The 233,656-nt window shown below is 38.9% G+C and overlaps 13 protein-coding genes, 2 long non-coding RNA genes and 1 other non-coding gene across 20 annotated transcripts; 8 read left to right on the top strand and 8 right to left on the bottom strand.

Moving 5' to 3' along the window:
- The first annotated feature begins 30,400 nt into the window (after positions 1–30,400).
- On the top strand, positions 30,401–99,862 carry LOC135936067 (lachesin-like). Of its 2 annotated transcripts, XM_065478749.1 has the most exons (11): positions 30,401–30,553; positions 60,880–60,945; positions 78,162–78,265; positions 81,781–81,988; positions 82,625–82,780; positions 85,158–85,286; positions 87,851–87,988; positions 93,247–93,396; positions 94,999–95,058; positions 98,562–98,627; positions 98,699–99,862. In XM_065478749.1, the coding sequence occupies exons 1-11, from the start codon at positions 30,493–30,495 to the stop codon at positions 98,830–98,832; spliced, it is 1,272 nt and encodes a 423-aa protein (XP_065334821.1). In that variant the 5' UTR covers positions 30,401–30,492; the 3' UTR covers positions 98,833–99,862. The 2 variants fall into 2 exon arrangements, with proteins under 2 accessions (XP_065334821.1, XP_065334822.1); XM_065478750.1 differs by lacking the exons at positions 30,401–30,553; positions 60,880–60,945 and adding an exon at positions 72,376–72,459.
- Positions 99,863–111,142: 11,280 nt separating this feature from the next.
- LOC135936066 (DNA helicase MCM9-like) lies at positions 111,143–119,376 on the top strand. 2 transcript variants are annotated; one of them, XM_065478747.1, is made up of 15 exons: positions 111,144–111,367; positions 111,431–111,506; positions 113,068–113,088; positions 113,149–113,330; positions 113,385–113,551; positions 114,120–114,257; positions 114,316–114,422; positions 114,668–115,118; positions 116,398–116,547; positions 116,606–116,781; positions 116,830–117,066; positions 117,120–117,292; positions 117,346–117,966; positions 118,405–118,470; positions 118,996–119,376. In XM_065478747.1, the coding sequence occupies exons 1-15, from the start codon at positions 111,346–111,348 to the stop codon at positions 119,349–119,351; spliced, it is 2,943 nt and encodes a 980-aa protein (XP_065334819.1). In that variant the 5' UTR covers positions 111,144–111,345; the 3' UTR covers positions 119,352–119,376. The 2 variants fall into 2 exon arrangements, with proteins under 2 accessions (XP_065334820.1, XP_065334819.1); XM_065478748.1 differs by lacking the exon at positions 118,405–118,470 and having other exon boundaries at positions 111,143–111,367.
- Positions 111,777–113,059, bottom strand: LOC135936068 (uncharacterized). Its single transcript, XR_010574283.1, has 2 exons — positions 112,558–113,059; positions 111,777–112,498 (listed from the first exon to the last, which is right to left on the bottom strand). It is a non-coding gene; the product is annotated as an uncharacterized LOC135936068 (long non-coding RNA).
- A 207-nt stretch (positions 119,377–119,583) lies between the features above and the next one.
- On the bottom strand, positions 119,584–119,654 carry TRNAG-GCC (transfer RNA glycine (anticodon GCC)). Its single transcript has one exon. It is a non-coding gene; the product is annotated as a tRNA-Gly (tRNA).
- A 233-nt stretch (positions 119,655–119,887) lies between these two features.
- Positions 119,888–127,410, top strand: LOC135935501 (zinc finger MYND domain-containing protein 11-like). Of its 2 annotated transcripts, none has more exons than XM_065477890.1 (12): positions 119,888–120,024; positions 120,469–120,682; positions 120,777–120,901; positions 121,472–121,615; positions 121,666–121,755; positions 121,806–122,031; positions 122,380–122,576; positions 122,978–123,256; positions 123,432–123,680; positions 123,736–123,780; positions 124,416–124,604; positions 124,829–127,410. In XM_065477890.1, the coding sequence occupies exons 2-12, from the start codon at positions 120,511–120,513 to the stop codon at positions 124,949–124,951; spliced, it is 1,839 nt and encodes a 612-aa protein (XP_065333962.1). In that variant the 5' UTR covers positions 119,888–120,024; positions 120,469–120,510; the 3' UTR covers positions 124,952–127,410. The 2 variants fall into 2 exon arrangements, with proteins under 2 accessions (XP_065333962.1, XP_065333963.1); XM_065477891.1 differs by having other exon boundaries at positions 119,889–120,024; positions 123,456–123,680.
- On the bottom strand, positions 127,411–182,703 carry dysf (dysfusion). The gene is made up of 12 exons (XM_065477889.1): positions 182,556–182,703; positions 180,208–180,271; positions 154,183–154,364; positions 139,699–139,754; positions 137,123–137,212; positions 132,383–132,562; positions 131,747–131,934; positions 130,894–131,000; positions 130,644–130,821; positions 130,080–130,267; positions 128,444–129,049; positions 127,411–127,850 (listed from the first exon to the last, which is right to left on the bottom strand). Exons 2-12 carry the CDS (start codon positions 180,234–180,236, stop codon positions 127,810–127,812), a joined length of 1,845 nt encoding a protein of 614 aa, XP_065333961.1. The 5' UTR covers positions 180,237–180,271; positions 182,556–182,703; the 3' UTR covers positions 127,411–127,809.
- An 829-nt stretch (positions 182,704–183,532) lies between these two features.
- LOC135936756 (type-1 angiotensin II receptor-associated protein) lies at positions 183,533–186,043 on the top strand. Of its 2 annotated transcripts, none has more exons than XM_065479695.1 (6): positions 183,533–183,744; positions 183,809–183,843; positions 183,893–184,004; positions 184,057–184,135; positions 185,208–185,361; positions 185,426–186,043. In XM_065479695.1, exons 1-6 carry the CDS (start codon positions 183,709–183,711, stop codon positions 185,514–185,516), a joined length of 507 nt encoding a protein of 168 aa, XP_065335767.1. In that variant the 5' UTR covers positions 183,533–183,708; the 3' UTR covers positions 185,517–186,043. The 2 variants fall into 2 exon arrangements, with proteins under 2 accessions (XP_065335767.1, XP_065335766.1); XM_065479694.1 differs by having other exon boundaries at positions 183,540–183,744; positions 185,208–185,366.
- Positions 186,044–186,681: 638 nt separating this feature from the next.
- LOC135935702 (peptidyl-prolyl cis-trans isomerase-like 3) lies at positions 186,682–187,930 on the top strand. The gene is made up of 5 exons (XM_065478226.1): positions 186,682–186,832; positions 187,079–187,153; positions 187,222–187,383; positions 187,580–187,698; positions 187,761–187,930. Exons 1-5 carry the CDS (start codon positions 186,830–186,832, stop codon positions 187,885–187,887), a joined length of 486 nt encoding a protein of 161 aa, XP_065334298.1. The 5' UTR covers positions 186,682–186,829; the 3' UTR covers positions 187,888–187,930.
- Positions 187,931–190,080: 2,150 nt separating this feature from the next.
- On the top strand, positions 190,081–199,093 carry LOC135938172 (uncharacterized). Its single transcript, XM_065481748.1, has 6 exons — positions 190,081–190,296; positions 196,441–196,533; positions 197,246–197,393; positions 197,485–197,618; positions 197,677–197,829; positions 198,541–199,093. Exons 1-6 carry the CDS (start codon positions 190,188–190,190, stop codon positions 198,744–198,746), a joined length of 843 nt encoding a protein of 280 aa, XP_065337820.1. The 5' UTR covers positions 190,081–190,187; the 3' UTR covers positions 198,747–199,093.
- Positions 199,094–199,754: 661 nt separating this feature from the next.
- On the top strand, positions 199,755–204,569 carry LOC135938170 (MFS-type transporter SLC18B1-like). Its single transcript, XM_065481746.1, has 11 exons — positions 199,755–200,089; positions 200,532–200,627; positions 201,195–201,268; positions 201,322–201,469; positions 201,523–201,709; positions 202,036–202,151; positions 202,206–202,396; positions 203,210–203,305; positions 203,357–203,525; positions 203,575–203,804; positions 203,998–204,569. The coding sequence occupies exons 1-11, from the start codon at positions 199,982–199,984 to the stop codon at positions 204,119–204,121; spliced, it is 1,539 nt and encodes a 512-aa protein (XP_065337818.1). The 5' UTR covers positions 199,755–199,981; the 3' UTR covers positions 204,122–204,569.
- Positions 204,570–206,914: 2,345 nt separating this feature from the next.
- Positions 206,915–209,951, bottom strand: LOC135938178 (uncharacterized). The gene is made up of 3 exons (XR_010574613.1): positions 209,892–209,951; positions 207,105–207,178; positions 206,915–206,996 (listed from the first exon to the last, which is right to left on the bottom strand). It is a non-coding gene; the product is annotated as an uncharacterized LOC135938178 (long non-coding RNA).
- Positions 209,952–211,449: 1,498 nt separating this feature from the next.
- On the bottom strand, positions 211,450–212,229 carry LOC135937517 (MFS-type transporter SLC18B1-like; the record flags this gene model as incomplete). Its single annotated transcript, XM_065480668.1, has 4 exons — positions 211,450–211,651; positions 211,707–211,802; positions 211,862–212,052; positions 212,107–212,229. Coding segments are annotated over 4 exons (597 nt in total), but the record flags the coding sequence as incomplete, so codon positions are not given.
- Positions 212,230–212,232: 3 nt separating this feature from the next.
- Positions 212,233–212,625, bottom strand: LOC135938177 (MFS-type transporter SLC18B1-like). The gene is made up of 2 exons (XM_065481752.1): positions 212,515–212,625; positions 212,233–212,462 (listed from the first exon to the last, which is right to left on the bottom strand). Exons 1-2 carry the CDS (start codon positions 212,602–212,604, stop codon positions 212,259–212,261), a joined length of 294 nt encoding a protein of 97 aa, XP_065337824.1. The 5' UTR covers positions 212,605–212,625; the 3' UTR covers positions 212,233–212,258.
- Positions 212,626–215,299: 2,674 nt separating this feature from the next.
- Positions 215,300–216,800, bottom strand: LOC135938175 (protein takeout-like). Its single transcript, XM_065481751.1, has 4 exons — positions 216,665–216,800; positions 216,176–216,550; positions 215,964–216,113; positions 215,300–215,607 (listed from the first exon to the last, which is right to left on the bottom strand). Exons 1-4 carry the CDS (start codon positions 216,729–216,731, stop codon positions 215,447–215,449), a joined length of 753 nt encoding a protein of 250 aa, XP_065337823.1. The 5' UTR covers positions 216,732–216,800; the 3' UTR covers positions 215,300–215,446.
- Positions 216,801–218,605: 1,805 nt separating this feature from the next.
- LOC135938174 (circadian clock-controlled protein daywake-like) lies at positions 218,606–221,074 on the bottom strand. The gene is made up of 6 exons (XM_065481750.1): positions 220,908–221,074; positions 219,825–219,917; positions 219,619–219,766; positions 219,207–219,340; positions 218,987–219,145; positions 218,606–218,884 (listed from the first exon to the last, which is right to left on the bottom strand). The coding sequence occupies exons 1-6, from the start codon at positions 220,975–220,977 to the stop codon at positions 218,733–218,735; spliced, it is 756 nt and encodes a 251-aa protein (XP_065337822.1). The 5' UTR covers positions 220,978–221,074; the 3' UTR covers positions 218,606–218,732.
- Positions 221,075–224,233: 3,159 nt separating this feature from the next.
- Positions 224,234–231,427, top strand: Jhbp16 (Juvenile hormone binding protein 16). Its single transcript, XM_065481747.1, has 7 exons — positions 224,234–224,461; positions 225,485–225,557; positions 225,686–225,778; positions 229,673–229,820; positions 229,893–230,029; positions 230,895–231,044; positions 231,102–231,427. Exons 1-7 carry the CDS (start codon positions 224,324–224,326, stop codon positions 231,251–231,253), a joined length of 891 nt encoding a protein of 296 aa, XP_065337819.1. The 5' UTR covers positions 224,234–224,323; the 3' UTR covers positions 231,254–231,427.
- The last annotated feature ends 2,229 nt before the right edge of the window (positions 231,428–233,656 follow it).

Here is a 233,656-nt window from a genome sequence, read left to right as displayed (position 1 = left end):
TAAGGGCTTTCTTATCCATTTTTAATTTTACGATTTTTAATTCAAATTTATCCCCTTTATTTCTTCTTCTAAATTGATATTTAAAATTTAACTCTTTTTCGTTTTAAATTTATCATGATACAGCTATTTTTAAAATTTCCAAAAAAATATGTAATTGATTTCTTATTTAATGGAAAATGTCTGACGGCTTTGTTATATAAATTTCTTGTTAGGATTATTATTTCTTTCCTACATAGAATCAAATTAATACAACTTTCTAATGGCTGGTTATTTTGTCCTGAAAAACATTTTAAACTTAAAAATAATCCGAATCTCATGCACGAAAAGAAAATTTTTATGATGTTATATAACATTAAAAATGAACAAAATAGGGTTGAAAAATTTCAACTCTTGCCTGCATTTTAATATTACAACACAAGCATGTTTATCTATTTTGCCAAAATAAAAATAAAAAAATCTTCGTTGTATGAGAGAAAAGAACGGTCCCTGGTGTGAGAGTTTCTATTTGATTAGGTCTCGGCATCTGGAGCAAGATTTATGGTTATCACACAGGTCGCGCGGCGCGTCAACAATAACGAGGTCACATCTCATCCCCCTGGTTGCTGAGCCATTATTGTTTTTTATTGTCTCACTCTGCCGTACTTAACACGGGAGCTGCGAAAATTGCAATCACTTCTGAGCAAACAGCGCGCGGTATTAAAAATAAATTCTCGGCGGCCGCCTCTCTGCTCAGAGCTTTTTATATTGTTTGCCTTTTGCTTGCCTCCCGTCCCGTCGCCGTCGTCAGAGCAACTTTTTTCGCCTCACCGCCACCGCATAGAAAATGAAAGCACACTTCTCTCGGCAATCTTTTCACCTGGAGTGTAATTAATTTCACTTTTTTCTTCCTTTACTGAAAGTTAATTTACTGACGTGACGCCCAAGAACGTACATTGAAAAGGTTGAATAATTTGTGTATTTTCTGCTTGATTTAGCGTGAAAACTTATTTATGGAAAAGAGCAAAAGTTTTGGAATTTAGACTGCTAAATACTTTTTCTGATCAAATGAACATGAAAACCCATAGTTAAAAGTATAAAAAACTATCTGTCTAGACTAAAAATTCTTACTATTCACAGCTCGCGAAATCCCTTTTTGTTTAAATCATCTAAAAGTGCTAAATGTTTACTATGCCTTTGCCTACTCTCATATGCAATATGCCATCGTGTTCTGGGCATCCTGTGATAAAGTTCGAGACGAAGTATTCACGGTACAAAAACGACTAATAAGAGCAATGGCAGGAATTCGCTACTGGAGATCGCAGACCCCACTAGAATCCGCAAGACCATGGTTTGAAAAATTCAACCTTCTTCCTCTCTTCTCCCTATATTTGATGGAGAGCTGCAAATTCGTTCGACGCCACCCTCATTACTTCCAGCAAGTCAAAGAGATACACAACTATAATACCCGCTCCAGAAATTTGTACTACGTTCCCGCACAAGTATCATCAGCGGCGGAGCGAAATCCTGAAGTGTATATGCTAAACTTGTATAATCGGATTCCGGTGGCGATTCGTAATGTGGAACAGCAAGAAGAGTTCGTAAAAAAGCTCAAATCATTTGTGTACCGGAACAAATTTTACAATATGAATGAATTTCAAAACTTTAAATGTGATGATATTTAGTGTTATATGATCTATATGTTTGTACTTGTTTTGACATGTTTGCAAATGTTCGAACAGCAATAGAGATAACTACAACGTTGTATCGAAAATATACGCAAATAAATACAATTCCAATTCCAATTCCAATCCAATAAAAGGTGCCACCGTATAACGTATAATTACGATATTAAGGCACTAATTACTTATTTTTACAAAAACTGACGTTTCTACGGCGCTTGGCTGTACTGATTTTTGTTTTCAGTACATTTAATAAAGCACAGTGGCAGGATTGAATCTGAAATGAAAGCAAAATTTCCTTTAAAATAGTATATAAACGGTGGGGCCATCTATTGGCGGCTTTGAACACTAATAGGGCTTACTCAAAGGTTGAATAAGTGCAATTTTTGGATCATGAGATCAGTCTTTCTAAATAAATTTAACGTCGCAGTGTGAGATAATTTTTTGTGCCTGGTTTGGTATTTCCGTGTTTGGGGGGGGGGTAAATGGGGTGGTTGTGGAGGTGTTACGACCGGAATAAGAACAATCCCTGATGAAAAATAATAATTTCATGTTTCTCCAGTATAGTTGAAACGTCGAAAATTGATATTTAAGGAGATGGACGCCTTTAAAGACATAAAAGATTTAATTTTGACTAAAATAGGGCTTCTTTTTACTCTAAAACCCAAGCGTATGTGAACAATGGTTACGGTTATTTAATATGTCGCCTTTCTCTCGATCGAGTGGAGTTGCAAAGCAAATTCGCGTGTTGCAAAATTCGATCATCAGATTTGGAGCAATTGCAGAAAATGCGGCTTGTGAGGCCGCGAATTTGGCCCTGTTCAAACAATTTGAGGCAATCGAGCACGTTCGGACATGGTTATTTCGAGTGGCTCGCCGGCCATTCTTGTTTTCGCATAATATCGAGATGTACGCGTATGCAATAATTGCTGGAACTAACATTTATTTATCTGCTGGAAACGGGGATGTTGCTCTTTAATTATTATCTCCTCCGTTGGCTGGATTATGCACGTAATTGTGTATAGTATTTTCCCGGCTGGCCCAACGAGCGGAATGCCAATCACCTGATGCTGCGAAATTAGCTCCAACGGATTTTACATCACACACGGTTTGTGCTTAATTGGTTGATTGAATAAAACACGGTGATTCGATCATCACGCTGTGGCTTATTTTCACAGCGGAATTTAAGCGAGCAGCTTGCTATGCATGTTATGAATTTCAATTTGCGAATAAAATAAAAACAACATTAGAATACAAATAAAAACTGTTTCAGAGCAAGCCGTGATTTTAATTTGGTTTACGAGAATTGATTGCGGAGAGAAACAGGCCTTTTCAGCATACTCATTTAGGGGCAAACAACTTAAGAAGCTTTTAAAGTATTCACGAGTGGTTTTAAATAATTCTCCGGGAGACAGGCTTAGTGCCAGACTTAAATTAAAAACAAACAGGAAAAAATCTTGTATTTTAAAAGCTTTTAAATGGCAAAGTTCTCTCAGACGGAAAGACATGATAAAGCCGCACTGGATGAAACGTAGAATCTCGAAATGTTGAATTTTAGGGAGTTTATTGTGTCAGCAAGGGAGCAAAAGCAGCAAAATGACATTGGCTCTAAAATGTCCATTTCCACCACTTCAAGCGCAACTTGCACTAAAGGCAGCAGTGATTTGGATATTTCATAGATTCGAATTGACAACACGCTCTTTGTTTAATTATTGCTTTGGCTTAGACGGGGCTTTCAACAACAAGACGGCACATTTTAGACGTAGAGGGCTTCAAGACCAAGTCAAACTTATTATCCTACCATTAAGGGACTGAAGAAAAATATTGAATTAAATATAGATTGTTTTCCTGATAGATTCCGATTTTCCTGGATTCCCCATAAAAAATAAAACTCAGAAATCTTAATTTTTTAGATTTTCCCGGCATGCAAAAAAACTTTGCAGCAAACGATTTAACGTCTCAAATATGCATAATTTGTGCTGATTAGGATCCAAAGTAATCAAGACGTATACATGACAAATTTTTAACCGTCTATCCCAACCCAAATAATTGCATTTTGACCAAGTTGAGGCATGAAAGACCGACTGTGACAGTCTATCCTGTCCCGAGGTTGGATCATTTAAGATTGTTTGAGTTGATAACACCAACAGGTTATCATCTGGCGTCTTTTCAGTGCATGCGAGACGGTAGCAGGCGCAAAAGAATTGAAAAAAAATGAAAGTACACAAACGTGGAGCGAGTTGCGACGGCGTGCGGGTGTTGGCCGCGATCACCATAAATTCGGGCCAAATGGCTCGTTTTCGCTCCGTCAAGACTTAATAAACAGTCGGCCGGCCGGCAGGGCGATAAGTGCCGGCGAGAAAGAGGCAGCCAATATGAGAGTGAGCCCCGCAATAAAGCCGCACTCGGCATTCTTGCGGCTCTTGGCACCCACTCCTTAGCCCCTTTTCCTTCCTGCCAGTGGCGGCGGCAAACACACACACACACACGCCGAGGACCAGGTAGAGGTGACTTTGCCTGCCTCCGCACCGCCGCCGCCGCCGGGCCGCAATCAAAGCGCCATTGCACGGCTGCTTAAGTGGACGCACTCTGCCAAATGCACTTTCGAGCTACTGAATTTCATTTCAAACCTCTATACTAAATTTCTTCCTTGCTTTCAAGTTCTTCGTCATCAAAAACGTTTTCAAACTGTTTCATTTTGATATGTTCTTTAAGAAATTGTGTGACCAATTCAGGAGAAAATATGTTTTTTTCTCATTTTAAAAGTGGATCATATCTCATATCTAAAAGATAAAAAACCGGTAATTAAACCAAGATCTTAGCTGAAAATCTCTGTAAACACGTCAAATCTTACGATTTTCTTGCACTTTATAATTTTCTGGGGAACTACTAGCCTCCATTTCAAAATCCCCCGCGAGTTAAGCCCTCATCCAGTGGCCACAATTCATAGACGTGTTTTTCGATCCGAAATATTGCAAAATTATAAAAAATAATTTATTTTTCAATTGGTTACCTCGTGGTCATCGATTATTTGTTGTTTTATGAGAAAATGAAACGAGCGAATTTTTTACTCATAGCAATCGGCAAATAAGATGACATTTTTAACGTTTAAAAGCCCGTTTATTCGATTAGTATCTTAAAAATCGCTTATCTATTTTGAGCAGAGAAACGCCTGTTAAAACAATTGACTGTTTTTATAAGGATTTATTATTTTTTACATTATTTCTATACTGAAATTTCCAGTTTTTGTTCATGAAAAAAAAGGAAAGGAATATGGGCTAGTTTCACAATTTCAAAAGCTCTTGTTAATAAATGTACTTTATCAGACGTTTTGGCAAGGGGTTGGAAGGGGTGGCAATTGTTTTTGAACTTATTTTTGTACGTGTTATTTAATAACTTTCTAGGTTTATTTCCTTACATTTTCACTAGAACTTGAATGGCCTCTAAAACTCTTCAGAGCAATAGGGGAGGTCAAGACAAGTCGAATGTTGTGCAATATTTATTTTTTGCATTTTCGATTGTATAAGAAGCCAAGATTTTAGAATTGATCATTGCAAACATTGAGACCGTTAAACCTTGTCTCTTATAGTGCTAAACTAAGCAAAAATTATCTCTAAGAAAAACTTGTTGGTGGTTAAAAATCGATTGCCATAATTAATTTTCGTTTCTATTTTTACTGGGCACAAAGCAGTTTCTGATGCTTATTGTTTTATGAAATATTGATCAAAATTATTTTAGTCAAGTTAATCAAGCCACGTACATTTGGTCTTGGGGAGCAAAAAAATAAAGTGCTCGATGGGGTGGTGGAGAGGCAACCCGAAAAATGCATTAAAGAGACCGGTAATTGGCAAGTCAGGGCTGGACGGGCGGAATTGAAACAAAAAGCAGCTTTGCGGGTCAATCGAGCGCCGTGCTGCGTGCGTCGGGCGGCCGCGGCAGGCTGTCAGGAAACAATGCAGAGGCTGTGTCATGTGTCACTTCACTTGCGTCGCCCACAAGACTGTCACCGCGCGCCAGAGTACACAAGAATTATCCACATCCATCATTTATCAGGATCGATATTGAATGAGCCGGCTGTTACAATCCAAAGAGAGAGTGACGCGTGCCTTGTCACGACCCTGTTAGACCGGAACAACGAAACAACATACACGCAACTTCGCAAAATCTGATAGAGGACCGGCTGGTAATTTATTAAGAACGGGTTCTGGATAATGCAAGGCGGAAAATACATGCACTCGATTCACTTTCAATCAGCAAGACGAGTTTTAAAGTCATGGTTGACATTTATTCGGTTCTCTAGTAAAGCCAAGGGGCATAATTGACATTCAAAAGATAGAAACTCAAAATTTGTCCATAAAATGGCAGATTAAAGCATTAAAATAATAATTTTAAACTCGTTGGAACATTTATGAGTATTACTATTTATTAATTCATTGTTCCTGAGTTGAAAAAATACCATACCAATTTTAAAAATCATATTGGTAATTTTGAATAATTTTCGAATTTTTGATAAACATTAACAATAAACAACGCTCTGAAGTAAATTAATATTATATCAGGGTGTTGAAAGGGGTAGGGGTAACATCATTAAACCCTCCAGTTTGTCAGGGGATATAGAGAAGAGTCCAAACGGTTTGCAGTTTTGGCTATTCTGATGGTTTGAACCCATCAAGATTTGGCGGTGAAACTTTTCAAAAATAGAATAATTTTATTAATATTTTTGTTTCAAAGTAGAGTTTCTCAAAAAAATAAAAAAATCTAAGTCTTACACAACACAAGCTCACACACGTGCCCTGCGACTAATTTTACGTGGGTTTTCAAATTTAAACTAAATTATATGGCACTGTTTAAATAGAATAAAATGCATTCAATTATGTATTACAAAGTTTCTTGCCCTTGGCAAGGATGGCAGCCCTCATTTAGTTTCATACAAATTTCAGAAACAGATGAAGTGATATATTATGTGATGCTTATATCCATATTGAGTTTTTTTATCGTGCTGGACGTGCTTGACAAGCAAAATCTAATTTATTTATTCATTATTTTAATTCTGGCAGTTCCAAATTTCAGTTGCTTATGTATCCTTGAGAAAATTGTTCATTGGCATTTTTAGAGACATCTGTTTATTTCCTCAAAATGAAAGGCGAACTAGTTGGTCTGTCCTAAATTCGTTTTCCTTTTCGTCGCACGTTTGGCTCGCAAGATTCGCACCAAGGCAGATGCGGCGGCGAACGCAGCTGGAGGCTTTTTAATCCGAGTTTGGCGAAAATTTTAATGCGGCCGCTCATCTCCTTATTAACACACGAAGAATCAGCGACGAAACGAGCCCGGGAGAGTGCGCGCCGAGGGAGCCGGTCCGGCGCCACTGGCTGCAGCTACATTTTATATTGCCCGGCGATGAAAATACAGAATGTATAACAGTCTGCAGCTCCATTTCCCTCTCTCCCGTCCGTCCGACTGTTCGTTCGTTCTGCCTTTTGTTTTGTGCTATGCGCGCTAATCGGCTACGACAAGCCTGAATAGCATCCCCCTATACATACATACATACACACACTGCGTCTGCTATCGTGGGGATGCCGCTGCGTACGGCGTGAGGCGGGGTGCTGGCCGCACCAACACTCGGATGTGTCTTACTTAGTCACCACGATGGGAATATCTCTATTTTCTACAGGGGGTGAAATGTCTCAATTCACAAGCGAAGACTTGGACGGCTTGCCTGTTTTATCGGATGTCAAGTAAAAATTAGGGGATGGAAATTATGCTTATCGTGTTGTTGTAAATTGCAGAGATGTTTCAAATTTTTAAAATATTCCACAGAATGAGAAAATAAAGTTTTTTAAAGATGCTTTTCAATTGTACATGTAATAAACACTCTCTAAAACATTCAGATAATCAGGGAAGGTTGAGACGAGTCTAACGGTGGGTAGTTTTTGCAATTCTGGTGGTTAGAACTTGAGATTTGAAGTTTACAATATTTGCAAAAAAACAAAAAAAAATCGTGTTTTTCGACTTTTGAAGTGGAATTTCTCCAATTACAAAAATTTAACTCCACTTTGAAATTTTCACGCAAGTTCACACACGTCATAGGAAATTTTTAAGCACATTTTAATAATTTCTAAATCCTGAATTCATTTCCAAAATTAACAGTAATGATCTTTGACCTTGACCTAGCAAATAGAATTTGTTGCTAGTTACATTACCTGGAAATCTGCTAATTTTAAACATTGGCTTATCCATTTTTCTAAAAATTTAAATCATGACACACCAATAATTGATTTGTCTTATTATTAAAATTCTACTAAACAAAATACATAAACCACATATTAAATATTGGTGAGCTTACAATTTTAATATCTTAAATTATCATATATCAAACAATTACGACCACTTATCTTGATTCACAACCGGTCGAACTACATAAATAAACTTAAATGCAGAATTCACATTGTAAAATTTTCATTGTGAGTGTGGTATCTGCATTAATATTTCTTCCATGTCCTCTTTATTTTAATAAAAAGTTAACGATTACAGCTGATATTTAACTAACCGTGGCAATGCTGGTGGCGAAATGAGTCAATCCTCACGCGAAAAAGCTGGCTTTGGTCTCGCTTACGCAGAACACACGTTGGGTTTTAATGTAATGAGCGCATTATTCATTGATACAAATCCCGGCTGGCCTGCGTCCAAGGGACGTTCGCGCTAATACTCGCCTGTCACATCTCGGCCTCCGCTGCGGCTTCTGCGGCTCTTTTTTGGGCCCAACAGCCACACATCTGCATTGCAATTTGGCGCGCGCCTGCACTCATACCCACGCCACTTTAAAATCCATTCGCACGCGACGCCCATCTGGCATTCACCAATTTCGAAATAGCAGATTTTTTTATCTGTTTCGATCTTTTTCTTTGCGTAGAATTAAATATGCTGTAAAAACCACTGATTTTTAATACAGTTTAATATTTGAGTTTTATTCACTATAGAAATAATATTATTTAGCTTGTAGACAATATTATTCAATGAGTCAAATCGATTGATGGGTAATTTAAGACGGATTATATTTTTCCCTTGGGGTTTTTACTGGGCAATAGCTTTAAAGTAGCACACTGGAATTTCATTTTTGACAGTGCCAGTTGGTTTCTAAGGGTCGAATTTGGTTAAGGGGGTTAAGGGTAGATGAATCTCCCGGTCAGCAATTCAACACGACCAGCCGAAATCGTTAGGTCAGCGGGTTTTGGTCAAACCCTAGCAAAAAGTGCCAGAAGAACTCAGGCAATCAATCAAAGAAGCGAGAGGTCCTCTGATGTAGCGCAGGCCTCAGATCGAGACAGTTGCGGCACAGGGACAGCTAGCGCAAGTCAGTATAGTTTAACTAAAAGGAGGTCAGCCAACAGCAAGCCTTTTGTCGCTTGCGCTGGCTGTCGCTGTGGCACTGCTGTCTCGGCCTTTTCTTCAAAAATACTATCAGAGAACCTCTCTCTTTTCTAATTGGTCGCCGGTGTCTTTTTTTTTTGCTAGGTTCAGACCAAAAAACGGCAAAGTATCGGTTTACACGTTTCCCCCAATTTTTGGCATGATTATCTCGTCGAATGAGTGATATAGTGATTCAGCTTCCAAACCTAATGTCGAATTAGTACTGTAAAAAATGATATCCTAGTGAAAAAACAGCTCCCTCTCAGAAAATTTGGAGCAAAGCATTTCCTTGTCAGTTAAAAAGAATTTAACATTTGACAAAGAGATTCAATTAGAACCGGAAAAATACCGGAGAATTCGCATCTGGATAAACTCTGGGAGGAAATTCCGAGAAATTTTGACCACGCTTTCACACTCAAACTTTCTTCACCCACAAGTCTCAAGAAACAAATTAATTCTCTTTGTCAAGATGTGCGGCGAGACGCAACAAAAGGCGGCGGCGTCGCCCGGCGCAATATATAATTTGAGAATAATTTCGAGGGTCGGTGGAGGGTGGAATAACTCGCCGACTGAGCAAGAGAATAAGTCTGCATACCTGCTGACGCGATTGTGTGTTTGTTTGGCTAATGGGTCACTGGCTGCTCGACTCATCTCAACTATTTGCCGACAATAAATCCCGACTTCTAGCTTTTGCACTCGCACGCGGCAGCTAAATGAATTAGCGCACGAGAGAGAGAGAGAGAGAGCTGGGGCCTGGCTGGCATTCCATCCTCCAGGAATTCAATTATTATCGCAGCAAGTGTCAGAGCTCAGATTTCCAACAGCCATTTATTTGGTACCATCCCTTGCACAGCCACAGATACGGCTATGTGGCACACAATACATGGCCGTGGGCGCTTAATAATCCTGCCTGCCAACCAAAGTAATTACGCCCAGAACTGTTTACTGTTAATAATATAACCCAACCAACAGGCAATAGAACCAATCATAGCAGTCCAGGGTTGGGTACTAAAGACCTTCGATTTTTTCTGTGCCTATGATCAACTTTTTGAGACCAAATGAGCACGAATCATCGTGCAATTTTAAAGGACACCATGTTGTAAAAATATAATTTGACATCTTCAGCTATAAAATCGTCCACCGCGCGTTAGCTGTCAAGCGCTGGACAACTTTTGTCAACCTGAGCAGTGATGATGTCAGAAAATGTCCAGTGCTTGTTAGTTAACGTAGCGGCTGATCCCAAAAATTCCAAGAACACTTGAACTTTCAAAATTTTAAGCTTCACGTATTTTACTTTAATTTGATGATTGCGTCTCATAATTGTTTTTCGTCACACAAAAGACCAAAATTAATTCCAAACCTGACTTTTCAGCCAAGGCAAATTCAAATGGAAAATTCTTAGAAGCACGTTGCACTGCCACCATAAGTACTCGGAAAATTGACTTAATCTGCTCAGCAGCAGCGCTTTCAACCCCTAATTTCTGTGAAACTCTCTCTGCAGAGCTCCGCAGTGAACTTCTCAATTTGCAGCGACATCCAAACGCAAACATTTGCACATAGAGGATTCTCCCTGCTCATTTTCTTCTTCAGCCTTTTACAACTCTTTAAATTTTCGGTCACATTGACGGATTGGAGGAAAACACACTTTTTGTGTACATTCTGAAAAATCAGCATTGTCGGTGCCAAGAAGAAAGAGTAAAGTGCACGTTGAGATGAGCTAAAAGGCCTTTCAGCAGAATTGAATTGTTCGGAAAGCGATGATTCGCAATCATAAATAAGAGCAATGCGGCCTGGCTTCCCTTCTACGCAGCGATATTTTAAAATAAGTAAGTTGCCATCGCAGTATACGCAAAAATAAACAAGCGCCGCGCCGCTTCTTTTTTGTTGGCACCAGAACTATGGCTGGGGCGCTCGCTTCCTGAACGACACGACTGCGACTCCTCTGCTCTCGTGTGCAAAAAGAGCGACGACTTCATCAATTTTTATTCACCCAGTTGACTCGCGCTCTCGTTATTTTCCGACTCTCAGCGCGTTCGTAATTTGATGAGTGCGCTGGCTGCTGAAAAATAAATCTTTGCGGGGAAGATAAATTTCCCTTTAGCTGTTGCGTAGAAAGTGGGAAGAGGGGACAACGAGGGTAAAAAGTATTTAGTATTTATTATTTTGACTGTAAATTTAATTTCTTATGTTTGTATCACTTGCATAAAATTAAATGACATGTTAGGGCTAATTTGAAGTAAAAACAAATGAAAATAGCAATGAGACCCCTTCTTTTTTAAAACACAAAAGCAACTTGTATATGTAGACAGGAACACATGAAACGATTAAAACGATATTTAGGTACAAATAAACAAATGAACATTCCACCTGAAGTTGCAAAATTTGAAATAATTTTCTAGTGAAGCCCAGCATTGGCTTAATTTTCGATTTAGATATATTTGGCTAATAAAATTGTAGCAGGGGATAAATGGGGGAGGGTTCAAGCACCCCTAATCCCTTCAGCTGGTCAGAAGAAGTCGTGACGAGTCTAACGATTGCTAGTTTTTGCAATTCTTATGGTTAGAACCCAAGATTTGGAGTTGACAAAATTTGCAAACACGGAAAATCGAAATAAATCGGGATTTTTTAGTTTGAAGGGCAAAATTTCTTGTAAACAAAGAAGAACGCCACTCTGAAATTTTCACACAAATTCACATATGTCAAGGGACAACTTTTAAGTAAATTTTTAAAACTAAAAAATTCTGAGCTCATTTCCAAAATTTTTAATACAGCCCAAGTGACCTTTGACCTAGATCTAGGACTTCAAATTGGATGTTAGTTTGATTGGGCTCTGTGAGAGAAATCCAAAGGCCAGCTTATTTTTTAAATTACATTACGGGGAAATGAGATACTGAGGTCTCAAAGTTTTCCAAAATTTTCAGGTAGTGAAACCCGTAAAAAGGATTATTTTGGCGAAAACTCTCTATGACGCCATCTATCATTAAAAAACTGATTTCTTGTGGAATTTACGTCAAGTTCGCCCGATATGTCAATTTAGTCCTCCGACCAGTGATATTTCATTTCTTCAAATAAAAAAATAAATAAATTCCGTGCTACATAATTAAGAGGGACACCCACATTTCCCGTTTTCCTCAATAGATAATTAATTGGACGCCCTTAACCCATCGCAGGGAGGATTGAACTATTCAGACGCGCAGCAACCCGCTGAATGGATTGGCAAACTTTTAACGAGATTGGATGCATTCGCAACTTCATTAATGTGTGTTTCGTAGCTTGTCATTCACAGTGCGTGACCTGTATAGTTGCAGCAGTCGCGATCTCAACTGCAGACACAGCAGCCGTGTGTCGCGCATTTGAATTTGCTTTCGACAAATGCAGTCGGCTGCACCGGCGCTAATAGTGCTCGCTTATGCTACCGCTGCATCGAGAGCTGGAACACGTACGTATCAATTTGATTAATCACGTGCTCGAGCACAAAGTATTTATTTGCTGCGGCTGCCGCACAGGGGAGTGCTACACGCTTACCAACACAATAATGAAATAGTGGCTCTCATCTGCATTTATTAATTCTGTATAACAATTTGCTAACCTTAATGAAGGCACATCATTTATTTTATACGTGAAATTTTAAATAGGAGGTTTCCGATACTACCCAAAAGGGAGCATGCCTTTTAATCCGAAAATTAAGGTGTTTTTCGCTACCATCTGATAGTGTTTGATAGTAAAATTGCCAAAGGAATAATTGCCGTTATTTATAATTCGCTATATCCACGCTTCTGTAATTTTAACGAATTTTTAACTTCCGTAATTTCTTGAAAAGAGGTTGGATGTAAAAAAAGCTAGACGAGCAGTTATTTGCGAGATTGGAGGTCGATTGGACGCGATTTTTCAGCGTGGAAATTTTTAGGTGGCAGTCATATTTGCTTAAAGTACTTGTTAATAGATGGTGAAATTCCAAATTTGAAGCTCGGGAATGGGGGCATTCCCTATTTTTTCGGTATCTAAAAAATACCCAAAAAACGAATTATGTTAATGAATTCTAAACTGCAACTCTTGACTGCGTTAAGTTATCACCTTGAAATTTTCACCGCCTAACCTAGTTTTTAATCCTGAACAACTTTTGCATTTACAAAAAATTCGCAGGTCGAAGGTCAAGGTCACCTTTCGCGACCTTTTTTTGAAAATTCAAAATTAAGGGATGATAGCCCCCTACGATTTTTTTGGGGTTCAGGGCTGAAATGTAGCCCGTGAAATTCTGCACAAGCACACCAAGTTTCATAGGTGCAATCGCGATACTTTTGCTGCAATTCGAATTTGAAGTTTGAAAACCTGCTCGAGGCCGCTTTACCGCGCATGCACTTTGAGCGGCGAGTTCGCCTCTTGTTCGTCAAGTTGATTTTTTTCGCATTTCACTTGCTTAGAAACACCAAGAGGGCCTAGGGTAGACCAAGGAAGGTCGAAATCGACCTTCAGGGTCTGTCCCTGACGTGACCCTGAGATACAAAATTTCTAAAATTTCCAATTTCATCGAACTTGGTGTCTTTTTATAGGTTTTCACCACTGTACAGCTCAAATATACAGCCAAAACTGCCGAATAAAAATCCTGAAACCGGTTCTTGAAGTAATTGTGGTAGACATTCATCCAGACGTGATGTGCAAAATGGTCAAAATTTTAAAATCTTAAACTTATGAAAAGTTGCTTCTATTTTGCACACATGAAGTTCATAATATGTGTTGATAATAAAGGATCTTATGCTTAATACTATGAAAAAATGTTATTAAATGCACTGGCAAATAAGCTACTTTTAAAAACCAAAAATTTTTGTTTCCTTTCTTTTTCAAATAAAAAATTTTAAACATGTAATTTTTTTGTTATTTGCTCAAAATAAATATTTTCACTTTTTTTAAAAAAAAACAATCGTTAATTTTTAACACTCAATATGAACTTTGTGTGTACAAAACAGAAGAATCATATCATAAATTAAAGATTTCAAAATTTGACCATTTTTAACGTCTGGATTTTTGGCTAGTACCCCAATTATTTCAAGAACATGTTTCAGGATTTTCATTCGGCAGTTTTGGCTGTATATTTGAGCTGTACAGTAGTGAAAACCTATAAAAAGACACCAAGTTCGATGAAATTGGAAATTTTAGAAATTTTGTATCTCAGGGTCACGTCAGGGACAGACCCTGAAGGTCGATTTTGACCTTCCTTGGTCTACCCTAGGCCCTCTTGGTGTTTCTAAGCAAGTGAAATGCGAAAAAAATCAACTTGACGAACAAGAGGCGAACTCGCCGCTCAAAGTCCACGCGCGGTAAAGCGGCCTCGAGCAGGTTTTCAAACTTCAAATTCGAATTGCAGCAAAAGTATCGCGATTGCACCTATGAAACTTGGTGTACTTGTGTAGAATTTCACGGGCTACATTTCAGCCCTGAACCCCAAAAAAATCGTAGGGGGCTATCATCCCTTAATTTTGAATTTTCAAAAAAAGGTCGCGAAAGGTGACCTTGACCTTCGACCTGCGAATTTTTTGTAAATGTAAAAGTTGTTCAGGATCAAAAACTAGGTTGGGCAGTGAAAATTTTAAGGTGATACCTCAATGCAGTCAAGAGTTGCAGTTTAGAATTCATTAACACAATTCGTTTTTCGGGTATTTTTGAGATACCGAAAAAATAGGGAACGCCCCCATTCCCGAGCTTCAAATTTGGAATTTCACCATCTATTAAGAAGTACTTTAAGCAAATATGACTGCCACCTAAAAATTTCCACGCTGAAAAATCGCGTCCAATCGACCTCCAATCTCGCAAATAACTGCTCAGACATATTTGGAATCTACTCAGCGAGACGAATAGAATGATGTGCGATGTTCAAACTTTGCAAAAGCTCGAGATTTTACCAAAATTTTCCAACAGAAAAATACTCTGGGAAAATTGCGTGCCGAAATTTAATGTCTTGTTGTAGAGTTCCAATTTTTTCCAAAGTAGTTTTCATCAAATCTTTAGTTTGGCTATTTTAAAAAGTAACTTACAGGAAAATACGACAAATAGAAGTAGAGGTGAGGGAATTTTCTTTACATTTGCATTATATGTCCTGCTTCCAATGTCGTGATCAACGTCTCATAAATACAGTCTCTACATTTGCATGGCCTCATCTGCATTATATATACGTACAAAGTGATTAATTAAGACGAGCAAAATGCTCATTACGAAGAGGAGTAGCACTTAATTACGGAAATAAGGAGCTGCTCTCTCTGGCTTCCCTGCGTTAGCACCTATGAACGTGTAGAGCTCTCGCAAATTACGCCGTGCCGCCCATCGTGGGAGACAATCCAGATGTCGGCTCGTCGTCTCTGTTGTGTGTAATGAATATTTTATTAACGCTCTCGCCCAGAGAAGTGAGTGTGTGTGTGTCTGTGTGCACAACGAGCGTAACCGTATGTGTGTTGGTAGTTAGTATCAGTTTTGCCAGGCCGCAGCCAGTTAAGCGCCGGCTAATTACTGACATTATGTGAACGTGAACAGTGCCTATGTGAGTTATTGACCAATGGATATTTTAATGACAGACGTGACTCGAGAAAAAGGGAAAATTTCCGGCTCTCTGACAAATCACATCATCGTCTATTTAAAATGAATCGATCGTTATTCACGTTTTCCACATGCCGAAGCCAGGTATAAAAGTAAAATTTCAGAATGTGCTCAATTTCTCGGAAAAATTAAATGGCTTGTCGACGATTTTTTTCGTTTAATTTCGATTCCTTTCGATCTATCCAATGGTGTGTAAATTATGAGGTAAATTTTCCTAAATCGTGAAATAAATCGTGATTTTCAACAAAGAGATAGGGTCTGCCACTTTGGAGCAGATTTTATAACAATTTTAAACGAAAAATTAATGCACTTTCCCAATTTTTTGATTATTTTTACAGTGAAGATATTTCTACTTTTTATATGTAAATATATGCACCACATGTCCATTTTGATACACTTCTTCAATAATAAAAATAACACAAAATATCGTACAAATAATTAAAGTTGAAATTAATTTTTTACATAGACAAGTTTTTAAAAGTTTAAAAAATTTAATAATTACCTTGACGTAAAACTAAACATTAAATTAAGGTTGCTGAATTAAACTTTTTTATTAGAAATAATACAAAACCTTCAGTTATTGTTTGAAATTTTGGGAAATGATTGTCTTATTTTAATTTCGATTGGAACGCCTTGCTATGCATGGTGACTGCTGGACTTAGGACCAATATGTTTAAGGATCACGGTCCCAAAAACATATCACTGGGCGATAAATTTATGGTTTTAGACCATCTAAAGCTAAGTACTACAAAAGACTATAGTTTTCCGGACCTCCCGGATCATCACAAAACAATTTCAAGCCTGTTAGTCTTGTTAAATACAGTATATAACATTCTAAATTTGCCAATTTCGTCTCATAGTATCTAATACTGTGTCTAAGTGCCTTATGTGTTTTATTTGAGTTAGTAAGCAATTTCCTTAGAGAAAAACTGCCGTTTAAATCCTCAAGTACAATAACTAATGCACTAAAAAGCCGTGAAAAAACATTCTAAATCTACTATTGAAACCTTCTAAAACCGAGTATTTTGCTCCAGAAACCTTTCCATAAAAATAAAAAGTCAACTCGTTGGAAAAAACTAAATAAATAAAATCAACAACCATATAAATTTTCAACCCTCATATTTATTGACATTAAAAAAGCAGTTAAACTGAATTTTTTAATAACTAGTCCTGCTTCTCCAATTTCTCTATAGTATTTTTAATTTATTCCAATTATATTCAACGTTTTGCACCAATGAAGATGTATGGGAGTAGCCGTAAAAGCGTAAAGACGCCGCATTTCTCAAATCCAAAGTGATGGACGAAACGTGCGGCGTCAGTTTTAGCACCTCAAAAAGTTGCTAAGCACGGAAACCGCGATATGCAGCCACGAGGCCGAAAGTTAAAGACGCACAGGCAAACGGAATGCAAATGACCCGGGCGCTTGCTTTCGAGGGGTGAACGAAAAGTCACCTCTGGCTGCGGGGTTAGATTGCGAGGCGAATGTGATTAGCGGCGAGTGTTGTCGGGCTCAAAGAAGCACGTGCGCCCAGCCTCCCACCCACCCCCTCGAGAGACCCTTTATCCCAAGTTTTAAAAGGCGCGTAACTTTGTCGTGATCTGTGTCGTGCTGTGCGGACAGACAATGCTGTTAAAACTTTGATAGCCGGTCAAACGGCCGCTCACTATCTTTGATCTCCTTTTCACTAATTGACCGAGGCTGTGGATGCGTTTTAATTATACCAGGGCCTGGCCGGTTGGCTCGCAGGTCGGGCATTTGCCAGTCAAAACAAGCACTCGAGAGTCGGCAAAGCAAACAGACACGCGCCAGGATTCGCAATCATTCCATTACGACATTGCTCTGCTCTCTCACTCACTCGACCTGCGGTATGTATTTTATTGTGAAGAAGAGCCTCGGCAAATGAGCTTGTTGCTCGACGGCCTGCGCTCTCTCCCTTAAAAGGCTTCCTCGCTAATTGAAAAACGTTCTGCTCCACTTAATTGACCGCTTAAAGGGAGATAGACGTTATGAGTTAATGAATTGCCTGCTTTTGTCTCTTGTAACTGAGAATTGTCATGTCTCATTGCCTCTCAATAAGCACACGGAGACTCAAGGAAACTGATTTACTATAATGTGCTTCATTGAAAGATTGTTGTGTTGATTGCAGATTAAATTAATTGCTTAATGCTTTGTTTAAATATTAATTAATGTTATCAATTGCAATAAGAATGGAAAGTATATATACAAATCATTGCTACCTCGACACATAAATATTTATTAATAAAAAAGTTAAAATTGCATTACTGGACGTGCCATGTGATCTATCAATTTAAGCGTTTTTTTAAAGATTCAATAGATATTTCATAAAAGATGACAATTATTGCCAGAGAACCATTTCCTGATAATTTTGGCTCGCTTCATCCACCATATTATTTTCTAAAATAAAATCTCAACTTTGTTCAAATTTTTTTATTTTTTTATTGAAAACATCACATTTTTGTTGCTTTCCCATTTATTTAAATTAATAAAATCATTCTTCAAAGTTTAAATTTGTTTTATAATGTATGCAGGCCCGTTTGACATTTGTACAAAGCAGGTTGCATAGTCAATTCAAGAAGTCAAGTCACATTATTTATTGTACATTGCTTCTATACATAACTATTCCAAAAACTCTTTAGAGGAACGTTCTGTGGCAGCATAAACAGATAATGCGTCGGGAGCCACCATAATTAAGTGGAGAGGCGAGTTGATTAACTGGGCCACATTGCTATAGCGCTGCGCGGATCATCGCATTGTTTGTAGTGCTGCTACAGTGTCAGTGTATAACAGAATTAAAAGCAGCAGCACGGCCAGTGCCAGTGTGTGTTGTCGCAAGAGAAGGAAGCGAGCCGGCGAGTAAACACAATCAAATAATGCGCGCACGGATTTAATTATTTATAGAGGACAGAGTGCAACTGACTGCACTCAGCCCACTGAGCAATTATTACTGCTTTTTTCGTGGAACTCAGACAAATAAAAATTTTAAAACAAAGAAAAGAAAAATGTATTTAAATTTATCTGCTTTATATCTGATGAAATTTGGACGAAATATTTGAATTAGAAGATAATTTATATTAAACTCATACTCCACAGCAGCTGTTTCGGCCTCTTAAGCTTCATCAAACTATCTGCAAAAACGTATTACTTACAATTTTGTGAATGAAGTAGCACTGGGATTTCATTTTTGACAGTGCCAATCGATTGCTGATGCTCAAATTAAGTTGAGCAGTGGAAACATTAAGTCGACGATTCGACAAGATTTGCTTCAAAATCGGGGACAATCTAAAAACCGTCAGATTTTTAGTCTCAATAACCTAGCAAAAAGTGTCACAAGAACAATAGCGATCAATCAGAGAAGAAAGCGGTTCTCTCTGATTGGCAATAGAAACCCCAGCCAAGATCGAGACAGCAGCTCCACAGCGTCAGCCAGTGGAAGGAATTCAAGTGAAAATGCAGGTCAGCCAGCAGCCCTGACTTGAGAATCTTATAATATGCAGAATGATTTTTGTTGCATAGGTGAAGTACTGCTGATGTGACCTGATGCTCCAAAACTGCTGTTTTCCTGTGCAAGAACGTATAATGATAGTTTAATTTTCCTCTGTAATTGTTGTTTGGCTGCTCAAAGTCGGTATAGAACATAATTTAAATCAAAATCTTTTATTATTAATTTATTGGATTGGAGTTTTTAAAAAGTTGAAAAGCGACCAAGAACGTTTTTATTTTCGATGGTTGTACTTTTATCGGCCCCAATAAGAAACTGGTGTCTTTCTGCTGCTCTGCATCTTTGACGTTTCTTCTAATCGCCAAGATCCTCTATTCAGTATATATCCAGCAAGTAATTGGATATCCAGGATATCTGCCCTATGACATCGGGCTGTACAGATGTATATCCTCCAGATATCCATGGATATCCCAGGTACCTTTTGGATATCCTTCGGATATCCATTTTCTTGCTGGGTAGTATTCAGGACATTGAAAAGACATCAGACAAAGCGATTGCTCTTTCCTCAGGTCCTTTGAAGTGCTGATATTTAAAAATTCCTGTCTGGCTCTTTATTGGAGAAAACAAGTCGCATATTTTCTCGTTCCAGCACTTGAGCGCAATATCAGTTCTTGTCGAGGCGGGGGGCAAAAAACGAACGAGCGCAGCGGATGGAAAAACACGAGAGTGGCGTGAATAATAAATCAGGATGTACTTACAGGTGGTTCAATCTGTTTTGTTGATATTAAAAGTGTATGACAGTGGCTGGCTCAATTAAGCTGTCAGCACGTACAACGGCGGGCGGCCTTGTTGGTTTCGCGCCAGCCAATCGATGCATGCCGCCCGAGCCGCTCAATTTATCGTTATCGCACACACACTTTGTATAATAAATGGTCATCAATCAATTAGGCGCGTGTGTGCGGCCGGCGCGACGGCTACGAGCGAGCAGAAAACAATCTGCGGCAGGTGGGCTCCGCGAAATCCATCATCGGCCAATTTAAAAATAATGAGCCAACGGCCAAGGAAGGCGCGTTTGATTTATGAAAGTGCTTCTCTTTACTTAATGAACTGGTCGCAGTCGCCGCCGTAATCTGCAACGCGCGGGGTCGACATTAATCTGATTTCGCAGCCTGCCCGCCGATTAATGTAATTGCGCTTTCGCGGAAAATTGAGCTCTCCGCTTGCGATAATCTGGTTGTGACGTGAGATCCGTCTTACACGCAACGTATCAATTGATCATCTTTCTGAAGGACAAAATTAGGATTGGAAGTGAATTACAGCAGGACTTGTTCGTGGAAATACAGCTATTGGCAAAGAGAGCAGGATTGAACTGATTTTCCTAAATAAAAATAGGTCAACCAATTTTCTCGTTTTAGCTTCAGGACTCAGCAGCAATTTAATTGCGAAAATCTACATAATTTACAACAGAGGGTATTGAATGATTGGCCGTTAAAAACGATTTATCCCATCACAGATCATCTGAATAAAAATGAGAACGAGTGATGATAATCTGTTTAGCCCCGTTATTCACTATCCCTGCGAGTCTTGCGACAAATTTTCACTAGCCCAAAATTCCATTATTTGAAGCCTTTTTAAGAGTCGGAATTCTTCTTTTTTCGAGTAACGTAGATTCCTTTCTCTTCAATGAAGGCAGCTATGCCGGTCAATATCAAAAAGGATTCTGTCCTTTAATTTTATATAACTTATTGACATATTTTCCCACTTAAAATTTTTGTTTTGAAAAAATAAAAAACTTCTCACCCATGGAATTTAATTAAAATGATAACTTTACGCCTGTGTACACATATTTCTCGAATGGAAGTTTTTCGTGCATTGAATTCGTGTTGACATTTTCAGTTTGAAAATTTCCAACATATTTAGTGATATATACAGCGTATCGTTGAATAAAAAAAACTACGAGAATTTATTTTAAATATCTGCTCAAAATGTGGGCCATTTTCATCTCTGTGAAAATTAAAGGTTTGTATCTTTATTAAAGCATATTTGCACTGTAGCTGAAAACCACTCATATATCCTGGAAACTGGTGAAATTTTCCTCTAGGAGTTTCCTCCTGAAAAGTGCTGAGAAAGCTCCATCAAGAGGCCGAATTTAATTGTTACCCCAAGGGTATTATTGGTTTACATTCTTGATAAGGCGTAAGAATTCAATAGATCCACCACCAAATAAAACGTAGCCAACATTGAGGAGTTTCCTTGTAGACTCACGAATTTCGGTGGCAAATTTTGCTCCACGCTAGCTTTAGCTACTGTCATTTCTGCATGATAAATTCTCCGTAAACAAGGAATAAGCACCATCCGAGTTCATTTTTTGGTTGCAAATTCAAACAATTCCTCCATATAAGCCTAATTGACATTGTGTGTCAACAAAAAACTCGCAGCATAGGCCGTTAGAAACATTATGTAACTCGGAGCGTTTTTGCTCAGGAGGCAGGGTTTTATAGAAACCCTACTTGTACACCACGTATTCAAGTGCCCGTTCAAAATTGCCGTACCCTAGCCAACGTCATACTCGCGTGAATCTGGCCTTTAGTACAATACAGTACAAAGACTGATTGAATTTATTATTTGCTTCAATTTATAATCACGTTCAACCAAGACTCAAAATTAATGAAACTTTCAGAAACAAAAATAAAGTGAAATGAAATAAAAAAATTAAAAAAGCTTGGGTTAATAATCCATATTTTATTTTGCAATCACATTTTTTTAAGATCGACCAAAGGATATTTTTGTATGTACCATGACAGAGCAAGTACCAGCCGACAATTCCGTCTTCATATGTATGTATATTGTTAAAAAATTTCTTTAAAAAATGGATATGATTTGGCAATATCACGAAAAAAACAGCGAGAGACACGAGGAAATCTTTCTTGCGTCAGAGCAAGAAGCCTAATCTGTCGGGCAATCATCGCGGGTGGTCGGCCGGTCCAGCAGAAGAAGAGGCAAAAAGCGAGATCGAATCTGGCGCCGGGCGACTGGCAGCAATCAAATTTGAATCTTTCTATCGAGAGGGTGCGCATGCAGAGGAGGGCAAGCAAGGTATTGCTTAATAAAGAGAGAAGCCGACGCTGTCAGGGCGAGGGAGGGAGCGAATATTTGAAACAGAGTGCGGCAATATCAATGGAGAAGAGGAAGGAAGGAACGCGTGGAGCAGTCAGTCCATCTTGCAGCAGGTGGCTGGTGTCAGAGGCATCTGCCTCGCGCGCCACCCAGATATTTCCATTCGCAATATATCCGGCCTCGCACACTCTCTCGGAGAGCAGATTTACGCCCCTTACGTGCTGAATAACTAAATGATTGCCGGCAAACTTCTCTTTCTTATTGAAAGTACTGCGAATACACGTTTTTTCCCCGGCAGCAGTGGCAGTAGCAGCAGCCCCGAAACTCGGCGAGGCACTTTTTCATCCGCTGGACGGACGGACCCTCTTTTGTGACTTTTTAATCGCCCCGGGCGCGCATTAGCGCGCGTTGGCTTGGCAGCGAATTTGATCTGGCTGCCTGTGTGCCCCGCACTCGCGGCGCTGCTCAAAATTTCATGTTGCACGTGCGAAAACACACGGCTTTGTTTGCTGTTCGCAGTGTAATTTTCGCTGAAGAGTCGTTTGCCGACTCGCATAGGTATTGATTTACTGCTGCCAAGATATAAATCAAGCAAATGACAGAGCGGCGGGAAAACTTTTAGGCGCGTGAGACGCATTTCAATTCATTTTATCTACATTTGCATTTGCAAGGTGTTACCATATTAATTACCAAACTAATCGTCGGATTCCTTTCAAGATTTCAAAAGGTTCAACACTGTAATAAAAAGATGGAGTGAAAATTTTCATGTTATTTTTACAAAATGAACTACAAGACTTCATCTTATTTGAGTATATTTTTCTCAAATAATTAAATATTGCTCTATTATGTATACATTTGTTATTTCTATGACTCAATTCAAGAAAATTATTTATGGGTATCTATTTCACAGCCCTACAAATTTTTGACGGCCTTATTTTTAGGGATGAATGCAAACAAAACTAACTCTGTTTATTCATCCCACCAATGTATTTTTTTTTACCGTCGGCACAGAAAATTCCCTTTGTTCTCGGCCTCTTCAGCGGCCTTATTAAGCCAGAAAACGAATCGTCTTTAAAGCAGGCAAATAATGAGAGCCGGGGCAGACTCGGAATTAGCCCTTTGAGATTTCCGCTGGCTGGAAATACGATGGCACGACCTCGAGGCGGCGGCGGCGCGAATGTCCGGCCGGCCGAAACAAAAGGCGCTGTTTCGCCGGCTGCATGCAAAGTGCAACAATAAAATTGCAGCTTGGCAGGCGTCCGTCATGTTGGCCTCGTCATTGGAGCTGCTCAATTAATTCTCGGGGCAAATTAGCGCTGGCTGGCTGAGGCGGCCCCGTGTTTTTTGTGCGACTTCCTTTGTTCTTTTGTTGTGTGTGTGCTGCCGAACACACAGACTAGCTCGGGCCGACGGAATTGGAAGAGAAAGAAAGAAGAAAGCCCTCTCTTTCTCGCTCATTGTGCAAAAGTTTGCGACACAAAAGCTGTCGAGAGAAAGAAACAGACCGCATAATAAATTAATAATGAAATGGAAAAGAGAAAGAAATGCGCGCGCGCCGCTTGTTAAATTGTGTGTTGCACTCGACGGCCGAGCAAAACTTTTAGAATCAATTAGAACGCACGCCCGACGAGAATAAGCCTTTCCTCCTCTTTCGCCCATTAAAAACTCAAAAATTCGCCTTTTCAAGTGGAAAACTGCGGGCCAATTATCACTCGGAGTAGGAAGCTTATTCAATTTAAAATTCGCTAATTGTTTCTAAAAAATAAAGGAGCTTGTTAAGAAGATAGAGCAGCTCTTTTTTTGTCAGACTAAAACATTTTATCTCCTTTGGAAAGCATGAATTTTCATCAAGACGGAATTAGTTATTAAGTAATTTATCCATTTTTTCGGGCTCTTCTAGAAACCTAAAGCTATAAATTTTATTGAGATAAGAAATTTTTTATTTTATAACATCAAAAAGTCAAGCCCATTCAGACGAATTATCTGCTGGTACGAAAATAGCATTTTGTCTACACGAGCGCAGAATAAGAAAGAAAATAGATCAATCCAAGGTGAAAAGCAATTTTTATAACTTTTAATTTTATTGTATTTTTTTTTGTCTCGGACTTCCTTTAAATAACTAGGTGGAAGAACATTCAAAAGTTCGAGTAAATAATATTAAAATTATATTCATCTTTGGTGTGTTTTTTAATTTTATCATTATAGTACATGTTTAGCAGTAATTCGATAGGGTTTACCGTAAAAAAATAGAATTATTGGTGGTGAACTTGTTTACTCGAAGCTCTAAAAGGTTGAATGCCAGATTTGGTTGGAGATTGAATAACATCAAGAAGAGTATATTTTTAGCTCTGTTTGCGTCACGCATTTGATAAACGGAGGTCTTTGCTATTCTCTCAATTGTTTTACAGTTCTATTTTTGGCTGAAGCTCTAGATGCAATTTTTGTAGCCTGGAGCAAAATTTGGTAAGTTTGGTCTCTAAATGTCTCTGCTCCAATTAATGAAAAAGCAAAGTAAGATTTTACCAGGTTTATCGTAACCTGCTGAGACTTCTAGTCCGAATAGAAACAATTAACCAGAAAAATTAAGAGAGAGAGGGAGAGAGACCGGCATAGGCCTATAGCTCAAGGAAAATGTTAAGGGGGTAAAGAAAAGTGAACGAAAATTTTTATACAAAATTTGGTAAAATATTGTAGCTTGAAGTAAAGTTGTCAATATTATATTGTGAACATCTGAATTTATTGATCTTTGATTTATGTCTGTTGTACACTCTCGTGATGAATAAACTATTCGTTCAAAATAAGAATAAAACATTTTTTAACATTCCTTTCGTTTAAATGGCCAAATCTATGGTTCATGCATTTCGACTGGACGAGGTGTTTATGGGCAACGTCTGTTAAACAACAAGACAAATATAAGCGGATGAATAATTCAGTCATGGCCGGCCACGCACTAGGAAACAAAAGGCCGGCTGCAAAACGACAGATTTATGCGGAAATGTCGCGAGAACGCGTGCGTGATTAATGCGCTCGGCGGGGAGCGATGAATTTTAATTCCGCGCCTATGCCAGAGCAGCCTCCGCAGAAATGAATCAAACAAAGGGCCAGTCGCATGGTCGGGGCTCATCAGAGAGGATGAGACGCAAAAAAGCGACTGGACGCTGCGCCAAGAAAGAGCCGCGGGGGCTGCGGCAGCACTGGCCGCTAACGCAATTTGCAGGGCCGTTAATTGCCAATTTATGGCGCCGGTTGATCTCAATTAAGCGAATCGCCTCGTGCATAATTGACGATCGGTCGGGCAGCCAGGGCAGGGGGCGAAGGGGCGGCCGGGTGTCGTCCAGGTAGGAGCAAAGGAGAGCGAAATAAATGATGGGCCCCTTGTAATCCGGCCATACTTTTATGCCGCGTGAAGGTTTTATTAGAAAAGGAGGCGAGCAGTGTGCGGCTAAAATATAAATATTACCCTCAGCTAGCAGGGAAATACTGCATCTGCTCCTAGGCAATATTTCTGCCTCGCATCGCTTTCATATTTAAGAATTTCCACACGCTGCAGAGCCGCCGGACAAATTGTGCGAGCGAGCCTGGTAAAGACCTATGCCTGCAGATTTATCGGCGCCCCGCAGCAGGGCAAAAATAAATGTATCTTTCCTCTCTCTTGCTCTTCTGCGGTGCAAAGTGCGACGTTGGTTTTGCCGATGAAATTTGCTGCATCGAGTGATTTGCGGCCAATTCGAATTGAAACTCATAACTGGGGACAAAAAGAGGAAATCGTACGTGCACTGAATCTATTGGTGGCTTTAAACACTTAGGCAGGGCTTAAATAAATGTTGAATTGTCCTGTTCCTGATTAAAAATTAAAACGTTTTGTCCTGAACTTGCTCAAGTATATTAAAAAAAATTTAAGTTGCACAAAGAAAACTTCCAAGAAATTTCAGATTTTTTGCTGCCATTTTGAAAATTATGTAAACAGCAGAAAATAGGATATATGAGACACAGAAGGAACTTAATTAAACAAAGAAAATCACCAATCAACTCCGTCTGGATTGCAAGTCGCTGGCTTTCAATGAGGAATGTCCGACTTTTTCGTTTTCTAATAGTAAGTTTATTGTGTTTTCTCAATTCTAAATTACATTCTAGGATGGAGATAGATGAAATTTTGCAACATATCTTTTTCATAGAGCAGCTATCACAGCTTATATCAAGGTTCAGGGAAATTTTCCGATCTAGATTTATTTTTGTTGTGAAATCTGATAGCCTTTTGTGAAATTTCGAAAAAGAGGTGCATTTTGTCGTAGGAAAAACAAGTTGCACAAGATTCAGTTTCCCCGCCTTTATTATTGTGGTCAGAATGAGGGCAGTTTTAATCGTATTCAACGCCCGGTGATTCATAATCCTATATTCAGTTGAAGAGGCCTAAGGAACTGAAACAGCCACTGTCTGGCACAGGAATATTTTTGTCATCCCAATTTCACTCTCAGAAATTTTCAAAATAGCAAATTTCTTCAATTTTTATTTCCTGCCTGCCTGGTTGAGTGTGATTAATGTTTCTGGGCTGTTTCGCTGATTGAAATCAACAGTTTGGAGTGGACGGTGCAGTCTTCATGCTTCCTGTATTTCGGCCGCGCATGCTAATGGTCCGTGAAAACACGGCCGTGTGCGCGGTGACGCGCCAGCCTTTTGTTTCCCTCGACAGGGGTGGCGCGCTCTCGGCGCCCAAATACCTCATCGCACCGCCGCCTTTTGGCAGATGCGCTCACTCGCGCCCCGCTCCAACCCTCCCGCCCGATTCCACCCTTATTTCGCGCGCACGCATACGCCACAACTCTCCGGCAAACTGCTGCTGCTAGTCGCGAGCTGGCTCGGACGGGATCACCACGTCTGTTCCTTATACCTCCATTTTCCACCAAAAAGAAAAAATGAGGCTGATTTAATTTGATCGATTTACTAAAACCTTCACACAAAAATCCTACTTAACTATGTATGATATAGTAAATAAATATGCCCATCAATTTTATTAATTGGTGTCCTTAAATTCAAGAACAGCAATCTTAGGGTTTTTCAACGAAACAAAAAATTTATTTTGTAATTTGACAAATTTCAGTATTTTGTTGCATTTTTTGTTTCCGTTCTTCAGACCTTTTCAAAATATAAGCAACATATGCTAAAGCTTAAATGAATTTGTAAAGATTCAAGCAGGATAGAAAGGAACAGGATTTAAATTTAGTGCTGAGTAAAATTGTTAATTATTACGAATAGCATTTTTCTGTTATGATATTTCAGCAAATTCTCAAAAGATTTTATTTAATATTTGTCTAGCCACTCCCACTTTCAAACAACATATTTGCTGTTCTTTGCTTTGAGTATGATTTTTTTTTCATGGGCTAGTCAATCATTTGATTAAACCAAACTATAAACTAATTGTTTGTCGACCAAACTAGCAGCGTCCTCGTTGCGTTTGCAAATAAGATTTGAAAGCAGAAGCGTGTGCGCATGTGATCATAATGCAATTTTCATTCCGGCTCACCAGTCAATTAATCCACCACCTGCAAATCATTTTGCATAACTCGTTTGCGTGCGGGGACTCTTGTTAATTGGATGAATTAGCGTGGTTGATCGAGAGGGGTTGGGTTGGAGCTTCGTTCATTTGTTGGGCACAGAGCCTTTTGCGAGCCTTGCAAGCGTTGAAATTATTTCTCATTAATCGAGTTGTTGTAGTTCTCGTAGCAATTGTACCGCGAGAGCAAATTAATTGCATTCTGCGCGCCTCTACACCACATTCTGATATATCTCGCTGTTCATGCTTGCATGAAAATGTTTAATTATTTAAAGCATACATAATGGTATGGAAAAAATTAATAAAAGAATCAGAATGTTTTTTGCTGACCCAAAAACCTGAATTTTTTTCTTGGGGGCCATCTACTGCCTTTTTGGGGTTTTGTGGTTTTGTTTTTTTTTAACATTTCCCCTTTCCAAAATTAAGTGGCAACAGTTGGATTTTTTTCATAATTTCAAGACTTGTAAAATTTGAAAAATTATATCGAAAGCATTTTAACTTGTGTTTTTCAACCTTGCAAATAGCTTGAGAAAATAACTAAAGTGTTTAATTTAAAAATGCCTTTTTTACTCTAGGAAGCTTATTTCAACCTTTTCAATTGCATTATAGAGGCAACAAAGGGCGGCCAAAGAGTGATTCGAAGGTGGTCGATGCGATGCACAGAATTTTTGACAATATATTTCGGAGCAAAATGCTGTGGAAATAAACATACCACCAAATCCAACTCAAAATTGAATGCTGAGCTCGAATCTGTCAATAAAAAATATTTTGAGCATTTTTTTAGTTATTGAATAGGTAATTAAAATAGTAAACTGGAATTTAAATAACACAAACAAATTCAAAGCAAAATTTGCTTTTAATTGAGTAAAAAAATTAATTTGCCGAAATAAATTGGAAAAGCGCTAGCTGTTCAAACAATTGTGCAACTACGTTTCTTGTTGCCGACATTTAATAAAACTTGTATCCGCATAAAGTGGATTTATTTGCGATTACTCTATTCCATTTAGTTTTATTTGACATACAATGATTTTTTAAAAAAAAATCAATTAAGTACACTGATGAGTAATCGGTTTAATAATTCAAGCAATACAAGAAGACATAGTACATGTGTTGTCTTGAGACTGCAGCAGTGCACTCGAGATTGGAAAGGGGCCGCAGCGAAGCAGGCGAGGGCGATGAGCAAAAAGTAATAATTCGACCGCAAAGCCTCGCACCGGCGACGCTCACTTGCGGTCGGCGGTAATTGGAGTAAATCACATTTTTGGCGCTCGGCTAATGAGCAAGGAGGCCGCTCGAGAGTGCAATAAAACGGCCGGTAATTAGATTATCACCTCGAGAGGCGGTGGCTCGTTTGTCTCGCAGACTCGTCGTCGTTCATTTCTGCGAATGGAGGTCGAGCGGCGAGTCCGGCAAGTCGGGGGATTTAATGAGCCGGGGGATGCAGCTGCGTGTTTGCTCTTGGATATTTGCCATTAGCCCGCCGGCGGCTCTCGGCGCCGAATTATTTTGTGCGTGGCCAAATAATGCGCAATAAAACGCCCTCGGCGAGAGTAGTGATAATTTGCAACCCCTGCCCGCCTTCTCCGCGTGCCTGTGTGTCTCAATCGATTTGCACTAAGGAAATCTCGGAGACGAGCTTTGATGAGCCCTTGCATTAAGCAGAGAGAATGTCGAGCACAGCGTGTTTTGCATACCATCTAAAAACTAGGCAAAGATTCTCAAGTTCGTAAATAGCCCAAATTATTAGCTAATCTTGAAATTTTTAATATAAAAGAAGAACGGACAAAACAGCTAATTATCTTGAGATCCCCATCCGACTAAATTTGATCCCACTAAAAGTAAATGTTCAGACTGTGGAAATAAATTGCATATTAATCATTTTACAACATTCTGGGAAAAGTTAATTATTTTGCATTATAAAATGGTAATACAAGGTGATTTTATTTGGTTTCTATGTAGATAGTTGAATATTTTGGGAAAATGTATCACATGAGATGGAAAAATAGTTGATTTTGACATAAAATCCGGAAATAATCCGTCGCATTCTATAGGAAATAAAAAAATTGGAAACAATTAAATATTTAGAACAATTTTATTAAATTTTTGTGCCTGACATTTTTAAAAGAGATGAAACAGAGGTTAGGAAAGGATACGTCGTCAATCTCTTTATCATGTGCTCAGTAAATGAGTTCAGTCGATTGAATTCAACGACTACGCCAGCTCAACATTTCCTGCAGCTAAACTCACTGTTTTTTACACTGCTAAAATGAGGCTCAAAAGGCCGACACAGCTGCTGTCCCGTACAAATACGTGCAACTAAGTTAATTTTCATCCAATCCTGATGAAGAAAATAAATAAAGTAGAATAATAATTAGCAGTTTGAAGGCATATTCTAAAAAAGAGAATTATGCCATGATCTTTAAGACCTCGCATAAAAACCCTCAACTTTGAGCAACACACCTCGCTGCGAGAGGAGGGCGTGTTCGCTATGTGGGCTGCGTTGGGTTGGGGCTGCTCTCACCTGCGGAGGGTCGAAGGTGGGCGCCGAGCGCGCGCGTCCTGCGGTGGCGGCGATCGATGCTTGCGCGGCCGGCACCACTACGGCGATCCACATGCATCGCAACTCGAGCAGTCGTGCTTCGACTTCGGCTGCTCGCGGATCGGCTGCCGCGTTGCCCCTTGCACCTTCCCATAGCACTCGCGCGCTCGCACCATGCCCGCCCTGCTGCCACTGCTGCTGCTCCTCGTGGCCGCCTCCGAGGCCGCCATCCACGGTGAGTACCAATAAGCCCAATTGAATTTTTTCAACGAAATTTACTTTATTCAACGACGGGTATTGTTTTAAAGCATTTATTTTTTAATTCGGAATATACATAATTCTGTCAAATAAATAGTATATTTTAAAACTATGTAATTTGTGGTTTGATGGTTTTTTGTAATCCCTACATATTTTTTTAAATAAAAATAAAACTCCAATTTTTAAATACCTCGTCAGAAGAAAATTCGAAAGTAAAATATTTTAATATTAAAAATTTATTGTTTTATTAAATTAAATAATTTACTATTGACTATTTGCATGCCTAGGTGACCAAAAAGTTAATTATAATTAAAACCCGGACCGCTGAAAGTCGGATGTGGCAATTTTAACTAATACAGTTTTATTGTAGTTTTGATATTCCACTTGGTAAAATAATTTGTATATCTCACCCATAAATTAAAAATTTAATATTCAATTCGTGCTTCTGGTTGAAAAAGAAAAATTATTTTAGCACCGTTAAAAAGAAGTTATCAGGGCTGACAAGTGCAGCTAACAGTAGTAATTCCAACGAACGCGACGCGAGAGAGCGTCTTGCGGGGCCGGAGTTGAGGGCACCAAGCTCTCACCTGCGATGATAAAGTAAATTCGATGCAAACAACAATCCAATATGCCATTCGCAAATTGGAATTTGCATACTAATTGATAATTGCGGGCGGCAGTGTGCGGCGTCGTCGCGTGTTTCGCCGACTTCATTTGCATGGAACACAAATTGAAATGCCCCCGCTTATACACGTGCGATAATTTCGTTTTGACGACAGACATCCGCGCGATTATTGAGAGAGAGCCATATGCTCGCGAGTGGAGCTTACGCTGTCGATTGATGCGTCTCTTGAGCTTTTATAAATGATAAAAATTGCTAATATGTTTTTACTTGGATTTACAGGAGCAACCTTAATAAAAAGGATGGAAATTGATTTAAAATGTTTATCAAAAGTTAGCTGTTGGCTTGAAAAATAATTTAAGAAATGTTCAAATAGTTAAATTAGGACCAAGTAACAGCTAAATTTTAGAATTTTCCAAATTTCTCATAAAATTGAACAGTTGTCAATGATTTTTTCGATCCTCTTCTCGCAATCAATCGAACGGTGTCAGATTTATGAGTCAAATTTCTTACTGGCGAAATAAATCCTGATTTTTCAACTATAAGACAGTGCTTGTCGCTAGATTTGAATGCTAACTTTCGAGCCGGTTTACTCAGAAATTAAATGGCCACCAGGGTAAATTTTGATTTCTTAATATTGAAAGAAAGAAATGGTTTTTAGTTCAGCATGCGTTAATTTCCTAACCTGGAGATTATATAATAAATATTTTCAAAATAAAAATTCACAGGAAAAAATTATGCAAAGGCCACGTTATATGTACATTTTTATCTTTTTTGGAGTAACAGGTATGTAGTAATAATTATTTATTCATTTCATTCGCATTTCTATCAACATTTATTTATTCGTTTTAATTCATGAGACTAACATTTAACTGCATTTTTTTAAACATAACGTTTTTCTCCAACTAAAATGGAACAAAAATAGAACCGCACATATTAAAACTAAGATTAAAATCATTGGAAAGAAAAACATATATCGCATGAATTTGAACAGGTTTTACACCAAGAGAAAGGGCATTTTAAGTGGAATTGAGTTTCTTGTTTACTGTTCGTTAAATTTAAACACAATCTTAGCGATATAAAGTTCTAAATTATTTTATAATTTACAAAATGATCTGCGTTCGTTGCATGTAAATAGGATAAATAGTATATTTTCTACAAGTAAAATAGGCTACACATGGTCGATTATATTTTTTTACATGGAAGAAATATGTATTTGTAAATTAAATTAAATTATCTCAAACTTTCAAATAAAGCCAAAGATTGGTAAAAAAAATTTAGTTTTTGTTTCACAAATCATTTTAAATAAATTCCAAAAATTATAAATGTATCAATTGTTTATTTAGTTCATTATTACAAAATTACGCTCAAAGAATAAAATCAATTAAGGGCAAAATATGACTGGACTAACTGGATCTGCATAAACGCAATAAACAATAAATGAAAAATTTAGTGTTAAGATTAAGTTGAGTGAGTCCAATTTTATTGATTAGGGAATAAATCTTCTGAGGCTATAAAGCAATCTTTGAAATAATTGGAAAATAGCTCTATAGATATATAGCTACAGTAATACAATGACCAGGTCTAAGATTGGTCGTCCTATTTAACATTAAAAAATGCTACTGATTGGATGAAAATAAGCAATGAAGAAAATGTTTTCCTTTCGAATCTCCTCCCTTTTTCCGTCGCACTGGCTCGAGCGTTTCTGAGGCGATTGTCATCGAAATAACATTAAAGAAAATGCAAACGGGCGATGGGAACCGAGAGCGGCGGGTGAGAAAGAACGAGCTCGGACCAGACGAAGGACGGGCGAAAATTGGCTCGAGCACTGCGGCAAATAGCTCTACTGTCGACGGAATCATTTCCTCGGTCCAAAACGCGGCATCTCGGCGGCAGCAAGGCATTAATCTGGAAATGCAGCCGCGTTTCTGGTGCATAATGCGCGGGCATTTGCATACGTTCGCTGCGAGATGTGAATCTGACTGGCTGAGTGTCGCATAATTGAATGGGCAAACAGTGCCCGTGCAGCCACCACCACGGCGATTATTTCATCAAGCAAACAAACAAACAAACAAACAAACGAGACGCTGACGGCGGCACCCGGCTCTCAAAACAATTTATTGTTCGAGGACCCACTCACACCGGTGGAATTATATTTCTCGAGGGCCCTCCTCCGCCTCCGCCAAGCGACTTTCCGAAGCGATTCATTCGTTTGTTGCCGCGCTCGCACTAATTAATTTATTGCCGCTTGTTCAACGCATCTCTTTCTTTTTCATTGCGGACTTCTTCGAGTGCATGGACGCGTTTTAATCACCGAAATGGCCACTTGCCTTGGCATCGCTCACTTTTTTACTCTAAAGCATGACCTCAGACTCTCCAAACCCTTTGTGCGTTTCATCCAATACCAGACGAGACTAATTCATTCCTATATGGAGATCCATAGTTGCAACGAAATGAGAGCATCACAATGAATCATCATAGCAAAGGAAGGCACTAAGAAAATTTTCTCTGTTGGAAAAGGGTCATGCCAAAAATTAAATTCTCTCTGAATTGTTGGAGCAAGTTTATATACAATAATTTTTCCATTTAAATTATGTATCTTGCTGTTATATGAGATGGCTCCGGGGTTTTTGAAACACTAGTAAATTGACAAGTTCAACTCATAAATGTATATTTTGTTCATTTCAAAATTCCATATTTTTCGTTTATTTTATTCTTTGCGTTCAATTTTTATATTTTTGACATAAGCAAGCTCGAAACACGCAATTTTAAAATTTTATGCTACAATGTCTAAAATCTGCAGAAATCAAAACCACAAAAATGCCAGCAAAGCCGTCATAAATATTTAAAGAGCTTTCCAAATTAATACATTTCCGATATTTTGTTAATGAATTTCTTCTAGGATTTAATTTATACTTCTAATCTGTGGCAACTATTGTGTGTGTAGGACGGTATTTTTTAATAGAAAAGTTGTACGCACTGTAATTTGTCAAAGGGTAAGTTAAGGAGTTGATGAGGGAGAATGTGTAAAACCCTTTTAATGTGATATAAAACATTTATGGCCTCATGGGGCGAAAAGTGTTGAAAAATGATTTAATTCTAAGAAGACCATTTCTTTTAGGACTTTTATCTAATTTCTCTTTAAAGAGTTCCGCAGAAAGTCAAGCCATTTGATAGTGGTGCATGTTAACTGTGAAAATACTTTTAATGACTTGCACATTATACCATCATTAACTAATGGTGAAAAATCACAACAGCCACATTTTATTCTTGCGAATCATCGTGTAGAGGAGAAGAAAAACTGCATCATTAGTTTCTTATCGTTTATAATTGCAAAAGTTGAAGAACTCCGCGCAGCATCAAATAGAATTTACAGTGGCCTGTAAAAGAGGAGAAAATGAATGAGTCGCTCTCTTGGAAAGTAAAAGAGCCGCACTGCTTTGCAAATTGCACATAGTGGCAGAAAGAATAACGTCTGCCGGCTAACAAGAGTGGAAATTGAAGCTGCCTCGCTATTAACTATAAAAACAAAATACGCACTGCAAAGTTACCTGCGTTCGCTGCACCTGCCTGGGTTTTGCAACTGTAGCCGCGTTCACTCAAAATATCGATCACAATGCAGCCGGGCGGCGTGGCTGTGCAATTGTCTGATCTCGCGCCTGAAGAGCATCATTACTTGCAGCGCGCGGGGCATAGGTGCATGCAATTGTTCGCGACACGCCGAAGAGAGCCGCGCGCGCGACACACAGCTCGTGTTTCACTAAATGAGGCTGCAGAATGCACAATTCCAGCTGTTACTCCGACATGGCACACACGGGCTGCAGGCAAACGCACACGAGGGACGCGTCGCAATCGAGCCAATTTGCAAATTACATTCACTTTTTGCCGCGGAAAACAATTTGTGTTGCGGAATTGACTGTTTTTGCTCATTGCTAAGTGAAAAAACAACAACTGAGTACACGGCTCGTAAGTTTTAATCGAACTCTTGTGTAGGTTTGAAAGGCATTTTCCATATTTATCGTATCTTGCTCCTCCACGCGTCTAGAGGGTGATCAGGGAACGAGATTTTGGGCAAATCAGAGCGTTGCCTGAGCGCCTTAATTGATGGCTTCAAATGGGTCTCATGACTTAGTCAATCCAACAGTGTGCAGATTTTGCAGTTCGATTCAATACAGATTCCGTCATAGGCATCCGTAAAGTGATTACATATGCAAATTGAATGATATCGATAATTTGACGTCTACCCTAACACCAGGGTTCGATTTCTTGCCTGTTCCTATGGCCCTTTTAACCCAAAGTGAGTTAACAAGTATTTTTAGTGGGCGAATTCTAATGATTATTTAATCCCTATATATTTTCTCATTATTCCCCAGACCTAAAAAAATCCATTTTTCAACCTTTGACACTTTGTGCCTTGTAAACTAGGATCCCTCTTGATATTTTCTAAGCACCTTAGGGCCACATTTAATCTCATTCTTAGAAAAAAATTACAGTGTTCCCATTTAAGACAATATAAAACTTTAAAAAGATACATTCAAATTACAAAATTTCAAAAATGAAATTCAAAAGTTGTTGGCCGTCGTCAAAATAGGTATCTTTTGGCTCAAAGTTTAGTGGTCTTATAGCATCATCAGAATGTGAGATATTCTCATTTTTGTGAACGCAATAGTGCCTTTTTCTCCACATCACACCCGAATTTTTAAGAAAAACTGCATTGTTTTTTTCCGGCAAACCAACACTATTACTTACCAAAATATCAGGATCGTGCTCCAACCAAAATTTAAAATTCACAGACAATAACAAATCGTGGAATCACCAAGCTGCAAACCAAAAACTGGGAATTTCTAAATTATATTTTCCATTTTGATTTGAATTTTGTGCACTCATTTTTAAAACAGAAATAAAAAAAGAGTTTTGACCGCAGTCACGTCTACTTTTGCCGTGAAACCTGATCCTTTTGAAGTTTCAACGGGGGTTGAAATTGTTGTGCGGCAGGACTAGTTTGCCTGATTGGGATCAAGCGCACGCAGCGTGCAACATTCGCAGTCTTGTTTTTTGCGCTCGCAGCAACATCGTGTCCGGCCGGCGGCGGCGGCGTCATTGGCATTCTGCGAGGGCCGGCGTAACTTTTAACGCAATTATTACCTTCCTTAATTTGGCCCGCAGCTGCTGAGGCATGCACAACAGGCTGCTGATGAAAAAAGCATAAAGCCGCCGGCCGGCAGGCCATCCGACAGCCAGCCAGCCGCCTCGCGTGCAAAACAAAATAATTTCATCAACACTCACCTCTTAATGTGCGCGGCGTGAAATTTGAACTCCTCTGCCCCTGCCTTCTGCTTCTGCCGCCTCAAATTCTTAATTCGACATGCCGCTGCTCCATATCGATATAGATATGGCCAAATCAACAATTTTTGAAACGTAGAAACGAACACAATCAAAAGTTATTTAATTACTATATTTATAAATTCACTAGTCAACTTTGCCCGCTTATATTTTTTATAACTTAATATTATTTTATATTAATTAATTAAATTGGGTATTGTTTATTGTAATTGAGTTGTATGGTTTCTCGAATTTTATTAGTTTAAACTTTTACTACATTGGGCTCAATAGAATGGTTATTTGAAACAACATAAATTATTCTAAGGGATGATTGTAAATTTACATTTATTAGTCTAAAAATCCTATTTATAGGATTTTTAGACTAAATAATTATTTTCGAATTCTTCTTCATGTTTGATTTGTAATTTACATAAATTTTGCACTGAAATTCCAATTAAATAAAAAAATCACACATACAACGCAACAATAGATCATCAAATCATAGAAATCATATTATAAAACATACATTTCAAGAGAAACAGGAATTGGATTTTCTTACTCAGTCGTCAAAGTTATGCAACCAGCGCATCGAGCGAGTGCGGCGGAATGCCTACTTTCGCATACACACACATAGCGCAGGTGCGATTTCGTTTGCGGGCATCAACTAAATAAATCACGTGCCATTATGCAAAAGACTATATTTTGCATTAAGCGCGTCGATAAATCTTCGGGGATCGCGTCATGCGACATTATTTCGCGTTGCATGCGCGCCGATTCTTCTCAGCGTATCATGCCATCAAAATATTTCTTACATGCCCCGTCAAATCGGTGGAATTAATAAATGGATGCGCACCATGCATTTATTTCATTCAGGATTGGCAGTTTCAAGTGATGAAATTGAAACACGTGAAATAATTTCAATGGCCTCTTGTGTCGACAACTCAAATAAAATTAAAAGGGCTTTTTATTTGATGGTGTGTTAGCGAGCTATGGAGCTCCAAAGTAAAACTATTACACGAATTTTAACATAAAAGTAATTTAAAATAGATTTTTTTAATAACATATAAGTTTTTTGCATTTTTGATAATCTCTTAAAGTGGTTATTATTTAGATCTTTTTTTAATTTCAGCACAAGGGCCATGCGCAAGAGAAACTTTCCCTCAGACATGGTGTCGATTGGGGAACCGTGAATTATGCAGCCAGTTGATTGTCTCGGAAAATTGGGGAGTGAAGCGGGCAGTGGAGGGGGAGCGAGCGAGTGAGCGAAAGAACATGCTCTCGTCTCCCCTCCACTCGCAGCGACAAAGGCAATCAGCGGCCACTTTCGGTTTTTCATTTTTCATTGTCCCCTTCTTACAATGGAAAATCTCATAAGGATATCGAAGCATCAAACTTATCTGCTTCGAATCAATCTCGAACAAAAACAAGTGCAGTAGCAGAAAGAAATAATGCATTTGCAATCCACTCAACGTTTCGCGTTCGGTGCGGTCCATCTCCAGATTGCGGGGCGCACGCTGACACAATACATGTACAATTCCTCATCTGGCTGCGGCACATTGTCTGTCTGGGTCGCGCTCATCTCGCTAATGCACCTGTCGTGCGCGCACGGTGCAATCGATACATTAAGACGTCGGTCGCTTGGCCAGCCGGCTGGCGATAAATAGGCGCAGGGGGCTGCAATATCCGAAGGGGTTGCAATTAACGTCGGCCCTCTACGTGCCGCTCATCTCAATGGGCCGTAATCGCGCCTGCACTGCCACAGCCACCGCCTCGCCGCCTCTTTATTAACCCTGTCACATTACGACGTGTCTCGCCCTGGAATTACACACACACGCGCCGCATTTTTTAGATTTACGACTTGCCGGCATTAGTCGACCACTCTTGAACAATGCCGCCGTGAAATATTAAGGTGCGCAGCCTTGTCTCTTGCCACCGATTTTATTAAAAACGGCGGAATTCGAGGAAAGACGAGACCAACCTGCTTCTTCGACTTTCACCAACTTTTAAAGAGTGAGTGCTCGTTTATGGTTTTTTGCATTTATTTCTAGTGCAGAAACTTCTTGCCACTAGTAAGTTAAATCCATAAAAGCTGCGAGGAGTGTGGCAGACGATATGGCTAAACTTTTTGATTGAAATTGAAACTGTGCACAGTTTAGACTTCAACAGCATCCCTTGTAATCAGACTCGAACAAATGTAAAAACTCATTTTAAACAGGAAAGTAAATTCTCTTGACAGAATAAAAAATAACTTAGTTTTACGGTCAGTCTTGAGATGATTACAAATTGTACAAAGATCTAGAATTTCAAGAAAATTGATACTGACCTATTCGAGTTTGCTGCTTCCTGTCTCGAAAAAAAAAAATCAAAGTGGAGCTGTAATTTAATTTCGATTCCTAAGGGTCAAATAAGATTTGACAGCTGAATCACGACATGACGCACTGAGTGGAAACGTTGGAAACCGTTACTTTAATTGGTTTTGGTCTGAACCTAGCAAAAAATGCCACAAGATCGTCGGAGACCAATCGATTCTAAGATTGGCACTGGCTTAAGATCGAGACGAGACGGCAGCGCCTCAGCGATTCATTAAGCGACAAGGAAGATCAGCCAGCAGCCAGACCTTTGGTGCTTACATTGTCTGTCACTGTGGCGCTGCCTAGCTACGTTCAAATTTTGACAGCTGAAACACATTTTGTTTCGTTTTGAAATGAAAATAGCAATTTTTCCAGATATTTTTCCCAGATCCAAGTAACACATATATAATGTATAGTGCATAGCTATTCAAGCGCTTATAACAGCAAATTACCTTACGGAGGATTTTTACTCACCAGCCGCGTCGAGCACTGCATTCATATTGCAGAGCAAAGCCAAAAAGAGAATTAAGATGTATGGAACCAGGGGAAAGAAACTTTACCACTTTACGTCCTCACGATTTCACAATTCTCAACCTCTGTCGATCTTTTTTGTTCTGAGCTTCACGAAATAAAAAAATCATTGGGGCTTGAAACTCATGTAAAAATTGATCTTACTTAATCATTAATCATTCATACTTTAAATCCTAACTGAATAAACGTGCACCGATCTGGATAAACTGATTGCTATGATCTCTTTATGCAGAGATCATTAAAATAAATGAAAATGTTCGATGCAAAGTGAGTTTTAGAGCTGCTATGATCGCAGGGTTTGCGACTAACTCGATAGCTTTGAGGCTACAGCGCTTCCTCTAAACTCATTTGACTCGATAAGCAGCAGTGCGAAACAGCAAGACGCCGCGCTTTGATGTCGACGAGCTCTCGACTGCCGATGCAAAAACCCAAGAAATTCCAATGCGGAGCACCAAAGACTTTAACACAATCAGAACTTGGCGTCGAACAAAACTCTGTTCCATGAATAAACGATAAGACCCAGTTTGCGTAAATTTAAAGAGGTGCCGTCAGACGAGGCGTGATTTATTTATTCTTCAGTCGGCCGGCCGGGCGAATAATTAAAATCGAATTCTGCAGCCAGGGACTGAATTATCAGCACTCAGGCGCAAGAGAGAAAATTATGCCGAAGTTTGAAATTAATATATAAGTCGTAGGGGAATAATTAATTGAAAATAAAACAAACTAAACAGAGAAAGACATTTTACGAGGCCATTAATTTATTTTACGGCCCAACTTTGCTCGTGAAAGAGTTGCAGTGCGCGGCAACACACAGAGCGGCCGTCGGCGTCCCTAAAGAGATTTTTCCCAGCTTTTCGTTTCGTTTGTCGTCCGGCCAGCCAACTCACGGCGGACCCGAAAAAAAGCCGCGCCACTTTTTCCACCCGGCTGCCTCGTATTAATAACAGCATCACGCCCGGCCTATAAATATATTTTCAATAAATATTCGCGGCGGACGTGCTGCTGCTGCGACAAAAGCCTCAATTTCAGCACCGCAGCCGCACACATATACATACAAACACATACGCGCCTTTCCGATATTCACTGTAGCACCTGCTGAGAGCATCGTGCCGCACCAAATTTGATTAAACGATTCAACAAGTTAATTTAGGGATAATCAATTTCTAGCTACTCTTGCTTCTAAATGTTTTTGAAACAAAATTGATAGATTAAATGATGCTAAAAATAAAGAGGTTTAAAATGATTGACGTAAGAAAATATTGTATTTTGTTATGACCATCAAATGAGCCCAATTTTTACTGGAAAATTAGGGGAGTGGTTTTTACTCTACAAAATTTACCATCTAAAATGAGAAAATAGCCATAATTTGTCCAAGTTAATGTTTCTGATAAAATCGTCTTCAAAGTTAACATGTTAATCAATAAGTGGCAAGCGCTGTCTCCCTATTGAAAATAACAGTCTTTAAGAGGAATGTCGAATTTTTAATTTTCCCGCTGGTCATTACACCTGCCACGACCCCATTTCCATTATCTGGGAACCACACCCATTTTTACGGCCCCTTTTGGAAGTATCAACATCTTTTCCCACTTCCAGCAGTGTAAGAATGAATCTATTGTAAAAAGCAGACGCAGAAAAACTCTCCATTTTCAACCCCCTTTTTCTATGCAAAGAATTTCCCAGCTCTGAAATCAAAGCTTTGCAATCGCAATTAACGCAGAGAAACTTGATTGTTCGGAAAGCTTGGCTTGTGTTCGGACAGTCGGACAAAAGGCGCGTCCAAGGGTGCCAAACGGGCGGCAATTAAGCGTGGTGGCCAACAATAAAAGCAAAATGGCATCTTTGCCTACTTTGGCACGCGCTCCGCCAGTCTTGCAGCTCTTTTTTATCCTTTCGAGTCGCTCCTTTTCCAGCACTTTCAATGAGAAAGAGCTAACGAGATCGCGAGCGCTCGCGCGCCGCCTTTGTTTTTCCTCCGATAATGAATCATTTAACTTTCCCAATTAAAACGCACGCCGCTAAATCGAGTCGTGCGGCGCGCGGCCGGGATCAATGCGCGCCGCGAAACGCCCGCGGCCGGGATCAATGCGCGCCGCGAAACGCCCGCGGCCCCGCACCCCGAGATTGTGCGTGAGCATGTGTGCTTGTTAGAATAACAAAACGGGACTAATTTATTCGGCTCTTAACGCTCTGCTTTATCTCGAAAGACTCTTTTTGCCCGGCCAGCCAGCCAGCATAACGAGATGCGCGCAACGCGGCATTATCGGCATACACAGAACAATTAGCGCCTCCGAAATAAGCCGAGATGCATGCGCCGAATATGAAGACAACTTACACCTGGAAGTACAAAAATCAGAAACTTGAATATTAAGATCAGTTTTCCTAGCATTACACAATCGTTTTGGGATGAATTATTGGTATTGAAAGGACATGTTCTAAACTAACTAAGTGGAACCCTTTTTGGCAGGGGTACTCGAGATAATTTGATGAAATTTAATGAAGGTGTTATCCTAGTAGACGGTTTTTTTACCTGAATATATCGGGTTGAATTGCCAAGAATTGCATATTTTTCAGGAGTTTAATACCTGCAACTCTTCGGAAAGGTAATTTTATTTAGAAGATTGTATCTTTTGTTTTTCGTGAAGATAATTAAAAATAATTAATAATGCCAAAAAGATTTTAATGTTTATCCCCACCAACTTTCTTATACGCGGTGACTTTTTTCATCAAAGTCATGAAATTTTGAGTGAATATTTTGTAAAAATCTGCATATATTGAAGGACAATTTTTTTAATTTTGAGATAGACCATTATATGTGCTTCATTTAATAGAGATTAATCTCATATAATTAATGAGACAAATTTGGTTGATCTTCTTTTTTAGTTTGTTTTGAGATATTCACGGCCTTAGATCGATAATCGCGAAAACTTTGCCCCCGAGGATGACTGTTTGAGTAAAAGCGCCTAGATTTCGGTCAAACTTAGTCACAACTTGGTTCATCGTAATTATTTTTGGCTTATATTCGAGCTGATAATTGGGGTTGGAGATCCACCCCTTTCTTCTGAAGCTCTCCATAAGGAGCTGGGGTTTTGGGCGAATTAAACTAGAACAAAAATTGTTGCTTTTCAATAGTCGATAAAAAGGTTTTCAATCACCAAAAACTCTAATCTGGGGTCCATTCTTACTAATATTGTTTAGTTCATCTCCTAATTTGGATCAGTGCACTCTCGTATTTCATGCTTTGGGTGTTTTGGTAATATCAAATTCATAATTTTACCGCAACGTGCTTATTTTAACAACATAACAATTCAAAACTGGTTTCTCAAAAACAGTGTTTGTATATTCGGCAATTTACAAATATATGTGTGTCGTCAACTCGAACTTCCTCATTCACTATCGCAAATTGAATTCCGTGTTTGCCGAAAATATCGAGAACAAACCAATTTGTTTGCCCAGCAAGGCCGACAGGCAGTCCAGGCGAAAACCAATTAATTAATTGGTTGAGCAGCCGTGCAAGTGAAAGAGCGCTTTATATAGTCGCGCACATACTGAATTTGGGCACGCCAAATGCAGATCTCGTGCGAGCGAGCAGAGCGATTTTCAGCCCGTGAGGAGCATGCAAGTGGTTTTGCTTGCGAATCCGAGCAAGTGAGCCACCACCACCGTGCTGTTCATTCACTCCTCTCGAGGCGCTCGAACCCTCATCAGCACCCTTGCTAATAACAACAAACAGCAGCAGCAGCTCTCGCGTGCTGTGCGGCTTCGTAGAATACAAGGGACAGCACGCGCGAAACAAAGGCCTCCATCGCACCTCGCCGCGCTCAACACGTCTGATAACCCATCTGACATTCAGATTTTGCTATTGTTTATAAACACAGGCTGCTGCGATCGATTCCAGGTGCACTATGCAATTATTACAGACAGTCAGAAATTGATTTAGTAAATTTTGGTTATTTATGAAAAGGTAGAAGTTTCACTTAATGGTTTTAATTTGAATGCTTTTCTGAATTAGTTCAACTTTATTTTGGAATATTGTGAAGCCCTGGAATATTTCATGAATTAATTGCTAAGAAGTGATGTTAAAAAATAGTAAATACAATAAAAATTGATTAATTTTAAATAATAATTTACAAAGTTAAAAATAATAATAATTGAATTGCTGTTCAAGCGCATATTGAAAACAAATTTTTAAATATTATAACTAATTAATAATTTTATCCACCTTATTTAGTTCTAGATTTTTATTAAATTAAATCCTCGATTGAGTTTGATTCCTGAAAGTACTAATATGCACCATTTATTGCAAACAGATCTTTCATTTCATTACTCAAATAAAGCTACAAATCATTTTGATGTTAATTCTATCCAATTATTTGAAACACTTTTCAAAAGTGTAGGATGTTATATTTCACATAGTCTTTCCAATAACTAAGTGGCTTTTGTCATTCTTGCCGCCTCCAGCTCAATAAAGGGAAATTTGGAATGAAAAGAAAATGGGATCGAAATCGTGAATCGGCGTCTGAAGAGAAAAATAAATGTGCTCCTTCAAATATTGCTCGAGAAGCGATATTTGCTTTCCAGCAGCAGCAGCGCTGAATAATTTCCGTCCGAGGGGTGCGAATGAATGTGCATTGAACAAATTCAGCCGCGAGATGGATGATGCGCCTGGCAAGAGCAAGAGCATCCCTGCTCCATCTTTTATTGTTGCCAATAAAATCGGGGCGTAATGCGACTTTTACAACTGCATGACTCACTTGGCCTGTGCCATGCACTTTTGTCCTGAGCTCCATTAATTCTCATCCCCCGTCCGTCCGCTCACCCCTGCCGGCACGCGCCGCCACCGAGGGTTTGTTTGATGCATGCGGTGGAATTTCTTTCTCCGCTCACTCGCGCTCGCCAAGATTGCTCTTGGGAAATAAGAAAACCGATCTGCTCGCACGCTTGCAACAACTGCAAATGTCCTTTAATATTTTTTAATAGCTGCAACAACACAACGCGGCAATTTTTCCCTCGCCGAGATGAGATTGCCAGCGCTCTAATTGGCTGATGGATAAATCGCCGCTGCCGTCGCCGGGCTGAATTTGCATTCGCAAATGGAGAGAAGCAGCAGGAAAGAAGACATCTAATTTAATTTGCTGGCACTTTTCTGCTCGGGAATCACTGCGGATGTTTCCCGCTCCGCCGCCGCCGCCGAGCACCAACTTTTCTAATTAGATTGCTTTTCAATGCACGAGAGAAAATGGACGGACGAGCCTTTTCACGAGTTGATCGGCCAATTTTTGCCTCATCAGCCCCCGTGAGGAAATTCCAGATCAATTCCTGATTTCATTTACTCTTTCATTTCGAGTGGGCGAGCTGACAGTAAATTTTTAGCAAATTAGGAATAGAGCTACTGCGTTTTATTAATAGTAGGCCTGCTAATTTTACTTGGTTGATTATTTTTTTCTGAGCTTCAAAACTACACGAGGTTATCAAATGAGCTCAAATCATGCGGTTTTAAACTTGAAATCGTAAAAATGTAACCAAAACTATCTAAAAGGAATTGTAAAAACTTTTAAATTTCCTTAGTTTGGCATAAAACTTGACTTCTAGCATGATTTTCTCTTTAAAAATAAATAATAAGTTTTTGGTGTGAATAACTGACCATATATGCGTGACAGTGACGAATCCCAGATCCTAGCAAACTGCCGTGGAAACGAGCGACCAATCCCTGGAAACCAAATACCAGTAACTGCTGTTCGTTTCCTAACATGTTTTCACGCGGAATTTTTCCTTTGAGCCATGGATATCCATGTAGACATAATTTAAGACCAGCTGAATGCCCAGAATGGTTTTTCAAAATTTACAAACGCATTGAATAGGAAAAACCGTTCCATTTTTTCAATATTGGCTCAGCCAAATCTTGGGTTCAATCTCAATCTCCCCTCTACAGCCGAAAGTTTTTGAGGGTGATAAACCCTTATCCCACATCCACTCCATACATTGCAGTAACGATAAAAATAGCTTTTAGAAGCATATTCACAGATCACAACTCTCTTATATTAATATAAAATGTCCCTAACTTGCACCCTGTATCCTTTATACAGAATAAAAAGGTTGAAAATACAAATCTAAAAAATTCAGTTACTTTCTTCTAGGGTGGTAAGGGTGGGAATTAATGTTCTGTATTGCAATCCTTAAAAATACTTTCAAGTCGACCGTGAAGCCATTTAAATTTCATTTAATATAGTCCTCATATAAAAGCTAAAACTATGTAACAGAATCATTTATAGCCCTCTTGAAGAAAAGTTAGTCAAGAACAGTCTATAACGTTTGAAAAGGCTCTAACAATAAGTAAACTCTATAAATAATTGCCTTAAATTCCCTTCCCTATTTGGTTAGCTAGAATTTTAATTTAAAAACATTCTAATTTATTTACAAAGTCAACAGTCAATTTTTATAAATCTGTAATTATAACTGAAAAAACTTGAGCACATTAACTATTAAGCATTTTCGTGGTACTCCACTTAAGCAATGTTTTTGCTCATTAAAGTTACTGCTGGAAAGGACTAACACCGCACGATAAACGCGGAAATAGAGCGTGGCGTGTATGTCGAGGGTAGCGAAAAATTATTGCACGCTGCTTGAATTTCAGCGCAAAAGTCGGTCAGCCGCGAGCAAAAGTTTGAGCTCAAAAGGGAACAAATTTACGGCGTGCATAGCATTACGCGGCGAGAGGAATTAATCGGCAAGGAACATGCAATAATGACGAGACTAGAGACGATCGCGTCTCGGCGGTATGAAGATGGCTTGATCCCCGCGAGTGAATTATTCAAATTGCAATCACCGCTCGGTACTTAACGCCTCATTATACGCGCGAATAGGAACACGCTCTCCAACTTCCGTCCCAAAGTCAATTAGCGCCGAATTTCACTCGAACATTTCGCCGGATGAACACAGCACGACACAGACCGGCAGATAGAAACACATAGCTGCGCGGTGACAGAAACTTGTGATTTCAGGAGAGATATATTAATCATCTCTATGCTTATTTATGTGTTCTTGTATATATTGGAGTTTCAAAAGATAATAGTTTTATACTTCTTGATGTGATAGGCATTTTAAATACGTTTTATTAGTAAAACAAAACATTTTTGAAATTGATTGCTCACAAACAGAACTTTTCTCAAAAGTTGTAATTAGAAATTACTAAAATAACAATGCCAGCTGTGAATCTATAAAGTGTAAAAAAGACATGGCGGCTCCTAGGACCCTTTTACACTTATTACACCTAATTGTAAAGCAAAACACAACATATAGTATAAGCTGGTAAAATATTTCTAATAGTTTCCTATCTTGTTTTAATTAAAAAAATTTATTCCTCCATTTTATATGTCTGGAAGAAGCCCGTTAAAGTAATCAATCACTTTGTAAAGTCAGACTCAAGTGAGTGTGACGTCAGCAATGACGCATTAATTATTCAAACCACGTGATGACTTAAATTGCGATCCGGTTCTTTTCCTTTTATTATTTCCCGGCTTTTCATTTTCTAAAACAGCGGATATAATAGTTTTTAGCCGGCTGTGACACACGAGGCTCGTTTGTTTTTCGCCCGGCGCTCGCGTTGATCCCCGCCGTCTCCTTCTCGCGTCGGGGCGATATCTGTTTTCTTTTCATTTGACGAAAATTGCAGTCTCGCGCGCGCTCGCGACGTTTAGCCATCATCGCAGCAGCCCCTCGGGACGTGCGGTGCGCGCGCGACTCAGCAATTTCTGCAAAGAGCCGCACCTAATCGAGTGACAAAAGGCGATTTGCTTAAAAATCGCGGCCGGGCGGACAGGTGTCATCATTTTGCCGTCGACGACGAGAAAGAAACGAACCAAGCGAACGTGCTTTTTTCCATCGAGCGGCGGCAGCGGCGGATTTGCAGCTCGGCTTGCTCTTATTTTCCGAGCCACTGACTTTCTCATTTATCCCCTCATCGAAATTAGTATTCCATACGAGATCTTTATTAACTTCATGCCCAATAAAATTCACTAGCTGAATTTGTACAAGCAAGACAAACGAAAAATGAGTGTGTGTGCTGTGCATAAGCGCCCGCGGGGGCTTAATTCCAAGCCACCATCGATCCGCAGGTGGAATATCAACCCCCAATGAACCCCAAAATCGTGACCTTACCCAACGATTCCAGGTTGATATGGCGTGTTGAATAAAGAAAACGCTGTGCTACCGTGGTGGAAACCAGGACTTTATTTTTTTCGAAAAAATTGAACAGAAATTATTACCAGCAATTTCGTATAATTAAGTGGTATAAATTTTCTGAGTGTGTTTTCCAAAAGTTGATTTGAACCGATTTAATTGCGAGTGGAATCACCCAAATTGGAGACAGAAGCAAAATGCAGAAACGCTGATTGACTGACGCAACACGCATGTCAGCAACGCGTTTTGAAAATCGTGTGAGCTGTTGCTAGGCAACCAGGGAGCTGCTGACATGCGCGTTGCGTTAGTCAATCAGCGTCAAGGATTTATCGAGCAGAACCTTTGCTGCTATATGATTTTGGTGTTTTCACTCCTAGTTACATTGATTCAAATTAACTTTAAATGTGTTTCTGCGATTGTAAATGGATAGACCAACTCTTTAGCTGCAAGCAGACATCAAACAATCAGTTTCGCGGGCATTGGAATCAGATCAAAGAGAGGCATTATAACATGTTTTAGTTCTTTTGTGAGGAAAAATGCGTTCAGTGACTATTCTGAGAGCGCTTTATCTCTGTATAAGACCTCTAACTAAAAATATTGAAATTATTTAAATACATTTTTTGATGAGGAAGAAAATAGAATAGACACCACTGCGTTAATTTGTAATCAAAGCTATATCTGATAATAAATCAATGTATACCGCTTAACAACACATTAATTAGAAACTATAGTTCATATAGGTGAGAGCAACCTGTCTATTTAAAATAATAACAAATATAATTTTAATAAAATTTGAAAACACTTTTATTTATGAGCAGTTATTTGCGAGATTGGAGGTCGATTGGACGCGATTTTTCAGCGTTGAAATTTTTAGGTGGCAGTCATATTTGCTTAAAGTACTTGTTAATAGATGGTGAAATTCCAAATTTGAAGCTCGGGAATGGGGGCGTTCCCTATTTTTTCGGTATCTAAAAAATACCCAAAAAAGGAATTCTGTTAATGAATTCTAAACTGCAACTCTTGACTGCGTTGAGGTATCACGTTGAAATTTTCACTGCCTAACCTAGTTTTTAATCCTGAACAACTTTTGTATTTACAAAAAATTCGCAGGTCGAAGGTCAAGGTCACCTTTCGCGACCTTTTTTCGAAAATTCAAAATTAAGGGATGATAGCCCCCTACGATTTTTTTGGGGTTCAGGGCTGAAATGTAGCCCGTGAAATTATGCACAAGCACACCAAGTTTCATAGGTGCAATCGCGATACTTTTGCTGCAATTTGAATTTGAAGTTTGAAAACCTGCTCGAGGCCGCTTGACCGCGCATGCACTCAGAGCGGCGAGTTCGCCTCTCTTTCGTAAAGTTGATTTTTTTCACATTTCACTTGCTTAGAAACACCAAGAGGGCCTAGGGTAGACCAAGGAAGGTCGAAATCGACCTTCAGGGTCTGTCCCTGACGTGACCCTGAGATACAAAATTTCGAAAATTTCCAATTTCATCGAACTTGGTGTCTTTTCATAGGTTTTCACCACTGTACAGCTCAAATATAGAGCCAAAATTGCCGAATGAAAATCCTGAAACCGGTTCTTGAAGTAATTGTGGTAGCCATTCATCCAGACGTGATGTGCAAAATGGTCAAATTTTGAAATCTTTAATTTATGATATGATTCTTCTGTTTTGTACACACAAAGTTCATATTGAGTGTTAAAAATTAACGATTGTTTTTAAAAAAGAGTTACAAAATTTATTTAGAGCAAAGAACAATTAAATTACATGTTTAATTTTTTTTATAAAAAGAAAGGATACAAAAATATTTGGTTTTTAAAAGTAGCTTATTTGCCAGTGCATTTAATAACATTTTTTCATAGTATTAAGCATAAGATCCTTTATTATCAACACATATTATGAACTTCATGTGTGCAAAATAGAAGCATCTCATAAATTTAAGAATTTAAAATTTTGACCATTTTGCACATCACGTCTGGATTAATTGCTACCACAATTACTTCAAGAACCGGTTTCAGGATTTTCATTCGGCAATTTTGGCTCTATATTTGAGCTGTACAGTGGTGAAAACCTATGAAAAGACACCAAGTTCGATGAAATTGGAAATTTTCGAAATTTTGTATCTCAGGGTCACGTCAGGGACAGACCCTGAAGGTCGATTTCGACCTTCCTTGGTCTACCCTAGGCCCTCTTGGTGTTTCTAAGCAAGTGAAATGTGAAAAAAATCAACTTTACGAAAGAGAGGCGAACTCGCCGCTCTGAGTGCATGCGCGGTCAAGCGGCCTCGAGCAGGTTTTCAAACTTCAAATTCAAATTGCAGCAAAAGTATCGCGATTGCACCTATGAAACTTGGTGTGCTTGTGCATAATTTCACGGGCTACATTTCAGCCCTGAACCCCAAAAAAATCGTAGGGGGCTATCATCCCTTAATTTTGAATTTTCGAAAAAAGGTCGCGAAAGGTGACCTTGACCTTCGACCTGCGAATTTTTTGTAAATACAAAAGTTGTTCAGGATCAAAAACTAGGTTGGGCAGTGAAAATTTCAAGGTGATACCTCAATGCAGTCAAGAGTTGCAGTTTACAATTCATTAACACAATTCGTTTTTCGGGTATTTTTTAGATACCGAAAAAATAGGGAACGCCCCCATTCCCGAGCTTCAAATTTGGAATTTCACCATCTATTAACAAGTACTTTAAGCAAATATAACTGCCACCTAAAAATTTCAACGCTGAAAAATCGCGTCCAATCGACCTCCAATCTCGCAAATAACTGCTCATATATATTCAAAATATACAAAAATGGTTATAACAATAACTGTAATAATAAATTGTTTTAATTAATATTTAAATTTAATGAAAATTTATTTAAAATAAATTTTGTTATTAAAGTTCTTTAGAATAAAATTTGTTAACAATTTAAATTTACTATTACTCAAAAAAATGATATTTAATTTTTCTCTTTTCTGTGAAGCGCGCAGTGGTTTGATTACTGTACAAAGAGCAGCAATTTTGCAAGCTCAGGCCGAGGACGGCGACCACGGCAGGTGCGCATCCGCTAATTCCAGCAGGGCACTTTGTGCTGCGGATCATTTTCTTAGCCGACTAATTAGATCAGGGCCGAGGCGGCGGCTAATTAATCATGTTTAGGCGGACGGCGCGCGTGCGGTCGCTCAAACAAGACGCGTTTCTCGCCGGCTGCAGGTGCAAATTGCTGCTTGCTCGCTCGCCGGGTCTCTCATTGTGCATGGTGGGTGGATGGGTGGATGGGCAGAGGAAGCACATCAAAGGGGGGATCCCCGCCACCCCCTCTAATCTCAACCACAATGCAGAGCGCGCGTGTACGTCGTGATGAACGGTGACGCCGCTCGTCGCTCGGCCCTTTCCCCGATTTATCGCCGCACCCGACATTTCCGCCGCTCGTGCTTTTGTCATTTTTAGTCCAAATGCGAAAATAGCTATGGCACCAGAGAATCATTTGTTTTTTGGTTTGTTAAGAGTTGTTTCATGTTGCTTTCCACGGTTATTTTGCTCTGTTAAAGGCATGGACTGCGTTCCAAATAAAATTCTGGCTTTTTTTAATTATTGTTTACAATTTCTAATCAAACGATTAATTACAGCAGAATTCTATCTAATCGTTATTAATTTGAATCTGAACTTGATTCCAGCTAATTAATTTAAATAAAAATATTTTTAAATATTTTTTTAATAACAAAAACTAAAAAATCTGGAATGTAGCTGCTTGTATTCTCTGTATTTCGTTGGATACCTTGCATAAAAATAAGGATAGTTCGTTTACAGCCATTTAGGCTCAAATTGTAAATCAGATAGTTCAAATATAACAGATGCAAGTAATTACAATCTGTAACTCTAGCTACATTGATAAAGTCTCTATTTGATGCCAAGTTCATTTTCAAGTGTTAAGAATATTCGCAGAGAACAAGAAAAATCAATATCTTTGTAAATAATTTTATTCAGGAGGCCAGAAAATTAATGGAAAAATTAATTATTATTTATTCAAGCAATTCGCTAACAAACAGTGAAGAGGAAAATAGGATAAAATAGTGATTTTATTTATCACCGGCACATTTTAAAAATGTGACGGTGATAAACCATTTTCTAAGGTCCAGGCTGTACGTAAGTATTTCTGTTATTGCAAGTGATATAAAAGCTGTGCCAAAGATATGAGAGCAATCGCGAGAAACAAATTGGTGTCTCTTTTCTGCCTGCTTTTGCTCTGCAGCGCTGTCATACGGAGAGCAAATGAGCCAAGAGCCAATATCATGCAGCCAGTTTTTGCCCAGAGCACCCCATTGTGGGCTTTCTCCGAGCAGCCAGCCAGACATAATGGTGGCGAGAAGTTGATTTTTCTGCTCAAAGGCCGGCACTGGGTGTATCGGCGATTTTATTTCATAATAAAGTTCTCCAGGGCGGTGGCGGCAGCGAAAAGAGAGAGAAAAAAAGGCCGCATTCTGGCAACAATGATGAGCCGCTAGCATCATCCGCACAAGCAGCAGTTTTTCTATTTTATCGATTTCTCGCGCTTGAATGCCGAGAGGTATTCTGACGTCCTTACTTTCTTCCTCATGGCCTATTACGCCTGCCGCGTGCTAATCAATGCGCTCGTTTTTCTCGCTGACGTTTCACACTAATTTCCTTCCAACGTCTTCGCTGATACTCGGCAAAATGCACATTCCCCCTCGTTGTTAGAGTTAAAGGTTTGCGAGCAGGTGACATGCCGCCAGAAATAAATCGAAATGTGTGTGACCTAGATGCCTCAGATTTACTGCATTTGCAAGTTATTGGAAAAGGGAGGCTGCGCACGTTGAATGTCCTCAGACAATTTTATTCGCGCCGCGTAATTTATGTGTAACTCGCAATCAATTTCTTCAGTTCTCAATATGTTTGGACCAACTAGGATTGAGAAATATTTATAATGGGTCTGATCAAATAATGTGTTTACAAATTAAGATGCGGAGGGGAAAGTTAATGAACTGAAAATAAAAAATTGTCTCGGACTGGATGGTACCAGCCTGTTTGGGCTACTTTTTTAAAGAATATATTTATTTATTGACTAATATAGAATATTCAGAAAACGTCTCCACTAAAAATCACACCATCAAAAATACCATTCTATTTCCATGAATGAATTTTCTGCTTCCTGTATCAGCAGTCGAAAAATTTCAAGAAGAAAATATTTTTTGTCCAGTCCAATCAAAGAGAGTGTAGTAGATTTAGATTGAACGTTTTTGAATTAATTTTTATCTTAAAAATTCAAGTAGCTAGAAAAAAGGTTAGTTTAAAGGCATGCGCTTCTATAGAATCATATTTATTAAATTTGTAAATGTTACAAGTCCAACCACAAATTTAAAAAATCGCTGCAAGCTAATTTTTGCCTCCATCCCACTTAAATTTTAATGGGTAGAAAAACTTAAATATACATCGAAGCAATTCTATGTCCTGACATCTTTAAAATTAAAAAAAAACCAATTAAAACGATTTGACACATTACAAATAAGAAATAAACGACTGTGCTGGTGATTTAGACGCATTGTTTATTGATCCGAAAAATAGTAATTTATTTCAGCTATCCTACAGAGTTAGAAATTAGAAATTAGATTAAAAATTGATTCACTGGCTAATAGGGTAATAAGTAATAAGGAAACTCGTCAAGCTGGTGTATTTTACACAATATGGTAAAAAAATATCCAAAACAAAGTAAATAATATGAATAGTATCTTTGGAATAAAAAAAACTCTGCTTCAAGACGTTTCACTTCTGCACGTGATTTTTCCCAGAACTCTTTTTTGTTGGAAAAGTTTGGAAAAATCCTGAAACATTTGGAAAAGTAGGCATATCTCTGGCATAGTTCAATTAATTTATCTTGCTGATCAGATTAAAAAAAATTGTAAGATTATTGAAATGTGACCGCGTGTTAAAAATTATGGTAGTTTGAAATCTGTTAAAATAGAGATTTTTAAAGTACAGAGTTAAGGATCTAGTGAAACTTAAATTAATTTAGCTAATTGTTATCTTTTTATCAAACATTATCGAATGGTAGCGAAAAAATACCTTAATTTTCGGATTAAAGGGTACGCTTCCTTTGTCAATTTCATGGGTATGAGAACTGTATTTTGAGAACGATTGCAACCCGATTTTCGGGTCGTCTGAGAGGAATTTGGGCCGCGAGCTACAGCAGCAGGGAAGGAGCGGATTTTTATACGCACGCGGCGGCTGATACGGGGCGGTAATCTCGTCGGAAAGTCCTCGGGGACGGCGCTAGTTAGGGCATTCAAAGCAGCACAAGTTTTTAAGTCGTGCGTCCAATCTACTTTGCACGCCATCCTCTCTCTCTCTCGACTCTGCTTTCGAGAGAGCAGAGACAATCTTTACGGCGGTGCGAGAGAAAGAGCATATTTTGCATGCGAGCGCCGTCCCTCCGCCTTTTTTAACCGAGAGCAAAAGCCGAAAAAACATTTTTCGGCTTGGTGGCAACTTTTCTTATAAAATACAATAGCCTGCTTGGGTATTCATTGCGAATTGAAAAGTCTAAAAAACGATTGCGGCGCGTAGTCTAAATAAATAATTCATGCGGCGTGCAGAAGGGGGCGAAATAATCACGATTGCTTTCTGCGCTTTTCATACTTGCAGCCGAAGACTCGCCGGCCGAGTGTATTTGTCAAAATATGCGACGCAGCGATTTGTCAGCAGATTCGCCCGACCATTTTCGGCCTGACTTCTCCTAATGGAACGAATTTATTTTATCGACAGATATAAAGGTTTCCAGATTATCCTCTCTCCCTGCTTGATGATTGAGTTGCCGGCTGATTGATTGCGAAACTCTTCGAAACACTTTATAGCACGATTTTTTGCCACTTCCATAAATCTCGCGGCGCTCTAATCAAATTTCGCGCGGCTGATTTCATTTATCTTTCACCACGCTGAGGCCGGAAATGCCTCGATTTGGACACGCTAGCTCGCGAGAATATCGACGAGCAGCGAATTTGCAGATGAACGCCGCGCCAATTAAAACTGCCGCAAAATCAAACCCCAGCGGAGTGCTCGCCGAATATGATGTATTTCTAGCATTTATCGCTCCGCGTGCGGCGATGGATTCTAAACGCGCAGCTAATTGCCAATTCGAGTAGGTCAATACACGCTTTCAATTTGTATAACAGGAAATATATATCAGCATACAAAGAAGCCAATAACTATTACTAAGAAAAACTCTGACAGTCAGATTTAACATTGAATTATAAAATACCTTACTTGAAAACAGTCTATATAAATGAAATAAAATTCAGTCTTTTGAGAATTCAAATTGGAATGGAATAGATAATTTCGATTAAAAAATTAAATGTTGATTGAAAGAAGGGTTCGCAAGAAGGTTTTGATAAAAGCATCACTTTTGCTATAGAAAGTATTAAAGTGGATTCATTCAGGGAAACTGTTCATAATTTTTATAATTGTTTACTATAATAATCAGTTGATAAAATTATCATACTTCACAGTTTGATCTACAGTGTGGGATAATCAAAATAGGACGTTGCTAAAGTTAAAATGTAAATTTTGTCAATTTCTCCAAACTTTGCAGTGCTTTATCACATTTTCTTGACATAACCTGGTTGAGCTCTATCCAACAGAGCATGAAACTTTTGTTGTGAAATAAATTAAGACTACAAGTCCTCGCCATTTGAAAAGCATGCTAATTTACAGCCACTTTTCTCAAAAAATTAGATAAACTTTGGCTCTAATTGAATCCTTATAAAGGGGTTATTTTATGCATTGGCAAAAAGGATACTCTGGGTTTTTGAAGTAGCAATCCTCGTTAAAATTGATTTATTCATATAAACTCCTTTGGTGACTAAAAGTAAACCACATGCACAGAAAAAATTAAAAGTTCCCAACCCATTGTTAAAAATCAGAGATTGAAAGAGGTGTGAATAATGACTCAATTTCCAAGCAGTGCCAGTCATTCGAGCTGAAATCATCCTTAAGTGTTGCGCTCTACACACACACACACGTCTATTTATTCCACCATAAAGTTTGCTCGCTGCAAACACATTTACGGTTGCGCTTTAACGGTTTACAGTAAACAACCTGAACTAGTAATAATGTGATTAAAGCAGTTGTTGGGGAACTTGACATGCCGATCAATCATCCGCTTAATGGCTCAGTTTCGTATACACCACATTTTCCTGGGGAGTGCATCAACAAATTAAAATTGCGCGTCGGGGCACAACACGCTGAGACTCGTCTGGGGCTTGGAGTGGCCATTCACGCGCCGAATGAATAATTAAGCCCGAGTTTAGTGCGCGCGTGTCGCGTGTAATTGGCGTTTACGGGGGCACAAAAGGTAGCAGCTCGGTCAGGGGGCGCCGCGTATCAGTGATAACACTTTCCTCAGCAGTCTTGCAGAAAATCGACATGGGCCCGGCACGTGAGCGGAATGCCCGCCAGCCCGCCCGCCGACATCAAGTGAACATACAGTCGAGTTAGCAATCCAACCCTGCTCCTTATTGTAATTCACATCGATTTTCCCACTTCAATTATGGAGCCCGTCCGCCTGTTCGCCTGCTGTATCACATCCGCACCCAATTTTTCCCGACGCTGCTGCCGACGGTGATCAAGCTTACTCGCAGCCGCATTTATTTTTTCCCTCTCTCCCTGTGTGCTCGCCCGGAAAATGTCACGCGTTTCCTTTCGTTTGTGCAACTTTCGCCCGACTTTAATCGCGATTGCACCACCCGCGTGTCCTCCAGGGTGCGAAACGCGCGTCTTTGCTCCTTCTTTCTTTATTTATTACCCTCTGATGCTCGAGTGTTTTTTCTCCTTTTTTTCATTCCTTTCATTCCTGCGAGATTTTCCAGTCGACTTCATTGTTTTAAGCTCGGGTTCCTTTGGTGTACTTTAGAATTTCCAGGCTTCTTTTCCTCCATACTTCCGAGTAAAAACAAATCTTTTATACAAAATCGGATTTTGTTTAATCGTTGGATATTATATTTAATTTTCGGAAAATTCTATACATAGTCTTTATGAATTGTTTGGACATGATTTGCAATCCATCTAATGAAAATGAGAGTATTTTTATCTAAAGGATTGAATAATACTATTAAGGGGAATTTTCTTAGCTCTTTTTGCATTGCATTTTACGTAATAAATGTTTATTAATAAGTAGAAGCTGTGGATTTTGGATGGTTTCTATTTTTATACCGATACTCTCAAATTTTATCCCTTTTATATAATAATCTTACGTTTTCTTGTTCAAATTACATCAAGATTTTGATAGCATTTAAGCAGAAATGTGCCGAATGCACGACATTTAAAAATATAATTATAATTTTTGAAAACTCGTAATATTGAGAGTATATTTCTGTTTTTGGCTTTGATGAAAAGTTAGTGCTAATAAATGTCAAAGAGGAATTCCGCGAGGCAAAATAGGAACTTTTCGTTATCAAAATTCACATGTTAATTGCACATATGGTGATGAAAGCGGGTCGCTTTGCCGCAAATTTGAAATTCCTGGTGCAAAGACAATCGAGCGGAGAAAACACTCATTTGGCCGGGCGAGCGAGAAGCAGGAAAAGGGTGAAGCGGTGCGGCTGCTGGCTGCTTGCGGCCGCTCACAAAGCATCTTTGCGGCTGACACATGTCACACTGCGCCGCGATATTGCCGGCGTGACGCCCAGTTATTATTATTGTAGTTGTTTTTCCTGAGAGAGGGCGAAACTTTTATGACGCACTCGCTCTCTCGCTTGCTCCCCTCTCGCCAGTTCGCCGTCTTAATTCTCCATCAGCGCGAAACGTCCGTCCGTCAGGCGTCTGCGGCGGTTGTTTGGGTACCAAAGGCTTAGCGCTGATATCAATTTAGTCCCAACGGCAGCAGCCAAAACAAACGCCCATCTTGCGCAACCCGCAAAAAGGGACGGAATTTGTTCGTGGGACAGGTCGAGTGAATTGACGCGAGTTATGAGATTATGGAGTTGACGGCCAGTCTTTGAAAGAGAGTCGCGTCCGTATGAGTTCCTCTGAAGCAAAGTTGCATGAGTCCAATGGGTGTGACAACGACTATAGCCATTTAAATAAAAAATAAACCTTGAAGCCGTATGAATCTCGCAAAAAATGTCTAAAATCGTCTTAAAAAATCTAAGTTTAAAAAGAGCCGAATTTTCTGGTTCTATCGATGAAGTTATGTATGGCTGACTCTCATTCTAGGGATTTTCCAGCCTAAAAAATTGTTTTAGGCCTATTTTAGTCTGAAATACCAAAAAATTCGACTTTATTGCCAATATTTAGACATTTAATTTTTTGGTGCGAGAGTCAAATACATTTTCTTTCTGAAAAACCATCTAGAAATAAACCATTTAGATAGAATCGCAAATTTTTTGAAAAATATCGTCTGTAATTCACAGCCCGACCGCGATTCCTGATACAAACTTTTAAGCAGGCAATCAATAAACCCATAAACACAAATCTCTCTCGTAAAATTTCATTGACCGCCAGAGGTGAAAATTCCGCCGACCGCGAGCACCGCGGGAATCCTGGCGGGGAGACGAAATAATTCCGTTGATGGAACTAATATTCGTTGATGGCGGGCTCAAAGGCAGGCAGAAGAGGGCTCTTCTCTTCTTCTTTACCATTCAAGGAGCAGCTTTGTGGTTCATTTTTCCACTTTGGCCTTTTCAAGTCCCCTTTCATTTCGAGTTCTGTGTGCTGCGCCGCGTGGCCGTATTTAACAAGGAGCAACCGAGCGAGAGAAAAGACCCGAGAAGAAGCGAGAACATCAACTCCAAGCAGGTGTCCAATTTCCATTTCGCAGCAGCCTTAAGCCGTAAAATTACTCAGAGTAAAAGTTTTAAATTAGATGGATTAGTCCCGAGATTAACACACAAATTATCATTCCAATTTAGTTTCAAATAATGCGGTCTAGATTTTCATCACGAAGGAAAACTTCAAATCACATAAAACCTTGCTTTTTCTGACTACAAGAAAGGCTCAAAACGGTAAGCAACATTATTGGAAGAGAAGGCATTGGTGGTACCTCTGTCGGCCAGTCATATAAATATCAACATATAGAGGCAAAATATACTGAGTGCGTCGTAAAATCATCTTTGACCCTGACCGAAGATCTTGAAGTAGCATTGCAGTTTACATTTTTACAGTGCCAGTCGATTCCTGAGAGCCAAATTTGGTTTAGAAGACGAATCACTCGTCTGTCTACATTTCGACACATGATGTGCCAAGAGTCAGCTGAAACGTAAATACCGTTAGTTTGACGGTTTTATGTCTGAAACTTGCAAGGAGTGCCAGAACCAGAATTACGATGGCGACCAATCAGAGAATCGAGTAATTCTCTGATTGGATTTTATGTAGCGCTGGCCTAAGATCGAGACAGGAGCGCCATAGTGCCAGCAAGCGCGATTACACGAGTCAAGCGACAAGGCAGGTCCAGGTCGGCCAGCCTTGTCTGCTCTTCCGTTGGCTGACACAATGCTGCTGCAGTCTCGAATATCTAATGTCTCAATCGTAGAAAACCACTCCCTCTAATTGGTCGTCGGTGTTGTGGCACTTTTTTCAAAGTTCTCATACCAAAAACCGCCAAAGTTACGTTTCCGCCGATTTTTGGCACATTGTGTAGAGTTGTCGACTGAGCGATTTGACTGCCTAACCTAATTTCGACTTCCAGGAATCCATTATGGCACTGTCAAAATTGAAAATAACGAGCACTTTTAATTTGGTGTTCGTTCAAACGTGCTAAGTTTTTTTTAATTTTACTCACAAGCAGATGAGATTAATTGTGGTATTTTAAAATTGTCCACTTATAGCCCGATAGCATTAATTTTGACGTGCATTTGGCAGTATTTTATTGATTTTGCTTGGTATGAGCCAAAACCACGCCGCTCGCCTTTACCTTACATTTTGCTCAACTGTCTTTTCAAATCAACTATATTAAAGGTCGAAACTGGGATCCGCAGTGGCCAGAAAGTGCCAACTAAAGTGACCAAGAGCAGTTTACGGCTGGGCTGACGGTGCAGGCAGCATTCCTTTGAGAACACTTTCAGTTTTGCACACACAGCCACGCACTTTTCATGCGGTTTTATGTGTGACGCGCGTGCGATGCCAGACACAAAACACGGCACGCGTCCGATAATAACTCACATGCCACTTTGGACGCGAAATTAGCCATTTAGCAGCGCCGTCGGGCATGTGTCACATGCACTATAATTTTTATGGTCATTGCCTGTCGGGCCGGCCAGCCCTGTACACTAAATATCGGCCCTGTTGAAAGCTATTTATTCAGCAGCCGGCAGAGCCGAGTTGATAATCGGTGCATTAAACTACAATGGCCGTTTGTCGGCGGCGGCGGCGACGGCGGCGGGGTGATAATGGCGCCGATTGATGCCGCGCGACCCCGAGCGTTTGTGCAGCAGGCCGACAATCACGGCCGACTGCACCTCTCGGCGGCCAGTGCAGGCTGGCCGGCGAGTGCAGCGCAAACACAAAGCGCCCGTCGTTCGGCTCGCTCAATTATTCATCGCCGCTCTCCAGATAGATTACTCGCGCAGCGCGCAAAGGCTGCCAGCCGCGATTTATTGGCTACATAAACGCTCGTGACTCGATTAGCCAGTGTTTGCTCGCTGCTTTTAGATAAACACGATGCGCAATTTGCTCATCGTGCAAAATGTCGAAAAATTGTTGCGGCCAAAATGTGGTGCGTCAAGCGGAACTGAAATTCGGATGAGGGTAAATTAAATTTACTGTTGCTCTCCCTTTGAAATGAAATACTTACCAAAATGGTTAGCAAAATGTATCATACTCTAAAACAGTTAAAGGCAGTCATTACTCTTTCATTTTAATTGCTTTGCATATTATAGTCCCTTCAAATGAATTGTTTTTTAATTCTAACCAATCAGAATGACGTAATGATTGGCGAATTCACAGTTCTATTTTAGTAATTTAGAAATATCTTCTGCTTGACTGATAGCGAACTACATTTTCACTTGACCCTTACGAATATTCTAAAATTTAGCTCCAAATTCAGCAGACCAGAAAAGAAGCCGAAATGTCTGCGTGTATCGAAATAATTTAAACCCACTCTTTTACTTTTATGCGTGTAGCAGAGAGCACTTTGGTGCGTGGGTGCACATTCATTCTAGTGAGTGCGTCTGTGAATTTTAATGTCGCGCGTCTCTCGCCGGGGGCCCACCTGTGCGCGTGTACACATAATGCGCGCCTCTGCGGCGCTTGTCGCGTTGACATCTTTGGCACTTGATTGATCGAATTTGCGCTTGTTTTGTTGCAGGAGGCAAAAAGGCGGAGAGCGACGTCAACGGGATTCCGCTCTCAGAGCTGCAGGAGTTCAGCGACGGTGAGCGTTGCTGCGAAATGAGACTAGGATAATTCAAGCCGCGAATAAGAAGTGTAATTACCTTAAAACGCCTCTCGTGCAGTCCGCACACTTATGACGGGACAGGCGGAAAGAGGCCGTTCGTTCGAGTGTGGGGATGGATGGGAGGCAGGAGAAAGTTACACCGCGAAAGAGAGAGAGCATGCACAATATTGCCATCCACGCGGTGATCCCACTTTTATATCTCTTAGAGGCGATGAATAAAAGATGCCCGTAAAACAAAGACCTCTTTTCTACTTCTGGCTGGCTCGGCGCCGTGTTCCTTGATCCACACCATCTACGCTCGCGGCCTTTCAAGCTGCACTGCTGCCGAAAACCGAAAATGCACGGAAAATGCGTCTGCACAATGGTATTGGCTGGATACTGTGGAACTTTGACGATCAGCGCTATTTAATAACAGTGGCCGAGTTTGCTTCTGGGATCAATATTTAGCCTATTGTTGTAAGAGAAATATTTCTTAAATATTTGGAAAGATAAAAGTAAAACTTGAGACGTTGTTTTGCCAAACATTCGCGGAGTTCTTTTAAATCTTGGAGATGAAATTTCATGAGTCTATGAGCAAAATTTGCATTTCATATCGAAATATTTTTAAAACTATCTTGATCATCCAAAATAGAATAAATCTTGCGCCAGATGTAATCCTATTAATTTTATTTGAGGTAAAACTTTGCAGGGGTAAATTAGGCTAAACGACTGACCAAATTTTCAATCGGATAAAGGTAGCTCTTCCGACAGTGAAATTTGGGGCTTCAGTCCGAATCCACGACAGGGAAAGAGCGATGGAGGCGAATTTCTGGTTTACCTGGCTGCGCACGCCTTTGCGGCGTCTCTCGCGGGACCAAACACACTTCCTGAGTCAATACATGGCCCCTTGAGAGGTATCAGGGTGTGCTGCAGGCGGGCGGCTAATAAATTAAAGCGGCCGCCAGCCGAGCAGAACAAACACGGGTTCGCAGCTCACACGCGCGCGTCTCGAAATTTTCCATCGGCGCTTTCATAATAAACATTTTAAATCAGCTGTGGAGTGATCTGTTTTTTCGACCCACTTCTTCCGCTGATGCACTTCTTCCGCTGATGTGATATTCAATCAAACACTGCAAACATTAGAATTCATCCGGTGTGTGTGTATGTGTTATCGCTCCATTTCCACTGCATTTGCACACACCCGGCGCCGAGCTGCTGTAGAACATAGATGTTAATAAAATATATTGAAAAAGCTGCCGGCCCCGTTGTCGTCTCTGCCACCGCTGCCGTGTGTGTATTACCGAATGGAAATATCAGCAGTGCAGGAGAGAGACCTTTCAGCAGACCCGCCTGCTTTCTTTTTTCCCCGACACAAAAGAATTCAATATACTGCATAGAGAAGTGGTAACATTCCAGCGACTGACTCTAGCGGCAGATTCATTTCGCCCGCATTCCTCGATATGCATGACAAAAGCCGAGAAATCCTCTCTCGCACGATTCCTAGATCAAAACTTTTGATACCGTGCGGAAATTTCCGGCCTGAATTTATGGATACCCGACTGCTACCAGAGAAGTGCTTCTCGCTCGCGGAATGCGAAAATTATGTGTGTGCATTCATGGCCCTCCAGCTTTTTTGCGCCTTCGCCGCGACTCTGTAAATTCTTACAAAGGGGAGTATTTTTCGTATTTATAGTATTGATAGACTCCAAATCCAAACCCACACAAGATTTTTTTCTCTTAAATTGTTGCAATTATTTCAGATCACTGTTAAGACGAATTATGGTGGAACCTAGTAAAGAACTTTAGTGCTACAAGAATGCCAGCGACTAATCAGAGATGAGGGTGGTATTCTGATCTAGGATAACCGCTAGCGCTAGACTAAAAATAAGATCGAGACGGCAGCGCCACAGCGACAGCCAGTGCAAGTATCAAGCAGGTTAGCCAGCAGCTAGACTTGTCGCTTGATTCACTTGCGCTGGCTGTCGATGTGGCTGTCTCAATCTTAGGCCATCCAATAATTCGCTCTCAATTCTGATTGTACACTATACTACTAGGTTTCAGATAAAACCCCGCTAAAATGATGGTAGTAACGTTTCCACCGATTATCTGCACGTTGTGTCGAATAGTCGTCTAGGTGATTCAGCTGCCTAACATAATACGACCCTCAGGAATTCATTGGGACTGTCAAAAATAAAGTTCAAGTGCTAATTTAAATTTGGGCATGCTACTATTGCCTGAATCCATCAGAAGAGAATTGTATTTTTTGTATACACTTTCAGGAGAAGAGTGTCAACATGTGTTTACACGAATCAAAGGTTCGTTAAATTGTTGTTTATGGCTTTGTACGAAAAACTAATGTGTCAAAGTTCGTTTTATCAGTTTGCTTTTATTTCCTCAATAAAACCAATTTTACGCATGCTTTAAGTTGCACATAAAAGCCGATAACACGTTCTAAAGCTGGGTCGGAAAAGGAGAGGAGCGCACACGGAACAGGACTCAGCGTTGCATGAAAATTAAATTCCCATTGAACGCAGAGCATAATGGGATCGCTCTTCAAATAAATCTGCAGCGGAGAAAAATCCCTTGCGCGCGATGTGTCTTTTTCATATTAGTTGAGCAAATAGGAGCGCACGAGCACACTGCCGACTCGCAGTCAGTCACGTATTCGCGCGGCGCAGCCAAATCCCTTCGCGCTTAAATCCGATTTTCTCATTGGGCGCCGCACGCGTATCACTGCGATAGCTCGACTTTCGCCTGCTGTCTTGCTTAATTACAATTAGCCCCCAGTCAGCAAATTTTGACAAATGACGAATTTTACGCCCGCCAGCCAAGCACCGCGGCGCCGGAGTTTCCAAATGTCGCAAATTGCGCGCGTGTGGCGCCGCGAATTTGCCGCTCAAGCACAATTCCTCAACATTTTAATTGACAGCAGTGTGAAATCTATGACCAAGTTTTGGAAAAATTGAAATATTCCTTTCTTTGTCTTCAAGCGTGCAGTACTTGCAGAAATGCGAAAAAAGGAAACAAACATAGTGGCTAGTGGCCTTTAGAGACAGGTAAGCTGACTGTCTCTCCGTATTTTCAGACAGGACCTATGCAACGTTATTTATCAAGGCTGACACGCCGAGGTAAGGAGCTTTAATATGGCAGGTTTACATTTTCTAAAAGATTTTAGGCTATATGTAGTAACAACTGCTGATAATTTATGTAAAAAAATCTTGTATAAATCGCATTTTCTGTGAGGCAAGAATGGTGTAAACCCATCACAGATATGGATTTTTTGAGTATTTGTACATTACATGATCCAAACCAGACTCAAACGACGGAATCTCTCTGCTAAAATAATTTAAAAATATACATTTTGGGAAATTCAAATGATCGTTAATAAAACGGATATTAGAAGAGTTTATTTACAATATTCGGGTACTTTTGTACAAATTCTGCTTCTATGCGTTCATTGCGTAAGAATATTCGATAATACTTGCTCAAAACCAAAATCGGCTCTACCAACTGGGGCAGAAAAGTAAAAAGAAACAACGCTATAGACAAAAAAATCTTTGCTTTTAATTCTACCGCGATCGTCTGATCCGACTTTTGTTTCCAGCACATCAAAGTAAATCTTTTTACACCAAGAATGTAGCCCGTTGGCTCGCATTGTTAAGGCACTCTCAGGAGTGTCAAAGCAATGTGAGGTATTTGAGCAGTTCGGAGATCTAATACTGGCTACCCAATGTCAGAGATGGCAAAAAGTGGTTAGTTTAGTGACTCGAATTGCTCAAATTGCTCGACGGGCTGGGAGGCGCACCGGCGCCGACTCGCTACTTGCTGGTTTGCACCTTTCCAGCATGCGTGATTTGGCTTCACGGGACAAATGTCTAGCGTTTCAATGCAGTCCTCGGTGCAGAGGCAAGTGGCCCTTCAGTGGGCTGGGTCCCTGTGCGGCCTGGTGCGCCCATGTTATCCGTTCGCGGTGTTATTGGGACCCGGGTTTCAGCATTCGTGCTAGTGCAGTGCGCGCCCTTCCCGGTCCTCGGACGGACAAGGATAAAAAGAGCAAAAAAAAAAAAAAAAAAAAGAATGCGCAGTAGCAGGGATTGGATCTAAAATCAGTGACGGTACAAAAAACTAAATGGTACCCCACCACCTGTTTGTGGCTCCGGACTCCGGACACTAAGGACTCTCCCAATGGCGAATTGTGATTTCATCTCAATTAACATTTCTTTGAAACCTGTCATGCAAAAGATCGTTTTAAATCATTCTTACCATGAGTTCGAAAAATCAGATATCCGCCTAGTAAGAATTTAGAAGCGATTGTCTAGGTTTTTTTTTTTTGATATTTTAAAAACGTTCCCGAAAGAAATTCCTACAATTTTCGCTGACATTTCGAGCATTATATGTTAGCCAACATTATGAGCGTTCTCACGTGGGGAAAGGGGCAGTCAGTTGAGTGCCTGAAATCTAGCGATCTACGCAACCGGGCGGACCTTTAGGAGAAGCGTGTTGCATACATTCTAACTCACAGGGGACTCTAAAACTGACAATGAGTTGAATTTTTTGTTTTCCGCTTGTCAGAGAAAAAAATCTGGTATCAGCTAGCCCCAGCTTAGTACCGAATTTTCAACAATTTATTTTTTAAATTACCCAAGAAGACTTATTTCCACATCAAAGAGAATCTTTCTTGAGAGGTAGGGATAATTTTCCGCGATTAAGTTTGAAGCGTTTCATTTCAGTTTGCAGGCGATTAAAAAAGGCACTCGTGAATACTCAATGAGGAGGTGTCACATGCATGCAAAGTCGAAGCGTGCAGGTCTGCGGCGGCGTTAATTCCTCGCTGGAGCAAGTTGCTCCGCCGCACCGCACACCGTCCCAGCAGCAATTTAAATTCACGCGCACCCACATAAAGTTTTAAAGCGCACGCGAAACGACCGACCGACGACGACGAAGGCAAAAAGTGGCGCCGCCGACAAAGAAAAGAAAGCGCTCGTCTTTTTACAATCGAGCCTGCGGAGGCGAGCCCCGGTGATAATTATTATGAAGATTGATGCGTCGCCTTTAAGGAACATTTATTGCCGCCCTTTAAACGGGGGGCGGGGCCCGGCGTCGTAAATGAAGTGAGCGGGCATTAAAATTAAACTGGCTGTTAATGCGACGAGCCAATACGGGCCGGTCATTACACGCTGACATTTGCAATAAAGGTGGTGGCCGCGTGCCAAGCTGCCGTGACCTCTGCCCGCGCCCGCGCGCTTAATTTGCTGTTTCGCGGCGACGGCGGCATCCAGCTGATCTTTTCTTGCTCCATCAAAGATCAAACGCGGCCTTTGTGGGAGCAGGGTCCTTGCCCTCGCCGCTTCAGGTGCACAAAGGATGGAATTCCCGATCGAATCGAATAATCATGCAAGCAAAAATTTCAATTTGATCCGGTTTCAGACTTCAGACGGCACAACTCGGCCGGACGAAATTTTAATCCGGCCCCGGAGACATCAAAAGCGCTGTGCAAAGGTAAACGCATGGTTTGTCGGTCCAAAGGCGATTAATTTCTGCTCCACTGGAGTCACGGTGAACAAGGTCTAAATATGAATTTCTTGGTATGTCTCTGTGAAACGACTGCTCATTTCAAACTGTTTCTGTTTGATGACAGCCTATAAATTTAATCGTATTAAACCACTCTTTGCCTTGTCCAAACCAGGAGTTTCTATGGTTTCACAAAATACTTATCATTAATTTGATTTCAAAATGGCTTCTTCATGAGTTCAGTTTTCTTCTAATTTTTGAAATTGTGTGTTTAACAAGTTAAGCTCATTAAAATAATTGATTTAGGATATCTAGAGCGATGAATTTTTTCTTAAAGTAGAAATGTAATTTCTTTTTTTATAGTTCCAATCAATTCCTGAAGGTCGAATAAGGTTAGGAGAACAAATCAATCAGTGAATAATTTGACACACGACGTGCTGAAAGTTAGCGGAAACTTAGAAACCATGTCTTAGTCTGAACCTAGCAAAAGGTGCCACAAGAACGCCGGTGAGCAATCAGAGAAGGATTGTCTTTTGACGTAGCGCTGTCCTATCAGGTCATAGCCTGATCGAGATGACAGCCAGCAAATGGAAGTCAAGCGACAAGGCAGGTCAGCCAGCAGCCAGACTTTTGTCGCTTGCACTGGCTGTCACTATGACGCTGCTGTCACGATTTTAAATAGCCAATCAGAGCACCGCTCCCATCTCTTTGATTAGTTGGAATTACTGTGGGACTTTTTGCTAGATTCGGACTGAAAACCACTAAATTAATGGCCACCTAAATTTTACGTTTTGCTAACTTTCGGCATGTCGTGTGACTCGTGTGTCAAATTGTTGACCGATTGATTTGTCTTTCCAACCTTTTTTAATCTTGAGCAGACGATTGGTGCTGTCAAAAAAATTCCACTACTACTGTAAGCAAAAAATTCATTATGAGGAATTATAAGCTCTAGGATATCCTTTTCAATTATCTTAAACTATTTAACACGCAATTTTAAAAATTAGAAGAGAATTTAATCTGTTGAATATGGGAGTAACGGAAAACAAACATCTGGATTCTGGAGCGTTGGGTTTGGAGAAAGTTTTTCCGTTTTCATGTGCGTGAGAGAGACATTAGGCGCGCGTGTAATAGTTCCGACGGCGGTACGGCGTGTAAAATATCCACTTGATCCACTTTAAATTCGCGCTCCGACCATAACTCAGGCAAACATAGTTGGACCTCAAGGGGCCTAATTTAAAAGTTTTCAGCCTCGCGCGCAAGTTAAGGGGGAGCAATGACGATGATATACTCAGCGCACAGCAATTTCTCTCCTTCTTTCTCTCAGACGCGTGGGTTCTCATTTTTATTCATTCGTTTGCACGTCTGTTAAACTAATGAGCTGGGAAGTAATTTATAGAATCGATAGTCTATCTCGCCGATTGAAAGCTTCAACGGTGCATAAAACAATCTAGAAGAGGAAAAATACGCCCGTCGGCGTTGCAACTGGTGCATTGTTAGCGCCAAGTCTCCTTCTACTCGCGGCCTCATTAATCCTTCGATAAATTAACAATGTGCGCGCCGCAGTTTATTTGCACGCAGCTCTGCTAATGCTTATTCTCCCAGAACATTATTGGAGTGAGTTTAAACTTCAGTTCCAATCAACCTATACTCGTGCTAGATTGTTTATTAAACAACCATTCCTGGGAAACATCAATATTAACAATTCCTATTGCGTCGTTTCATTTTAAGATTGAAGCTTCAGGAATGCTCAAACAGCTTCATGATAATTAGTTTTCGCTGTGACAGCATCGCTCTGCTCTTTCAGAAACGTATTCAATGATCAAAACTATCTTAAATAAATTAAAATCTACCTCAAACTACCACCGTTTGTCCTTTATAGAGAGTGAAAAGGTTAAAAATAAAGATCTAAATAGCAGGACCAGCATTTTTTACTGCAGACGTAGGAGAAGGCAAATAATCGTGTTTCGTGGGCGATCAGATCGCCCCTAAAATTCATCGGCTATATAAATGAAGTTAAGACGAGTCGAACGGGAACCGTGTGCTGTTTTTGTAATTCTGGTGGCTCAAACCCGAGATTTGGTGGTTTCAAGGTTAGCAAAAATTGAAAGTTTTAATTTTTGCCAATATTTCTAAGGCCTAATCATTGAGCTTGATTAGTCGGTTCAGTTAAATCTTATTAAGTTTTTAAAATTTGTATTTAAATTACGAAAAACGACGTTTTATTTTATTGACTCTGAATCCTAAAATATTTATAATTATTATAATCATTGCTTTGTCTATTCATCTGTAAACGCACAAACTCTACCAATAGCGCAGGAAATATTTTTTCCATAAAATAAATTATTTAGCAAATGAGGCACATTTGATAATTACATGAACCATCTAAATTTTTACTAAAAACCATCCAACACCGTCTTAGTTGCTGCAAAAAACACGCCAAGACAACAGCACACGCAATTTTCTTTATTAGAAATTTATATTCTATTCTAGACTAAAATAATAAATTGTTTAGAGAAAATTAAGTAAAAACCCCCGTCAGTTGATTGTGAAAGGATACATACCTAATTATCCGTGAAGGAAGTACTTAAAATCGGCGGATTTTGCCCGCGGCGTCCAGAGATCTCGCGCGCGAGCATTCATTCACTCTGATCCGACCATCCATCACACTCGTGGGCGAAAAAGCGGCAGCTGTTCGATTACCCGGCACATAATAAAATATTACACCATCATCATCATCACGGTCGTCGTCGTGCATGTTTGGCAGGGCGCTTCTTCTTCTTCTTCTTCTGCTCACTCTCTCTTTCTGCTTCTTGTGCGTGCGTCAAAATGGCTTGACGATTATTGATGTTAGCGTCTCGCTCTACATTACTGCGCTGGAAAAGCATCAAAAGAGCGAGAGCAATGCTCCTAGGAACACGCCCTAAATGCAGCCAGCCCAGTGCCGATCATTAATTATCTCCGCCTGCCACACAAAATACTCGCACACACGTCAATCGCTCGCCAGAGTCGCACTCGGCTGCTGCTGTTATTTGTCCAGATTAACCAATTACTTATTTGCAGAGCAGCCGGAGCAATCTCCTTACGCGAGAGTTAATTATTCAGCGAGCGGTCGAGAAGGCGGGCGACACGTTTCGATGTTTCCCGTCCAGAAGCGTTAATTTTTCATGCGCGCCTCTACCGTGCTAGTTTTGTCAACTTCAGTCCATGAGCCCCCATTACATTACGGCTGGGCAATAAAACGTCTGTGGGGAGAATATTCTCAGTTGGCTACTCCATCCAAAGAACAAAGAGTAGAATATTTTTGTTCACTAAGTCTTAAATAATGTGTAGGGTTGCGTATTTAAAGTGGATTAATACAGGGCAATTATAAAAATGACTGCTAGAATCAAAATTCAAATGTTGTCCATTTTCTCCGAAATTTACACCGCTCGACCATATTTTCTTGTGATTTTTATTTCTATATCGTCAAGATCTATCCACCGGTGTAAGATACTTTTTGGAGAAACTCTTTGTTGTGAAACAACATAAAATTTCAAATAGAGAGACAGTCCTCAACATTTGACAAGCATTCTAGCTCAATTTGGCTTTAAATGAATTCTTTTTGGGGTTAGTTATGCATCAGCAACAAGTATTTGCCAGGGTTTTGCCTTATCAATCCTGTTGAATACGGTTGTCTTTTTCCTCTGCGTCCAACATATTTTAAGTCACCAAATTATCAACTAGGTAACCCTAGAGCATAACTTTCAATCATCTAAAATCGTCAAAATCACTTGTGAATCCTTACAACATCTTTAAATATCAGAAAATTGGTAGATTTTTAATTTTCTTGGGAAAATATCATTTCAATCATTCTCTTAAACTAAACCATTTCTTTTCACAACCTCTTTTGGTTCCGGTGGGAAATATTATATTTTTTAGATTTACTCAATTTTTTCGTTAATATAAACATTTATGAAAATTTGCCTTCAAACCTTTATTTTACTGAATAACTTTTTTTCAAATTTAATCTTTTAAATTTTAATAAATTCTAAATTGTATTTCTTAATTGGATTAAAATTCATAATTTGACCCTTAAAATATGCCAAAGAGGGGTTTGCTGATTAATTTTCTCGTGGCTAGGTCCCCCCTGGCATGCCAATGATCTAAGAACTTTATTTAAGAGCCCAGAACAATATTTCCCGCTTATTAATACGTAATACTTTTCATAGCTAGTTTATATCGTTTGAGTCGCAAAAAACGCTACTAGCATGAGGATGAGGACCTAACCTCCTAAAAAACTCCATTTTTGTGCTTCTCATGAAAAATTGTGCTTTAATTCTTATAAGTTAGTGATTTTATTTCCTTTGTGGGTGGAGAGTTGATTAAAGAGACAAGTAGTGCTGGGCAGATCAACACAAGATGTGTTTATTTAGTATCGCAAAACGAAATTTGCAAGCTCATTCGATTGAACGAGGTGACATTAGCCAGCCCGTTTGATGTTTGCTTTTGCTGGAATGACCAAACACACACACACAGACGCACGCACAGGGGTGCTGGATTCGCGACGATCAGCACTCAGTTCAAACACACAAGCGGCTTAGGGAGGACGGCCGATAGTGGGAAAGAAAGTGGCCGGTAAATCAGGCGGCCGAGGCAAACAGTGATTTGCTCGCACTGAAAAGATAAACAGCGTGGCCGGCGTGTGTGTGTGAGTGTGATCCGACTTGGGCTCGTAAAATAAAATAAAGAGAGTGAGCCAGCAGGCAGCTGGAGCGAGAGCAAATAAAAAGCAACGACGTGCGATCTCTTTAAGGCAATCAATATGAAGAGGCGAGCACAGAAAAAGAAAGCCCCGCGCGAAAGGGTGACTGATATTAGAAAAGCCCGCGGCCGCCGTGCGTTTCAAAGGAAATATTTTCTCGGTCCTCGCCTCTGTTTACCGCACTCTCTTCAATTAAGCACCCCCTTTTTGTGCGCCAGTGCGCGTGTTGGCCCCTTTTCACCTCTTCCATCATCAGCAAGACTTTTCTTCGGGGTTGTGAATTTTAGGCGGTTGCTATTTGACAAATTAAAACTTATTTCAAGTATTTTTGGAGTAAAATTGTTGGATTAAGACAGTTTTTCTGGTTGCTATTCGACCCTAAATACGTAATTTTTCTAGAGAACCCAAAGAGTCGATTCATCATGGATATTTTAGCCGATGTATTTATTTATTTGCTTCTTATCCCTGTCCGAGGACCGGTAAGGGCGCGTACTGCACTAGCACGAATGCTGAAACTCGGGTCTCAATAACACCGCGAACGGATAACATGGGCGCACCAGGCCGTACAGGGACCCAGCCCACTGAAGGGCCATTTGCCTCCGCACCGAAGACTTTTTGAAACGCTAGAAATTCGTCCCGTTATGCCAAATCACGCATGCTGGAAAGGTGCAAACCAGCAAGTAGCGAGTTTTTGTCTGTTCAAAGTATAATTAAAATGGCTTGAAATCACATGATCTATGCTCATTTAATGGTACTGCATTGGGAGGATCAGAAAAAATAGTCCATCGTTTAATTTTCACAACCCAATCTTTCTCCCTCCCTCCTACTCACTCGCTCGCTCGGCGTGCAATAAAAATGTTTTCTGCATATTCACCTTTCACCCCGCTCCATTTGATCATCATTTTTTCACGCTCTTTGTGTTCAGCGCGCTTCTTCCAGACAGGGTGTGCGAACGCATGAGAGATTGTTTAATCTCGGCGAGGGCGGATAAAATACTCGAATCGAGAATTTTCGGGCTAAAAATAATTTGGGCTGCAAATTTCCCCCCTTGAAAAGTTTCCGCACCGACAAACCAATTTCCTTGAGAAAACGACTGCGAAAAGTTTCGAGTGGCACCACGCGCACGGCGCTGATGATTTGTTTTCCGGTTTTGACGAGTCGTAATTAATTTTCGATTGTTGGATTCCGCGGCGATTGTTAAACGCCTTAATTGGCAATTAAAGCGGCGGCGGAAGTTTCGGCACGCAGGTGAAAAGTTTGTGAGTGACAATATTTGTTAATTGCCACGTCGGCCGCTCATTACGGATGCAAACACGAGTTTCATCAAATTTGAAACAGGTCTTTCAAGCGAGCAGCCGCGTCACCCTGCGGAACACCGCTCGCTGCTAAATTGGCCGGCACAAATTGGCTGCTGCTCCGTTCCGTCCGTCCGTCCGGTGGCTTCTTTTCGACTGCAGGTCACGTCGCGTGCCGCTGAAAAACGCTCGGCCGCACTGCAAAATATCTGCATCCGACGCCTGCCCGCCAGCAGAAGCAGCAGAAAATATAATGCAAAATTGAATTAAGTCACTGCGGCATAGCAGCCAAAGAGCAACATCTCCCGCGGCCGAGATGCACACAACACACACCCAAGGAAAGCGAAGTGTGTCGCTTTGTTATTGCCGTATGGACAGCTTGCTGCTCACCGGTGCATCCTAATGTGGCAATTCACGTCTTTTGATACTGCTCGGTGGCAAAAATACATTCGAATCGCACACTAGAACGGCAGTTTGACCCAGTAAAAAGAAAACATTCTAAGCAAACCCCTTCCAGCAAATTTTAAGTGATTGCTTCTGTGTCATAAATATTTATTAAATATTAATATTAAATTGATGATTAATGGTATCGAAGTTGTAGCAATTGTAGAATTTTGTATAGTCAAACAACGAAGTCCTCAATTGATACAGTAGGCGTGTGAGTTGACAATTTAAATTTTACGTTGGTATATTGAATTTATTAGATTTATAAAATTTGCAAAGTTTGAATTTTAACTGTATAGCAAGGTCCTCTATTGATTATTGCATATCGTTGAGATATATTAAATCTAACCATTTTTTTATGAAATGCTTACATTCAATTCAAAACATTTTCAATCCACTTCATTTTTCCCATAAATCCATAGGAATTTAAAGAAGATATTTACATAAAATTTGATTTGTTATTTTAATCTTTACTTGAAATGCTTTATAAAATTTATGAAAAAGCTAGCAATTACCCAGGTTGCCGTTTAAATTTATGAGAAAATCAGCTCAGAAATTTGCATACTCATCAAGAGTCGAGCATTGTCTCCTTATTTCGCCAGAAGGGAACTTTAGCTCATAATTCGCACGCCATATGGGATAGATCATGAAGAGAGGGATATAAATCGAGCAAAAAAATAATTGACAAACTGTTTAATTTTCGAGAAATTTGGCAACCCCTGAAATTTAACAGTTCCTCGGTCCTGATCCTATTATTGCACGTTGTAGATATAAACTGTTGCTAATTTTCACAAACAATAAACGCAATGACCTACTTGCTACATTCAGAATTACTACAGTCTAAATTGTTGCCTTTAAAAATGAATAAGGGTTGAAGCCAATATTGAGGTGCTTTCACTCTTAAATCTGGGCTCTCGGAAATGCTATGCAGTCAGTTGAGCGGCACTTGATTTAACGAGAGCGCTGTCAAGCTGCTTGTTTTCACGCTTTCACGGGGCGAAGTGTTGGTTTTATCGGCTGCTGGTCTGGTGGCTGGAGGACGGGATGAGAGTTTGCGTGTTGTTTTCAGAGGCGGCGGCGGAGACGTACGGCACAGGCTGGTGTGCGACACCCCATCTGACTGCGAGGCGGCAGAGTGAGACCATGCAGCCGGCGTAATAGTCGAGCTATTCTTGTTGAGATAAATCACCGAGATGTGTGTGATCCTCGCCAGATTAACTCGGCAATCTTGGCGCAATTTATTTGAGAGGGCTCAGGCATAACCTGCGAGTCAAACGGCCCTGCTCCGGCACCGGATCTTTCTTATTGTTCCGGCGGCGGGCGGCGAGAGAGGCCAGCTGCCCGTTTGCCAGAGCGAGTGTGCGTGTGTTTTGAGCCCCGGACTTAGCGCGCGCCGAGGGGACGACGGAAAGGGCATTTTTCAAGCCCGCCTGCTGCTGACGGCAACGGCGGACGCTCGCGCAAAAAGTGAAGTCTGTCGAATTTGGAGCACTTCCCGAACAAGTTTTTTGCACCGCCCAAGGTGGACTTGGTGTCACGCTTGGAGGGTTGGGATTTTAAGATGCTCGAATATTTCTAAGATGTTAAAAAAATAAAAGCATTTTATTTTAATCTTAGTAAAAATTCTGATTTCATCTCTAGAGATTAATTTTCCCCCTTTATCACATACTAAAAATTAAAACTTATTCATTGGTATGGTCTCTATTTCTATTAATTTCTTAAATTAATTACTTCATTTCAGAAACCATTTTATGTCTAACAACGATATTGTAGAGAAAATATTTTGCCTATTTTCAATTTTGAGTTTAAAATAATCAAAGTTTGGAAAAGAAGCGAGTGATTTTTTTTCAAGAGAACTCGAGATCTTGGCTTGTGCTGATCGTTGAAATGCAAAAATCGCATACCAAATAACTTTTCTTGATGCACACTGACGAGCCAAAACGGTTCCAAGGAGGTGCCCCTATTCACCCCTCCTCCACTCCTCATCTAAAGGGAACTATTTTTATTAATTTAACAGCGCTTTTGCTCTACAGTGACCCTGCGTTTGAAATCCTTTCAAAAACGGTTTTACACACCCTCCTTCGTCAATCCCTAACTCGCCCCTTCAAAAATTACCAAGCAATGTTCACAAAAATTGACTTTCAAAACGTGATCTCATAAACTTTTTCTTCATTTTTTAATCGAAAACAGATGGAAAATGCTGAGTTTGACCATTATATTTTTTACTGTAAAGATAATTCGAAGGAATAAGTTTCTGAGCAGGGCTTTTGAAGCTGTTGAGACATGCAGTCTGTTGCTTACTTTGCTTGGAAACACGTTTTGGATCAAGAGAGGTTCGCTATTAGTTGTCACTAATTATCATTATTTCTTCAGTGAAATAATGTGAAATTGACCTTAAGCTCTTTTTAACCACCACACCCTTCTGAAAATTTTATATTAATAGGCAGGAAGCAGTCTAAAATTTGCTAAATTACTGGCTTTTTTAGATTGGCTAAAAATCTTTCTTTGGAACAAACCGTCTAACATTCCCAACCCTTGTCAGGCGGAATTGTGGAATCTGCAGGCACTTTTGAAATATGGGCCCAGCACGAAATTAGAAACGAGAGATGTGGATCAATTTTTGACCTTATATGGAAAGAGGCTGAGGGAAGTAAAGAAAAGAAAAAGAAAAGAGCGCGTGCCTACTGCTAGAGGTCAAAAATCAGGGGAGAATAAGAGAGTGAGTGCGGGAAGCATCTGCAGAGCTCCCTCGGGGCCCGAGGGATAGATTTATGTTTGTCTCATTGGCTCCTTTTTTTTAAAATCGGCTGCGCTATTACGCGTTGAATTTATGGCCCGTGGCAATGGAATCCGTTATTCCCGAGATTACATTTGGGGATTAGGCCGGATTCAATCGCGCGCGCGGGCCCGGCATTTGTTTATTTATTTTTATGTGTCCACGCGAGTGTTGCTGCACGAAGAAGAACACAAAGCAGCGAGATTTTCTTTATTTCCTTGTCGGCAGCAGCGGTCGCAAGCAGATTAAAAAAGCACCAGAACAGCCAGGCAGAGCGTAAAAAGAGTGAAAAAGAAGTTTTGCAGCACGCGCGGTGGCAGAAAAAACAAGCTTTTTAAAGTGTAAGAACAGCTTGCTTTGCTCGCTCCTCCGCGCGCGAGTTGTTGACAAAGGAGCCGGCCGCCTTCGAGAAATTACTCCTCAACGACTCGATTTAGCGACACAAACTGCTTTTCTCTCTCTCTCTTGCTCGTGTAACACAGTAATAATTCTAAGTGTTGGCCATTATTATAAACATCTCTCTCCTCTTTTCCGCCGCCGCCACCGCGCAAGCTGCCGAGACGGAATTATTTAAATAAAGTGCTGGCATTCAGCACAAGTTAAAAGCTGCGGCAAAATCTGGGTGATTTCTCATTCCCTTTGAGAAGATTTTCCTTTCTGCAAGACGCGCGCGGCTCCTTAAATCAACTCTTTTCTTGCGACGCCGTGTGTATAACGGAGTCTCTTCGTTACACACGATCCTCCTCCAGAGATGCTATCGCTAAATGTAAGATTTAATATAATATCTCTCGCTACGATTACCACTTAGCTAAATAAAAATAAATCTAAAGTTGCTTCCACTGCGATACATAAAACAATTGTGTTTACAAGTCATTTTTCGCTGGTTTAACTTGATTAGCTTGATATTTGTGGACAGGGTTCGAAATTTTAGACTATTTGAGCCTATTTAGACTGGTTTTACCCCTTTCTTACTAGTTTTCTTACCAATATTTCGAATATGAAAAGGAATTGCAAGTTATTTGCACGATTTTAGCCTCTAAAAGAGTATCCCGATGGTTCCACAGACTAGTTTAAATTATTCTTCATAAAAGAAAACTCACAGCTTTGCTTGGAAAAATTTTTAACCAAATCTCTTCTTTCAAATATTTTCTAATTAAGGATTATGCTAGTGCTGGTTTGGTTGATAATTGATTTGACAAATTTAATGTCTCACCACTCAAATTTATAAATTTCACTCAATGTTTCCTCCTGTAGGTCTTAATATAAATAAGGAAACAAAGAAAACTGTCATTGACAAGTGTCAGTGACACGCTTTGCCGATCAAAGGAATCAGAGAGAAAGGAAAAATTGGGAGTCATAAATATCGGTGTGCAGAGTGACAGCACGTGCTTGCCGTTGGTCGCCCCAAGGAGCGATTACCCTTGTTTGAATATTGCGAGTTCAGGAGGCGCAGTGTACCGTTGTTGTTGGCTGGGCTGGCGGGTGCCGAGGGCGCGAAGGCGAGTGTGTGCTTGCTGCCCGCCTTATTTATTTATCCATTTGTCGGCTTTCGGCAGCTGCTCCGACTCGCTTGCGGTCGCACGCCGTAAAAACAACAAACTTGCAGCCGGTGCATTACAACGCGGCTGCCGAGTTATTGACAGAAACTATCTATATTTTGTGCCCGCCGGTGGTGCCGCTTGTATACAAATTGTTTCCGTCAGTGCCTCGTTGTAACTCGAGTGTGCCGTCGGCCTTTTTCTCCCGCCCGCCCTTAATGCAGACCTCCGACTGCAAAAAGCTAACAACCAACGAACGAACGCCTCGTGTGCGGCGGCGGCGGAAAAACGGAAAAAAGCTGCGCTGCCACTGCGACTGGGGAGCAAATCGGCGCTCCAATTCCTTATATATATTCCTTTCTTTTCCTCCGCCACGCTCTCTTCCTCGGCCGCGACGGCGATAAAGTAAAAGTGCCGATGGAAATTCCTGCTCGTGCAAATTGGGCGAAAGTGCGTTTCATCCACTTCGCGCCTGATTGATTGGAAATCCGTGATTTTTGTTTCTTTTACTACGCCGGAAAGAAGAGTTTGCAGCCAATGGAGGCAGAGTAAATCTCCGAAACTCAATTCTGATTCTACTTTCACCGAATTTCAGACTTTTTATGCAGGATACAAAATTAGCAATGTTTTTTTTAGTTTAAATCGTTGTAAAATATTTATGAAACTTTATAAAAAGTATGTGAAAATGTTATGAATCGAATAAATGTTGAAAATGTTTCACTAATCTCCGAATTACTAATGACAATATTTCGCATAAAGAAATTCCAGGGACCTATTGATTTGGTCCTATCGAAAGTACTGTATAATTGACCATCACGAGCATCGTGAAAGTTAAATACTATTTAAAAATATTTGTTACGTCGATATACATTTTATCCTGGCTACAAAAAATGTGTGTTTTGTTTCAGAGGCTATAATGCCGCGCTTCGCCGAGAACATCCCGAACGTGACGGTGACCCTGGGAAAGGACGCGTTGCTGGCGTGTGTCGTGGAAAACCTGCGTGGCTACAAGGTGCCCATTTTAAAATTTTCCACCTCGATTTGTTTTTCACCTTCCTGGCTAGGAGAGACTTTCACTTGCACGCGCTGCGGTGCTTCTGAAGTGCGGCTAATTATGCGGGGCAGCAGAAGCAGCAGCAGCTCATTAGGAAGCCTCTTTGTGCAGCGCATCTTCCCAATTGGCCCGTTTTTATCCGCTGGTTAGCCGGCTGGATCAAAGGATTATCCCTTTACCTGCTGCTGCTGCTGTCGGAGACAAAGTTGCTTCTTTTTGCCCGCCAAACAACAATAATAACCGCGCAGCCCACGCTCAAAGGAGTTCGTTATACTCTAGCCAAGTTGCCGTTCGTTGCACCGTTGTGTTTTTGTGAAAAAAATAGAGTAACTTTGGATCGATTCTGTTAAATTATTTTCTACCAATTACAGTTTTGCAAAAAAATAACGCTGAATAATATAATGGCAAATATTCACCATTTTCAATTTTTTAAAGAGGATATGTACTGGAAAATTCTGAAAAATAATTTTACCGTTTTAGCTAAAATATGTTCTGAAAATTGAGGCATAGAGCTAAAATGTTCCTATTTTGTCGTTTGACCCTGGCTGCAATATTACCAGCCAAATGACTGACCTGACATTTTTGTTATATAATAGAATCTGTTGTACACAAATAGGTGTTTAATAAACAAATTCATTTTGTCGTTTGAATTTCTGAAACAATCAGCATAAAAAATTGCATGCAGATCAAGTGGTAAGCACAGTCTTGATATTGAAAATCATGATTTATTTAGCCAAGAAGAGGAATTTAGCTCTTAGTCCGTACATCATTGGATAGATATAGCGACAAGAAGGGATCGATATCAAGCAAAAAAGACATACACAAACCAATTAGTTTTTCAAAACAGAATGGAAAAATCTGAAATTTAACTGTTCATTGGTCCTGATTTTATTAATGCACATTGTACTGATAAACTGATTCTAAATTTCAAAAACAATAAAATCAATGAACTACTTGCAAAATGTTCTTAATTGTTGGCCTGTAAGGCTCTCTACTTTAAATTGGATAAGCAAGCAATATAAGTACCATGTACCGTGTCAATGGATGGCACATTCAAGACAAAATAATTTACTTTGTTTCATTAGAACAAGTTTGATTCCTAAGTTTGTTGTGTCACTCATCTAGATCCTTTGACATTAAATGTTTCGAACCCCTCGGATCTCGAACACTCGTGCTTCAACAAACCAGGAATCAAACCATAACTTGATTGCTGTACGTGACTTAACCCTATAAAAACTCGTTAGTTTGGATACAAAGAAATTTTAAGTTATGCAACCAGCCCATCGAGTACGACTAAACGGTTGCATATTAGCTTTTTTAAATTTTTAATACATTCTAACAATCCTCAACAGCAGTACTTAACCTGCTAGACAAAATCCATAATCAAAGGGATATAACAGCAGAATTATACTTTCCAAGCATAAAGTAAAAATGAGAGAAAATACTGACGAAATGTGGAATAGACCTACTTGTATCGTTTTATTTGTTTTTAAATTGAACTAAATTCCCCATTATCATGATTGTTTTTCACTTTTTGTATTCCTAATTCCGTATCGAGTTTTGCTCAACCAAACAAGCTGAAAACCACGAGCGCGCTTTTCGTGGACCATCGACGAACGCTTTTTGTGTTTTGTGTATACACACACGAACGGCCATTTGTGTGCGGCGAGATATCAATCCATTTTACAATAATAGCATTTGCATAGTAATAAAGAGCGATTCCAATTTTGAAAACGCTGATCGTGTGCAGCGACGTGCGAAAAGAGAGGTGCACGCGTGTGACGTTCAGTCGATTTGTATTCAAATTTCGGCGCCTGCATAACGCACGCCGCAGGTGCGAACGGACGGACGGACAGACAGACGCGGTTTGATCCCGCGGCCAATCTGAATAATCTCATCTGAAACAGCGCGCCCGAATAAAAGCAGCACGATGATTAATTGACGTTTGATGGGCCGGCGGGCCGGATTACGCCCGGCGAAATGTACTCTCTGGCGGGGTTTGCACATTTTTCCCTCTGGTTTTTCTGCAAAACATAAAAAATAAATAAATGAAAAAAGCAAAAAAGTCTCTTTACCAAACGAAAATATTTATTAAAAGTTTTGCTACAATCTAGAGGAGCCAATATTTCCCAAAGCAGAAGGAAATTATCTTGATCTGAAGTCTGGCAATTTTGATAAATATTTAATGCCTTAACTTGTTCCTATTATACCCAAATTTTCCATTGGGGGGGGGGGGGGGGGGCGAGCACTCAAAGACCAAAATTTCTATTTTTCGAGTTTAACAGGTAAGTATTTTCAGGATAGTTGTTTCACAAAAATCCAAACACCGTCGAACTCGTCTCATCAATCTTAATAACAACATTTCTGTTGATTGATTTGAGAGGTGTTGGTTAAGGTTACTTAAATCGAATTTTTGGAATGAGACTAAAATTGAAAACGAATGAGATGTTTAAATTTATTATTTTGATAAAGCCATCTTTTAGCGTGGAAAAGTTTAGCATACATTTTTTCGCAGGTTGTAAACAATAAAAGTGACTAATCGATCGCGTATATCTATGTATATAACAATCACTTAAATTCAATTTGAACAATCATCCTATTGATTCTCTCACCCCTTCAATGAATGTGCTTAGACCAGACTAAGAGGGAGAAATATTCTATTGAATCCTAAAAAAACAATTATTTTATGAGAAAATAGAGGAACTTGAATTGAACTTTTTAAATTCAATTATTCGTTCATTGTGGAATACAATATCGTGAAATTGCGGAAACCTCCTCAAAATATAGTTATTGTTTAAAATGCCGTTTTTGCTTTTAAACAATTATAGTACAGGGAATCTTAAGAAAGCCTACTGAACACTCCCTTTATCAATTGATGTCAACCATTGGTAAATTTTGCATGTGTGTGTGGCCACGACAAAAATTGTTTTCGCTCGCTCCCCGGATGAAAGTAATTACCGGCATTGTTCGCTTTTTAATATCGGTGAGAGCAAACAAATTCCGCCTCTTTTCAATTGTACCGGGTGAACGGAAAATACGCGCAACGAGCGCTTTTCCTCCTGCTCAGTCTGTACCTGCCAAGAAAGGCTGGCTGCTGGCTCTTCTGCTTTTCAACTTGCCCGCTGCTATTTGCCAAACAGATAACGCAGCGGCAATAATAATAATGAATTCGCCCCACCGTTATTAGAGCTGCTCTCGAACGAGGATTATTTTCTGCTCCACTGCTGCTACTACTGCATCTCTTTCTGCTGGGATGATGATTTTTTTCTTCATTTCTGCCACTATTTACGGATTTTCCCTTGTGCAGCGCGGCGCCAGAGACTGCAAACGAGGAGCAGACGAGATTTTTTGTTATCTTCTCTTTGCCAGGATTACTCGGAGCAGTCTGGTCTGCAATGAAATATATAATGTTTCTGCAGAGCAAAATGGATTGTGTATTTTGCCTAATGGAAAACGCCGATTTTGCGTTGCAGGTGGCGTGGGTGCGCGTGGACACGCAGACGATCCTCTCGATCCACCACAACGTGATCACGCAAAACCCTCGAATTTCGCTGTCGTACAACGACCACAGGTCGTGGTATTTGCACATCACAGACGTCCAGGAGGAGGACCGTGGCTGGTACATGTGTCAGATCAACACTGATCCCATGCGATCGAGGGTCGGATATGTGCAAGTCGTCGGTGAGTGCCGCCGTCAAACTATAACACTCACACACACGCCAGGCGTCAACGCAAATTGAGCACCACACGCCTAAACTCGTGGCATTAACTCGATCACCCAATAATACAGCAGCTACCAAGTTTACTATCACACAATAGATGAATTTTAAGTTGTATAATATCATTGTATTTATTGTTTCCTGTAATTTAGGGATGAACTTTTTGTGCGTGTTTTTGTTTCATTTGTTGGAAATTTTCTTAATTTAAATCCTTGCAGGGGGACGCACCTTTGAACCTTAAAACTGCGTTGATTTTTTACTACCATTCGATCGTTCTTGATGAAATATGACAATTTGCTAAATTAATAGATGCTGTTATTTATGGTTCGCTAGATCCACGCTTCTGAAAGTTAAGTCCAAATAGGTTTTTTTAAATTTATTTGAAAATTATTATATAATCAATCGATATTTATGAACAACAAACAATCGAACTAAAATTGTATTTTTGGTAATTTTTTCAAAGACGATAATGGAATAAAAGCCATCACTGAACTTCATCCCCACCCGACAAGCTACACGATCCCTATTTAAAACATCAGACACTTTTCCTGTTCGGTTATTAGAGTGTGAGTATTTATTTATTTATTTATTATTCCAGTGCCTCCGACCATTCTGGACAAGGAAACGAGTTCGGACATGGTGATCAGGGAGGGAAGCAACGTGTCGATGACCTGCAAGGCGGAGGGCTACCCTGAGCCTTACGTCATGTGGCGGCGCGAGGACGGTGAAAACATCAATTACAACGGCCTCGAAGGTATGATTTTCGTTTGCCTGCTTCAACTGTTGAGCACTGGGAGAATGAAATTGGAGCCTTTTACTTCGTTCGGCAAGAGGCAAATTTTTAAAGCGTGCATAAATTTTTCAACAGCCACTCGGCGACGAGCTCGCCTCTTGTCTTTTCCACGGCCGCTTTACGCGCAAGACACGGCGTTTTATGTGCTTTATGAAGAGGCCGTAAATTAAAGCTAGTCTCTAAATTAAAAAAGTGATTTCGGCGTGTCTGATCCTGGGCACGTACCATAAATCACCGCCGCAACAATGAGTCTTGTGTTTTTGCGCTACCGGGTCTCAATGAAGAGTGCATTAATCTCCGGGCGGCGGCGGCGGCGGCATTTTTATCAAAAGTCATTAGCCGGCCGGCCGGAACAATCCGCCGGCCGGCCGCGCGCGTTTTTATATAATGGAATTATGAGTATAAAAAATATGGAGCCAGCCCCCGCCGTTTGCCGGGCACGTGCGGCGGTGGCGAAAAGGCCGCAACGATGACACTGTGGTTAAAAGTGGCATCCACACCACACAAACAGAGTAAGCCTGTTGAGACCGTTCATTTATCACCCCGGCCAGGGACCAGAAGCACACCAGTTGTCAACACAGCAGTCGCTCGCTCCGTCGCCCGCCCAGCCGCCAGCACTGCAAGCGCGCGCGCTCGTCTAGAAAACACACAAAGTTAAACTGATTGTCAAGGAAGGAGCAGACTCTTTTTGCAGCCGCCTGCGCGGGATTTGGCCGCTCCCCGGCGCAATGAATCATAATGACAGTCAAATTAAATTTGCATGCCCTTGCGCCCGGCCCAAGAAACATATTCTTTGCCCAGAGTAAAATGCGTTCCCTATGCTCTGTTTTAACCTCGAGTTTAACCTGATGCTCTCGCTCAGGATGAGTTTTAGGCTTTTGTTTTAGTCTCTTAGTTTACGGAAATGATAAATTCATTGTAAAAAATGCAGATGAAGAAAAGTGATTAATTAGTGCAATGCATCTATCTAAACATTTTTTAGTTTAATTAACTTTAAGTGATTTTTTGTTTGAATCTAACAAAAGTACCACAGGAACAATAAGAGAAAAGAACGGTTCTCTGATTGGCTTTTTGACGCAGCGCTGGCCCAAGATTCAATCGCACAGACGAGAGTGGTTTAATGAGGAAATTTTATGAAAACTAAAAATAACGTAATTTTGCTCTTCTGTGAGCGGTATGGACTACGGATGGGTAGTTATTAGTGAAATACGAGAGGAAAAAATCACGTTCGCCTACTGTACAGCTGCTGTTTTGGACCTAGGCCTCATCAGCCGTGTACAATTTACCTTTAAAACAACATTAACACCACTTTTATTCAGTAAATTCCACGCAGAGTAGAGTCGTTACGTTAGTTTTTATACTCTTTTAACTCTTTTCACTTTGTGGAAATAAAAAATAATTAATGGCTATAGAAAAATATATATATATTTTTTGAAAAGCTTGAATAAAGATTTAATTTCATTATTTTGTAGCACGTACCAGAATTAAATCGAAAAAATATCGCACTGCCGTAAATATGCTACATTTTCTTCACTCCAGATTCCTAAGTTAAAATCTTAAATGAGAAAACCCACGTGCTTCATAAGATAGAACGAAATTGACATAAAAACAGTTTGTAGGGTATTTTACTTCCAATTTTAACAATTTTCTGGCATAATTAATTCTAATGAACGCTTGCTTCCCCGTTAAATTTTAATGCGGAAAACTCTGGATCAATTTCAGAAACTTAAATAATCTGTACAGTATCCAATCTAATCTTTGGAAGATAAAATCTAGATAACAGGACCCCTATTTGGAATTTATAGTTTGTAAAGTTAAATTGCATCGGAATTTGATGTGCACGAGTTTTCCTCAAATTGGGTCGAACAAGATCAACATCGGCTACCCTTTGGCGAATTTCTAAACTGGCCTTCCACGTGCTTGAACGATTAAATTGCTCGGCCCACAGTTTAACCAATCCCCTAAACAGCGCGGGCTTTTGTTCTGAAAGCCGATCTGGCGATTTTTCAGTCCAAAAATCGCACAACAGAAATGCGCCGAGCGCAAATTTTCTAAATTGAGAGGATGCATGAATTTTGTTTGGAGCGGTGAGATCAAAAGGGCAGCGTGTGTGGCGAGAGCATTTGCAGCCTACTTGAAATATATGAAAAGGTCCTCAGGCAGTTCACAAAATGCGAATCGGCCGCACAAGTGCGCGCGCTCCATCCAGATTGTCGCGCTCACCTGTGCTCGTAAATAAAAACGAGAGAGCCCTCTGCTCTGCTGCTCTGGCTGCTGCCGAGAGCGAGGCAAAAGTGGAAAATGAAATGAAAAGTGTTCTGTGTGCGCGTGTTTGCAGCGAACGTGATCGACGGTGAGGTGCTCAACATCAGCAGGGTCAGCCGGCTGCACATGGGCGCCTACCTTTGCATCGCCTCCAACGGCGTCCCGCCCACTATCAGCAAGAGGGTGCTCCTCAGAGTTCAATGTGCGTACATTTGCATGGATATATTCCTTTCCCAAATTGAAAAAGCATCAGACCGTCCGATTTTAGGTTGATCAAAAGTACATCAGCAAAGGGCCAGTGTCAAATAGCAGACTATTTATTTCAAGTGGTTCTCAGTACTGATCATTGAGAGGCAAAGGCACGGGCGAAAGGACGGTTTTAGCTCATGCCTGTAACCGACGAAATTTAAATTGAAATGAATTCTACATTACGTGTAAAGCATCAAAATTCAATTTTGATATTATTAAGGAACTGGTTGGAAATTTTTAGAACGCATTCTGTACAATTAAAAGAGCGTGTAACGTTATTTGCATTTTTCTTGCCGAGCTTGATAGTAAGTTAAAAATTTATGGATATACATTTCATTAAGCCCAGCATGTGCAGCAAAGGTACATAGTTCTGGTGTGGGTCTGAAAATATAGATGAAGATTTTTCACTGTTATATTGGACAGTGTTTTTTCCTCAAAAAAAAAAAAAAAAAAAATATGATTTCGTGGCTTGCATAATTTTCACTATATTATAAAATATAATTATGTAAGAAAGTCAAGAAAGTGAACAAACATTTGATTAAAAATAGGTTATCCTCTGTTATCAATAAACATTTTGAATCGTTCAGTTCCTTATTTTTCAAGACTTCAGTGAAACTCACAATTTCATATAACAGTAACGAAAATGTCTGTCGTTTCATAGCCGTTTAGCATTTTGAGGAATTTAAATTTCGGAAATGAGGCCATCAGCAAACGCGGTTGGTAAGCATATCGCAGCGGGTCCATTTGAGCGAGGAGAGCGAGCCCGCGGCCGTCGGCGTAGGCATTTCAGCTGACGCGTCATTGTGTCTTTCTGACCGTAAAACGTGCGCCTCTGCATGCATGCGCCAAAGCTTTGTTTGCATAATCAAAACAGGGATTATTTGGCGCGTACCTGCCCTGTGGCTTTGCTTTATTAATCCGCGCACACGCGGTGAAAAAACGGACAAAAATCGGCCGGCCGAGCGAGCGATCGGCGTTAATAACGAGCTTAGCGCGGCCGTCACTCGTGCTCTCGCCTCGTTTCCACGTGTTCTCTTTATATGCATTTTTATAATGTCAGAGGGCAAATTAGTAGCGGATATGTTTTCTCTGTAACCGATTTAATGAGCATTTTGCGAACAAACATTCCGAATTCACATTGAAAATTTTTAATTCCTAAATGAAACAAATTATATCATTTTAATAGGCGGCTTTGAATCAGTTTGACGGTCAAAAAAAGTAATTTTTTCCACAAATATTTGTATTCAATGATGCCATAAAACATGAAAAATTTGGATTAAAATTCATTGCTTTATAAACAGATAATAAATTTTAGGGAAACTTCATTTGTAAAAAGTAGGACTGTACATTTTTGACGTTTTTTTTTCTTGAAATATCAGAAAATTATTTTTATGGTTTCTGTATTAAAATAGTCCCTGCCAGAATTTTAGTTGCCAAAATGTACTCCTCAGCATTCTTACTCCAGGTTTAAAAGTATTTTAAATTATTCCCTCTATCTTAACTATCACTTGATGCCTTATTCCAAAATTAAATAACTATTTGTTTAAATAAAATTCAAAACGAATAAAAAAGTCCATCGTTGTAATGTTTTCAATTGTTTCAAGGGGGTGAAATATAGCAATTTGGGGTGTCGGATAAACATCCCCTAAATGCTTCAGCTGTTCAGGGAAGGTCGAGACGAGTGGTGTGTGGTTTTTGCAATTCTGATGGTTAGAACCCGAGATTTGGAGTTGACAAATTGCTAAACATGAAAAGTCTTAAAAAATCATGTTTTTCGAGTTTCGAAGTGGAATTTCTCGAAAGCTACAAATAGCACCACTCTGAAATTTTCCGTAAAGATCACACATGTCATGAGGCTACTTAAAAGCACATTTTTTCAAAATTTCAAAATCCTAAGCTTATTTCCAATGATTTAATTAAACATAAAAATTAACAGTAGTTACCTTTGACCATGATCTAGGAAAGCAAATTTGAAGGTATTTCAATTGGGCTTGGTGAGAGGAATCCAAAGAGCTCTTTGTATTTGAAAATGCACCACGGGGAGATGAGATACAGAGTTTCCAAAATTGCCCCGTAAAACCAGAAAAAATGAATATTTTGTCGGACAACTTTTATGACGCAATCTAACATTTGGTCCCTATGTTGCCATTTTTCTCCTCCCCGCACCGAAGTCTTATGGCAGAAAATAGTTTTTGGACTAAAAATGACCATAAACAATATTAAATAGATTTTCTTTTGAGCACATATTATGAAGCTTGATTTCATCAATTAAATCCGAAAATTCCGTTGATCAACGAAATTTTTATCCAGAGTAGAAGATTTTATGCATAAACAAAATGGCTTGAAGGTTTATCTTTCGTTCTCATTTGACGATACTCAGAAAAAATTGTATAAATTTCACAGCCCTCGTCAAAATCAAGCGAAAAAAAACTCAAAATGCTGAATGTTCCGTAGTTTAGAATGATGCTGCGTTGGAAATAGGCTTGGCGTCTCTGAAGAGATGGAAATTGCTTTCAGTTCCGCCGATGCTGAGCATCCCGAACCAACTGGAGGCGGCCTACGTGGGTCAGGACGTGTCCCTCGAGTGCCACACTGAAGCCTACCCCACCTCGCTCAACTACTGGATCACCGAGCGCGGCGACATGATCGTGTCAGGTGAGCGAGACGCCCAATTGGCACGCAAACACCAAAAACGCAATTCCGCCACCCCTGAAACGAGAAAAACAACGGGGTGTTTTTTTTCCTGAACATTGCCTCGCGGAATGGATGGAGCTAAATTGAATATTTAAAATAAGAGACTATCCAAAGAAAGTGCTGGGGAGTTGTAATCGCTAATGCCGTATATGGGAATTGAAATTACACCTCTCTAAAGAGATTTTTCACTTTAATTCAATTAATATGTACAGTCGGGAATTGCAGATAGTTTTGTGTGCAACATAATGAAGAATATTTCAGGATGATTTTGATGATATTTGGATGGTTTGAGGCAGATTTATCCATTTTTCTCCATTTTCGGAGGATTAAATGTATATTTAAAGTTACTAAAATCATGTAAAATGAGATTCTAGGAAAAAATCGAACCATCTCACTTGCGAAATTTCGCTACAGCTAAGCCTCTGTAGTTTACATACAAAATTTTGAAGAAATTTTAAACTGCCATAATTTTTTTTAAAGTGGTTGAATCATACAATAAATTTAACAGATTTTAAAACTGCTCTTCAAGACAAATTAAACGATGTGCTATTTCCATACATTTAGAAAAATTCGGGAATTGCTGAAAAAGTATGGAAAAATCGCGTTCAGAATGTAACGGTTTTTGTAGTAGAGTTTTAATTTTTCTACGGCATCTTTCACAAAATCAAGCATTATTTTGATCATTTCAAATTTTTCATGCGTCATTAGAGCTACTATTGAGTCAGATAACGTTATAGTTGATTTGTTGGAAGCATCAGCAAACACACAATTTCCTTACTTGATTCATGCCAGTCGATCAGATTTCTGCATGCTGACTCAGGTCTTCTTTTTGTAATCGTATACGTCTTGCAAGACACGCTAGTTAACATGCAGAACCGCCGTGAGAGCAAATTTAATCAAAATAGACGCGAAATACATCAGCTGCAATGACACAGATTCATGACTCTACTCGTCGGCAGCAAACTGCGCGTGCGAGAGCCAGAGAGCAGTGCAGAGAGTTGTCGGCATCGGGGTGTGCAAGAGAACAGTCGTCGGTTCCGCTCCACTCGGGCTTGAGCTGGAAATTTATTTGCTCGTTAGACATTCGGTTCGTTGCCGCCGCCGCTGCTGTTCTGCTGCTGCTGCTGTTCTGCCCATGTATAAATGTAATAGACTTGCGAGCGCAATTTGCAGTCGGTACACAAATTTGACGCGAAGGCGCGCTGGAATTAATTATTAAGCACACTCACACACATGCTTGGAAAGGTGAAAATGTGATCCGCAGCTACTTACTTAACTTGCATGCCTGCTAGTCGAAAGTCGAGATGCTTTATCGCCGCCTGCGTGTTAATTTGAAACGGGCTGCGCGCCACCGGCGCTTATTTATGGATGAAACCAGCCTGGAAAGCTAATTTAGCATTTGGTAACCAAACGTGCGCACCTTATAAGACGTCGCTTCAAAACGGTTTTAATTAATTTCTAAGCAACTGGGTAATTTGAAATTATTAAAGTAGCACTGCAATTTCTTCATTTTCGAAAAAAATGAAAATTGATTTCTGAGGATTCAAATAGGTTAGGCTGCCAATTCACTCGATCGGTGGTTTTTTGTTTGAACCTAGAGCAAAGTGAGCCATAAGAAGGCCGGTTACCAATCAGAGAAGGGAGTGGTTCGCTCTTATTAGCTTTTTGGCGTAGTGATGGTAGCGCGTTGTACGTTTCCGCCGATATTTATTTTGGCACTTCTTGTTGAATTTTCAATTTTGAGTGTTCCAGCTGCCTAACCTAATTCGACTCTCAGAAATCGATCGGCACTGTCAAACATGAAATTGCAGTGCTATATCGTTGGTTCTTATAAAGGATTAAGTTCAATCAGTCTTGTTTGTTCAGTACCAGAATTTTTATCAAAATGTTTACATTCAATAAACTTGATTTATCTATTTTTATCTGCAAATCCAAGATTTAGATAAATATCACTCGCACAGTGCTTTTTAGAACACATTTTGTCACAAATTTTAAATTAAATCCAAAGATTGAATTTGATTTAAACATGAATTTGTCTAATGATTGTCTGAATTCCGTTTTTTATGAAATATAAGAATTTGTAAAACAAACACCAACGGTATAAATTTACAAATGACATTTTTTAAGGAGCATTTTCTGTCATAATAAAAAATGATCTTTGACAGAGTCTGTTGACAAAAGCCAATAATGAACAGTTGAAAAATTAGTACTCTCTTGGTGGGTAAAAAACTCGTTCGCAGTCCAATATGCAAAGCCGATGTGACGGTTGAGCATGGTTGCAGAGGAAATGAAACTCTCCCAAATAACGACGGAGAGGCAGATAACTATTGTAGCAGCGGCGGCGGAAAGCGGAGTCCGCCTCAGTTATTCCAACTGCGTGCGACAAAAGGCCGCAAACATACAACGCGGGCAAAACGGCCGAGTGGGCGCGCAACGCAAACATTAATTGACAATCACGCGTCCAACACGCGGACACATATTAATTTCAGTTTGATTCGCCGCGCGAGCGAGCCGGATTGCCGATGGCGGTTTCACTGATAAATTACAGGCTTGAGCTGTTTGTTTGTCTGCGGTCGAGAGCGAACCACGCTCGAATTTTGCTTGGCGCTTGACACGCAGAATATTTGAAAATTCATAGCAAAAGTAGAGAAAATTTAAGAAATACAAAATAATGAATTCAAGTAAAAAGCTTAAGAGAAGCTTGTGGGAAAATTGACTCAAAAGTTTGCATGCTAATCAAGCGGCGAGCATTGTCTCCTTATTATAAATCATGATTTATTACACCAGAATAAAAAATTAGCTCATAATTCGCACACCATTTGATAGATCGCAACGAGAGGGATCGAAATTAAGCGAAAACATCATCGTTTAGTTTATCGATAAATTTGGCAAAATCTCATATTTAAACTGTGCTTTGCTACTGATTTCATTAATGCACATTTTAGAGATAAATTGTTGCTAAATTTCACAATCAATAAGAGACAACAGCGCCATAGTGAAACTGACGTCTGCGCTCTTTTTAGAAGCTTTAAAACCATGTAAAAGAACTGCAATCCAAGAAATTTAAACTTTTGGCCGGAAAAAGGCTATAATAATGAATTGGCTCCAAAACTGTCTAAAAATTGGTAGTATTTTTTTGTAAAACAAAGTAGTCTAAGAAATCAAACTGTACACCTTTCTGTGATTTAAGTTTTTAAGATTAAGTAATGATTTAAAATTAACAAATTGCATCCAAATCTGAGGTCAGTTTCGAATAAACGCTAGCAATTATCCCAGCCTGTGAATAAAATCGCGTATTATGCCGAGCCGAATCAATCGAATCGCGAGCACCTTTGAACGGAATAGCTAGTTGAAATCCGATTTCCGCGTGAGAGCTCTTTTTCCGATCGGCTTTCTCTCTCTCTCGTTTCACAAGCCGGCGGCGGTGTAAACCTTCGATTATCCGGCCAATAAAACGAGGCAAAAACGAGTGAGCCGAAAAAGCAGTCGTCGTCGTTGGCAGGCATCGATTCAGACAATCAGCCGCGCAGCTCTGTGTCCGCGCCGAGATTGGTCGCAAGTCCTTTGAAGCCGAGGCGAAATTAGGCAGTATGCGCGCGCGTGTGTGTGTGCGGGGTCGGGTGTCTAAAGATCGTGCAAATTAGCCCCGTGACCGAGCACAACACAAAGACCTTGCGGGCGGGCGGGCGGGCAGGCCGAGGAGCCAGGTGAACCGGGCAAAAATGAGACAAACGCCGGAATGCGGGCTCCTCTTGCAGTGTGCGTGCGTTTGCATGACTTGCTCTGGTGAAAAGAGCACCCGAGCTAATTTGCCGCTCGCTTTTTCCCTGTCAACTACCAAGAATCGAGTTTGACTTGCCTGGATTCGAGGCCTTTGTGGTCCCTTCTCAAAATTCCCTCTAATTGTTCCTGCAATGCCCGGCGTCAAATTCTGAAATGCCAAAGTGTCTCCTTTCGAACGGAATAAAAGCAGCAAACGAATCGAGAGTGTTTGTTCAGTTGCCTTACAATCAACTCAGAATGCTATTAATCATTGAGCCGTCGTGATAGTTTCCATTGCGGAGTATCCCGTGTAGTAGTTTTCACACTGGCTTTGTCATAAATTGACTCGTAAAATCCGTTCCGCAACATCAAATTGCTTCTTCCCACCACAAACTCACAAACAGTTTCTCAAGGCGGTCAAACTGTTGCAAACTTGATTGCAACTTTTCTAATATTCCTGATCAAAACGTGAAAGAAATTAGCCTGCAATTGATAGAAATGACACCTAAAGAAATATCTTCATTAAAAATGTAAATAAGGGTGGGTGGTTGGCTAAAATATAAAAATATTTTTGGACCTGAAATGTTTAACTCAGTCAGGCTCAAAACTGAAAGTCCTGAAATTTCTGCTAAAAATACAGAATTTGATTTTTTAAATAATTTTTGTAGATCGCAAGTCGACGAGTGACTAATTTTCGTTTACTCCACGCCACATTTAAGATACATTTGGAAATATTATATGATATTAAACGATTATTAGCTTGGTTAGGATAGCTCCTGGTCCTGTAACGTTTAGAAGATCGTAAAATATATTTAACCGTCTAAAATTCACAGATTTTTTCCGGGATGGAAAAATTTTGTTAAATAGATTTATCTAAAATCAGTTGCAAATATAAAGCAATTTCACGAATTTACGCAAAAAAAAAATAACTTTCAAGAGATATTCATTCGTGTTGAAAGATTGGTGCTTGCTCATCGCCTGCGGAGAGTGAAATATAATATGGGGAATGATACGCATTGTTTGGCGCGGGGCAGCTGGAATTATTATTTCCGCCGGCGAATAAGAGGCATCGATTCACGCACAATTTTCGCCCGAGTGTGTTCGCCCGCTCGGACTCGGCGCATATAGCGGAGAGAGAGAGAGAGAGAGAGAGAGAGAGAGAGAGAGAGAGCCCATCCACGTCCACACAATCTGCAGGCCTCTTTTCTCTCGAGCGCTTTCTGCGGACCGAAAAATATATAATAAAAAGCATTCCCGGGGGATTTGGCCGGCTGCATTCAGCCAGTGAATATTTTTAATATGCTCCATTTCATTCCGCTGTACAAATGAAATTTATTTCGGACCCACGCTTGACTGCATAAAAGGATTCCCCTCTGGCGGGCATTGTTCCTCGCCCATGCGATGGCCCTGGCACCCATATAGGTAGGTGGCATTACAGTTGTTGTAACTCATTGCAGGCGACAAGTACGAGATCTCGTCGGCTGACTCGTCGTACAAGAAGTACATGCGTCTCAAGATAAAGGGCGTCTCGAGGAGGGACTTCGTCTCGTACAAGTGCGTTGCCAAAAACTCGCTCGGTGAAACTGATGGAGTCATCAAACTGGAGGGTGAGTGTATGCACGCTTCTCGCTTCTCACGCCGCTAATTTCTGCCAGCCGCGTGCAGCCGCGCATGAAATATTGCTGCGTGCTCACGAGAGCGTCTCCATCCTCTGCTGCTGATGTGAGACAAAGGGAATGCAGACAGACGCTGCATCAAACTGTCGCCACGATAGTTGTACTCAAAGACAACTTTTTATTGAATTATTCGTCTTCGCTTTTCAATCTGAATAATTTCTTATTAAAATTCTGTGTTGAAAGTTAACATTAAGTGGGGTAAATATTTTTGGCTTTACCGAAACTCTCTGCGGCTTTTGCCTACTGTGTGTGAACAATGAGAAATTTACCTTTTAATATTTAAAGTATGGATTATTTTTTGTAAGAATGTAAAATCTAGAATTCTAAAGTCTTCCTCTTATCTGCAATAACTGCATTTCCTATCGGTTTTCAGCGTTTGATTTGATGGAACCGAAATATAAGTTTCAACTTATTTTCTTGGACTGAACACTTTCGATAATCCATAAAAATGCATGATTTCCACGTTTCAAAATAAAGTTTTTATACTAAATAAAGTAATTATTTGAGAGGGCCAAAGGGGGGTACAACCAATTAATTTATGTAATACAATATATATTCAACACTGTGGCAATTTTATTCCAAAAAATTAACCACCCACAAGATTTCTGGACAGGATTTAAAAAAAAATATGAACTTAAGAAATGTTCCGCTAAATTTTTAAATATCATTTGGAACACTCCAATCAACGTGACAGGTGAAGTTAGTTCCATGAGTAACCAGGTCACCCACGTGTCCTTTGAGGGGAAATCATCTGGCATAAATGAGAGCCAATTTTATAAACAATATGCCATTGATTTTTCATTTCATAATTGGCTCTTATTAATTAATGGCAATTTAAACTGACTCTCTCCCAGAATGCACGCGGGATAGCTGTTATTGACGGTTAAAAGGCACAACCTAAGCTTCACCAAGGAAAATTCTACATTTTAAATATATTTGCGTGTTACTTGAATGATTTTTATTGCACTTAAATTATAAGAAGTGTATATTTAAATCCCTTTTATTGACCTATTTGATATTGGTGAACTAACAATAAGAGGCTTTGAAAGAAAAATTCATCAAGTGATTTGACATGAAAATTGTTTTAATATAGTTGTTCCCAGATATTCCGGTATATGGTTTTTTATAAAAAACTGCCTGATTTTTTTTAAGAAATCAGTCATCTGCCTACAGTAAATTCGTGGAAATCGATTATTATTATACTTATCGTTTTAAGTGAGTAAGAATCAAGCGGCTATTCATTGATAGTAGTTTGGCAAAAAAATCAAATTTGTTGAGCGTTAAGAATTTGAATCATTTTCGATTATACTTCTCAAAATAATCAAATATGTATAATAAACAAAGCAATAAAAAATCTATTATATTTTCGCATTCTTAGAATATCCATTTTGTTTGAAAATTGTAAAAAAATGGCTCATAAATAAAATAGATGCCAATATATTCACGAAATGGCAGGAGTTTTTGAAACGTGACCATGATTCATGCTAATAGGAGCGCAAAGTGAAAGGGTGCATTTTTCTTTCTGTCCGGCAGAAATCCCGGCGCCGTCGACGTCGACCACCTCGACGCCGGAGCCAGTTACCAGCAGATCAGGTGAGCGAGATTTATCTGGGCCGCTTTTCACGCCGTTGCGCTGTGCGGGCCAAAGTGCAGTTTAATTGGTGCGAATCGCGCGCGGGGCCAATTGCTCTTGGTGCGAGCGGCGAGGCGAGGCGAGGCGAGGCCCCCGAGGCGAGATAAATTTGCGCTGCGAGCCGCCCGTCCGCCACTCTCGGGCAATTTGTGCCTTTTCTTACCGCAGCAGCCAGCCGACCAGATTTATCTGCCTTAATGTGGCATAAAAGGGCCTCCGCGCCGACGCCGCCAAATTTATTCGCCACTCGCGTTAAATATTTCACAAATTATGCGCTTGGCGCCGTTCCACCTCCTCGCGAGCGCGCCGCTTAATTGCCCGCATTCGCGCCGAATTAAGAAAGCGCGCCTCTGCCGTGAATCATTTTTACTCTCTCCGAGACACGTACTTGCTCTTCGCGTATTTTATCGACGGCAATATTTGTTTGATGGTTAGCTTAAACAAACAAAATATGATCAAACGGGAAATAAATTCAATCAAATTTCTTAAGTTGTTTTCATAATATAAATTTAAAAATTGTTTTTTATGATAAATTATTTAATCAAATAACGTAAATGCTGTCTCGATCTTACAATTAGGAATTGATTAGCACAGTCAAAATTGAAATTTAAAGTCTTTTACTCAAGAGCATTTAATTTTTCAAACGGATTAACAAAGTTGTAATGCCATAAACGAAAGATTTTAAACATCTTTTGGCTTCTAATTATTATAATTGCTAACCTTTCCCAGTCAAATTTTTCAATTTTTCGTACTGCCATAATTATTTTTTATATATTGCTGCTTGGTGAAATTTAATTAGTTGTATTAAATGTTATTTAAATATCTCATTGTGTCACCAGTGTATGCTTTGTTCCATCCTGCGCCTACACATGTTTACTGTAAAATTTGCCTTAGCGAAATAATGAGATGGTGTGGTGTATTTTTCATCAAAATACCTGAAAAAAATATCAGCTAGGAAAGCTTACGGGAAAACCCAACAGACAATTTTTTAGCCAGTGTAGAGCTTAAAATACTGTTGGAAAAAAATTCTAAATAAACGTCACTAACGCTTTAAAAGCTAAATAAATAAAGGGATATTCTTGAATGAGGCTGGTTCCAGATTTTTTGTGAATTTCTGATCGTTGGAGGAATGCCCATCTAATTATCATTATTAGAAAAAGGCATATTATTTAATATTTGAATTTGTTCCCGAAAAAAATAATATCCTCAAAAAGCGTTTTTAATCAATATAATATTATTTGTTTTATCTAATCTAGACAGTACTACATTACATTTTTTATGTTAAGAACCTGAAAAAAATAGATCTAAAACTCTATATATTATGAACGTTTAACCTATAAAACACAAGATTTTGCTTTTTTTAGAAACTTTTTTCTCGGAAAAATGCACCACAAAAGGAAAAACACTGCTCATAAATTTATGGCATTAATCCCATCATAAAATTAATTTTTACAATATCTCTTTCTAAATCATAGAACTCAACAAATATGAAACTAAATATGATTACGAGATTCGAAAATTGTCCTGATGGTTTTTTTAGCTCCTTAGGTGCTAAATAATTTTCTGGTCTTTAATCTATCGGAAAAATATTTCTTTTCAATAAAAACCATAAGAAATGATAGCCGGCTGTTTTTTTCGTGGTCCTAAAAATATGTAATTAAAAGCATTATTTAATGAAATTTTGTTAATTAAGTCATAATTATGTAAAACATAAAGTATTTGCAGATTTTTTTCTGTAAACGCGCACGTCTGGTCTAAGAATTAAAAAATCATGATTTCTGTCGATCATATTATTTTCCTGGCTTTAATCTAGTTTGTTTTATTTGCGCAAAATTTCTTGTACGTATTTTTACCCCCTTTGACCCTAATGAGAAAGAAAAGAGCGCAAATCGTCGGTGGCAGGCAGTTGCTAATGCGTCTCGAGAGTCGAGATATGTCGAGGGATAGTCTTGTTTTTTCTTTTCCCCCAGCCGCTGCTCCTGCTCTGTCGGAGCGCGTGCGACATGATGTACGAGCGGCTGATCATTTTTCGAGTGATTGACTTGCCTCAAGGAGTAGCCTTCGAGGCCAATATTTTAATCTCCACTTGCGAAACGTCTCCTTTTCTATTTTTCTTCCGCAGATTGACAAATGGGCCTCCCCAGGGGGACGGAAGTAACTTTTCCGGCCACCACGCGCTCCCTCAAGTCTTTTTCCTCAACGGCGCGCACTCCAATTTTCGCGAATGCAAAACTTTTCCGGCCGCGCGCGCCTGTCACTCGGCAAGAATTAATGGCGGTTTTATTGGTTTTAAACCCTCGTTGCTGGGCTGCATTAGTAATGAATGGACGCGTCGAAAGTGCTCCTCTTTCTTTTGCATTAATATCGTTATTACCGCCGTCGCGTGCCACTTTTCCAGTCGGGCTAATAGCCTCTTATTCGCTCCGAAAATAAAAACAATGGCTCGTAGTTGTTGTTTTCCGCGCGTACGACTGGGAACTGAGACAACGAAAAAATTCAGCAGTCTCCGAGGAGCGTAGCCGCGTTTAACCCAGGCTTTTAGCTGGAAATGGGGGCACCTTGACATTCGTTTTTAGCCGAGCTGATTTTGTTTTGTGACGCATTTTTGTGCACGGCTATCTCTGTGTTCCGGGAGGCAATCAAGTCAGCCCAAGAAAAAGGCAAGAGAAAGGTTTTTTGCGAGAAAGTGGTCTGCTGTAATAAATCTTTCTTGAGAGCATTTATAAAGATTTCAATCAGACAAAACGCTTAATTATGTTTCAAATACATGTGTAAAGTGTTATTTTGTAAGCAGAGGACATGGGAGTGATCTTAGAGGGTTTCAAATGAAATTCAGATTACGTTGACCCTCTGATAAAGTTAAAAATTCGTAAAATTGCATAATTTTTGCTTAAAAAGAAGTCTGTTTTCTGATTAATAACCAATCTTGGAGATTTCTAAGCACTTGCATTCTAGGGATGAGAAAGAGGTCTGGTTGATCAGGGTGAATATGAGTCATTTTTATCTGTTTTATAACTGTTCAATTGGTCGCGTCATCAGCTTTTAACCTGCGAAAAGGCATTTTTTAAATTTTTGATGCAATTGAAAAGAGATTGAAGGGTTAATGTCACCTTTTGACTGCTTTAGGGTTATGCAGGGGAGGTTATGAAGAGTAGAGCGATATGCAGATTTTGTAAATCAAATTCTTAGAAACTTAGATTAGGCGAAAAACGTATTTTTCTTTTGGAAGCCGTGTGTCAACTAAATCTGGAGTTTTAACATATATACAAATACAAAAAAGCAAACCGTTCGACTCGTGTTCCCATCTTATGATGCGCTGAAGTGGTTTTAAGGCGTGTAACACTTAATTCCGTTATGCTGTCAGGTGCAATCAATAAAAAGTGGACAAAAAGTCATTTTCAATCTTGCCAAACCCTGCTGCAACTCAAATATAAAAACTATGTTCACTCTCTTCTGTTTCGAGGTCGCGGAAAGCAGTCGCGGCAGAGACACAGGGCCAAAAACGACGTGCTCGACCCTCGCAGAACAGGTAAGTGAGCATTTGCCCTCCCCGCTTTGTCGAGGCTAAACACCCGCCTGGGGCGCCACGTGAAATTGCAGAGTACGAGTACGATGACAACAGCTCCGAAGACCCGAGTAGCCCCTACTACGGCAGCGACTCGGCCTGCGCCTCGGCGTCGTTGAGTGCCCTTTGCACGTGGACCGCTGTCGTGCTGTTTGTGCTGCACAGGTGACCCCTCGTTGACCCCTAGAATCGGGAATACGCCATCGACCAAACAGAGCAGCGAACTTTGCATATCACAAGTGATAAATTGACTTTATTTCGAGAAACTCTCGTTTTTGAAGAGGAACATTAGAGTGTAGTGCGCCAAAAATGCATAATTATTATAACCAATCAAGCTGACCATCAAAATCATTAACCTAATAGAAATTAAACGGATGTATTTAACGCCATCAACTCTAACCAGAAAGTCACTTCCAGAGAGCAGGGCTTGCGGTCGTGCCAGATTCTTTCACGGCTTCAAACATCAATGACTTTCCCATATAACCAATTGTTCAAATTTGGTGCAGAAAAATAGTCATTCAACCTTTTGTATTATTTGTCAACATTTTTTTATTTAATTAGGGGAGCGCACCATTTAATTGAAGATCAGTCATAAAGGGAAATACGTCTTGGAGGGATGGAAACTAATGTTTGTAAAATTTTCGGATCAAATGGTTTAAGGTAATGTGGATATTAGAGATGGCCAAAGGCTAGTTATAAGCATTAGTTGCCGGATGGTTTAACTTTCAAGAGATGGCATTCGACCAATTGATCCGGATCGTTGTTTGAAGAAATGGAACAAACAGCAAGAGTGCTATATGGTGAATTTGTGGAGCCCTTCTATTTATTGATAAAAACTAACTGATTTGTTTCTGCACCAACCCCTTTTTAGTTTTACTGTACATATAATATACATAGAACGCGTGTACTTCTCTCCACGCCAGGCACATAATGCTCAAAAGTGTAATCCCGGAAAGCCAGAGTTGGGCAGTTGGGTGTCGTGTGTCCGCAACTTGTGCTCAAGATTCTCGGCAGCAAACTTGCAGGGCTTAATCGCGGGGTGTCCCGTCGAAAAGTTTGGCCGAATATCGAGGCTAATCTGGCACGACGCTCTAGGTGTGTAATTAACCTGCTCACAAGAGACACAGCAAGCAAATCTCTTCAAGCTGCTTTCCAACCGTGTTTGTAAACTAGGCCCAATAAAGGAGGACTGGCAGAGAGTCGAGTGCCTTTTTTTCGTCTCCACCCCATCCCCGATCATTTTCGTCCCCAGCATGCTTTTCTATTTCCGTACGTGTGTGTACTTTTCAGCCGCAGCCGATGGAAAAGAATCTTCCCGCGGCCCATTGATTGGTTGTGCGTGCGTGTGTGTTGTCTTTAGAGATTCCTCGCACGTTTATCCCGTCATAAATCAATAGCAGAGCCGCAGTTTTGGCTTTTGCTGTTTTGCTGCTCTGCTCCTCGCCCCCAGGTGCCTCGAATTCTGGATAAATTTATATCTGGCGATGCAAAAACTCGCTGTCCAACACCACTGCGATAAATAGCTGGCAATAACGCGCCCTCTCGATTACACAGCTGCGCAAAAACTATGGATCCCTGGATGTTGCTAAATTTCTTGCAAGCTGAATGGCTTGTGGGACATTTTAAATTGAATAGGAAATTTTAATTTCTTCTGGTGACGATGGTGCCTCTTCCGGCCAATCAGCAAGAGCAGCAAGCAGCAGAAGATCTGTGGTTAGCTCGTCTCTGAAGTTTGTTACTGTTTGCTACTAGAGGCGCGCTGGACAACGGCGTTGCTTTCAATTTATGTTAAAGCTTAAAATTGCCAATTTTCTAGGCTTTTAAGCTTCTGTCAATAAATACACATGGATGGATATACTGGTAAGGTTCTAAAATATACATATTTAGCCCGGCAAAAGCCAATACATTGAGCTAATCTGTTCTGTTTTCTGTCCTTATAGGTTTTGCATGCAATTTTTAAAAATATCTATGTAAAAGAAGTTTTATAGAAACCTTCTAAATTTGGCAGAAATTGATTTACAGACTGAATCACCAACAAAAGAAAAATTTGGCTTGAACAGCAAATTTCAAATCTCTTACTAAATTTTGCATTATTTGTCTTAACACACATTTCTATTTATGAAACATTTTATTTTTTAAGTAAAAGTGTAACATTTTACGTTTTTTAAGGACACATTTCTGCGTTCAGACTGGATATTAATGATGACTGAGCGCAAACACAGATGTTGTTGCGCTCCACAGAAACAAATCCAGCAAAACATTAGCCAAAAGTCGTTTATTTTTCTGCTCGGGCTAGTCTGATGATGTTTTACCGATTTCGGACAAGATGAAAAATGCCGACAACGCTGCGAGAGGGAGAGAGACAGAGAGAGTTTTAGTTTATCTGCTATTGAGTGGTCCCGTGGGAGGGAATGAGAAGCAGCAATGGACAAATTAAGCCGCCAGGCAAGTGAAAGCGAGCGATCCGCTCATTTTTTGGCTCTCGTCAGAGCTCGTAAGTGCTTTCTTTCGTCGATATCGCCGTTTTGCCAGCGAGAATTTATCAAAAGCCGTCCGATAATATTTCATATGATCCGCTCGGTTTTATCGGGAACATAAAACCGGATTTGCCGAGAAAAGATCGATCTGCCTTATATTTTTCACGAGAATATATAAAATCGTTTTATTTTTTGCTGTTGATATGTCTGACAGAGCAAAGTCAAAATCACGCGAAGAAAAAGATTTTTCGTGTTCACGGTGTCAATAGTTTTTTTGGGTATTGTTTTTTTTCGTTGAATTAGTTAGTTTTAGTTGGGTTTATTCTAGGGCTAAAAAATTGTTGGCTGAAATAAGATCTTGATCAAATTATTAGCTATAAAATTTTGCTCTTCAATGTGCAATTATCAAAAAGAGCCTTGCAATATTTCAATTTTTGGTAATTTCTTTCCGAAATTTGCAGCACTTCCTGATCTTATTTTCTAGGCAGATTTAGATTTCTCTCGTCGGGACCTATCCAACGGTTTATTACACTTTTTGTGGAAACTCTTCACCAGATTACAAGTAGGGAAACTGCCTTCGCCATTTGAAAGCTTGCACTTTTTTGTATTTTTAAGTAAAATTATTTGGATGCAGGAGATTTATGTGAAAATTCCAACGGTTGCTAATTTAATTTTCAATTCCTTTAAGTGCTCACGATTGATGGGTCCAGTCTTTTATTTCAAGCATCCTAAAAATTAAATTAGATCTCTTGTTGTTCTCTATTTAGCATGAACAGATTATTTCATAATCAAAACTAATATAATGAACAACTAATGAGAGGCAGAAATGAAAATAAATGAATGAAAAATGGCTTTCGTAGAATATGCAGAAAAATAGGATACTCTGATAAAGAAAGCTAAAATGTTTAATTTGTTTACTTGGACCTATGCTTCCGGTTTCTTTAAATTACAAAATTCGTGCTAATTTCATGCCCACTTCTGTTTAGCAAGCAACAGAAAAATTAACCTTGCAGCCCTAATAATTATTTATCGTCATATGTATTCTGTGCCCCGCATGGGAGATGCTCAAGCTTTATCACTCAGGAATGCAAGAGAGATGTGCCGTTGCCGCGTACATCTGGCGGTGGTTTTATTTTATTCAGGCTGCATGATCGACAGTAATACAATTCGTGCCACGACTGTCTATTCGCGCGGCGATTGATGCTTGCCGGCGCACCGCATCTGGCCGTGCGTGCACCGCGTGCCAAGCGCTCCAACCAACTCCCACCCCCGGCCGCCCCCGCGTCGCTGGCTGGCTCGCTCTCGTAATTAGATGACACACACACATACTCTCTCTCTCTCTCTCTCTCTCTCTCTCTCTCTCTCTCTCTCTCTCTCTCTCTCTCTCTCTCTCTCTCTCTCTCATCGCACACACCGTGGGCAACAGTTGGCCCTCATGCATGCAGCCTGCCTCTTTCTCCATAAACACCAGCTGCCGCCAAGACCGTTTGATAATGAGCTTGTTAACAGTTGCCGCTGCCGCCGCCTCCACGCCTCTGCTGCTAAATGTAAAGCAAATAAACTCTCGGATGGGAAAATGAGCTCCCTTTCCAAACAGACCCGCTGACGAAACGCAAGCAGCTGAGCCCCGCGAATAATATTCACAAGTTGTTTCTTCTTCTTCTTCTCGCGTGTCTTGCGGCGGAGCACTGGCCCGTGTCGACGTAAACGAGCTCAAAGTGCGAGTGTTGCGGGGTCTCGGAAATTCCCTTATCCTGTCTGCTTTGTTCCTAGGACTTAAATTAGTTGATTGTATGCAAAATATTCTTTTTCAAAGATTTTTAAAAGGAATAATGAAGCATTTTTATGAAATTATTATTTATCTAAACTAATTGAGACCATCGACTATTTTTGTGAGTTCAGTTTTCATTAATATGCATCACATATGAGCACGAGTTATGTGATTTTAAGACCCTCAAGCCACAGTTACATCCTAATTCAATTAGAAAATCGCCAAAACTCGTCTAAATCACCTCACAACTTAAGTTTCTTTTCAAATCAACTTATATTTTCAAAAACCCTAATTATACAGGTGATTTTTGACAAAGATTTTAAGTTATTTTATCTGGATATCTAGTAAAATATGATTTGGTACAGTAAAAATTCAAAATAAAAAATCCTTCAAAATTTACAGCGCTTGATGAACACATTTTCTTGGCAGATTTCAATTCCTCACGTCGAGATCTATCCAACGGTGTATGACAATTCTAGGGGAAAATTTTTGTTCTGATATAAAATCAGATTTCAAGCAGAAAGACGATACTCACCATTTGAAAAGTATGCAATCTTTGCAGCCACTTTCTCAAAAGTATAGGGCGCTACACCTAAGTCAATTTTCGCTAATCTTTTAGGATTGGTGTATGTATTGGCAACAAGAATTCCCTATGATTTTACAGCATGAATGCTCTTATAGTCTTAAAGATGTTAAAATCCCGATGCTATTTTGTAGAAAAGGCGCATGCCAAGTGCAGGGTATGCATCCCGCTCTGCAGACGTGTCGAACGTGTTGCATACCAGTTTTTGCTCTCGCTTCTGCTACAATTTTTTTACACTCGCTGCGCTCTTGTAAAACAAAGAGTGGGTGGGTGTAGCAGTAAAGTTTGAGATCAACTCTCCGTCCCCTGTCACGACAACGCTCGCACTTCCTTCGAGAGCTAGGTACTCGCTTTCCTCTTAATAATCTGTCCGTGCTGCCAAGTTGCAAACTTTGCTCCGGTTTTCTTTCTACTTTCATTGGCACGTCGGTTTTTCCGGTGCCGTGGGCGCTTAAAACTTTTGATTGATTGACGTCGGGACAAATTCACAATCGATACTCTTAGCTTGCAATGCAAATTTTGGATCTTCTGGTGGAAAGGAAAAGAAGAAGTGGTCACCGCAACAAGCAGCGGAAACGAGCAAGAAACTAAATTATTTCAGTCGAGCGGCCGGCTGAATAATGGCCGGCAGCGGTGGCAGCAGCGAGAGCAATTTCGTCGTCAAAATGTGTACAGCTGCGGTGTATTTTTTGCTCATCCGCCTTTGTTCCTCACCGACCGGAGCCGAGACGAAAGAAGAAGTGATTTATGGAGCAGCTCATGTGTGTACAAGTCAACAAAGGCTGGCTGTCCACTGCCAAATTGTTTCCGACCTTCGAAACCCGATAAAGGGTGCAGGAAGCAGCGAAAAATGGCCCAGTGCCGATCCTATAATTGCGCCTTGTTAAACTTGCAGTGCACTGCCGACTAAATGTCTTTTCCTTCCCTTATATAATGCTGAATCATTACGGCAGCTGGAACGTTTTTTTCTGCTAGGAGTGTGAAAGTTTAAGTTTGACTGAATTTTACTTGCTGATCGTGGCGGAATTTTGATCCAATCACTGCGACATTGGTTTGATTCTCCACCTGTGGCAGCTATGGAGAACAGTTCCTTTTGCTCTGCAAATAGGCACAAAAGGCTTAAACTAAAAGAAATTAGAATATTAAAAATAGAAACAGTCTAAAATTTACAGCTCTATTTATAATTCTGCGGCTATTAGTGCATCGTAAAAATATTGGCAAATTCGGAAGGCTGATAAATTTCATTAATTTAATTGACAGATATTTTTCGTATTATGGGAAATACATCTTTCCTTAATATTCTGGAAAATTGACTCGTATATTCAAGCAAGTTGATTTGAGCCGCAAAAAAATTGAAATTGCCAAAATAATGTATGATTTTGTGTAAAATATATTAGCAAAAAATTAAAACTCTACTAAAAGCCGTTTATTTCTGTTCGTGGTTTTCCCAGAACACTTCTGTTAGTAGATTTTTGAAAATCAGGAACCGCTGCGAAATTGCACAAAATTAACTATCTTGCTAAGCAGATTTAAAAAGTTTATTGAAATACGATCACTATTCAATACATTATGTGGCAGTTTAAACTTTTTCTTAATCTTGAATTTTCAAATACGGAGGATTTCCCTGTTATAAAAAAATGAAGTTTATTGTATTGATTACTGCCCTAATTTCCATTAAATTAAAATATTCTTTACATAAAATTGAAATATTTCTCATTCTCAGAATTAATTTTTTAAATTACTTCATAATTTTTATACTTACGATCAAATAGGATTGATATTTATGCATGAAATATCATAGCTCAATATTTGCCTGCCATAATACCCTTATAAATTAGGTCTAAATCAAATTGATTATTCAAATAAGATTTTTACATTTTCCTGGCGGCATGATAGTGCCGAAATTTATGCGGCGTCGTTTGAGGGCGCAATTTAGCAAAGCCGTCCTATTCTCCCATCCTTAAGTGCGGGTGGGAGAATGTGCATCACTTCTTAAAATGCATCTTCGGGAGCGGACAAGACGCGTGGCAAAGCCGCTTATCGGAGTTGTGCGCGCGAGGCTCGATTTACGACAGACAAGTGAAAAGTGGCTCGTTTATCGGCACTATTGAGTGCGCAACTCTTTCTTTAACGGCCGTGCCGACTTTACGATGACTGCGTTCTGCGGCGGCGGTGGCGGCAGCGGGCGAAACTCAATTTATCGCCCCGAGAAGAAGCACAAGAAGCGAGCAATGATAAGCGTTTATTATATTAGACGCGGCATTCTCGCTTTCCTTATTTTTAGCATGCATCCTGCGGCTGGGGAGAAGGAAAAATCAGCAGCAAGACGGACCCTTTTATGATTTTTTGGCCCGACTGCTGAGCTGTTTATCTGCGTTCATGAGTAAATTTTTGTAATTTGGACAAACGCAAAAAATTCGTCAACAGCAAGCTGCTATCTTGTTTCAAACACAACACGCTTTTTGGTTTCCTGACTTTCCCATTCTCCGCAATCCACTGATCACACTTTTGGCAGTATAAAATTAAATAGTGAGAACGTTTAGAAACCGATTTCATCTAAATTATTATCCTCAAAATCAAAATTATAAGGCAGATTAACTTGTGCAAAGTCACAGATTAAAATAATCGACCATTTAGAGCAAAAATCGATAGATTTTTTCTGTTCATTGTCAAAACCTTTAAAAAATAACTAACAAATTGAAAAAAGACAATTTTTTCTGAATGGAATACACATTGAGAACTGATAACTTATTTTGCTAATTAAAAATAGACAAGCTTCATTGGGCTTTGTTTTACAGATAAATTTAAGAGATTTCGTCAGCAACTAACAATCCGCAACGATTTTCATATCAGCAATGCTCACAGCTAGCTTCTCGTCGACCAGGGCTGAGGTAGAATGTGTTTTAGTGTCACAGACCAAAAAAAGTTTCGGGGGCAAAAGTTTCACGGGCGCGACGCAGTAATTTCGCCGGTGCGCGCGTTTTCAGATGCGTGTGCGAGCAAAAAGTGTCGCGGCAAAGTGATGGATGCGTCTTGCGAGACCGAAACACACACCAGCCGCGACGAGACCCTCGCAGCAGCAGCAGCAGCAACCTTTCCCCTCCCCAGCGAGCTTCTGGACCCGCGGCAAAAGAGATGACCGATGGACCGATGTATTAGAGCTAGCTATAAATTAGCTAATGATGAACTCCACTGACAAAATTTACTGTGCTGCCTTTTTATGTTTTTAAATTTTTTTAATCATAATAATATTTTTAAATAATTATTAATATTAATAATTCCTCAGCTTTAAATATTTTTTGTTTATTGAATCGAAAAAATGTGGTTATTGATTTTGCTGTGCTGAATTTAAGATTACAATTATTTAATTAATTCAAGTAATATTAATGTAAGTACGAAGTTGAATTATTCTCTGACTTTAAAATAAAAATAGGAATTTTAATTCTGTGATTTGCGAAATGGTTGTAATTTATTTCATAGCATAAAACCAATTCGAAAAGAATTGTAATTTGGACTTTTCCAATTGTTTCTCATTAACCTTCAGGTTTTTATTGAAATTAAACGACATATATAACATTAGGAGATAATCCGTTAGTCTCAAAATATTCAAAATACAGTCCTCATATCATTGAGACATCGATTCGTTTTTATTTAGGTCTCTTGATCGTACATTTAAGCCATACTAATTTTGGTTCATTGTTGCATTCATTACAAATAACACTTGGCCTATTTCCTAGGCTTAAAACAGCTAATTTAATTCATTTATTTCAGTTTTAATAATAATTCTCAATACTTTGCAAAAATGAACCAAGGAACAGTTAAATGTCAGATTTTTCCAAATTTATCGAATTTTTATATGTTTTTTGCCTGACTTTGATCCCTGGCATTGCGATCTATCAAATGGTGAGCGAACTTTGAGGAAAATTCTCTAAATTGTGAAATGAATCGCGATTTTCAGGAAGGAGGCAATTGATGCGCGCCGCTTGACTAGTATGAAAACGTTTTAGCCGATTTCATCACAAATTTTAATGGCAAAAATTGTAACATTTTTAGCCTTTTCCTCATTTTTAGCCTTTTCCTCATTTTTAGATAGTATTTCAAGCAAAGGAAAAAAGAATTTACATCACAAATTTTCTGCAAATCTTTAATTTCATGGAGATGAACCAAAGCTTAAAATCAAGATCATTTGGAATTAATTTCCAATCTAGTAAAGCGAAGGAATTAGCATATCAATTAATTTTGTACGAAAAGATGTCAAAATGAAAATATTTAAACCAGCCAAAGCTTTTGAAAACAAAATTAGAAGGTCAAGGATGTTCTTCGCAAACTATAATAAGGCCACTAGCATATAGCACATTAAATTACTTGAGCCGCGGGTAAAATGTGGAAAAAAGGCACACACAAACTCGAGTCTACGCAAATAGACGCGCGGTCATCCGAACAGGCTGGTGCAGAATATTTTTCACGCTCGCCGAGCAGTGGGGTTGTTTTTCAGTCTGACACGTCGACCCTCGCCACGCTAATAGTGGAAACCACTTTTCTGCCCATTACCTGCCACGCCAGACTCCCATTTTCGATATATGAATCTGGCTGTCCCTCTCCTCGTGTTTTTTACGCCCTCACGCCAGGCCATGCGTTTGCATGATAATAAGAACGAAAGCTTTCTAATTACTTTGCGCTGCATCGATCACAAGTTTTATGGAGAGGAAACTTTTCTTTTATTCTTTTCGGATGCTTTCTGCCTAAAATTACACTGGTGAATGCAAGAGGTGGAATTCGACTGCCAATGTAGAGGGGTGAATTTTTTATCAGGGGTGCGGATTTATTTCTGTGCGCACGCCGGAGGAGAATATTGGCAGCACATTTTTAACATATGGAAAAAATATATAACACTTTCTACTAGATATAAATTCATTGGCTGATTGATTTCTAGGAGATTACTCAGTTCAGGCTCTTGATTTGCTGCAATTTTAAACGTCATCATATTGACCTGTGATACTATAATGTATTATGACTAAATGTGAGAATAAACAAACATAAATAATATATATTTTATGGAAAAGCCTTTCAGAAAATTTGTGAAAAATGCTTTAAAATATTATCTAAAAGGGTGGAAAAAGCTAAAAATTTTCACATGTCACCAATAAAGTTTCTGAAAAAAATCGGCCCCAGATTTGCGAGGTAATCAAGCGGCGAGCACTTTCTGGGATCCTTATTGGAAATCATGATTATTTATTTCGCCAGAAGGGAAATTTAGCTCATAAGTCGCACACCATTGGACAGATCACGACGAGACGAGAGATCGAAATCAAACGAAAAATCTGTTTTATCTGTAGAAAAATTTGGCAATATCTTAAATTGAGTTGTCCTCATTTCATTATTGCACATTGTATAGAAGACAGACAAACTATTGCTTACATTAAATTCACAAACAATTTAAATCAATTAACCATTTATTTGCTATAGTCAAGAATGCAATATGTTCTTGATCGTTGCATGGCTCTTCTTAAATTAAATATTTCCTCACCACATTCAAAGTTTTTAATTTGTGTGGAATGAAACAAGTTTTTCGGCCTGGTTAAACGATCGAGCAACTGCCTTTTCTCCTTTGAGCATGGCACGCTTTGAAAATATCAACTTGATCACGTCTGCTCGAAGTCTGCGTCTTGTGTGCGAAACGACGGCTTTTCACCCCCGTAAGCAAGGGAGAGAGTTCGTTTTAATTAATTCCCTTTGGCTGGCACCAAATCAGATTTCCTATAATTGTGTCCTTTTAGGCCGAGCGCGCGTCTCCCTCTCGGCGCAAGTGTACCCACCCAAAAGGCGGATTAAAATCAGAGGATTTGGTGCCTACGCCGTATATAGTCGCGGCAGTGAAAATAATCAGCGCACTTCTTGCTATGGCGCATCACAAGAGCGAAAAAAGATATATTTCGCTGCTCACTCTCTGCTGTTGTAACGACGAGGAAGAAATTTAATGACGTCGTCGATGCTCTTGTTAAATTCCGCACCGCACCTGTTTGCGATCGGCGAATGCACAAAAACCGGATGCTGCTGCTGGAAAGCGGAAACTGCTGCCGAGAGCGCGAGAGAGAGCATTTTTTCGCTTCTATCTCCGATCGTGCGCGCAAACTTCCAAAATTTTATTCTGAATTGGCAGGAACCGATTGCTCTTTTCCCTTCAATGTGTGTATTTTTTCTCTTGGGTAAAATGCTTTGTATTGAATTGGAATTGTGTTTATTTGCATTATCTTCGATACAACGTTGTAATTACATCTATTGCTGTTCAAACATTTGCAAACATGTTAAAAAAGTACATGCAATCTGCACCACATTTGAAAAAATAAAAAGGTTTTGTGTGAAAATGAATTTAAAAGTTTGAACCCGATTTAAATAGATAAATTTATTCAAACAAATAGGTTCATCAGTTAAATAGAATAGATTTGTAATTCAAAATAAAATAATTATAAGAAAACCCCTAGTCATGGTTTTGTGTTGTTAAAGATCTTTTTATAATTTGAATTTCTCAAATTGAAAATATGCTAAAAACAAAAACATTTCGGCCTTCTTAAGAATTCAACGTAAATTGGTTTGAAGATTTTTCTTTTACCCCTTATGGATTATTTTTGAGAATAATTTAGTAAACTGAGAAAATTAGTAATTTTTGTGATTAATTGATTAATGAATATACAATTCTAAAGCTACAAAATTTCTGCTTTTTAAATGAGATTACAAGTTTGTGATTCACTTAAAAGGCATTTTAAAATATTACACAAGTATATATTAGGGTCGAGTGACACATATCACATATATTTCAATCTTCCAGATTTGAAACATGGATGTTTTCAAGATATAAAAAAATACTTCAATAACATGAATACAGAAATATAAAATAATAATCTCTATATTCCCCATATTCAGTTTCTAGATTTTTTTGCAATAAAAGGGTGCATCTCTCGTTTTGCGTTCTTCAAAGCGGGGAAAATGGATATTGCTTAAATTTGAAATCAAAATATTCCAATTTTCTCCAAAATTTCCTGTGCTTGACCAATGTTCTTTGCAGAATATATATATATATATATATATATATATATATATATATATATATATATATATCCCCTTGTCGAGATCTATACGTATTACACTTTTTGGAGAAACTCGTTGTTGATATATATGAAATAAGATTTCAAGTCCTTCACCATTTTGTAAAGCAAGCTAACTTTGCAACGACTTCTCTAAAAAATTATAGTGCCACCTTATGCTTATTTTGGCTTAAAATGAATCATTAGGGATTTATGCATTGGTATTAACAAGGATTTTCCGTGTTTCACGCTCTGTACATCCTCTTCAAAACCTTTCAAAAAGGACATTTCAGTAGGAGAGGAAACAAAAATTTCTATCAGTATGAATCATTTGAAAATTAAATCCTCCAACCTCCATAACGAGAGAACAGAGTCCAGAGTGCTGAAACGCAAAAATTACTGACAATGAGCTGATTTATTAGGTAGATAATATGCAACACGCTTTTCTCAGAAGACTAGCACGTTGCCCACTATAATGTATTTTTTCCCAGTACCCAGCTTCTTGCTGGATTGCTGAGCATGCGCGGATTCGAGCGCGCAGTCAGCCGCAGCCACCAGCTGCTTCGAAGCCAAAGCTTCACAACAAACGCACATGACTTGAAAATGCATTGCTGCGATTGTTGCTCACGTTTCCTCGCAGTTAGCACATAAATTTCCATTTTGTGAGCAACGAAGATTTTATTTTTAAATCCACAGCAATGCATAATAATATAAAAGATTGTTGTCGATGTTGACACCTTGAATATTTCGCTAAATTTCACCTATCACCATGAATGAAAACGACATTAAAGGTACACATCAGTCAAAAACGATTGTTATTTATGTATCTATTTGAAAAATTTCCACCTTATTAGAAGCGTTCAGAGACTTCATCATCGAAAGACACGCAGAGGACCTGATCAAAATCTTGCGGGCTGAGGATAAAATGCACCCAGCGAGCAAATTGTGTTCGTTTAATGTTCCAGAACATTCCACTGATGTTTGGGGAACATTCAAGCGGAATGTTACTGACACACGAAAATGTGACGCTTTTTAAACGTTAGGGAACATTCCGATTGAATATTACTTTAAGTTTGTTTTATGTTCTGTGAATGTTCCGAGAATATTCCTTGAAGCTCTTTTAATATTCAATGAATGTTTAGATAATATTCGTTTGATGGCCGATGAATGTTATGAAGCATAAATGACACACGTGGAACATTATTTCTATAACGGTTTCAATACACGAGTTAAGTAAACCCTTAGTGTTCAAGCCGCCAACAGATGGCGCCACCATATACTTATCTATATTTTCGATTTTAAGGCACTTCCACTGCGATTTCAGACGCAATCCAGCTTGTGCAATCTGCGTCTTGAATTTCTCATTTAGACTGCTAAAAACAAAAATTAGTCAAGCCATTTCACCGTAGAAACGTTAGAAAAGATTTTAATTTATTTCAAAGATTTTTCATGATTCTACGGCGATTGGCTTAACCGATTTTGAATTTTACCACGTCAAAAGAGGACATATATTAAGTGAAGAATGCACAGCAGCAGGATCGAGTTTGAAATCGCAGTGACAGTTCCTTAATTATAAGATCGGAAGTATAGTATAAGTAGGTTGTGGCGCCATCTGTTGATTGCTCCGAACACTAAGGGCTTACCCAACTGATGCATCGAGCAGTATATTTATTTTTAATAAAATGCGGTTGCACAATGAATCCACTGGAGATGAAATACATCAGAGGCAACTGCATTGCTTCCCAACTTTCCAGAGTCCAAAGGCGCGCAGCTTGTGTAATAATCTTGGCACGCTGTCCATTGCCTGCGGATTGGATCCCTTTTTGCCATCACCTGATATGTGTGTATGTACGTGGGCCACGCGCGTGAATTAGGGACGGGAGAGGATCACTCTGGATCACATCATGACACGCCGGAATTATCTGTGTGAATTCGTACCATTTAGTCTAATTCTGCATTAACTTTGGTGATTTATACTTACATTATATTTCCAACGAACTTAATCAACGATGTTGAGACAATTTCACACTTTAATCTTGCAAAAGACCTCGTGAATTCGGCGATATTTCAATTAAGTCGGCAAGAGCGACACGCAGGGGACGCGCGCGAAGCTGATTGAGTGCTGCAAATTCGCAGCAGCAGCCTAATCGGCTTTGTTTTTGTTTTTGAGCAATAATTAAAATGGCGCATGTTTTGAGACCAGTTTTTAAATTAACGCATGCGCGTAATTAATGTTCTATGAATGTTCCCTGAACATTCAAAGAACATAAAACCATTTTTTAATTTTTTAGTTGATTTAATATCTTAACGGAATATTCAGCTACATTCTATTTATGTTCATGTTCCTAGAATATAAATGAATATTCATCGAACATAGAACATAGAGATAATGTTTTAACCTGATATTAAATGAACACAACATTACTTCCACACAAAAGGAATGTTCTTTTAATGTCAAAATATTATTTGAACAAACTTTGCTCGCTGGGCAGCACTACTCCGTCAATGTCAAGTAACCAATTAAATTTTTAATACAGTTAGGCAATTCATCATTAATCATATAACGTATTAGCTTCATCAGCCTGTTTGAATCCAACTATGACTTGGGAGACGGCCTGCTGTCCAACCCGGCAGGCTGCCTGGCCATCTGTGACAAAGTTCTACTCGACTGCCAAGCTCTGGTCGTGTCTCAGCAGCTAGACGAGGTTCGCCACGAGTTTGTCACTAAGACTAAAATCCACACTAGATTTTCCTGTAAACTACTCGTTAATATTGAGTCGTTTTGTTGCTAATTTTGTATATTTGTAGCTCTGCCAGCGTGTCCAGAGCTGCATCGAGCTGCATTTCCTCGCAACGAGGACATCAACAGCTTCCTCAGAGTCACAGGGACTGTTGTTCGGACATCAGTCTCTAAAATGCTTGAGTACCAGCGGATTTACAAGTGCAAAAAGTGCAAGTTCGCAAATGTAGTCAAGGTGTGGCTTTCAAACCCTGGTTAATTTTGAAACAATTCTAACGGAATCATATATATGATAAATATTACTTCTTATTTTGAAAAATTTCTTTCAATTTCAATATTTGCTTTAAGTAATGCTTTACAGAAAATATGTGAAAATCCCTTTTTACCTTTGCTTGAAAAATAATTATGCTAAATATTTCCAGATTGCTGTTTAATTTTTATATTAAATTGGCTCAAAGTTTGCATGCCCTATTCAAGCGGTGAGCACTGTCTTCATATTGCAAATCATGATTATTTATTTCGTCAGAAGGGACATTTAGGTCATAATTTGTACTCAATTGGTTAGATTGCGATAAGACAATAAGAGTGATCAAAATCAAGAGAAAAATCATAATTTTTTCAAGAAATTTAAATTGCAATTTAACTAATTTAACTGTTACTTGGCCTTGATTTCATTATTTCCGATTTTAGAGATAAGCAGTTGCTAAATTTAGCAAACAATTAACTCTGTTACTTCTTGCCATAACAAACTTATGTTGTTGCTCTATTTAATTTAGCAACCCTTATTATCTTTTTTCCTAAAGGCTGATTATGAACTCAACTACTACATTGTGCCGCCGAAAAAGTGCGGGCACCCCGATGGCTGCGGAAACGGAAATTTTGAGGTCATTCAGCCGGCTGATGGGCTGAATTACAAGGATTTTCAGGAAATAAAACTGCAAGTTAGCGTTGATTCTTGATGTGTTGCAGGGGACTCAAAAGAAAATATTTTAATTATAGGAACAAGTCACGAAACTGAGCATTGGCACAATGCCCCGCTCCATGCTGGTCACTTTGGAGGACGACCTCGTCGACGCCTGCAAACCTGGCGATGACGTTGTGATTTGGTGAGGGAAAATCGCATCTCTTTTTGAAAAATTCTAGTGTGTCGTGATTTGAATTAGGCACAGCGGCCAAAATTTTTTGATCAGTGATATACAGAAATGTAAAGAAAATGCCAAAAATATTAAAATTGATTAATTAGCTTTTGCAAATATGAAAATGGAATTCTTAACAATAAATTGGCCCAGGACTGACAAATGTGCAAACCCTGCTATTCATTTCATTGAACGTGATTTTTTTTTACAATCAGTGGCATCGTGAGTCGACGTTGGAAGAACCTAGGTGCTCACAAGCGGTCGGACATTGAGCTGGTGCTGAAGGCGAACCACCTTCAGGTGTGCAACAACCAGCAGATGGCCGTGCTGGTGACCAAGGAGACGCACGAAGAGTGTCTGCAGTTCTGGCGAGAGCACGCCAAGGCTCCGCTGCAGGGCCGTGACCTGATCCTGGCCTCAATGTGCCCGCAGGTGTTCGGCCTGTACATTGTCAAAATGGCCACTGCCCTGGTTCTGGCTGGTGGCGTCGCCAGGGTCGAGGAGTCCGGCGCCAGGGTCAGGGGCGAGTCGCATTTGCTTCTGGTTGGAGACCCTGGCACGGCCAAGTCGCACATCCTCAGGTACGCCGCCAGGCTCACCCCCAGGTCTGTCTTCACCACCGGCATCGGGTCAACTTCGGCTGGACTCACCGTCACGGCAGTCATGGTGAGCCATTTTATTTTTTAAATTAGTTGTTTCGTGTAAAGTGGATAAGAAGAGCAACTTAATTTTTACCTTTACCTTAAATTATGCCCTGAAAATTGGGACAGAGTTAAAAAATTTCCAGGTTAAAATTCCAGGTGTTTAAATTTCTGACTAAATCAACTCCAACAAAGTTTGCATGCTGATCTAGTGGCGAGCACTATCTCCTTGTAAAATCGCGATTTATGTCGCCATGAAAGAAAATTTAGCTCGAACTTTAAACACCGTTGGATAGATCGCGACGAGGGAAACCGAAATCAAGTGAAAATCGTTGACAAAAATAACAGTTTAATTTATCGAGAAATTTTGCAAATCCTGTTCCTCGGTCCTAATTCGATACAATAAATTATAGTAGTGATTTGATCAACTACTAATTGTAATTCAAATTAATTTCCCTTTTTGGCCCTGTATAAATCCATTTTTTTCTCTTTAAAGTCTTTAAAAAAATTTAAAGACATGATTTTTAGAGATAGCAGCACACTTGAATTTTTATTTATTCAACTGTTGTCAGCGGCGCCGAATCCTCACGAGTTCTGAGCTTTAAGCCATAACTACAGAAAGGGTTTGACTGCTTATTTAGCTAGTTGATAAAGGAAAGCAGGATCGGTGGTGAAGTCCATACCTATGGCGGTTTATTCATGTCAGATGCGCTGAGAGTATTACACTTCGGCTACCCAAGGGAAGAGCAGGGGAGAGAGCGAAAGGACTTGACCGGTCCGCCGCCAGCAGGAGATGAGGAGAGAGAGAGAGAGAGAGAGACGTCGCGGGTTTGTGTGTACGAGCGCTGCCCTCCGTGAGGGGTGGTTGTATAACCTGAGACCTGAGACTCTCCCTCTACTCTCCCCTTTGGGTGCCCGAATATTTTACATTGATTGCCTCGTTACAAGTAATATTGATCGTAATATCGTCAGGTAAAACCCTGACAACTGTCTAAAATTTCATAAGCAAAACTTAGAAAGATTGCAATTTTATAATTTTTCAACTTTCGCAATTTACCCAAAACAAAATAAAAAATTGGGAGCGAATGGTTTATTTAAAATTTAATAAAGGAAAAATATGTTTTGCCATATAAAATTATATAGCTTGCAATACTCTAGATCCAGCTGATAACAATTCCAATATTTAGTTGCCCTGACTCTCCTTAAATCATAATTTTAATTCTGAGTTTGATCCTCCATTTTCTGTCAAGTCAGATAAATAATTTAGTAATGAAAATGGATTAACACCTTATTTCTGTCTTTAGGAATCCGGTGGTGATTGGCAGTTGGAAGCAGGAGCGTTGGTCCTGTCAGACGGCGGGATTTGCTGCATTGATGAGTTTAACTCAATCCGAGAAAACGACAAGACCAGCATCCACGAGGCGATGGAGCAGCAAACTATCAGTGTTGCCAAAGTATAGTTTTCTCCATTTATCTAAAAATCAGATTTTAACTAGTTTATGTTTCATGAAGGCTGGCCTGGTTTGCAAACTGAACACAAGATGCACGGTGCTCGCGGCGACCAATCCTAAGGGGAAGTACGATCCAAACGAGCCGGTGACCGTGAACGTGGCGATTGCTAGTCCTCTTTTGAGCCGATTTGATTTGGTCTTAGTCTTGCTGGATTCAACAAATGAAGATTGGGACCGGTATAAAATCATTATATCAATACGATAGAGGCTTCAGAAAATTTTCAGGACCGTTTCAGATCATATTCTGCGAGGGAAAGACCCGACAAAGGCAGAAGACGTGCAGAGTGACACCCTGTGGAGCATGGAGAGGATGCGCTGCTACTTTTGCATTATCAAGACGCTTAATCCGAAGCTGACCAAGAATGCCAACCAGATTCTGAGTCGCTATTATCAGGCTCAGCGGAGAACTGATCAGAGGAGCGCGGCGAGAACCACCGTCAGACTGCTCGAGAGTCTCATTAGGTTAGAATTTTGCCTACGTTTATTTTACAAAATAATTATAATTTTTTTCACAGATTATCCCAAGCGCACGCTAGACTAATGTTCAGGGAGGAGGTGACGACGATGGACGCTCTAACTGCTGTGATTTTAATGGAATACTCAATGCTTGGAGCTGCAATCCTGCCAACTGCCAATATTTACCACGCTTCATTTCCTTCAGACCCAATGCTCACCTACAGGCACCAAGGTTAGCATTATTTTGCATTGTTTAAACTTTAACTCAATATTTCCCCAATGCAGCAACTATAATTTTGGAGAAACTGGGCCTGCCAGAAATCTTGAAGCAAGAGCTGGACTGGTTGGAGAACGGGCCCAAGAATGATGGACCAAGCTCCACAACCAGCGGTGGCAGCAGCGACAGACTTGAGTTTGTGTCTCAATTCCAGTCAAACACCAACATGCAGAAACTCAACTGCATCCTCATGAACATCCGCAAGAACCGAGACAAAACCGCATGTGCCGTGGTCGACCACCAGAAGAACCCGACAGGCGCGAAACGCGCCCGGAAGGAGAAGTCGAAAAAGACGCAGGCTGTTAGAGGTCCGTTCTCCAATTCCTCCTCTTCCTCTGAAGATGAAAAAAGCACGTCTGGTAATGAGGAAGAAAATAACAAGCAGCCGTCGCAGCAGAGAAAGAGGATTAGAGTGATTGAGTCTAGCTCGGATGAAGAAAATATTGAGGATCCTGCTGCTCAAAAGAAACCTGTTCCTATTAACCAGAAACTTGCTGAGCTGAGGAAGTTTGCATTTGCCAAAGCTTCAGGTTCAAGTAGTACAAACTTTTTTAATTCGCCGCCCAGTAGTGCTAGTGCAAACAACCTGTTCCAGCCAAGAAAAAAAAATTTATCTGCCATTCATGAAGGTATATTTGAATTCACCAATAATTGAGAAAGCTCTTATTTAGTGTTTGAAGCCGCCGATTTTAGGGCACCTCCATTGTGATTTGGGACTCAATCCTTCTGTGGTTTATTCGACCACCTATAAATGATTTCGTTTGATGCGCTGAAACTTAAATCGTCTCAGCCAATCACCATAGAAATGTGAAAACCTCTTTTAATAACGAATATTTGTTGACGTTTCTAGTTTCTATGGTGATTGGCTGGATGCTAATTTTGGTTTTCAGCACTTCAAAAGAAAAGAGCTGAATGCACCGTAATAGGAATGAGTCTTGAATCGCAGCGGAAATGCATTAAAGTCTAAAGTAACTGCTGGCGCCATCTGTTGTTGGCTTCAAACACAAAGGGATTTTGCTAATGATGAATCTATAATTATTAGAAAATAATCAATTTAAATTTTCTAGAGAGCAGTGCTACAGAATCTGGTACCCAGAAGTCTGAGGCTGAAATTTCTCCTCCTGCCCCAGCAGGTTTACTATTTTTTTTACAGTTAAATATCAACGAAAATTTACAATTAATTGCAAAATTAGTGTCATTTTTCGGTTCATACGGTTCATACCATGTTTCTGATTAAAACAAGATTTTAATACGGTGCGTTTTCCAATCAATAAAAATAAATAGAAATTTCCAATGGTTAATAGGAGCATTAAATTTTTAATAAATATTAGAGAAAGTATGAAAAAATAAATAAAATTACAAAATGAAATAATCTATTTTTTACAATTTTGACTCCACAATGATTGTTATTTTAAAAATTCACTATAATTTTGTGATAATGAGAAATACCGCGCATTGAAGTTTATTTTGCGATGCAGTGGATTGTTTCAGAAAAAAATTTGTTTTTTTTTATTCCTGCATGATTTATAAATATAAATATTTTTGTTCTAAAAGGCATTCATTTTTAAATTTTTATGTATTCATTTCTTTTTTCATACATTTCTTAAATTTGTCCCAATTGAATATCATTTTTCATCTACCGGGAATCAAATTTCTAGCTCCAGTCACGGGCGATGTTACTGCTAATGAGAGTGGATACAAGAGTTTCCTAAGCTGCCCTGATAACAGTGTCCTGATACCGCCGCAGCAGACACTGTCCACCCTGGAGAAACTCAAGAAATTCGCCTGCAGATCAGCGTCTTCTGAACCAAATGGAGCCGAAAAGGAGCCTGTAGTTAAAAAGAAACTGACGCCTATTGAGGCCCTCGCAATGTGCGGCAAGAAGCTGAGTCAACTGTCAAGAGCATCGCAGAGCAGCGGCACGCAATCTCCATTGTTGAATTCTCGAAAACTGCTTGGTAATCCATTTTTGGCTGATGATGATGATGATGACATTGATTTCAGCTTGCCATAAAATAAAATTTATTTTTATTATTAAACCGTTTCGTTATTTGAAAGATTTTGTTTCTGATTCCTGATTTTATTAAGAATGGATTATTTGTAGTGCAACTTATTGTCAGGTCAATTTTGGCTGCAACTAAATCCTGAAGGATGAGTAGTTCATGCACTGGCAACAAGAATTTTCCAACAACAGTAACATAATCCTCATTAATGCCTAGCGAGTGTGATGAAAAAGTAAAAAAAGATGCATCGGCCGGGAATCGAACCCGGGCCGCCCGCGTGGCAGGCGAGCATTCTACCACTGAACCACCGATGCTTAGCAACGATGATAATTTATCAGTATATATATAGCAAAACAACTTTCAAAGCGTAAGCTCATGCAGATGAAATCACTGAATTTACAGTATTCTTAAATATGATACCTGATCAAATAACAAATAATATTTTAGAGTGGTATGGTGTCATTTTTAAAATTCGCGAAGCTGCGTCGATAAAGTCGCGAAATTCATGCATATCAGACAAGCTTCCGCTTATATACCATGCTATGGCGCTGTGGTCGCCTTTTATTTACTTTGTTATTGTCAATCGTCAGTGTCGTCAGATCCAGCTCATTCAATTTTTATTTCAGATGGATCCTCAGTGATTTTGGTTCATTCTTACAACTGTGTTAACTTCGTTTTGAGTTGGTGAGTAGTCACGAGTGGCCCAACAACTCGCTTGGTGGGTGACATTTTCCTATTTTCGGCGCCGTCACCGCTGCATTTACATTTATATAGTGTTGGTGCACTGCACACCCGAGTCGGATCGGAAAATTGAAGGTGCACACACCATTACAATTGTTATGTATGTACGCATGAATCCGCCTCGCTCTTGTGCATAAATTAACATGCGTCCAAATTACCAACATACATACATCGTGAATTCGGCCCGGAAATCGTTCGTCCAAATCGCATGACATACGTGATGAGACGATTTCGGGTGCCGCGGGAACAAATAAAAACACTGACAAAATGGCAATTTTTTATCTCAGTTTGAAGGTCGCGGCCGCAAATTTTCCGCAGATCCATTGCACCCCTATTTAAATTTGTCGTTTTCTAGGATGTGTTTCTTAAGTTAATCGAAATTTCCAGGGCCGGATATTGTATCACATTGAAATTGGTGGTTTCGTGAACATGGAAAACGTCAGTGCGAGGCCCATTCGGAAGGTGCAGCGCAAGAGCTCGACTGGGGAACTGCACCAAATTTGGGATGCCATCGCTTACTGGACCAGCGACAGCATGAGGCAGCAGCCTACCCAAGAGCGAATACATAGTTTTCTTAAGGCAAGATACGGCATCACCGAAGGTTCGAATTACATGTATTTCACAACCCCCGAACGGCTGTGGGTGTGACAGGGATTGTTTTGTTAAATTGAGATTTTCGAAATACTTGTCTGTAGAGTCGGTAAATGCGATGCTGATGAGGTGCCTTGACGACCAGCTGCTGCTGCGGGATACAAAGCAGGGTACCAGAGGCAAACTTCTAGGCAAGATGGTGGAAATTTATACCATCCCCTCCTCGCTGGTATGTGTCTTATTCAGGGTTCGACCGAAGATTGAAAATCGTGTAGTGTTTTTCCGTAAATAACTTTTCTTTTTTACATTACTTATTTTGAGACTTGCATTATAATCGGTAAATCCTTCAATTTAACTGGTGCAATATTGAACAAATTTAACTTTGAAAATTAAATTCCAGTGTTTTACATAAAAAAGGCCGCAATTGAAAAATAAAATGCTGGTGTTTGTTTTGATTTTGCTTATGGTTAAATTAAAAAAAAAATCATTATCCCTTTGATTAATTGCTTATTCATCAGGTGTATTTTTTTTTAATTTTCCACCTCAAGATTTTTCATTGTTGTTCATATATTTTAACTATCTGAAGTGGAAGATATTTAATCAACTTTATTTAAATGTAATAATCATACCTACACGAGTCAATTTCATTTCCAGAAATCGTGAAATATTATTTTTTGCAGTTGACTTGCTAGATAATATTTTTGCTTTCAAACTTTTTTTTGCGAATGGTTCTGTAAACCTTGAACTAGGTGAATTTCTTTTCTTTGAGATGTAAATTGTAAATTCGAATTTATTGCAGAAGAGCGAAGGTTGGGATTGGTACTGTACCATCTGCCACGATAAAGGCATAGTCACAGGCTGCGTCTCGTGCCACAGAGTCTATCACAATGACTGCCTCCCTGAAAAACTTAGGTCTGACAGCCTCAAGTGCCCGATTTGCACGGTGAGAATTATTTTTATTTTGAAAAACTATATTTAAATCAATTTGTTCAGGAAATTGAAGACGAGATGTCTTCCAAAAACCACAACCTCGAGAATCTAAACAAGTGCATTGGATTTGTATGCGAGCGGGTCAAGTTCTTTGTAAGTCATTTTAATTTCACCAGTAAAGTTTTTAATAACTCATTTTTCAGGTGCCTGAAAACTTGTTACTCCGCAAGGTGCCTGTCGGCCTCTTTCAAAAGTCGATCAGCTACCAAGACACTGAGGTCGAGCCGTACCGCGAGGCTCTCATCTTCTACGAGCAAATGAGCGTTGGAAAAATGGCGCGGAAGGCCCAAAACAGGGAGTACAAGACACTTGCCGAGTTTGTTGCTGATGCAAACACCCTGTTCCACAATGTGCAAGTGTTCCACCATGGTATTGTTGTTGTTTGCTCCTTAAAAGTTACGAAATTTGTTTATAGAAACAACTGTTAAAAACCTTTTAACGTCATATTTCTAAGACGTAACGGAACTTTAATCGGATGAATCATAGGAAATTCATATAATAACAAGTAGAATGGCCTGAATATTTCGGGACTTAAGATAATTGAAAACTTTGCAAATATTAGTGTTTAAAATAATTGATTGTAATTTTCAGCGTTTGTTGAGTTACTGTGAAATTTCACTACTTACAGTTTATGATTTTTCTTGTAACTTTAATTTGCTTCTTTTAATGGTAGTTTTTTTTTTTAATTAATTTTTGTTGCATTATCTATGATCGCAGGCAACAATCAGTTCCCAGCGCCAACCCTGAAGCCAATGCAAAGAGCGCTTATGCATGATGCAGATGAGATGAAAAACTGCCTGCAATGCTTCTTGTACTCGAACGAGCAGCCTGAAAACTGGTACTGTCTGCCCTGTGATCCCCCACACACTCTTGTTTATGCCAAACAGAAAGGATACTGCTATTGGCCAGCCAAGGTGAGTGCATTAATTTGCCCTGGTAAACATTGTGGAACTAAATGCCAGAGAAAGCTAAAATTTTACTCAGTAGAATATGAATCGTCAGCATTTGCAACCATGCAAAGGATTTTAAAAAATGCTCTGCACTGGTGAACATTGGGGAATGTTTGACAATTGGCTAAAGGTTGTGTAGTGATTTTTCCTCAGAAGGAACATGCTTTTTGGTACAGAAATATTTCAAAGAATTACATTCATATCATCTAAAAACTTTTATGTGATTTTTTTATGAAATTTAAATAAAAAGTAATCAAAACAGGGTTTTTTATTCATAATTTTTGTTGTTTAAAGATATAAATAAGAGCAGAAAAATAGGATATAGAAATATCTGAGAAAAAATTCTCTCATGTAAATGTTTGCAGGTGATAAAAAAGAACGAGGACGGCAGAAAAGTAAAGTACGATGTGCGGTTCTTTGGGCCGCCATACGAGCGGGCACTGATAGAAGAGGCCTTCATCAAGCCCATCACCACTCCTGTCAGCTCGCTCAGCCTGAAGCGCACGGCCAAGCTCAACTCTGCCCTCGACGAGCTTGAAAACCACATGAACCAGCTGAACATGAGCAAATCTCCTGTGCCGGTGGCACCCAAGAACAGTGTGGTGGACAACGCCACCGCCAGCCCTCCAAAGAAGAGGCTAAAGGTAATTATATATTTATTTTGAACCATTTTTTGCGATTTACCTGATTTGCACAAGCCTGAACTTCATTTAGTTTAGATCTTTCCCAACAAACATCTCAATTCAAGTTGCAATTGAACAAAAAAATGCATTCAAATGCAATTAATTAATCAAAAGAATTTAAATCTTAAAAAAATAGGAAATGATGTTATGTTTGGAGCAGACTGCCAAGCAGCAGGAAAAGGTGCCAAAGCCTGCTGCCCCAAAGAAGGAGGCTGCTGTGGCGGTGCCAGTGGTGGAGCAGCTGGCTGAAGAGCCTGCCGTCGTTGATGCCAAGGAGGAAGAGGAGAAAACTGAGCCAGAGCTGCCTGTGGAAGCGGACATGCCCCCTGAGCTGGACGCCAACCGAAACTCCGTCACCTCGTCCGACAGCCGCAAAGTGGTGATGGTAATCTTTAGCTGAATTCCCTCTGCCAGATGATTTAAACAGACGATTTTTTCAGGAGGAGAGTTCTGAGGACGCTGTGTCGTCAAGCAACGCTACCAACGTATGCTTTCATGCTCTCAAGGAAAATCAATATATGTGACGTTTCAGTTAAATTTGGAGCTTTTATGAAAAATTAACCTATGAAGGTTAAAACCTGTAGGGAATTTTATTTATAATTAATTTTAAATGCCAGTTTTCGTTCAATCTTGGTCACACTTTTTTACTTTCTAAAAAGTCCATGGCTGGGAGAATTGGAAATTTAAAAATCAAAATTTTTGATACTGTTTTCATAATTTTTTGAGTTAGCTGCCAGGTCACGTAGCATTGTTTTGGTAACCAGGTAAATTTTCCTCTTTGATTAAACTACCATTCTGTACTTAAAATAGGGAAATTAAAAAAAAATGGAAACTTGTTTTTACATTTTTTAAAAGCAATTTATATCGGGAATTTTTCAGCTTTTAAAAAACGCAGGTTTTTTTGCAGTAGATCATTTAAATCTATTTTAGCAATATTTTAAGTTCTTTTCCGAACGTCAATAATGAGCCATGGACCGATTTGTCTCATCAAACGTTGTCTATGAACCAAATGTCATCTTCACTGTGAAGAAACTGAATTTTTCAATCTATTTTCTAAATGAAACGCCGCATCCCAAGAGTTTCCTTGATAAGTCAATATATTAAACCAAAGATTTTTCAGGGTGAGGTATCAAACGCAAACGCAGAGTGCCTGGAACAACTGCGCCAGAAACACGCCGTGGAAGTGGCCAAAATGCAGCAGGCGCACGCTGAGGAGATCAAGAAGCTGAAGGAGGAGCACCGACTGCAAGCCGAGGTCATGAGGGAGCAACACAGAGTTGCTATTGAAGAAACCAAAGCAAAGATTTGGGTAAAATGACTGACCGTTTTTTTGTACCTGCTTTTGAATGCAAGATTGAAGGAAATCTTGATTTCCTTACCCTTTGTGCGTTTGCATGCCCACCTTTTGCACTGTCAAACCCTCTCCAAAACCTGTGTGTGGCTTTTCAATTAATAAACGTATGAATTAATTGGCTTTGCGTTTCGCTTGGGAATATTTCTTTAAACTGACGGGTTGTTTCTGGATGTGCGCAGTGCTGCCAGTGCTTCGGGGAGGCCATCCTCTACTGCTGTTGGCAGACGGCATACTGCAGCAAAGAGTGCCAGCACAGGCACTGGATGAGTGACCACAAACTCAAATGCAGACGAAGCCGCTGAGACGTGAGAGCCGGAAAAAATCATTCGTAGGCTTAAGAGCAGTCATGTTTGAGTCACCGTGTTGATTCCTATTTTCGCCCACGCTGTGTCGCACTTCGAGTCATTTTATTTGCAAATTCGCCTCGATCCTCATCGTACTGATTTTTTTCTTAAGTGGGCAGCCAAAGAAATCCAACAAACTGTTTGTGTTAGTCATCCCATTTCGAATTTTCCGGTTGTGAGTTGATGGGCATTACCTACTCACTCGTGTGCGTGTTATCATGTTTATTTTAATTTTGCACTGCTGGAGTTGTGTTTTTTTGTTTGTTATTCATTGCAAATTCGCAATCATTCTTCACTCGGTTTAGTGAGTGTGTAAAATACTGTTACTATTTTGGGTCCAATCGTTTAGGCTAAAGAACCTGTCGAACCCCTTAAACCTGACTCTGGCCGCTCGGCCAACTTCCCTGATAAGAGAACTCAGCGTTTGTTTGTTCTAACGTGCATTTTTTGCCTCAAACACGATTACTTTCACTACCAGTCTATAATATTCAATCTGCCATTGTTCTCGAGGGATGGACGGACAAATATATTTTAGGAAAATCTATAAAATTAATTGTTCAATCCAATTTTTGCTAAATCGTGGTGATTTTTGGTATAAACATATCGATTGGTGGGTAATTTTTTTTATCAAAATTCTCTACCAAGAGTACGAGAAAATTCTTCCCAGAGATGGCGGCGACTGGGGTCCATAAAATTTTCAGCCAGTGCATTTTGGAAAAGATGCAATTCTTCCTCCCCAGCCATCATGGTGCTGTTTGCGAGCGAAGCGGGCAGTGGAGGGGGAGCGAGCGAAAGAACCGGAAAGAACGCGCTCTCGTCCCCCTCCACTCGCAGCAACAGAGACATTCTCCACTTTTTTCGCTACTCCAGCCGTCTGGAGGCACAAAGTGGTGGACAGCACCGATTGGTCGAAAATAAATAGTAAAATTTGCTATATTTTTCTTATCATCTTTTCTCTTTAAAAAATAAATACATCGTAATTTTTAATTAATTGATAATTAATATCGAAACAAATTTACTGTCAAAAAGTTTCGCCGACACATTTTATTTTTATTTTTGAGAGCTTTGATCTGTTATACTATCTTGTGCGTGAAAAATCGGAAAAAATCTGGATTTGGCCAGAATTAAACAAACTTATTGAATAAAAAAATAAATGAAAAAATGAAAAGCCCCATAAGACTCTCATAAGACGCTGTACATAATTCAGAATAATTGCCATAAATTATAATTTTTGTCATATTCCTCCCATTTCATAAAAATCTACACGTTCGAGGCAAAAAATATCATTAAAAGCGAAACAAACCCTGGGGTTTCTTGTGAATTTTGGATGTAGGTGCGCACGCTGAAAACAGACACCTTTTGCAAACTGTACACTTCTCGAAAAACGATTCACCGGTAAAGAAACAGTGTGCAAAAGCGTGTCAGTGCGACAAACGGCGCACAGCAAAACAATAACTCGCATTGCCTTATATTGCTGTTAATGTCTATTGACACGGAAATTTAAAGAGTCGCTCTATCCATTCTAACTCCAAGTTCTTTCCACGACCTGTGTGGCGCTAGGCCATCCGCTGAAAGTGACGTTGTCCTTAAAAGAGGACATAAAAATCGATTTATTAATTTTGCCTTAACAATCACGCAGTATTGATTTTTCATATTCGTGGAACTAATATAAATAGCCAGCATTGTAACCAAAAAAACCGACAACTCTTTGAGCACAAATAAGTACCATATCATAATTTTTAAACAAAAATTATTCTCGCCCATGCTAATCATAGTTGTTTTTTTTATTGATTGTTCGAGATTTTAGCAAATTTGATGTTATGCTGAGACACTTATATCTATATATTATAATACTATCAATGTTGAGTTTATTTTGTCATTGTTACACTGTCTGTGGTGAAAAGCCCATCTAGTTTGGAAGATAACCCAAATTTAACTGACAATCAAAAGAAAAAGATGGCTACCATGGTTCAGGAGAGCGTAAAGCAAGTTTCCCATTGTTTTCCAGAGTCATATCAAACGAATCCGCGGATGCACAGCACAAGTTGATTATAAATTTTAAAAAAATTGGACCATCTGTGCACCCAATGCCTGCGTAAAAATACCGAATTGCCCTTACTATACACACACGTACATGCATACATATATACTAATGTAGCCTTTATCAAAAACAGAAAGAAAGAAGCTCCTGAGCCGTTTTAAGATAATATACACCATTATTAAAATATTACTATTCATAAGTATGTATACAGAAAATCACAGTTACCATAGTTATCTATTCTGAAACCAAATTCTATAGTTATCTAGGGCGCTGATGATGATGATGATGTAAACCCTGTATAAGCGCGGAAATATTGCACGCAAAGCTTGTAGTGTGTCGTATTGCAGAGTCAATGAAATAAATATTTTGAAACGAATACCTTTGGGTTTTTATTGTGTCTTCAAAAACATATTCACAGAATTATAATGATTATATGAAACACGTTATCACAAACTACGCGCTGCTTTCTAAACAACAAATTAAATCTAAATTACATTTAACTCGGCTAAAAAGGTGTAACAATTATTAAATAAGAGACTGCCGACTGAGGCAAAATGTATACATTTTGTATAAATATCAAGCTTTGTTTAAACTAATTTAAAATAGTTAACACTAATTTTTCTGAGATTCTCTGTACATGAACTGACAATGTGTCATACTTGGTGTTACTCACTAAACCGACAATCTCAAAACTATATCGCCATTTTATTGTCGAACTTACTGAAGAAAAAATAAAACAAAAATGCGCGGTGGGCTTGCCTGAAGATCTGTGGAGTTAAAAACGAAGAATGTCCTTTTTCTCGTCAGCCTCAGATTCTGAAACAAGATAAAGAATAGAAAAATTAAATTACACACTTTTATGACCCACACCGTAAATGATCAAAATTAAAGACTACAAGATTTTAATACGCTTCAATTTTTAAAATCTTTCTCGTGGATTGTTTAATGACTATGTTAATCGTATCTTTTACCATTTATTTACACTTTTCAGGGGATTGCTTAATTTAATATATTTTAAGCGAGCTCATTAGAAGTTTGTTAAATATCAAAGAACTGAAAATAGAAAGGAATACACGCACAGACAATTTTGTGAAATAAAATAAACGCGCGTTATTGAATTTTGTCTTTCAAAATTTTTCCCTAACAGGTATAACCATTACGAATTGTTCCATGCAGAACTAAATCATGCAAAGATAAAAAAATCCTTCGTCAAATTTATTATTTATTTTGCTCTTTTTTATCCCTGTGAACCCTGTGGACCGGGAAGGGCGCGCACTGCACTATAGCACGAATGCTGAAATTGCGCAAATTCTGATATTGAACTGTTAAAATCGGACCGGATCAAAATTTGAACTCTAAATCTGATCAACTGCATACTAATTAATATATCTTTCCACTTTAAAACGTACCTGAAGTGGTGGTCTCGTCGGGGGTAAGGGGCGGCTTGATGAGGTGGTTGTTGTTGTGGTGCCTGGCGACGGGGGGCGAGACGCGATAAAGGCCGGGGCTGCCAGGGACGGACTGCTCGCAGCCCTTGTCGAAGTTGAAGACGTCGACGTCGGGCACCTTCTGCACGGGCGAGCTCTCGTTGCTAGAGTAGGGTGGGCTAAGCTCGTGATATGAGGTGGCGAGCAGCTTGCGGGCCCGCGTGATGCCCGGCGTCGGCCGCAGCACCGTCAGCGTCACGCCGTTCTCGCTGTAGCAGCCGTACGAATGCGCCCGCAGCGCCGCCTCGTTGTCCGGACTGCTGTCCATGAGCCCCCCACCCCCACTGGACACCTCCTCGTACGACTGCAGACTGGCCTTGCTGGCGAACGACTTGGACAGGGACAAATTGAAGATGTTGTTGATGTTCAGGTAGCTGCTCCGCTCGTGGTTCTGGCTTGACGGCGATTCCGGCGTGTTTTGGTGCAGGTAGCCGCCTCCGCCGCCCCCGCCAACGCCGCCCTCGTACGAGTTCAGGCCCTGGCCTAGATGGTGCGACGGCGTGATACCTGATATCGGGGTTGCTGGACCTACGCATAAATAATTACTCATTTTGGCGGTGTTAAATAAAAAGAATATTTAATTTTAGGAAACTTTTGTAATAAATAATCGAGCAGGGACTCCTCAGTTTTAAAAAGTTTATTTTGTTGTTTGGATGATTTTTTGTGAGTTCACGTTTGTGCAGGTATAATTTAGTTTCAAATGATCTTTATTGTGGTTCTGCAGGGCTATTTTCGACACATACCTCGATTGCTTTAAATGAATTAAATAACGTTAATATTTAAAAAAACGCTTTTATTTTTTTAGCATTTGTTTACAATTAAAAGAATTCAGGGGGTTACCCTTGGGGCCACCTAAGACCATGAGAAGGGGTATAAAAATCGAACAATGATGTCAGGGTTACCCTCGAGCGATCGAAATTATTGTAATTCCTATGAGTAGCCAATTAAAGGATGGGATCAGTCTTGGTTCGATCTCCAATATCTGCACACCGTTGGAACAGCCAATTTGAGAACTTTAAGAATCTGTGCAATATGACCCTTTGGAAGCCATCAGGGCCCTCAGGAATGAAATTTTGGGCTCATCAGGCTGTTTTCACTATTTCCTAACCGCCCTGATGACTTCCAAAACGGGTCAAAGTGCACATAATACTGGAAGCTCTTGACTTCGCCGCTCCAATTGTCTGCAGGTCTTACAGATCAAACCGATACAGCGCCCGTTAGGATTCGCTGAATTGATAATAATTAATCATTTCGATCGCTCAAGGGCTACCCTGACACCATCAGGGTTCGATTTTTTACAAGCTCTACAGCCTTATAAGTTTCCTGAATTTTTATAAAATTGATATTAAAATAACTTTTTAATTTTTATAATAAAAAAGCATTTTACTTTTCTTTATTTTAGAAGGAGAAGTCATGAGCTAAGGTATGCTTACAAATTGTTACGAAACTGTTGCATGTATGCAACCTGCGAGGAAGTAGAGCCAAGATATTGCATATCTCTCCGTAATTTATATATAAAAAATCGTTAAAATTAAAAACAGAGGTGCTGGTTGCTCACCTGATCCGGTGTTGGCGTAGTAGGGCTGCTGGGGGCCCATGTTGGGGTTGCCGGAAAGCGGTGTGCTGGGCAACCGCGAGCCCGGCTGCGGCGCCTCATAGGCGGTGAGACCAAATTGCAATTTTGAGTGGACCGTGTAGTACTGGTACAACCACGGATTGGCGCGCATTACTGTTGCCTCCCGGTCACTAAAACGTCCAAAGGTCATTTAAATCAAACTGGGAATGAGAATGGTTGTTTCGAAAAAAACATTTAAGTTCATTGATTTTCACGTAGAAAAATAATAATAAGGAGCACAATTATGCGTTTTTTTAAGTTTAAAGTTAATTTTGGTTATTAATGAATCCAGTTAATACATACCCAGTTAAGAAATAAATAAAATCATGAAATTTTATTTTTGACACAGAGTGTAATTTAAATTTAATTAGAAAGATTTTCATGCTTTGTTAAACTAACTGTTGCAAGCGTCGTGGGTCTGGAGAGCTTGCAATTGTTGTCACTGTGCTTTGAAACAAGGCGAGAGTGCAGAGAGAGTGTTTCGATCGAGTTATTTAAGAGGCCGACCTGAGAACCTGGTTGGTGCACACGATGACGGGGCTGTTGTGCGTCTGTGTGTTCCCCTGCTGTGTGTGGTCCAGGCTGTCCTTCACCTGCAGCACGCAGTGCAGCCAAACCCAGTCGCCCTTTTTCCGCTGCAGCCGCACCAGCAGAATGCACGACTTTTCCTGCTCCGACTGTGTGACTGCGCGCAAAATAGAGATCAGTCAAAGTGAAATTTCTACGATATAGAGAGAAAAGAGAATCGAAAACTTACTAAGTCGGTGCTTGGCTTGCGCGTCTCGCAAGGACTCCCAGTGCAAAAGCTGGTACCACGACACGCCGAGCAGTTCTCTTCTTTGGAAGCCTAAGTGGAATTCGCCACTGAAACATTCCAATTGACCTATTAACACAGATCTGTGTTTTTGCTTGGAAAACAAATAAATAATATAAATATTTAGTGAATTTATCGGAACAAAAAAGGTTAACCAATCAATGGTGGCTATATTTCTTACAAAAGATATGTTCGATTTGGTTCTTTCTCCAAAATCAATCATCATATACATGTGTATATGACTTTTGTATTTTTCCCTACTTTTTACCCAGAATCTAAACTCTAAAGCTCTCGGATAATATTGACGAGAGGGAAAATTATTTTTTGCTGTGTGAATTTTGTATTAGTAAAAATGTTTCTTTTAATATTTTACAAATCCAGTCTACTCAAACAAATTACCGGCCGGTGCTAGCTCACAATTAGATAGATACCAATCAAAGCTATCCCATAAACAAAAAGTATGGTTACATAGAAACAAAAAGATATTAATCCAAGGTGAGAAGCCATTTTTAAATTGCAAAAAAACACTCGACACATTCAGAAAGCAACTGATAATCAAGATTTTTAAAACCTTAAATTTGGTTTTCCAAAAGATGAATCCAAAGAATGTATAACTTTTTTAACTGCTCTAAATGTAGATGAGAAATATGCATTCGCTAAAATTAAAAAAAAATCCCACAAAACCGCATGAATATAAATACATCAATGAAAATATTATATTCTCTAGTAAAGCAAATAAAAGAACGCAAATAAAAGCAACGCAAATAATAGAAAATAAATAAAATTATGTCATTACTTGGTATCTAGATGAAGAAATCGCATGTCCATGGCGTGCACAGTGGTGAAGACGGACGTGGAGCCCTGGACAACACACTCCCTGGTCTCAGGCATGGCGATCGGGGTGCATCGGGCAAGGAAGACAGGTTGCTGTCTCGGACAAAGGCTGGGTGGTAGGTGCAGAAAATGACCCTGGACCAAAACAACCTGCAAATATCATTCACGATGGTTAAAAGCCAGAATTTGGCAAAATCGTGGAAAATTGACAAACAGAGCTTCCAATGATTTTTTGCCTGAAAATTTGGGCTAATATTAATTATTCCTCTTTTAAAGCGTTGAATTAAAAATGATCAAGACCCTGCGATAGAAGTTACAAATATTATTAAAAATCATTTTCCAAAATCTATTCTCGGTAAACAATATTCTTTTTCTGAAAACTCAAGAAATATTGTATCTTATTTGATCTATACTTGAGACGCTCAAAACAAATCTTTGATGTCAAAATTACCAACAAAATCAAGTAACAACATATATTCACTAACAGTTGTTTTAAAAGGGAATATTTATTTAGATGTTTTATTGTTTAACAAACCAAAAGAACCACCTGGACTTTCGTTCGAACAGATTCAAATCAGAAGAAAATCAATGACCGTACCTTCTGGTCACCGAATCGCATTTGTCTGCGGGCATTCCTAGAAACGTTCATGCGACAAAGGAAGAGGCGTTCCTCGTCTTCGAGGCTGTTGGTGGCTCTGGACAGCTCGGCCTGGATGGCAGCGTGGTCCTGCTTGTCGATGATGTCGAACACCGAATCGCCGTGGATCAACAGGTCCTCCTACGAACAAACACAAGGTTCCCATGAGAAAATTTGCCTTTTTACGACCGCTCCAGAGCAGAACAAAAAGTAACCCAATTATTGCAGCTCGCGTTTCCATTGAGTCATTTGTGCCGCGCAAAATTATTTGGCCAGGCATTCTATGCTCGTTTTCAGCCAGATGCGTGTTTGTCTTGGGCTCAGCACAAACACACACACACTCGTCTCGGCAAGGGCAATAAGGAACAAGAGTTAATGCCGCATTGTTCTTCCCGATTCTGTGTGGGGTTCACAGAGCAGAGAATAAATGACCGACTCCTTAAATATGCACCGAGAATGGTGGGCACTAAAAATATATGGCCAGGTGATGATCCTTTTGTGAGCACAAAATTATGTATTTTCTGCTTTTGCCATTATTAAAATCGGACATTATCCGTATCTGCCCACAGGAGGAATCCGAGGGAATTAATTTTCTCTCATTGTCAGTACCTATGCAAAGGAAATAAAGTTTTGTGGCTTCGATTTAATTTAATTTCGACTTTAAATGTCTAGAGTACAAACTGAGTGTCCGAATATAGAATTGATTTAAGTGCATTTTAAGCAGAACTTAAAATTTTTAAATTTGCTCCTGCTAGGATAGTATGTTATATATTTCTATATTTTTTTTATTTCATCATTTCACATCTTTAGAGATGGGCGACCCCTGATAGCGAACAACTCGCGAAAACGCCGCGTCCCAATAACATTGTGAATGAATAAAATGGGCGCACGGCTCATTGGAGGAAACCCAGTCTACCACAACGGGGTATTTTATTGAAACGCTAGACATTCGTCCCGTGAAATCATTCACGCATGTTGGAAAGGTGTAAAACAGCAAGTAGCTAGTCGGAAAGCTTTCGCAATCCTGCCAAATCCGAAAGTACACGTCTTTATAATGCCTCATCAGAGTCAAATGTAGGCGCAAATCAGCCCGCACTGACCCCAAACATCACTCGGATCACCCCTCAGAACGAACAAAAAAAGACCTTAGCGGAAAAAATTTGGAATGATTCCTAGGTCTCGTAAAAATGCATTTTTTCTGAATGAACAACGGATTGAGCTTAATGATTCAAACCTCTCAGTTTGAAAAATCTCAAGCCAAAATTTTGCACTTTTGGGCGGATTTACAGTTTACAGACGGTGTTTGCAGCTCAAGATGAGTTAGTGGTTTCAAGAATTGATTGATTCTTGCTAATTTGTTGGTTGACGATTGGTAGCTCAGAAAATATTCAACTGTCTAAACTCACCTCAAAATGTTTGCGCAAAAAATAGCCAGCCGGAAGAAACGCACCTATTTTAGGATTTTCCTCATTTTGCTGTGTTTTTCCGAACCGATAAACTTCCAAAAATATTGTGCCTAGCAAGACAAACAAAGTAATCGATTTTTTTTAAATTATTGGATAAATTATCAAAATAATTAAAGATTAACAAATGCATTTGGTTCGAAAAAAGCGCTAAATGTACGATAAATTATGAAATTTTAGTGATATGTTAGGTTTGTTCCGGGAAAACGCGGGATTATTCTAACCCTGCTGCCGAGTCGCAAGCTCGAAATGTCTACATATTTGCAATACATTCCAGCTAGTTGATCAAACTCTAACGGTCCGATTACAAATTTAATGCCATTGAAACACTGGAATCGTGAAAATGCATTATAAGGGGAAAACACGGTCTCGGTACACAATGGTGGAGGCATCTGCCAAGAAATTGGCCGATTTTCTTGGCTCCCGCGAAGAGGTTCAAAGTTCCCATTTGCGCTGCTGCTTGTTTTCGTCTCTCTCTTGAGAGAGAGTGCAGTGTGCGCGCGTAAATTGGCGCATATAAGCGAGACGAAGACCAAATAATGAACGGCAAGAGAGCGATTTTATTAAAATACGAGCGGCCATAAAATAAAACGGCCGGCCGGGGCAAAAGACTTGACGCCCATTTTTAATTACGCTGCTCGCATGACACACTCGGCGTCGCCGACAATGACACACGGCGCTCAGCTCCCTATTGTGCGATAATTTATGGCGCCTGCCTCGATCGTTCCTTTATTTATTTTTTGCTGGCAAAATGACAAAAAACCAACTATAGGTATTACGTTTCTCGCCCGCCGCATGCAGAGAGGAAAGGGCTTGCGGGAAGCATTTTAATAATAATAATCTTGTGTGCACAGCCACTTCCCTCAAGCTAGCAGCACGTGCGACAGAAACCATTCTCTTAGCGTGTTTCTTTATTTGCTCCGCACACCAGGGATGCAGATGCAGAAATACTCTCGATTATTTACACTTTTACGTCGAATATAACGTGGAAACTATCCTTTTTCAGTTAGTTCATTTTAATGTGGTGCTGGCTTCAATATAAGTTAATCAAAAAATGCAATCTACAAAAATTGTATACAACAAAAAACATTGCTAGAGAATTTAAGCTATTTAAATTTTTATCAACGTGTTATTTTGATCTATTAAATATAAAGAAGAACTTGACTCCCTGATCAAGTTGAAATTAAATTGATTAAATCTGATCCATTAAAATTGTTCAGAACAACGGCAATTTTCCAATTCCAACCAAGCTTGAATAGGTTTTAGCACTTCTAGGGGTGAGATTGAACTCATTCTGTACGATTTTGAATTGTTTGCATGCTCAATTAGACGGGCAAAGTGCTTCTAACCTACGAAATATTTGTTTTTGCCATTTTAAATGGGGTGGAAAAGGGGTACACCCTTATAATCTGCTTCAGCTATGAAGGGAAGGTCAAGACGAGTCGAACGGTGTGCAAATTTTGTAAATCTGATGCTTAGAAGCAGAGAAATGGTGAAAAACGTCGTTTTCTTTGGTAGGCTGACATATAAAAACACAAAAATGTCAACTAAATCTCGAGCTTTAAGAGTCATATTTACAAAAACTGGACAATTATTTACTCGTCTTCACGTAAAATGATGCACTGAAGTGGTATCCTAGTGATTGACACTCAAGTTCGTTGCGCAGTGAGGTACAAAAGTAATAATAAATTGAAAAATCACGGTGTTTAAGGGTGCAATAAGAGAGTGTAAGGGGTGGCATCCTTTGACTGCTTTTACTATTTAGGGGAAAGTGAGAATAGTCTAGTTTGCCTTTTATTTTAAATCTGACCACTGAAAGCTGAGATTTTGGCGTGAGAACATGTTTAAAAATTCCAAATAGCCTCATTCTTGTATACTATATTATACAATTAAAAAAAGGAAATAATGCTATTTCAGATTTTTGTGGATCTATCGTAATTTTTACGCTCTACAAGATTGCAATTTAAAGAACTAAAAAAAAATAAGAATTATAAATGCATTTTCAGATTTGTGAGTTTCCTTTTAAATTACGGTTTTAGTTACCTCAAACTTTGGGATTTATATTAAGCTGTTTATTATGTCGAGACGAGTTCAACGGGGTCCAAAGTTTTGTTCTATGACAAATCTGAACAAAAATTTGAATTTCGGGGGCTTTTCAACGCATTTACCTGTCAGATATGGCAAGAAAGCCGATATAGCTAAGAAAAAAATCGGCTAAGTAGCCGAACCAATGTCTGGACTATGTTTATTTTAGAGATTCGGGCTCTATTAAAATATATATTCTATTTTGTTTCATCTGCTGGTGACATCGTGTTTTTTAATTCAATTTAAATTTAGAGGTGACTCACAGGCGAGATTTGATGGCATCTGATGTTCTTAAATAAGATTCAAGCGACGTAGATCAAGCTAATTGAGATTCAAACGCCGTCGTCGCGCCTAGATTTTTATGAAACGGTCAATTAACACGTTGGCCAGTCGGTGGAATTCTCAATTTCTTTTTGTGCGTGCCCCATTGTGTCGTACGCTTGCCTCCCTCCGTCCTGGGCCTCGCATGAATTTAAATTAAACCTCTGGATGACTCAAAGTTGGAGAAAAATGCTCGTCACTGCTTCATGGCACAGTAAACCCTTTAATACACCACATTTTCTCTGCTATTCTCAGACGAAAAATTGTTCCATAACTCTTTAATTGCGTTTGTACACAGGCCTGCGGCAGTGACAGAGCGTTTCTCGACGCGGACAAAAAGTCCAGGGCAAGGACGACGCTGGATGCGGCCGAGAATCGAGAATGTGCATGGTGTGTGCGAGGGAGTTGCTTTTTCAAAGGAACAACAACAAATGAGAGAAGCCAGCCAGTTTTCTTATTTTCATTCTACGCTTGCGTTTCTCAACTTGTAAAAATGTTATTTTATGCTGCGCTTGACTGTAAAAATATTCACAAAGATCGAGGCAGATACTTTTTTTTAATTAATTGACGTCTGGAGCAGCCTAGCAAAAAGGAGTAAAAATACACTTTAATAATTAAATGCTGACAGTTTTCCTTTATCCTCCAGTGAAAAGGCTGTTTAAGTAATTTTTAAAAATTTAATGGAGGCTTTTAAACATTTATCAATACAAAGTTTGATAAAATTAACAATTATGTTTATTTTGGACTGATTTGGTTGATTTTCTAATGTTGCACATTTTCCTGTGGTATCGTAAATCAAACTGTGAGTATATAAATTAATTTCAGAACTCACCATGGAGTGTCCGAGATATTCTGCTGCGTTGTCTGATATGTAAAGGAGTTTCCCGTTTTGTGTCATCATCATCAGGAAGCCGCTGAGAGCCTGGAACAGAAAAATTCAGTGATGTAGTATAGAGCTGAAAATATTTTTCCCATGAGTTTTATGACGCGACAAATTTTGCGTGCTGCCGAGAGAAATGAATTTTATGCATTGACTGGCGTGGGTCGTGGGATTAGAAAGGACACCTCACAGCTAGCGCGGTGACATTCTCATTGTGCACTGGCCGAACGAAATGTTTGTGGAGCAGAATTCTAGGAAGGCATATATTTTCATTGAAAACAAACGGCGTGCAGAGCAGAACACAAAGAAAATTGCTTATGATAAGAGTTATTGGACACGGATGCAGCAGGCGAGAGTGTGTAGCGGGTTGATGACTTTATTCTGGCGAAACACAAATTTCCAAGCAGCAAGAGAGCGTGTAGAATTTTACAGCACACAATGAGAGATCAGCAGGTCACCTCTATACACACATAAAGGATCAGCCTTTGAACAAAACACACACACACACGCCGAGAGAGCCGTTTGAGAATCATTAGCCAAACACGCATTCAAGTCTCCGCGAGGTTCTGATCGAAAATTTAGAGTAAAGCTTTACGGAAAATTTGTAAAAATTCCTTTTCACTCTTACTGGATATAATAACTAAAAATTGGAAACAAGTTAGCAATTTCTCAGGCTGCAATTTAAATTTTTGAGAAAATCGCCTCTATATTTTGTATGCTAATCGAGCAGCAAGCATGCATAAATTGTCTCTTTTATTGTAAAATCACGATCTTTTTCGCCAGAAGGGAAATCGAGCTCTTAATTAGAACACCATTGGACAAATCGCGACAAGAGGTATAGAAAATATATATAAGAAATTAAGATTAAAAATCATTGACAAAACCCCTTTATTTTCGAGATATTTGACAAGAATTTGAATTTTAGCGTCGAGATTTTTCGTCGAGATATATCCAATTTTGGGGGAATCTCTTTGCTGTGGAATAAAATAAGAATTCAAGTAGGGAGACATTTACAATTTGAAAAGTAGTCAATTTTATTAAAAAATTAAGGTCAGCTTTAAATTTTAAGAAACTCCGTTCATGCATTTTCCAGCACATTGCTTTAAAAATATCGCGCAGCAAAAATAATTTTTCCCACACAGAATCCGAATAAAAAACGATCGATTTCGGAGAGCGTGTAAATTCTGGGTAAACAAAAAGTACACACGGCTGCAGGTACGTGTGTGTTGTGTGTGTTTTGGTTCGAGGATACAGCAATAAAAGCTAATTTTATTATAGCGTGCACCGGACTGTGTCTAACTGCGTTCGCTGCACGAGACGCCGCTGCCAAGCGTTTGCGCTGCCGCCGCCGCGCTGCTGAGCTGAGAGATGCATCTCGGAAGGAGATGCTAAAAGAGGAGGGGCTTCCCACGACCTGCTGACCCGCGAGAGGTCAGAGCACAGATCGGAATCTCGGTGCGCCTATCCTCCCCCACCGCGATAAATCATCGCAGCAGAGTTCGTCCGTCCGCGAGCTGATGCAAGCAAGCTAAAGCGGCGAGTGCATCTAAAGTGTAGCAACAGTTATGTCACGAACTTTTTCCCTTTAAATGATGGTGATGATCCAATTTGATCGCGTGCACGTATCATCCTCCGCCCGCGCCGAGAGATGCACTGCACCGTCGACTATCTCCGCGGCAACATTTTACTTCAATTTACGCCACACTCGCATTACAAAGTGTTGTTACTTAACGCCAGTATTTAAAAATTTTAGGTTTTTTGTATTTTACAAAAGTCCTCGATCATGAATTAATTAATGGAAATTGTAGAGATAAATGCAAAATGTTTTTAGTTGTTAAAGCCTGTAAAGCTCTACTTTTAAGATTTGACAATCTCGTGACAGTTAAAAGCTTACAACATAGTCAACCATCTCAGATTCACAGCTAAAATATCGTGCAACAAATAACAAATAATTATCAAAATGGCAACAAGAAAATATAAGTCCAGATTTTATATCATAAAAAATTCTTCTTTGCTAAATTAGTTTCCTGACAGTAAAATTTCTCTGAATATTCCACTAACTTTAACGATTTCATTTAACACATCTGCATTACACGAACGTATACTATACGCATTTCGGGGAAAAGTCATTTCTGCGATCGTTCGGCTCGCATAATTTGTTTCTTACTCTTGAACTCTGGCCCCGAGTACGCGCGCGGCGGTTGAAAAATAATTATTGATCTTTTGATAACATAATTGTAGGTGGAGAGGCCCCCGCAACAGATGTATCAATAATAATGCCGGGAATTTTATCTAAAATTTTCTCCATCCGTGCGTCCGTCCGGTGCTGTAATTTATGTCGAAGGAAATAATGATGATTGAGAGTAGATTGGTGCGCGCCTCTTGTTCCAAGCGCGCCGAAAGCACAGAGATAGAAATAAATTCCATCTTTTCTCGAATAATTTCGGGACAAGTATAAGCAAATTACGGCGGCGCAAGGAAATTGCTTTTTGATTATTGAAGGGACACGAGATGGGAAAGGCGCTTACCTTGGAGAATCCGATGTTTGGCGTGTGGAAATGTCCCAAGTCTTGTCTCTTGAACACTGCAACAACAGAGAAAGAGAGTTTTGAGTGAGTTTGATGCCCTGACAGATGTTCTAAAAAGCAGATCAGATCGTTAAAATGAAAGGTCACGTTTTATATTCGGAATAAATTAAAAGCGATTATCAGTCATCAATCAAACGCTCATCAAATAAACAAACTTTTTGAAACAAATCACGATTTTTTTTTTTTTAAATTGTACCCATGCAGGTTTGTATTTGCTACAGCTATAGGACTGTTAATATAAGACGGTCAAATTAATCTTCATGAGGTTATCAAACGAGCAAGAATCATGCGATTTTAAGTCAATTAAAACTTCAAATCGTCTGAATTATTCAGTTAGGCATTGTTTTCGAATTAAAAATAAATAAATCTCGAGTTCTAACAGTCAGAATCTCAAAAACTGCACACCATTCGACTCGTCTCGATCTCCTCTAGATAGCCGAAGGGTTTTGAGGGTAATCAACCCTCGTTCCCTTTCTACCCCATGCATTGCAGTAACGATAAAAATCGCGTCGCTCTACACTTTCAGCAAACTTAAGAACTGATCACAGCTCTTTCCAATTAATAAAAATCTACCCTTTGTAGTGAGTGAAAAAGTAAAAAATAAATAAAATTGAAATAATATTTCATCTCAATTTTACTAATAGGTTTTTATTAAAGAAGTAGAAAGAGTCGTTGGGAAATCACCGATCATACCCAAAACCAATCGACTATCTAGAGGCGAGTCAAACGGTGTGCAATTTAGGAATGCCGATTGCTCAAAACCAAGATTTGGTGATCATAATGTTGCTAACAATTGAAATTTTCCGTTTTTGGTAATATTGCCATGGCTTAATCATTGTGCTTGTTAAGGCGGTTCAATTATTCATCTTTATTATACTAAGCTTTATAAAAATTTTGTTTAAAAAACAAATTATTCCAATAATAAATCACTTCTCAGCTTTTTGCTTACGTTTGAATACGCAAGAACTGAAAAAAAAATTCAAAAGTAAGAATTTTCCCATATAAATATTTATTAAGCAAATTAAAGTGCATTTTTATTAATTAGAAAAATCGTCTAAAGCCTTCTAAAAGATATACAAATATCCGACTATTTTTGTCGAAAAAAAATTTTTAGTGAAAAATAAAAAACGTCAAATAACTGCTCTAGTTACAAAATACACCTGAAAGAGTTTTTGACAATTTTTTTCCATTAAATCATTTGATTGTTCCGTTTTGCCTAATTAAATCGTTCTACCGGGTGATTAGCTTTTGACAACGACGCCGATCTTTTTGTGGACGGCATCAAATTCTCAGCCGGAGCTGGCAGGCTGACTGGCGAAATGATGGTCGAGTGATTCAGAATGAACGCAGATTTTAGAGCGAAATACAGCAGGAGCAAGAAGCGGCCGTTTCGCGAGAAAAACACTGAGCTACTGAATGGTTCTCACACAGCTGCTTTTCCATTGATTAATACACTAAGCTTTGGTGACAACAATAATAAATAAACAGCAGCATTTGATTTCCTTTGCTGTGCGCGAAGGCGCTGCGGTTTTTTCTGCGTCGCCCGGCTGGTCGTGCTCAGCGTTGCGTTAATTTTCAATGAATGATGCGGCATTTACAATGCCTGAAGAGTGTCGCTTTTTTCATTTCATCGGATGGAGGAAGGGTGCCCCGCGCGGATAAAAATCTCGACCAGACAGCGCGCGAAACTCGAATTTGAAACCTGACAATGCGAGTGCGCGGTCCGAAACAATGCCCATTCTTCCTTATAATCCACACACTTTGACCCTGAGTAATTTTTCACTCTTGAATCGACGTGTGCGCGCCTGTGCTCGCAGTGACAGCCGATTCCATTTATTCGGATCTGTCTTCTCTGCGTCGTCGATAACATCGCCGCGCGATCAGACTTTGTCTATTGTGCATCATGAGATGTTTTCGGCTCTCACGGAGTCTGATTTTTAACGTTTTTCAATCAAGAAAATAATTTTCATCCGAGTATGATGTTCCCTTAAAATCTGGAACAAAAATTTAAATTATTTTGAATTTCCAGGAAATTCAACTTTAAGTTCCCCTAGACGCGCGTTACAAACTAGGCAGGGCTGTGAAAATTAGACGATCGATTATTTTTATTCTGAGATGCATACCGCGGTTTGGACTCATCAAATTAGAATGAATTGTTCACATATGATCTACTTCAAGCAGTCCAAATTTAGTCCAAATCACTTTAAAAACATTTTAAACTGAAAAGTCGACTAAACAACATTGTTTGTTTCATTTAAAAATCGTTTTTATTCGGTATTTATTTTAAAAATCCCGTTTTTAACTTTTAGCTTGTATGAAATGTAAAGAAGTCCTGTAGGAAGGACATTAAACTCTTGTAGAAATTACATAAAATAACTGCGGGAAAATGTAATTTTGGTGTTAAGAACATTTGATTTGAATTAATAAAAGATGCCTGAAACAGGCTAGGTCGGCCAAGGAGAGATCTAACATGTCATTTTTTTTAGAGAATATTGCACCATATACATGAGCCAGAAAGGTTTTTTTAAGAGAAATGTATAATATACTGATTTTTTGATCATAAATCCTGCAAACTGTAAATTTTTATCAAATAAAACAAGCAAAAATTTGTCTGAAAACAGCAAAGCAACCGTATTTTGCTTTTGAAAAAAAAGAAACTGATTGAAAATATTTCCAGGCAAAAAACTCCCACCAAAAAGGAAATCGTGAGAAATATTTCCTGACTATGCACTTATTCTCGGATCGGAGGGTGTGTTCCTTGTTTTGATCATTTTAGATATTAATGAATAAAAACTCAAGTTAAAATTAAGAACCAGTAGTTCAGCTCCAAGAAATAGTGCTGTCAAGATTTGAGAGATTTTCTCAGGCGGCGAATTTATGACAGAAGCAGTGTCTTCTGGCGATGAAAGCTTCGTTCCCAACGGTTCGAGAGCGCATGCAATTTATTTATTTATTAGTGTCATTTCGACACATTTATTGGCGAGCGAAGACGCTCGCGGATGATTTATGCAAAGTGGGGGCGTGCGAAAAAAACTGCGGCTCGCATGCATTAGAGCTAATGCGGCGTCGGTGGCGTCGGCGGAGCTATTAAAATATGCATGCTTCCACCTCGCAGCTCGCGGCGGCAGCTGACTCCAGCGTGAAGAGAGAAGGAAAAAAGAGAACATCAATCAGGTACCGTTCCCAAAAGTGAATCACGCGTGCTTGAATGCGTCGCATTAGAGGTTTTAATAAACGCATTCTGGACCCTCAATCAAGTCGCCTGTCTCCGCGCAATAATAATCGTAATTACATAAAAGGAAAGGTCCGGACTGCTCGTAAAAAAACGAAGCGCTAGCACGATGTCTGTGTGTGTGCATAACGAGCAATTTCGAAACGTGTGTGGAAGCACTTCTAATTGCAACTCGTAAAATTTAATACGCGGCCAATAAATATTGGGGGAGAAAATCAGTTATTCGCGTTCGATAACTACTGCTGCTGTTACATTCCTCTTTATGTATTTAACATTATGCATTCACGAGGTGCTGGCGGCAGTGGCATGCTAATTGGATTCCTTCCTCTGCCTGTACATTAAGTTTAACGGGCGAAAGTGGAACCGCGATGGATATCTCGAGACACACACACGCACTGCTTGTTTACACACTCACACATTCATACGCTCATACAGCGACAGGTCATACGTGTTTGTACGGGTATGCAACGCGCTGCACACCACTGATCGACCGGCTGCCTTCTCACCCCTGCCGCTGCACCCGTAGGGGTGGACATTAAAAATCCATTATTGGGGCCACACGTCATGCTAATCAAGCGGCGAGCACGGTCCTTTATTCTTTACTGTTAAATCACGATTTATTTTGCCTGGAGAGAAATTTACCCAAGATAACGAAGAAAATCTGTGGTTTTACTCTAGATTTTTCTAAATTTTGCATTAAAACCCGTTGGAACATTCTGTCTCTGAAAATTTAAGAATTTGTAGCAATTTTGAAATGTTCTTAATCGGTAAAAATTAAACGGTTGGTTTAAAAATGTTGACATCTCTGTCTGTTAAAGAATATACCCAGAGGGTTCAGACTGTTATGGTGGTTTAATTCGGATTTATTATTTTCAAAGACGGTATTACTTGTTGCTATACCTTGCTCATTTAGTGATTGCCTCAAAATAATATCAGGCTCAAAAATAAATTATTCTATTGACGGAATACCCAACGCTTGCATTAAGTGCGATGCAGTCTAAGTTAAATTCAAATCTAAAAACTTATATTACGAAAAGAAAATCATAACATTTCAGGAATTGTTGCGAATTGAATTAATGATGTCATTTTCAGTTATAAAATCAAATTACAAACATAGCAAATTTTCTAATGGCACCTTGTTGATTTTGTCCCTCTTTCATGGAAACCAAATTTTTATCTTTTAGATACATTAGAATGAACTAATATTAATGAAAAAAACACACTCCTAATTAAAACACATTTATTTAATTTTGAAAGTGTTAATAATAATCGTAATATAGTTTTAAGACATCTCTCTATAAATGTAATTCATCAAAGGTTAATTATAAAATAACTTTCTCCTGTCACAAATAAATTAAGCAAGACAAATCAGATTTCATCCGCTTGGAAATTAAAGTGGCGACCTTTTTAATGTGTAATAATAGCATAATTGTTTTTAAAATATGCCACCCGAGGCGTTCCTATTTATCTAATTGCCGGGCAATTTGCACAAAGAGCGTTCTGTCATCTCCCAGTTTTCCGCTTTGGCCAACGACACGCAATTCTGCATCAACAGTGGCAAAAAGCCGGGCTCGATTCCCACGTTCCTCTTTTTGGCCAGGCAAAGTAGCCTCCCCAGGGCGATTCTCCGTATGTGCGTACGGCAATAGACACTCTCTCCGCGCGTCGAGAAATAAATAAATGAAAAAAGGAGACGCGCCGCGGGGTCAGTCCGTGTCTGGCGTGGTCCAGCGAGGCGAGCGAGCGCTAGATGCGGAGCAGGCGATCTCCTTATTACCCAGAGATGAGATGGCAGAGTGTGGGAGGAAAAGGGGGTGGTGTGGGAGGGAGAGCAGATTCTCTCTCTCTGACTCTCTGCGTGGCGAGAGCGAGCGAGAAGAGAAGGAATCCGGTTCATTGCTCCTGACCCTCCTCCCCTATACTATAGCGAAGACGCGCGCGGATGCTGCCGCCGCTGCTGCTGCGCTGGAGCTGGACGAGAAGAAGATGCTACTCTTATCATTAAATCTAATCACCGCGCGGCCGCGGCCGTGGCGGAGGAGGAAAATCGTAATAACACCCGCACCAGAGAGAGAAAGAGTGTCGCCTGTGCGCGTTGTTATGTGCGATTTAAGTCTGTGTCCAGTTGGCAATTTAATCGCCGCACGTCCGAGCCTCATTACTTTAATTATCGGACGCTTTAAAACCGGGCCGCCAGCGGCGAACATGAAAGGCTGACGTCCGGCGATTTTTCAACCGATAAATAATCATTTCTTCCATTTCTCTCTCTCTCCTCTCGCGCTGATTGTTCCTGTCCGTGCACGATGGGCCGATTTATTTGTTTTATTTCATCAATCGCCTCGACGTATATATAAATATATACACATCTCACTCAAACTCGACCAGCGTCATATTTGTTACAACCTAGTCTGTTATTCCTTTTTTATAACACGATCATTTTTCATGTAAGCACAAATTGAAATTAAATCTTATATTTTTTTTACTTCTGTACCCCGAAGATGGCACAGAGAGGAGTTAAATTAATAATAAGCAATAAGAGCCAAATATCAAAGGATCAAGCAAATGTAATTTTGCAACTTGATTTTCAACCTAATTTTACTTCAAATTGTAATTCATTTTCAAATAAATGTTTTGTCAAAACCCCAATCTCAATCTCTATCGTTATAGTTGTATTATGGATACATGCATAATTACAAGACGTAATAAGAATCTAAATATAAAATTTTTGAATTGAATTAAGTAATATCTTTTGTATTAAATGTTAAAATACTATCCGAAAGCTTGGTTTTTTTTCGTTACAAAGTTACAATTAATATAAATTATGAAAAATATTATAAATTAAATTTTTTATGAAAAACTCAATTATACGTATTAGATATGCTAAAAATAAAAACAAATAAGCGGTTGAGCATTTTAAAACTTTATGAGTATGCGAAGATTTGTTTTATAAGTTGCCCCATGTCTTGAGGCACTAGAATGACCCATAGAAGACCTACCCCCACTCCCTCGGATGTACGGGGTGGTTGACGAAAAAAGTCTGAAAAAATCTTGAATTTTTGTCAGCGTATAACATCGCACCAGGTGTTGTTACGACTCCAACCAAAAGCCCTTCGATTGGTCTCAAAGAGCACTTTTGATTATGTTCATATATAGATTATACCCGAGGCCACTTCTGGTGACCATAGAACGATCAAATAATTCATATTTAAAAAAGGTCTCTAAATTTAGTCATACTAAGTGGACCAAACAATTAGATTAGGCATTCGGCTTAGTTGTTTTATCAATTAATTTTTTGATTATTGAAATGTGTTATTTGCCACTCGTCCATAAATTTGAATTTAAAAAACCTTTTCACTCGGTTTTGGCCTTTGCATTGTTAGAACCAAATTTTATCGCCCCCCCCCCCCCCCCAACTAATTTAGACGATTTTCTCGCAAAAACATTCTCGGCAGCCTGGAAAGTTTTTAGCTATATTTCCCAATTTTCAGAGAGTATATTAAATAGTATTTCTGCTAAGCTTTACTTAAACACAATTTTCTACATTGTTTAATAATGTTAAATATTTTGTATTTAAAAAGTACAAGTATAATTCTAATTTCAGATTTAATTCTTTTTTAATAGGATTCGGGGGATGGTTTCTCTTTCCTTGTTCCTCATTGCAGGGAAATCCAGCATTTAACTGAACAATAATTATCATTCCAGCTCAATCGGGACTATATATACGAGTGCAAACACTAGGCAGGCAAGGCCGTGTGAAAATGTTGCGAGCAATCGGAATGGCACATAAATAGCCCGCCCAGCTTTTCGATGATTTTGCCTGCGCGAAATTTATTGCCTCACAGCATTATTTACAAGTTCATATTCGCTCTGATATCAGGTTGCGCGGTGTATTTACGCCATAAATATCCCAGCCGTGCCTTTTGCTCCAAAACGAAGCAATTTATCCAGATGAGAGGGACGCGCGTGGCGGCGTGGAGGAAATTCCGTCGAGCGCTAATAATGCGCGCGGCATGAAAGTGAGTGTTTTTCCAGCTAGTTGGTATATTCATGCGCCGATAAAGATGTTAAACAAGCCATCGTCTCGTTATTCAGCAGCGGCTTTTGTGTGCGGTGCGTGAGTGTGAGTATGACCAAATCGCCGCCGAGCAATTTTATTCAAATGGACACAGATAAATAAACAAAACGGGAGAGAGAGGGAGAGAGAGAGAGAGAGAGAGAGAGAGAGAGAGAGAGAGAGAGAGAGAGAGAGAGAGAGAGAGAGAGAGAGAGAGAGAGAGAGAGAGAGAGAGCGGGAAATAAAAGCTGGGTCGGCCTGACAGCATAATCAGTGGCTGCGCCCGCAGCTCGCCCGCCGCCGCAGCCGCGTGATTTACGACGATGGGAAACATTATAACCCTTTTATTGCCGAATTTGCCGCAAAATGAGAATAAACGAGGACGTGTGTGAGTTTTGATCTGTAAGCGCGAGCAGCTCGATCGCGTAGGACGACCACTCTCTCACGAGAATCTATTCTTGATGCGGTTGTTGTCTGTACTTGGACTTTTATATGCTAGTTGCGTGACTAATTTTTTTAGCCTGAAGAATACCTTAATATTTTATCCTGCAAAACTGACATTATAATATTAAAGAAATATTAATATTTAATTCTAAAATTTATACAAAAAAATTACTTAAATGTTTAGATTAATATATAATAAATATATTATGTATATTTAAATTTCAATCAGTTAAGTTACTTTTAAAAATTTAGCATGTTATAATTTTAATTTTTACTTAACATTTTTAATATTATAATTTTATGAGCTACTTTTCTTTGTTATTTCTTTTTGAATTGTTTATTCAATTATTTTATATAAAAAATGTTGATGTCATAGTATTATGGCAATTAGAAATTCCTCTATCAGGGAATATGATATTTCTTAAGTAATTGGTCAATGCAATACAGATTTATTATTGTAATAGGTATTATTAACATAATAGCTTTATTATCTGTCAAACAATGGATTCTTAACGTTGAAATCCTTCGTTTCAAGAGGGGTAAAAATAGATCAGAATCTCTAATTTGAAGCGATTAAAGTAAAGCTTATTTACTGGGATAACTGAGCTTATTTGATAAATAATCCTTTTTACCTTAACTTAAAAAATACAAAATTAGGAAAAAACTAAAAATTTCCCAGGTTGCCGTTTAATGTTTTGAGAAAACCGGCGCAAAGGTTTGTATGCTAATCAAGCGGTGGGCATCAATTGTCTCTCTATTGCTCTTATTGCATTGATTTCAAAATGGAGAAACATTTTCCCTCATAGCTCATAATACACACACCATTGGATAGATTACAACGAGAGGGATCGAAACCAAGTGAAAAATTGCAGACAAGTCGGTTAATTTTTCTCGAAGTTAGGCAAAATCTGAAATTTAACTGATCCTTGGTTCTGATTTTGTTATTGCACATTGTAGAGATCAACTGTTGCTAAATTTCACAAAAAAAAATAAACTCAATGAACTAATTGATATAGCCTATAGTCGACAATGTTGGCCTGTAAATATCTGCTCCAAAACAAAACGTCACAATGTAGGCAATATATAAGCACTTAAAATCCTTAAAATACTGGTTTTCTGATGCCGGTATACTCCGCACACAACACAACTTTTCATGTTTTTCCACGTTACAGTTGACAGACTTAGGAAATCCGAGATAGTATCAAATATCAACCAAAGTTATCTTTGTTTGTGTGTTTTGTTCGCATCAGGTGTATCTAAGTTACTTAGTTGAAATAACAACACAATAGCCGACCGTTTTAAATTTACAACTATTTAATAGGGATATGTACAAAACTGTTTTTCAATTGTTTTTTGTGTCTACATTGAAGGAGGTAAAATTTTGTCAGGGTTTAGCACAATAATTTGAGTGGAAATATAACCAATTTTAATTTTTTTCGCGTTTTGTGGCACCTAAAAAGCCTCATTTAGAATTTTACCATGAATTTGGGTCAATTTCTACGCCCCCACATTCGAAATTTTTCCTTCCTGGTCATTATTAGGTATGAGTCCAGGGAAATTATTATTGTTGGAGATTATATGAAGGCAACAATAAAACGTATTAAATACCTAAATTTTAAAATATTTTTGATGAAAAAAATGAATAATTAAAGAATCAATTTTTAGTCAGTGCATCATTGGAAAAAAACTGAGGATTCAGTTTAAGTCAAAATTGACATCGGGAGCATTGAATTTTTTTATGAAAGTGGCTTCGAAGTTAGCGCTCTTCAAATGGTGAGGACTGTCTCCCACTTCAAATCTTACTATATTTCACAGCAAAGAGTATCCTCAAAAAGTGCCAAACACCGTTGGATCGATCTCGACAAAAGGAGTCGAAATCTGCCAAGACAATTTGTTCGTGCACTTTACATTTGAGAGAAAATTGGCAAAATTTGAATTTTATTTGCAGCCAGGTTCTCTTCTAATTATTGCACACATCAACTACGTAATTAAATTCAACAGTTCCGAAAAAATTCAATTTTCGTGCTGTAAGTCAAGAGTTTTTGTTTCAGCAAAGAAATTAATTGATCAAAAATTGTAAATAATAAACTGTTTTATGCAAAAATTTAACTCTATTCTGCTGAAAGTAATTTTTTATTCGTAGAAAAATAGTACATATTACATGATCGATGTTTATTAAATTAAAAAAACTTCATTGTTGGCGGTACCAGATTGAAAAGCAAGCACAAGAAAAATTGATTCGGCGCCTTTATCATTCTGATTATGCGGCAGATTCGTTCTGCGCGGGCTGAATCGCCGATCGGGCGCATTGTGGGCGCCGATGGAAAGTGAAAAGCGCTTTTCTGGCCGCGCGGTTGCGAGGCTGCGAGGCTGCAGGCAACATCGGTAGCACACACACAATGTGTCGTAATTGGATTTGGCGCGCTCTATAACTGTATTGGTAATTAAAATTCGCGCGCGCGGCTGACGCTTTTTTCGCTCTCCTCCGAAGGGGTTAACATCTCATCAAATCATTTTATAACTGACTGACTGACTGAGATCCGGCTAGCTGCTCCGACTCGCGCAGCCGGAACTTTTAAATAGCGAGCGAGTGAGCGAAACTCACTCACTTGATACATGTGGCTAGTACACTAACAGTCAAGGTTACTTTTGCGCCGCGCCACGGCAGAGATCCTATTCGGGACTAAAGGCAGAGAGACACAGCGCGGCAGCCGAAAATGCACCGCAAAAAGATCCAGGGTTCGTCGGCGGGAATGTAAATTTCGCAAAGCGGCAGCTGTCAGTCTCAATAAAGTATAAATCAGCGTGTCTCTGCCACTTTTTGCTTTCGCGCTGGGTAAAAACAATCAGCTCTTTTATTGTTGCAGCACACACAGTCGGGATATTTTATTAAAGTGTCTTAAATCGTGCCATAAATTATTTATCTCAGCCGTAATCGCGGAAGATGGCCAACAGTCGCCGCCGCCGTCGTTTTTATTTATTTATAAGCAGGATATATCTCTCTTTGATGGAGCTACTGCTGCTTTGAAATGATAATTTTTATTGTGGATCACGATTGAGGTAGGTTTCGCTCTTTTGTTTATTGTTCGCCTCCAGAAAAAGTGCGGTGTTCAACCGAGCCTTATGGGAATGGATTTGCTATCGGAATTAATCAGCCGCCGCTTTTTTACTGCCCGATTGTCCGATTTATAATGATATTTGTTCCGCGTATTTCCCCGATTGCATATTTATGATCCAATTATGTGTTTGGAAACTTGCGTGGAGGAAAAAACGCATTAGTAAGCGCAAGGGGAGTGATCTGAGCGAGCCCTTTAAAAGGTCCGATAATTGAGAGAGTAGTTTTCAGCCTAATTCAGCTGCATCTCATTACTCTCCGTACTGGCCAATCTGGAAAATACGCAAGCCGTAAAACTGCCAAGACAAAAGCTCATTTTGTTTGGTGACGCCACATTTGCGATTAATGATTTTTTTCCAGCGAAATGAAGAAAGACAAAGAACGTATTAAAATGTTGCAAATAATCAAATTCTCAGACTGTTGCATCACTCTCCTATGCTTTAAGATATAGGAAAGGAAGAAAATATTGTTTTGATACTTGTTAGGCAAAAACATTCATTAATAAATTTCCATTGTCCATCGAAAATCATATCTTCAGACTAATATGTCTGAAAATTATTTCAAACGAAATTAAAGCAGCACTGATATTCCATTTTTGGCAGTGCCAGGGTTGAATTAGGTCAGGCAGCCGAATCACTCTGTCCAAAATTCGACACATTTCTTAGGTGGTTTTTGGTCTGAACCTTGCAAAAAGGTGCCACAAGAACGCTAGGGCGAACTGTTGTCTGGCTGGCTCTTGACGTATCACTGGCCTTGCAGTTCACAGCAGGCAAGGAGTCGGATCCAGACGGCAGTGCCACAGCGACAGCCAGGGCACGTGGCTAGGTCAGCCGGCGGTTAGCTTTGTCGCTTAATTGCGCTGGCAGTCGCTGTGGCACTGCTGTTTGGATCTTAGGTCAATTAGAGAACAGCTCTTATCCCTTCTCTGATTGGTCCCTTGCGTTTATATGGTACTTTTTGCTAGGTCCAGACCAAAAACCACTGAGAAAACCCTAATTTAACCCTCAGGAATCAAAAATGAAATTGCAGTGTTTCTTTTAAGCACCCGATCAGTTGAGACAGCCGCCATCTTGCCTGATATGGGACAAAAAACCTTTGCAATGGTCTCCCATTCATAATGCAAAAAAATAAAGCCAATAATATTTTACAGCAGAGATGATGGACATTTTTCTGCTATAGTAATAATAAAAATGTATTTCCTGGCTTATTTATTCATTTGTTTTCAAAGCTCTGAAGGCCATATTAGTTTACGTTCAGAGTTTAGCATATTTTTTCTCGTCACCCAGACTGCAGACAAAGTAGTAAATTTATTGCGTTTAGATTATTGGGCCTTCATTTTATTGCACACCATTCAAAGGCGTATCCGAGAGCAGTTGAGAATTTGCGTGAGTCCGCGTGAGTCTCCTCGTTTTTCTTTTTCTCAACAATTTCAAAGGCGGATGCACATCTCTTGACAAGGTCAAATGAGCTGTTAGAGAGCGATTTTGATAGCAAATAATAAAATAAAAAATTCAAGAAACATCCAGCCAAGCCCTCCTCTCATTTAGCAGGTAATTAGCTCGACAGAGTGCTGAAAGTGCGGGCCAGCTCTGCGTTCATGGAATTCACCGCCCTCTAATGAGCAATCTAACCGACAATTTGCTAATTTTCTGACGCACCAGACTGGTTTAATAGTGTGAGAGCTCAAAAATAAATCAAGCGAGCTTGCATGCTGTGGCTTCAAAATCGTAAAATTAAATTAAAAGGCCGCACGGACGAGAGGTCAGTCTTATTTTTTGCCCATCCTGCAACAGGTGGTGTTTTCCTGCTCTCGCGCGCGGAGAAATTTATTTCCAATGCGGTCGGTCGGTTAGTTTGTTTGCTCGCGCGTTGTAAAAATGTGAAACAAGCTTGTCTAAGGCGCTGCAAAGTGTAAAATCGCCGGACGAGATGTTTATTAAGCGCGGAGAGAGCCCGGTTCGCTTGAACTATAATTAAAACAGCCAAAAATTATACATTTTTCCGAGTGCGTCTCTTTCTCTCTGGAGTGTAATCGGATTATACTTATTAGATGCTCATAAAGTTTAATTCTCACAGTCTGCGGCGGGCGGGCGGGCGGTTAATGGGGCCATGCAGAAGGGTCAGACAGGACAAAAAAATCAGGCTTCGATATATAGAGTTCAATTTTTTTTTCTTACGCATTTTAATATCTCTCGGCGAAGGTGATCATTAACTGCTGCTTTTTATAACCAATTTGAAGCAGCAGCAGCGGCAACGAGATGAGCGCTTTTATAGTGTTTAACACACGCCAAGGACCAATTTTTAACAATCACATTAAGGAGGCTGTACACTTTGAAAAATTCCAAGGCTGCGTTGGCAAAATGCAGCGTTCCGCCATAAAAATCTGATACTTCTTCTCTCGCGCGCGCGTGTAACGACACACTCACTCGCTTCACTTCAATTTCGCCACCATTTTTTTTTCGTTCGTTAGTTCGTCCTGAAAACTGTGGGATCGCGGGGAGAAGGAAAAAAGCGGCCGGCGACTGGTCGGTCGGGCTTTGATTTGCGGCAAATGAGACAGTTGCAATTAGATTCACTTTGCGGATGGTTTTAATACGATTTGTTTTGCACGTTTTTGTGCACGCCTAATTAAGCCGGAGAGTGCAAGTTGAAAAACGAGTCGCACTCGGATTTTCAGGTGTGGACAAGCAAGCAGCTCGTTGTTTTTCTGCCAACGCCGACGAGACAGGCAAGAAATCAGGCATTGTTTTTATCTAATTTCGTGGTGACAAAAAGTTGTCTCCGCAATTTGACCTGATTTTAAGCTTAGGATATATATTCTTAGGTTCGAGGAAAAGAAGCTAACCGAGTGCTCCACGTTTAGTTTTTTTCATTTATTTTTCTGCTGGTAAATAATACTTGAAATAATGAGACCGAATCATCGAGCTTCCAAAGCAATTTAAGCCCATATCAGCACGGACTAAAATCAACTTATCACCGAAATATCCTCACTTTTTGCGCGATGCCCGTTTTTTCTTTTAATCCCTTGTTTTGATGAAAATAAAAATCAGCATCTACTTTTAAAAAAGCATAATTTATGAAGAATCTTATGAAGATTCATTTATTTGTTCTTTAAAATCCGATTAAATAATATCTATTAATTAAAGAAAAATCGATATCAAATCAATAAAATTAAACCTGCAAGGGAATTTCATACAAAGCGTGTTCTTGTCCATTTTTCAACCACAAGTCGATCATTGATTCAAATTTCATTTTCTCTCCGAAGCTTGCTTTGAGGCAAAAACCAACCTGTAACTATTTTATTAGCTGGGAAATTAACATTTCATGTGGATGAAACAAAGGAATGCTTTCGATCGACATCTCATATCTGATTTACACGCACTCGAGGCTAATCTAGACGTCTCAATTGGCACAAAAATTTATATTCATCCAGCATGCGGTGCGGCGAAGGCAGGTTTCCAGCCGGGCCGCACAGGAGGCGAGCGCACAGGTGCGTCGCAAATGAGCGCGATTTGCATTCAGCGAGCGAGCAATTTGGTCAGTGCATCAATTACAGTGCAAGGAATAAATTGAACTCACCTTGTGTGAAGTAGTTGGCTTTGCGGACGTAGACGCAGACGAGGGCCATGAGTTGGAGCTGCGAGAGCCGCTGACGCGTCGACGGCGGCAGGGGCAGCAGGTCCCTCAAATTGGCGATCTCTGAATTAATCAGGTCACGTCGCAATTTGGATGCCCCTTTGGTCGACTTCGTCGAGTCAAAGCTGGAACACGAGCATCTCATTAGACAAACTTTTCCACGCATTGTCTCGTTTTCTTGCGACAGACAACCAACTGACAGAAATGAGAGAGAAAGAGGCAAAAAGTGTCCCGAGACGCTGCGTTGAAAGGTTAAAATGTGTTTCTTTTCACTCAGTTGGAAGTCTTTTGCAGACGTCATTAAACCGATGCAGGAGATTTAATTTAAGTCAATTTAAGATGAGATGGATTTATAGATCTATTGTTTTTCTTCAATGAATCAGGAAGAATGATTTTCTTCGATTTTTTAACGCGACAAAAACTATTTTATTCTTTCTCAAACGTGAAGATATTTTGAACTGTTTTTTAAGTAAATAAATCATTCTGTAATTTATCTGTAACAATTATTATCAAATAAAAACAATTGACTGATATAGTCACACATCTTTAAAATGCGTGGAAAAACTAATGTTTTATCCGTTTTGATGGCATGCAAAAAAGATAGTATTCGTTGAAATACTCCTTCAAAATGACAATTCTACCTGTTTTTTTTATCGAAAATCGTGTATTGGTTCTATTCGATGAGTAAAAACCGTCTAGAACCGTCTTAATCCGCTCAAAAACCATTTAAGTTGCACCAAAATCATCCTACAGTTTTGCGGAAAAAAATTCGCAGCCCTTCTCTAAATGGATAAAAAAAATGCAAAAAAGTTATACGGTTTAATAAATTCTATTCTAAATGATTATTTGTATACCTGAAAAAATACATCCCCGCCCAGCTCATTTTGCCCTTATTCCATTTTTAAAGCCACGTCTCTAGTGGAAAATTCTACTGTTTTTCTTGCATAAAAATATGGCGACAAAAGCAAGCAATAATTTATGGCCTATTTGCTTTTCGCAACACAAGTCAATTTTCTTAAGCTAGGCAATTCAAGGAAGCAATTAAGTCCCCGCGATGTCATATATCCATTTTCAGCCCAATTAGAAGTACATAGAAACATCGTAAAATTAAGTGCGTAGGTTGCTCTGTTTGAACAGGCAGAACAGGCTAGTATAACAACAATTATCTACTCTCAAGTGCCCCAATATGGCACATCGTTCTGATTTCCAACGGAATGCAGTTACCTTTCTCTTTTTCTAAGAATCTCCAATGCACACCGCGATACAATGCTCCCTTTGGCGCGCACTAAACAATTATAAAAACCGATCAAAATATTTTAAAGTGAAAATACCCCGAGGAAGAAATGAAAATTTGCACGCACAATCGATTGTGCAGACTCAAAGTCAAGTTTAATAAATCAATCTTGCTCGTCTACGAGCGTAAGGTGATAAAAATCAAATTAAAAGCGAGCGAAAAGGTGTATATGATGCGGTCTTCCTATCAAAACGCCAGCATCTCGCGCTCCGCGCGCGAGTAACTGGACGCACAATTTGCGATTTCACACGCGCCATTATGCATGCTGACGCGCGCGCAGAGTGGGCCTTTGAATTATTTTTCTACTCGCGGAATGCGTCCGGGACTTTCCCGGTGGCGTGGAATGAAAATTGGCGCGGATTTTCTCGCAAATGACCTGTAAAAATTGACAAGGCACCGCGATGTTACTCACAAGAGCAGGCCTCTTTTATACAACAATGCACGCCGAACAATGAAGAGCACAACCTCTCGTCTCCGGTTACAAAAAAGTACACACACACATCACACAAAGTGAGCAGAGTCAGAACAGAGAGAGAGAGAGAGAGAGAGAGAGAGAGAGAGAGAGAGAGACGCATTTTGCGCGGCCTTTGACACTTGAACAAGCTCGACCGCGTGTGACAAATCTGCAACGACGCTTGGAAAATTTAACGTGTGAAGAATGTGCTCTTTGAGTGATCTAGTATACAGTTAAAACGATATAAGAAAATGCAAAAAATTGCATTTTCCCGCACTTCACAACAAGTAACACGCCTTCTTTTTCATAATTTTTCCGGGAAACCACGCTCCAATACTGAAATTTAGTGGTTGATTTTCACAGAGAAAGTGCAAATTTTCTCGGTGCAAAGTGTTTTTAATATCAAAAGTTGCAAATTTTCCTTTGACTCAGAAATTTTTCCAACGGTTTTAACTCATGGATATCTATCATTTATCCTTTTTACTGGAAAACAAACAAGCGCGAATATATACATACATTATTTTACGGGAGGTATTTGGGAAGAAACGATTCTTCTCCTAATAACAATCAATAATTAAGTAGAATATTAATTGCCAAATAAGATACCTATATTAAAAATGATTTAAGCAAAAACCTTTAAAAGATTCACAAGCGGATTATTTAAACTATTTTTGACAAAATTGACAAAATTCAAATAAACTTAAAAATCACGAGCTCAATGCAAAAATAAAATCGCAATGATTGATAAAAAGGAACCAAAATGGTTAAATCTAAAAAACAAGTTAAATTTAAAAAAATCACAGAAAAATACAATGTTTATAGCAAAATTTAAATACACCAATAATTTAGTCCATATATGTCGAGTCGTTTTTTAATCGGTTTATCAGGCTTTGCAAGTCAATCAGGAAATAAAGTGAGTCGAAAAAATTAAAATCGCGTAATTAGTGCTCATTTAGTACCTATATTAATGTAAATCAGATGAAAAATACTTTTTTTCTTAAATTACCAATTTTTTGTGTACTTTTTCATTTTTAACCCCCAAAACTGTTTCATTTATTTTATTTTAAATTCCTGAGCTGAGTTATTAGTTTATCCACGAGAGTAAGCCGGAATTAATATTTTTAATTTAGTAAAAAGCCTACAAAAACCTAATCAACAGTTAACACACGTAAAAATGCAGCACTAATCAATTCTTGCAACAAAAGTAATAATTTCACCATTCGTATTCACAGCGAACGGTGCACATTCTGCCAAATTCTGGGCATTGGCTAGTGGTAAAAAAATTAAATGAGGAAAAAGCTGCTTGCGGAGGGAGAGGCAGGTAAATTTATCGCCTCGTCTGACAATTGGCCGCGGCGGTGGCTGCGCTGTCGAATGCGACAGGCGGATCGTCGGTGCGCGGAATGCGCGCAAATTAAGTCATAAAAATTCTCGTCCCTCTCCGCGCGGCGACTGCGATTCGCCAAAAGCAGTTGGAATCAATCACAAAGCAGCGCAGAGCAAAGAAAGAGAGAGAATATAAATTTAATCAGAGCCATTTGTATTTCCACTCGATTGCTGCGCCAGGGGTGTTGGCATGAATTATTTCGTGTTTGTTGAGCGCGCATGCACACACGTCAATGCTTAATTTATTTCATGCAGCGGCGTGTACGGACGCAAACAGTCATCTCGGCGCGAGCAGCGAAAACAACAACAAAGATGCGTGTCAGGTAGACTTTTTCGGGCTGGTGTGCGGTGAATTAAATTATTGTAACTGTACACCACCTATAAATATATTCGATTGTTCGGCCCGGTGTACATCTCCCTGCTCGCGCCGGGCAAACGCTGAAACAATAGAACAATCGATCCGGTGGTCAGAGAGATGAGGCATTATTGTTTCATTCTGCCATAGCCTGCCTGCCTGCCACGCCGCCTCGGGGATAAATCAGCATGCAGTGCACCTGAATCTCGGCCCTTGTTCTTTATCATCATCACACCCATGCCTCTCACATTGTCCGCGAGCTCTCGGCCCTGGACGCGGACGCACCAGCGACGCTCGCTGATTTCAAGCCGTTTCTCGGCAAAATCGGCCCCAGTCATTCCCCGTCATTTATCATCAGACGAGAGATAGATACATACCGACGCCCGGCTGTCCTACAGACACTAACTTGCTTTTTTATAACGTAAGCATGGGTTTAGATAATTAAATTAGGATTTTTTTCTCCCGTTAAAACTAAAATTAGTTTTGGTCATTGATTTCTCCCTTCGCATTTTCCTAATAAGTCATTGAATTTTTTACATTCTATTTTAACACGCAAATTCTCAAAACTCTGAACTTTGACTAAATTTTCTTACAGAAAGGGTAAAAATTTAGTTTAATCAAAGAATAAATAATGACGTGAGATAATCAAGTGTATAAACCCGTCTAGTATTTAACCCTAGATTATTTTCAAAAAAGTGTGTCTTTAGATAAAATATCCTGGTTTAAGCGCGCAACTCAAGAAATCCTTTTCTAACAAACAGTTTTTTTTTCATAATTGTATCAAACACTTGGGAAATTTTTAGAGTTTTAAGGGAAAAAATCAAAACTTCAGCTAAAACGTGTAACCGCGCGTAAATAATATTAGCACAAAATGCTGTATCGTCTCGCAAGAAAATTCCCAAAATGACGAGTACTTTAATTTTTTTTCAAATTTTAAAAAAAGGCACTGCAAAGAAACTATTTAATTTAAATATGAAAATTTGCTTTAATATTAAACAAGATTTATAACTAATAAAATGTATTTATTTTTAATCAAAGTGGATTGAGACAGTATTAAATTGAAATCACTGTTAAAATTGCTCAAATTATATGTAATATTTAAATTGAAAACTATTGTGGGTTCGAGGAGTTTTTCTCGTTGTTGTAATTCGTCTTTATTTATAAGTCTTGTGATTTGAAGTCAGATCAAGACTCAAGATGAGGAATCAAGACTGAAATAGTACAACTAAATATTAATTAATTATTAATTAATTACAATTACAGTATTTCAGTAAATAATATGAAAATACCAATTTCAAATATAAATAACTATTAGAGTTTACCCTGTAGTGCGGGTCTGATAAGAAATATCTTATAGAAACATCTCTATATACTATCTGGGGAGTAAATATTCGTTTTGACTGCTGTCGTGCGAGGTTGAAGATGCAGCGGGGGTGAAGGTGCAGCAAATGTGCGTTTCACCTTTGCACTGCCACCTGGCGACAAGGTTAAAATTCTAACTAGTTACTAGGACAGTAGTGGCGGAAAAGCGCCACAATATGCTTAAATTGAATATGCTCTATATGTTTTCTGGAAATTATTTTGTTTTTTTCGCTTTGTGATTTTTATACCTTTCATCGTGATCTATCCAATGTTGAGCGAATTATGAGATAAATTTCTTTAAAAGCGATTTTCATTAAGGAAACCACGCTTGCCACTTCTGGCCGATTTATTAAAAAAAATTTAACGGCAACCTGTTGAAATTTTAGCTTTTCCCCAACTTTCAGTATAAATTAATTTCCTTTATTTGTATTACAAAGCGGTACAAAAATCGAAGCTTCTCCATTTCTGTCCGCGCATTTACAAATGAGTCTCAAACAACAAAATATTAATAACAATAAATAGAAGAAACATAGTTTTAAGGCCGAGTAAAATATTTTTCAGAATTTCGCATTTTATATATATATATATAATTGATTTAAATTTAAATAATCACAGTATCCAGGGTGGTATTTTGTAAAAGAAAATTTTTATACTCTTTATAATATAATAGTAAATTATCCAGTAAGAAAGGCCGTGGCAGGTCCCGTTCCTTTTGATATCAGTGTCGGGAAATTTGATATCCGGCTAAATTTTCAGCGCTCAAGCACACATAGAAAAGACGCGCAGGCAGATCCGTTGGTCGCGCGTTTGATATCTTATTTGAAAATTTATGCTCGGTGCCAGCCGAGCAGAAAGCAATCGAGAAGGTGTGATATTGCGAAGACACAAGAACAGCATCTCGCTTTCCAGGGAATGCGCTGAAAACACGTACAACAATGCGACGACGCCGGCGAGGATATATAAAATAATAATGGCTGCCAGAGATAGAGCAGCAGGACATTCTCGCACTATCGTCGCGCAATAAATTCAAGCGTCCGCCCGCTCTTTCCGCAATTTTCCAACTTCCACGGCCGAGCGAAAATTAATGTTGCAATAAAAGAGCGCGGCAGATTTGCATGGAATGCGCGCTGGAATGTTTTCGGCCCGCCGGCCTTATTTATGCGTAATTATACGACCGTCTTGACTTAGGCCAACGGCCCATTAAAACGCCCGGCAATTGTCCCTGTGCTTCTCGTTTTTATTGCTTGGCTTGTTTTTGCGAGGAATGAGACGTGGCGACATCTGCTTTCGACCGAAAATTAATTTCTTTGTTAAATCAAATACTTTATGTACATGCTTGCAGATTTTTATCACCACTTCTCGTATGTTTTGTTCAAATTTTATAACATTGAATTAATGTAAATGTGATATATCTTTTTTTTTTGCTCTTTTTATCCCTGTCCGAGGACTGGGAAGGGCGCACACTACACTAGCACGAATGCTGAAACCCGGGTCCCAATAACACCGCGAACGGATAACATGGGCGCACCAGGCCGCACAGGGACCCAGCCCACTCAAGGGCCACTTGCCTCCGCACCAAGGACTGCATTGAAACGCTAGACATTTGTCCCGTGAAGCCAAATCACGCATGCTGGAAAGGTGCAAACCAGCAAGTAGCGAGTCGGCGCCGGTGCGCCTCCCAGCCCGTTGAGCAATTTGAGCAATTCGAGTCACTAAACTAACCACTTTTTTGCCATTTCTGACATTGGGTAGCCAGTATTAGATCTCCGAACTGCTCCAATACCTCTCATTGCTTTGACATTCCTGAGAGTGCCTTAACAATGGTCTTTTTAGATTCAAATTAAATTTTGAATGTTTAGATTTAATATTTATTCAATAAAATTCTTATGATTTTGTTAAGAGGTATTTTGTTTCAAACTTTGACTTTTATTTTGTAATTATAAATATACTCTCCAATTTATAATTTTTTTGCTGCTATTAGTCAAGTATTATAAAATATGTAGTGAATTCAATGAGTCATTCGTTGCTTTTTTTAGATTGAATCGGATCTTGTGTTGAGATTTCTTTTTCTGAGCAACATTAAACGCATTTGCCAACTTGCCTCTGTGTCATAAATTATATATTCATAGCTGACATTCAAACACCTATAACATCTTGTGATCGAACATGCGAGCAATCTGGCCGAGTGGAGAACCGTGGGAGGATTCGCCTAATTAATTAAGCCAACTCTGACCGGCTGCACTCGAGCGTGGTGAGCGTTTTAAAACAAAGCAGTCCGCCTAGGCAGCAGCTTGATTGAAACATTGAATTAATGATTAGCTAGCTGCTCTCCATGTAATTAAATTTTGTATTCATTAATAACGGCGTGCGTGCGTGCGCGGATTCTCATTAAACTCAAACAGTTTCCCGCACAAACTAATAAAATGTGCGCCTGGCGCGTTTGAATTAGAATAAAAGGCAGTGTCATCTATCACGGGATCGTGAATGCAGCAGGCGTTCAACTCTCCTCGCCGCCGCTTTTGTGCCCCCGTCCGTCCAGGGAAAGAACACAATGGCCGGGCACCATGCAGGGTGGGGTGCACTTTCATCGTCATTATCAGTGTCTTGCTTTAATGAATTCAAGCCGCGCTCTCGGCCTCGCGAAATTGTTCAATTTAGATAAATAAAAAAGATATTGCGGGACAAACCGCGCGCGTAATAAAATAACATGCAGATAAAACATCACGCTTCGAGTCGAGGATTTTAGGCGCAATGATGTCATAATTTTATTACGTACGTTACCAATAAATTTACAATTCAAAGCAGGACACGAAAAAAGACTGTATTGACGAGTGGGAGGCAATTATTTTACATGGATTTTTGAGGTTTTTCTGCCCATGATTTTGACGTAATTCATTCTGCATAGTATTTTGTAGTAGAGTCTATTAATGATTTATTTTTATGATATCAATTTTTTTTGACAAATTCAATTTTCTGCTGGTTATTATTTACAGGGATATTTTAAAACTACTTATCAGGGAAATTGGGGAGAAGATTTTTCCAGAATATAAAAAATTGCAAACTTCTTCAGCTATCCATATTTACCAAGATTTTTGCTTTAAGTTCTCATAGCTGCAGAATTATAAAAGCCAAAATTTACTTATTAGTTTTTTATCACATATTTCAATCCAGTTAAAATTTTCATGAATTTTAACTCAACCTTAAGGCTTTTGCAGCCGTAGAAAGTGTCCATAGCTCAATAACGAAAATCATAATCTTTTTCGGACAGTTTTCATCTAACTTCAAACTCGAGAACTAAATATTTTGTTATTCTTAAAGTGCGTTCTTTCCATTAAAGCACAAAGTCTTTGATCTACAGAAACTGTTTTATTGATTAAATTATAAAAAAATCCCTGGTGAAATGGAGTGCAAAAAATAACTCTGGTCTAAAATTGGCGACCCTAGATCATGCGGTGCTGCTGCTTTTTATTATTTCGCCGCTCGGCCTCTCTCTCTTTCTCTCTCGTCATTCACCAGATGTGCATATAAAAATGGAATGATGAGTTATATATTTTCCAGCTTGCTTATGGCTTTTTTGTGCTGCTGGCCGTTGGGGAGCAGCCGCGCATCTTTCATTTAAATGGGTTTTTTATGCTCGGCGTTTGCGTGCTCGTCCAGGCCGTGTGAACCAGTTTACACAAATATTTCATAAAAAAACGTCGATCCTGCTCCCACGCTTTCCTCGCACGCACGCACCGCTAATTATATTGATTGTTTTATTAATAATCCCTCCCGTGGCTTGCTTTCACCGCTGTCTTTGGTCGCGAGAAGCAAGGAATTTAATGACACCGCGCGATGGGCGTTTCGGACGCGAGCCGCCTTTTTATTGCCGTTTTGTTCTTTTTGGCGCAAAGTCGTGATTAATTATTTCTCACGACGCGAGTTTCCCTATTCGCCTGGCGCAATTTCAATTTCTTAATTATGCTAATGCGCATTTATACAGCTTTGTTTGTAACGCAAATCATTGCCAAACGCGCGCTATGCTGACTCTCGTGAGACGCTAATTACCGCCTTTTAAAATAAATTTTCGGCGGAAGAGCGTTTACAAATTTAATTAATTCCAAAATGGAGGAAAAAACTCCTCATCTCATGCGATGAGGATCGATACTGCAAAACCCAGAAAATCCTTGTTGTTGTTCTTCTACGGATTCAGTTAAAGTCAATATTTACCTATTATTTCCTATTAGAAAAGTTAGATTAATTTTCAAATTGTGGGAACTCTCTATACCTACTTGAAATAATATTTAATTTCACATCAAATAGTTTCCCAAACCGTTGGATGGATCATGACAAGGGGCATCAGAATCTGTCAATAAAATATGGTCAGAGCTGTACGTTTTGGAGAAAATATGCAAAATTTTAATTCAAACTTTAAAACGGTCTTCTTTTGTTTAACTGAACATTGTAGAACAAATTGTTTTAACAGACAAATTTTACTAAATCAACTTCTTGCAGTTATTGCCCACAATTCTAACGATTGTCCCGATTGTCAAGTATAAAAGGAGAGTTAAGCTCTCCTTAATGTCAAAATTGTTTCTTTGTGTCAGTCGAGTTTGATTCAAATCCGAAGTTGGTTATTTTTTGCTTGCAATTATGGTTACTAATTGTAAGCCTTGGATGAGCATTAATGGATAATAATGATAATTTAGGACTGTAAGAGGAATAAAAATACTATTAATGTCTGACGTGTATGACATAATAAGCATCCTGTATGAAGACTGCGATTCAGTTGAATAGTTCATTACTAGTGAGGTGTTGGTCTATATTTATTTAGTAACTTTTTATATAAAAGATTTCATTAAAAAATTGATTAAATATTTAAAAATATCGTGTTTTTATTTAAATTAATTAAAAAAACTAAATATATAAATTATTATTATTATTAAAGAATAATAAAATATATTTTTTAAAATTGTTTTGACCGTAATAAGCCTTAAATATTGCTACATAATTATTAAATGATGATGATGTTTTATTTTTTTAATAAATTACTACTTTTGTTAGCCCTGATGATTTTGCTGAAGCTCTAATTGAATACTTTGACAATAATTGAGAGCCGTGTACCACCCAATAACAAGGTGAGTATGTGCGCGGTTGTGCGTACGAAAGGCGAGCGAGATGGTGATGGTTGGTGAGGCCAGGATATTTGAGGCTATAAATTAGTGCGATCGCAGATAGTGCGGCCAGCGACAGCAGCATCACATGTAACATGCTCACTTTTAAGTCTATTACGATCATTTTCGCTGATAACACCGCGCGCGGTGAGACGCGACTGCTTTTCTAATCTGGCTGCAGCAGCAGCAGCAACTTTTAATTATATTCAAGCTGCACAGACTGTGTATCTCCGTCGATGAACACCAGAGAGCAAGCATCCCGGCCGTTTTCCCTGCTTTACAAACATCTTTTCGGACCAGCATGTGTGTGTGTGTGCTATTATTTTTTATTTTTTTGTACATGCAGCCTAATTGGCTGAGTTGGCTTCTCAGGTTGTGGGTGGTGCTTTCCTTCAGGAATTTCAAACTGATTACGCTGCGAGCCAAGAGCCGCGCGGCGCTGCTCTGGACCGAGACCAGTTCTTAAAGCAAAAGCCTCCCACTACACATGAGTGTGTGTGTGTGTGTACGTAATAACGCTACATTAAGATGCCTGCCTGCCTGCTGGAGCCCGGCACGGCAGACTGCTTGGATTCTCTCTTTCTCTCCTGAGCGAGATGAGCTTTGCATAATGTTACACAGAGAGAGAATAGAGCTGCCAGGCATTGTCATTATAACTTGTTATTAGCAGCCCTCTGTTATTTATTCCCGTGCTGGACAAATAATAATAACGCACGCGGCATATCGGTCTGTCATTCGCCGCGTTTGCGCTTAATTCAAGTCCTTCAGACTATTGAGCAGTCCTTTGTTTTTTAATTTCTTTTGCGGCTGCCGATGCGCCTCTGTGGGTGGCGACTGCCGAGGACGACACGCTTTGAATTCCATCGCGCACACTCACAACAACAGAGATTAACTCGAGAGAGATGATCCGTGCAAGATTGGAGAACGCATTTTTCGCGGTTTAATTCCGGTTATTTTCTATTAGAGATAAAATTCCAGAAAAAGCTTTGTCTCTTCGAATGCTATGAAATGGGCTGTGAATTTTAGACGGTCTCTTTCCCGAGCTTCCTCTCGTCATAAGACGGTAAAAATTGCTCGAATCATGCAATTTTAAGCAGTTAAAACCAAACTTAAAAACATTATAAAACAATCAAAATCAGACAACCATATATATAACGGGAGCTATTGCTTTGAAAAGTTGTCTTCTTAATTCAAACACAATCGAATTGTAGCGAACAAACATCACATTCTTCGGAATAATAGGTCCGTTCCCCTTGATTTACAAATTGCCTAGCTTATAGCCATCCAATTCAATCTCTTAACTTAAACACGCGTTGATTATACATTTTATAAGTAATCATCGATGAACCAACGTGTCCATTCAAAAAATACGGTTTATTTAGTTTTTAGTTTATTTGATTTGAAATATTAGATAAATTTAGAAATTATAAAGATCCGCTCAGTACATGACCTAACAATGTGAAATTGATATCTGATCTAATATTACAAAAAAAAAATATTTTACACATTGTTAGAGGCATTCAAGATTGCTACATTTAAGGAGCAATTGACTCGTCATCTCATTTTTGTAAGATGACTTGGGGAAAGCTGCCGAAAATGGCCAACAAAACCGGCAACGGCAATAAATGATAAATATGCGATTTCTGCACCGAGGGCAGCGAAGTGATTGCTTTTTACGGGGAAATTGCGCTGTCAAGAAGCATTCTCACACAGTCCGAAAAGATGTTTGTACTACCAGACCGCGTCTGTTAGGCTAAATAAAACGATTTGCGCCTCACACACCACACACATAATCTGCGTTCGTTCTCATACGATCTGCACCTCTGGACCCGGCGTTCGGAGAAGCAATTTGATCATTTTTTGCATCGTGACCACCTCCAACTATAATTAGCGCTTGTTATTAGGTTTTAATTATCCAATTTTATCAACACCTTATTGCACGTGGTATGCCGAGGATCAAAATCGACTCTCTGCCCTGCGGCTGTTTTCGCAAAAAAAAAAGCAGCCGCACCAATCTTCTATACCAGATAGGCATTTTGCGGTCAGCGCTCGTTAATTGATTGCTAATAGGCGCCACGAGAAGGGTGTAAGCGTTGAAAAATTGCTCCAGTTCCCACAGAGCAATGCACGCTGGAATGCCAAGAATGCAGAGGCATGATGCTTATACACTTTTCCTCTTTATCCCTGCAATAGACTTGAATTTTAAATTAGACACTCTCTATTACATGTAGCGGATTATGGAGGATTGTTTAAATCAACAATCACAATCAGCAATCACTAATGAAATTCTGAAAACCCTTATTGAAGTTAAAATAGCGTGTAGAGCTCGATAAATACTTTAAAATCCCTGAAAATTGCCTATTTCTCGCATCATTTTTTTATTTTTTTGGCAGTTTTTAAATGAATTTTTTCTGTTTTTACAACAGCATAATCTTTAAAATTATTTTCAAAAGATAAATCTAGCCGTTTCTATAAGGCGTGCTTTGGATTCTACTCGCCTAGATTGAGCAAAATAACAACAAATTTAATATCCAAGGTCAAGTTCATAGGATTTTTTACAAATTCCGATTAATATCAACGCCAGCTAGGGTTTAGAAGTGCAGAGAACTGCACCAAATCGTTAGACTTTTCTCGACCTCCCTAGACAAACTAAAAGGGTTTAGGAGGCGTTTCCCTAATTACCTTATTCCAATTAAAAATCATTTTCTCTTGCCCTCTTACTTAGCTCTTCAGTTTTATGAGCAAAATGAAATATTAAAAGTTTCGAAATTCCATAATATTAAAAAATCATCATGTTTGGTCGGAAAGACCGGCTAAAAGAACAAACTCTGATAATAATAATTTGCCAATGTCCCTTTTTGGCTGGATAAAAATATATCAGTAAAAAAGAACCACAGATGTGCGCGTTGTCCTCTTTAAGTATATATATATATATATAAATTATCAAATAAATGTTTACCTAAAATTTCAATGAACACAGGAACTTGAGTTATTTTCCTCTCTTTCGCGGTGTGATTTTTCACCGTCTGACTCTTTTCCCGAGTGCAAAAGCGATGAATAATGAGCCTTTTTGTTTCGCGCAAATGAATCATAGCAATAATTTAACACTTGGCGAGAGAGGCAAAAAGAGAGTTAGTTTTTATCTCGGCTGGTCGTCTCTGCACATATCGCGCGCGCCGTCCAACACTCGCCGGGTATTTTTCACCGCGCGCGAACACAAACAGGCTACACGCGCATATTAATAATAAAGAAACAGAGAAAGAAGATGCTTTGCGGGGGTTCCGTTTCATTCTCTTTCTCTCTCGCTCAAAATACCTGCGAGCGCCTTTGTTTCTCTCCGATTTTTTCCAGACTAGTTCTGCTGTGCCGAGCGCATAAAGAAAAACGATGCTGGCGAAAGGTCAGCTGAGATAGTGACCTTTACCTTTTTTACGTGCGCGGCATATACGAAACCAGTTTGGTCCGATAATAAGCCGATATTACCTTTATAAACACTGACTCTCCGAAAGAAGAGAAGACCGAGAGAGCACAGCACAACGTATCATGAGAGAATCTCTCTCTTCTTTTTTGTTCCCTCCACGCTGGTCCATCCATAAACTCTGTTGCATAGGGGGAGGTATAAATAAATATATACACTTTCCATTGTTCCCATAGTTGTAATAAAGCCGATGATGCGCGCACTACCATATTTTCATGCTTGGCTTATTACCGTGTACATTTTTTCAGATCATCAGATCATATTTCACAGTAATTCTTTAAAAGTGCATTGCAATAAAAATTTCAAAAAATTTCAATGAACGCTATATTTTATATCTGCATGCCTTATATTAAGATGAAAATTTGCTCTGAAACTATTTAAAAGTTATTTAATTCTTGCTATTGAAGATTTTCATTTCAATACAATGAGATGAAATTATTTACTTCTAAGATTAATTAGATTATTAAGAAGTTTTTAAAAAATTACGAATGCCTGTGTTATACATTTTTATTTCATGCGTCACACCCATTAAAAAAATTTGCAGGTTTTGCATTTCTGACGGTTAGAAACCGAGATTTAACGCTCACAACCTATGCAACAATTGAAAAAGTGTTTTTCAAAATTGAATTTTCATAAAAAAAAGAAGCTGAAAACAACATTTAAATTTCCATACAAGTTTACATGTATCCTGAGACCTTTTTTGAGGGGAATTTCGGATTTTTAAAGTATGGCACTGGTTTTAAAAATTCCAAAAAACCCTTGGAGACCTTTGGCTTTGACCTCAAAATTGATGTTCATTTGATCGGGCTTTACAAGAGGAGCTTTAATTTTGAATTTCACCAGCTAAAATGAGTAAAACCTGAAAAAATGAAAAATTTAAAGATTTATTATTTGATTTTGCTTTTAGTTGAGAGGTGAGACGATGGTGGAATTTCGTCGGGTCATCTTAACATCGCCAAATCCGACCTGCAACCCGTGATTTTTGCTCATTTGAGGAGTATTAACAGTCGGTCCATTGGCCCTTGAATGATCAAAATATGTTAACACAAGCCCGCAAAAAGTTAGCCAAGCTGATTTGCCGCAAATATCTCTGTGAAATTGAATGTTTCGGCGATGAAAAATTAATTGGCGCGACGCAAAAAGCGCAGGCAGACGGACCAATGCCACATATTTGAGCACAATTTCGCATTGTTAATGAATCGGAATTTTTTCGAGCGCAATAAATCTGAAGTGTCGAGCGCAAGACTCACTTACACGGATTTCAGGCTCGGTCTCAATTTTTCATTACATGTGCGCGGTGGAGAGCCGTCGTTAAAATTGCTTGCCGCGCCGCGTATTTAATGATATATTATTGCTTTATTATAGGTACGATTTAATTAATAAAAATTAACAATCCCGCGTGTAGTGCGCGGAGGCAGCCGGTGTTATTTCTTGCATGTTCTGCTGCGGCCAGGGAAAAATGCCGGCTACAACGAAGAAAGGTTGCTTTCGAGAGCAAGCACGAAACGTAAGCCGTGGGAATATTCAACGAAAATATTTTAATTTTATAACGTGCAGCGCTGGCCGTGCGGCGTACAACAGGTAGCAGCGCGTATTTTGAATGGGAACCCCCGAAGTGCTCGTTAATCTGACACACTCTCATTTTTATTGAAGTTTTGCAGAGCACTTTCTCCGCCCAAATCGAGCGTTCAAGTCTCCTCATCCCCCCATCCATCAGGTTCGTGACATGGGAAAATGATTAGTTTGCAGGGCATGGATCAGTTAGAAATACAGTACTATAGAGATGTTTTCATGCACTGAACACTCAAAAATAAATTAATTGTTTTTCTTAAAGTCGTGCAAAATTATTAATTACTGAAATATGATATAAAAATTAGGATAGATCTAAAATTTACCCAGTTTGCCGTTTAAATATCTGAGAAAATCGGATTCATATTTTTCATACTAATCAAGCGTCTCCTTATTGTAAAACCACGATTTATTTCACAATTTAGGGAACTTTCCTCAAATTTCGCTCACCTTAGGATAGATCACGACGAGAAGAATCGAAATCAAGAGAAAAATTCCTAACAAATTGCTTAATTTTTTCGTGAAGTTTGGCTAATTCTGAAATTGAAGACAAAAGTAAAGTTAATTTGTGAAAAATTAAACCTAAACCCTTTTCGGTGAACCAGGGGAGATCGAGACGAGCAGAACGGTGTGTGGATTTCACAGTTTTTATTTTAAGGCGTTGTAAATATTTGCAAAAATTGAAACTGATATTTCAGTCCTAAAAAAACGTTATTTTTACTTAAATTCCCCCTTTTGTTGAGGCTAAATTACAGGGAATTTCAGATTTTTAAAAATGGCTGTGGTTGCGAGTTGCGGCTCACAATCAGTGTGGCGTAATATTTCTTTGTGATGGATCGTTTTAGCATTTTTTCTCTAGTACTGTTCGCCCTTTCTAGCTTTGATATTTTCGTATTTTATATGATTTATTTGTGTTTGACTTTAGTAGGAATAATAATTTTAGTTTATATTATCTCTGTTGTTTAATTCTTTCGTTCTATTTAGTTTGTAAAGGTATTATTTTAAATTGTTGTTCAAAGCGTATATATAATCTTGTTAGCCTTCCATGCCTGATTTTGCTTGTGCAAGTGTAAAAACAGTAGTAGAGTTTAATTCACCCCACATGGTCTTTTCATTTTAATCAAGTTGAAAGCGTAAATCATTTGAGGTGAAAATTGAATAACATCAGTTTCTCCTCAGCTTGTCAGATTTTTTTTAATAATACTCATTACTTTATGAATTCCACGTGTTGATTTTTGCGGCCTAAAACAATCAACCACCTAGACTTTTGTTCAAAGCAGAGAGGATTTTGTTTCTTTCCCTCACTGACCTGGAAATATTTTTTATCTTTTGATAAAGCAATGGATCTTGCTTTTCATTGCCCTGTTGCGGGGGCATTTTTGTAGTATGCATGCGAGTCGGACGCGCGCATAAATTAACGGATGGGAGTTTTATGAAATATTAGGTGGAGGTGGTGCCTGTTTTTGGCGTTCTGGCCTCGGGATGAATGAAGATGAATATATGCGGGCGCGCGCGCCACAACCGCACGGACGAATTCCTCTGCTGTTGCATTATTCATGAAAGTCAGCTCATTTGTTAGAGGAGCCGACGAGAAATGGGCCAGCCGGCGAAAATATGATGCTTTTCGCAAGGGCGCATAATTACAATCTGGTTACACGTACGCACGCGGCGCGGTGGCGTACCGCGCCCATGCTCTCCGCGCGCTGTGGATTTTTATCTCGGGCCAGCAAGCCGAGGAAACAATAAAATGCAATATTTCTCGGCTCTTTGGGGCCAAAGTTGAAGCTCGGCAGTACAATTATATGCAAATTTTTCGCCACCAGCGTTTGTTCGACTTTTCTACAGGGAGCATAAATTTCTCTCTCGCCACGAGAGATGCGCTGCACGTCGTTTCCAATCTCTCCACGATCTTTTTCAAATTTGAATTCTCTTCCAGCAACGCTATTATAGCTGAAACGACTTTCTTTTTTGTGGTTAGAAAGCAGCTTAGATATGGATGTCAAAGTTCAATAATATCGATTTTTTTAATTAGGGATGTGCAAATTCGATCATTTATTATTTACTGTGGTTTATTTGATAAAATGAGGATTTTCATCATGAATTTTAAAGCAGTTTTAGCGTATTTCTAGTTTATCTTTAGTTTTTCAATAATTTTTGTGTAGAAATAAATTGTAAATCAATAATTTCATCAGGGATTTCCTAGAAAGATGTCAATAGAAACGATAAAATTTTCAAGTTCCCGCGTGTAATGACACATGCTTCGCTCCTGGGAACCATAACCCTCCAAGTTTACGTTTTTTTTAATTCCCGCCAGCTACGCCTTATTTCCGGAATTAAATTAAAACATATGAAATCTCCTTACTTAACATCTCATTCAATTTTAGAACAAGGAGTTTCCCTAAAAAGTGGCATACACCGTTGTAAATATAAAGGCTATTTTAATTATTGCACATTATAGAACATTTGTTTACACTAACAGTTTGATCCACTGATTTTTGTAGCAAACAATAATTAGATTATCAATCCACTTTAAAGGCCACCTGATGGTGATCCTTTTCAGCACTTTGAAGTTTGAAAACTCTTGATTTCATTTAATTGTCGGCGACCGCCAATAATTTGAACCCAAATAACAGTTTTCCTCAAATATCTATCCAGACAAATGTTTATGAGTTATAGTTAGTTACAACACGGCGAAGCAGGTTAACCGTAAATGGCCCTTAAAAAAAGTGTGGGAATGGACTGTTGCCATGAATTGTTGAGATGAAACTCGTTTGAATATGATCGATGCAAAAAGTCTTATTTGTCATTGGAAAATGATTAAAAAATTAAATACATAGTTACAAAAATTGTATTTTAATAAAACAAACAAATCAATACTTTTGAAAAGAAAATCAAATAGTATAAGTTAAAATATAACTGAGGATGGCAAAACGTGGTTTTAAAACAAAATCATTGACTCGTAAAGGTTTTGCGATTTATAATTTCGAGCTCTTTCCTCAAGTTCGCTTACCTTTTAGCTAAAACTAACGGCAGTGTGCATTGTTGCAGATAAATTGTGACATTTCTCATTTCCAGAATCGGCTTACCCTGAGAATCAAGCAGAGCTGCTGCATTTCTTGGTCCGACATTACATCGAGATGAAATGCGAGCTCACTCGGTATACGTGTAACTATGTTTTACGATCGTCCGGTGGCCCGTTCTACCATTTCTCATCGTTATTTTACGATAAATAATAAAATAAGCCACCGCATCACGATGAGAATCGGAATTAATTGAAGAAAGACGAAAACGGATTACACCGAGAGAGGGATTTAGCGAGCGACCGAGAGTATCTCTCATACAGTTTCGAGATTTATGATGAGCGATGATTTGATGGGCGGCTCTCAATGCGCTACACGGAAAATGACTCAAAAGCTGGCTGCGTTAAAAGAGAGTGCGGGGCTAAAAAGCATACGCTGAGTGAAAAAAGAAAAAGAATCGGAGCCGTCTCTGGCCTGCGTGTATTGATATATGTTGTTGCTAACACATCGGTCGCAAGTTTGTGTGCCGCATTAACGTCAATTAGCTGTATGATAAACCGAAAAACTCTTTCTGTGAAGAAACAAGAACGCGCGATACATTTCTCAAAGGGAGAGACAGCTCAAAGTCAGTCACCAAGCAGCAGCTTTACTTTTAGCTCTCTGCGCTCTCAGTTGGATGACCTATGGCTCGAAAATTTATGGCCTGCCTGCCGCTTTTGCTCTTTCCGTCTCTGCTGTGTCGCCGCGTGCGCATAAACTGCGTTTAATTGTTTTTCTATCGACCAGCGAATAATATAAAAGGTCGGCTTGCGCGCAGCGGTGCGCCTAGCTCTCTGATTTATGCGTTCGTGCGTCCACGTTGAAACCAGAAAGAGACACACTGCATGCGTTGGGCGTAAGAAATATTCTCCAATAATCCGAGTTATTGTTTTCGAGAACGGAGCGCTATCTGATTTTCAATAAATGCAAGATGAATGGTGCAAATCGACGCTGTGATGGTGAACAACACTGACGCAACTGCTGGAGAAACTGGGACAAACCCAGAAAGCTTCTTTATACGCACGCAAATACACAGTAAATTTATTACACACTCACAAGGGGAGATCACTTTTTGATCTTAATAATATTATGGTTTTTCGCTCCCATTGGATGGTGTTTGATAAAAGATGACAATTTCCCAAAGAAAATTAAAGAGGTTTACTTGAAACTAGAAAAATTTAATAGGCAAGAGAAGTCCGATTATTTTCAAAAATTTATTGAATTGATTTTTTGGGCACAGAATTTGTGACCACCACTCCTTCTATTCGCTGCAGAAATCAATCACGTTAGGAAAATCGTGACAAGCGTGTCTATGGCGAACATGTTGTGTCTGTTGGCAAAGAATGCTTGGGGGTGTTGATGAACTCTAGGTCAATTTCAAAGAGGTAAATCTAGAAAAATCCATGCTGTCATTGCGCACACAATTGAGTTTGAGCCAATATTTGTAGCAAGTGCTGATTTTTTTATTAAGAGATTATTGACTGCCAGGTTTTTGCATATTTTCCAATGGCAAAAAAAACTTTTAGAATTCTTGAAATCGTTTGATTCTCTGTCATAAGGCAGAAGGCACACACCGTTAGATAGATTTCAACAGGTGGAATTTAAATCTGACACACAAAAATGGCAATTTGAACAAGAATTAGTAAAAATTTTAATTTTAATTGCAGCCTTGGCATTTTTCAATCATAAACTTATAAGAGTATAATATTTCGAATAATCAATCAAGACCGCTGAATAAAAATAAGTAAAAATTAATTTCTTCCAATTTATATTATTGCTCCTTGGCCGTGAATTTATTTATCAACTCAGCACTTAGAAAGTATTCAGAAAAATCAGATTTTATAGAAAACAACAAAAATTTATATCGTTCCGCAAGAATTTGAAAAGAAATTGCCTGAAGTGAAAACAAGCTCTCCAAGGAGAGCAGGGGTTGATCAACTTACTGTTTCTTCAGAGAAACATTTCGTAACGCAAATATGGATGATTTTTTTTAAATTTGCAACTTACTGAATGTTTATATTTGTTTTTTTCCATAGCACCAAAGCTATGCACAATATTAAAAAGTGGACAGATGCCAAACAACAAATGGAAATAATTAGTTTTAAGAAATTGTTTATCTATGAGCAATTTTCAAAGGGCACCTTGCTAATAGAAAATCTATCAGCACTTTAACATTTTTCTTGGCAGATTTGGATTCCTCTCTAACCAACGGTGTGTGTACCTTATTCCTTTTTGCGAAATAGAATAATATATCAGGGAGGGGTTTCTGCATTTGAAAAGCTTGCTGACTTTGCAGCCTCTTTCCTCAAATCTCGGCTATAAAATAATCCTAAGGGATTAGTTTATGCATTTTGGCAACGGGATTTTTCAGTATAACTTTTTTGATCGTATGCTCCAAAATACATACGATAGTTCAAACTTTTCTACTCCATTTTCATTCTCAAGAAACTTAATTTTTACGAAACTGAGAGGCATTTTTGTTTTGAAACACATTAAATTGCAGTTTAATTGTTGAAAAGTGAGCGAACAAATTTAATAGGCACGTCAAGAGGCGATTAAATATACTTTATTATCTTGTTTGCTCAAGTTGAGGAGAAAAATGCGGTGTAAATGAATCTGATGAGGTCATCGTGAGCAGACAAGCGGAGAAGAAGAATAAGCCGCGGCGGCGCGCGCGTGGAAATAAATAAATCGTTGCTGGCGGAATTTCGCCTTCGATCGAACGAATAAAAGTATACGAGAGCCTGGGAAACGCGCGCTGTGTGCTATGATGATTAACCCCTTTCCGTGCACATACAACACACACACAGCATGCATGCCTCTCTCGCGTTTTATAATGCAGTGCCGTGTCGTTAAAATGCATAGGAGTCACGAAAGTAGCAGCTCCTCTCTCAGCACCGCCGCCGCCGCTGCAAGTATTAATTTGCCGCGCGGCTAATAACATCGGAAAAATAAAACGGTCTGAAATCGCTCCGCTTGTAATGCCCTCTCGTCGCCGGCCCGACGCGAAACGTGTAAATAATTTACATGCAAGGCCCTCTCGTCGTCGTTATTTACTCTGCGTACCTAACCATTGCTGTATGTACAATGAGTGCTGTGTGTTTTTCGGAGTTAATTAACACCTTCTCCTCCTTCCTTTTTTGCATGCACACCGCGCGATGCACGCTGATTTCCCACACTTGCTGCACTCACAATCAGTTCACCCTTACTCAGTATGTATTGGCAGCCGGAATTTTCGCGCCCGGTTTTGATTAGAGCCGCGCTGATACTTCTCAGAAAAAGTATGACCTACACAAATGACTAAATAAACCGGGAAGGTTTGCCTTTAATGCTCTTACGTCAATCCTAAAAGCTTTTACATAAAAATTACAATTGAAATGAGGGTAAGTTACAAAAATCTTGACAATCACCACCCTCTAACCTGCCTACAAACTCAAAAATCTCAGGTCCAAAATCTCATATTAAAACTTAAAGTAAAAGCTTTGTCAGAAAAGAGGTGAAAAATCCTTCTGACCTATATAATTGAAAAAATGCCTTAAAATGAGGGAAAGGCTAAATATTTTCCTAGGTGTCCGTATGAATTTTTAGAAAATCAGCTCGAACGCTTGCAAGCGAATCAAGCGGTGAGCACTGTCTCCTTAAAACGGGAGATGGAAATAATCAGAAAATTACTCCATTCTTCAATTTATTTCAATTTAGTTCTAATAGGTTTAATTTTCACAAAATCCAACGAAGCCTTTTTACTCGACTTCTGAAGTGATTTTTTTGTAAGAAAAAGAAGCCTAAAAACAGTATTTGTCCTAAAGCTGTTGTTTTTAAAGGATTTAATTTTAATAAATTACGGTAAATCCAATCCCTTAGAACTGCAGTCTAGATACAATTTGCCACCTTCTAAAAGTATACATTTTTGCGTGAAATAATACAATTCAGTTAAAGTATAATCTTCATCAAAAGTTTTTTAATTAAAATCTATATTCATCTTCTCAAATAAGAAATGATAAGGCAAAAGATTCCCACTAAGTGACCAAAATCCAGAGCATTTTTTTTAAATATTCCCTTTTAAAGAGCGAAAGAGAAGTGTTAAATATCTCATTCCACATCCACAGCACTCACGCATTAATCTTCTTTTTTAAAGACGCTCGGGGGAAAAATTCTGCTCTTCCGATATTGTGCGCATTAAACATTTTTGCGTTGGTATCCGCACTCGATCTAGGCGAGTTGGAGGCGGTGGGCAAAATAATGTCAAACGTAAACGTCCACTTAGCGAGCACGAGAGTAATATATTCTCGCGCCAGCCGGAGAAGAGGCCCCCGTCCCCCGCCGGCGCGGTGGCTGCGGTGGTTGAGAGAGAGAGAGAGAAAGGATGTGTATCAAAGTCTGCGATCAGACACACACATGCATGCCGAGAGAGCGAGAGAGACGGGCCTTTAGCTACCTCACATGAGCCTAATGAGTCTTCATTTACATAAAACACGACACGACTCTCGCTCTTTCAGCGGAAAAAATTCCCCATCGCGAGCTGCATCTTCGCTCGCTATGCACTTGGTTTTTTCTTTTCCCCTTCGCTTCCACTTACGTCAGTGCATTACTGTTTTTTCACTGCATCCGTATAATATTTCGCGAGATGATCGGCCGGCCGCGCGGCTCATTTGCATCCGAAAGCACGATTTTGATGCTTTGAATTTTATTGAGCTATGCAAGCGAGCAAGCTGCTTTATGCAAATGCGCGAGGGAATTCAAAAAATGCCTAATTGTCTCCGGCGGCCGCGTCATGATGACCAGAGGCGCGTCTCGCTGGGAAATTGCATATCCTTGTGTGGGCGCAGGCTGCTGGGAAAATTGCTTATTTTGTTCAGCTATCAATTTTCATTCCTGCCTTTCCTCTGAGGCTCTGTAGTGTAGTTGTAACTTTGTTATTAAATGTGCCTGGTGGTTTAACGTGGAGCAAGTAAAATAAATACTTGGGAAACGCATTCTTAGGCTTTTTGTCCTTTTTTCTTTACAATAATTTCACGATTTATTACGTAATTATCAATATTGCACTCTGAATAATTCAACATTCAAATGATTTAAAATATAATTTGAGCGAAACGAGATTTTTAATAGCAAAGGTAAGGTGGAAATATGGTATTCAATTAATCTTTACAATTATTATATTTCTGCAGACACGCGTGTCATTAAAAAATATTAAAATACAAACTTAAAAATCCATTTAATTAAAACTTTTCTACCAAAGATTAGATATTATAAAAATTTAATTACCGATAAAAAGCAAAATTGTAGATGCTCAATTAAATAATATAATTTATTATTTATATTAAAAATATTTGAGTATATATATTAATTTTATTAGATTTGTTTTTACGTTAGCATAGCTAGTAAAAAATTGTAAAAATGTCAACCTCTCTGATAGCAGCAGAAAGTTGTGCTGGGGTCTGGTGACTTTTATTTTTTTATGCTCCAATTGACCAATTGATTTTTTGCGGGTTTTACGGGAATTTGAAAGTAAAAATTTCAGGTTGGTCGCAGAACAAATTTTTTGAAATAGTTGAACTCATCTCACCCAATACAAACAACTTTTCTGTTTACTTCATAGAGGTAGGTCAAAGATCAAGATGAGGTGTCATTTTTTTATTGAGTCAAATTTGAAAAACAAGAGGCTGCAAAACATTTAAGTTTCTTAAAATTTTTTAGAGCCCTCAAAATTAGGTTAGAACCGTAAGAATTAGAAATCGCCTTTATCTTTTTTTTAATATTAATCAACCAAAATGGTGTGTCAAGTAAGGTTGTCACGTCTAAATCTCAGCTTCAAATTGTCATATTTTCAGAATCCGCACACTGCTAAACTATAGTCAAAATCTCCCATTGATAGCCGAAGCAGTCTAAGCTGCCAACCCTTCAACCCCCTTTTTACACCCCAAAAAAACACTTTTTTTATTGTTTGCACCTCACTTCGCAACGGGGTTGAGTGTTTATCACCATGAAATTGCTATAATAGTACATCTTGAGACATGAATAAGAGTTGAACGGTATGCAGCTTTCGTGTTTTTCACTGTTAGAATTATTGTTTGTGTTAAATTTTGCTCAAATTCAATCTGACTATCATCCCTCTTTCTCGCCCCTAGGATAGAGCTAATCAGAAAAAACTGTTTTTGTAAACAAAAGATATGCGGACAGCATGATTTTCTCTCGAAACAATTTCATCGCTCGCAGGAAGAGCTAATTAAGAATGTGTTGCGCCGCATTGCGAGATTGTAGCTGTGACAACTCGGTTATATACTGAAAGGTGCAGGACATTCGATTTCAATCAACAAGAAAGACATTTGTTCAATTGGCGGTGCGGACAGAATTATGAGCATGATCGAAATGCAATAAGAGCGCTGAGTGCACTTTGCCATTTGCTGCTTCGTCGGCTTGATGGATGCGCCGATAATTCAGCCGCGAGAGCATGACATCATTTGTTTACCCGATCTGCATCTCTTCTCAGATTCTCACCCAGCGTCGCGATTTATTTCTCGAGATTGCACACGTCTATAATTGTGCCGAGGAAATTTCATTCCGCGAAATCACTCTTTCAGCTGTCACTCATAAATTTCGCGTTCGTAATTGTGGGTGATGAGCTAACGATTCGCCGGCAAATCGCATGCATGGGAAAACTCTCTCGCAGCTCTATCGCTCCGTAATGGGCATTTATTATTAAATTTGACATTATCCTCCGCCGCGCGCGTTTGCACAGCGAAACAACTATTTTGTGTGTGTGATCGAGCGCGGAGACGGCCGTTTATCTTCCCTTCCTCCAATTTTCGCGAGCGGGAATGCAGAGAAATCATAAATCTCGCCGCTCTTTTGCGTCTGCCGATCTATTCTGCAAAATTTGACCTTAGTATCCGCTTGAATGATTACAAAACAAGTTGGTTTTTGTTCTAACAGGCGATTTTTTTGGTCAAAACATTATCAGTTTTGCAGTTTAAAGAAATTGGAAATATTTGAAACGAAGAATACTTTAGCTTTTATTTTATAAAACGTTAAAATTATAATTGAATAGACCTAGCGTGGAATTTTAAAAGATTTTCACGTTCATTTAAGAAATAGTATCTTTTCGGGTTTGTCTAGCTTATCGGTGTGCGGTTTTTGAAAGACCGATATTTAGAACATGAGATTTTGGCGTTTAAACAATTTTTGAATTTCCGAAAGCAAGAGTATGTTCCTTTCCTGGACACAGGCTCAGTTTTGGTTCATTTAGAAAATTTCATTCAAAACACAAAATAAACCTTACCCCGTTCTCAAAAGCTTCAAATTTTGCTAATTCCATTGAATTTGAATTTTTTCAGCTGGTTTTCCCAGACTAAATCATTGATGCATAAAATGCATCATCATAAGAGTTTCCTTGATGGAAAATTTGTCCGTTCTCCAGAATAGGAAACCTCTCTGGTTATGTCTAAATCGATTTGTATATTCATGAATCAGGCATAAATTGACGTCGATGTATTCAATGCAGAAATTTTGATCGATTCGCTTGTCTATTGTTTTTTTTTTAACAATATTTCTTCCTTAAATGTAAATGCAAGTTTTCCTAAGGTGCTTCTAAGAAGCATCATCTCCAATTTTCAGCTGATGCAACCCGAGAAAAATGCCGAAAATAATTTTGCTCGTAAATCCATTGAGAGAAGAAGAAGAAGAAGAATCGAAGAAAATGGGACCGATTGTGTGAGAATCGAGCGAAATCGGCATTAATCAAACAAACTGATTGGCGATGAACGGTTGTAAGGGTCGATTGTTAAGGAGCGAAACGGCGCCGAGGAATTCCAGCCCGGCTGCTTAATTGGCGAATCGGCATGATGAAAGCCAGGGTCCTTACCTGCACATTGTTACGAAGTATTCCGTCATAAACCAGCAGCCAATGACAGCATTCCCAAATCAATCTGCAAGCAGACGAGAAGAAAGAGGTTCAAAAGGGCACCGAGCATCGCATTTAAATGAATTTAACGGCCATGTGTGTGTTTTCGGCGGCTGGCGGCCAGAGAAATGCGCGCTCCGGCCGTCTTTATCTTGATGCGAAATTATTTTCCGTCGATCTGATAGCGTGTGGATGGAAAAATTCACTAGCGCACTAATATGATTTCCAATCAGATTTATTATTTCGAGCCTCGAGTGCGCGCGCGGGGCGTGAACTTGTGAACAAATTTATGACCACACAAATATTAAATAACACGTCGCGCTATTTTATCTGCTCATTTTTATTTCTCGTCCGGCCGTCGGCTGGCCTGGTGTGTGTGTGTACACGTTTAGTGTGTAAAATATCTGGTCTTTTCGCATCAAGACTAAATCATTGCGCGCGCGGTCGTAGGAGTCGAGTGCAGAGATAATTAAATTAACATAATAATGTGACATTAAATTTTATGACTTTGTTTTAAATCAATACGAGCTAGGTGATAAATTCCCAGCACACGCGAAGACAGAAGATAAAACAGCGCATTATACGCCATTATTGCTGTTGTTATTCGTATTACCGAGAGCAGTGCATTTCAAGCGCGGCCTTGGCCATATATTTTACTCTTATTGTACACACACTTTTACCCCTTCACCGCCGCCACAGCCGCCGCGCGCGCGACTAGAACGTGTGTCCCCAGTAGTCGACCAGTTCCTACTTCACATCCGCGACGAGTGAGAGCAGAGAACCATTTTTACTGTTTTACCTTGATCCTTCCTCTAGCTCTTTTTGAAATGCTCGGAATTCTGGCCGCGCGCGGTAATAAATTTGCTTTTGTTTCTTATCTCAGCGCGTTGATGAATGTAAAGTGTTGGGCGTTGCAAAAACGCCTAATGCTCAATCGTATCTATTTCACCCAAGGGTATCGGGCAGAAATGATTGGCTATTAGAGCACCGAGATAAAATCGCGACTGGCAATATAATTCGAAAGAAATTGACGTGTGCAAGTCCGCAAATCATACAGATTTGCAAGCTGAAAACGCATCAAATGTTTACAGCTTCCTAAATCTGCTCGCCATTGGTGATAATTTGTTTGATTATATATATGAAATCACAGGATACTAAATTTCTATACCAGCACGATTAACAAAAAAAATTAGATTAAATAATTTTCTTGAGTAAACAGCCAATATTTTATGTGCACATATTTGTCTCTTAAAAAAACTGTAAGAATATTGAATTATTTTGCTGAAAGGAAGCGGAAAAATAACCTAAAATGTTTTAAAAATTTGCAGATGATGTGCAGCGAACTGCTGGAGATTGTTTTAAAAATTTTAAATATCTGCCAGAAAATGTTTGCAGAGATTTACCGAAGCCATAAATTCGTTAAGAGTTCTATCAAAAACTAAACTTGGGATTGCACAACATATATTCAGCTCAGAAAAGACAGAAAGTGCCTAGTAACAACCAATTTCAATTAGTCGCAATGTTGTATTGAATCTGAAGAGCTGCTCCATTCAAAAGCTTTAAGATGACCAGTGAGACAGTGGCATTTCAATGACATTATTAAACTGCTAAATTATCTGCCATATTTTAATAGTTTTTGGTTGATTTAAAATAGATTAAACAAAAAATAAGTCGTAAAATGTAATCTACTTAGCCATGCACAGCTACAGCCCTTTAAAGCTTACAATTAGTTGGCAACAATCCTTTATAAATACACAAAACTAAATTGAAGGTGTTAATTAGGAAAATAAAATCTCTAAATGGAAAGAGAATTTACTTCCAAGATTTTACGTTCAGTGTCAGAAATAGATAATTAAAAAAAATGAAAGTTAGCGAGACCCGTGCTGGATCAATTTTAGTCTTTCTCACTTTCATTTACATATTATAAATAAAAATCTCATTCTATAAAGCGATTTTATATTTTCTTATTAAAATCTTAAAATTAATTCTAGTAGTCCAGTCACATTATTCTGTAAATTGGAATGTCAACGCGAAAATATTATTATATATAAATCATTAAAAATTGCATGGACCAAATAAATTTTTATTTCTTAAATTATCAACCATTCTTTGCATTTTTTAGTTTTTATATCCTAATTAATAAATAAAACTGGTTTGCATCTCAAATGGAGTGAACGTATAATGATAATAATCTTCAAAGATGTCTACGATGGTTAAATTGGGAAATAAAAATAACGTAAATTTGAAATAAAATGACTACAAAAATTAGCAATAAAATTAATCAGGACAAAAAATAGAAAATGACTGACCAGAGAAGAGGAGTCACCCCGTCGGCGAGGGCTTGGGCGAGCGGGCGGACGAGGCACAGCTGGGCGAGAGAGGGTCCACACGCGACTGACAGGTCCAGGTACTACGCCAGCATGATAGTATTTTCGCTCCGCCTCTCAGGGCACGATTGGCCGCCGCGACCTGAGCACCACGTGCAATCTTCCTCCTTTTTCTCACCCGCACTATGATTATTTCCATCATCCCGACCGACCGACCAAGAGAGCCCGAGAGAGAGAGAGAGAGAGAGAGAGAGAGAGAGAGAGAGAGAGAGAGAGACCCGTGTGACTAATTCCAGCACTCGTCGGCGCGCGGATGCTGCCTTTTCGTTCCTTTTCCAGTTTGCTCTCCACTGACGTTTTATTTTTCTCTCTGGCAGGACCAAATTTTTTAAATTATGACAGCCAGCCAGCTCATCTTGTGTTCGCTCGTCCCTCCTGGCGGGTTCATTACATTTCGACTTTCGCACACGAACGGACAGAATTTCGCTTTATTATTTTTATAGTTTGTTAAAAACATAATTTTTTATATAATGTTTGTAAAGTAGAGTTTTTCTTTTTTAGTTAATATATAATTTAAAAATATATATTTTCTGAAATTTTGCTAAAAGTGAAACTTTTTTAATTTTTATATTATTTAAATCATTTTATAAACTTTGTTTCAATTTTAGTAATAAAATTATAATATACTTTAACTTTTTACTAGATTATTTTTAAAATAAAGCCTTTTCATATATTTTTATTAATTAAATTCAACCAATTATGTTTGTAATAAACTATCGACAATATGTTACTCTTGATGATGGAATGACCGTATTTATATCTTTTATTATCTTGATGCTGGCTGTATGTGGGAAAGTGGTGGCGAGAGCCATCTAAAACAGCCTCCGCGAATCACACCACTTGAGCAGCCGTCAGAGAACCGGCAAACCGGCTTTTAGGTGCGCTCCGTGGTCTCTAGGTGAGTCGGAGTCGCGCAAGTATCGACCCGAAATCATGTGACTCGCTCTCCGCGTGAGTTTGTGGTCTCCGAGGCTGCTGTCATTGCGATGCTTGTTGCACATTTGCGCCACTAGTTTTATATTCTAATCCGAAGGCTTGATTAGACGTTCGAAAGCAGTTTTCCTATTTTAGCAACATGATTCCTCAGAGTTCCGCCTCGAACTCCCTCAAGGTGTGTAAATCTCTTTTTGAATAACAGTACGGTGATTTTAACTTTGTTTTGGTTGTCTCGGCAGGTGACATTCCTGGTGCACTTCTTGCTGATCGCCTGGTAAGAAACAGGGATTGACCTGGATTTTGCTCATTTGTGACTTTCTCAGGGGTGTGCAGGGCGCCTGGAGCCCCGATTCCTATCTCTTCTACAACGCCTTCTTCCTGATTACTCTGCTGTGGTCGATGCACAGCCCGGACTCAGAAGACCCTGTCCAAATGGCACGGATTTCGGTCTAATAATTTCACTCTTACTGATTTTTTGAATTTTTAGGGTCTATGCGTCAACCTGATCTGCATTGTTTTAGACATTATTGTCATTAGTGTGTACTACCCTTCGTTTATTAGTCTAAGTAAGTAAAAAAGTTTTCAATTTTGACTAAAAATTTAAATTAATTTATCTGCTGTTAACGCAGCTATTGAATTTTCTTTGTTTAAGGGTGGCACTCAGGTAATTCTATTATTTCTCTCGATTTTTCAAAAATAGTTTGTGTTGGATGCAGTGGAGTTCCAAATTTAATGTTCTTTTGAGACTTGTCGGTCATATACAGACAATATGGCGCCTCTGTATTCCAACACTGATTCCTGATTCCTTTTAATTGGTGAAATAATTTACTTAAATAATTTCGCTAGAAGTTTGAAAGAACTTTCGTAAATTTCGTTTTATATACCCTAGTACCAGCCATTTCTGCGTGACATTTTGATGGATTAATTTTAATCATTTTCGTAATTTTAATTTAAGTATTAGAAAAGCTCTTGTTGAAAGATTTATTTTGATCTTTTTAAAATCTGAATTCAAAGAACACGCATGTGTGGAAAATGTTAATTTTTTCTATGATGCCTGAAAAATACAAAATCTGAGAATTTCTGGAATTAGCCTCCACGATAGCCATCAAGCGCTAGACAAGGAGAACCCGTATTTATTTTGTGACGTCATCACTGTTAGGGTGACAACTTTTAAAACGATTGTTTGGTATCCTTTTGGTGCCCAATTAGTTTCTAATTAGTTTCTAATTGGAATTTTTTGCACACATAATATTTTATAAAGAGGAAGAAAAATTGGTTCAATAACTCTTGAAGAACTGTTCCTTTAAAGACACTTAGATTTGCACCTAAGTTTTCATTCTATAGCACAGATTTGGCGGAATATTGTTCTACAGGCTGTAGCACTGAACTTGAAATATGTACCTTTTGTACCAAACAATCAGCAAATGGAACAACATTCAGGGTCTGTCCTGAATATCAGCGGCCATGAGACTGATGACGTCACAATATGGTCGCTCTCTAGTAAATAGCTAAGTAGGCGGCTAATTCCAAAAATTCCAACGGCACTCTGATTTTCACAATTTTTAGCTCAACATTTCGAATGATATATTTTGACATTCATATCTATTAAGTATATTATATTATTGATTTTTATTTCAGTGGGCAGCGAGAGATTCAGCGTCGGCATGGCAATCATCAACCTGCTGCTGCGTCCGGTTTCGTGTTTCGGCCTGTACCGCGGCCTCCAGGACAGGGTGGGCTCTACAAGCGTCACCATCCTTCCGACCGGTGGTACCAACGTCTTCGGAAACATGTTTGGTGAGCTGCCGCCAAAAAGTGAGCCCTGACGTAATTCGCTTTTCTATTGGAAATTCCAGGACAGACGACCCCTCGCGGCCCTTACGAGGACATGGACCAAAGCAGGGGACAGCCACCGGTAGTACCCCAGGCGTCGGCCGCCACAGCTGACAAGACTTACTACAACATTGGATAACCACCGAAATATTCTTTTTTCCTTTTTACAAGCACTGATTGATTTCAAGAAAGCAATTTTCTGCTGGGAAGATGATTTATTCACAAAATTTCAAATACTCTGAATTGCATATCGCTATTTTATTTTTGGACCATTTGTGATTTTTATCACCCTCCTGTTGGAAAATTGTGTTTGTTAACAACGTATTAAATCAAAAGATGATCATATTACTGCCATATTTTCAGTGCATTTGCTTTTTACTAAAAACAAGCGGAGCAATTTATACTAACTGCACGGGACAGTCAAAGCTTAAATTAAGATGTAAGTAAGAAAAAGTGATATGCTAATCATTCCAATAATTGAAGCAGTATTTTTCGTTTAAATTCAAGCTCTCTTCTTTAAATATAGTCGTCTAGGAAATTGTTATACATATTGTCATGTGCTTAAAATGTGATGTTTGATGTAATTACGGTAATTATTGTGTTGATGAAATCAAGAGTTAATTTAATTGCTGTCTCCAAAACCAGACGTTTTATTTCGTTCCTAATTAATATTAACGCTCTTGTCAGTTTTCACCTGCCGCGTGTGGTCAAAAGGTAAAACGTGAGGTGGCGGCGCTGAACAGCTCCCTTTCGAAGGTAAACATGTTTGGAAAAAATTAAGTCAGTCGTTTTAAATTGCAGGTGTCCCCTTTATTCGCGATGGTTAGAACTATTCATGGCTCACCATATAATTTTCATAATTTTTGAAGGGGTGAGTTAGGTCTTGAAGAGGGAATGTACGCAAATCCATTTTTAAGGTGATAGCAAACAGGTGCAAAAAGCGCTGGAAAATTAATTAGTTCCCTTCAGACGAGGGGTTAAGGATGGATGAAAAATATTTTCGATATTTTCTGGTTTTATTAGCCTAATTGTCTTTTCCATCATTCATTGAGTTTTACAGAAAATTTGTGACACTTCCATTTTAGCTTTATAAATAGTAATATTTCAAATACTATCAGAAAATGAGGAAAAAGCTAAATCTTTCCCAGGTTGCTCCTTGAATTTAAATGATTAATTTACACACATTATTTTGATTAATATGTCAATTTTCCCCTCCCGCGTTTTCTAAGAGTTTCATTGTAATGAAAAGATACGAGGCCAGATGGCAGCACTGAGCAGATCCTCTCGACCAACTTCAAAACATATGTGTTCGTTATGCCGGCAAATCAGTAAACAAAACAAACACCGCAAGTTTGGAAAATCTGCTAGTCGAGCAATTGTTTGGGATTTTCGAATTACAAGTTAATTTACAACCTAGATTTTTCGTGATGGTAGGAATATTTTATTTCTTACGTATAAAAATTTGATTTTTTTTTCAGATTTATCTTAGTTTCAAAGTAATCTTTACATATTATGGTTCTGCAGGGCTATTTTATGTGTATTATATTAAATAGAAAAAGGTTATGACTTTTCCGAGGCGTTTAAAATTCCACTGATGAATCATTTAAATTAGACGTAGATTTATATTTGACGGTGGTTTGAAAACAATTTTAATGAAATATAATTTTTCGTTCCAGTCTGTCACGCTGCACACGGATGTTGGAGATATGAAAATAGAACTGCAGTGCGAAAAGTGCCCGAAATCATGTGAAGTGAGTGCGTGTTGATAAGTTGATAATCTGACGGCTAAAACTAACAGGAAACAATTATTCAATTGCAGAACTTTTTGGCCCTTTGTGCAAGCGACTATTTCGTTGGCTGCACCTTCCACAGAAACATCAAAGGATTCATAGTGCAAACTGGAGATCCGGACAACACGGGCAAAGGTGGACAGTCGATTTGGGGCAGGAAATTCGAAGACGAATTCTGTGAAGACTTGAAGGTGATTTTAAATTTTAAATCAGCTTGAAATGATATCAATTCGCAGTATTTAAATTTATAAAAGGTTAAACAAATCTTTAACAAACTGAGCTCTTATATTCTTTTATTTTTTCCAAAAGAGAGACATAAAAAGTTCAAACTTTTTCTTATTAGAGTAAATTCGTTGCAATTGAGGCAATGTTTATTTTATGTTCCAGCACGATGCGAGAGGCACAGTTTCAATGGCCAACAGTGGTCCAGATTCAAACGCCAGCCAGTTTTTCATTGCTTATGGACCGCAGCCGAGTTTGGACCTCAAATACACCCTCTTTGGAAAGTAAGTTTATATTTCCTTCTTTTTATAATCGTGTGGTACTCACGGTTTGTACTCCTATTAAGAGTGATCGATGGAATCGACGCACTGGACGAGCTGGAGAAAATGAATGTCAACGCGAAAAACTACCGCCCCCTCACCGAAACTAGAATCAACAAAATCACAATTCATGCAAACCCACTAGCTGGGTAGTGCGCAATTTGTCTTACTCAATAAATTAATATTATTTTTCTCACATTCTTGTATATTTAATATTGTCTTTTTTAACACTTAGATTTCCAAAGTGGAGCCCAAGGTGCTGACTTTCTTTCTCCTTTAGATGGTATTAAAGTGTCAAATGAGATTACGTTGTCAATTACCAGCATAAATACCAACAGCTGGCATGAAAGTCGGTTATTTTTTATAATCTTAGGACCAAGGCTGAGCTAGCTGTTGTTCGTTAGCATCCATTAAATAGTTCCCAGCTAATTCAGTGTATTTAATTAAAAATTAACTACCCTTCATTATTGTTATATAATCTAAATGTTATGTGTGCCAGTTGTTGAAACAAACATTATAAAAATTCATCTCCTTTACATGGAGCTATTTTATAGGCTAGACGCACTAAAAAGCCAATCTCATCTACGATGAAATTACGGCCATCCTTTCTCAGTCAAGGTTATGAAACCAAGCAGTCGCTCTGTCCTTGATTTCATCTGCTAGACACCAGACTCCGCATGAATATTTTTACCAGGACTTTTTTTAAATAAGCTACGTTACTTGAAATAGTTGAAAAAAATTGAGTTTCCAATCCTATCAAAAAATCTTAAGTCCAAGGGAATGTTCAATTTTTTTATTTTCAATTTAAAGAGGCTAAAATTTCTTGATAAAATTTGTCTAAAATTTGCTCTAAATACTAACATAATATTTTTAAAAATGTAACACTGAGAAAATATAGAAAAAAAACTATATGTACTTCCTTTGATGGAATTTTTCCTAAATGGAAATTAAAAATGTAAACATTTTTAACCAAAGAACTAGGACATTTTTCTGTATTGTTTTCAAAGTTAGCGTTTAATCGAGGGTAAACTGGCACGTTGGAAAAACTTCCGTTGTAGGGTTGGATGAGAGGTTTCCATTGCCAAATTTCAGACCAAAATGTGGAGTATTTCCTGAGTTGAAGTTTTCACTTTTGGCACTTGACAAATGATTAGATTATATCGGTAATAATATAAGTTTCAAGATAGCTACAAAGATGCGGTTTGGACCAAAAAACTTGCAAAAATGTCCTCTACAACGTTTCAATTCAATCCAAAGCTATATATGTTTAATTTTTATGTTTCAAATATTAACTCAAAGTATAAAATTAAAGATTTGTGAAAGAGACACATCAAAAAATATTTCCTCTTCAAAATGAACCCTATTAACTCACTGTTTAATGTTTTAAGAAAAATTTATGATGCATGACATTTTATTTTTTTGTTTTCGAGAAAATCGGTGCAACGTCCAGCGCGACAGCAATTGATGCGCTTGCCACCATATCTCCGTATTAGACGGGTTTCACCTCTGTTTCCCACAAAAACAGGTTAGGAGATATTACAGATGATGCAGTCCTGTAACCAGTGTAAAATAATATCAATTTTAATTTTTGTTCGAAACCATTAATTTTTTAATTATCTATTATGTCTCACAACGCATCTCTACTCAGCATAAAACGTACTTCGATATGATGGGGGAAAAATGTTGGACAGAAGACAAAAATTCCATTAAGAATTAAACATTGAGAAAAGTTTCCCAACGCAAACCAAAGTTAGCAATGATCCGTGAAATTATGGTCCTTTTAGATTTTAGACGATTTCACAGCACTCTTTATAACCCTGTCACTTGAACGATTCGATGGTTTTCATGGGCATTCATGACGCATGTGCTTTGGATTGTGGTTAACGGTAAAAAATAAATAAAATCGTGTTTTTTCGTGATTGGATGAGATTAAAATAAGAACTGCAGCTAATCGATGGAAAGTTAATAAATCTGACTCGTTCACTCCCATCGTTATATACTGTTACATGGGATTACCTTCGAGTGCCCTATATATTCATCGAGATAATGAAATGGAGGGCAATGAAGGTATTCCCCAACGGAGGTATTGGTCAACATTTCGAGGAAAGTGTGATGCTGCATCATTTCTCTACGCTCCAAGATAATTTTTTTGCATCATGAATGAAGTGCATCGTCACAATTCATGTCACGTATTTATGTAGCATATCTCCCCCGCCTGACGTGAAAAATTGGGCGCTGAATTAAATTTAAGGTAAAAAATGCTTTGGAATAGGAACGAAGGCGGGCATCTCCCACCGCAGTACCCGCCGCCGCCGATGGTTATAAGACACGCGGGTTGAAAAAAGTGTGTTAACTCGTTGGTGTGCGTTCGTTCACTTTCACTCGCCGCTGAGCCAGCTCGTGCACTCGATCGGCCCTCCGCCGCCTCCGTTCGCTCCAGCAGCAGCCCCAAGATGCGTCCCCGTTCCTCATGTTTGCTCGTCCTGATGGCCCTGGCCTCGGTGACTTACGCCATGCCCGCTGCATCTGAACAGAAGCCACTCAAAATTATCAAGACCCTTCGTGAGTACAATTTTTAGATTTTTTTATTTCAAGAAAAAATTATTTGCATTTCAATTTGAAAAAAAATAACAAAATTTGGTGTAAATAAAAGAAGTTCGGCTACTAATTAAAATAGGCTAGCAGAGAAATAAAGGATTTGTCTAGTTTTTTCATTAAAAGGGAATTTCTCACAATCAAAATAGAAAACGGAGTAAACTTTAGAGAAAATAGGCTTAGTACACTGTATTCATTTTTGCAAAAATAGTAGATAAAATTTAAAAAAAAAAAGAAAATTTTCAATTCATCATCAGCCTGGATGAAACCTAAAAAAATAAAAATCTATTTTTAATTCCTTAAATTAAATAAAAACTGCATGATAGATTTTTCTGCTGCGAGCATCTTCTCTATTTGCAGAAAGTTGTCTACCACAAAAATTTCTACTCGGCCTGGCCTAACAAAAATTATATTATTTGTTCGCTAGCTCGCTAGCTCACTCAGCTAATGGAACAGAAAACATCCTTTGTCCAGAGCAGCGTGCCACTTTCAGTCTCCAATGTATTCCGGTGCATTTTCTTACATAACGCCCGGCTGCTGCCGCTTTTAACGTGGAGTCAGGTGCAACACGATTGTGGCAATAACGAGAATTGCAAATAAACGCGCCGCGCCGCGAGTATATACTCTCACTTTCCAGCGCAGCACCGACGGCATTCCTCTCTCGTCGCACAGAAAATAAAATCTCGCCGCCGCTTCAAAATCAGTAAAAGCGACCGATCTGGATCTGTTGACAGGGTGTCGCGCGTGGAAATTCAGCCAATTTGCACACGGCCGACGCAGCTTTCTGCTGGAAAAAGTTTATATTTATCCGCGAGAGAGAGAGAGATAGAAAGAAAGAGCCTGCTTTTGATGTTGGGCGTGAAATCGCACCGTTAAAGACGCGCGAATTGTCGCACGGCACAAACCGGATCCATTCGCCTATTGCCCAAAATCGAGAAATGAGTTTCTATGAATCGTTGTACTCTTAAAAGAATTATCAAAATATTAAGACGTTTAAATAATCTCAATCAATTTAGCCTCCTTAAATTTTTAGTAACCAAATTTGTGAGAACAGCTTTTGCACGAGTTGGTTCCCATTTGAAAGTTGATTTTATAGGTGATATGCTCTTGAGAAAATATTTAATTCAGCACTGGAAAATGATTTTATGCAGGAAATAAAATTTAATTTGACTAATTATTTAAGTTATAAAAAACCCACAAAGACTGGGCTTACTGAAAATTACTGAAACAATCGCAACAACAAGAAATGCGTAAAAAATTAAAACCTGCGTCAGGAAAAAATTCTAGGAAATCCCAGAAAACACTCCTCGAATGTCAGGAATACCCTAGGAGAAAAGAAAATTCCTAATTTGCATCTCTGAAAACCTGCAGTGAAATTGTATTTATGAGAGGATCAAGCTGATTAAGCCGTTTATAAACATCACATTTAGTCAACTAGTCAATTTTAATGTCGTTTCACTGCATTCCAATCATTTCTGACAAATCGGTAGAAACTTACTAGTCGGGATTCCAAGATTGCGGTGTAAAAGTGAAAATGTGGACTTAGTAAATTAACGGCCTGGCTTGACGTCAGCAACCTTGTAAGATCAACAAAAAAAACTGCATAAATGTGTGATGTACCTCAAAAGTCAAGGCCAAATTTCGCAAAAAATGGTTTTGATTGGATAATCTTTCAACCTTTTTTATACGAAAAAAATCATTGATCTTGTCTAGTGTTCCACATCGCCTTTTAAAAACTAAAATTCTTGCCTGCACCAAGGCTGTATAGGAGTCTAGCCGCACATGGTGACAAATGAAACGCGGGAGAATTGCCCAAGCGAGCAAAACCGGTGTGCTACACAAAGAGCAAATTGTAATAAAAAAAGAATGGAAACTTTGGATGCGGTTGCAAAAGTGAACTCGGTGCGTGTCGGCGCATGCTAATTTTTCAGGCAGGAATTTCAGCCTTGGCGGACAAGTTTAGTCAACATAATTTGGTCTCAGTTGCAATAAAAATATAATTATGCAAACCTGCTCTTCCTTTTCAGATAAGTAAAAGACGCACTCTGTTATGTTTAATAATATGAACTCACGGAGCTAAACTTTGGAAAAGTGCCACACGATCACTTTCTATCAAAACCGCGCACTTTTTCCTTTTCGCTTCGGACAGCCGAACGCACACGCACACCTGTTAAGGTCAATAACAAAACAATCCACGCGATTGCGTGCGCTGTTCCAGAAAAATACCACGATTCAGTGAGTCATATAAAATGCACGCTTTTGAAATTTCTTCAGCTCAATTATTTCTGCGGCGATATTATCTTAAGAATGACAAAATAATCAAAAATGCAGGACAAAATCAGGAAATAACTAAATTATTAAGTAGTTCGGGTTTAGACAGATATTTCATTTACCTATAGAAAACATTAAATCGAGAAATAAATCTCATACTTAAACATTAACTAATGAAATTTATTTTAGCACGTTTCAGAATAACTGTTCAAACAAATGGATTTATCAATAAAATTGCTGTAATTAAAATATATTTTTCTCTGTCTTAAACAAATTAGCATGAAAATATTGTACAGCACTTATATTGAGTAACTTCAAGGTGCCACAACGTCGCAAATGCTTAAAATGTTAAATGATAATCTGGATAGTCCTCAAAACAGCTTTGAAAATAGTTATCAATTATAAAAACCTGCTTAATCACATACTGTAATTAAATCCAGGTTTTTTGTCAAACATCAAGTCAAGAATTAACTTGCTCAATATTTTTGGACTGCAATTAGCCTACATTCGAGAGGACACACACGTTGACGGATCCAAAATTAGAGTTTGGTTAGCAAAGTGACCGCAGGAGTCGGTGATGAACTTTCGTCACTGGTGTGAACGAAACCGAAATGTGCGAGTGAGTGGGCGACACGATAAATAAAATCGCTGGTCCATTGTTTGACGACAATTACAAGAGGTATATTGACTCACACTCACGAGCCGGTGTTGCGCAAGTGCAAGTCATGCCCGCGCTCGGCCTACTTCTTCAAAAATCGAATTACAAAAGTACGTCAATTGGCGGGCGTGCAAAAATTACTCCATCTCTTGAGTGGAGTGTGTGTAATGCACGACAGGAGAAATGATCTGCTAATTTTTAACCGCATATCATGATATTTTGGTCGGAGAAAAGCACAAAAAGTGCATCCAAGGTTAACCTCTTGTGTGCGTTCGCCGGCGCCGGAGAAATTTGGCAACCAAATAATAATGGTCCGCCGACAAAAGCGAGAGTCGTATTTTGAGTGCAAGTTCAAGTTCGTTGCTGGCTTCAGAAGCAGACTCTCTCTTGGGCAATTTGCGCTCGTTTGCCATGGTTAGATTCGTTTCGTCGATTGGAAAAGGGGTACATTCAAGGCTCAAACATTTTTTGGGAGAGTGTAGAAATAATTGTTGCATAATTTTTTATGTTTCTCTTCACAACAGCTGCCTAATTGTAAGGTCAAAGGCAGGCACAACAACAAGATAAATAGCTAAAATTTCGTTCCAGCCTATAATTTACAACGGGACAACAATGGGTTCTCCAAAAAACACAGCTTGATGTTGTCTAAAGTAGCAGATTTTGGGTCATAGCTATCTTTGTGCTCACTCATAAGTGCAAAGGGCAAGTTCGTTTCAATTGAACCTGCCTAATATAATATATTTATTCAGGATCCTTTGATTTTTGCAAGTAGACTTGATAATTGTTGGCATAATATGTTAGAGGCCCCCACTTTAAACGATGTGATCAATGTCTATGAGTTATTTATAGGTAAAATGAATTATTTTTTACAATTTTGGATTTTTTTATCAAAAAACACGGTTTCATAGATTCCGTGTGAACAGCGACCACCGGAAGAAGGCGTAGTAGCTAGCAGCAATTTTGAAATGGTTCCCTCGAAAATTTAAAATACGTCATGGTGCCTGTCTCATAGCGCGGGGAAAATCTTACAATTTTAAGTTAAAAATGGCGTCAATCAGGTACTTTTAGGGGACCATTAAGATCGGATTTCTCACAGGCAAATTTTAAACAACAATTTACAACTCGCGTCCTTTAAAAGCAGAAATTCATTTAGAAGTAGCACTTGAATTTAAGTGTTAGAACCAATTAAATTTGAACACGCAGTTTAAAATCGACATTATTTAATCTTGAATCAAGTGAATGGCTGCAACCTGGCACTTATTTAACTCTGCAGCAGATGTGGCATTTTCTGTCATAGCGCTGAACTTTACCATTGCGATGTCCCAATTATTACTATAGAGAGATTGTATTCCGTACTCGTTGCGTAATATTTTGCAAGTCATTACCCTTTCTTCTGCAGTTTAAGTAGAGCACCAAATCCAGTATATTCTCCAAATTCAAAAGCAGAGAAGTAGCTTTTAGACTGCATGTGGACGAGTAAGCTGGGCGTTGAAGTCACATCGCGTAACGCGTTATTCAATCACATGCCCTCGCGCGTATGCAATGCCATCTTTCTCCTTAGCCAGCGCTTCTCCGATTTATATTTAGTATCGGAGTCGTCGATTTACGAAGCAGCAGCCGGTCCGAGTGGTCATGGTTATATTGTTGTTAACTTCCTCGAGAGAGAGAAAGCCGGCGGCGGGCAGTGCGCTGCAGTGTCTCACAGGCTGAGTCAGATGGACGAGGAAAGAAAGAAAGCTTTCACCTTACGTCACAGCCAGGCACGAGACACCGACACCACCGGGCTTAAGTGATGGACCCATAGGCAATTCGATTCAAAGAAATTGCGGCCGTTCAGATCTCCAAAAATTAATATTGTTCCTTGGACTTATGAAAGCCTTATCTTCCTGGACAAGGTTCTTGGTCAAGTTGTCTGTTTCTGCCAGGAATGTAGGTCAAAATTTGATTTTACATTCGTAATTTAAGCTCAGCAAAAAATAGAATATTATTAAAATACTCTCAGAGAAATTAAAAAAAAACATCTTGCACGTTTTTGTATATTTTACTTGACAGCAGTCTCATTTTAAAGGCAATTTAAATTAATTTCCCAATACGTCGTTATTAAGGAAATTAAAAGAAATTAATCTTCTCGTTGGAGCTACATGAAACTGCATTTAATCTGGATAAAAACTTCCTTGAAGTCAACTCGATGGACCGTAAATTATTGAAAGAGCTTAGGGCACGGCTTTGTTCTACTTTGTGTGTCGAGCGTGAGTGTATGAATCAAAAGCTTATCCGAGGAAAGACGCGCGCGTGAGTACTACGGAATTTGTATCACGTAATACCGGTTGCGAGCCAGCGTGTCTTATACAATGGGGAAATACTCGAGCGATTATAGCAATAGTGGCGGTAGCGGTGCAGATATGATTTTATCTAACGACGCGTGCACCATAAAAGCGAGACTAAGAGTGCGAGAGTACATTAACGGGAAAAGTGTTGGCCAATCGACTCCACAAATTAAGTCCCCACTGCAGCTACAACAAAAGTCATTAAATTGCAACGGTTAAATTGGCCAAAATAAATTTTACGACGGTTCTATTAAATACTTGATTGCAGCTGCGAGATGAAGGACAGATAGTTTTGGAATAATTGCTTGTTGGTGGTCAAAATTAATAAAACAATTTTTTATTATTGAAATTCAATGCCTTTCAGGGCTGATATATTTTTATTACCGTGTTCCTGGATATTTAAGATAAATCTTTGATCCCTATTAATTTTTTGTTAATTTAAAAAAATAAAGAGTGCAAGAAATAAAATAAACTCCTAAATTTATTTCCTGATTGAATTTTTCCATGCACTAAATTTCTTTAGAAGGCAGCGTTCTGAATGACTAATTCAAATTGCGGAAATGAATTGCACACTGCTTATCTAGTAAAACGACGAGTCCGGAAAACAGCATGTCCGTCCCTTTTCACGGTTGCCTCACTATAGTGATGTTTTGCTAAGGAAAGGAAACTCTCGCTTTTTTGTACCGCTAATTCGCAGTGCCAACTCGCCGGCGGTCCGTGGGTTGTTCCGAGGTAGTTTTCACGCTTGACTTGCGTGTCGAGGCGGTTGCCTAACCCTCGCAATATCTGTTATCTTTCTGTTCCACCTTGGACACACGATTATTTGTAATAAATATATCGCTCTGATTGTTGCAGCCGAGTACATCATTCCCTGCACCGTGGACGACCCTGATGTCAACAACTGCATCAAGAACACGTTCAACCACCTCAGGAAATACCTGCAAAGAGGTAATTTTTGATCTCTTTTGCAAGAAAAAGCAATTTCTGGAATGTAAACAAACACACTGGCTGCTTTCGACATTCGAGGAAAGCACTCTTCTCCGCTATCATCCGGAGGTTACGCGTGCACGCGTTTTCTCAAACGACCAATGCTGTGACTTAACAAGAGTACGTGACCTATATTTTCGCAGCTCATCTTAAAGGCCAAGGACAGCGCTTTCACTTTCTCCGAATCGGCGAGACAAGAGGCAGCGCACACATGTCTCATACAGATGTGTCCGCTGATAAAAAGAAAGCAGTTGCATTTTGATTAGAGTTAACTTATGACTATTTTCTATGCAAATCATAACGGGATTTTTACACGTGAAAAAATTTCATGAGAGTTTTCAACTGCATTAAGAAAGTAGGCACAAACCAATGTTTTTAGAAAAAGCCAAGAAGAAAAACAGATTTAAAGAAAAATTTAAAAAAAAAATACAACTCAGGCGATGTTATAAAATATTAACTAACACTTTCAATTGTTTTTCTAAATCTTTCATTCAATTTTGATTAACCAAATTTAATTTTTCTTCTGCTTACATTTACTTAAAACGTTTTCATCCCGACAAGATTTTTGTGCGTTTCATGAAAGAATCCATTATTTTTCTTATTTGTTTATTTGCAATTTCATTACATATGAGCAAGAATACGACCACGATCATTGATTTATCTCACTTTCTAGGCATTCCTGAGCTGAACATGGACCCTCTGGACCCGCTGCGGATGGACCAGTTGCTCATGGAAAACGGCGTTGGCAACGTGAGAGTGCGCGCCTTGTTTAACAACATGACTGTTCTCGGCGCCGGCAACTACTCCGTCATCACCGTAAAGTAAAATGATGATTTTTACCTTGAATAGACAAAGTCTCAAGAAAAAATGAATTCATTCTGATATCATCTATTTTGAATGTTTCATTTTCAGGAGCGACCTGAGCAGGTTGCGTATCGACCTGGGCATGCGTCTGCCACGCATTTCCGCCATGGGCCACTACGAGGTGTCGGGACAGGTGCTGCTCTTCCCCGTGAAGAGCAAAGGCGACTTCTGGGCCACGTTCAGTGCGTCCGCTCGCGTGTGCCAAGTTAAACGCACTAATTTTCGTCTCGTCTTTTGCAGATGACATCACTGCCGTTATCTCCCTGTATGGCCGCGATGTCGCAAGGAGTGGTGAAAACTTCATGCAGGTTGACAAGCTTGGCGTCGATTTCCACCTGGGAGGAAAGTCGCGATTCCGCATCAAGGATGTTGTCAACGGAAACACTGTCATTGGTAATAGCCATTTTCGTGTCTGTGGCTATAAATAACTCTTGCATATCGTGATTTTATTATGGATTGAATGAAATTCCTTGCGGTTTCACCACAAAATATTACAGATTTCATCAAAAATATAGAAAAGCCGCAGACAGATGGCGTCAACATCAATTAGCAAGTTTTCAGTAATAACGTTCGGATTTTCGATTCCATTTTTTACCGTCAGCAGCAAGATTAAACTCTAAATGAGAATGGAAGAGAATTTCCCAAAATATACCGTGGTGCAATCTGGGGGTAGCTTTGAGTATTAAGTGGGTTATATAACGACAGAGAAAATATACTTTTAATATTTCAAGACTCTTCCATGAAGTTCTTTTCGATGGGACAGCAGTAGCAACCTTCGATGGGGTTCACGGAAGTTTATACCTTCTGGATTTTTCCTAATAGATGAAGTAGTACATGCTTCACTCTTTGATCCAGCTTCAAAATATGGGATTTAATAGTGGGCTTGCGATTTTTTTATGATTAGTGTGTCTCTAATGTTTCTTTTTTTTGTGATCAGCAATAACAAGTGCTGTATTTTTTTTAAGTCTCTGCAGTTTTGATATTCTGTTTTGACTGTTGCTGTCTAGGGTGAGATAAAAATACTTTCCACTGGTTAAGATCTACTGTATTTATTTTTGTCGTAATCATCATTGAGATCGTTCTGTTAAAATAATTAAATTTCAGGTGAGGCGATGAACCACTTCCTGAACGAAAACGCCAACGAAATCATCGGCGAGATGAAGCCGGCGGCCGGCGCGAGCATCGGCAAGCACTTCAAGTCGTTCCTCAACCAGGCCTTCCTGCAAATCCCCCGTCGTATTTGGTTGCGAGACCCCAAGATGGACGACAGGAGCAGCGACAGCACCGACGATGAAAGCAGTGCCAATTGAAGCGCCACCCGAACGCAAAAACAAACAATCATTTTCCCTCAGCAACTCTCTGCAGCAATTTCCATGATCTGATCTCCGAGTTTTAGTGGACTGTGCGTTTAGTGGAGAAAATATGGTGATGAGTGATGGAATTTGAGAATTTTAAAATACTTCGTCCCCCAGTTTAGATCGACAATAACAGGCAAATTTTTTATACAACCTTCACAAGTGGACTCTTTTTCCCTTTCGCTGCTTGTAAATAGTGTAAATAGTCATTTTGAACGATTATCTTTCATCGACTTTCTTCCTCTAATTGTTATTTAATAGTTACTGTAAGGAATCAGTAAATATAAGTTATAGTTTGTAAATGCGTTGTTTCAATTCGGTTTCCTGTTCCATCAAGTCCAACATTGTGTCGGTCAAAGGGCAGATTTTGACCTTTTGATTCGTTTGTTCACGTCGCAGGAGGCTGAAAAAGGCGGTTTACCAAAAGATTCGGTCTGGATCAGCGTGCTTCGCGAAATAATTTGACTTAATGAGGTTACTGGAGCAGTGTGCCAATACTCACATTTATGACGGTTGACATCTGAGACCTTCAAAAACGAAAGCAATATATATGTGATTTATGCACTCTGCGAGAAACATTGTGGCTGAATAATAAATTGAATAATAAAGTCAGTCGAAGGTTTATTGAATGCAGGATAATATTGATAAGAGCGACACGCGAAGTGCGTGATGCGTCTAGACCAGTTTACTCCACACTTAAAAATAGAAAAGCAACTCCAAGCATATAGTGAAATACTATAATCACAAATAACCAGCCCTTCATATCCATTAAGCAATGCCACAAACGTTTTTTGTATCTCACTGGAAGAATTTTAAAAGTTCTAAAAACAACAAAAGCATATTTACGCTTTAGATCGGCCACAATTTCATCTGTCCCTCCCTCACTCCCTCACTCTTCATGTGAATATTTCAAATTTATTCGGAAATCGAGGGTTTGGCGTGGAGCGATACGTCGGCGCACTGGATCAGCGACCTTTGACCCTGTCGTTTGACTACCGAGGCGATATAAAGGCGCTCTCGTCGGCAATCGTCTTTATGAAGACAACACAAACAAGACGGTTAGAGTTTGAGACACAATCAGTCAGTTTTACTCACGGCATTCTCCTCATTCGTGTGTGCTTGTGGCTGGGCATCTCCACTTCTCATTCAACTGCACAGGACTTTCACTTTCTGGCTCGAGTTTTTCAGCAATGAATAATTTCACGAGGCGACAAATCTTGACCATAATCGTATTCGGCATCGCCAACTTCTGCAATGCTATTTGTGTTTCGCTGCAGGCGCCGTTTTATCCTAAAGAGGTACGTCATTTTCTCTTATGTAATTATTTTAGCCATCCAAGAGACCATTAACGAGCAAAAAAGCAGGAAGAATGCTTATCAGTGTTTGACAGTTGATAGATTTTTCTCTTCGCTCGTTCGGTTAAAAAAATATCTGCGATGGATTTCTTTTCTTAAATGAGATAATTTTGACAAGTAAAAATTAGTTTGAGATAACATTTGGCTCTTTTGGACCTTACCAGACTCTTAAATGCATCCCTAATGGTGAACTTTTTTCGCCATTTTGTAATTAAAACTAAATTTTCGAGTGAAAAACTGATTGTCAGTGGTGAATATTGACCATTGAATGTGAACAAGCGTTTTTAAACTTCAAATTCCATTTCAAATTTCATTTGAATTTCCATGTTAGCAAATATTTGCTTGTTTGTGTTTGTTGAACAATAACATAAACAAATTTGTCTAGGCGGAACTTAAAGGAGCCACGGCCACCGAGTATGGTCTTGTTTTCGGAGTCTTTGAGCTTGTGGTGTTCTTCATAAGCCCGATCTACGGAAAATACGTGAGTACCACCTCCAAAAAATAGTTTTTCTAATCAATTTAAACCGCAGTTATAAGAATAAAAAAATATAAAAAAACTGTAAAAAGTAGTTTTAAATATTTAAAATCTGTTGAAGAGTCTCCTGCTCTACTTATCTCTCACAAATAATTTACTAAAATTTAAATAAAAACTTCTGTTCCTGAAGATTTGTTCTGTATCTTCTCCAAGTCATGTATTTTTTATTCTTGTATATTAATCTTTAAAATGGAATCGTCCCGATAATTATTCTCTAATTTAGTTGGATTTTCACGTTCCTAATAAAATAAATTGTAGCGTGGTGAAATTAAATAATCATCAGAGAGTTCCAGTTTGTACATAGTATATTGAAAAGTGCTGTGCGCGCAAAATAGGCCGCCGCTGTGTCGCGCTCACGTTTTTGTGACGCCGCGCCGCCGCTTTGCTGGCTGACCCGCGCGTGGCCCCCGACCCGCGGCGGCGCGCAATTAAAAGCATCTTTGATTTTCAATTAATCGCACTTCATTAAAATCGCCTTAAGATTAATTTAAAACTGCAACGTATGCTCCATAGCTCAACTATTTGGGGCCGCGGAAGCTGTTCAAGTGGGGAATTTTCACCGTCGGCACAAGTGCCATCGCTTTCGGGTAGGTCAAAAACAAATTCGCGACGGGCCGAATTTTAACTCTAATCTCGACAGGATGTTGGACAAGTTCGAGGGCCACTACACGTTCATCATGCTGTCATTCGCAGTGCGCATCGTCGAGGCGCTGGGCAATGCGGCCTTCCTCACTGCCTCCTTCGCCATCATCGCCAAAGAGTTCCCGAACAATGTCGCCACTACATTTGTACGAAATTCTGATTGGCTTTTTTAGAGTATATATTACAATTTTGCGTACAGGCCTCGTTGGAGACGTGTTTCGGTTTGGGGCTGATCACCGGCCCGACGGTGGGTGGCGCCCTTTACCAGGTCGGGGGATACACCACCCCTTTTGCTGTGATGGGCAGCGCTCTTTTCCTCTCTGCAATTATGGCCTCGCTCGTCCTCCCGGTCAACACCGACTCACAAAGTGCAGCCGGAACAGGACGTGTGTATTAATCAAATTAATGTGAAATTTAAAAGTTTTTTATTTATTTTATAAATTTCCAAAAATATATATCTGCGTGAATACTTGGGATATAACATTTTTATAGAAAATATTGAAGACAACTAACAAACTCCGTCCAAATAACCGTTGAAACAGGCAGAAATTTTTAAAATTACTTGATCAACTCTCAAAACAATTCAAATGACAGTCATACCTGGGAGATTTTCCATCTGTCTATTTTCAAAATATAACCGCTCATATATTTGATTATTTATAATTTTTAATAATTTTCTAAAACATTTCACTTTAAATGTTGTTTAAATTAGCGAACGTTTTGGACGTGTTGCGAATCCCCGGGGTCTTACTGGCCGCTTCCAGCATCGTGGCCACGTCCGTCAGCATAGGCTTCCTCCAAGCCACCTTGGAACCCCACCTGCGCCAGGTAAAAAAAACTAAAAATTCAACACTTTACGTGTTATTAACCTGTTTTCGTTAGTTTGAGCTCTCACCGGTGGTGCTGGGTCTTATGTTCGTCATCAATGGAGGCACCTACGCCCTGACGGCGCCCTTCTTTGGCTGGCTGTGCGACCGCTTCGTCCTGCCCAAGGTCATTACTGTGTTCGGCTGCGTCCTCATCATCTGCGCCTTCTCCCTGGTCGGCCCGTCGCCCATTCTGCCCTTTGATACGTGAGTTTTAATCTGGTCAAAACAATTAAGATTTTTTTATCAGGAAATTGTTTTTGTCGAGACTTTTTTGACAATAAACAAGTCTAGAGTAACGTGCCTCAGACCTTGTTTGTTTGGAGCGTGTTTCCACGAGAGATTTAAATCATTTGCAATTTTTCAACTTTTCACTGAGCAACAATTTAGTCTGTTGTTGTAGTAGTATATTTTATCTGGAGGTTTCAAAATAATCATTTGGAAGCTATCGGGGTGCTCAGGAACGACATTTTGGTCACATCAGAGTGGTTTTTGAGCACCCTAGATGATTTCCAAAGGGTAAAGTTGAACATAATCTGAAATATCTCGTCTTGGCCGTACCAACACGTTGTGCAGGTCTTGCAGATCGAACCAGTAGAGAGCGCGTCAGGCGTCAAAAAGTGGCTTCATAATAATAAGTTTGATACCCTTAATAGTGCAAAATTTTATGCCACATATGCTTAGATAAAAATTTAACATATATGCTCTTTTTGATATATTCGAAATTGAAAACTGTAAAATAAAAAAAGAGATTAATTTTCTAGCTTCAATAGAACTTGAGGTAATCTCAGTTTTTTTAAAAGCTTAAAGAGACTGATTTTTCTAGATGTCCCCTGATTTTCCGGTAAACAGCCTAACATTTGTTTATTTAAACACCCTCGCAATGTATTAAAAATCGAAATGGCCTTGAGCAAAAAGTTAAAAAATTGATAACTCTGTGAACCTTAAGGTGCCTTTTTAAAATCAACCTTCGGGTTGTTTAATTTTATATTTAAAACATATTAACTCAACCCTTTTCAGAGTTTTATGGGTCTGTATCGTTGGTTTGATGTTCCACGGACTGGGAATGGCGGCACAACTTGTTGCATCCTTCACAGACGCTCTCCAGACAGCTTTGTGAGTTTCTCATTGTCAGTCCTATAATTTTTGTTAATAATTAAAATCCAGTGAACATGGCTACGAGAATAGCTTGGAAACATACGGCCTGATTTCCGGTCTGTGGACGTCGACGTTCGCCTTGGGCGCTTTCATCGGCCCCTCAATCGCCGGCTTTTTGTTCGACAACGTTGGTTTCCGGAACTCGACGACGTTCGTCATCGCCTTCCAAGTGATTGTGGTAAGTTTCACCAACTCGATGGAAATAAATCTGATGATTGGGGTGTCAGGCCATCGCCGTGACGGTGTTCTTGGTGTGCGGCCGCATCAGGAGGAACGCGTACAAGGAGGTCAGGGAGGCAGACAACTCGTCGTCAATCGAGGAGAGCGAGTTGAGCGGCGGCTTCTTCACCAACAGCAGAAGGCACAGAAACAAGAGGACGCTGGCAGACAGCATCACAATCGAACGGCCACCTGGAATGGTCAATGCTCTCAGCCTTTGCAACAGCTACAAAAATAGGTCTTGATTTGATTTTTTTTTTAATTTGAGACGCTTAAAAATATAGCCTCTCCGCAGTTGAATTTTAATATTTAAAATCTTTTTTGTCTCCAAACCTAACGAACACTTTATTCACCTCTCGATTCTAAATTTTTATAATCTTAGAAATCGTAATGACAAGAATAACTTCAAAATAAATTATCACATGTTGCAGATATGGGACGCAAAAGAGAGACGACGGTCCGACGTTCCTACTTGGGCCACACACGTCAAGCTACGGCAGCTTGGAACTCGGTGGGCAAGGTCCGTTGTTGGTTTCGGACACGAGAGCTGCCTGATATTGGTCCCATGCTGCCGCACTGAAAAAACCAAAAATATCAAGCAACAAACGACTTGAGAGAGTAAAAACTGTTCTGAGCATAAACAGAGACTTTGCTAGTTTTGCTTACTTTAATTTAAGTGTACTTGACTGCATGTAATTAATTCATCGCATTGTTATTTTTCCTGTTTTATTATTAATGTTGTTAGTGCGCGAAGGATAGTTCGCTCTCACTGTACGAGCGAAAACGGGGAATCCTTATTATCATGTCCTTACAACTAGGGCATCAAGTAAATGTAAAAAATCACTCCTACTCCGAACGCTATTCGTTGCAGTTATAATTCCTTGAAAATTACCAAAAAAATGTGAAATCAAAAGAACTGCAGCAGTGAAAAAGTCACCCTGATGCAGAAAATCATGTATGTTCCTCAACTGTTAATGGTAATAAAAATACGCAATGTAAAAAATAGTTTTATTTAAAATGTGTTTACAATAATCATTTAAATAAGCGTTTTTTATTACAAATTTTGAGCAATTAAAGATCACTATATACAGCTTTTAGAATTTCTGAGGCATTGCCTCAGGGAGATCGACTTATTGTGAACTTTGTCCGTCAAAAGATACGCACAAACCATACAAAATAGGTCCATTTCTGTTTTTTTAATTGGTAAAACGCACCCTCCGTTTAGTAAAATTCATTTAACCTTAGAGGTGACAATCGAGGAGGTAAATTTCAATAATTGTCCTTTATTTCTAGTGAAACATATAATTAATTAACAAACTTGAGCGTATGCACTTGCAAAATCGTATCTGTATACCATTTATTGTCTAATCGCGAGGAAGAACGTAATTATGCTATATCTTCCCACTTCATACGTGTGTAGATATCTCCTGTGCTTCTAGCGGTCATAACAATATTCTTTATTTGACTTTTAGCATGCAAATAAAGAATATTATTGTGACCGCTAGAAGCACAGGAGATATCTTCACCCGTATGAAGCACATGTGAACACTCTCTGTTCAGTTTCTTGTCAGGTTTTTTTTTAAATTGTGTCTGTAAATTATTTGGCATTTAGGTACATTATAAAATCTTACACACTCTCAAGCGCGCTTGGCCGCTAGACCCGGCTTTAATGCCCTGTTTTGAGCCGCAGACTTAGTGCTGTTGAAAAAAATAATTGGATTTTTAAATTTAATCTTAAAATTTTGTTACCTATGGTTCCAACAGGGCTTCAAATCTTAAACTTCATGAGTTAGCAACCTCGTGTTCTCGGAAAGGTCCAAAGAAAAGCTATTATTCTTCTTGTTAGTTTTGATTTTGATAGGTATTGTTGTTTTATAGTAGCTAGACATTTGAACCAACAATGAGATGACCTACAAATTAAACAATTAATACTCCCATGCTTTAAAGTCAAATGTTGATTATTATACCAATATAATATAGAGGAAAATGAGAGGTAGAAATGCAATTGATATTTCGATGTCTTTTAAAAAATTGCGATCAGCCAAGAAGACGCCGTAAAAGAAACCAAACATGAAGTCGCTCAGCCAATTGCCGCATATTAGTCCGTACGTCAGCATGGAGTGAGGGCAGCCTTTGTTGCTAAACAAACAAATTATAATTATTATAAGCTTGCTTGAATTTCATGTTCATAGCACTCACAGTGCTTGTTGTATTTCGTCTACAAAGAGGACCACCAGATAGGCGGCTGTGCCGATGCCGAGTAGGGCGTGTGCTATCCCATAGATCCACTTTGCCCTGCAAGAAAATCGTCGTTAAAATGCGAAAAAAGAGATTAAATTCCAAAACTGACTCTGGGAGGAATGATAATGAAAGCACGATTATCACCAGTGAAACGACACTAAGCACGCATAAAGCAATTTAAAACTTTTTGAATTGTAAAAATTTGTATTTCATGCGTAGCAGCCATCCGGAGATGAGTAGAGCCAATATGGTTAATATTTGATTAATAGTTGAATAAATCAAGAACATATTATCCTCACTGATCTGAAAGCAGACAAAGTTTTTTAAGTATGACAAATATATGATATATGAGTGAATACCTCGAGAAAATGGAACTTCATATTTTCCTGTGCAAATACAAGACCGCTTAATGCCAGAGTGATGCTGAAGGAGTTGAGTGAAAATGGATTTCGTTTCGTCATGAAAGCCTTGGTATCTAAATATAAAATATAATTTATTAAATTTGTGTAACTGGTTAAGAATCAGCTATTTTTACCGAAATTCCAATCGGCATGACCCCATCAAATGAACGGAAGCATATTTAGAAGCCATTAATTGTAGCCACACTCAAAATTTAAGTGATTTCGGCAAATAACATTATGGCAAATATATTTTATTAATATATTTTACGATGGCTTCTCCCATGGACAAAAAATAAGGAATTGCGGTTGGCTAAAAGTGAATTGTATAGAAAATATTGCCACTTGCTCTTGTTTGGACAGCAGAACGTTTCTCTCAGTATTAAATCTTTGAAGTCGATTTTACTTAAATCAAACACGAAGTAATTCATGCAAAATCATCAAAATATTTTTAACAAATGAAAAAATCAACTTGCCTTTTGATAAAGACCTGATCTTCTTTGGAGAAGTTCTGTACTGCGGCAGGATGAATAGGGCAAAAATGCTAATGCAATAGCTCATGCCGCAAATCCAGGAGACATGGAAGTTGCGGTTTTCTATAGACAGATGCCGTGCAAGAAGCATTCCACCGCTACAGAATGTCAGTAATATGGCCTGAAATGACAAAAGATTAGCAATATGTTTCTATAAAATTAATTACTGAAGCTTACAAAGGCAAACGCCACTTTGTCTCGGAACTCGTGGGTGGCGATCGCGAGCGATGATGTTAAAATTTCCGCAGTTCCAAAGGCCTGGAATATGCGGAGCCCAATGTACAATATATTGACATAATATTTGTTGTCAGTCAGAAAAAGTGCATATCTGTGAAATCTATATTTTTTTTAATCGAAATTACTTACTCAAATAGAATGGAACTTCCTGCAACTAGTAGAATACCCATTAGGAAGATTCGGCGTGCTCCTAGTACAAACAACTATAGAATCGATAAACGTTAGATTGTGTCTTTTAATTTAATGATACAGGGATGGCTAATGTTTAGTTTCAAAATTTAAGTTTATTATGGGCTGACAGGGCAACTCTGCCCCAAATCAGCACACATCCATAAAGTAATGATACAATTATGTAGGAACAACATTTGGAAGGAAGTAATAATTAATGGTAGCTTGAGAATATTGCTTCTTCAATTTTCTTCTTAAATGCACTTGAATTCTCGTTCATACACAAATTTGGTGAAAGACTATTCCAATGACGATAGCACTGCACTTGGAAGCACTGTTCAGGCACAGTAACATTTACACGCGGAGCCAGAAGCCTCAATCGATGAGCTCTGGACCTGCCTATCAAGTCAACATCGCGCATGGGGGTAACATAACATTTTAAATATTCAGGGCAATTATTGTACAAAATCTTATGTGTTTGTGTTAATACATGCAATTGACGTCTGTCTGTAATCTTTAAGATACGACACTTTTTATACAAAGATGACAAGTTTTGCCCGCGTTTGACGTCAAATATATACCTCATGAGGTTGTTCTGTAAAACTTGCAGCTTATTCAGTTGCTCCGCGCTAAGGTTACAGGTTTAGAGCTGCACGTTTAGTTTGAGAATTAATATTAGTTGTTTTTGCCCATTCACAATATTTATTCTTCGTGAGTAAAAGTTTGCACTATTTTAATATTGGCTCGCATTGTTGATTTGCTGTGTGCCCAAAATTTTCCGTTTTAAAACTCGTTACCTAATGATGTCAACGAAAAAAGACGCGCGGATTCTGTCAGTTTTTCTCTGTTAATTCTGTGGGGCTCTTAAAATACGGTTTTCTGAAGAAAATTAGATTTTCGCGGATTTGATATTTTCTGCACGCGATTTCAGTTAACGCATTCAACGTTATCAATAATAACGCGCGGAAGCCCATTTTCTAATATTTCCAACTATGTGTAATTTTGCTTTTTTTAATTAAGTTTTAGCGAGTAAGATTTGCTTAAGGGGGAAACGTGGCAGCGACGGGTCAATTTTGGAGTTCGTTGGCGAGCCGCCGCAGGGGGGATTCCAATCTTTATGCCGGCGAAATGGAACATGTGACGGTGGCATGGGAGAGGAGGCACAACAGCCAGGGTGCTGCGACCACCAAACTCTTTTTGCTGCCGCCGCGGGGCGGTTGGACCCTATTTCAAAGGAAAAAGGAAGATGTGCGTTCCGCGCGTTTACTGCACGTAAATGGAATTGGATTGAAGCAGTCGAGTGTTGCATTAAAAGGAAATGAGTTTTGAGGAAGAAAGGAGGAGACCCTTAAACGTAAATAAATAAACGAAAACTTGACGAAAAAAACCGATTTCATAAAGGAAGCATTGGAAAGGGTTCAGGGCTTGTGTGGCACAGCCGCGTGGGAACTCAAAAGCCGAACAGCGAAAGCGACAATCCGATGCTTAGTAAAATTCTAGCTGACGGAAAAAACGGAAAATTTTGGGACGATGTACTTGAAGGAAATCGCTTTCAGTTTGAACTTACTTGATTGGAGCCCTGAATTTTTATTTTAGAGCGAGTGGGGCTCCACGGTTTGTTTAAAGTTGTTTAAAATCTCTAAGCAGCTGTGGCCAAAATAAAAGCGAAATTAAAAGGTGCAGATAAGTTGAGTAACTTTTTCCTCACGCTTTCTATTTCCCTGTAGCCAAAATTACGAACACCAAAGACGCTTGATCTTTACAATATGTTGACAATCATAAGTCACATGCCGCCGTCTATGTAAAGCGCACTATTTTCCGCTAAATCCACCTATTTATTGTGCTGTGCTGAGCTTGTACCACATGCGGTTCGATTTCTCCTCGTCCTCTGTATTGCTCGCAAATGCATTTTCGACTTAACGTTTTTCTGCGCGCTTTTCTTCATCTAAATAATTTTCTCATACCAACTAAGTACAATTTTGCTTAGGTCATCAATGAACATTCACCGCAACATAATATATAAAAGCAAAAAGCCAGGCGGCTGGATGCGCTGGATGAGGCAAGCCCCTGTGCGAAAATTTAAAATTATTTTACCGCATTCACAAAGTAACGAATAAGACAAACGCTCTTGCTAAAAAATATCGTTGAATATTCTATTTCCACTGTGTATGAAACAATGTAATCCCGTTCAAAATTAATTTTTTAATCAAATAATCATGTAACAATTTTGTAGATGCGTTTGTTTAATTAAATTGAACATTTTGATATTTCATGACTCAGGCTTTTCCTGAAAACTAGTCAAAAACTAAACGCGCAGCCTTATTGGGAAAGTTGTTAATTGAATAATTTTACTAAATGAACCGAGTTAGTTCCAATTTATGCAATTAATCAATTTCTTTTATATATTCCGGCTGTCCGTGCACTATTTGTCCGGTAAAGTTATTGAGTGAAACAATATTTTACGAGTAGACAATTTAAACTTAAATAATATCATATTATATAATAATTTTCAATATTTTATCACATAAATATCAAGTAGTATTAACTCGGTTTAGACAGTGAATGAACACTCGAAAAAATCACGACACTCACAAATCTGCCGACTATGAGGCTGAGTTCAATAAATTGCCGAATAGCCTAATTTCTTATAAATTTACGGTTAATTGGCTGTGGACATGATACTAAAAAGTTTCGAACAATTTATACAAAACACTGAAAGAAACTTGGCGAAATGAAGAATAAACTTACGTAAAAACTTGTTGGGACTCAGGTAGAGACTGTAAATTTTGCGTGATGGCTGATGCTCAGATGCTGCCGGACTGACCTGGCATGTCGGGGAGTCAAGTTCGGCTTTATTTACTCGCTTCAGGGAGAAGCGGTAACAAGTGGCAGCACTATTTTACTGCTGGAAAGGTGCAAAAACCATTTCGACTAACTTTTAAATAACCACCTTTTGCCATCCTTCACATTGGGCAGCCAGGAGCAGATCCCAGAAATGCTCAATTATCTCCCAGTGCATTAACACTTCTAAATATGCCTTAACAAGGAGGCTTCCTGCATGCATGAGAGCTAGCTTTCTGTTTCGTTGAAGTACTGAGGATCACTGAGCTACAACCAGCAGCCGAAACTATTAGAGCAGGACAATTCTGAAGAAATGCTGATAAATAACCGGATTGCTACACACCGAAGAAATTGCATTTAATGATCTGATAAATAATTAATTTTTTTGTATCAATATCTTTTTCTAAATATATAAGTTTGTTAACAGATTGCATAGAAATAATTTTATAATATTCTTCTGACTTTAGCTACACTTGATTCTTTTATACACTGATTATGATAATGTTAGGGACAGGAGATTTCTCTATTGATAGTTTCCTGCCAAGCCAGCAGGGAATTTCTTCCCCCAAAAGGATGCAGCACGTCCTGACTCATTTCATTAAAAACTTTTGACAAACTAGGATATTTGCAGGAATAAGACTGGGATGGATAAAATTCTCAATTTCCCAATTTAATTTAAAGAAAAATGTGTCAAAAGAACTTTATTTCGGTCTAAACAATTTCTGGCCGTGATTTTAATATTTAATGGGGCAAATGTAAATTTGTTTCAAACACGCTTTATTGTTTCGCACCACAGTTCACAGTTAAGCTTTAAACTTTTTCAACTTAATGAAATTTGGTAGCTGCTAAATCTCTATTTAAAATTGTTGGTTTAGCAATGAAATATTTTTATAAAGTTAATATGAAAAAAATTTTAATCTTCTAATTATACACATGTGTTTTTACATCGATGATAAGATATCTTATAGTGCACTGAACAATACACAATAAATACAAATAAACAGACACTAAAATGTTCACTACAAATTGAATAATTTAAATAAAAAATAAATTATGGAGATGAAGGCACGTGCGGATGAATGAGTTTACTCTTCGAGTGTTGAAGTTTCAGAGTGAAACTAAACTTAAATTTTGTTTAAGTACATTGCGGAGTGTAAAGGGTTCCGTAGCCTGGTTTCAAAGGTTCCAAACCTAATTCGGGGGCATATTCGCGCACAACGTTGTACTTGCTGTGAAGCAGAAAACAAAGTTTAGACACAATAAAATAATTACGAGAAGTTTGCAATAATCTCACCAATGGTTTGCGCAAAGGCTGAGCGAGTTAACCATGCCGCCGCCGCTGATCGAACGTTCAATGTTTTTGACTTTCTGCGAGGCGGAAAGGTCTTCGTAATAACTCCTCTGCCTGCGGTTGGTGACCATATAGATGATCAATGCGATAGCCTGTTGAAAAGGGAAATTATTAATTAAAATTTAAAAATCAGCCTGCTAGTATTACCACTAAGACGTTGAGGCACATGACGACCACCGAGCCGCTGCGGAAGCCGACGTGATCGAGCAGAATGCCACCGACCAAGGGCCCGACGAAGGAGCCGAACGCGAAGGTGGACGCCCACAGTCCACAGATCATTCCGTGAGTTTCCTCGCTGTCAGGGCAGCCGTGTTTACTGTTAATTAAGAAATTAATCGGATGAAATCAAATTATTTTAAATATTGGCTTACAATGCCTCCTGCAAAGCGTCTGAAAAGGTGGAGACCAGTTGAGCGGCCATGCCCATGCCGTGCAGAACCTGTGCCACCGCGCAGACCCACAACCTCCTGCATAGAAGAACAAAACCTATAAAAAGTTTATCAATAAAAGCTTTGGGGAAACTTACGTTTCGAACGGAAGAAATGGTGCTGGTCCGAGAAGCATGAACCCGGCGACGTTTAGCAGGCAACCATAGACGGTGATGATTTTCGGTTGAAAGTAATTGTCGCAGAGCCAGCCAAAGAAGGGCGACGTGACCGCGTATAAAGCGCCGTTGATTACGAAGAACACGCCCAGCGTAATCGCACTCAAATCAAACTGAGAGCAGAATCAGTTTAAAAATTAAAACCTTGAAATAATTGGAATTCTTACCTGGCGCAGATGAGGTTCCAAAGTTGCCTGCGTGAATCCCAAGCCGAAAGCCGTGACAGTGATGCTGAAGACGTCGACCGAAATCGCTGGCACTTTGAGCACTTCAATCAAGCTTACTGGTGAATTTATTTTATTATTTCAAGATCATTTTTTTAATCATTGAACTTGCTTGATTTCACTCCTTTGGTTTCGACTTTGCTGGCTTGCGGGAGGACGCAGAAGGCCACGAAGCCTGCAATATAGAGGATCAAGCCCATCACAACGAAAGGGGTCGTGTAGCCACCGATGTCGTACAGAGCGCCGCCCACCGTCGGTCCGGCGATCATCCCGATGCCAAAGCACATTTCAAGAGAGGCCTGCGGTTGGAAAAAGACAGATTTGATTTTTTTATTTAATTTCGGTACTCACGAAGGTAGTAGCCACTCTGCCAGGGAACTCCTGAGCGATGATGGCAAAGGAGGAAGTCAAGAAGGCTGCATTTCCCATCGCCTCGATCATGCGTACAACTAAGCAAGCCGAGATAAAATTGTAACGTCCTTCAACCCTGTTCAGAAGTCTGAGAAAGTTTGTTTTAGTATTTTTAACGGGGTAATTCTCCGGTTTAGCTTACCCAAAAATGATGGAACTGGTGGCAACAGTCAATATGCCTATTTTGTAGATGCGGCGGGCTCCAAGCACGCTCATCTGCGAGGTAAAATCGGCAACAGGGATTTAATCAAAATACGTTTTGCAGAAAAACCTTTACTTACATATTTGCCCAAAAAGGGGCTAACGATGAACACGATTAGCTCGAAAACGGCGAAGACCGCTCCATATTCTGTTGCCGTTGCCCCTTTACTCTCCGCCTTTGAAAAAATTAAGCATTTTTAAATGAAGTTTTTAATTCAATTTATGGAAGGAGAAGACAATTCATTTTCTTCTATTATTCCTCAAAAGAGATTTTGTTTGTGAAATATATTGAGTGCGCCGGCTATAACTAAAAGGTATTTCTTTCAAGCACAAAATAATCCCCGTTGTGAGTTGTGCAACCGCACGGCTAGTGAGCGCCGCATGAATTTGACCCCTTGATGCTCTTTAAATTTTGTTTCTTACTCAACTCTAAAAGTCAAACATGAGTTAAATTCGAAATCAATTATACTACACATACCATTGTCCTATTAATTCCAACAATTTTTTTCAATTTCATAAACATGTGCCAAATAGATTGGTTGTTCAAGTTGGAATTAAAAGACAAAAAACTAAAAATATCAATAATTTTTTCTAGTCAGACACAGTAAAAGTAAAAATTCACTCACCTCCTTTGGATAGAAAGGCGCCTGCAGCGACACGCAGATCGCGTTACAAAAATTTGCAAACCCGAAGACGCCCAACGTTAGTTTTTGTGCTCTCGTGAACTTGGCCATGGTTAAACGAGATTAGCCGGTACTTCGGTGGAGCGAGGGGTGAATCGGCCGGCCTTGGAGCTCCGTGCGATCTGGGATCGAGCAGGAAAAGCCCCGAGCCGCCACCTCGCTTTACCTTGTCCTCGACTAGCTTTAAGCGCTTCTCTTCGAATACGGCCTGAAATATATATAGGCGTATCGATATAGTGTGAAGTAATTTCCACCCCTCCTCCCTGTCTCATAGGCGAGGATTCAAGAAATTCTGAATAGATCCGGAAATATCGAGAGTTTATTCAACTATATTTGGTCAACTTTGTCTCTGTCCAAATACAATCCTGTATATGAAAATTGATTTTTCAGTCCTCCTTCCATTTTATAGCTTTGTACAGAATGTCCAAGTTTTTGGTTGCACATGGGTTGATTCGAAGTAATTTTTTTACCTGAATTTTGGATAAAACTGCAGTCTTTTCTGTAGAAGAAAGCACCGGCTATTTTGATATTTCTGCCTTTTTTCAAAAATTTGTTTTATTCTTAAATCACGCATTTCGAAATATTTTACATTGAATTAAATTACTGCAACAATTCCCTATTGACGCATCAAGCTAATGAAGTTATGAAAATGGAAAACAGGTGCGTCGCGAAAATAAGAATTCCTGTAATAACTAAATGCTGCTGTTTATTATTTAATATTTTGAAAAAAAAAACTCACCAAAAAGGTAAAAAAACTTTCTATTAAATTATATAATGACGTTTGTTGGTGGTATACGCAGTTTTGACAAATAATGTCTCCAAAAAAGTATTCTATTTTCTACAACAATTTATGAAATTATAAAAATGAAGTTTAATCATTTTTATTTATCTCAAAAAAAATAAAAACTATTTAATTTGGGCAAACAAAAATATTTTTAAATGTTTTAGAAAAAATTGTATGCTAGCAGTAAATAAATTTCTGGGATCATGATTCCATTTAAAACAAAAAATATTCCGAATTAGCACGTAATTTATTACTAAATAGCTCTGCAAAAGCAAAAATCTTATCATCTATAAAACCCCCTAAATCAGCTTCAAAATCGGTCCTAAATAACACGGTGTGCGGCTGTTTTGATCTGTTTCTACACATAATACTAATGATTGCTTCTCTCAGCATTATGTCTATATGTTGCAAGTGCCATGCGGGTGAGTTTCCAGTTGGTTCTCTTAAAAAGCCTTTGAATCATCTGTTGAAATGCATTTGAAAACTTTAACTTTGTTTCATTTCCTCGCATTAGCTATTTACTTCAAACTGTAATTTTTGCGAAGGGATGTTTCCTGGCCTCACGTGAAATCAGATTTCAGATGTCAGTTTTTAATAATTATATCTGTACACGGTTACCAGAAATGAGTTCTCTTAAGCAATTGATATAGGTGTGACACACTTGGTGCAGTCCAAAATCAAATAAACAGGGGTGCTTTGGAGGCTACCCTATGGAAAGACAACGACATTGCTACAATTTATAATAAAACTCCGCTAATTACAAGCAATTAATATGCTTAGAGATACGCAGACTCGTAGCAAAATTCTAAAACCTGTTTTTGCATTCCTTAGAGCAGGTTAATTTGCGCGCAGAGTAAGCAAGGCAACGTGCAGCCTTCGCGAAATGCAGTGCTAAAAGCTCTCTTCTCGTCAAAACAAGGCAAAGCAAATGGCATTGGCATAATGGATGAGAAAGTAACGCCTTCGATAATGTATAATTTATCAAAGCGAGTAACGTGTCAATGATATAATTCCTTTCCTGCCATCTCGCCAATTCTAGAAAAATAAAAATAAAACGTTTTGCTACAAACTATACTGTTTTTATTTATTTCTTTCTTTCTCTCGATGCATACAGTTAATCACAGGAGGAACAATAAAATTATTTCATGTGCAGTCGTGCGCTGAGTGAGGTATGTGGGCCAGGGCGGTGTTAACGCCGCCCTGTTCACGGGGCAGTCTCGGGCAGCAGCTGCTCAAGGGGGTAAAGGTCGAACACCTGACGCACGATGCCGTGCACCACCTCGGCGATCGTGTCCTCCAGCACGGGCTTGATTTCGCGCACAATGTCGCGCCAGTTCTCGTTGAAGAAGCGGTTGGTAGTTTCACCTGAATAACAACACAGTATAAGCCAAGATCCGCAGACAGGTTCTCATGTGTTTGCTACGCAAATCGTAAAAATAGAAACACGTACGCTTCTTGAAAAATGAGAAGAAATTAAATTGATCACCTTGAGAATGATAATCTTTATGAACTGTTTAAATGAAAATTGCATTTTGCGACGTAGAGTTTCAAGACTTGACACGGAAAAATTTGGAGAGTAGTTGGGCAAATTGGCAGGGGTTTAATCCTGAAGATTGTAATATCGTCAGTTAAACCCATGAAACTGATTTCTCTAAATAGCATCATCTCATTTTTAGCAGGTCGAGACGTCAGGTTTCTTCAGAAAACTTATAGTTACATACCGAGTTGCTTGTTGCCGTTGAACAGGTTGTCAAAGTGCATGGAGGCGCCACCGATTTCCAGCTTGACGGTGCGGTCCTTGAGGGACACGTAGGTCAGGTTTTTGCGTTTCTCCTCGTTTCCGCTGAGGACGATGTGTGCCGCGACGCTAGCTGCAAATGACACACAATTTGGTTTAAAGAAAATGCAGCACTGGTCGTGCGGAATAACTCACTAAAGTTGCCATCGCTGTAGCCGCTGCCTTGGACCGGCACGACCAGGATCCTGCCGTCCACCTCGTAGTCGGACTGGATGCGCAGCTTGGGGAAGAACAGGTCCAGGGTGACGACCAGGTTTTTAAGGTCAACTTCCACACCCCTGACCACCACTTCCCTGGCGCCGGAGGTCTTCAGGTTGTTGAACTCGGACTTGAAACTAACCGGGCCCTCGCCCTGCGTCAGGCTGACCTTGGGGATCATCAGTGGGTCGTAGGGCGGGATGCGGAACTCAGGGATGCCCTTGGCCAGGTACGGCCGCAGTTTGTCCACAGAATCCACTAGGCACCTGTTCAACTGTGGGTCATTCCTGCTGCAGATCTTCACATACGAAGCTGAAAAATTATTAAAATTCAATTTAAAATATTTAATTCTATTTTGAGACAAAAATCTTATTATAAATAAAATGAATCAACTAAATAAGGTATTAAGAAATAAATGTTACTCACGAATCGTCCTGGCAGCAGAAACAGCCAGCAAACACGCGAGCGCGACCAAAGCGAACTGCAGCTTCATCTCTGCTCTGTGCTTAGTTGTTCACACGCACACGTGCTTCACGCAAAAATACTGAGCGATTCAGCCGAGACCTTTCTTACTTTTATAAGCCCCCCGCCCTGCTGGGGGCAGGAAGAAGTCATAATACGCACTCGCAAAGGTCATCATACAAGTCCATCGCGGGGCTGGCTGCTTCGTTCAGCCGAGAAAATAATTCTCATTATTCTCATCAGACGTACAAGCCTGCTGATGCAATCAATATTTGCTAAAGCGCACGGACACACCCTTCGTTGGGACAACATTTTATTATTTTAGACTAAAGCCGCATGACAATTTATTTTTTTTTTAATTTCCCAAGGTCAAAATTTAATTTCAAAGAAATTGGAATTGACAATTAACTAATCAGAAAAGACGTTATACATAAAAATTATTTAAGCTACCAAAGACACCAGAAATAAGGAAGGAAATATTGACTCTTCCCTGAATTATATAGTTTCGTGTGCAAGCATAATTACGCAAGGAAGTTTTTTAAAGAAATAATTACCGCTTGGCTGCGCGTTTAAATTTTATTCACTCGTGGGATGTACACTGTTTATTTCATTAAAAATGCTGCTTTGTCTGCTGGTGGCGTGAGAACCGAATTAAAACTGAATGAAAGACAATAAAATCTAGTTGGTAATTGGCATTGCCTTTATGACACAGTGTTGAATGCGTGTTGCTGCTGTTCGATCGTTTGTCAGTAGCCACTCGCCTTCACCTACATTATGCATCAGGCCGCTGTAAACTTGATCTGCCTTTTATTCATTCACTGCACCACGCATTGCGTGCACTGTGCACTATTATTCTTCAAATTTTTTCACCCGCGACCTTGATGAATTTTCCACCATTACGCTGCAGGCCTACAGCATCTGCAGGAAAAGTACCTAAGGTTTTGTTTTCTTGGTGTTTGTCGATTGTTCTATTTATAGAAAGAGTTGTAAAACGATTGCGTTGGTATAGCAAGCACAATAATTAAAAAAAATATATTACGCAATATTTAATTAAACATAAATGGTTGAAATATTGTAATACTATGTTTCTGCTTTATCTTGATACCATGCGAATTTTTATTGCCCAAGATTGACAAGATAATTAGTACTATCAAGAAATCGTAAGGAATCTGTTTTTTTAATTTTCAAGTATTACTAGCTATATATTAGAACATCCATCACTTTCGGGTATAATATCTCAGAAATTCCTTAAGTAGCAGTACACTTTTATTTTCGAAGCCCGTGTTTCTCACGGCTCAATGCACCAAACATTTTCCTTTTTGTTCAGATTGACCAACTGTGAGTAGGCCTGAAAATTTTCATCACGTCGTAAAACAAATCAACCAGATCTGCGAGATACTTTTTGCCTTTTCTTCAAGGTTTTCAGCGAAGCAATATCCTGGCTCTTTGTTCCCACGCGAATTGCGCATTTTCGTAAATTCACGAGCAAATAAATAAAACAGACACAATCAAGGGTCAACAGGTTTGCAAGTGGAGGAAGCAAATGCAGGATCTGCTGCTAACAGCAGACTTAACCTTCGTGTGCGATAATAAGAAGCTGAAGAGCACAGCGGAGGATCTCGCACTCTCTCGTCAAGCAGGAAATCAACCACTTCCCTCTATTATATTCCAATTTGAACTTGTGCAAAAGAGTAGAGTAATTTTTGTTTGTAATTGCTTCCGTGTTTTTTTTTAATTTTTCTCCGATTTTAACTCTTGATTGCTGAGCAATTTTTTAAAACATGATACTCTTGTTCGCAAAATACCAAATTTCAAAACAATTTTTAATGCTAGAAAAACGCCATATTATAGCATGGAAAATGACGCAAAAAAGGTTTTCGGCGTTTGTTGCAAACAAATTCAAAATTATAAGGCTTAAAAACGAATTTATTTTTCATAGTAACATCACGTGCGCAGTCTCTAATCTGCAAAAAATGCATTCCGATGGGGAAATATACAAGTGAAAAAAATTAAATTAAAAATATCTCGCTGCTTATTCAGGGACGAGATCGTCATATGGCACCGATTGGAGAACTCGGTTGGCGATGCCGGTGAACAGTTCATTGACCGTGTCCTCGATGATGGGCTTGATCAGCTCCAAAACTTGATCCTTGTTGCCGTTGATGAATTGCGTGCTGGCCGAGGCTGAAAAAAAATAGATAAGATAACAGGCCAAGTTCACTGCCACCAACAAAAAATTCGCTTCCGGCAGTACTAAAAATGAAAAAAAAAATGAAAAAATCTTACTGATGGCGGTTTGCTTCTGCGCCTGGCCGCTTGGCGTCAGGAATTTGAGTTTTGAGTCGCCGACTTTGACGTCCGACTTGAAGTTGTCGATCATCAGGTACTTTTTATTCTTTCTCTCGGTGAATTTTCCAGTCACTTGCAAGTCAGCCGTAACTTGCTCTGCAGATGGAAATTTTTTTAATTGTAAGTGAAACAAGCCGGGAATCCTGCCAGAACTCACTGAAGGTTCCCTCGAGAACGCCTTTGCCCGTCAAGGGCACCACAAGGAGCCTGCCGTTCACGTCATAGTCGGTCACCACCTGCAGCTCTGGCAGGGTGATTTTCGCTTTCAAGCCCAGACCGTCAAAGTTCGTTCTTGGAAAACAAAAAGTAAATAATTTAATTTTCATGTAATAATTTGGTAAAATTATTTCAAATAACATCAATAATAGATTTAAATTACTCACTTGTTAAAGTAATTGCAATAAAATTAAATACAATTTAACTCTTTCATTGAAACTTTTCTAGCAATTTCGAAGAGAGAAAATAACAACTTGTAGACAAATACTTGATAAGTCTACTAGAAAAAATAATTTAGTTGTTTCATTTTGGATACTTCGTTTTTGCATAGAAATCATTATACTCATATTCACTTTAAATCATTGATGATGAATTTGCTGCCACCAGCAACCTTGAGGTTTTCCAGGGTAGCGCTGACTTCCAGGGCTTCATTGTTTCTGTCGATGTGCAGCGCAGGGATGACCAGAGGTTCGTATCCAGGCACCTGCAGTTGGGGGATTCCTGCAATTATTCCAGAGGGTTATACCCATTTTTGTGTACACAAAATAAATAATCACACCTCTTCCAAGTCGCGTCCTCAGCGATTCGATCGAACTGATCATGCATGCATCGAATTTCGGGTCACTCCTGTGGCATTTCTGGATGTAGTCAGCTGCAATAAAAAGAGAAATCCGGTTTAGCTAGAAACGCGCTGCATTACACATGCATATAATTGTTTTAATCGTGCTAACAGCATAATAACAGCCTGTGAGCAACACCGTTTAAAACGAGAAGGGAGCGCGTGAGAGAGCCAATTGTGACCTAATAACAATTAATAAAATCTCGGTGTAGACGGCGCCTGCCGCGAGCGTCGGGTTTGTTTGGGAGAACAGAAGAAGACAGCACAGCGGATTCACTGCTGCTTGTTTTGATCGGCAATGCCAAAAGTAAAAGTGTCGTGTCGCGCACATGGCTAACCACTTTTACTTTCTTATACACGCCACTCCGACCGAAATTGCTTCGTTTTTGTTGCACATTTTGCAATATTAACACGTCAGCTTGAATATTAACAGAACTATGTAAACAAAACGGGGCTGAAATAATCCAACTCATATTTATTTAAGTTTTTGGGAAAAATTAAATTTTAGCAGGAATTGAGTATCAGGATAGACTATATTTCTTGCAAAATGGATGGGTTACACAGAATTTTTGAGAATATTTTGACTGTTTATTTCAATTTGGAAAAGGATTAGGGTTCAATTAGAAAAAATACATTTTTTTCTAATAAAAATATATCCTAGAGACGTTAAGAAGTAGTCTCCATATAGGGTATTTTTAAGACTTTAAAAGAAAAGTTCCAATTCGAATTATTAACTTCTGTACTTGACAGAAAAATACTAAAAATTGCAAAAAATATGCAATTAAAAATAAAAATCAGTTGACAATTTTTTCACCACATAATTTAAAAGAAATTTGTAATTTTTCCTTTTTTTCTTATCATCTGACAGAAATTTTTGACCTCTATAAATAGCTACGTTTTAAAAGAATTTAAAAACAATTTAAAATAATTTTCTTTTAAAACGCAGCATTTAAGATTGATGCTCAAATCTAAATCAATAGCAAAAATTAGTCAATTAATTGTCAAAGTATCAGTGAGACTCACGTAGTTTTTTCGCTGTGGTCGACGCCGCGACGAGTGCAACGCCCAGCAAAAGGAAAAGCCGCGGCTGCATTTGGACTTGACGAGTGAGCGAGTGCACGCGGATAAAATACGAGAGCACGGGCGACTTGCGGTGCGGCTGAAAGAAAGCTGTGTATAAGCAGAGGCTCGCGACATACCTTCACTTTTATATGCGCGAACCTGCAGCTGGCCCCCCTACTAATTAGCAAAAGAAGCCCCCGTTTGTTCATCAGGAGGGAGTGGATTATTCCATTTTTTTCTACTCAATTATACATATCGCGCAATTGGGATTCCCATCACGCGTGCTTCTCACTGGCCGCCGGCCAGACGTGATCCGTAATCACCGCCGTATTTCATCCCAGCTCCGTCATTATGCGCGTGCACCAAATTTTTATTTGCCAACACATTTGACACGCTTTTCCCGGCAGCTAATGCCTGTGAGCTTTTTCAGGAGCATAAATTGCATACTCTTGATATCATTATGTCTTTTCACAATAGACGCTGCTTTAATCGCATTATATATGAGACTGGTTTTGTAATTCGGCATTGACCCCGCTCGACCAGGTCGAAAAATCTGATGCATGGTTAATTTTTAGGTGAATTTGTCACCGCAGCCTTCATTCCCGCAATAAAAAACATTAATTAAAAAAATATTCAGTACTTTCCGTAAACAAAACGTAGAGTGTTTTATTAATTAACACTATTTAAGTATTTAAAAATTTCTTAATGTCAATAATCTATCCATCCGCTTAACAGCCGCAAAAGTAGAAACGTTTGTGAGGCAACTTTTCAACATTCTTTAATGAAATCAAGCAGAGCCCTGCTGCTCTGTACTGCCAAAAAGTCTTGTTTTGAAAATTCAATATTTTTATTTTAGAAATCTTTTCAAATTTGACCTCTCCTTAACAATAAGTAAAGAAAGCTCAAAACCTTTTAGTCGTGTTGTTCTTGGTTGAAAAATTATTATTTTTCTCTGGAGGATTACAACAATACCTTGAGCTGAGTACCCGTGAGGCAACGAATCGATCAAATACATGGGTCTTTTAATATTTCATTTTTAAAAAACGTTACGAAATTTTTTGTTCATTCCTTGAACTAAGACAACACTAAAGTGGTTGTGTTAAAAGAGAACACTGGTAAAAATGTTTGTTTTCATCAGAGCTAAGCCGGCTCGAACCAGTTGGAATTATTCTCGCTTGCACGCCTCTGCTGAAGTGAAAGACCTTTTGAGAAATGGAGCGGCATCTGTTGGTGCAAAGAGCATAAACTCGCAGAATAGATGCAATTTTTTCGCGCGCGCCCAACATTCAGTTAGTTCCGCTTGAGTGAGCACGGCGCTGCGCTTTTCTGCAGATGAAAGTGGCATTTTTACTTTCCCGGCTGCAGAAACTAAGAGTGGATCTAATAATATCCTGTATGCTTTGCTTGGTCAAGGTGTATTGTGTATTGCTATGATGGACGCATGTAAAGTAATTTTGTAGTTTTCGGCTGCACGAGAGAGGCCGCTTGCCAAAAGATTGCATTTGCTTTGCACATTCAAGGTCGTCAGATGGGAGCCAGCCGTAATTTACATTTTTACTTTTAATGCTAATTATGAATTAATGAAATTATTATTAATTTTTTGCATTAGTGTAGTTTGCTTATTCAATGAGAAGAGCAGCAAGGCCTAAATTTGTATTTGGATATTGACCATCTAAAAAACAACTACTTATGTAGACTTTGAAATCCATCTAGTATTATTTTCTCTGGAGCAAAAACCCAGAGGAGGGTATGTTTTGTTTAACCTTTTTATATTTTATTTGACGAAATTGGCCTTGTACTGGGAGCGGGTCCACATTAAAACACAAAATACACCAGCTTGAAAGAGGGAGAGGGAGAGGGATTGAGAGAGAGAGAGAGAGAGAGAGAGAGAGAGAGAGAGAGAGGCGACACTTCTCCACGCCCTTCTCGCTCATTTTATTACCACTTTTCACTCTTCCTCTCCCTCGCCGAGGGTTGAATATTAAATCGGGGGCGAATGATAAAAATAAATAAATCCTCAAAGAAGCTGAGTCAGCTATTGCTTGTTTATGATTTGCCTAAATTTCATGAATTTAAACAGGGAGGGGTGCTTTTTAAAAAAATCTTGATTTTACTTATTCTTAATTAATAATATTTGCAAAATCGCCAAGATTCAAATACGGCCAAATTTCTTGAATGCCGTGTAGCTGGCAATTCATCAATAATTTTATTGAACTTATCTTTGAAAAATCGCAGCTGAAATATGAACAGAGGTCCTAAGCGATATACTCACTGATATGCTTCTGTTCCCTGCCAGTTGCGGAGTAAATTTAGTAATGACAATGACACTACTGCGGTCGGATGTTCAGGATGGACGGATGTTACGCAGGATTCGTTTGATAAAATAAAATAAAAGCATGAGATGAATCATTTCACACTTCTGACAGTAACTGAACCGCGCAGCGCAAATGGCTCATTAATAATTTAAAGGGTAAAATTATTATTTCAATAAAAGTTGTGAGATATTTTCAATACTTTTATTTAAAAGAATACGAGGAATACGAAAAATAACCCTTTGGCCCTAATTTTTTTAATAACGTATAGCCAAAAATTATATTTAATGATATGAAATTTTAGGTACTCACAAAAATTTTAAAATCAAACATATTTCATCAAGTAATCAAAGCCTTATAATTAATCATTGAGAAAACGTGTCTCAAAATCCGTTTAAATGAACGTAATTTTTAAAGCCTGAATTTTAAACGATGGTGAATATAGGAATTTGGTTTTACATTTTTCACATTTTTGGTGCAAAAATATTAATCTATTCAAATCCGGATGGTTTGAATTGTTGCTAAAATAGCTTAAATGGCTTGATTCGTGCTCATTCAACCGTCCAAGCTACGCCGCTCCTTTTACCTTTTGAAAATTATTTCTTCACGCTTTCACAATATCAATGAGATATTTACTCAAAAAGTTTTATTTTTATACGTGCAAATAAATACATGAAATAGGTTAGTATAATTTACTTATTAGCTTGGATGATCTGAAAATTTTAAAAATATCCATTTAATTTTTTATTTAATTTTTAAATGTAAAAAATATCCTATCACAGTTTTCCTAATCACAAGATATAAAGCTATGAAAGAAAACTGCTTTTAAAAAAATCTGTGCGTTACAATTTCCTGCTGCACATAGAGAACTTTGCCGCCGCAAAAGTCAACTGCGGGAGTTGAAATCTCCACAATCTGCCGGCGTCAGCTGTGAATTAAGCATATAGTGTGGGAGCGCGCGAACGAAAGTGAAACCGGGGCAGGCGCACGCTCACGAGAGCAGACCGCAAGAAGTGCACCTTTAAGGTACAACTCCGGCCGCGGACCCTTTGATGGAGCTGCTGGATGGAAGAAAGTGGCGCCGCATGGTGCAGCAGAATCACTCGGCACGCGCATTGCACCGCACTCTCGTCTAATTTTCGCCATTCGCACACTTGGCTGCCGCGGAGGCTGCGACGACTGATCACCATGCACCACACCAGGGTGAGTCTCTACAATCAGAACCGGCGTCACGCTCGTTGCGATAAATATCTTTCGTCTTAATGATAAGAAATTGCACAATTTTATAATTGGTAGAGATAAATGCCATGAGGAGCATTAATTTACGTCTTAATATCAAGGTTGAGGAGGAGTTCACACGACACGTATCTTTGTTTTGTTATTTTATTTAAACTTAAAAAATAGAAAGGTAATGCTTACTTTTACTGGTCCTAATTTAGCAATTAGAACTGATAAGGAAGACCTTGCCATAAAATTCAGGATAAATTTGTAGATTATTGTCGATAAATTTAAGCACTTTTTGCTCATTAAATGATAAATTCATTCCGAAGGTCATACAAAAAGATAAGATAACTGCATTAAGAAATGTTGGTTTTAGCAGGTTATTAATTGAATGTTGAATTTATTGTTTGAGAAGGCTTTCAAAAATTTTTGCAGTGATTAAAATTAGGCATTTGTAATCAATTTAGATTTTTTTAAATTCCCTCTTAAATTTTAAAAATATTTATTTTATACTTTAAAATGTTATTACCGTGATCTGTCAAATAGAAGGATATTTTTTGAAAATTCTCTTTTTAACAAAATAAAAAAAATCCATTTTGGAAAATTAAAATAAGATCTGATTTTTTACATAGCTTTATTCAGCGGGTAAATCTAATTAATTTTGTAATATATGCAGAAAAATGTATATTCCGTGACACAATTTCACAAATTGAGAGGAAAAATCGCATTGCATGATGTGTCTTCGTGCAGCGACATGTGTCCATAATCGAGATTTGCAGGCGGATAACAAACTACTCATAAGCAACGTGACTGAAATCTCGAATTCCATCCATTTGATCTGCCGTGTGCGGTTTTTAAACACAGCTCATGTGAATCAAAACACAATTGCGTTGTCAAGGCTGAACCTTACTGCAGTGCTAATTAATTGCTTGCCACACAATGTGCGTATAGCTCAGCAACTATCAGTTTATCTTGTACACAAATATTTATATCTTTTCTTTACAGGGTTGTAAGTTCCTGCTTTTCGCCGCTGCCGGCCTGCTTCTAATCAAGAGAGGTAGCTCCCAAAGCGGGCTAGGTAATACTTTCGTTCCTTTTTAAGACACGGCTTCCTTATTTTCATGTATCTCCAAATATGTCTAAATGTCTCTTTAGTAAGTGTTACTCAACTTGATAATTTAATTTAACAATAGTAATTTTTTCCAGTCGAGAGATTACGCCAGTGCAATCCATTCAGCGAAGGCTTCGATGAATGCATGGTTCAAGTGCTGAACACGCTCAACTATTTGTTTCCTTCTGGTAAGCTAATGGGATTTGCATTATGCAAGCGCGCGAGAGGAAAGTAGAAAAAACACACGTCAGATTGGCGATCGCGTGCATGATCGTCATTAATGAATAGCTTTCATCCGTAATACGTCGATTTCATGCGTGATTTTTTTATTTATGTGGAACAAACAAAACCGCAAATTTCCTGGATTTAGATTATTATTTTTGCATCGTGGGTACGGAAAATCTCATTACTTTCACTAGCATAGTCGGTATTAAAAGAGGCATTGTTGCCCAGGCCTTGAGTTGACTGAGCGGAATGACCAGCAAAACTGCCAGCGTATCTCGGCTCGAGTGAGGCACTTGTCATACTTTCTTTCCTCACTCTCACAATCAAATTAGCCAACTTTTTCTTGACACAAACGAGGCTTATGTGGAGATTATTAAATATTTGCGTTCATCAGAGGATGACATAACTTAACTAGTCTCACTGGTGCCTATGCAGCCGGCGGATTTGCAGAGCCGAGCGTGTTGCATCCTTCGCGTCAACAGGCGCTTTCGTGTGTCCTTTCTAAAATTATTTTCTCAGCTCAAAGAAACACTTGAGTCACGTCCTGGTTTAATTTTAAGCATTTATAGTGCGTTTGGAAACTTTTTATTTAAAATTTATTTGTTTTAATTAAAATTGAAATATGCAGCCTCCTCGTATTATTCAGTATTTGTACAGAAATTTCCTGCTCAACTATAGTTTTGGTTTCTTGTTGTAGACCTGATTCAAGAGTAGAGTTTGATACAATTATTACTTTTTTAAGACAACGTCTTGTATTTACTTCTTACTTTATGCCAGAATTTAATACTGTTCAATTTGACACAATTACAGATATCTGAAAAAATAATCCAAGAAAAAAGAAATGGTATTTCAAACTAGTGCACCCTGAAAAATAAAACACAAAACCGTTCCGGCGTGTGCGTTGCCGCTAACTAGACACCTTCAGATAGACCTCCCAGTAAAAAATGCCACAGCAAGATAAAGTGTGAAAAAGCCAACTCACGGTAAGGGGCAAGCAAGAGCTAAAAACCATTTGGAACTGGGAACGGAGGGACATATATATGCAAAGTCGTTTTTCATTTTAATTTGTTTCCGCCCCCAGAATAAGGAAGAAAAATACAGCTCTGATTTGAATTTTTCTCGAAGTGTGTAAAATCGAATTTTCATTCATCAACACTCTATCAATTATACTACTATGATTTGAAGTCAAGGGAGGAATAATATTCATGCTGTGTGGTTTTTTTTAATTTTTAATTTATGTTCATCGAAAATTATTTTATGGAAATTTTCGAACAAATTCTAAAATTTGTAACTGCGTGGTATTAAGACCAAAACAAGAGGCCGAAACTAGTTGAGCAGAAATTATTTGCAGAAATATGGAAAAATAAACCTCCCACTGTACAATGAACAAGCTACATCTAATTTCAAATGAATAATTCGGTGTGGCCCCCGTAACCTTCGAAAAAGGGTTGGGTTTTGATTTTTGCATCAATTGTTGAGCGGTTTTTAAACGCTCAACTTTTTGTTTTATTTTGAGAAGTTGCTGGGAAAGGCGCTGCCTCGGCATTTTTTTTTAAGAAGAATATTTATTTTTAATCTTTGGAAGTCCAGCCAATTCCGAAGAATTAACGGCTTGTGCTTATACATATAGCTGCAGAAGGCAGCATAATTAATACAGTCATGTACACATAATCATGAAATTAATGCAGTATATTATGGTCGATAAAAGTTCGAATCAATTGTTTATAAGGCACTTTTTGATTTTTCACTTAACATTACTTTTGTCTCTCAGATTTTTTAACTCACTCGGTAACATTATCAGGGTTTGCATTTTTGTCTCTCTGGCTATTCCATACATGGAAAAAACTCAGCAAAGAAATGTTCTGTTTTTTCCACAAAATTCTTGTTTATTATTTTTAATTACAAGAAATTTCCAGGGCGCTATGCCAGTACGATACGCTCCAGCTTTCATAGGCATCCAGCTCAATTAAGTTTTTGCTTGATGAATGAAAAAATCAAAGCTGTGTTGTTCGTTCCTTCCCGTCCATGGGCTATGAGGATAATTGGTCGACCACTCGTATTGAAAAATTGAAAAATACGAGTGGTCGACTGTCCCACACAAGGGTCATACGGTAATTTGCTCTATGGGTGGCATTTACTCGTGTTCTGCTATTTCCGAAAATCATCATTTCAAAATGCCAACCCTCGCTTTCATCTGTTAACACCATAAACGTTCCTGAGAAGTAAATGAATATAGCAAGACTTCTTCCTCGTTGATTGCAGAGTTATTTAATTAAACTGGACCAGTTTCGGTGAATCCGCCCTATTCATGAGATAAAATACACATCTATAGAATATAACAACACTAAAGTCGTTATTATTAAATTCTAACTATAGGTCGCAACCTCTCACCTCGTGGTAGACCTATTTCGTTTGCAGATCAGGCGTGGGAGTCTATTTCACACTCTTCTCCTTTTTGCTGCACTCTGCACGCACTATTTTACACTCGTTGTACGCACTGCGCAATTTATTAAAAAAAATTATATATATGGAATATGGGAATCCCAAATATTATTCAAATTACCACATCTCGTTATAAGAATATGCAATAATACAAAAACGTTGGGTCAAAAAATAAAAATAAGCCTAGCAAAACTCACTATTTCACGCATATGCAACAGCCAACTCCACTAGTTAGTATAATAAGATAATTTAATTTAGTAGAGTTTGATTAAATAACTCTGAAATCAACAAGGATGAAGCCTTTTTATTCATTTCCCTCTTAAGAATCATGAACGTTTGCTGTCATTGGGGTTTTTAGGGGTTAAAATATGACTAAAATCTGAATTGATACAAAAATTTATGAGTCAAGAAAAAAAAGACATAAAATTAGAATATTTGAAAAATTATTATAAATTGAAAACATTAGCCACTGAAATTGGAATATAAATATTCAAATATATTCGACTAACGCCAAAATTCTCCTGTTTCGACAAGACTAGCAATCTTAATTGATTCCTGTAGCCCTGAAAGATGCGAAACAAGTTCTTTCGTTTAATTTTTTTATTAACCACATGTTAAAAAAGCTCAGTATTTGTTTAATTCAGTTGGCATTCAATTTGTACGAGATGAATCAATCGGTAGACCGCTATCAGTACTCCAAAAACCTTTTATTCACTAAGGGTTAACTTATTCTTACTGTTGAGCCAGAAAAAAACAATTTTTTTTGTCATATTAATGTTAGCATCGCAAGTGTTTTCTGATGACTGATGATCCATTTTTTTCCAAATTATTTAGTTTTAGTTTAAATATTAACAAAAAGATGAATACAAATGTTTAAGAGCTTTTATTTCAAGCTTTAAGTTACCTTAAATATTAACTTTTTATTCTCACAATTTGTCAGTACATTCATGTTATAAATCTGCATTGAATTTTCTATTTTCAAAATAAAAAAATACAAAAATCTGTCGAGCGAAAACTTGGTTCAAAATTTTGTGAAAAAGTCCCCAATAAAAACCCATCGATTTTGATCTTTTTTTAACATGTTACAGTATATTATGCTCAATTTTATCGATATCTTAGATAAATCGAATAGAATTAGGTAAATAAATCGGAGCTGTAAAACTCGCTATCAAAATTAAAATTTTGTCCTAGCCGTCCTAGTGATTTTACTGACAATACTAAAAAATAATCGAATCAAAGATATTCATTAATCCCTAACGATAACCTCGCATCTTACTGTTAAAACTCGACAGTGAATTTAATTCATTTCATATTAAAGTTGATAATCCAATTTTATCCTTTTGCGCGGGAAGTATGGAATGATTCCTGGATCAATCAAAATTTACGTTAAAAAATATAATTTTCCTGAATTCTAGGTGTACCTGAGCTTGGCATACCTCCGTTTGACCCATTCTTCGCGAGTGAAGTGGAGACTTCGCGGCAAAACCCTTTATTCAGCTTCAACCTAAAACTAACCAACGTGACCGAGTCAGGTTGGACCAATTCCAACGTAAAGAAATTCACGTGAGTGTAGCATTGAATTAAATAATAATAATAATAATAATTTCCTCCTATTCTACTCTTCCGACTCGGCAGGAGCGATTTGCCGAACAATCGGGTGACCGTGGACCAGTATTGGGATGACAAGCGGCTTTCTGGAGGCTACGTTTTCGACCTCAAAATCCTCGGTGTGTTCAGAATGCACAACGTCGGCAACTGGAACCTCACCCTGCGTACGTAAAAACCAAATTGAAAGAAGCCGCCCTTGGAGTGAAAACGAAATTGAGCACCTACTCCGCGCGCGCGGTGTTCGCACTAAATATTGAGGGGGCGTGCCAAGGTCGTGACCTTTTCCTCGTAGCATTCGTCACGCTCGCAAGCGCGAGGCGCAGATTATGAGCAGCTTTGTTAAACGCCATACCGTATTCAGTAAAATTTGTGTCTGTGTTGTCACGTCAAACCTTTTTTCGTTTTAGATAATCTATAATTTATTTTATTATGCACATTATTCGTCCTGTTTTTACCAAGGCTGTTTTTTCCCGACTAAAACCAGCAAGTATTTATCACATTTTACAGTATGAATGATTAAATCCATTTTTTATATGAAAATTACTCATTTAGGCCAATGAAAAACACACGATGGGCAAATTTTAAAGTGTTTTGCTTCTTAAATGTCAACAAGATTGTGAAAAGAATACTTTAGTTCTGAGAACTCATTTTGTAAACGTTGAATTTATTTAAAATTTAAGGCCCTGTTCAAAGTCAAAAGAAACCTCAGTTTAAAATAATATTCTTAAATTTTTTAGTACTTTTACCTTTCCTCTTGATTTTTTTGCGCTTTTAGTAAGGCCCACAATATAAAATAAATATAATTTGGAAGGATAGCATTTACTTATGATTTTTGACGGTGGAAACTTTTCTTATTGTTAATATTACCAGCTCCTTTTCCTTTTTAATAAATATCAAAATCAGTTGCAAAAATGGCTCAGTTAAAAAAACGAACACAGTTGGACAGTATTTTTGTTAATCCATACTCTTTTGACAAAAGAGTATGGACTCCTGGTTGTGATTCGCCTCTTAACTTCTAATTCTTTTCAGTTGGGTTCAACCAAAAAACCACCCTGAGAAGACCCCCTGGAGAATACGATGAAATCGGTGCTCCCGTGACCAAAGTGACGGTGAACATTCAGGACGTGAATGACCTGAAGCTTCATATTTCCAATCTCTTCCACGGCCGGAGGATTGTCGGTGAGTGCACGTTTGTCCTTCCGTCGAATTGTGATTAATATATTCTAATTTCCGTAGAATACACGCTGGACAACCTGATCAATGCGACCTGGAGGCCTTTCTACCCATTCACCAAGGGGCTGGTCAACGAGTTGGTCGGCAAAGCGTTCACCAAAATTTTCACTCGAGCCTTCCAGAGTGTCCCACTCAATTTAATTTACGGGTACTAAAAATATTTCTGTTGCTTTTTACCTGAAGAGATTTTTACTGGAACAAAAGCTGAAAAGAGGCACGTGATGCACAAAATGCATGTCTGTTATGTAAAACGTGATATGTACCTTTTTCACGAGCAGTTCCTACCGCAGCTCAATTTTTAATAGGTCTTATAAATAAAATAAAAATTTTGTTCGTGAATAAAGAACAATCAAAAAGCATTTCATTTTCTTTTTAATCTGCAACACATTGATGCCGTTCAAAAGCAAGGCCGTAATTCTTTTACCTCGTACGCATTGTTTAGGTAGATCTGCAGTACGTACCCGTCATATTTTCAACGAGCTATTCACTTGACATGATTTTGCAAGTAAGAATCAAGCCTTGTCGTCTCCCCTGCGTGTTTGCTAATCCAAAACAAGGACGACACGCTTTTAGCGATTTTTTCAGCTCTGCGGGCGTTCAAATCTCGCTCACTATCTTCATTTGTATTGTCCCCGCTAGCACATTCTGTGATTATTTGGAATGCCACGCGGTCGCCTTGCTTTTCGAGTTTCGTTTGGTGTGAAGGAGAAGCTAAAGTAAACATGCACAAAAGGAAATAACACACTGCACACAAAAAAGAGATGACGCAACGGAAAATATTCATCTGAAGGCCAATGTCAGCTCCGTGCAGAGGTAACAAAAGGTACCGAGCTTAATTTGCACAAGCTGTGATGCTTTCCATGCTTGGAAATCATTTATAATAAACAGCAAATGCTGATGGAAAAAGTGTAATGGTTATTTCCAGTTTTTTAGCTGGGATTTTTCAGTGACGCGCATCAACTGTACAAGAAAAACAAGTTTTGCGCTCTGGCCACTATCCAAGGCTTTTTATTTTCAATTGTATAACAAGAAACGATATAACAGAGCCGCAAAGTTGTCACCTTCAGAATAGTTTTCAAAAGCGAGCTGAAAGGAGCTGAGGTCAAGAGAGGTCGTATAGAGCTTCGAATTTCGTCTATTCATTTTCTGACTTGCAAAAAAATTGAACACTGATTCCTTTTCATAATTTGATCATTTCGCATTTCTTATGTATAACATAGCGATTGTGTCACCGGTTAATGTTTCTATTTTCTCTTGCAGGCTTAAAATAGCTTCTGCTTACTAGGTCAATTATATTATAAATTCATGGAAATAGGAAAAACTCTCTGAACTGCAGTCGGAATGAATTAAACTGTTACTCTCGGGGAAAATTGAAAATCCAGTTATTTAATTTATTTTGTATTGCTAGACAATATAGTTTCGGCTTCTGCTTAAAGCCTTAAGTCCTTGAGCAACGCATCCGCATTGGAAGCTTTTTGACTGTTTTATATAAGAAACTTATGTTTGAATAATAAAAAATTTAAAAATGAAAGGTAGACAATTGTTTTAAAAAGACGAAGTGAAATTTGACATATTTCTCATTCATTATTTATCTTTTCAAAAGCCTCTCAATAAATTAGTAAGAACATGTATTTTAAAAACTAGAATTCAACAAAATATGTGCAATGAATACCAGCTGGAAGAATGAATACGAAAGAGTTGGTGATTAATAAACACAAAATTTAATTCATTTAACAATATGTTTTCGTCGCTTTTCCTTTCAAGAGGTTTGGCCGTCTGAGTGCTCTCGTAGGTGGCATTGACATCAAGATACAAGATGAGTATAGCTAAACGTTCCTCTGAAAATATTATGCTACCAGAAAGCTTCAATGCAAAGGTCAACGCCACAACCTTGGACTACTTCCTTCTGAGCTTCATTAATTCTACCAAATTTAGAGACTTGTTAGTATTTTGATTGCGTTAATGACTTCCTTGACAGAGAGAGAGAGAGAGCATTTTGTGAATATTTTGGCTGTTTTTTTCTGTTTTTATTCCTCTATTTTAGTTTCAATTGTTCTTTATTATGGTATAACGTTGTATTGATTAATTGGCATTTGACGAAATCAACACGTAAATTATTCAAACAGACGAGTGATTTATTTTAATAATGGTTCTTCAGGGTTATTGTTATAAGACCCATAATTGCAGAATATGATCCTTAAAATATGTTCTTTTGAAGCTTTAAAAATGTTAAATCATATTTATCATCATTATTATTAAATAATTTTTATCCCTGAAAAATCTAAATTTGTGTTCAGAAAACTCAACAGAGAAATAAATTGAAGCCTAAATTTTTGCCAGTCCGTTGGCTCGCATTGTTAAAGGCATTGAGAATAAGAATTTATTTATATTTGCGAGCATATCTAGTACATCTTGATATTGTACACTCCTCTTTGCTTTTTAAATATTTGCAAGCAGGTCAACTAAATAACATCACTCACGAAATACATAAAAATTCTTGCCAATCGTAAAATTTAAGTTCATGAACAAACTCCTTCGTCCTCTTTTCAAAGAACTGC

Source organism: Cloeon dipterum, chromosome 2 (genome assembly GCF_949628265.1).
Source record: "Cloeon dipterum chromosome 2, ieCloDipt1.1, whole genome shotgun sequence".
In the NCBI taxonomy this organism is placed as follows: Eukaryota; Metazoa; Arthropoda; class Insecta; order Ephemeroptera; family Baetidae; genus Cloeon; species Cloeon dipterum.
Note: the sequence above shows the minus strand (reverse complement) of the source record. Positions and strands in the feature narration are given on the sequence as shown.

Excerpts from the sequence above, each read along its gene's own strand:
- LOC135935702 (XM_065478226.1), top strand. Across the intron at positions 187,384-187,579 it reads AATTCTGTGAAGACTTGAAG|CACGATGCGAGAGGCACAGT; the intron begins GTGATTTTAAAT and ends TTTATGTTCCAG. Across the intron at positions 187,699-187,760 it reads AAATACACCCTCTTTGGAAA|AGTGATCGATGGAATCGACG; the intron begins GTAAGTTTATAT and ends ACTCCTATTAAG.
- dysf (XM_065477889.1), bottom strand. The coding sequence starts at position 180,236 with ATGACGGAATACTTCGTAACAATGTGCAG. Across the intron at positions 139,755-154,182 it reads AGCCAACTACTTCACACAAG|TGTTCAAGAGACAAGACTTG; the intron begins GTGAGTTCAATT and ends CTGTTGTTGCAG. Across the intron at positions 137,213-139,698 it reads CAAACATCGGATTCTCCAAG|GCTCTCAGCGGCTTCCTGAT; the intron begins GTAAGCGCCTTT and ends TTTCTGTTCCAG.
- Jhbp16 (XM_065481747.1), top strand. The coding sequence starts at position 224,324 with ATGGAAGAAAGTGGCGCCGCATGGTGCAGCAGAATCACTCGGCACGCG. Across the intron at positions 229,821-229,892 it reads TCCAACGTAAAGAAATTCAC|GAGCGATTTGCCGAACAATC; the intron begins GTGAGTGTAGCA and ends CCGACTCGGCAG. Across the intron at positions 230,030-230,894 it reads CAACTGGAACCTCACCCTGC|TTGGGTTCAACCAAAAAACC; the intron begins GTACGTAAAAAC and ends AATTCTTTTCAG.
- LOC135938174 (XM_065481750.1), bottom strand. The coding sequence starts at position 220,977 with ATGCAGCCGCGGCTTTTCCTTTTGCTGGGCGTTGCACTCGTCGCGGCG. Across the intron at positions 219,918-220,907 it reads GACCACAGCGAAAAAACTAC|CTGACTACATCCAGAAATGC; the intron begins GTGAGTCTCACT and ends TTTTTATTGCAG. Across the intron at positions 219,146-219,206 it reads CGTTCTCGAGGGAACCTTCA|AGCAAGTTACGGCTGACTTG; the intron begins GTGAGTTCTGGC and ends TTCCATCTGCAG.
- LOC135938175 (XM_065481751.1), bottom strand. The coding sequence starts at position 216,731 with ATGAAGCTGCAGTTCGCTTTGGTCGCGCTCGCGTGTTTGCTGGCTGTT. Across the intron at positions 216,551-216,664 it reads TTCTGCTGCCAGGACGATTC|CTTCGTATGTGAAGATCTGC; the intron begins GTGAGTAACATT and ends ATAATTTTTCAG. Across the intron at positions 215,608-215,963 it reads CAACGGCAACAAGCAACTCG|GTGAAACTACCAACCGCTTC; the intron begins GTATGTAACTAT and ends GTTGTTATTCAG.
- LOC135936066 (XM_065478747.1), top strand. The coding sequence starts at position 111,346 with ATGAATGAAAACGACATTAAAG. Across the intron at positions 113,552-114,119 it reads AGTTCGCAAATGTAGTCAAG|GCTGATTATGAACTCAACTA; the intron begins GTGTGGCTTTCA and ends TTTTTCCTAAAG. Across the intron at positions 117,067-117,119 it reads CTGCTCGAGAGTCTCATTAG|ATTATCCCAAGCGCACGCTA; the intron begins GTTAGAATTTTG and ends TTTTTTTCACAG.
- LOC135938170 (XM_065481746.1), top strand. The coding sequence starts at position 199,982 with ATGAATAATTTCACGAGGCGACAAATCTTGACCATAATCGTATTCGGC. Across the intron at positions 201,710-202,035 it reads AAGTGCAGCCGGAACAGGAC|CGAACGTTTTGGACGTGTTG; the intron begins GTGTGTATTAAT and ends TGTTTAAATTAG. Across the intron at positions 202,397-203,209 it reads CCCATTCTGCCCTTTGATAC|AGTTTTATGGGTCTGTATCG; the intron begins GTGAGTTTTAAT and ends AACCCTTTTCAG.
- LOC135938172 (XM_065481748.1), top strand. The coding sequence starts at position 190,188 with ATGCGTCCCCGTTCCTCATGTTTGCTCGTCCTGATGGCCCTGGCCTCG. Across the intron at positions 197,394-197,484 it reads TACTCCGTCATCACCGTAAA|GAGCGACCTGAGCAGGTTGC; the intron begins GTAAAATGATGA and ends TTTCATTTTCAG. Across the intron at positions 197,619-197,676 it reads CGACTTCTGGGCCACGTTCA|ATGACATCACTGCCGTTATC; the intron begins GTGCGTCCGCTC and ends CGTCTTTTGCAG.
- LOC135936067 (XM_065478749.1), top strand. The coding sequence starts at position 30,493 with ATGCCCGCCCTGCTGCCACTGCTGCTGCTCCTCGTGGCCGCCTCCGAG. Across the intron at positions 60,946-78,161 it reads GCTGCAGGAGTTCAGCGACG|AGGCTATAATGCCGCGCTTC; the intron begins GTGAGCGTTGCT and ends GTTTTGTTTCAG. Across the intron at positions 87,989-93,246 it reads CGGCGACATGATCGTGTCAG|GCGACAAGTACGAGATCTCG; the intron begins GTGAGCGAGACG and ends AACTCATTGCAG.
- LOC135936756 (XM_065479694.1), top strand. The coding sequence starts at position 183,709 with ATGATTCCTCAGAGTTCCGCCTCGAACTCCCTCAAG. Across the intron at positions 183,844-183,892 it reads CACTTCTTGCTGATCGCCTG|GGGTGTGCAGGGCGCCTGGA; the intron begins GTAAGAAACAGG and ends TGACTTTCTCAG. Across the intron at positions 184,005-184,056 it reads CAGAAGACCCTGTCCAAATG|GGTCTATGCGTCAACCTGAT; the intron begins GCACGGATTTCG and ends TTGAATTTTTAG.
- LOC135938177 (XM_065481752.1), bottom strand. The coding sequence starts at position 212,604 with ATGATCGAGGCGATGGGAAATGCAGCCTTCTTGACTTCCTCCTTTGCC. Across the intron at positions 212,463-212,514 it reads GCAGAGTGGCTACTACCTTC|GCCTCTCTTGAAATGTGCTT; the intron begins GTGAGTACCGAA and ends TTCCAACCGCAG.
- LOC135935501 (XM_065477890.1), top strand. The coding sequence starts at position 120,511 with ATGGAAAACGTCAGTGCGAGGCCCATTCGGAAGGTGCAGCGCAAGAGC. Across the intron at positions 120,902-121,471 it reads ATACCATCCCCTCCTCGCTG|AAGAGCGAAGGTTGGGATTG; the intron begins GTATGTGTCTTA and ends AATTTATTGCAG. Across the intron at positions 124,605-124,828 it reads AAACCAAAGCAAAGATTTGG|TGCTGCCAGTGCTTCGGGGA; the intron begins GTAAAATGACTG and ends GGATGTGCGCAG.